At 40.3% G+C, this 235736-nt stretch overlaps 2 protein-coding genes across 5 annotated transcripts in view; one reads left to right on the top strand and one right to left on the bottom strand.

Annotated features, from left to right (window-relative positions):
- The window catches only part of Uba1 (ubiquitin-like activating enzyme 1), a 136377-nt gene extending 108543 nt beyond the window's left edge, over positions 1-27834 (bottom strand). Inside the window, exon 1 of one of the 3 annotated variants that reach the window (XM_071664364.1) lies at positions 27396-27834. In XM_071664364.1, coding sequence (XP_071520465.1) covers positions 27396-27476 — 81 coding nt within the window. In that variant the 5' untranslated portion in view covers positions 27477-27834. Of the gene's footprint in view, positions 1-2077; positions 2364-27395 lie in introns of those variants that run through there. The other 2 variants (XM_071664366.1, XM_071664365.1) reach the window with 2 other exon arrangements.
- An 18664-nt stretch (positions 27835-46498) lies between these two features.
- Positions 46499-167379, top strand: LOC139749927 (dymeclin). Of its 2 annotated transcripts, none has more exons than XM_071664347.1 (12): positions 46499-46631; positions 56378-56594; positions 57840-57986; positions 65674-65804; positions 85893-86079; positions 93813-93940; positions 98148-98336; positions 110691-110998; positions 117564-117677; positions 123971-124165; positions 150330-150578; positions 166739-167379. In XM_071664347.1, exons 2-12 carry the CDS (start codon positions 56434-56436, stop codon positions 166937-166939), a joined length of 2010 nt encoding a protein of 669 aa, XP_071520448.1. In that variant the 5' UTR covers positions 46499-46631; positions 56378-56433; the 3' UTR covers positions 166940-167379. The 2 variants fall into 2 exon arrangements, with proteins under 2 accessions (XP_071520448.1, XP_071520458.1); XM_071664357.1 differs by having other exon boundaries at positions 46502-46577.
- The last annotated feature ends 68357 nt before the right edge of the window (positions 167380-235736 follow it).

Raw genomic sequence — 235736 nt, 5'->3', positions numbered from 1 at the left:
GTGAAGCGTCTGGGGTAAACCATGGAAAGCTGTGTAGGTATGTATATTTGCGTGTGTGGACGTATGTATATACATGTGTATGGAGGGGGGGGGGGCCATTTCTTTCGTCTGTTTCCTTGCGCTACCTCGCAAACGCGGGAGACAGCGACAAAGTATAATAATAATAATAATAATAATAACAATAATAATAATAATTATAATATATATATATATATATATATATATATATATATATATATTCTTTCAAACCATTCGCCATTTCCCGTGTTAGCGTTAAGAACAGAGGACTAAACCTTTGAGGAAATATCCTCACCTGGCCCCCTTCTCTGTTCCTTCTTTTGGGAAAAAAAAAAAAAAAAAAGAGAGGGGAGGATTTCCAGCCCCCCGCTCACTCCCCTTTTAGTCGCCTTGTACGCCACGCAGGGAATACGTGGGAAGTATTCTTCCTCCCCTATCCCCAGGAATATATATATATATATATATATATATATATATATATATATATATATATATATATATATATATATACACACATACACACACATACACATATATTGTGTGTGTGTTATATAAATGTAAAACCCAAAGACCCCATTCTCAATGAGCCATGGCTCCTGCAGCTCCATGGCTGTGCTGCGATCAGCAGCAGGATTAAGATGGACATTTTCTAAGAGAATATCTGTTACATGAGACAGCAAGTATCCTTTCTTCCACACTACACCAGCTACGACAGTTCCTCACTCAAATCTGACCAGTCGTGTCATCACCAAACAACTGACTCGCCTCCCACGCTCCCCGAATAGGTTCGGATTCTGGGTGCGGCAGTTAGCCCACATCCAACCACGGTATTCATTCTCCCCTCGGGGCTAATCGATAATTGGGCAACTGGCTTAAGTGTTAAGCAGACAGTAACAGAGATACGGTACATATATCGAAGGTTATAATAATAGGCAACATGAGCGGATTCTCACTCCCCACAACACAAATAGTAATCAAACACATCAATCTCTGCGAAAAAGAAGTCGCCTCCGGAGAGGCTATATCACCGTCAATGAACGGAATGGAGTTGTGTCGTCAGGTACCGTCCCGTTCCGTCAATTCCCTGCTCCTACGTGGAGTGCAGCCTAACAGCTGCACGAGTCCCATAAATGGGTTCTTGGGTATCTATAATAACAAACAGGTGAATTATCATAAGCCATATGATATTTCCATTACAATTCAGCTGTCTATTTGCTCCAAACCAAACTCACCAATCTATAACACAATTCCTTTCATGACAATGATTAAAACATCTTATTGCATTCACACATTCTAAAGTCCAAATATTCTAACTTACACAAGCTGAAGTCTAATTAACCTTAAACTAAAAAGAAATAGTATCCAAAGAAACTGGAGGAAACACTCTCATCGATGTTTTGCACATCTCAGACAACGGTATCTAATCTCTGAAGAGCATCAAGGCTTGAATGAATCGAATAATAACTTTTCATTGTCCCTCCAACTTCTATTATAACACCATTTACACCCTAATGAAGTCTTTAAGGAACTGTCATGGAAATGACCTTCATCTCGAGACGCTGCAGAGGTTACAAAATCACTGCAACGACAAAGAAAATACTAAGCTTTCCGCACGTCTTAACAGAAGTCCCTGAGAGCAGCCCACACGCTCACAGTACAGTCGTGTAATATCCTTGAAGTCACATGACGTGCGCGGCCGTGACGTCATCGCCGGTGCTTGCCCGGGAAACCTGCCTAAGGAAACCAGGACGCGCCTCTGTTAGTTCAACTTTATCATTTAGAGACAATAAGTAAGGATGAGGGGTGGGGGGTGGGGGCCCGGGAGAGGCACCAAAGGGCGGGGTTGACGCAGTTTGGTGCAGTCCGCCGCCGATAACGCTACTGCGGACGTCACAGACAGAGAATGACAAGCCGCCGGGTTCACCTCATTTTACCTAATCCGTTGTAATACAACCAGCTGCAGCAAGTCAAAATATCCGCACGAATGCGACTTCTGTCCGGAATAGAGGAAAAAGGGGGAGAGGAGAGATATGCCAGTGTAGGGGGCCACAACTTTTACCTTCGTATCCCTTTGGAAAGAGAAACGCCGCTAGTCTAGGCTAGGGGATGGGGTAGACACGGTGCTCGTATCCCTCTATCCACGATGACACCCAAAAGTACAGCAACAGCAGCTACCGTTATCCAAAAACAGTGACCAAGCCAGGAACACACACTGTCCGCACACCGACTCACACACCAACGCAACTAACCTCGTCACTGGCCGCCGGCGTGCGCACTGTACCTCCTCCCGTCCCCCTCCATCGCTAGTCACCGCTGCCAGTTACATCACCTCATCCTCATATTACCAACTAAAACACCTACAAGAGGAAATATAACCCTACTCATTATGTCATCTACGGCTAACTAGAACATTTACAAAAAGGGACCTTCAAAGCTCCCAAGAACCAGTCTTTACACCAAAACAAAAATAAAGCCTAACTGGTAACACTACCGGTGAGGTCTAGGAACTCGTGAGCTTTAAAGCTATTAATAAACCCCCCATGCCTTGGTAACTCGGTTTGTGTATGTGACAAAAGCTCACGGGTTCCCTATGCTAAGCCCTGAATGTCCCCACACCATCAACAGAGCAAAAATAATTAGCCAAAAAAGCACGAGACAAAGCCCTATCTGCCATCTTGATGACGTCACATTTCTCAATTTGCTGACGTCATTGTATGGTGGTAACATTTTTATTTTAAAAACCTAAGCTAAATGTACCGTACGAATAATATATCTATATCAGAAATCAATAGTTATATAAGAAGAACGTTCAACTAATGCCAAAAAATTAACAATATGTATAAAGTTACAAGTCACCTAAATCAGCTGTCACAGAAAACGTAGCTGTACCGAAAACAAACGCATGCTACGGGGGACTATATAGACATAAAGCACTAACGTCGCCTTACCTCGCGCCACAAGTTCAAGAGAGAAGCTACTGTGTTCTGTGATTTGCAAACCTATGCAAGCTGTCTCTCCCACATGCCTTTGCTACAGATATTTGAACTTCATTATTGAGCACTCGGTTATATGCACAAAAATCACTTACATAGGTTTACAAACCAACATACCCCATAATCTGACTAGATCTTCACATCAGCGAGAATTGATGCATTGTTTTTGAGTTGTGGTGACGAGGATTCATCTTCATGCTAAAAGGTGGAGTGACGACAAAGTATCCAATGGTGACTCGAGAAGCATGAAAAAAATCAATTGTCAACAATATGCACATCACTGTTGCAAATCTTAAAGCCCTCAACGAAGTATTCGCTTTCATTTTTATAAGCATGAAATCCAATCTGACACCGACTGTTATATCAAGCATACGAAATGAAATATGGTGCGGACTTAACTTCATGATGATGCATAGCAATTAGCATGTCAAATAAATATATATATATATATATATATATATATATATATATATATATATATATATATATATATATATATATATATTACATCTTGCATTTGTAACAACTTTGACCAAATAATAATCAACCAACTGCTGATAACAAGGTTTAAAATTCAGGAAAGCCTTTTTGCGTCCATTTAATGTTACAATTATTTCGCAGACGAATACCAATGGTCTCAAAACGCAATAATGGTGAGTGGAGATCTTTGGCAAATCAATCTCACCTTGCACCAGAGGTGTTGCTACAATACTAGTGGGTACAGTGATAGCTCCTCTATCAAAAGGAAATGGCAAACATTCCACCACTTGTGGCAAATTACTAAGCCAATGCATTACACAACCTGAGGGTCTAACGACACCTCCATTATGAAGGATCTTACTAAGCAAAGAGCTTTGTGCAGCACCCAAGTTACGACCAAGATTAAATTACAGGTTAATTGGAATGTCTAAAGACGGAAAAGCAGTCTCTTGGCGGCATGCTACGAATGCAATATATCTGAAGGGTGTTCTACGTAACAACTGCATTGCTTCCTTTGTCTACCAATATGTACACTTATGAAAACCGATTAATGAAAATGACGACGGACAAAGAGACCCCTCTGTGCCATACGCAATGGAAGGACGGGGGAGGTGTTATTCCCATAGCCACAGGGAAGATTTTCGAGTGTAAGCCAGGTCAAGTTCCAGGTTAAACTTCCTTTTATAAGAGAAACAAGTTACTACAACGGTAAAGAGGCTAGTTAAGTGTAGCCTCAGACAACTGACGGACAGAAACAGAAAACGGACAAAGAAATCCCTTTATAACGTGATGCGCTGGTGACACCGTAACTGACAGCTAATAAAGACAAAAATCAAAAACACTTGACTACTCTACAATATATGTTAAAAGGAGGAATAACCACGCAACACAAAAATACATTATCCATCCTGCAAAGCCCATGTGCCTTCTCCTGTACTAGCACTGGAAAAATATAAAATTCTAAAAAGATCTAACCATGATGCATCTACTGCAAAATTCTTTGGCAATGTTACACCCTCACCAAAACCAAGCAAAGCTATAACAGGTTTATTACCTAATCATGTAATCAATCAATGGTCATACCTGCACATACCAACCACTTTAATCCACCATATGCCTAACTACACTTTACTAAAGTTAGTGCTTCGTAATAAGAAATGCACTACTTCCAGAGATGTATAATGAAATTCTGTATATTGTTAATATTAACGTGGTGTGGGCTCACATGTATATCTCCCATGTGAAACACAAACAGAATTCAATATGCATAAAAAGTGCCCCCAATTTACTTGACAAACATGGACCACAGAAATATGTCTAAGCAGATATTAATATACTCTTTAATTCATATTTATGAGGTTTTGTATAACTCTTTAATTCATATTCATGAGATTTTGTACAGTTCTGTACTCTGATAAACTACTTTTACTACTCGTGAAAATCAAAAACCCATTTGAAAGTTAACCTCAATGTTTTACTGTCTTCATCTGACTTTCACCCATCTTTGTAGGCAATTCTTTATCACCACTCGTTATCACACTACCATCAGACATAACATTATTAGTGTAGTTTAAGATGGTCCACTAAGAATCCCCATCCATTAACTTTCACAGTCATGAAAGCCAAACTTATTAAATCAAATGATTCACAGCAACTTTATGAAACTATCATTTACAATCATATCATTCTCCCAGGCCAAGTGTATATGATTGCTGTGATTCATTGGCATGGGATCAAATTCAGCCAGATTAAACTATCAAAACAAGATACACCATAAAAGCATACTGTCACGAGGAGGTACATAGGAATGCACACACCTATAAACTATTAGGTTTGTAATACAGAGCGAAAAACTGGAGGACACAGAAGCAAGCAGATAACAAGAGGAGCAATGCCTATGAAATTTATAAAATTTATATTCAAAGAACTTATATTCTCTACAATAACTTTCTGAGCAGGTAAAATTGTTGGTAAGAAAAGTGCAAAGATCTTTCTCAGCTTCCAGTCACTCTTATAATCATGAAATACTGGAAATGTCCAAACAAATAGGCTGGACTCACAAAAGCAATGACATGGGTAATATAATTCACTACTGGATAACAATGAGAAGCAGCATTCCTAATTTGTATTCAACAGTTCCCTATTCTAATGACATGTAAGAAAATATTCAAACATTTTAATGCTGAAATCAAGGTGCAATAAGAAACAATGGTAAAGTATGCAAACAAGAGCAAATTATTACAATTCATACACCCATTGGAGGCACTGTGAAATGTTTAGTAAGGAAATATAACTTTAATGGGACTCTCATGTCACTTGCAGCGCAGCACAATCACTGAGTGGAATAAGGATGGGTTATAACTTTCATGGATAAAGGTGAATTTTCTTCATGTTATGTGCTTGGTTTAATTTCATGTTAAGCCTTTCCATAATATATATCTATTTATTCATCTACATATTATACTTAATCCCCGTCTCCTGCATTGAGGTACTGCAAGGAAATAAAAGCGAGGAATTGCCTAACCCACCCACATACACATGCATATACATAGACAACCACACACGCACATGTACATACAAATACATTTCAATATATACATACATATACATACACAGACATACATATATACACGTACATATTCATAGTTGCTACCTTCATCCATTCCCATCATCACCCCGCCATGGTCACATGGAGAGAATAAATGAGGAAAGATTGACAAAGAGGACATATGTATCAGAGGTAGAGGGAACGAGAAGTGGGAGACCAAATTGAAGGTGGAAGGATGGAGTGAAAAAGATCTTGAGCAATCGGGAATTGAGTGAATTGGAACGATGTGGTATACTGGGGTCGACATGCTGTCAATGGATTGAACCAGGGCATGTGAAGCATCTGGGGTAAACCATGGAAAGTTTTGTGGGGCGTGGATGTGGAAAGGGAGCTGTGGTTTCAGTGCATTGCACATGACAGCTAGAGACAGTGTGTGAACGAATGTGGACTTTGTTGTCTTTTCCTAGCGCTAACTCGCACATGTGTGGGGGTAGAGGGTGTCATTTCATGTGTGGCGGGGTGGCGACAGGAATGGATGAAGGCAGCATGTATGAATATGTGCATGAGTATATATGTATGTGTGTATGTATATGTATGTATACGTTGAAATAAATAGGTATGTATATGTGCGTGCATGGGCGTTTACGTATACGCGTGTATGTGGGTATGTTGGGCTATTCTTTCATCTGCTCCCTTGCGCTACCTCGCTAACATGGGAGACAGCGACAAAGTATAATAAATGAATAAAAAAGAATCTGAGTGATTCTAAACCCAAGAGTACATAAACCATTATATCCTTTTTTTAAAAGTTTGTTAGCATCTACAAGAAGTCATTAATTGTATGCATCAAAATATTTCTAATAGCAAGTATAAACAATTCAAATGATGAAATAGCTAAATAAGCTGTTCTTTTGTTCCTGTCAATAACCCTATCTCATCCATTAAATACTAAGAACCTAGCACAGTTCTTCATTTAATTCTGTAGCACACTGGAAAACATCTACTGGATTGAGTGGTGCTCAAATCTACTAAAACACAGTGTAATGAATAATTAAAGAATAATTCTAAATCTAAACATTTTGAAAAATGCAGTTTGTATGCGAACATCCATGCTGATAACTATGAATACATTTATGGGTATATATGACTGTGATACAAAAGCTTTCACATTTATCATTGCCAATTAATAAATACAATGGTTTATTCTCCAATACAGCACAAAATACTACATCTTTTACAAATCTGCTTACAGTACTAGTTCATTATATGGTCAATCAAAATTGAAGTCACAGATCATGCTATCTAGAATTTGAAGACATCAATCTTTTCCCAATAGAAGAGGCTGTTCTTCCTATCTTGTTAAGTGCATGATAGTGTGCATAGACAGAATGAGAGTGATGGCTATGGTATGTAGAAATGGGAATTAGTGATGTGAGACTGATAAACATAATGGAAGAAGCAAAGTGGGAGAGGAACACTGAAGAAGTACTGGAGAAACACTGTAAAGAAGACTTTAAAGCAACAAGGCCTATACATTTAGAAGGTTGAGAGATGGGCATTAGGTAGATAAAATTGGCGAATAAGGTATGAACAAAATGCAGTTAACGGACTGAACCTGAACATGTAAACTAGAGCAATGCAACATGTGGGGCTTAGTTGTGGACAGTAAATCAGTTCTTGTACATAATAAAAGACAAATGACTGTTTGTCTGTTCCTCATAAGGCCCCAAAAGGAAATTAAGTATAAAAAAAACACATTCAGTGTGAAATACAGCACATTTACAAGTGAAGGAAATGGAAATGGTGAGGAGCTTGTAGATGTGTGTGCTGAAAAAGGACTGGTGATTGGGAATACCTGGTTTAAAAAGAGAGACATACATAAGTATACGTATGTAAGTAGGAGAGATGGCCAGAGAGCATTCTTGAATTACGTGTTAATTGATAGGCGCATGAGAGAGAGACTTTTGGATGCTAATGTGCTGAGAGGTGCAACTGGAGGGATGTCTGATCATTATCTTGTGGATGTGAAGGTGAAGATTTGTAGAGGTTTTCAGAAAAGAAGAGAGAATGTTGGGGTGAAGAGAGTGGTGAGTGATCGATCTTGGGAAGGAGACTTGTGTGAGACAGTACCAAGAGAGACTGAGTGCAGAATGGAAAAAGGTGAGAGCAAAGGACATAAGGAGAGTGGGGGAGGAATAGGATGTATTTAGGGAAGCAGTGATGGCTTGTGCAAAAGATACCTGAGGCATGACAAATGTGGGAGATGGGCATATTAGAAAGGGTAGTGAGTGGTGGGATGAGGAAGTAAGATTATTAGTAAAAGAGAAAAGAGAGACATTTGGATGAGTTTTGCAGGGAAATCATGCAAACGACTGGGAGATGTATAAAAGAAGGAGGCAGGGGGTCAAGAGAAAGGTACAAGAGGTGAAAAAGAAGGCAAATGAGAGTTGGGGTGAGAGAGTATCATTAAATTTTAAGAAAAGATGTTTTGGAAGGAGGTAAATAAAGTGAGTAAGACAAGAGAACACATGGAAACACTGGTGAAAGGGGGATAATGGGGAGGTAATAACAATTGTGGTGATGTGAAAAGGAGATGAGTGAGTATTTTGAAGGTTTGTTGAATGTTTTAGATGATAGAGTGGCAGATATAGGCTGTTTTGGTCGAGGTGGTGTGCAAAGTGAGAGGGTCAGGGAGAATGATTTGGTAAACAGAGACGAGGTAGTAAAAGCTTTGCGGAAGATGAAAGCTGGCAAGGCAGCGGGTTTGGATGGTATTGCAGTGGAATCTATTAAAAACAGGGGCAACTGTGTTGTTGACTAGTTGGTAAGGATATCCAATGTATGTATGACTCATGGTGAAGTGCCTGAGGATTGGCAGAATGCATGCATAGTGCCATTGTACAAAGGCAAAGGGGATAAGAGTGAGTGCTCAAATTACAGAGGTATAAGTTCGTTGAGAACTCCTGGGAAATTATATGGGAGGGTATTGATTGAGAGGGTGAAAGCATGTACAGAATATCAGATTGGGGAAGAGCAGTGTGGTTTCAGAAGTGATAGAGGATATGTGGATCAGGTGTTTGCTTTGAAGAATGTATGTCAGAAATACTTAGAAAAGCGAATGGATTTGTATGCACCATTTATGGATCTGGAGAAGGCATATGATAAGAGTTCATAGAGATGCTCTGTGGAAGGTATTAAGAATATATGGTGTGGGAGGAAAGTTACTAGAAGCAGTGAAAATTTTTTATCGAGGATGTAAGGCATGTGTACGAGTAGGAAGAGAGGAAAGTGATTGGTTCTCAGTGAATGTAGGTTTGCGGCAGGGGTTTGTGATGGTTGTTTAATTTGTTTATGGATGGGGTTGTTAGGGAGGTGAATGCAAGAGTTTTGGAAAGAGGGGCAAGTATGCAGTCTGTTGTACATGAGAGGGCCTGGAAAGTGAGTCAGCTGTTGTTCGCTGATGATACAGCGCTGGTGGCTGATTCGGGTGAGGAACTACACAAGCTGGTGACTGAGTTTGGTAAAGCGAGTGAAAGAAGAAAGCTAAGAGTAAATGTGAATAAGAGCAAGGTTATTAGGTACAGCAGGGTTGAGGGACAAGTCAATTGGGAGGTAAGTTTGTATGGAGAAAAACTGGAGGAAGTGAAGTGTTTTAGATATCTGGGAGTGGATTTGGCAGCGGATGGAACCATGGACTGAAGTGAGTCACAGGGTGGAGGAGGGGGCAAAAGTTCTAGGAGCATTGAAAAATGTTTGAAATGTGAGAACATTATCTCTGAAAGCAAAAAAGGGTATGTTTGAAGGAAGAGTAGTTCCAACGATGTTATATGGCTACGAGGCATGGGCTATAGATAGCGTTGTGCGGAGGAGGGTGGAAGTGTTGGAAATGAGATGTTTGAGGACAATGTGTTGTGTGAGGTGGTTTGATCAAGTAAGTAATGAAAGGGTAAGAGAGATGTGTGGTAATAAAAAGAGTGTGGTTGAGAGAGCAGAGAAGGGTGTTTTGAAATGGTTTGGTCACATGGAGAGAATGAGCGAGGAAAGATTGACAAAGAGGATATATGTGTCAGAGGTGGAGGGAATGAGAAGTGGGAGACCAAATTGATTGGAGGTGGAAAGATGGAGTGAAAAAGATTTCGAGCAATCGGGGCCTGAATATGCAGGAGGTTGAAGGGCGCGCAAGGAATAGAGTGAATTGGAATGATGTGGTATGCTGGGGTCGACGTGCTATCTATGGATAGAACCAGGGCATATAAGCGTCTAGGGTAAACCATGGAAAGTTTTGTGGGGCCTGGATGTGGAAAGGGAGCTGTGGTTTCGGTGTATTATACATGAAAGCTAAAGACTGAATGCGAACGAATGTGGCCTTTGTTGACTTTTTACTAGTGGCAGATATGGGATGTTTCAGTCAAGGTGGTGTGCAAAGTGAGAGGGTTAGGGAGAATGATTTGGTAAACAGAGAAGAGGTAGTAAAAGCTTTGCGGAAGAGGAAAGCGACTGATTCCCACTGAATGTTGGTTTGCAGCAGGGGTGCGTGATGTCTCCATGGTTGTTTAATTTGTTAATGGATGGGGTTGTTAAGGAGGTGAATGAAAGGTTTTTGGAGAGAGGGGCAAGTATGCAGTCTGTTGGGGATGAGAGGGCTTGGGAAGTGTCAGCTGTTGTTCGCTGATGATACAGCGCTGATGGCTGATTCAGGTGAGAAACTCTAGAAGCTAGTGACTGAGTTTGGTAAAGTGTGTGGAAGAAGAAAGCTGAGAGTAAATGTGAATAAGAGCAAGGTCATCAGGATCAGTAGGGTTGAGGACAAGTCAATTGGGAGGAAAGTTTGAATGGAGAAAACTGGAGGAAGTGAAGTGTTTTAGATATTTGGGAGTGGATTTGGCAGCAGATGGAACTACGGAAGTGGAAGTGAGTCGTGGGTTTGGGGTTCTTGGAGCGTTGAAGAATGTGTGGAGGGTGAGAACATTACCTCAGAGAGCAAAAATGGGTATGTTTGAAGGAACAGTGGTTCCAACAATGTTATATCATTGCAAGGTATGGGCTATAGACAGGGTTGTGCAGAGGAGGGTGGATGTGTTGGAAATAAAATGTTTGAGGACAATATATGGTGTGAGGTGGTTTGATCGAGTAAGTAATGAAAGGGTAAGAGAGATGTGTGGTAATAAAAAGTGTGGTTGAGAGAGCAGAAGAGGGTGTATTTCTTTTGGTTATACCTTGGTCAAATGGAGAGAATGAGTGAGGAAAGACTGACAAAGAGGATATATGTGTCAGAGGTAAAGGGAACAAAAAATGGGAGACCAAATTGGAGGAGGAAGGATGGAGTGAAAAAGATTTTGAGCGATCGGGGCCTGAACATACAGAAGGGTGAAAGGCGTGCAAGAAATAGAGTGAATTGGAACGATATGGTATACTGGGGTCAACGTGCTGTCAATGGATTGAGACTTTACCTTTTCAGGTTATACCTTAAAATCAAACCTGCCCTTTTCTAAAATGTAAATTTTCTCCTTGCATCACCAATTTTTTTATGCTTCTCTTACCTCTACTGTTGCATCATTTTAAGACTTTTTCATATTTCAAATAAACCTTGCTCTTAAAGTGGGCTAAGCTTTTAACTATGTGACAGGAGCCTAAGAATACTAATTCTTAGTTCATTCAAAGCCAACAGTAATAAATCTGCAGATTTTCAAATCAATCCAGACAACTGTGAAAAGAGATGATTAAACAAAAAAGGAACTCTATTCAGCAATACGGCTCAAATATAACCATGCTGAACAAAGTTTTTATAAACAAGAATTTATGGCCACTTAAATGTCACATGCATATCATCAATACACAGGTAACAGAACTCCGTTTCATTTCAATCCATAGATAATTGTATGAGGTGTTCATTATATAAAATCACTTACTTCAAAAATACAGCAGATTAAAGAATAAAAATGTACCAGAAAGCAATTAACAAATTTACTTTTACCATACCTTGCAATGATTTTAAAGGTCCTCTACACCATAAGATTGGTCTCAGACCAGTATATGAGCTGAGACATAAAACAACTAAAAAATACAACTATCTTAGAATAAGAGTAACAAATGTCTAATAATCTATAAAATGATAATGTACAGTAATATGCAATGCTATTAGCACTTGAAAGAGCATATGAGACATACTTTAGCAAGTGCTATCAGGGTCTAATATTAAGTATGAAGCCATTACAACAGTCATACCCAAGGTATAACCAAAAGAAATACTTCTGATGCATCGAATTCCATGTAATTTTGGCATAATTAATGGTTTTTCATCTTACTTCCCTTTAGGAAAGTACCAAAATGGTAAATGATTTCCACCAGAAGTGGTTAATTCAAACAACCCAGAGCATCCCACCTGGCTTTGCAAGGTTATATGTGAATGCTTTGGAAAACATTAATGCCTAAAAAATAGAAAACCATAATCCTAGTTTCTTACAAAAAGTAATGGTCTGTGTTTGAACTTATAAAGCCTTGACTAATCTTTCCTCAGACTACAACAACTGAGCTAGAAGGCAAAACTCGAAATCATTATATGTATAAATCATTTTATGTATACATGAAACTTTTCAAAATGTACTAAAAGTTGAAACTTAGCTAAACTGGTTTATCACCTCCATATCCCAAACAAGTCAACTAAGTGAGCATCAACAGTGCAAGGAATTACTCAAGCAATAAATGAAGGTAATGTTATGTATAAAGGCACCCTTTCATTAGACATATTCTCAAGCTAAACGTTGCAATAAAATCCTATCACTAATCTTGTTCATCCGTGGGTAAAGACACATTTCTTAATGAATGCAAACATGCCTATACTTCAAACCTACTTAAGCTACTCAAAAAGTTGGGGGTTAGTTAATGAGTTAACCAAGTGCACATACAATGTATAAGTCTGGGTGAGTGGGTCAAAGCTTTAAAATTCATATGTATCCCACGATATGTGGCACCCTTTTTCTCAATTACATGTAGAGCCTCTTCTCATGTAATGGTGTCATAACACTTCCTATCAGCTCTTAAGCTTTTAAAAATCTAATTAACAACTGTTGTGGTCCTCACTGGTTATTTTAGTCATCTGTATATTACTAAAGAATGTTTGATTCTGTTTGGCTAATTTAAATTTCTTGGGTTGATACTGTGTTTCTTTAATAACATAACATGAAAAGACAGGATATCACAACCAATGAAATCAAACTTATCCTGACCAAACCTAGCATTCTTTTAAGTGATCCTGCAGGTAAAGTACAGTAATACCAACCAAAATGAATCCAATGATATGATTTTTATCAGTATTGAATCCAGTTTCACTGGTAAGATGGGAGAACGTTCTGCAGGAAACTGACATATAACCTGAAGACACCAACTTCACTTCACTGGTAAGAAAGGTTCTGCGAGAAACTGACATACAACCTGAAGACATACGATCATCAAAGATGACAGATAATTAGTGAAATAACAGGCCTTAATATGTTTTACCTAATGAAAATGAAAGAGGCAAAAAATGAAATAAAGGCACTTAACTGCCCTTTTCAATTAGTCACTTGCTTCAGGAAAGTACTATTACCAAAAAAAAAGTAACGTCACCACTTGGAAACCATCGTCCAATTCGCTTCAAGTCTTTAGTTGGAAAACTTATGAAAACTATCATGAGATAGAATTGTAGCCATTTAGAGGACCACCACTTAATAAATGATTTTAAGCATGTCTGGATTTTTTTTTTTTTCACAATGGAAGCTCAAGTCATGGAAAGAAGTTCAGATCAAGGGAGGGCCTTTATCTATATATAGTGTGGTTAATGAAAGGGAAAGATAAGATATATGGGAAAGAATTTCTGTATTTTGGATGAAATGAAAAACATGTCTTTAACATGTTATACGTCATAGTTATTCAGAAAGACATGAGAGGGTAGAGAGTTCAAAAGATTTGAAGGATAGGCAAAGAGTTATCAAAAAGACCCACCCTAAAGTCACCAAATGCCAACTGTGACGCCACAGCTTGCCAAGTACTGTGTAGTCTAACTAGCTTGCCAGCTTGCCAAGTACTGTGTAGTCTATAACTAGTGGTGAGGCACACAAGCAGCAAGCTGTTAGAGGTATAAATCAATGTAATACCAATTTCATTTATGATATAATCAACCTGTATGATGAAAGTAAAGCATTTCATATGTATCTGGATTTTCAAAAAGTATTCGATAAAATTTCACATCAAAGATTACTAGCAAAAATTAAGCCACAAGGCAATGGTAAGGCTGACGAATTTCTGTGAATAAGAAACTGGTTGATTGGCCATAAGCAGAGATGTGAATAATGGTCAAGACTCGGAATTCTTAGAAATAACAGTTGGTGTGAAACTAGGATCAGCCTTGGGACCAGTTCTCATTCTCTCATATATCAATCATACTGATAATGGGCTTGATTGCAAAAATATCAAAAACTGATATATAGATACAAAGCTAGGAAATATATCAACAAATGAACCTGCAAATCTATAGCTTCAAAGTGATACAGACAAACTGATGGAATGGGTTCATAGGTAGCAACTTAATTTTATCTTAATATTAAGTGCAAAGTTTTACACACTGGTATCAAAAATGAAAAGGCAAGCTATAATATGAATTTCATTGAAATGTAAAAGGTAAAAAAGTTTAAGGTGTAATAATCTCTGATGACTTAAAAGCAAATACACAGTGGACAGAAACAGTGAAGAGTGCAATCTAACATCATATTCATAAAGAGGGCCTTTGAATTTAAGTCAACGAAAATCATCCTCACTCATTTACAATTCATTGGTTTGTTTCCACCTTGATATTGCATTCAGCATTCATCATCCGCTAAAAAAAAAAAAAAAAAAAAAAAAAAAAAAAAAAAAAAAGTGCAACATCAAGCTACCAAGACGATTCCCTGTATGAGAAGCAAATTGTATGAAAGCTGATTAAACCACATAAGCTTTGAAAAATGAAGGTTATGAAGTGATCTAAAACAAGTATCTAAATTTTAAAGGCTTTAATAAATCTTGATGTATCAGGCACCTTAAGACCACTTGATCCTTCAGCTTTCACTCACAATAAATGAAACGAACTTGTGACAAACATTTTATCTCAAATGAGGTAAACTTTTTCTTCAACGAGATTGTTAATATATGGAATGCTCTGCATATGAGAGTTTGAAAACAGAACTACAGATACGTTTCAGACAATAAATATTTCACTTTAAGTCTACAACTTGCATTATTTGTGCTATCTTAGTCACACTGACAATCTGCAAGTTATTCTCTTTGAATTATCTGTATGCTTTCCAAATTTTACCACATTTATTGTGAGTTTCTGATATCTTCCACTATTACAGAGTTTCAAAAGGATCCTATAGTCTGTTGCTGTCTGAAATCCTTTGTGTTTCCTAAACACTACACTAACAATGCAGAGCAAATTCACTCAATAAACAAAAATAACAGCAATCCATTACAAGTGACAGTGGGGAGGTACATGGATTAGCAGAAATAAAATTATTCCACAGTCATCTAGTCAGAGCCAAGAAATGTCTAGCAACCAAGAAATACCTGTAAAAAAAAAATAATACTGAATCTTTGTGTTAAGACGTTAGTTTTATCAGAAACTAGCTGTGTTCTTTAGACGAGCACTTAGTGCAAATGAAGAGGATGGAAAGAAAGTAATTTCTGTGCCTTCATGGTTCAAAATGCAACAAAAGCCGCGACCTACAATGCTTACAAAATCTACTAAACCAAGACGGCAGTTGCCATGTAAGGTTAGAGTAAGTGCAATTAAGTGCTGGCAAGACTTGAAGAGGCTGGAAGCAACAGGCATCAGCCCAGTCTGAGAGATGATCTAATTCTAGAGATGTCTCACACAAAAATAACTTCCCATGTAGGCTTAACTGCGGAATAAAGTATATGATTAGTTGTTCAAGAATTTTGAAAATGAAAACGATGAGTTACTTAGTACTAAAATAATAACATATGTGAAGAATGTATGAGAATAAGCAAGGAAGTTTTTAAAGGAATAGGTAGCTGGCAGACATGAACTTCTTCCTTTTGTATAAAAAGCCATTAGAATGTGAGAATCAGATAAAGATTACAGAAGATAGATGCTCAGATTTCATTGCAAGAATTAAGAAAATAAATTGAAGAAATAATAAGCAGCATTAAGACATTGTAAAAAAAAATTTGAAAATATACAAATGGATATTAAACAAAAGATAAGTTCAAAGTGAAAATAAGAATTGAGACACAGTAGTCTGCTGTCCTACATGATAAACCAGACACACCAACCACAGTTATCTTGTAAAACCAAGTCAACTCTGAAATGTATACAAGATCTGAGACCAATTGGTAACCTGAAAGGGGATATTTGGAGACAAGATAAGCAAACAGAGGGACATATATGAGGGGCACTAAGTAAAGCTCATTGACAAAGATATTCTAAGGTTAAAGTGCGATGGTCAAGGAAAGCAAAAGTGAAAAGTTCATAGGGAGGAAGATGAGCAAAGGATTTTTCTTGTATTCATGACAAAACTGGCCAAGTGCTCATAAACTAAGACACCTGAATATAATAATTTCAGAAAAAAAATCACATAGAGCAAAATATGATCAGAAATGATAAACTGATATAAAAGAAAACAAAAGGCAAATAAATTGCATGAAGATGAAACTGGAAATTTTCTTTACCTGGTAAAAGAGCAGCCCTGAAAACAGAGAATAATAAGATTGAAAAGCCAGAGAAAAAGAAGAAAGAGGAGAAGCAAGTCTCCCCCATGTCTAAGTCATGATGCTGTAAAAAGTATAAGTTCTGGAGACTGCGAATATTGGCTGAATTAATGATTATTAACACAGCTAATAGAAAACCTAATGATGCAGTACTGCTTTGCAAGAAGTAACATCAAAGAGTTTCCACGAACAAAGAAATTTACCTTAATATCACGCTGGGAGATATGAACTAGTTGATGAATTGATAAAAAAAAAAGGTGAAAATGGAAGAAGATTGCTTGTAATGTTAACACAATAAAATACACTCCAGTCACTTTCTAATGAAACTTTCAAGAACATATGTCAATACAGATACAACAGTTCATAAAATGCCCAGACACTAGTATTGAAAACATTAAGTCCAGTTATTTCATGATACATTTCAGAAAAAATTCTCAATCTGGCAGAATATATTAATTGGCCAGATGAAGATTGGATGTAAAACAAACTAAGAGATTTTTTTTAGTTTTAGTATAAACAAGAACATTATCTCGGAAAGCAAAAATGGGTATGTTTGAAGGAATAGTGGTTCCAGCAGTGTTGTATGGTTGCGAGGCGTGGGCTATGGATAGAGTTGTGCGCAGGAGGATGGATGTGCTGGAAATGAGATGTTTGAGGACAATGTGTGGTGTGAGGTGGTTTGATCGAGTAAGTAACGTAAGGGTAAGAGAGATGTGTGGAAATAAAAAGAGCGTGGTTGAGAGAGCAGAAGAGGGTGTTTTGAAATGGTTTGGGCACATGGAGAGAATGAGTGAGGAAAGATTGACCAAGAGGATATATGTGTCGGAGGTGGAGGGAACGAGGAGAAGAGGGAGACCAAATTGGAGGTGGAAAGATGGAGTGAAAAAGATTTTGTGTGATCGGGGCCTGAACATGCAGGAGGGTGAAAGGAGGGCAAGGAATAGAGTGAATTGGAGCGATGTGGTATACAGGGGTTGACGTGCTGTCAGTGGATTGAATCAAGGTATGTGAAGCGTCTGGGGTAAACCATGGAAAGCTGTGTAGGTATGTATATTTGCGTGTGTGGACGTGTGTATGTACATGTGTATGGGGGGGGGGGGGGCATTTCTTTTGTCTGTTTCCTTGCGCTACCTCGCAAACGCGGGAGACAGCAACAAAGTATAAAAAAGAAAAAAAAAAAAATAAACAAGAATTAACAAGATGTACAGGAAGTAATGAGCCATCACTGTTAGATTTCAAGGTAAGCAATGATGAACATATGGAAAATGACATCTGTTTTGCTGCGACAATTACTAAACATTAATATTATGAACTATACAGATTGTAGTGGTGAAAACTACCAAATTAGTCATGAAAAGGCAGATTATAGTAATATGAGGGAGAAACTAAATCCACATCAGAACACTTTGCATTGTAATAAAATCCTGAAGTTGGCTATGTGAAAAAAGAAAATGCAAGCAACTGTAGACATGTATGCTAAGGATTACATTAAGATGACTGACAGGACAAAGAGCCTAGAGCAAGGATAGTTAAACTTCAAGAGGAATAATCTAGGAGGGGGTCTTCAGCTGAGTACCTTATCCTAACTCAATCTAATTATACAGAAACCAAAAAAGTGCATGAATCTAATGCCTGTTCCAACTGGAACTCCTACAAGAGGGTGGCCATGGCAGTAGTCTCCATAACTGGTGGACTCTAATGCTGCTTCTTAGCCTTAGGTTCCTCACCCTAGCAGACTGCAACTCTGGTGCAGTGTTGGCAGAGGCTCCTACCTAATGTTCCTACTTACCACTTCTACCTAATGCTTCTGCTTACTACTCCCTAATGTTTCTACCTAATTCTCTTATCTACTACTGCTGTCTACTGCTACTACCAAATGACTATAACTAATAAACTGAAAGGATACTTGTATTGACACCAGAAATGCCACATCCCTAAAGAACAAGTTACCATAACATGCAGTTGATGCCTGAAACAATTAAAAGCCATGATCAACAGACATCTGCTGAATATTAGGATGGGCCTGTACTAACCAATCAAACAAAAAATGTACTTAAAAAAGTACCTATAGCCTCAAACCACCTGAAATTCACAAAAAAAGAAAGAGGTTTCATATGCTATATTTGGTTAGTTGGGAGAGATGGGTTTGGTTAAGGTACAAACCTACCATGTAAGAAAAAATTAAAGGGAAAAGGATGCAATCTTCAGGCAATTCATACCATCCCTATCCATAAAGATCGCATTATGTTTAACATTTAAAAACAGAGCCCTGAAGATTTGGGCTGGATCCCCTGGACCAATGACCAATTAAAATTTCTAACCATATTCAACATTTTAACAACAAACATTATGAAAGGCTGAAAATAAAAAAAAAAAAAAAATCAGGCAAATTGACTATAGTTGTTGATTTAAACTTGGCAAGCAGACCAAGGTCACACTTTCTGCTATAACAGTTTGTAGGTAAGTAGTACTAGGATTCTTTCCTAATGTTAACAGTAGTTTCTTATAACAAAAGGTATCTCTTAAATATTGCTAAACTGTATTTTCCAATATAAATGGTAGTGAAAATAGGCAACCCGTACAAGTACGGCCACAGTCAAATATAACAACCCACAATGTTCCATGGGTAAATAAGTCTGAAGAACTTTTTTATGGTGTTAATCACAGTTGCTTGTGACATAAGCTAACTCAACACACACATAAAGTACACCTTCCAATTTAATCCTTAAAGCTTTAAGTTTTCCTTTCCAATTTAATCCTTAAAGCTTTGTTAAGTTTTCATTTCCAATTCAATCCCTAAAACACTTAAGTTTTCCTTTTCAACCATTATAATTCATGTATTCTTTTAAAGTTATGTAATGTGTTTAAGCTTCCAATTCTAAATATATAAAAATGAGATAAAAAATCACTTCAAAAGTTTATCAAAATGTTTAACCGTCCACTTTTATAGATATTTATCTATTCATATTGATTATACTTAATCACTGTTTCCTGCATCGGGTAGGTAGTGCCAGGAAACAGACGAAGAATGTCCCATCCCCTAACATACACACACAGTGAGTGAGGAAAGACTGACAAAGGGGGTATATGTGTCAGAGGTGGAGGGAAGAGGGAGAAGCGGGAGACAAAACTGGAGGTAGAAGGATAAAGTGAAAATGATTTTGAGCGATCAGGGTCTGAACATAGAGAAGGTTGAAAGGCGTGCAAGGAATAGAGTGAATTGGAACAATGTGGTATATCAGGGTCGATGTGCTGTCAATGGATTGAACGAGGGCATGTAAAGCGTCTGGGATAAACCATGGAAATTTTGTGGGGCCTGGCTGTGGAAAGGGAGCTGTGGTTTCGGTGCATAATACATGACAGCTATAGAGTGAGTGTGAACGAATGTGGAATTTTTTGTCTTTTCTAGTGCTACCTCGCGCACCTGTGGGGGAAGGGGGTTGTCATTTCATGTGTGGCGGGGTGGCGATGGGAATGAATAAGGGCAGACAGTGTACATATGTGAGTGGGAGAGATGGCCAGAGAGCGTTATTAGGTTACGTGTTAATTGATAGGCACGTGAAAGAGACTTTTGGATGTTAATGTGCTGAGGGGTGCAACTGGAGGGATGTCTGATCATTATCTTGTAGAGGCGAAGGTGAAGATTTGTAGAGGCTTTCATAAAAGAAGAGAGAATGTTGGAGTGAAGAGAGTGGTAAGAGTAAGTGAGCTTGGGAAGGAGACTTGTGTGACGAAGTACCAGGAGAGACTGAGTACAAAATGGAAAAAGGTGAGAACAAAGGAGGTAAGGGAGTGAGGGAGGAATGGGATGTATTTAGAGAAGCAGTGATGGCTTGTGCAAAAGTTGCTTGTGGCATGAGAAGCTGTCTCACACGTTAGCGAGGTAGTGCAAGGAAACAGACGAAAGAGTGAACCCAACCCACCCACATACACATGTATATACATACAAATCCACACATATACACACATATACACACCTCTATATCTCAATATATACATATATATAAACACAGACATATACATATATACATATGTAGATAATTCAGAGTCTGCCCTTATTCATTCCAGTTGCCACCCCACCACACATGAAATGACAACCCCCTCTCCCCACAAGTGTGCAAGGTAGCGCTAGGAAAAGACAACAAAGACCACATTCATTCACACTCAGTCTCTAGCTGTCATGTGTAATGCACCGAAACCACAGTTCCCTTTCCACATCCAGGCCCAACAAAACTTTCCATGGTTTACCCCAGATGCTTCACATGCCCTGGTTCAATCCATTGACAGCATGTCGACCCCTGGTATACCACATCCTTCCAATTCACTCTATTCCTTGCACGCCTTTCACACTCCTGCACGTTCAGGCCCCGATCACTCAGATTCTTTTTCACTCCATCTTTCCACCTCCAATTTGGTCTCCCAATTCTCCTCGTTCCCTCCACCTCTAACACACATATATCCTCTTTGTCAATCTTACCTTGCTCAGTCTCTCCATGTGACCAAAACATTTCAAAACACCCACTTCTGCTCTCTCAACCACAGTCTTTTTATTACCACTCATCTCTCTTACCCTTTCATTACTTATTCAATCAAACCACCTCACACCACATATATGTTCTCAAACATCTCATTACCAGCACATCTACCCACCTCCGCACAACACTATCTATAGCCCATGCCTCACAACCATATAACATTATTGGAACCACTATTCCTTCAAACATACCTATTTTTGCTTTCCAAGATAACGCTCTCGCCTTCCACACATTCTCCAACGCTCCCAGAACCAGAACCCCCTCCCCAACCCTGTGACCCACTTCCACTTCCATGGTTCCATCTGCTGCCAAATCCACTCTCCGATATCTAAAACACTTCACTTCCACTTTTTCTCCATTCAAATTTACCTCCCAATTGACATGTCCCTCCACCCTACTGAAAATAACCATGCTCTTATTCACATTTACTCTCAGCTTTCTTTTTTCACATCCTACCAAATTCAGTCACCAACTTCTGCAGTTTCTCACCCAAATCAGCCACCAGCACTGTATCATCAGTGAACAACTGACTCACTTCCCAAGCCCTCTCATCCACAACAGACAGCATACTTGCCTCTCTCTCCGAAACTCTTGCATTCACCTCCCTAACAACCCCATCCAAAAACAAATTGAATAACCATGAAGACATCATGCACCCCTGCCACAAACCGACATTCACTGGAAACCAATCACTTTCCTCTCTTCCTACATGTACACAAGCCTTACATCCTCGATAAAAACTTTCACTGCTTCTTGCAACTTACCTCCCACACCACACACCTTCTACAGAGCATCTCTATCAACTCATATGCCTTCTCCAGATCCATAAATGCTACATACAAATCCATGTTTTTCTAAGTATTTCTCACATACATTCTTCAAAGCAAACACCTGATCCACACATCCTCTACCACTTCTGAAACCACACTGCTCTTCCCCATCTGATGCTCTGTACATGCCTTCACTCTCTCATTAAATACCCTCCCATAAATTTCCTAGGAATACTCAACAAACTTATACCTCTGTAATTTGAGCACTCACCTTTATCACCCCCCCTGCTTTTGTACAATGTCACTATGCACTTTTTTAACAAATATCACTGCAATACCATCCAAACCCGCCACCGTGCAGGCTTTCATCTTCCACAAAGCTTTCACTACCTCTTCGCTGTTTACCAAACCATTCTCCCTGACCATCTCACTTCGCATAACACCTTGACCAAAACAAGCAATATCTGCCACTCTGTCACTAAACACATTCAACAAACCTTCAAAATACTCACTCCATCTCCTTCTCACTTCAATACTTGTTAATACCTACCAATTAGTCCCCTTCACTGATGTTCCCATTTGTTCTCGTGTCTTATGCACTTTATTCTTTTTTTTTATACAAAATTCACCATTTCCCGCATTAGCGAGGTAGCAATAAGAACAGAGGGAATATTCAAGCCCCAAAACTGTTACAGTAGATTGAATTCTCTAATGATTACACTTACTATTACAGACCAAAAACACTCAAAAGTTCAGAGATCATAAGGGGAAGATAGACTTTTAAAGGTCTCCCTTACCAATGGAATACAGTTTAATTATTGAAATGCAAAGAATGCAGAAGAGTTCGTGAAATGCAACTATCATGGTACGACATATACACACGTTCTACTACCTGAAACAGATTATGGTAGACTTTGGCTTTTCTGGGACAATTATCAAATGGGGTCAGAAAAACAAATCTTTTGGCCCTATAACCCTGAAACTGGATATGGTGCTGGAGTCAATGATGCAACCCCTGGTGGGGTTTTGGAATGTGAAAACATTAAAATACCTACAGAAAAGCTACAAATTACAATTACCATATTCTCTTTTAACTGAATTTTACTAACCTTAATACAATCCCATTATTTGCGTCATCATCACAAGGGCGATTACGATAAAGACCATAGAGGTAACGTTACAGAACATGAACACATTTTCTAGGTGATAGAATATAACACAATTAAGAACTTAAGAATATGGTCCCCAGAAAAATTCCTACTGGCCCATACTAGATGGGTCCTTCCTACAACCACCCCACAGAGCTCATATACCTTTCCACCCTATCATTAAAACAATTCAAGGTTGCAGCCCCAACCATCACATCTGGCAAGCTATCCTAGACATCTACCATCCTACTGCTAAACCAGTACTTCCCCACATCTAATATGAACCTAAATTATTCTATCTTGAAGCCATTATTGCAAGATCTAAACTGACTGGCTTTACTTGGAACTATGCCAATTTCCCCCTTATTTAGACCTGTCATCCATTTGTACACCTCTTTCACATCCCCTCTGGCCCTCCTCCTTTACAGTGAGTGTAAATACTGTCTACTAAATCTTTCTTCATAACTAAGATTCCTAATTCCTGGTATCATTCTCGTCAAACTTCTCTGCACCCTCTCCAATCTATCTATATCTGCATGGTGGCAAGGTAACTAAAACTTCACAGCATAGTCCAAATGAGGTCTAACTAATGGAAAATAAAGCTTTAGCATTACTTTAGGGGTATGGTTACTAACACTTCTAATAAATCCCAACATTCTGTTTGCCTTGTTTTCAACTTTGATACACTGCTGCCTTGGTTTTAGATCTTTACTTGCGAATAATCCCAAATCCCTCTCGCAGTCTGATTTCCCTAAGAGTCTATCATATAAACAGTAGTTCGTGTTACCCTCTTTCCCTGCACCCAATGTCTTACATCTATTTATGATGAAATCTATTTGCCACTCCCTCACCCAAAGAGACAGTTTATCCTAGGGATGCAGTGAAGTTACATGAGGTAACTTCACTGCATCCCTAGGCAAGTTTTTAATATTTCCTATTATTGTATAGTCCACAAATTTACTCAAATCAGTTATGATTCCACTATCTAAACTGTTTATACGAATAATGAAAAGAAGAGGTCCAAGCACTGACCCTGTGGCACATCACTGATTACATCGCCCTAACCTAATCAACTTTAATGCCTTCCCCCAACACATTACAATGTGAAGAGTTCATATAGTGTATGAGATTTCAGGTGCAGCACCTCCACTCCATCAATTAATAGTTTTCATAAAACGGGCAAAACTTTGAAGAGGGAAATGTATAGTAAAAAAAAAAAAAAAAAAAAAAAAAAAAAAAAGCTGAATGAAGAAATGCATTCATAACACTTTCATCGAATTCTAGCAAACAGCAAAGGAACAGGAGGGATGACTACGGGATCCCTGCGTCATTTTCGAATGACCGTTCTGTGGAAATCTGATAAATTGCATTCAGCCAGTCCATGTTTGGATTCTATAAGACTTTAGTAAATTAATTAAAACTTATGAGATATTTGCCACACAGGGGTCAGATTCCTATATCTACATGAGCATCTGAGCTCACCATTTACCTTCCAAACCAATCCATCCAATCAAGGGGTTCTTATGTACAATACACTATTTGATAAAAAAAAAAATTCACTAAAAACAGAAACTACATGGTATATAAATAATTAAAATAAACAGGTTATCCTTAGTTTTACATTTACTGATATTTTGCATGGTATATAATGCACACTTTCCTTACTAACATTATGAATATCAAAATATTAGTCGTAATAGAGAAAAAGTTAAATCTTTCTTTCTTACATCACTCTCTGCAACAATGATCCCATAACAGACATCATATTCATAAACAATCTGCATCTGTATTACTAAATAGTAGGAAAGCAACACTTGACAATTCATTTGTAGACGGGGTCTCCTACATTAATACAGGTGAATTTTGCTAACCATTCAGCAATCCTCTTGTACTTTTCTGGATTTCAATGTGAAGGGATATAAGACTCTTAACATTAAGTGCTTCAAGAATGCAATAACAGTTATGGAGCATGATTTGAAGCATCTTATTTTACTGAACAAGATAAAATATGAAGAGCTTATGTAACTTACACAGCAATGTTTACAGGAAAAAAGTAGTTGCAGAGCATGATCTGAAGCATCTTACTTCACTGAACAATATCAAATTGGAGGAGCTTATGTAACTTACATAGCAATGTTTATAGGAAACAAAAGTAGTCTCAGAACGTGATTTGGGGCATTGTTGACCGAATAAATTTACGTGAGGCAATAAAAAATATATATCATGGAAAATGAGGTTATTCATGTAAAAGTAGGAAAGGCATTTGTATAATTTCAACACTTAATTTACTGGCTGAAATGATGGGTGAAATATTCCAACATTATATTCATTTAATGAGAATTCCACAACCACTCAGTCATATTTGTTATCATATACCAAGTTTGCAACACTTTTACAGTGTCTGCTATATTTCACCTATAATACTGAATTTGGTCTTCACTGCTAAGGAAATCAAGCTGTCTTCAATGGTTTTGTAGAATTCTAACAAGTATTTTAAATAATTTTACACTTAATAAACCCAAGTGCGTTCCAGATACATTACATAACCTTTCTAAACATTACTTAATATCAATAACAGATGTCTTCCACATGTGATTCTGCAATCATAATGAACTAAATAAAGCAACTTAAAAATATGTCATTTTCCAAAGTTAGTTTCGATACAGATCTAAATTAATCTTTTATTCTCAAAATAATGTAACCTAACAACATAAACATTTACCCCATTGCCGGAATAGAGACACATCAGCTCTGTATTCTACAAACAGACAGTTACTCATATCAAAGTAAATGTTGAACAAAGCAATATAAAATAACCTTATGCACTTGCAAATATAATATACTTGCAACGGCATCTCTATAATCCGACATCACTGAACTTCAAGAGGATTTCTATACTTATATAAGATATACAGAAAGACTAAGAAAATTTTCATTATATGAACAATTCACTGCCCTTCTATATTTTATAAATCCATGACCCCAACCCAAGAAAACATTACGATACTTTCTTCTCTGGAAATGGACTTTTCAAGTGGAATTTTTTTTTTTTTCTAAAATGAAAGTTCAGGTAGAAAGATTACAAAGTGAAATTGGCTTCAACTCACCTAGGGAGAAATGAAGTTTGAGAATAAGCACATTCCTATGCCAGCAGTAAACACTACACTGTCTAGAGAAGACTTGTCTTGCCAAATAGCATTCAATTATTCTTATATTAACAAAAACCAACCTACTATAATGACAAACTTGCTCCACATTACGCCACCACTCATGAACATGTCTATATACTTTCATTACTACATCTACTTTATGGTATTCATATGTGTTTACTGTTTAAGAAAACCCCTACAAAAACTCCCTAACCTTGCCTATCACCCAAATCGATATCAGAAATATATAATTAAATTCGTCTACTGAAGGGAACTGCAAGGCTTCTGTTGTTCGCCATTTACCACCAATTTAACAGCTCAATCACATGTAAGACTAGTACATCTAAAATTCTTTGCATTGAAATAAATACTGCTTTGGCAGGTTTGGTGAAGTTTTTCAAGGTTTGTTTAATTCTTCAGTAATACCTACTTCAGTAAACCCCCAAACTTTCCCTATCTCTACTGCCTTACCAACAAAATATATTGCTCCAAAGCATGCTCGGTAAGCGTTGCATTCTGAATATCACAGAAGTAATACAACACAAAATCACCATCCTTTCAAGATGGGGTGCGTAGCTATGCTTCTAAACTACCCCAATACAACCCCTTAAGGCTCATTACTATTGCCTCATTTAGATTCGTTAATGTGCTCTAAATCATGTTCTTCAAGTCTTCTCTAAACTTTGCAAAACACAATGATTGAATATCTTAAAAGCTAATAGTAATGCTGTGGTATATAAGACTTTAACGTAAAAGATTTTCTCAACTATATATAACTATTACAGCAGCTAAACGTAAATTTACACTACACTTTGTGACATCAAGTCTTACTTAGGAACAGATACTATAACGATTCACATAGCATTCTTAACAAAATACCATTATTTCCCTAACAAAAGTAGGCTTTCATCCACGAACTAAGCACTGCTGTCCATTAATGTAAATAGACGACGAAGACGAGGTAAAGCCTGCTGGGGAAGGTGCCGTTCAGCAGGAGCCCATCCCAACACTCACCGTACTCCCGTTGACAGCAGTTTCCAGGCGAGGACGTTTGCACGGTGGTGGCTGTGAATTGGCAGCCTTCAATTCTGACATTTATCCCGTGATTCACACGCACATAAATCGTTCACAAACTTCGCGGACACAGTCTTTTCAGCCTCAGCTCGCCTAATCACAGGGCGACTATAATCCCGCGGGAGAAAGTGCCATGTGCTTAGATCTCTTCCCGTCGACAAAGGGACTGCGACGTTACGTTGCCCGACGCCAAACTCGGAAATGCCGGTTACCGGTAGATTCATGTAGATAATTTTAGCAAATGAAGATAGTATAGCCACATATTATACAGAGAGAGATAATTTTAAACTATATATTATCGTAAGTACTAGTGTGATATATGTTTCATGCACGAATAAGTTGCCATGCCTGTTTGTACCTGAATTTTTTTCCCAAGACGGGCGACGATATCGGCATTATCATTGGCCCTTATTAATACTGACGTACCAGTGACGAAACGTTACTTCTATTGGTTGAGAGGACTTATTGATGACGTCATAAGCTATTTTGCCCTACCATTGGTTATGAGTGATGTTGTATAAAAGTTGCCTATTTGTATATATTAGATCATTATGTCAAGAATACTTTTAGAAATATTATGAATTAGATATTTAATATTGAGCTGAAATATTAGATGATATCTTCATTTAGCTGATGTTACACGCTCACAGTGGCTAGAGATCATTGTTCTAATTCAAGGAGCCTTTATATATATATATATATATATATATATATATATATATATATATATATATATATATATATATATATATATATATATATATATATATATATATATATATCCCTGGGGATAGGGGAGAAAGAATACTTCCCACGTATTCCCTGCGTGTCGTAGAAGGCGACTAAAAGGGAAGGGAGCGGAGGGCTGGAAATCCTCCCCTCTCATTTTTTTTTTTAAATTTTTCCAAAAGAAGGAACAGAGAAGGGGGCCAGGTGAGGATATTCCCTCAAAGGCCCAGTCCTCTGTTCTTAACGCTACCTCGCTAATGCGGGAAATGGCGAATAGTACGAAAAAAGAAAAAGATATATATATATATATATATATATATATATATATATATATATATATATATATATATATATATATATGTATATATATATATATATATATATATATATATATATATATATATATATATATATATATATATATATATATATATATATATATATGTATATATATATATATATATATATATATATATATATATATATATATATATATATATATATATATATCTTTGTATCTATACGTCGAAATGTATAGGTATGTATAAGTGCGTGTGTATGTGGGTGGGTTGGGCCATTCTTTCGTCTGTTTCCTTGCGCTACCTCGCTAACGCAGGAGAAAGCGACAAAGTATAATTATATATATATAACTAATGGTGGTGATGTGAGAAGGAGATGGAGTGAGTATTTTGAAGGTTTGTTGAATGTGTTTGATGATAGAGTGGCAGATATAGGGTGTTTTGGTCGAGGTGGTGTGCAAAGTGAGAGAGTTAGATTTGGTAAACAGAGAAGAGGTGGTAAAAGCTTTGCGGAAAATGAAAGCCGGCAAGGCAGCAGGTTTGGATGGTATTGCAGTGGAATTTATTAAAAAATGGGGTGACTGTATTGTTGACTGGTTGGTAAGGTTATTTAATGTATGTATGACTCATGGTGAGGTGCCTGAGGATTGGCGGAATGCGTGTATAGTGCCATTGTACAAAGGCAAAGGGGATAAGAGTGAGTGCTCAAATTACAGAGGTATAAGTTTGTTGAGTATTCCTGGTAAATTATATGGGAGGGTATTGATTGAGAGGGTGAAGGCATGTACAGAGCATCAGATTGAGGAAGAGCATTGTGGTTTCAGAAGTGGTAGAGGATGTGTGGATCAGGTGTTTGCTTTGAAGAATGTATGTGAGAAATACTTAGAAAAGCAAATGGATTTGTATGTAGCATTTATGGATCTGGAGAAGGCATATGATAGAGTTGATAGAGATGCTCTGTGGAAGGTGTTAAGAATATATGGTGTGGGAGGCAAATTGTTAGAAGCAGTGGAAAGTTTTTATCGAGGATGTAAGGCATGTGTACGTGTAGGAAGAGACGAAAGTGATTGGTTCTCAGTGAATGTAGGTTTGCGGCAGGGGTGTGTGATGTCTCCATGGTTGTTTAATTTGTTTATGGATGGGGTTGTTAGGGAGGTGAATGCAAGAGTTTTGGAAAGACGGGCAAGTATGAAGTCTGTTGTGGATGAGAGAGCTTGGGAAGTGAGTCAATTGTTGTTCGCTGATGATACAGCGCTGGTGGCTGATTCATATGAGAAACTGCAGAAGCTGGTGACTGAGTTTGGTAAAGTGTGTGAAAGAAGAAAGTTAAGAGTAAATGTGAATAAGAGCAAGGTTATTAGGTACAGTAGGGTTGAGGGTCAAGTCAATTGGGAGGTAAGTTTGAATGGAGAAAATCTGGAGGAAGTAAAGTGTTTTAGATATCTGGGAGTGGATCTGGCAGCGGTTGGAACCATGGAAGCGGAAGTGATCATAGGGTGGGGGAGGGGGCGAAACTTCTGGGAGCCTTGAAGAATGTGTGGAAGTCGAGAACATTACCTCGAAAAGCAAAAATAGGTATGTTTGAAGGAATAGTGGTTCCAACAATGTTGTGTATGGTTGCGAGGCGTGGGCTATGGATAGAGTTGTGCGCAGGAGGATGGATGTGCTGGAAATGAGATGTTTGAGGACAATGTGTGGTGTGAGGTGGTTTGATCGAGTAAGTAATGTAAGGGTAAGAGAGATGTGTGGAAATAAAAAGAGCGTGGTTGAGAGAGCAGAAGAGGGTGTTTTGAAATGGTTTGGGCACATGGAGAGAATGAGTGAGGAAAGATTGACCAAGAGGATATATGTGTCGGAGATGGAGGGAACGAGGAGAAGTGGGAGACCAAATTGGAGGTGGAAAGATGGAGTGAAAAAGATTTTGTGTGATCGGGGCCTGAACATGCAGGAGGGTGAAAGGAGGGCAAGGAATAGAGTGAATTGGATCGATGTGGTATACCGGGGTTGACGTGCTGTCAGTGGATTGAATCAGGCCATGTGAAGCGTCTGGGGTAAACCATGGAAAGTTGTGTGGGGCCTGGATGTGGAAAGGGAGCTGTGGTTTCGGGCATTATTGCGTGGCAGCTAGAGACTGAGTGTGAACGAATGGGGCCTTTGTTGTCTTTTCCTGGTGCTATCTCGCACACATGAGGGGGGAGGGGGATGGTATTCCGTGTGTGGCGAGGTGGCGATGGGAGTGGATGGGGGCAGACTGCGTGAATTGTGTGCATGGGTATATATGTATGTGTCTGTGTATGTATATATATGTGTACATTGAGATGTATAGGTATGTATATTTGCGTGTGTGGACGTGTGTGTGTATACATTGTGTATGGGGGTGGGTTGGGCCATTTCTTTCGTCTGTTTCCTTGCGCTACCTCGCAAACGCGGGAGACAGCGACAAAGCAAAATAAAAAGAAATAATAATATGTATGTATATATATATATATATATATATATATATATATATATATATATATATATATATATATATATATATATATATATATATATATATGGTGAAATCGCACTTCAGTAGGAACTCATACAATTTCATTCATGCAATTTTTCTATACATGTGGCACGACAAGTCTTGTGGTGACAATCCACTTCATCACGTGCCAGTACTTAACAAAGTTATCTAAATCCCAACATCACGCTTGAGTCCCGCTGTCCAACACTAATTGGTACAGACCAAGAACTCAATGTGCTTGGTCTGTACAAATTATTGTTGGACGGCGGAACTTAAGTGTGGTGCTGGGATTTTGATAACTTTGGTAAGTACTTTATACTATCTTCACGGAGTAGTGTGATCCTCATATTCATCTATCAATCAGTATATATATATATATATATATATATATATATATATATATATATATATATATATATATATATATATATATATATATATCAGTAAATTTTAGGGAGAATAAAAAGATGTTCTGGAAGGAGGTAAATAGGGTGCGTAAGACAAGGGAGCAAATGGGAACTTCAGTGAAGGGCGTAAATGGGGAGGTGATAACAAGTAGTGGTGATGTGAGAAGGAGATGGAATGAGTATTTTGAAGGTTTGTTGAATGTGTCTGATGACAGAGTGGCAGATATAGGGTGTTTTGGTCGTGGTGGTGTGCAAAGTGAGAGGGTTAGGGAAAATGATTTGGTAAACAGAGAAGAGGTAGTAAAAGCTTTGCGGAAGATGAAAGCCGGCAAGGCAGCAGGTTTGGATGGTATTGCAGTGGAATTTATTAAAAAAGGGGGTGACTGTATTGTTGACTGGTTGGTAAGGTTATTTAATGTATGTATGACTCATGGTGAGGTGCCTGAGGATTGGCGGAATGCGTGCATAGTGCCATTGTACAAAGGCAAAGGGGATAAGAGTGAGTGCTCAAATTACAGAGGTATAAGTTTGTTGAGTATTCCTGGTAAACTATATGGGAGGGTATTGATTGAGAGGGTGAAGGCATGTACAGAGCATCAGATTGGGGAAGAGCAGTGCGGTTTCAGAAGTGGTAGAGGATGTGTGGATCAGGTGTTTGCTTTGAAGAATGTATGTGAGAAATACTTAGAAAAGCAAATGGATTTGTATGTAGCATTTATGGATCTGGAGAAGGCATATGATAGAGTTGATAGAGATGCTCTGTGGAAGGTATTAAGAATATATGGTGTGGGAGGCAAGTTGTTAGAAGCAGTGAAAAGTTTTTATCGAGGATGTAAGGCATGTGTACGTGTAGGAAGAGAGGAAAGTGATTGGTTCTCAGTGAATGTAGGTTTGCGGCAGGGGTGTGTGATGTCTCCATGGTTGTTTAATTTGTTTATGGATGGGGTTGTTAGGGAGGTAAATGCAAGAGTCCTGGAAAGAGGGGCAAGTATGAAGTCTGTTGGGGATGAGAGAGCTTGGGAAGTGAGTCAGTTGTTGTTCGCTGATGATACAGCGCTGGTGGCTGATTCATGTGAGAAACTGCAGAAGCTGGTGACTGAGTTTGGTAAAGTGTGTGGAAGAAGAAAGTTAAGAGTAAATGTGAATAAGAGCAAGGTTATTAGGTACAGTAGGGTTGAGGGTCAAGTCAATTGGGAGGTGAGTTTGAATGGAGAAAAACTGGAGGAAGTGAAGTGTTTTAGATATCTGGGAGTGGATCTGTCAGCGGATGGAACCATGGAAGCGGAAGTGGATCATAGGGTGGGGGAGGGGGCGAAAATTTTGGGAGCCTTGAAAAATGTGTGGAAGTCGAGAACATTATCTCGGAAAGCAAAAATGGGTATGTTTGAAGGAATAGTGGTTCCAACAATGTTGTATGGTTGCGAGGCGTGGGCTATGGATAGAGTTGTGCGCAGGAGGATGGATGTGCTGGAAATGAGATGTTTGAGGACAATGTGTGGTGTGAGGTGGTTTGATCGAGTAAGTAACGTAAGGGTAAGAGAGATGTGTGGAAATAAAAAGAGCGTGGTTGAGAGAGCAGAAGAGGGTGTTTTGAAATGGTTTGGGCACATGGAGAGAATGAGTGAGGAAAGATTGACCAAGAGGATATATGTGTCGGAGGTGGAGGGAACGAGGAGAAGAGGGAGACCAAATTGGAGGTGGAAAGATGGAGTGAAAAAGATTTTGTGTGATCGGGGCCTGAACATGCAGGAGGGTGAAAGGAAGGCAAGGAATAGAGTGAATTGGAGCGATGTGGTATACAGGGGTTGACGTGCTGTCAGTGGATTGAATCAAGGCATGTGAAGCGTCTGGGGTAAACCATGGAAAGCTGTGTAGGTATGTATATTTGCGTGTGTGGACGTGTGTATGTACGTGTGTATGGGGGTTGGGCCATTTCTTTCGTCTGTTTCCTCGCGCTACCTCGCAAACGCGGGAGACAGCGACAAAGTATAAAAAAAAAAAAAAAAAAAATATATATATATATATATATATATATATATATATATATATATATATATATTTTTTTTTTTTTTTTTTTTTTTTTTTTTTTTTTTTTGCGCTGTCTCCCGCGTTTGCGAGGTAGCCCAAGGAAACAGACGAAAGAAATGGCCCAACCCACCCCCATACACATGTATATACATACGTCCACACACGCAAATATACATACCTACACAGCTTTCCATGGTTTACCCCAGACGCTTCACGTGCCCTGATTCAATCCACTGATAGCACGTCAACCCCGGTATACCACATCGATCCAATTCACTCTATTCCTTGCCCTCCTTTCACCCTCCTGCATGTCCAGGCCCCGATCACACAAAATCTTTTTCACTCCATCTTTCCACCTCCAATTTGGTCTTCCACTTCTCCTCGTTCCCTCCACCTCCGACACATATATCCTCTTGGTCAATCTTTCCTCACTCATTCTCTCCATGTGCCCAAACCATTTCAAAACACCCTCTTCTGCTCTCTCAACCACGCTCTTTTTATTTCCACACATCTCTCTTACCCTTACGTTACTTACTCGATCAAACCACCTCACACCACACATTGTACTCAAACATCTCATTTCCAGAACATCCATCCTCCTGCGCACAACTCTATCCATAGCCCACGCCTCGCAACCATACAACATTGTTGGAACCACTATTCCTTCAAACATACCCATTTTTGCTTTCCCAGATAATGTTCTCGACTTCCACACATTCTTCAAGGCTCCCAGAATTTTCGCCCCCTCCCCCACCCTATGATCCACTTCCGCTTCCATGGTTCCATCCGCTGCCAGATCCACTCCCAGATATCTAAAACACTTTACTTCCTCCAGTTTTTCTCAATTCAAACTCACCTCCCAATTGACTTGACCCTCAACCCTACTGTACCTAATAACCTTGCTCTTATTCACATTTACTCTTAACTTTCTTCTTTCACACACTTTACCAAACTCAGTCACCAGCCACTGCAGTTTCTCACATGAATCAGCCACCAGCGCTGTATCATCAGCGAACAACAACTGACTCACTTCCCAAGCTCTCTCATCCCCAACAGACGTCATACTTGCCCGTCTTTCCAAAACTCTTGCATTCACCTCCCTAACAACCCCATCCATAAACAAATCAAACAACCATGGAGACATCACACGAACCCTCCCGCAAACCTACATTCACTGAGAACCAATCACTTTCCTCTCTTCCTACACGTACACATGCCTTACATCCTCTATAAAAACTTTTCACTGCTTCTAACAACTTGCCTCCCACACCATATATTCTCAATACCTTCCACAGAGCATCTATATCAACTCTATCATATGCCTTCTCCAGATCCATGAATGCTACATACAAATCCCTTTGCTTTTCCAAGTATTTCTCACATACATTCTTCAAAGAAAACAGCTGATCCACACATCCTCTACCACTTCTGAAACTACACTGCTCTTCCCCAATCTGATGCTCTGTACATGCCTTCACCCTCTCAATCAATACCCTCCCATATAATTTACCAGGAATACTCAACAAACTTATACCTCTGTAATTTGAGCACTCACTCTTATCCCCTTTGCCTTTGTACAATGGCACTATGCACGCATTCCGCCAATCCTCAGGCACCTCACCATGAGTCATACATACATTAAATAACCTTACCAACCAGTCAATAATACAGTCACCCCCTTTTTTAATAAATTCCACTGCAATACCATCCAAACTTTCAAACTATTCGCCATTTCCCGCGTCAGCGAGGTAGCGTTAAGAACAGAGGACTGGGCCTTTGAGGGAATGTCCTCACCTGGCCCCCTTCTCTGTTCCTTCTTTTGGAAAATTGAAAAAAGAAAAAAGAGAGGGGAGGATTTCCAGCCCCCCGCTCCCTCCCCCCTTAGTCGCCTTCTACGACACGCAGGGAATACGTGAGAAGTATTCGTTCTCCCCTATCCCCATGGATATATATATATATATATATATATATATATATATATATATATATATATATATATATATATATATATATATATATATATATATATATGTATATATATATATATATATTTTTTTTTTTTTTTTTTTTTTTTTATACTTTGTCGCTGTCTCCCGCGTTTGCGAGGTAGCGCGAGGAAACAGACGAAAGAAATGGCCCAACCCCCATACACACGTACATACACACGTCCACACACGCAAATATACATACCTACACAGCTTTCCATGGTTTACCCCAGACGCTTCACATGCCTTGATTCAATCCACTGACAGCACGTCAACCCCTGTATACCACATCGCTCCAATTCACTCTATTCCTTGCCCTCCTTTCACCCTCCTGCATGTTCAGGCCCCGATCACACAAAATCTTTTTCACTCCATCTTTCCACCTCCAATTTGGTCTCCCTCTTCTCCTCGTTCCCTCCACCTCCGACACATATATCCTCTTGGTCAATCTTTCCTCACTCATTCTCTCCATGTGCCCAAACCATTTCAAAACACCCTCTTCTGCTCTCTCAACCACGCTCTTTTTATTTCCACACATCTCTCTTACCCTTACGTTACTTACTCGATCAAACCACCTCACACCACACATTGTCCTCAAACATCTCATTTCCAGCACATCCATCCTCCTGCGCACAACTCTATCCATAGCCCACGCCTCGCAACCATACAACATTGTTGGAACCACTATTCCTTCAAACATACCCATTTTTGCTTTCCGAGATAATGTTCTCGACTTCCACACATTTTTCAAGGCTCCCAAAATTTTCGCCCCCTCCCCCACCCTATGATCCACTTCCGCTTCCATGGTTCCATCCGCTGACAGATCCACTCCCAGATATCTAAAACACTTCACTTCCTCCAGTTTTTCTCCATTCAAACTCACCTCCCAATTGACTTGACCCTCAACCCTACTGTACCTAATAACCTTGCTCTTATTCACATTTACTCTTAACTTTCTTCTTCCACACACTTTACCAAACTCAGTCACCAGCTTCTGCAGTTTCTCACATGAATCAGCCACCAGCGCTGTATCATCAGCGAACAACAACTGACTCACTTCCCAAGCTCTCTCATCCCCAACAGACTTCATACTTGCCCCTCTTTCCAGGACTCTTGCATTTACCTCCCTAACAACCCCATCCATAAACAAATTAAATGTATATATATATATATATATATATATATATATATATATATATATATATATATATATATATATATATATATATATACATATATATATATATATATAATCTATTATTCTTTGTCGCTGTCTCCCGCGTCAGCGTGGTAGCGTAAGGAAACAGACGAAAGAATGGCCCAACCCACCCACATACATCTGTATTTACATACACGTCCACACACGCTCATATACATATCTATACATTTCAACGTATACATATATATACATACACACATATACATATATACACATGTACATAATTCATACTTGCTGCCATTATTCATTCTCGTAGCCACCCCGCCACACATGAAATGACAATCCCCTTCCCCCGCATGTGCGCGAGGTAGCGCTAGGAAAAGACAACATAGGCCACACTCGTTCACACTCAGTCTGTAGCTGTCATGTATAATGCACCGACACCACAACTCCCTTTAAACATCCAGGCCCCACAGAACTTTCCATGGTTTACCCCAGACGCTTCACATGCCCTGGTTCAATCCATTGACAGCACGTCGACCCCGGTATACCACATCGTTCCACGCACAAGGTCCCGGGTTCGAGCCTGGCATTTTGAAGGTTTGTATGTTCTATGGATGTGCGCCTCCATATGTATGGTTCTTTCCCATTCATCTTCCAAGCAGTACTACAACGGCCGTATCGATTAAAAAAAATAACATTACATAAAGTCAATAGCATAGTACTAAATGCAAGTTCCAAGCGCCTGTGAAATACTTGGAACACTACCGAACGTCATTCTTTTTCAGTTAATACAGGATTGATATGACCACAGTACTAGGCCTCATTCGGAGGATCTTTTCAGGGTACTGCAGTGTCGAGGGCCAGCCCGGACCCATTAGCCGGGCCCCGGGGCAAACAACCTTGTCGGCCCTCCCCCGGCCACAGTCTTACGCATTTTTTTCTATTCCTTTTTTCTAGAATTACGATAAAAATCCTTAATGAAAACAATAACGAACCCGTAAACATAGCAAATGACTGTAGTGCACTATGTCACTATGATAGAGTGAGGACGAGGGTTTTCGATTCATTTGCAATAGGATTAAGTGGGATTTGGAGAGAAAAAAAAGTCCCTGTGAACCCCTCACCCCCTCCCCTAACTCTTCTCCCCCACACCTTTGATCGAACCTGATACCGTGTTGGCCATGATCCCGCCTTTGAGTTTATAAAGAGGACTTAAAAAACGACGTGACATTGGTTGAAAAATGTTTGCTAACAATGATATATGTGACGGGAAACTGGTTGAGAACAATATGAGAAGGCAGGAAAGTGAGAGTTGCATTAGAATTCCATAATGGAGTTTAGACATAAAACAACTGAAAGTGGTTTCCTCCCAGGAATATATACAGTAATACCAACCAGCTATGTCATTATGCTACATATCTAATCAGGTCACGGTAAGGTATGGTCCTGCAAAGAAGACATTAAAGCAAGGTAAGTATTTGCTCAGGAACGGTAAGCAAACAGATGGGGCTGCTGCCGTGATGTGTGTGTGTTTGTGTGTGTGTAGGGGGGTTATGAAATTCGGGAAGAATTACCAAAGTTATTAAAACCAGTATGACATAACTCGACATGACTGATTTTCAGAAAATATTCAAGTAATGTTGTATGGCCTGAGAATTCTTGGATTCTTCATAAGCTAGGGAATACAAAAGTGATACGTCAGGGTTAAATTTCCTCGTCACACAAGACGGGTAGTTGCCCGCTTCTCGCATGGATACACCGTAAAACCAAAAGTTGTGCACAGGCAGAGATCCCGTCTGAACATGTGATACCAGGAAGAACGTCATGAGTCACTGTGGACGCGGAGTTACATGATGCTACATGATGGATCAAGAGAAGTATTACCTCACATTGTGACACTAAAGTATCGCATAATGATCCAGTATTTCACGACCCTTGAGGATCAAGTGGTTAAAGATAATGATATCATACCTAAGAGTCGGGTCTCTGCTTTCAAAGGTTTTACTCTCATGCTTAAGGAATGTTGAATGGGTATGTGGAGAACAGGGAACGGGTCCACGGTAAGTGGGTGATCATCTCCTTGAGATATACAGTATGCAGTACACTTAATAATGACGATTCATATACCTTTGAATTTACTCTAACCCTTTCAGTCCCCCGAAAGTTAAAATGAAGATATATTTACACCACTCAAAATTTTTCGGCGCCCTTGGTTCTGATAAGCTCCGCAACGATCCATGGTGTGGTTGGTACCCCTGTGTGTGTGTCTGTGTGTCTGTGTGTGTGTGTGTAAAAGTCATGTGTTTTCAGTAGCCACGTGTTGTATTTAACAGTTGATAAACGGGAATACTTAGTATTAGTACGAAATTCTCTAAACGGCAGAGCATTATCCTCTGTAATATGATAATCAAACCCACAGTCTGTATTAATGAGCGCATCGCAACTAACGATTCGGTGTGTCATTTAAGGAATTTCTTGCATTATGAGATGCAACGACATAATCCCAGATTATGACAAAGTGTAGATGATGGAAAGTGAGTAAACGTCCGGTGATATAAGATCACATGCACAAAGAACACAATATTTGTGTAACGTAATATATATAATATTAAGTACGTTACTGGCATGATTATGAAGCAGGGAAGGAGAAACGAAACGAGGTATGATATTTGTTTAGTATGCCAGACATGATAATATTGGTAGATCGACGAGGGTGTTATTGGTAATGAAATTCCTGAGACAAACGATGTTAGTGTTAGCAGAGACGTACAATAGGAGGTGCGTCATCTGGATACAGTGTTGAGCTTCGGAGCGAATTGTACGAATCGTAGTTTTTATTTCGAATCATAGCTAGGTTTAGACGAGTTGAAAACCCGATCAAAAATTTTGGCACCCTCACTATACACAAATATTGTTCTTTGTGCTGGACGTTTACATACTTTCCATCATTTACACTTAGTGGTGATGTGAATTTCTGTCTTTGCAGCTCATAATGTAAGAAATCCTTAAATGGCCCACATGAGTTAGTTGCCATGCACACAATAAACACTGGGTTTGAATGTTATATTACAGAGGATAATGCTATGCCGTTTACAGAATTTCGTACTATGTATTCCCGTTTATTAACCGTTATATGTGACACACACACACACACACACAAAGACAGGGATACCAACCACACTAGTGATCGCTGCGAGGCGTATCAGAGCCAAGGGTGCCGAGTAAATTTTGGGTGTACAACGTCTATTGTTGCAATGACTAACACGAGTGACTAGTGGAACAACTTTGAAAGTTTCACTACATTCTTTTGGCACAGACACATATGTTATAACGAAATTTTCTTTGTATACATAAGCGCTTTACTTTATTTCGTCGAACGAACTCCCTTGATTATAGCTATCAACTGTATTATGTTATCAAATAGCAGATTTATGTTCAGTAAACAATGGACACCAGTTTGATGATAAACTTACTTCTCTACAAGAGTTTTATGAGGATCTGAATTACTTTAGTTATTCAATTTAACATCCAAATAACTCATCCCTAAGTTCCCTTAGATGCAATGTGTCACAAACCACTATTGCTTAGAGCTTTTCTTCCATTATCTTGGAGAGTTGGTAATCCACCGTTCCTCCCATGACGAAATCCTGGGGGTGGGCCCGAGGTGAATTGATATACAAAGCCAATGTTGCATAAAACGCAATAATGTAGTGGACAAGTCTGGGAGATCGTCAGTGGCAAATCATAAATTCTGTTGAGATATGGAAATAATACTTGAAAGAGCTGATCAGAAATTACTGGAACTGTTAAAGATGTATTTCTTTGAGAAGCAGGATTAGAGGCAAGGAGAGGGAAGGAGAGATAAATATGGGAGGTGAAGACAGTGTAAAAGGAAGTGTGGAAAATATTAAAGTTCTTAAAAAGGGGAAAAACTTGGGGTATAGATGGAGCAGTGAGTATGAGGTGAAGATTGAGGTGATTGCTGTGGTGTGGGTCTGGAAAGTGTGTGGAAGAATGGAGGAATTGTCAAGTGCCTGATAAATACACAAGCGCAGTAATTTTTCCACTGGATAGTTGAAAGGAAAGTAATAGCGACTTTAAACATTACAGAGGCATAAATCTTGAAAAAAATGACTGACAAGGTTATGGCAGAGGGATAGAGATGCATGGTGTTAAGTGAAGCCCCTGTTGGTGAAGAACCACTAGTTGGGAGCGAGTGTGGACCTACACAAGTGGTGAGATGAAAATATTTGTATCATTTATGGGTTTACTGAAGGCCTAATGATAGAGTGAGAAAGCTGTCTGGGAAGGTCAGGCTGTATGTCGTCCAGAGAAGGCTTGTGAAAAATTTTATGATCTTTCATGATAAAGCAGTCCGCGTGTGAGAGTGGTAAGAGTAAGCGGTTTGGAAAATATGTGGGAGAGCGTCAAGGTTGTGTGATGTCGCCACAGTGGTTCATTGTTTTTATGGTTAGGTCATTAAATGAGATGTGAACGAGGTAAAGGTGCATGGGGGGTTAGTAATGTGACAATAAATAAACATGGAAAAACATGGTGGAAGTTGCTATAGATATACGCAGCTAATGCAAATATATTAGTTTGGTTAGAGGAAGATTCAGATTAAATGGTATGGCGGAGTGATGATTTGTCAAGGGAGGAGCAGGATGTCGAAAGCTAATGTGGACGAAACAAAGAGTGAGCGGGGAGGGACGCGTTGCTACACGACGGGTGGACAGACGTACGTGGCTGCCTGTGAATACTAGGCTGGCGAATTGCTATCCAATTATGCGAGGCTAACGGGGATGGTTTGGTATGTTGCAAGGCTTACTGGGATGATCTGGTGTGATGCAAGGCTTACTGGGATGGTCCGATGTGTGCAAAGCTTTCTGGGATGATCTGATGTGTTGCAAGGCTTACTGGGATGGTCTGGTGTGTTGCGAGGCTTACTGAGATGGTCAGGTGTGTTGTTACATAAGGCGTGTTGGGGTGATCTGCTGTATTATAGTTACGTAAGGTGTGCTGGGATGGTCTGCTAAGATGACTTTACGTGATTCATTTTGTGATGAAGTTACTGAGGTATGCTGCAATGGTTTGCTGTATTATTGTTACATAAGATTGTGCCGATAGTCTGCTGTGATGAAGTTCCGTGAGGCATTCTGAGATGGTCTGCTTTGATGAAATTCCGTTAGGCATGCTGAGATGGTCTGCTGTATTATTATTACAAATGCGTGCTGGCATGGTTTGCTGTTATGAAGGTACACGAGACATGCAGGGGTGGTCTGCTGTGATGAAGTTACGGGAGTCATTCCGAGATGGTTTGCTGTGATGAAGTTCAGCGAGGCATGCTGGGATGGTCAGCGGTGATAAAGTTGCATGAGTCATGAGTGGGATGGTCTGCCGTGGAAGTTACTCCCAGGCCACCCCCGTGAGTGTCCGAAAATTATTAGCGACTTTTCGTTCGTTCTGGATGTTTACCTGAGGTGAACAGAGTATAGTAAGAGGTGTTGTTCACCAATAGCACCAGCTTTTCTGAGACTTCATTATAGGTCATTTTTAGTCCGGTCACAATAAAGAATGTCTTGTTTGCTGTATACCTCATTCAACCGCTTTTCGTAAGACTTCATTTCTCCAATATTGACCGTACTAGGAGTAGCAAGAACTACTGTTTACTAAACAGTTCCATAAATCAACCATTCCGTAGCCGAGGCGTATTTTCTAATATCATGGTGTCTTTTTGAAGATTTTCCATTCCCTCTTGTATCAAATGTCTGACTTAAAGAATCTGGTCTCGTTTTTTTTTTTTATATATTTTGCACACAGAATTTTTCAATTATGTCCTCCCCATGTCCTTCAATACGACATTGTGGGTAATCAAAGCTTTCAGTCTTCCCTTCATATGTAAGAGTACTGAGGCCAGTTACTAGTTTGGTTGCTCTCCTCTGCACGTATTGCGCCATTTCTGTTTAAACTTATGTGGAGACCACATCTGGTTTGCATATTCCACACAGAAACTGACCAGGCTTGTACTACCTACATATATGAAGGTTTACTTCTTATCATTCCTAATGAAGAGTGAGCCTTATTTACATTTTTGGAATGTTATTTTATATTCTTTTAGTATACTTAGTCATTGTCTCCCGCGTTAGCGAGGTACCGCAAGGAAACAAACGAAACAATGGCCCAACCCACCCACACACACATGCCTATACATAAATCTTGGAGACGGTATTCTTTGATCGACAGTTAACCAATGAGATCAGTTTTCATCACTTTTGTTACATTTTTCCATCCATGTACACGTTCTTGGTCAGGTGGCAAAGCATTTTTGGGAGTGCATCGATACAACGCTTGTTCGATGTCATTTTTGGGAGCTCGATAACTGCTTTTCCAGTGTACGGAATATGTTAACTTTTGCAAAATAGACATAACATAAGCATTGTGGTTATAAGTTCTTTTTTCAATAAGGCTTTGTTCACGTTCTTTATAGATATGATTACGACGCTGCTGGCTGGCAGTGATGATACTTCTCAACCTTGTGGCAAACTCTTAGAATCAAACATATGTGTTAAATAATAATCATGTAATGACGTTGTTCAAAGACTGTTTTTGGATTGTTCCAAAATTCTAATCAAGCCTACGAATACGTTGTATTGTGTATCTTTTGTACACTGAAATCTATAGTTAAAGCGTATTGCCGTTTGTTTGACTTTCAAAGGCACTGGCTAAATGTGCAAACAAGATACGGATCAAAAGAAGCAATGCAAAAAGTAAAAGCTTATAACTACAATTTACCTTCTATTCAGATATTTCATTAGTCATTTCGAGGGTTGAGCGTACCATTGTGCTATTGCCAGATGTAAGCTTGGGTGATCAGAACTTTCAAGAAGTCGAGAGTTTGATCTCATCATGCCCCACGGGACAGAAACGATACAAAACCGAATGAACTTAACGGAAGATAGGAATGGTTCATTACAAAGGTAAGTTGATTTTTTTTTTTGTACACACTTGTCATGTATAGTACACCGTAAACAGAGGTCCTCATCCACATTCAAGCCCCGCATACCTTTCCGTGGTTTCCCCCTGACCAGTTCTGTCATCATGTACGTGTTTTGCTCTTCCGGGTGTTCAGTCCCCGGTAATTCGAAACCTCTTTTACTCCATCTCCTTGTTCTATTCCTTCTCTGTGTTCTTTTCATTTCTTGCACGTATATCCTCAGTCATTCTCTCTTGCCTCATCCCTTCCGTATGTCCAGACCATTAAAGTACACCATGGTCAACTCTCAGTCATATTCTATGTACTAATTACCACACATCTCTCAAACGCTGTCATTCAGTACACGATTAAACTTTTGCACAGCACATATCGTCCTCGGGTATTTCATTCCCAACACATGCACCCGCTTTCGTTCTTTTGCATTTAGGACCCCAATATTCTCACACAGACACACAACACGGCTAGGGCTGGTTTACCATTATTCACACTCGTCCTTTGCTACCTAGACCCTGTACCGTCCTACCTCATAACCACCTTATCTCAATACCATGCCAAGGCTACAAAGAACAGGGACAGGATGGACTCCTTTGAAGCAAAGTTTTATATTTTTTAATGAGACTGTACTCTATTTCATCAACTGACGACGATACAGCCCCGCCAGAGGTATATAGATGCTGAAGATGCTCAAAGTGAAGTCGGACAAAAGTAAGACTTCTGAAACGACGGAAGATTACACTGTAATGTGACACAATACTACTGTCAGACTGCACGAGTTTACACGAGAAAGACAGAAAAAAGGAGGCCTGATTGGCCCACGAATGAGTCGTCTGTTAAAAACAAACAAACAAGGAGTGTAACTTGACAAGAAAATATAATTTCACTCAACAGTTTTTAAGGTATCACCGACGTTGCTGCACACTAGCCTTCTAGTGTCCCCGTTAGCGCTGTCGTTTATACAGTATATTTATGGCGGTTTTTCTCAGTGTACTTGAATTTACAAAATATTTGTCTAAACGACTTTTGAAGGTATTTACAGTCTTAGCATTCGCAACGTCTGACGGTAACTTAGTCTAGTGCTCAACACACCTATAGGAAAAGCTTTTCCCTCGTCCATACTACATCTTTTAGCTTTGTTTTATTCCAGTTGTCCTGATAACCGTATTTTCTTGTATTTCGAAAAGATGTTCGTGACTTACATTAGCGAACTGCTTCAGAATTTTATTTTGAGCACTTGGATTAAGTCGCCGAGAAGTCTACGTTTTTTAATGGAGAAGAGATCCAACTGTTTTAGTCTCTCTTCGTTTACCAGATTTTTAAGGGATGGGATCAATTTTGTTGCGCGTATTTGTACTTGCTCTAATTCTCCCTCGTCGTTTTTAGTTTGGGAACCAAAACTGGACTGCATATTCATGGTATAGTCCTACTAGAGAATTGTTTTTGGTGTCTTGTAATCTATGTTCCTAGCTATGAAACCTAACATTTGGTTGTCTTTTTTTACTTGCTGCTTGACACTGTTTAGTGTATTTCAAATTGTTGCGAATGACAACAAGGTCGTTTTCTTCATTTACTTTAGTTGAGAGTTTCCGAATAGTTTGTAGTCGTAACGTATATTCTTGTCTCCAAAGTGCATAACATTACACTTGTCTACATTAAACTTCATTTGCCATCTGTTAGACCTTTCTGCTAGTAAATTAAGATATCTTTAAATCATTTCGCAGTTCCACCTGTTTACAACTCTACCTCCTAGTTTAGTATCGTCAGGAAATTCGGAAATCTTAGATATGAGATCGAGTTCTAGGACATTAATGTGTATTACGAAAATGATTGGGCCTAGGACCAACCCATGTAGGAACACCACTCGTTACTCCTAGCTAGTCTGAGGCTCCGTCGTTTAATACTACACGCTGCTTTCATCCATTTACAGAATTCCGTGTGCTTTGAGCTTATGTAAATGAAATTGTGAGTTGAACGCTTTGCTGAATAGGGGAAAGAAATTAGATGTAGCGTAAACATGAAACTTGCATGTTGGAACTCTGATGCATAGATGGTTGGCTGGTTGTTTGAGTTTTCAGCCCTTCCATTGCCGAGACATACATTTAGCGAACGCGTTTCCCTGCAAGGCTTATTAATTTTAAGGTGTTTTAGATAGTTAAACTTCAGGGTCTTCCCATTAGCCCTTAGAAAAGGATGATATGGCCCTTGAGGAGGATGCTACGAGCTTTGAGTAGGACGGTTCGACTCTTGGTGTGTTATGGCACTGGTTTTCATTTGACCCTTAAGGGTCAGGTTAGAGGCCAAATCGTTCAGTATAACCAGGGGTCGTACCGTCGTGCTCAAGGTTCGCTCTGTCGTGCTAAAGGGTCGTCTGTAACGTCGCGCCCTAAAGTTCGCTCAGGGGTGCTCAAAGATAATGGGGGAAAAAAGAACAGTTCTAAGCAGTGTTAGAGTTGCTATTGAATGAAATAATCTAAGCGATGATGATGTGAATGCAGATAGTATTCAGAAATTTAAAAGCGTCTGATATTCTAGAAATTTCGTTCAGTGACCTACGAGGTGTAGACCTCTCTTCTCGTGCAGTAATATGAATAAATACTAGTATGTAATTGCACAGACATGCATACGTGTGCAACTGATTCCAAAGATCATTTATCATTACATAAAATTTTGTTGGTTTAATGATAGATAACCTTGCGAAATTTTTAAAATCTCCTCGGGAATTTTGGTATCATATTAGCAGAGTTGATTGCAATATTTTTTTCTAGTGGATTGAAGGAATTTTAAAAGTGTAATAAACCTATGATCATCACTTCATTTTGTAAACAATATAAGAAAATCTGATAGTCTATGATCAGGTAATTACTAGAATTCACAAAAAATACATTTACATATAAAAGTTATTGTTGTGTTTTGGTTTAATCCTTCGTGACGTCACAAGCAGTCGACGTGTTTACATTGAACTCGATGACAGGGATACGTGAAGTTTAACTTAGAACACCTTTAAAATAGGTGCGTCTGCCCAATATATTCCTTTTCAGTCTGTGTTTAACCCCATTAGATAAGGTAAGCTGTATACTTTTTGTCCCAAAATATATGTTGTATATAAACTTGAATATTTTTTTCTATATCAAGGGGGACGAGAGGAGGAAAGGTAGGCTGAAATGTGTTGACGTTGACATTTTAGTCTTCTTGGCAAGTTTCAGAATGTAATCTGTATAGAAAATCCCGTTTTTGCTTGTATTCAGATAAAGGCTTAGATTGTTTGCCATGTCATCAGCCTGCTTGGAATCTTTACCGTGTTGAGATGCATTCATATGCTACACGTTGACTTTAATTGAAAACTGTTCAGCATTATGCAGAGGTTATTCTGCTTATTAGTTGTTACCGGTTGGATTACCACTTATATTTCCTGTATTTCCATTATGATAGTGGTTTGATCGTCTTTATCGACAGTATTTTCAAATATCGAGTAATATAAATATGATTTCTAATGAGTGTCAACAGGTTTAATTGTATTTTGCCCACTTCGGTCGCGTGAGAGCTTATATCAATCATCACTAAGTCTAACCAGTGATGGGTAAAAACAGTTAGACCTATCAATATTACCAAACCCCTAACGACAGGGGTCTCTTGCCTCAACTCGAGCATACCTCAACATAAAGATGGTAGAAGGGTAGATGAATGATATTTTTCTAGATTACCTCTGCATTGCTAGTAACTTTGAATAGTGAGTGAGTGGTTATGTTCTGTAATGTTTGTGTAAGAGAATACATAAATGATTTTGTGCCTTTGTATTACTTAACAATATCAAATAAGGTGGTAGTAGCACATCAAAGAAAATTTGGGTTTATCTTTTAAGAATTAATGTCTTACCCGTAAAGATCAACAGAACTTATGAAAATTTGCCTAACCTCCATAGCAGGGAAGATATCTAATAATTTTTGTTTATTTGAGGTATATAGCTGTCATTCCCTTGTTGAACACCACCCAAATGGTGCTACATGTTAACAAAGAGACAACACAGCAAGCTGTCATATAATCTTCAATAGATAACAAATAAGATGGTGTATTTTTTATCATTTTAGCTATTGTGTTTGGCTTTCATAGGTTCAGCTGGTATTTTACATGTGTATTTCCTTGTAGTACATCAAATTCTCTACATTTTCCTAGATATATATACCAAAGTGCTGTATTTATTAAAACCTTGTTGCTATGGCAGTTGTAACATCCAAGGATGCTCTATATGCAGGAGATTCTAAGAAACTCTTAAAAGTATCTCCTTGAGCTCATTCTTATGACTGCAGTAACTAGAATAAGATTTTTCAAATGAAATTACACGCACCTCAACCTAGTGACACATCGTACACAGCTGCTACATCTTGTGATTTATGGTGTATATTCAGTTTGGTATTTTAAAGGGTTTTAACATAAATATGATTGCTATGAGTACTATCTGTTACCTTGCAAGAGTGATACAGCTTTAAAAATCTTTACATAAAGGGAAGGCACAAATGATAGGCTTGCTTGACATTTCCACATATATTGATTAGTGTATGAAAGAAATTTAGGATGCATTGTCTGGTAACAGTGCATGGAATATCAGTACAGGCATTGATTGCTATATATATGTGCTCCAGCCTCAGTGAAGAAAAAATTTACTGGGATAAATAAACACTAACTGCATTCACTGAAAAATATGAGATATATGGGTTGACATTGTTCCCTATTTTCATTAACTGAAATATATTGCTCTAAATATTGCTCCATGACTTCTATTGTATTCTTTAAACAAAATACTACCATGCAGAACAAAACCACTCAATTTTTGAAGCAAATAACTACGCAAAACTTATTATGAAAATCACCACGCCAAAGAAACGATGTTGAAAATGAGCTAATTAGCAATTAGCTTTGGATATTGAGTGATTTTCTCCTGAGATGTTAGTGTAGTGTTTAGAAAATACAATAACAGTTGTGAATGATTTGAGGCATTATTCTTAATTGAATAATTTTTGATAAGGCGATATTATGGTACTGTATTAAGGAGTACGTTGGGTGTGATTAAAGTATGTATGATATACGTTTATGAAAAATCAGTATAACATGAAAACCTCTCAAAACTTTCCTTGCAGTTGAGATTCACCTATATATTCAGTATTCTGGCTGAAATGTACCAGTCACACCCATGACTGAGTTCTGCTTAAATGGTACCATATATCAAGAAACAGATGACACAGTAAATTGTTCTGCATTTCCCAGCTGTAAACAAGCTAAATATTGGTATTCTTGTACTTGTGATGTACCAATGTATTGGCCACTTTTGCTAATGTAATGGTTTTGGTAAAAAATTTTCTAGTGCTCACAATGATTTATACATTTAATGATAAATTATAGTGAAATAGAATGAGATGTTTTACAAAAATGTTTGAGGAAAAAAGCTTCTTTTTTATGATATGCAGTATTCATTATGTTGTTCAAACTGTATGATTGAATTGTTATAATCATTATATCGTTACTCATATAAAAAAGATTATGCAAAGGGTAAGACATATCTTTGAAAATGATACTGTAAATTTATATTATTATTATATTATACTTTGTTGCTGTCTCCCGCTTTTGCGAGGTAGCGCAAGGAAACAGACGAAAGAAATGGCCCAACCCCCCCCATACACATGTATATACATACGTCCACACACGCAAATATACATACCTACACAGCTTTCCATGGTTTACCCCAGACGCTTCACATGCCTTGATTCAATCCACTGACAGCACGTCAACCCCGGTATACCACATCGCTCCAATTCACTCTATTCCTTGCCCTCCTTTCACCCTCCTTCATGTTCAGGCCCCGATCACACAAAATCTTTTTCACTCCATCTTTCCACCTCCAATTTGGTCTCCCTCTTCTCCTTGTTCCCTCCACCTCCGACACATATATCCTCTTGGTCAATCTTTCCTCACTCATCCTCTCCATGTGCCCAAACCACTTCAAAACACCCTCTTCTGCTCTCTCAACCACGCTCTTTTTATTTCCACACATCTCTCTTACCCTTACGTTACTCACTCGATCAAACCACCTCACACCACACATTGTCCTCAAACATCTCATTTCCAGCACATCCATCCTCCTGCGCACAACTCTATCCATAGCCCACGCCTCGCAACCATACAACATTGTTGGAACCACTATTCCTTCAAACATACCCATTTTTGCTTTCCGAGATAATGTTCTCGACTTCCACACATGGTGAAACACATCACAGGAATAGCAGGTCTGCTTGTAAGAAACTGAGAGTCCTGTTTAGATGTCGAAATTTCTTCAGAACAGTTGCTCCATTTATTTTTTTTTCATACATATTCGCCATTTCTTGCGTTAGGGAGGTTAACGTTAAGAACAGAGGACTGAGCGTTAGAGAAAATATCTTTACTTGGCCCCTTCCTCTGATCCTTCTTTTGGAAAATAAAGAAATAGGAGGGGAGGATATCTAGCCCCCTGCTCCCTCCCCTTTTAGTCGCCTTCTACGACATGCAGGGAATATGTGGGAAGTATTCTTTCTCCCCTATCTCCATTTATACAAAGGATTAACCTGTTATTGTATGGACTACTGCTTCCACATCCAGGGTGATTCTAGCTGTGCATTCTTTCTTGACAGAGTTGAGTCAAGAGCGATTTTACTTATAAAATCTCCCAGGATAATGTCAATACTTGACCCAGTTGCTGTACACCGCAATGTTGGTTCACTTTCCCTGTTTTATCGGTATCACTGATTTTGCTCCCAAGAACTAGCTAGACCATGCTATGCTCATCAAGCTGCTGCATCACATGATTACTGTGTGGCTGTTGGCAAGTCAAGAGTGGGTAATTTGACAACTGTCTCAATCTTTACACCTCGAAGCTTTTGAACTTTTTACCTTCTCGTCTTTACCAACAACTAGCACATTTTAAAAGACAGGGTTTTCACTTCTGCCAAAATATGTAAATACTTCCCCTTGTATTTTCTTTTTCCTTATCATTAGATTTTGTATATTACCCTTAAGGTCTTGTGATGATGTGAATTTTTGTGACTGGAGCCTCCAATGTAAAAAAAGAAAAAAGATTTTATCAGAGTATTGTAGATCTGCTCCAGTCACACTTATGATTCAGAAGATACCAAATGTGAAATGGAATTACTGGCAAGGAGAAAAATGAAAGAAAATTAGTTATTTTTTCTTTATTTCTATGCATGACCAGAATATCCTGTGTTAATAGGCTCTGTCTGCAAGAGGTTACAACACACATGGAAAATGATTTTTAGTGGGGTTGCATCATCGAGAGTACTGCCTCATAGAAGCCTTTAGAAAGAGGTCCTGGTGAACACCAGAACTCTTTCAGAGAAACTGGTCCAGGTTGATTACAAATTAAATGAATAACTATGGTATCCTGTATGCTTAGATTGATTAATGTACCGTATCATATTCCATTTTTATGACTGAACAGAGTATCTTTGTTATAATCCTTTTATACCTTCCTTTACCTTATATGAAATTATCCCTAGGGATAGGGGAGAAGGAATACTTTCCATGTGTTCCCTTCATGTCATAGAAGGCGACTAAAGGGGGACGGGAACAGGGGGCTGGATACCCTTCCCTCCTTGTATTTCAATTTCTAAAAGGGGAAACAAGAGAACGAGTCAAGTGGGGAGTGCTCATCCTCTTTGAAGGCTTAGATTGGGGTGTCTGAATGCGTGTGAATGTAACCAAGATGAGAAGAAAGGAGAGATAGGTGTTATGTTTGAGGAAAGAAACTGGATGTTCTGGCTCGAAGTGAAACGAAGCTCAAGGGTAAAGAGGAAGAATGGTTTAGAAAAGTAGTAGGAGTAAAGTCAGGGGTTGGCGAGAGATCAAGAGCTAAGGAAGGAGTAGCGAAGGAGTAGCACTACTCCTGAAGCAGGAGTTGTGGTAGAGTTTGATAGAGTGTAAGAAAGTAACTTTTAGATTTATGTGGGTAAAACTGAAAGTGCATGGAGAGAGATGGCTGGTTATTGGTGCTTATGCACCTGCTTATGAGAAGAAAGATCATAGGAGGCAAGTATTTTGGGAGCAGCAGAGTGAGTGTGTCAGCAGCTTTGGTGCACAAGTCTGGGTATTAGTGATGGGTGATTTGAATGCAAAGGTGAGTAATGTGGCAGTTGAGGTTATGATGTGGTGTACATGGGGTATTCAGTGTTGTGAATGGAAATAGTGTAGAGCTTGTGGATTAGTGTGCTGAAAAAAGACTGGTGATTGGGAATACCTGGTTTAAAAAGAGAGATATACCACACGTCTCTCTTACCCTTTCATTACTTACTCAATCAAATCACCTCACCCCACATGTTGTCCTCAAGCATTTCATTTCCAACACATTCACCCTCCTCAGCACAACCTTATCGATAGCCCATGCCTCGCGACCATATAACATTGTTGGAACCACTATTCCTTCAAACATACCCATTTTTGCTCTCTCAGATAACGTTCTTGCCTTCCACACATTCTTCAATGCTCCCAGAATCTTTGCCCCCTCCCCCACCATGTGACTCACTTCTGCTTCCATGGTGTCTGGTAATATGTAATTCACAGAATGCATCTTAGACAGGGTAAACAGAGAAGAGGTAGTAAAAGCTTTGCGGAAGATGAAAGCCGGCAAGGCAGCAGGTTTGGATGGTATTGCAGTGGAATTTATTAAAAAAGGGGGTGACTGTATTGTTGACTGGTTGGTAAGGCTATTTAATGTATGTATGACTCATGGTGAGGTGCCTGAGGATTGGCAGAATGTGTGCATAGTGCCATTGTACAAAGACAAAGGGGATAAGAGTGAGTGCTCAAATTACAGAGGTATAAGTTTGTTGAGTATTCCTGGTAAATTATATGGGAGGGTATTGATTGAGAGGTTGAAGGCATGTACAGAGCATCAGATTGGGGAAGAGCAGTGTGGTTTCAGAAGTGGTAGAGGATGTGTGGATCAGGTGTTTGCTTTGAAGAATGTATGTGAGAAATACTTAGAAAAGCAAATGGATTTGTATGTAGCATTTATGGATCTGGAGAAGGCATATGATAGAGTTGATAGAGATGCTCTGTGGAAGGTATTAAGAATATATGGTGTGGGAGGCAAGTTGTTAGAAGCAGTGAAAAGTTTTTATCAAGAATGTAAGGCATGTGTACGTGTAGGAAGAGAGGAAAGTGATTGGTTCTCAGTGAATGTAGGTTTGTGGCAGGGGTGTGTGATGTCTCCATGGTTGTTTAATTTGTTTATGGATGGGGTTGTTAGGGAGGTAAATGCAAGAGTTTTGGAAAGAGGGGCAAGTATGAAGTCTGTTGGGGATGAGAGAGCTTGGGAAGTGAGTCAGTTGTTGTTCACTGATGATACAGCGCTGGTGGCTGATTCATGTGAGAAACTGCAGAAGCTGGTGACTGAGTTTGGTAAAGTGTGTGAAAGAAGAAAGTTAAGAGTAAATGTGAATAAGAGCAAGGTTATTAGGTACAGTAGGGTTGAGGGTCAAGTCAATTGGGAGGTGAGTTTGAATGGAGAAAAACTGGAGGAAGTGAAGTGTTTTAGATATCTGGGAGTGGATCTGGCAGCGGATGGAACCATGGAAGCGGAAGTGGATCATAGGGTGGGGGAGGGGGCGAAAATTCTGGGAGCGTTGAAGAATGTGTGGAAGTCGAGAACATTATCTCGGAAAGCAAAAATGGGTATGTTTGAAGGAATAGTGGTTCCAACAATGTTGTATGGTTGCGAGGCGTGGGCTATGGATAGAGTTGTGCGCAGGAGGATGGATGTGCTGGAAATGAGATGTTTGAGGACAATGTGTGATGTGAGGTGGTTTGATCGAGTAAGTAACGTAAGGGTAAGAGAGATGTGTGGAAATAAAAAGAGCGTGGTTGAGAGAGCAGAAGAGGGTGTTTTGAAATGGTTTGGGCACATGGAGAGAATGAGTGAGGAAAGATTGACCAAGAGGATATATGTGTCGGAGGTGGAGGGAACGAGGAGAAGAGGGAGACCAAATTGGAGGTGGAAAGATGGAGTGAAAAAGATTTTGTGTGATCGGGGCCTGAACATGCAGGAGGGTGAAAGGAGGGCAAGGAATAGAGTGAATTGGGGATCGATGTGGTATACCGGGGTTGACGTGCTGTCAGTGGATTGAATCAAGGCATGTGAAGCGTCTGGGGTAAACCATGGAAAGCTGTGTAGGTATGTATATTTGCGTGTGTGGACGTATGTATATACATGTGTATGGGGTGGGTTGGGCCATTTCTTTCGTCTGTTTCCTAGCACTACCTCGCAAACGCGGGAGACAGCGACAAAGCAAAAAAAAAAAAAAAAAAAAAAAGAAGCATCTTAAATTTAGTGAAGAAGTAAACCAAATGGTAGGTTTGACCTGATGCTCCATTGACTATAAGTGCTTTATAAAAACCGTTTGAGGCCCAAATCATTTTGATTTTCAAGCTCGGGTCTTCCACTTGAGAAGAATTTCATAATTAGTCCCTGAACAGAGATTTTTCTTATGAAGAGAGTAACAATGGACTCGGATTAACAACACTTGAGGCAAGATGAAAGAGGGGTGATGAAATAGAAACATTCCTTAAAATAAGATCAGGAATATGATAAATAGACTGACCTTGATTACTCAGAGAAAACAGGATTAATTTAGTAGGACATGAACACATATTGTAAAGAGTAGAAATGTTAAACAGCACTTCTCACAGTATGTAGTGGAACAGGCTGATGAACCAGGTTGTAAACTCATCCACTGTTGATGAATTCAAGAGTTATGGCAAAATAATCAGCTAACAATATTTCTCTTCATGCATAATACAGAGTCATGTTTTAAGGCAAGTAACCAAAGTGCTAATGGATGCATACTGTTCAATTTGTCCACAATTAATATTGCAGCTGGAAATTGATTTTGAGGCCTAGATATTAACAGTCATGTGCACATAAGATTCTTTAGGAGTTTAACTGTAACTCAGCCTTTGACCTGTCATTTCCATCTAACAAAAATTCTGTACTGTTTTTGTCAACCTTCCCTGTATTTTGAGAATTGAAAGTACTGGATTATAAGATCACAGTACATAGATTCTGCCAGTCCTCACGCACCTCACTTTTGGCCATGCATACTTTGAAAATCTTGACTAACCCATCAACAGCACTGTCACCCCCCTTTTTTGAGAAACTCACTGTCACTCCTATACACTCCTGCTGCTTTGCTATGCCTCTTCTCATTTTGCCATTCCATTCACCATGACTCTTGCTCCTCTTACCTTTTCTTGCCAAACACACCATGTCTGCCATGCTATCATCTTACACAGGAAGAGGTAAAGATGAAAGAAGGAAAAGTATTCCAGGGCAGAAGAAAGCAGTGTATGGTAATGGTCAGTCTTATGTGACTAGTCTGTGGGAAGCAGCACCACATACAGAACAAGGAGAGGGCATCATGATGACAAAGAAAGGGATGGTTGAAGAGAGTTGATTAGGTGTAAGGCTTTTGACTCCATTTTTTAAGTGAGGTGGAGCAAGTGCTTCCCCACATATGCAATCAGTAGTGGAACAAGCAAAATTCTGGTAGATATGGACTAGCTGCACCGAAGACAAGTAATTACTTCACCTTAGCAGCACTCACAGCTTTTAGGAAACAGACTATGTGTTGCTCAGTGTGAAGGTGCTTTCAGGATATAGATTAGGATAATCTATTGCAGGACTGAATTATATTGTTTTGAAATTCATGGTAAGAAAAAAGTAAGAGCTGGAAAGAAAGGAGAAATTGGGTTTTGGCTCCACTGAATATAACCAGGTTACTGTTTCCCCATTCCAAAATGCTGCACAGCTCAGAATAAAGAGTGATAAGTTCACTATGAAAGATACAGCAAGTATTACAGTGAGAAGGGACAAGAAAGTGAGTTTAATTTATGGTATATAGAGTAGAATCATTGGTATAAGTGATTTGGGGTTGAGGTTGCAGAAATAAAATTAGATATAGAGAGAAGAAATAGAGTGGATGTTAGGAGAGAACCTGGGATGCTTATTTTCTATACAAAAAATGTTTTACCCAAGGAGCATTAAAATTGTTTAAAGACTTTTGTGAGGGAAGAGTTATTAGAATGAGATGTTGATAGCCATAGGTTATTTACCTGCTTAGTAGTTCCTCCTTTCCTGAGGTCTTCTTTGGTAAAATACATGGAGAAGGGTGAGTGAGGGGGTTATGCTTAAAAGAGGGACTTTGAGCCCATGAAAAACATGTTTTTATGGTAGAGTGTTTATGTATGCTGCACCCATTGCTCAACCCCCCTCCTCACCTGTGGAGGTTTAGTTACTTTCTGATGGCTTTTGTGGTCTGAAATTAGTATTGTGACAACTGATTAGGAGGATTTTGGTGGTGTGACATGGGAACATGAGATAACGAGTGATGACTGCATGATTTTTAGATAGATTTTTCATGTTGTTCTTCAGTATACCTAATACTTTTACCTTATAGTGTATCTTTTTATTGCCTACATTAGATGCGACTTTGGTATAGGTGGTTGTATGTTTTACCTCACATAGTTTAGAATTTGGTATAGGTGGTCGTATGTTTTGCCTCACATAGTTTAATCCAGTTCCTTTAAGGGAATAATAAATGAAGGGCAAGTGAAGAGTCTAGCTTAGAAATATGCTTTTCCCTGATGCAAAGCCAATTTTATGAATAGTTTATTGTGGTAAGGATTAAGGAATACAGTAGTTTTGAAATGTATTATTGCATTTGACAGTTCATGTTTTAGGACATTGACAGAAATATATATTTTCTATTTTTCAGATCTGATAATGAAACTTTGATTAAATTCAAAATTACAAAAGTGTGTGAAATAGTGAATGGTCAAGAAGCCTGCCAAGATGGGGGCTGGTAGTAGCAGCATCAGTGACCTGGCCTCTAATGAGTATTTAAAGCGCTTTGTCAGTGCAGAAGTCATTACGGCAAATGATCCCTTCTGGAACCAACTCCTGTCATTTACATTTTCTATACCAAACTCCAGGTAGGTATTTCTTTTGTTAAATTAAGCATTCCCCATGAGTTATACTGAGATATAGAAGCAGCAACAACAAGAGTGTTTATCAGTCTTACTGGAAAAATGCTGCCTGGGATGATATTCTCATTTTGATGTAATGTAATTGGGCAGCATGTAAAACTTTGTGATATTTAGTTATTTAGCTGTATATTGTATTCTTGCACAGAAAGTTATTTAGATGACTTTCCAAACAGATTCAGCTCTTGCCTAAAATTATTTATGAATGATGGCAAGGTCATAAGAGAAATTAAGTATGATGATTGCATCAGCTTATAGGACCTGGACAAACACCATAGTTGGTCAGATAAGTAAATTATGAGAGTCCAATTAAGGGCAGTGTAATGAGGACGGGAAAAAGGGAAAGAAAGCCTCAGTATGATTATTACCTAACAAGAAATGAATTACAGGAATCTATGTGTTTAAGAGACTTAGGGGTCAACATCATGCCAAAGCTGCACAGGAGGAGAACTGAAAGAGGCAAAGTGTCTACTGGAAAACAGGATTGCATTAGGGCATGGATAATGAATAAGCTATTCGCTGGCTGTACTGTAACAAGCCACAACTAGAATATGCCACTCATATCTTGCCACCATATCACCAAGATGTGATTGAGAGGATCCAGAAAAGATCTAACAAGACGGTACATGAATTAAGAGAACTCTCCATTTATTTTCTGTTCCTTTTCATTCCCTCCTTGGAATCACAAATCCATTTCTTCATTCATGTTTGTAACAAGCTCAAGGCATAGACCCCAACAATTGGTTAGTGAATGAGAGAGATTGATGGTTTGATACTTAGCTAGATAGCTGTATGATTGTTGAGTCCTGTGGATGAGAATACTCCAGCTTCAAACGTTTTCTTATAGTTGTAGGAGGTAAATTACCCATGAATATGTCATATTTTATGATTAGAATATTGTTTTAACTCTCCACAGAGCTACAGCTCTCTCATATTGTCATAGAACCATTCCTATGGTAGCAGAATGGTTTTTCATCTCTCAAAATCAGCTTTTTATATATCAGTGGTTACTTGTTTCAATGTGTAAACATGCCTTTCCCTGTTAATGCTTTGTTATATCATTCAAAGTTTACAAAGGATTCTTTCATTTTAGATTCGGGGTCCCCTTTGTATTCCTACTTTTTCCACCTATACTTTTCAACAATTTAACCAAAAGTGAAATTTCTTTATTCTGATGTAAACTATGAATTGCAGTTCAGACTACCGTCTTTTGGAAGAATCAGTGACACCACTCTACATGGAGCTTTTGCAGAATCATTCAGCCAGTGGCAACATGGCTTCCTTAATCCGTGTCTTCCTATCCAGAGCAACAGAGCTCAAAGCATCAGCACAGTGTGACAAGTAAGTTTTAGGTGAGAACTGTAATGGCTGCTTTGATTTCTCTTTCTATGACATTGCTGTGACACTAGATTATTCAGTTGTATCACTATGGAGATAAAGGATTTATGTTTGATTTATAAGGTTAACATGGCATGGGTATGGAGGTTGAAAGGAAGTGGATACAAGTGCAAGGGCTTATAGCAAAAAGAGAGGTAAGAAGGGCAATAATGAAGCTGAAGGTAGAAACGGCACCTGCATTGGATGGGATTTGACAGAATTGCTGAAGTATGGAGGAGAAAGTGTGACAGAGTGGATACATCTGATATGTAATTTGGCATGGAATCGGAAGGTTGTGACTGTGGATTGGTTGAAAGTTATTATTGTTCCTCATTTCAAAGGAAAAGGTGCTAAAGTTGTATGTATCAATTATAGGGGAATAAGTTTGGTAAGTATAACAGGAAAAGTGTATGCGACTGATAGAGTGATTGAAATAAATGAATGCAGAAAAAGTGAAGAGCAAGGGGGTTTTAGAAAGGATGGGCATTTGTGGATCAGATTTTTGTGGTAAGGCGATCGTTGAAAAGTATTTGATAAAAGGTAAGAAGTTGTATGCAGCTTTTATGGATCTGGAGAAAGAATATGAGTCGAGTGGAATGCTGTATGGGGTGTGTTAAGGATATATTGGGTAGGGGATAACTGTTGGATTGTGTGAAAGCCTTCAATACAGGAGATAATGCGTGTATAAGAATGGGTGTAGAGTTGAATGAAAGTTTTGGTATTGATTTAGGTGTGAGGCAGGGCTGTGTGATATTACCATGGCTTTTTAATATATTCATATTTATTTATTATACTTTATCGCTGTCTCCCACGTTAGTGAGGTAGTGCAAGGAAACAGACGAAAGAATGGCCCAACCCACCCACATACACATGTATATACATACACATCCACACACGCAGATATACATACCTATACATCTCAACGTATACATATATATACACACACAGACATATACATATATACATATGTACGTAATTCATACTGTCTGCCTTTATTCAATTTTATATATTTATATAGTATTTTGAAGTTTTCTTGAATGTGTTTGATGATAGAGTGGCAGATATAGGGTGTTTTGGTCAAGATGGTGTGCAAAGTGAGAGGGTTAGAGAGAATGATTTGGTAAACAGAGAAGAGGTAGTAAAAGCTTTGCGGAAGATGAAAGCCGGCAAGGCAGTGGGTTTGGATGGTATTGCAGTGGAATTTATTAAAAAAGGGGGTGACTGTATTGTTGACTGGTTGGTAAGGTTATTTAATGTATGTATGACTCATGGTGAGGTGCCTGAGGGCTGGCGGAATGCGTGCATAGTGCCATTGTACAGAAGCAAAGGGGATAAGAGTGAGTGCTCAAATTACAGAGGTATAAGTTTGTTGAGTATTCCTGGGAAATTATATGGGAGGGTATTGATTGAGAGGGTGAAGGCATGTGCAGAGCATCAGATTGGGGAAGAGCAGTGTGGTTTCAGAAGTGGTAAAGGATGTGTGGACCAGGTGTTTGCTTTGAAAAATGTATGAGAAATACTTAGAAAAGCAAATGGATTTGTATGTAGCACTTATGGATCTGGAGAAAGCATACAATAGAGTTGATAAAGATGCTCTCTGGAAGGTATTAAGAATGTATGGTGTGGGAGGCAAGTTGCCATAAGCAGTGAAAAGTTTTTATCAAGGATGTAAGGCATGTGTACAAGTAGGAAGAGAGGAAAGTGATTGGTTCTCAGTGAATGTTGGTTTGCGGCTGGGGTGTGTGATGTCTCTATGGTTGTTTAATTTGTTTTTTGGATGGGGTTGTTAGGGAGGCGAATGCAAAAGTTTTGGAGTGAAGGGCAAGTATGCAGTCTGTTGTGGATGAGAGAGCTTGGGAAATGAGTCAGTTGTTGTTTGCTGATGATACAGCGCTGGTGGCTGATTCATGTGAGAAACTGTAGAAGCTGGTGACTGAGTTTGGTAAAGTGTGTGAAAGAAGAAAGCTGAGAGTAAATGTGAATAAGAGCAAGGTTATTAGGTACAATAGGGTTAAGGGACTAGTCAATTGGGAGGTAAGTTTGAATGGAGAAAAAATGGAGGAGGTGAAGTGCTTTAGAAATCTGGGAGTGGATTTGGCAGCGAATGGAACCAAGGAAGCGGAAGTGAGTCACAGGGTGGGGGAGGGGGGTGAAAGTTCTGGGAGCATTGAAGAATGTGTGGAAGTCGAGAACATTATCTCGGAAAGCAAAAATGGGGGTGTTTGAAGGAATAGTGGTTCCAACAATGTTATATGGTTGCGAGGCGTGGGCTATCGATAGAGTTATGTGGAGGAGGGTGGATGGGTTGGAAATGAGATGTTTGAGGACAGTATGAGGTGTGAGGTGGTTTGATCGAGTAAGTAATGAAAGGGTAAGAGAGGTGTGTGGTAATAAAAAGAGTGTTTGAGAGAGAAGAAGTGGGTGTATTTGTGTATCCTCATCTATAGCCTATGTCTCACAGTTATATATCACTGTTGGGATTACCTTGCCTTCAGACATACCCATTTTTGCCCTCCCAGATAGTGACCTTTCCATGCATTCCTCATTGCTCCCAGAATCTTTGTTCCCTCTTCCACGCTATGACTCATCACAACTTCCATGGTTCCCTTCACTGCTATATTCATTCCCAGGTTTACATATTTAAAATGCTTCACTTCCTCCAAGTTTTTCCATTTTAACTCCTACCCAAACTAACCTGACTGTACTGCTAAGCTTAATCACGTTGATCTTATTCACATTTACCCCTACCTTTCTTATTTTGCTCATTGGCCTCCTTTGAGGCCATTTAGGCAAGGGATCAGGCATATCAGGCTTGGAAAAACTCTCCTTCCTCTGACTCCCACTTAGCATTTATCACACCCATAACTATTGCAAGTTCATTGTCCATGAAGGAAAGCATTCCCTAATTCAAAGGAAGTGTGATAACCTCTCCTTGTCATCCACTGATAGGTGTCTCTGATCTTTATCCCAGGGCATCACTAACAACTTTTGTTGCTTTACCTTTTCTTCTTTTTTTCCATTCTGATGGTACTACAGCTATCTCTCCCATAGATAAAGCAACTCTCTTTGGTTCCCATTTCTCCTCTAACTCCACCTTGGATGACTCTAACATCCCTTCATCCTCTGATGCTCTTCTTATTAATCCTGTGCCCTTCCTGGCATTTGCTTTTCGGACTGTCCTAAAAGCACTTTTTTGTTTGGATACAAGTAAAGCCTATGGTTCTGATGGCATCTATCCTCATGTATTAAAAGAGTGTGCTTCTGAACCTGCACTTGTGCTTGCTCATCTGTTCTATATTGCTTTGTTGCTGTCTCCCACTTTAGCAAAGTAGTGCAAGGAGACAGATGAAAGAATGGCCCAACCCACCCAAATACACATGTATATACATACACATCCACACACGCAGATATACATACCTATACATCTCAACGTATACATATATATACACACACAGACATATACATATGTACACATGTACATAATTCATACTGTCTGCCTTTATTCATTCCCATCGCCACCCCGCCACACATGAAATAACAACCCCCTCCCCCCTCATGTGTGCGAGGTAGCTCTAGGAAAAAACAACAAAGGCCACTTTCGTTCACACTCAGTCTCTAGCTGTCATGTAATAATGAACCACAGCTCCCTTTCCAGATCCAGGCCCCACAGAACTTTCCATGGTTTACCCCAGACGCTTCACATGCCCTGTTTCAATCCTTTGACAACACGTCGACCCCGGTATACCACATCATTCCAATTCACTCTATTCCTTGCACACCTTTCACCCTCCTGCACGTTCAGGCCCCGATCACTCAAAATCTTTTTCACTCCATCTTTCCACTTCCAATTTGGTCTCCCACTTCTCGTTCCCTCCACCTCTGACACATATATCCTCTTTGTCAATCTTTCCTCACTCATTCTCTCCATGTGCCCAAACCATTTCAAAACACCCTCTTCTGCCCTCTCAACCATACTCTTTTTATTACCGCACATCTCTCTTACCCTATTATTACTTACTCGATCAAACCACCTCACACCACATATTGTTCTCAAACATCTCATTTCCAGCACATCCACCCTCCTGCGCACAACTCTATCCATAGCCCACGCCTCGCAACCATATAACATTGTTGGAACCACTATTCCTTCAAACATACCCATTTTTGCTCATCTATTCTATTTACATTAAAAAACCAGAAACTTCTTGGAAGCATGCATCGGTACCCATCTCTAAGAAGGGTGACCATTCTAACCCATCTAACTATTGTCCTGTTGCTTTTACATCTACCATTTCCAGAGTCTTTGAATCCCTCCCCAACTTCCTTAGGCATCTTAAATCTCACAGTCTTCTCTCTGATCATCTGTATGACTTCCATAAAGTGAAATCCTGTGGTGATATTCTTTTCTATGTTATTAATGTCTGGTCATCATCCCTGAAAGCTTTTGGTGAGTCTTGTGTAGTTGCTCTTGATATTTTCAAAGCTTTTGATAGGGTGAGGCATCATAGTCTCATCCCTAAACTCCCCTCTTTGACTTCCATCCTGTACTTTGCTACCTCATATCTAGCACCCTTTTAGGCTGGTCTATCTCCAAGGTTGTTGATGGGTCAACCTCCTCCCTTTTGCCATCAACAGCAGTGTCCCCAAGGTTCTGTCTTGTTCCTTACAATTTTTCTCCTTTTTTTTTTTTATCAAGGATTTCTTCTCTTCCAGAAATAACCAAATTCACTCTTATACTGATGACTCAACAATGCATTTCTCTGCATCCTTCAGTTCTGCTCCTTCTTCTTTCACTCAAACTGCTTCTCATCTTGACACAACTTCTTCAATATACACGGACTGGGACAGGATATCTCAATAGGTTAGATCAAATCTTGTTAAGTTTAATGCCTCCAAGACCTAGTTTCTACCCTTCCTTACTGAAAATTCTTCACAACTTTCCTCTTTCCTTTGACAGTTATATAATTCCACCTCTTGACTCTATGAACATACATGGTATTACTATAACAGCCAGTCTTTCTTGGGAACCCCTTGTTATGGAAATAGGTAAGGCTGCCAGTAAGAAACTGGGAGTCCTGTATAGATGTCAAAATTTCACTCCATCTGTACAGCTACTCTGTTTATATGGAGGATTGATCCATCTTTATATTGAGTACTGCCCTCATATCTGGGGTGGTTCTAGCTCTGCATCTTTGCTTGACAGAGTTAAGTTGAAAATAACTTGACTTATAAACTCTCTTAGGCTAACTGCTGAACTTGACATGCTTGCCCTTCACCTCAATGTAAGTTCAGTTTCCCTCTTCTATAGGTATTACCTTGATTACTTTGGGATTTGCTCCCTAGAGCTGGAGGCGTGGGTTATAGATAGAGTTGTGTGCAGGAGGGTGGATGTGCTGGAAATGATATGTTTGAGGACAATATGTGGTGTGAGGTGGTTTAATCGAGTAAGTAATGAAAGGGTAAGAGATATGTGTGGTAATAAAAAGAGTGTGGTTGAGAGAGCAGAAGAGGGTGTTTTGAAATGGTTTGGTCACATGGAGAGAATGAGTGAGGAAAGATTGACAAAGAGGATATATGTGTCAGAGGTGGAGGGAATGAGAAGTGGGAGACCAAAGTGGAGGTGGAAAGATGGAGTGAAAAAGATTTTGAGCGATCGGGGCCTGAACATGCAGGAGGGTGAAAGGCGTGCAAGGAATAGAGTGAATTGGAACGATGTGTTATACCGGGGTCGATGTGCTGTCAATGGATTGAACCAGGGCATATGAAGCATCTGGGGTAAACCATGGAAAGTTGTGTGGGGCCTGGATGTGGAAAGGGAGCTGTGATTTCGGTGCGCTATACATGACAGCTAGAGACTGAGTGTGAACGAATGTGGCCTTTGTTGTCTTTTCCTAGCGCTGCCTCGCGCACATGGGGGGAGAGGGCTGTCATTTCGTGTGTGGCGCGGTAGCGTCGGGAATGAATAAGGGCAGACAGTTTGAATTATGTACATTCTTTCATACTATTCGTCATTTCCCGCATAAACAAGGCAGCACCAAGAACAGAGGACTGGGCCTTTGAGGGAACATCCTCACCCGACCCCCTTGTCTGTTCCTTCCTTTGGAAGAGAAAAAAAAAAATGAGAGGGGAGGATTTCCAGCACCCGCTCCCTTCCCTTTTAGTCGCCTTCTACGACACGCAGGGAATACGTGGGAAGTATTCTTTTTCCCCTATCCCCAGGGAATTGTGTACATGTATTTATATTTATTTATTATACTTTGTCGCTGTCTCCCGCGTTTGCGAGGTAGCGCAAGGAAACAGACGAAAGAAATGGCCCAACCCACCCCCATACACATGTATATACATACGTCCACACACGCAAATATACGTCCACACACGCAAATATACATACCTGCACAGCTTTCCATGGTTTACCCCAGACGCTTCACATGCCTTGATTCAATCCACTGACAGCACGTCAACCCCGGTATACCACATCGCTCCAATTCACTCTATTCCTTGCCCTCCTTTCACCCTCCTGCATGTTCAGGCCCCAATCACACAAAATCTTTTTCACTCCATCTTTCCACCTCCAATTTGGTCTCCCTCTTCTCCTTGTTCCCTCCACCTCCGACACATATATCCTCTTGGTCAATCTTTCCTCACTCATCCTCTCCATGTGCCCAAACCACTTCAAAACACCCTCTTCTGCTCTCTCAACCACTATCTTTTTATTTCCACACATCTCTCTTACCCTTACGTTACTCACTCGATCAAACCACCTCACACCACACATTGTCCTTAAACATCTCATTTCCAGCACATCCATCCTCCTGCGCACAACTCTATCCATAGCCCACGCCTCGCAACCATACAACATTGTTGGAACCACTATTCCTTCAAACATACCCATTTTTGCTTTCCGAGATAATGTTCTCGACTTCCACACATTCTTCAAGGCCCCCAGAATTTTCGCCCCCTCCCCCACCCTATGATCCACTTCCGCTTCCATGGTTCCATCCGCTGCCAGATCCACTCCCAGATATCTAAAACACTTCACTTCCTCCAGTTTTTCTCCATTCAAACTCACCTCCCAATTGACTTGACCCTCAACCCTACTGTACCTAATAACCTTGCTCTTATTCACATTTACTCTTAACTTTCTTCTTCCCATGTATTCCCTGCGTGTCGTAGAAGGCGACTAAAAGGGGAGGGAGCGGGTGGCTGGAAATCCTCCCCTTTCTTGTTTTTTTTTTTTTATTTTCCAAAAGAAGGAACAGAGAAGGGGGTCAGGTGAGGATATTCCCTCTAAGGCCCAGTTCTCTGTTCTTAACGCTACCTCGCTAACGCGGGAAATGGCAAATAGTATAAAAAACAAAAAAGATATATATATATATATATATATATATATATATATATATATATATATATATATATATATATATATATGTCTGGGTGTGTATGTATATATATGTATACGTTGAGATGTATAGGTATGTATATGTGCGTGTGTGGATGTGTATGTAAATACATGTGGATGTGGGTGGGTTGGGCCATTCTTTTGTCTATTTCCTTGTGCTACCTCGCTAACACGGGAGACAGCGACAAAGTATAATATAAGTATAATATCTTTGAGTATCAGAGTATTATAGCAACTTTTTTTTCTCTACAGCAGTGTGTTTACATGGCAAGCTTACAATGCTTTGTTTATTGTTCGGTGTGTATGCAAGCTACTTATCCAGCATTTGTCAGAGGAAGAAGTGATTGATGTTCTACAGATGTCTTCACCACCCGCAGAGGAAGGTGGGTTCCATACCAGGTTAATGATATAATGTGCATATACCTTTATTAAAGCCAAGTGTTTTTTTCAGTGAATTCACTCTACTGAATGTAAGCTATGTACTTGTCAGTACATTGGACTAAACTTTTACTATTTCAAAGAAAGACCATTTCTCACACTGAAGAATGGTTATGTATGAAGAATTCTCTGAGCATTTTGGTTGCATTACATCTCTATGTGTTAGGCAGTGGAGATCCAACACAACCGCTGAATGCATTTGCTGAAAATTTTTCCATGCTGGTTTAGCACTTACATGTAAAGTAATTGCCTCTTGCTCGCAGTGAAGATAGTTAAGCATATCATGATTTTTATTATGATATCTTGAATGTGGAAAGGGAGCTGTGGTTTCGGTGCATTATTACATGACAGCTAGAGACTGAGTGTGAACGAATGGGGCCTTTGTTGTCTTTTCCTAGTGCTACCTAGCTCACATGAGGGGGGAGGGGGTTGTTATTCCATGTGTGGTGAGGTGGCGATGGGAATGAATAAAGGCTGACAGTATGAATTATGTACATGTGTATATATGTATATGTCTGTGTGTGTATATATATGTATACATTGAGTTGTATAGGTATGTATATTTGCGTGTGTGTATGTGTCTGTATATACATGTGTATGTGGGTAGGTTGGGCCATTCTTTCATCTGTTTCCTTGCGCTACCTCGCTGACGCGGGAGACAGTGACAAAGCAAAATAAATAAATAAATAAATAAATATGTATATGTACATTGAAATGTATAGGTATGTATATGTGCGTGTGTGGACGTGTATGTATATACTTGTGTATGTGGGTGGGTTGGGCCATTCTTTTGTTTGTTTCCTTGCGCTACCTCGCTGACGCGGGAGACAGCACCAAGTATGATAAATAATAAAAAAATAATCCTTATCAAGTAAGGCAATCTAAGTTGTTAAGGGACAGTTCTTTACAGTAGGAGCTAGAAAATTTTGAGATTTAGTGAGGTGGTGATTGTAAGGCTGTGATGATTCAACAATGTGTGACATCATGTAGTAGAAGAAGTAGTCCTGAGTAAATCATCATACCTTTCCTAAAGATGATTTTCATTAATATTTCCTACAGTGTTCTGATAATTCACGTCCATATTTCTCTCTTCCTTTGTAACTTCGCATCTCTTTCTCAAGTAATATATTTCAGGAGACTGCAGTCCTCTCACCATTCTGCCATTCTACACCCATGTCTCACTTCCACACATAAAGGTAGGCTCCACCACTCCTAGATGATTCTTGGCACTTATATTCTCACTTCACCCATTGTACACATCACAATAGTGTTTGAATTTTGTGTTGGCTGTTCTAAGGGATTTGCATTAGAGTTAGACTCACATATCTAGATATATCATTTTCATCCTCATTGGGAAGGGGGATTTATGCAAAATCTCTGTTTCTGCAATCATTACAAATTATAGTATCTTCTGTACTTGCATACCTCTTGTATACACACTCCTTCAGGCAGTAAAGCCATCTTATCTTCAATTTCCTTTTACACATACTGCCACCCACTTAGGTACATGCTGATTATCATGTTTTTTATATCGTAGGCTCTAGTCACAGACATAAGTCATCTTCAAAGTTAGGCCTTAAATAATGAATAAAAAAGAGCCGAAAGGATAGGAGGGTAAAGAGAGAAGACAAAGAGTGGTCCAAGAATTTTAGTGGAAGTGGAAAACATTTTTTAGATGAGGACAGGTCATTACTGTTAGGAAAGTCAAAAGATGGCACAGGTTGTTCCCCTCTAACCTGGTGCTCTTTGTTCCAGCAACTTCCATGGTCCGGCATGTTTTGAACCTACCATCGATAGTTATTAGTTTATGGATCTGCCACCAGGGTGGTGCTGTTAGCAGCATTAAGGTGCCAGAGCCTGTTTACACTAGCTGAGCTGATTAACAGTCCTTTTAATTTCTAATATTCAGCTGTATTTTATCCCTTCAGGATGTCATCCAAGAGACCAAGAGGTGCAGAAGAAGGTGCTAATGTTAATAAGAATCAGCATAAATCATTATCTGTTCTTGAAAAGGTGGAGTTACTAAAAAAATTAGATTAAGAAGCTTTTGTAAAGACTTTTTGTGAGTACTATGAGATCGGATTGTCAACCGTGTATGACTTGGAGGTCAATTTCTGTTTTCCAGCATTTTCTGTGGTCTGGCAATGGCCAGGTCCCGAGGTTGCCAAATTAAAGAGGTACAACCTGTATATGCAACTTTCCAGAATCAGTTATTAGAGATAAGATTGTAGTTTACCTTATACAACAGTCTGATCAATGATACATAGATTTAGAGAGCACTTCCTTGAAATTTATCCTCCAAAAGTCCCAAGTTCTTTTTTATTTAAATTACATCTCCATGGGAGATACAAAAATGAGATAGAGGAGAGGATTCAGCGCAGTATATATATCTTTCTTTCAAACTATTCACCATTTCCTGCGTTAGCGAGGTAGCGTTAAGAACAGGGGACTGGGCCTTTTGGAAAATTAAAAAAAAGATATATAAAATATATATAAGAGAGGCAGAGCTAAGATGCTGTTGGTAGACTTATTTGTGGTTTGTGGTGTTTGGGTCTGGTACTGTGCCTGCCATGAAATTTGTGATGTGGTCAAGACAGGAAATCATGTACAGATTTTGCTTATGACAAAGCCAGCCAGTTTATATAAACCTTCACTAATATTCATGTTGCAATTTTTTGTGCATTTGATAAGAGAAGATTCAATGATATTTTTCTTGATCAAGGAGTTACAGGTCATAACTGAATTAGCACTAGTTCAATCAGTTCATTGGTCATAATTTCTAGCATGAATAAACAAAGCATTAGAAACCTATCCTGTTCTTATACAATATCTATATCATTAAATCCAACAGAGAGATCCCTACCAGTCTGTTCAGTATAAGATATTTTGCAACCTTTACGAGGTAATCTGTAAACATGGATCGCAGTTTTCTGGCATGTTTTTGATTAAGATATTCATACATGATATTAGTATTGCTGAAAGCTACATTCACATTTCTGGCTCTGAGTAGGCGGGGAACTAAAATTATCACTAAATGGAAAACTAGAAGATTCTCGGTATCAAGGGAAGGATTAGGGTTAACTCTTCTGAATGATTTCTTTGCCAAATTCTGAGATTTATCAGCAAAAGATCTAGGATACTTTAATTTAGATTGAATTGCATAAATCTTATCGTACTCTTCATCAATAAATTCTGGACTGCATATACATAGTGCCCTAAGGAATATTGACTGGAATGATGATTGTTTAATTCTATCATGTTGTGCTGAGTAATGTAGAATATAAAAAAATGAGAGGGTTAGGGAAAGTGATTTGGTAAACAGAGAAGAGTTAGTAAAAGCTTTGCGGAAGATGAAAGCCGGCAAGACAGCGGGTTTGGATGGTATTGCAGTGGAATTTATTAAAAAAGGGGTTGACTGTATTATTGACTGGTTAGTAAGGTTATTTAATGTATGTATGACCCATGGTGAGGTGCCTGAGGATTGGCAGAATGCTTGCATAGTGCCATTGTACAAAGGCAATGGGAATAAAAGTGAGTGCTCAAATTACAGAGGTATAAGTTTGTTGAGTATTCCTGGGAAATTATATGGGAGGGTAGTGATTGAGAGGGTGAAGGCATGTACAGAGCATCAGATAGGGGAAGAGCAGTGTGGTTTCAGAAGTGGTAGAGGATGTGTGGATCAGGTGTTTGCTTTGAAGAATGTATGTGAGAAATACTTAGAAAAGCAAATGGATTTGTATGTAGCATTTATGGATCTGGAGAAGGCATGGATTTGTATGTAGCATTTATGGATCTGGAGAAGGCATATGATAGAGTTGATAGAGATGCTCTGTGGAAGGTATTAAGAATATATGGTGTGGGAGGAAAGTTGTTAGAAGCAGTGAAAAGTTTTTATCGAGGATGTAAGGCATGTGTACGTGTAGGAAGAGAGGAAAGTGATTGGTTCTCAGTGAATGTAGGTTTGCGGCAGGGGTGTGTGATGTCTCCATGGTTGTTTAATTTGTTTATGGATGGGGTTGTTAGGGAGGTAAATGCAAGAGTTTTGGAAAGAGGGGCAAGTATGAAGTCTGTTGGGGATGAGAGAGCTTGGGATGTGAGTCAGTTGTTGTTCGCTGATGATACAGTGGTGGTGGCTGATTCGTCTGAGAAACTGCAGAAGCTGGTGACTGAGTTTGGTAAAGTGTGTGGAAAAAGAAAGTTAAGAGTAAATGTGAATAAGAGCAAGGTTATTAGGTACAGTAGGGTTGAGGGTCAAGTCAATTGGGAGGTGAGTTTGAATGGAGAAAAACTGGAGGAAGTGAAGTGTTTTAGATATCTGGGAGTGGATCTGGCAGCGGATGGAACCATGGAAGCGGAAGTGGATCATAGGGTGGGGGAGGGGGCGAAAATTCTGGGGGCCTTGAAGAATGTGTGGAAGTCGAGAACATTATCTCGGAAAGCAAAAATGGGTATGTTTGAAGGAATAGTGGTTCCAACAATGTTGTATGGTTGCGAGGCGTGGGCTATGGATAGAGTTGTGCGCAGGAGGGTGGATGTGCTGGAAATGAGATGTTTGAGGACAATGTGTGGTGTGAGGTGGTTTGATCGAGTGAGTAGCGTAAGGGTAAGAGAGATGTGTGGAAATAAAAAGAGCGTGGTTGAGAGAGCAGAAGAGGGTGTTTTGAAGTGGTTTGGGCACATGGAGAGAATGAGTGAGGAAAGATTGACCAAGAGGATATATGTGTCGGAGGTGGAGGGAACGAGGAGAAGAGGGAGACCAAATTGGAGGTGGAAAGATGGAGTGAAAAAGATTTTGTGTGATCGGGGCCTGAACATGCTGGAGGGTGAAAGGAGGGCAAGGAATAGAGTGAATTGGATCGATGTGGTATACCGGGGTTGACGTGCTGTCAGTGGATTGAATCAGGGCATGTGAAGCGTCTGGGGTAAACCATGGAAAGCTGTGTAGGTATGTATATTTGCGTGTGTGGATGTATGTATATACATGTGTATGGGGGTGGGTTGGGCCATTTCTTTCGTCTGTTTCCTTGCGCTACCTCGCAAACGCGGGAGACAGCGGAAAAAAAAAAATATATATATATATATATATATATATATATATATATATATATATATATATATATATATATATATATATATGGGAAAAGGTGAGAACAAAGGTTCCATCCATGGTTCCATCCGCTGACAGATCCACTCCCAGATATCTAAAACACTTCACTTCCTCCAGTTTTTCTCCATTCAAACTCACCTCCCAATTGACTTGACCCTCAACCCTACTGTACCTAATAACCTTGCTCTTATTCACATTTACTCTTAACTTTCTTCTTCCACACACTTTACCAAACTCAGTCACCAGCTTCTGCAGTTTCTCACATGAATCCGCCACCAGCGCTGTATCATCAGCGAACAACAACTGACTCACTTCCCAAGCTCTCTCATCCCCAACAGACTTCATACTTGCCCCTCTTTCCAAAACTCTTGCATTTACCTCCCTAACAACCCCATCCATAAACAAATTAAACAACCATGGAGACATCACACACCCCTGCCGCAAACCTACATTCACTGAGAACCAATCACTTTCCTCTCTTCCTACACGTACACATGCCTTACATCCTCGATAAAAACTTTTCACTGCTTCTAACAACTTTCCTCCCACACCATATATTCTTAATACCTTCCACAGAGCATCTCTATCAACTCTATCATATGCCTTCTCCAGATCCATAAATGCTACATACAAATCCATTTGCTTTTCTAAGTATTTCTCACATACATTCTTCAAAGCAAACACTTGATCCACACATCCTCTACCACTTCTGAAACCACACTGCTCTTCCCCAATCTGATGCTCTGTACATGCCTTCACCCTCTCAATCAATACCCTCCCATATAATTTCCCAGGAATACTCAACAAACTTATACCTCTGTAATTTGAGCACTCACTCTTATCCCCTTTGCCTTTGTACAGTGGCACTATGCACGCATTCCGCCAATCCTCAGGCACCTCACCATGAGTCATACATACATTAAATAACCTTAACAACCAGTCAATAATACAGTCACCCCCTTTTTTAATAAATTCCACTGCAATACCATCCAAACCTGCTGCCTTGCCGGCTTTCATCTTCCGCAAAGCTTTTACTACCTCTTCTCTGTTTACCAAATCATTTTCCCTAACCCTCTCACTTTGCACACCACCTCGACCAAAACACCCTATATCTGCCACTCTATCATCAAACACATTCAACAAACCTTCAAAATACTCACTCCATCTCCCTCTCACATCACCACTACTTGTTATCACCTCCCCATTTGCGCCCTTCACTGAAGTTCCCATTTGCTCCCTTGTCTTACGCACTTTATTTACCTCCTTCCAAAACATCTTTTTATTCTCCCTAAAATTTAATGATACTCTGTCACCCCAACTCTCATTTGCCCTTTTTTTCACCTCTTGCACCTTTCTCTTGACCTCCTGTCTCTTTCTTTTATACATCTCCCACTCAGTTTCATTTTTTCCCTGCAAAAATCGTCCAAATGCCTCTCTCTTCTCTTTCACTAATACTCTTACTTCTTCATCCCACCACTCACTACCCTTTCTAATCAACCCACCTCCCACTCTTCTCATGCCACAAGCATCTTTTGCGCAATCCATCACTGATTCCCTAAATACATCCCATTCCTCCCCCACTCCCCTTACTTCCATTGTTCTCACCTTTTTCCATTCTGTACTCAGTCTCTCCTGGTACTTCCTCACACAAGTCTCCTTCCCAAGCTCACTTACTCTCACCACCCTCTTCACCCCAACCTTCACTCTTCTTTTCTGAAAACCCATACAAATCTTCACCTTAGCCTCCACAAGATAATGATCAGACATCCCTCCAGTTGCACCTCTCAGCACATTAACATCCAAAAGTCTCTCTTTCGCGCGCCTGTCAATTAACACGTAATCCAATAACGCTCTCTGGCCATCTCTCCTACTTACATAAGTATACTTATGTATATCTCGCTTTTTAAACCAGGTATTCCCAATCATCAGTCCTCTTTCAGCACATAAATCTACAAGCTCTTCACCATTTCCATTTACAACACTGAACACCCCATGTATACCAATTATTCCCTCAACTGCCACAATTACTGCCAACATTACTCACCTTTACATTCAAATCACCCATCACTATAACCCGGTCTCGTGCATCAAAACCACTAACACACTCATTCAGCTGCTCCCAAAACACTTGCCTCTCATGATCTTTCTTCTCATGCCTAGGTGCATATGCACCAATAATCACCCATCTCTCTCCATCAACTTTCAGTTTTACCCATATTAATTGAGAATTTACTTTCTTACATTCTATCACACACTCCCACAACTCCTGTTTCAGGAGTATTGCTACTCCTTCCCTTGCTCTTGTCTTCTCACTAACCCCTGACTTTACTCCCAAGACATTCCCAAACCACTCTTCCCCTTTACCCTTGAGCTTCGTTTCACTCAGAGCCAAAACATCCAGGTTCCTTTCCTCAAACATACTACCTATCTCTCCTTTTTTCACATCTTGGTTACATCCACACACATTTAGGCACCCCAATCTGAGCCTTCGAGGAGGATGAGCACTCCCCGCGTGACTCCTTCTTCTGTTTCCCATTTTAGAAAGTAAAAAAAATTCATATATATATACATATATATATATATATATATATGTATATATATATATATATATATATATATATATATATATATATATATATATATATATATTTTTTTTTTTTTTTTTTTATACTTTGTCGCTGTCTCCCGCGTTTGCGAGGTAGCGCAAGGAAACAGACGAAAGAAATGGCCCAACCCCCCCCATACACATGTACATACACACGTCCACACACGGAAATATACATACCTACACAGCTTTCCATGGTTTACCCCGGACGCTTCACATGCCTTGATTCAATCCACTGACAGCACGTCAACCCCTGTATACCACATCGCTCCAATTCACTCTATTCCTTGCCCTCCTTTCACCCTCCTGCATGTTCAGGCCCCGATCACACAAAATCCTTTTCACTCCATCTTTCCACCTCCAATTTGGTCTCCCTCTTCTCCTCGTTCCCTCCACCTCCGACACATATATCCTCTTGGTCAATCTTTCCTCACTCATTCTCTCCATGTGCCCAAACCATTTCAAAACACCCTCTTCTGCTCTCTCAACCACGCTCTTTTTATTTCCACACATCTCTCTTACCCTTACGTTACTTACTCGATCAAACCACCTCACACCACACATTGTCCTCAAACATCTCATTTCCAGCACATCCATCCTCCTGCGCACAACTCTATCCATAGCCCACGCCTCGCAACCATACAACATTGTTGGAACTACTATTCCTTCAAACGTACCCATTTTTGCTTCCCGGGATAATGTTCTCGACTTCCACACATTTTTCAAGGCTCCCAAAATTTTCGCCCCCTCCCCCACCCTATGATCCACTTCCGCTTCCATGGTTCCATCCGCTGACAGATCCACTCCCAGATATCTAAAACACTTCACTTCCTCCAGTTTTTCTCCATTCAAACTCACCTCCCAATTGACTTGACCCTCAACCCTACTGTACCTAATAACCTTGCTCTTATTCACATTTACTCTTAACTTTCTTCTTCCACACACTTTACCAAACTCCGTCACCAGCTTCTGCAGTTTCTCACATGAATCCGCCACCAGCGCTGTATCATCAGCGAACAACAACTGACTCACTTCCCAAGCTCTCTCATCCCCAACAGACTTCATACTTGCCCCTCTTTCCAAGACTCTTGCATTTACCTCCCTAACAACCCCATCCATAAACAAATTAAACAACCATGGAGACATCACACACCCCTGCTGCAAACCTACATTCACTGAGAACCAATCACTTTCCTCTCTTCCTACACGTACACATGCCTTACATCCTCGATAAAAACTTTTCACTGCTTCTAACAACTTGCCTCCCACACCATATATTCTTAATACCTTCCACAGAGCATCTCTATCAACTCTATCATATGCCTTCTCCAGATCCATAAATGCTACATACAAATCCATTTGCTTTTCTAAGTATTTCTCGCATACATTCTTCAAAGCAAACACCTGATCCACACATCCTCTACCACTTCTGAAACCACACTGCTCTTCCCCAATCTGATGCTCTGTACATGCCTTCACCCTCTCAATCAATACTCTCCCATATAATTTACCAGGAATACTCAACAAACTTATACCTCTGTAATTTGAGCACTCACTCTTATCCCCTTTGCCTTTGTACAATGGCACTATGCACGCATTCCGCCAATCCTCAGGCACCTCACCATGAGTCATACATACATTAAATAACCTTACCAACCAGTCAACAATACAGTCACCCCCTTTTTTAATAAATTCCACTGCAATACCATCCAAACCTGCTGCCTTGCCGGCTTTCATCTTCCGCAAAGCTTTTACTACCTCTTCTCTGTTTACCAAATCATTTTCCCTAACCCTCTCACTTTGCACACCACCTCGACCCAAACACCCTATATCTGCCACTCTGTCATCAGACACATTCAACAAACCTTCAAAATACTCATTCCATCTCCTTCTCATATCACCACTACTTGTTATCACCTCCCCATTTACGCCCTTCACTGAAGTTCCCATTTGCTCCCTTGTCTTACGCACCCTATTTACCTCCTTCCAGAACATCTTTTTATTCTCCCTAAAATTTACTGATAGTCTCTCACCCCAACTCTCATTTGCCCTTTTTTTCACCTCTTGCACCTTTCTCTTGACCTCCTGTCTCTTTCTTTTATACTTCTCCCACTCAATTGCATTTTTTCCCTGCAAAAATCGTCCAAATGCCTCTCTCTTCTCTTTCACTAATACTCTTACTTCTTCATCCCACCACTCACTACCCTTTCTAAACAGCCCACCTCCCACTCTTCTCATGCCACAAGCATCTTTTGCGCAATCCATCACTGATTCCCTAAATACATCCCATTCCTCCCCCACTCCCCTTACTTCCATTGTTCTCACCTTTTTCCATTCTGTACACAGTCTCTCCTGATACTTCTTCACACAGGTCTCCTTCCCAAGCTCACTTACTCTCACCACCTTCTTCACCCCAACATTCACTCTTCTTTTCTGAAAACCCATACTAATCTTCACCTTAGCCTCCACAAGATAATGATCAGACATCCCTCCAGTTGCACCTCTCAGCACATTGACATCCAAAAGTCTCTCTTTCGCACGCCTGTCAATTAACACGTAATCCAATAACGCTCTCTGGCCATCTCTCCTACTTACATAAGTATACTTATGTATATCTCGCTTTTTAAACCAGGTATTCCCAATCATCAGTCCTTTTTCAGCACATAAATCTACAAGCTCTTCACCATTTCCATTTACAACACTGAACACCCCATGCATACCAATTATTCCCTCAACTGCCACATTACTCACCTTTGCATTCAAATCACCCATCACTATAACCCGGTCTCGTGCATCAAAACCGCTAACACACTCATTTAGCTGCTCCCAAAACACTTGCCTCTCATGATCTTTCTTCTCATGCCCAGGTGCATATGCACCAATAATCACCCACCTCTCTCCATCAACTTTCAATTTTACCCATATTAATTGAGAATTTACTTTCTTACATTCTATCACATACTCCCACAACTCCTGTTTCAGGAGTATTGCTACTCCTTCCCTTGCTCTTGTCCTCTCACTAACCCCTGACTTCACTCCCCAGACATTTCCACACCACTCTTCCCCTTTACCCTTGAGCTTCGTGTCACTCAGAGCCAAAACATCCAGGTTCCTTTCCTCAAACATACTACCTATCTCTCCTTTTTTCACATCTTGGTTACATCCACACACATTTAGGCACCCCACTTTGAGCCTTCGAGGAGGATGAGCACTCCCCGCGTGACTCCTTCTTCTGTTTCCCATTTTAGAAAGTTAATACAAGGAGGGGAGGATTTCCGGCCCCCCGCTCCCGTCCCCTCTAGTCGCTTTCTACGACACGCGAGGAATACGTGGGAAGTATTCTTTCACCCCTATCCCCAGGGATATATATATATATATATATATATATATATATATATATATATATATATATATATATATATATATATATATATATTGACTGGTTGGTAAGGTTATTTAATGTATGTATGACTCATGGTGAGGTGCCTGAGGATTGGCGGAATGCATGCATAGTGCCATTGTACAAAGGCAAAGGGGATAAGAGTGAGTGCTCAAATTACAGAGGTATAAGTTTGTTGAGTATTCCTGGTAAATTATATGGGAGGGTATTAATTGAGAGGGTGAAGGCATGTACAGAGCATCAGATTGGGGAAGAGCAGTGTGGTTTCAGAAGTGGTTGAGGATGTGTGGATCAGGTGTTTGCTTTGAAGAATGTATGTGAGAAATACTTAGAAAAGCAAATGGATTTGTATGTAGCATTTATGGATCTGGAGAAGGCATATGATAGAGTTGATAGAGATGCTCTGTGGAAGGTATTAAGAATATATGGTGTGGGAGGCAAGTTGTTAGAAGCCGTGAAAAGTTTTTATAGAGGATGTAAGGCATGTGTACGTGTAGGAAGAGAGGAAAGTGATTGGTTCTCAGTGAATGTAGGTTTGCAGCAGGGGTGTGAGATGTCTCCATGGTTGTTTAATTTGTTTATGGATGGGGTTGTTAGGGAGGTAAATGCAAGAGTTTTGGAAAGAGGGGCAAGTATGAAGTCTGTTGGGGATGAAAGAGCTTGGGAAGTGAGTCAGTTGTTGTTCGCTGATGATACAGCGCTGGTGGCTGATTCATGTGAGAAACTGCAGAAGCTGGTGACTGAGTATGGTAAAGTGTGTGAAATTATTGCGTAACAGCTGGAGACTGAGTGTGAACGAATGGAGCCTTTGTTGTCTTTTCCTAGTGCTACCTCGCACACATGAGGGGGGAGAGGGATGGTATTCCATGTGTGGCGAGGTGGCGATGGGAATGAATAGGGGCAGACAGTGTGAATTGTGTGCATGGGTATATATGTATGGGTCTGTGTGTGTCTATATATGTGTACATTGAGATGTATAGGTATGTATATTTGCGTGTGTGTGTGTGTACATTGTGTACGGGGGTGGGTTGGGCCATTTCTTTCGTCTGTTTCCTTGCGCTACCTCGCAAACGCGGGAGACAGCGACAGAGCAAAATAATAATAATAATAATAATAATAAATATATATATATATATATATATATATATATATTTTTTTTGCTTTGTCGCTGTCTCCCACATTTGCGAGGTAGCGCAAGGAAGCAGACGAAAGAAATGGCCCAACCCACCCCCATACACATGTATATACATACGTCCACACGCGCAAATATACATACCTACACAGCTTTCCATGGTTTACCCCAGACGCTTCACATGCCCTGATTCAATCCACTGACAGCACGTCAACCCCGGTATACCACATCGATCCAATTCACTCTATTCCTTGCCCTCCTTTCACCCTCCTGCATGTTCAGGCCCCGATCACACAAAATCTTTTTCACTCCATCTTTCCACCTCCAATTTGGTCTCCCACTTCTCCTCGTTCCCTCCACCTCCGACACATATATCCTCTTGGTCAATCTTTCCTCACTCATTCTCTCCATGTGCCCAAACCATTTCAAAACACCCTCTTCTGCTCTCTCAACCACGCTGTTTTTATTTCCACACACCTCTCTTACCCTTACTTTACTTACTCGATCAAACCACCTCACACCACACATTGTCCTCAAACATCTCATTTCCAGCACATCCATCCCTCTGCGCACAACTATATCCATAGCCCACGCCTCGCAACCATACAACATTGTTGGAACCACTATTCCTTCAAACATACCCATTTTTGCTTTCCGAGATAATGTTCTCGACTTCCACACATTCTTCAAGGCTCCCAGGATTTTTGCCCCCTCCCCCACCCTATGATCCACTTCAGCTTCCATGGTTCCATCCGCTGCCAGATCCACTCCCAGTTATCTAAAACAGTTTACTTCCTCCAGTTTTGCTCCATTCAAACTTACCTCCCAATTGACTTGACCCTCAACCCTACTGTACCTAATAACCTTGCTCTTATTCACATAAGGAGGGGGCAAAAATCCTGGGAGCCTTGAAAAATGTGTGGAAGTCGAGAACATTATCTCCGAAAGCAAAAATGGGTATGTTTGAAGGAATAGTGGTTCCAACTATGTTGTATGGTTGCGAGGCGTGGGCTATGGATAGAGTTGTGTGCAGGAGGGTGGATGTGCTGGAAATGAGATGTTTGAGGACAATATGTGGTGTGAGGTGGTTTGATCGAGTAAGTAATGTAAGGGTAAGAGAGATGTGTGGAAATAAAAGAGTGAGGTTGAGAGAGCAGAAGAGGGTGTTTTGAAATGGTTTGGGCACATGGAGAGAATGAGTGAGGAAAGATTGACCAAGAGGATATATGTGTCAGAGGTGGAGGGAATGAGGAGAAGTGGGAGACCACATTGGAGGTGGAAAGATGGAGTGAAAAAGATTTTTGAGTGATCGGGGCCTGAACATGCAGGAGGGTGAAAGGCGGGCAAGGAATAGAGTGAATTGGATCGATGTGGTATACCTGGGTCGACATGCTGTCAATGGAGTGAATTAGGGCATGTGAAGCATCTGGGGTAAACCATGGAAAGTTGTGTGGGGCCTGGATGTGGAAAGGGAGCTGTGGTTTCAGGCATTATTGCATGACAGCGAGAGACTGAGTGTGAATGAATGGGGCCTTTGTTGTCTTTTCCTAGCGCTACCTTGCACACATGAGGGGGGAGGGGGATGTATTCCATGTGCGGCAAGGTGGCGATGGGAATGAATAAAGGCAGACTGTGAATAGTGTGCATGGGTATATATGTATGTGTCTGTATGTGTATATATATGTGTACATTGAGATGTATAGGTATGTATATTTGCGTGTGTGGACGTGTATGTATATACATGTGTATGTGGGTGGGTTGGGCCATTTCTTTCGTCTGTTTCCTTGCACTACCTCGCAAATGCGGGAGACAGCGACAAAGCAAAATAAATATAAAAAGATACATATATATATATATATATATATATATATATATATATATATATATATATATATATATATATATATATATATATATATATACAGCCATATATATTTATATGTATACACACATGTACTACATATTCATACTTGCTTGCGTTGTCTTATTCATGGCGCCATCCCATCCCATAGTAAACAGCGTCACCTCTCCCTGCCTTAGTGAGATAGCCCCTGGACACAGACGAAGAAAGGCCGCATCTGCTTACATCCATTCTCTAGCTGTCATGTAAATGCACCAAAACTACAGCTACTGATCCATGCCTAGGCCCAACAGACATTTCCATGGTTTACCTCAGATATTTTAGATGCCCTGGTTTAATCCATTGACAGCACGGTGACCCCAGTATACCACATCATTCAAGTATACTCTATTTTGTGCACATCTTTCAGCCCCCAATTGCTCTAAATCTGTTTCACTCCATCTTTCCACCTCCAATTGGGTCTCTTGGTTCTTGTTCCTTCCACTTCTGACATGTATAGCCACCTTGTCAGCCTTTCCTCACTCATTCTCTTTTTGTGTCCAGACCATTTCAACACACCCTCTTTTGCTTTCTCAACCATGCTCTTTTTATTCCCACGCATTCCCTACCTTTTCATTACTAACTGGATCACACCACCTCTCACCATTTATTGTACTCAAACATTTCATTTCCATCAGATCTGCCCTTCTCCCTGCAACCCTATTCACTAGAGCAGTCTACCACTTTTACCCCTCTGTTATTTCAACTTCTTAATCATGTGGTATTGTGTCAAATGATTGCTGGTGGTCAAGATATAAACTATTTACCTTTGCTGTGTGTGTGTGTGTGTGTGTGTGTGTGTGTATGATATATGTAGTACATAAAAATCATTGGCATTAATTTTTTATATCACCATCTTTTTGGTAAAAACAAGAACAAAGACACTAAACAGGAGATTCAAGATCTATCCCCTTCATACCTGTATTAAAGTACAAAATCAAATGTCTATTATTTGGAGTGTGTGCTAAATCCTGTGGCTAAATGAATGAAAAATCAGTTGGAGGTAAGGATGCTTAATGGCACATTATGTCTCCTTTGAGAATGAGATACTTATGGTTTTCAATGGGAACATTACAAGAATGGTATCCTCAATCCATTAGAAATTAAAAGGTATGAGTCATAGTTTTTCTTCCATGTTTTTCTAATGTTCAAAATTGATTGAGGAATGTGCCAATCATGCTTAAGAGTGTGATGTACTTTTCCAAAGCAGGTTATATTATTGTCCAATAAGTCTTTCTTGTTTCCAATCAGGATTTTACTTGGTTTAAATAGGTTTTATGCAGTCAGATACTCTCTCTCTCTCTCTCTCTCTCTCTCTCTCTCTCTCTCTCTCTCTCTCTCTCTCTCTCTCTCTCTCTCTCTCTCTCTGTGGTAGAGTTAATTGATGCAGTGTTATGGTGAGACTGGAGGCTCAAAAGTAACATTTTAGGTGAACATGCTTCTTCTTCATTTTTTAGACTCTTATAGAGTTTTTCCCAAGAGCTTGCTGGTCAAGGCTGTGCCAAGGATTCATTTTTTGATGGTCAACAGTGTGGCAGCTTAGTGTTTAGTAAATAAGGCTCCTGCAGTTTCTTCCTTGAAAAAATATAAGAATTAATTCCATAACAGAATATCTTTAGGAATAGATATGTTCCAAGGGCCCCTTCACTGATACTGCCTCTTTGTCGAGGTCTTCTTGCCACAAACTTTGACTGATGTTATGTTGCCAAGCTATGTTTCTGTGCTATTTATAATGGGGCAGTATCACAGAATTAATGGTTGTTCTCTGAAACTGCTGAAAATTAATTTTTCTTTTTCCACCGGTTCCCTGCTAAGAAACCTTTTTTCCCAATTAATGGGTTATAGGATTTGGTGGCTAATGTAGGCCAAAGTGTGTGACCCCATTGGTTCCAAAGGGATTTTCAGCATATCAATTCACCTCAGCTGATATCTCAAGTTTTATTATCCTTCTCATCCTTGTTCAGGAGTCCAATTTTATGGCTTTGAACTTTTCAATTTATTTGTAGATGTTCTCAGACTTTTGATGATATGAGATTTAAGGAGCACTAATATTATTATTATTTTTTCCCCTTTAGTCATGACAGTATTATTTAGTTTTCTTTGATATTCAGGTTCTTGAGTCAGAATTTTTCTGATTTAGGGTTCTTTTGAAGCATTTTTGTGAATAGATCAAGGCTAATATTACAAGAGTGTGGTGCAGGAACTATTTTTGGTGAGGCTTAATATGACCTCTCATGATGCACTTGTGATGAGTTTCTCTGTATGTTCATTAAGGGTATGGTTGCCTGCCTTCTCTAACCTATTATTATTATTATTAAAAGAGCAAATCATGTAACAGGAGACAGTTTTTTCTCTGGCATTATAGGATCCTCAGCAGGTCATTAAGGTACTCTCATCTTTATTGCCTTTATGGCTAAAAGAAGGATCAGTGTGTTATGGTCTTGGGGTTGCCACTGTTGGGGCAGAGGGACCCTTGTGTGTCACATATGATTCTTAGAGTGGTGGTTTTGCTTTCCTTGTCCCTTTTTTGGGGAGCTATTCTTAAAACTCCATCTCCTTCACCTTGCCATGCTTTTATGGTTCATGAGGTTAATCAACCTGGAAAGAAGTGTGTTTTGAGGTATGATTTCTCACAGCAGAGCAGTATCCTGTAAGCATTTTTCCTGTTTTGTGATTCCCACTCTTCCCTTCTCTCCTTTTTGTTTTCCCTTATGTTGAAGGTTCCAGTCACAGACAAAAGTCCACATCAAGGCCAGGCTTTAATTTGAATGTAGAGAGAATTATGAAATGGAAAAAGGAAAGACAAGAAAAAGTATTTATGAATTTTGGAGGAAGTGGAAAACTTGATGATTGAAATGTGCCAGGTCATAGTTATCGGGAAAGACATGAGAAGGTAGTAAGGTTCCAAAGCTTTGACGTGTAGAGAAAGAAGCAGGTATCAAGATGGCCCACCCTTGAGTTGCTGATGGCCACACAATAATCATGTGACATAGCAGCTTGCCAAGTATTGTTTGGGCTAGCGAGTGGTAGGGGTACACAAGCAGCCAGCTCTTTGGAATAACCCATCTTTAAGTCAGTGATGACCAACATTAGGTTGACATAAGTGTTACAAGAATTATCAGGTGCGTTAGTACTAGTGGCTGGAGGATGATATCATCATTGTCTGGGGGTTTTGATCGATAATAGGGTGGACATAGGCCAAGCCAAGGAAGTTACTAACTACTGAATGATTAACAAGGCATTTATATCACTAGAAAAGTATGATTTGAGAAATTTATATCCTCTGGAAGTCTAAGATATCTCTCATGGCTTGTGGAACAGTGCACTTAAGAAAAAGTTTTCATACTTTAAAACTGGCATTTTTTTTAACCTAATCTGCCCTGCATGAGCTTGTTTTTGTTTATCCTAGCATGGAGTTGGGACAAGTGCTTTTGCATAAGCTTCATGCACACTCCTTAGATTTTCCCATTCAGCTGAACTTTCAATGCAGCTTTACATAACCTCAGCTTTCCCCACTACCAACTTTGCTGAACTTTACTTTCTGATATGTAAGCTATATAAGATCTAGTTTCTCACCATGCACACTGATATCTCGCTGTGAATTCCAGTCCATTTCAGAAGCTAGCCGTACTTATATTAGCATTCATTTTTAAGCATTCGAGGAGTTTCATGGCCTGCTTTGCTCCATCACCGATGCATCAAGCATCAGAGTATGAATGATCAAACTATAATTGAGGGGATGAAAGTATAGCAGAAGGGATGTAGGCCTCTGTCCTACCTAAGATAACCTTGGGTCTACAGTTAGCACAACTAGAAGCATCCTGACAGGGAAAGCAATATAAGATGGGTTGCAAGGAAAATCAGTGTAAAAGTTGTGCAAAAAAGACTACTGAACTCCCCTAAAGTTTCAAAGTTAGTGTTTTAAGAGGTGGATAAGAGTTGGATGTGCCTAGTTTTAAAGTATAATGCAGTGATTATCACGATGAATTATTTTGATTGTGATAGGGACAGTATACACTTTTACGCACATACACATACATACAGATACATACACAGCCCTATACATGTATACACATATACATGTTCATGCTCGCTTGCCTTTATCCATTCCTGGTGCCACCCCACCCAACAGGAAACAGCATTGCCACCCCTTGCCTCACCGAGGTAGTGCCAGGAAAACAGACAAAAAAGGTCATATTCATTCACACTCAATCTCTGTCATGTGCAATGCACCGAAGCCACAACTCCACACCCACACCCCACAGACCTTTCCATGGTTTACCACAGGTGCTTCACATGCCCTGGTTCAGTCCAGTGACAGCATGTCAACCCTGGTATACTTCATCATTCCAATTTACTCTATTCCTTGCATGCCTCTCACCCTCCTGTATGTTCAGGCCCTGATCACTCAGAATCTTTTTCATTCCATCCTTCCACCTCCAGTTTGGTTTCCTATTTCTCATTGTCCTCTCCACCTCTGACACATATATCCTCTTTATCCATCTATCCTCACTTGTCCTCTCTGTATGTCCAAACCATTTCAACACACCCTCTTCTGCTCTTTCAACCTTACTCTTTTTATTACCACACATCTCTCTTACCCTTTCATTACCTACTCGATCAAACCACCTCACACCATATATTGTCCTCAAACATTTCATTTCCAACACATCCACCCTCCTCCGTACAACCTTATCTATAGCCCACGCCTTGCAACCGTGTAATGTTGTTGGAACTTCTATTCCTTCACTCATACCCATTTTTGCTCCCTGCAATAACATTCTCTCCTTCCACACATTCTTCATTCTTCACCTCCCTCCAAACATCTTTTTATTCTCCATAAAGTTTAATGATACTGTATCACCTCAGCTCTCATTTGCCCACTTATTCAACCCTTGCATCTTCCTCTTGACCTCCTGTTGCTTTCTTTTATACATCTCCCAGTCATTTGTGTTCGTATGTGTGTGTGTGTGTGTGTGTGTGTGTGTGTGGAGTGTGGAGGTGGGGCACTGTGATAACTTTCTGAGGTTTTTGGGCCCACTGTTGGACCAATTTTGATGTAAATGGTTAGTTTTTCATTTAAAAAAAATTCATTGTTTTTGTTCATTACCATTTCTTTTTGTTTTTGATTTTCATACTCTGTGCCTCCAATTAATTATGAATGTTAACTTCACCAGGCCCAGGGTGTTCTTGGTCACTGAATGTTTCCATTCTCTGATTGATTTGATTTGCAGTTAGTAATTATCAGCCTTATATTCCATTGCTTTTGTTTCTTAATCTCTCTTTCCATTGTTTCAGAACCTGCACTTTGTTTTTATAGGGTTCTTGATCCCTGTGAACTTTGCCATCAATTGACTCTTCATGACTGATTTGTTAACCATCATGCAATCAGTAAAGTGTATGTAATTTAGTTAGTGTGATCATGTTTTCCAATGAGACAACATGGGAAAAAACTAAGGAATCTACAATGAGAGTTGTATGTGGAACAAAAATGATTGTGACCCCAAGTATTTTGTACATACAAAAAGATCAAGTTCACTCGCATGATGATATCCTCTGAAAAGTTGATGGTAAAATACTGAGTATTGTTTGGTTAGATTTATTTATGTTTTTCTGCATTAGCAGTGCAGTAAGTCTTTTCTAGAGGATTTATGCATTGAGTGAAATGTATGTTGCTTGTAAATCTGCATATTCTGGCTAGAGAAGAAAACTCCCATGTATCTTTGTCTCTCTCTCTCATATTTGTCAGTCTTATCATGTAACTAATAAGTTTCATCCTATATACCTAAATGTTAAGCCTGTTTTGTTGACAAGAAAAGACTATAACATGTAAGATCTGCAACCAAAATAACTTCATTTAGCTAAATTTAATCTTACTACCCATATCAGATGCTCTACCAGAAGACAACTCAACTCTGGTAGAAGATTTGGTGACAAGCCTTGTTGAAGTCATAGTGGATGTACCTCTGGTTGATCTCACCTATTCACTTCACCACGAAGCCACCACTACACTCCTTGTATTGACTTCTGCAGTGGTATTTGCTTCAGGAGAGTTGTGCTACTTGACTGTTTTAAAGTACGTAGAATTTGTAATTCATTGAGATGTGGATCCTAACATGTGGAATATGAAGTGCCTGGAGACTTTGCATGGTTGACTTCACAAAGTAGTAGATACAATTAAAGATGGTTAAGTTAGATTCTCTTGAAATAATTTGTGTTAATGTATTTTTTGTCAAAGTAAAATTTAAAAGTTTTAAGGACTTTAAAAAATGAAGGATATATCTATCTCAGTTTAAAAAGGTTAATGGAGAAAGCTTTACACATCCAGAAATCCTTCAGGCATTCCCTATTTCTGTTACATCTGTTTAACACCTAAGGATAGCACTTCAGTTACTTAATGAAGAATTCTATTATGTGCTGTGGTTATAATGCAGTGAAGCCTTTGCCGACATAACACCAGGATAAACAGAATTTCTAAATGACCATACTTCTTTTCTTCCTCACAAGTTACAAGAGATCACCAGGTTTGCAGGTGGTTAGACCCATTAATACCTTATCTTTTGATATCAACATGTAGATATTATCCACCTTTCAACATTATTTACCTGTGGTGTCAGCTAGTTGCTTCCTCATGAGAGGCTTAGCCAGTGTGCGACTGCTGTAGGCTGTGACATCATTATCCTGCCTAAGTCAATGGTTGAAGCTACTTTAACTTCTTAGTATTCTACAGTGTTCACCAAGAACTTTGTCTACCCTATCAACCCAATACTCACAGTTGCTGCACAATATCATGCCACCACCAAAACCTATCCTTGGGGTGATAATATGGGACTGCTGCAATGCTTCATCTCGTGCAAAGTTTTCCCCAGTGCCTCTATTATCTTCATCAAACCACTTGCCATGACACTCTCTTGTCACATACCTTCCTGACCCAAACACCTTAGATCTGCCACCTTGTTATGAAACATATTCAACAACCCTTCTAAATACTTTACTGACTCCTTTTCCACTTTACCTTATTTGCGTCTGTTACCACTTCCCCATTTGCCCCTTCATCAGCGTTCCCATTTGTTCGTTTGTTTTTATCACATTGTAAACCTCCTTTGAAAACATCTTATTTCCTCAGTAGTGTGCTTATATTCACTCTATTGAACTCTCATATGCCCTCTTTTCCAACCCTTGCACCTTTCTCTTGACTTTTGCCACTTTCTCTTGTAACATCTCCCAATCACTTGCATTTCTTTCCTCAAACTATTGCCCATACATCTCTCTTTTCTCCTTCAATAGCAACTTTACCTCATGCTCCTCTTTCTTACCTGCCCAGCCCTCCCTTCTGTATGATACACACTTTTCTCACACATGCCAGCACAACTTCTTTAGGTACCTCCCATTCATCACCCATATCCATAGCTTCTTTTACTCTCAGGTTTTGCCGTTTTGCTCTCATCTCTCTTGGCATTTCTTCAAATATTTCTCTCATCTCTCTTGGCATTTCTTCAAATGTTTCCTTTTCAAGCTTGCTTACTTTCACCATCATTCTCTCATATCATTTCATCTTTTCCAAAAGCATCCATTCAACAATAGTGCTACTCCTTCCTTACCTCCCAGCTTTACACTAGCCCATGACTTTACCACAAGACATTCTCAAATCTATTTTTTCTCTTACCCTCAATATGTATATATTTATTTATGTATTCATTATACTTAATCGCTGTTTCCCGCATCAGCAAGGTAGCACCAGGAAACAGATGAAGAATGGCCCATCCACTTGTATACACATATATATACATATACGGCCATACACACACACATATGCATACATATACATATCAACATATATGTACATATACATACACATACACAGACATATACATACACATACACAGACATATACATATTTACACAGGGACATATTCGTACTTGCTTGCCTTCATCCATTCCTGTTGCTACCCCGCCACACAGGAAATAGCGTCGCTGTCCCCCCCTTCAGCGAGGTAGTGCCAGGAAAACATGCAGCAAAAAAGGCCACATTCTTTCACACAGTCTCTAGCTGTCATGTGTAATGCACCAAAACCTCAGCTCCCTACCCAAATCCAGGCCCCACAGACCTTTCCATGGTTTACCCCAGATGCTTCACATGCCCTGGATCACTCCATTGACAGCACATTGACCCCGGTATACCACATTGTTCCAATTCACTATATTTCTTGCACACCTCTCACCCTCCTGTATGTTCAGGCCCCGATCACTTAAAATCTTTTTTGCTCCATCCTTCCACCTCCAATTTGGTCTCCCGCTTCTTCATGTTCCCTCCACCTCTGACACATATATTCTCTGTCAATCTTTCATCACTTATTCCCTCCATATGTCCAAACCATTTTAGCACACACTCTTCTGCTCTATCAACCACACTCTTTTTATTTCCACACATCTCTCTTACCCTTTCATTACTTACTCGATGAAACCACCTCACACCACATATTGTCCTCATACGTTTCATTTTCAACACATCCACCCTCCTCCGTACAACCCTATCTATAGCCCATGCCTCGCAACCGTATAGCATTGTTGGAACTACTATGCCTTCAAACATACCAATTTTTGCTCTCCAAGATAACATTCTCTCTTTCTACACATTCTTCATCGCTCTCAGAACCTTCACCCCGTCCCCCATCCTGTGACTAACTTCTGCTTCCGTGGTTCCTTCCGCTGCTAAAGCTACTCTCAAATATCTAAAACACTTCAGTTCCTCCAGTTTTTCTCCATTCAAACTTACATTCCAATTAACTTGTCTCTCAACCCTACTAAACATAATAACCTTGATCTTATTCACATGTACACTCAACTTTCTTCTTTCACACACTTTTCCAAACTCAGTCACCAACCTCTGTAGTTTCTCACCTGAATCAGCCACTAGAACTGTATCATTGGTGAACAACAACTGACTCACTTCCCAGGCCCTCTCATCCCCAACAGACTGCATACTCCTCCCTCTCTCCAAAACTGTTGCATAAACTTCCATAACCACCCCATCCATAAACAAATTAAACAACCATGGGGACATCACTCACCCCTGCCACAAGCTGACACCCAATAGGAACCAATCACTCTACTCTCCTCCTACTCATGCACATGCCTTTATTTTTTATTATTATACTTGATCAGCATTTTCTGCATTAGTTAGGTTGTTCCAGGAAGCAGACAAAGAATGGCCTATCCACTCATACACACATAAATGAATATACATAAATGCCTATACATGCACATATACATACATATACAGATCAACATATTTATTTATTTATTATACTTAGTCGCTGCCTTCCACGTTAGCAAGGTAGCGCAAGGAAGCGGACGAAAGAATGGCCCCACCCACCCGTATACACTTGTATATATCACCATATGCATACATATATATACACATACATAGACATGTACATAAATTTTTCTTTTTTCTTTCATACTATTTGCCATTTCCTGCATTAGCGAGGTAGCATTAAGAACAAAGGACTGGGCCTTTGAGGGAATATATTCACCTGGCCCCCTTCTCGTTCCTTCTTTTGGAAAATTAAAAAAAAAAAAAAAAAAAACGAGAGGAGGATTTCCAGCCCCCCGCTCCCTCCCCTTTTAGTCGCCTTCTACGACACACAGGGAATACATGGGAAGTATTCTTTCTCCCCTATCCCCAGGGATAATATACATAAATATACATGTATATTTTCATACTTGCTTGCCTTCATCCATTCCTAGCACAACCCTACCCCATAGGAAACAGCATCGCTACCCCCTTTGTTTCATTTGGGTAGCACCAGGAAAACAGACAAAAAAAGGTCATATTCATTCTCACTCAGTCTCTAGCTGTCATGTGCAGTGCATGGAAACCATAGGTCCCTATCCACAGTCAGATCCCACAGACCTTTCCTTGGTTTACCCCAGACATTTCACATACTCTGGTTCATTCCATTGACAGCACATCAACCCCGGTAATTTCAATTCGCTCTGTTCCTTGCATGCTTCTCACCCTCCTGTATGTTCAGACCCCAATCGCTCAAAATCTTTTTCACTCCATCCATCCGCTTCCTATTTGGTCTCCTGCTTTTCCTTTTTCCTGCACCTATGACACATATATCCTCTTTGTCAGTTCATTCTCTCCATATATCCAAATCATTTCAACACACCCTCTTCTGCTCTTTCAGCCACACTTTTTATTACCACTCATCTCTCTTACCCTTTCATTACTTAATCAAACCGCCTCACACTACATGTTGTCGTCAAACATTTCATTTCCAACACATCCACCCTTCTCTGTACAACCCTATCTATATAGCCCATGCCTCACAACCATATAATATTGTTGGAACTACTATTCCTTCCAATGACAGACAAAAGTCCGTATCAAGGCTAGGCCTTTATTGAAATCTAGAGATGATTATAAAATGGAAAAAGAAGAGACTTGGGAAAGTATTTACGAATGTTGGAAGAAGTGAAAACCTGTCTTTTAAAACTTATCAGGTCATAGTTAATGAGAAAAATATGAGAGGGAAGAGAGTTCCAGAGCTTTAAGGTGTACATAAAGAAATAGTAATCAAAATGGCCCTACCTTGAGTTGCCAACAGCCACAAAGTAATCGTGATGCAGCAGCTTGCCGAGTACTGCATGGTCTGGCTGTTTAACTAGTGGTGGGGGCACACAAGCACCAGCTTTCGGGAGGAAATATCAAAATTATACCGATAGATGAGGGAAAGCAAACCAACATTGCGACATAGGGGAAGTGAGTTGAAGTTAGCCTGGGTGAGTTTGTAAGTTGGACTTTTCGATTCAGGTGTTTCAAGTAAGGATGCTGAACTAGAACCACTTCAGATGTGAGAGTAGCACTCCATACAAGGAGGGATCAATCCTTTTATTGTGTCAACATAGAAACTGTTCAGAAGAAAAGAAATTTCGACATCTACATACTCTGTGTCTTAGAGGCAGACTTTGCTATTTCTGTAATGAACAGTTTCCAAGAAAGAGTGGATGTTGTAGTAATATCAAGATGTCCATTGAATCAAGAGTTGGAATACAGAACTGTTAAAGGAAAGTGGAAAGTTGTGAGGAATTTTTGATAGAGATGGGTAGAAACTGGATCTTGGAGGCAGTATACTTAACCAGATTTCATCTACCCCACAGAGATATCTTGTCCAAGTTCAAGTTTATTAAGGAAGTTGTGTTGAGACAAGATGCAGGTTGATTGAGAGAAGGAGTAGAATTGAAGGATATGGAGGAATGCTGTATTGAGTTATCACTGAATAAGTGCATTTGGTTATTTGTTGAGGAAATCATTAATAAACAGAAGAAAAAGTGTAGGAAACAGGACAGATCCATGACGGACACAGTTGTTGATGTAGAAAGGGGGAAGGCCTATCCAGCAACAACCATGGCCATAGAGGAAACTAGGTTTGAGGGAGCAAAGTGAGGAAGGGAAGCCAAAAGAAGAAAGCTTAGAGATGAGACCTCGATACCATACCTTGTCAAAAGCTTTTGATATGTCAAGGGCAAGTGCAAAGGATTCCCCAGAATCTTTCAGGGATAGTGACATGACATTAGTGAGTTAGAAAAGAATATCACCAGTGGATATCACCTTATGCAAGCCATACTGGTAAGCAGAGAGATAACTGTGAGATTCAAGATGTCTAAGGATATGGTAGTTGAGGAGAGATTCAAAAAGTTTGAAAATGGTTGACATCAAAGCAACAGGACAATAGTTTGAGAGGTCAGAACGCTCACTTCTTAGGGATGCATGCTTCCAAGAAGGAAAAGTTGTGGTTTTTAAAGAGGAACAGAATAGATGAGCAAGTACAGGTGCAAGTTCAGAGGCACAGCCTTTCAATACAGGGGGATGGAAGCTATTAGGACCATAATCCTTGATTGTGTTCAGAGAGAAAAGCACTTTTTGGACAGTCTGAAAGCAGATGATGGTGAAAGGCATAGGATTAGTAAGAGGAGCATCAGGGGGTGAAGGAATGTTAGTCATCCAAGGTAGAGTTAAAGGAGAAATGGGAACCAAAGAGAGTTGCTTTGGCCATGGGAGAGACAGCTATATTACTATCAGAACGGAAAAGTGAAGGAAAGGCAAAACAACAGAATTTGTTAGTGATGGCCTTAGCTATAGACCAGAAAGACTATCAGTGAATGATGAGGAGAGGTTATCACACTCGCTTTGAATACAGAAATGCTTTGCCTCATGGATAACATACTTGCAGTGATTACAGGTAGTGATAAATGCTGAACATGAGCAGGAGGAAAAGGCAAAGAAATGGCCCTGGTTCAGTCCAATGACAGGTTGTTTCCTCCTGTGTACCAGATCACTCTGATTCACTCTGTTGTGTGCATGCCCTGTACTCTCCCTCTTGTTCAGGCTCCAAGCACTCAAAATCTTTTTCACTTCATCCTTTCATCTCCAGCTTGGTTTCCCCTTACTCCTTGTCCTCTCCACTTCTTACACATACGTCATCCCTGTCAGCTACTTCTCACTCATTCTTTCCAAACCATTTCAGTACACCTGTTCTAACGTCATCCCTGTCAGCTACTTCTCACTCATTCTTTCCAAACCATTTCAGTACACCTGTTCTTTACCCTATCATTTTTTCCTTGATCAGTCATTCTCACACCACATAAATTCCTCAGTCATTTGATTTCCTACACATTCACTCTCTTTTACACACTTTCATCTTTAGCACAAGCCTCACATCCATACAACACTATTGAGATTACAGTTGCTCTAGAAGTGTCCATCTTCACTTTCTTAGATATTAGCCTTTCTTTCCACTGATTCCTCAATATATCCCAGCTTTAGCTAGGTATCCAATTATTGATCAGACACTAGGGGAGGACAAGCAGCTGGGTCAGCAATGAGCCGACTACTGTATCTGGAATTCAGTAGCTGGCAGTAGTGCTAACCACTTCACCACAGAAAATTATAAATGTTTTAATTCCATATTGTTTAGAACATTTATATCTCATAGTCAGTATGCAGGCCACTTAATTCCTTTTGATGGCTGACTAATTTGCAGAATTGCTGGGAATGAAATGCTTAAAGACAATATTTTTGGGAGGCGAGTTGATTTTGTAAGAAATGATTGCTTCAGAGAGCAGTATGGTGGTGAGGGCAGTCAGATGTAGAGGATTGACCAGGGTGTACTGAAGTGGTATGGGCATATGGATAGGATGAAGAAAGAAAGACCTTTAGAGTTTCTTTGTGTTAGAAACACAAGGAACAAAAGGTAAAGGTAGACTGAGGAGAAAATGGAAGTATTGAGGGCATAGTCTTGTATTAGATACAGAGATATGAAATGATATGGTGTATGGGATTGGCTAATGTGTTGTTAATGGGCTGAATTACTGTATGACTTCAAACAGTAAAGATGAATTGTAAAACAGGCTTATGCGTCTACCTATGGATGGTAGTCTATAGTTTCTGTATATTATACATGATAACTAAAGAATGGACTTGTGCAAATGAGGCCATGTGGAATAAAGGAAGGAAAGAGGGTTGTATTAGATAGAAGGATTTTGGTGTTGGGTTTAGTTGTGGATGATAGTCTCATTTGGAGGTGATGTGTGCAACTAAGGTCATTGTTTTTTGTTCCTGATGTTTCTCAGGTTAAGTGGAAAAGCAGGTATATAATAGTAAAGTTCAAGAGGAAAGTAAGGACATAAGTCAATTTGAAATCATTCTGGGTGAAATAAAGTATGAACTTTTCATGTGTGAGTCATAAAGGTTTAATTTAGAGCTCTTTTATTGTCTAATTTTTTTGATGTACCCTACAGAATGCTGATGACTGGTCGTGCTTCCATTCATGCTTGTCTCTTTGTCAAGACTTTACTGAAACGCTTCATTGCACAGGATAAACCACCAATCAAAGATGAGGGTGGCAGTCTTGTACTTGGGTTAGCATGTATGTATCTTTATTACTCTCCAAGAGATTCTACTTTATATCTGACTGTTTAGTATTCTACCCTTGTATTTGAATTGCTTGGCTTATCCCTACCAATGTTTTATGTTTGCGTAACATACAGCTTCCTTTTTCTTCATCTCTGATGTGTACAATTATCCATGCAGGGTTGTTAGCATAGAGCAGTGATGATAGAGATTCATCAAAAAATGACAGATTTCTGGTTCTTACAATATATGTTGGAGATGTATCATCTCCATATTTGAATAAGCACTTCATTATTAGTCTTCATCTTTAGCATTGATGATATTGACAGCATAGTGGTCAACACAACAGTATGGAGAGATATAGGTACATAAGTAAGTGAGTGCAGTATGGTTCTTTGAATCACAAGCTTTTGCAAAGGACTTGGAACATCCACATATATTAATTTTAGAATAAGAAACATGCCTGCTCACATATGTTAACAAAATAAGGTATGCACTTCAGTTCACTTCAATTTTCAATACACTGAATATATACAGTTTCAAAGAAAAAGACATTTAAAGTTGTAATGGCACAGTAATACTGCTTTGGCACACACCAGAACACTCCTATAAAGTAGGTACACAGACAGTGGATTATTAGGGTAAATGTAATTGCTTTAATATTTCTTAAAAGACATGGCAATATAGTGCTGATTTAATCATAAAGATTTATTTTTATTGTATTTGATTTAAATGAAGAAGTTGAAGTTTAATATGAGCTCATTCATTTTAGAAAGATTATCATTTGAAAAGCTGAAAATGAGTGCAGTGTCTTAAAAGAGAGAAAATCACAGATGTGCTGAAAGCTAAGGTAAATGGAAAGGATTTAAATGTAAATTGAGGAAGAGGCTTGCATGATGGAGTATTTACTTGGTCCAGCTCTGAAGTATAGATGTGAAACCCCAGTGTCATTAGGGCAGAGTAGGTTATGATATAAGAGCAGTAGAGGTTTATAGCTGAAGTAGTGTGGTCAGAATTAGGATAGAGGATAAAGTTGAGAAGGAAGATGTAGAAAGGATATGTGTCAAGTTTTGAGAAGTGAACATGAATGAGAAGGTGGTATTTGCATTGTGTGCTTGAAGGATCTTGGGATATGTTGAAACAGTGTTTGTAGTGTTTTAAGGATGGATGATGTCAAGCAGGAGAGTGACTCTTCTTTATCTTGGGAATGTGTTTCTGATGGGTTTATGTCATGTGGGTTGGAGTTTAAGAGTGAGTTGAGAGGACAGTTGTTTAAAACTTGCTGGGTTATTTCATTTTTTATCTGGTTTGTTAGTATTATGTTTGTTGGGATTAGGTTAATCTGTGAGTAGAGATTACTGGAGTGTAAGGTAGGGGTAAGCTTTTTATCTTTACATAGGTGTTGATGGTTAGTTATATGGTAGAGTGGTTTGGGTGAGAGGGGTCTGGTGCTAATGCATAAAATTGGGTGCTAAGCTTTTTGAAGTGAGTCTGTACTGAATGGATCTGTTTCATCGTGAAGGTGTTGTGTGTGTATGGTTGTGAGGCAGCCAGTGATTGTTCTGAGTGCACTATTTTGTATGGTTTGCAGCTTTTTTGCACTGTAATTGCTTTTGGAATTGTGGAAGACCAAACTGGTGAGGCATAGCCTATTTTAGCTAAAGGTGGATGGATTGTTTATCCAAGATATCTTAGTTGAGGGATTCCTTTTCTTTTCCAAATCTGGTGCCACTTAGTGTTTTGAGGGCACTTAGTTTTTATGTTGCTTTTGTTTGGGGAGCGAATGTCACGTGCATGTCATATGTGATTCTTAGAATGGTTGTTGTTTTGTTCAGTTGGAGAGACTGTGCATTCATAGTAATTAGAGTCATCATATTTCTCTTGCTTCCACACTTCTCTCCAACCCTACCTTTTCTTATTCTATCAACCCTCCTTACATCATGTATTTTTGTCAGACATATCATATCAAACTCATTCACCTTATTTGCATTTTTGTCTAAGGCCCTTACCTCACACTAACATAGCACTGATGGGACTACTAAACCATAAGGCATACTCATCTTTGTCCTTTGTAAATATCATTGTTACAATTTGCTGAACCCCTTGCATGCCTTGCACCCTCCTGCATTTTCAGGCCCTGAGCCTTCAAAGCATCTTTCACTGCATCCTACCACTTCCTCTTTGGTTTCACCCTCTTCATTGTTACTTCTACTTCTGACGTGAACCCCCTCTTAGTCATCCTTTTCTCACTTATATTTCAGTAAGTCTCAGCCATTTCAGTATACCTTCTTCAGCTTTCTCATTCATATTCCTTGTACTATTGCTCCTCTCTCTTACTCTATCATTTCTTATTTGATCATTCCTGTGCACACTATTTATTGTGCTTAGACATTTCATTTCCTACATATTCACCTTATCCTTTACATTAATGTCTAAGTCCCATGCCTCACATCCATGTAGCACTGATGGGAGTACTATACCATCTAGCATACCCATCCTTGCACTTGAATACAATGACATCTCTTTCTAAACATTCCTCAGTGCACCCAAGACGTTTTACCCTCATATACCCTGTGGCTTACATTAGCTCCCACGGCTCCATTTACTGCCACATCCACTTCCGGGTCTCTGGAGCTTTCCATTTCCTTGAAGTTGTCTCCACTCAAACTCACACTCCAGCTAACCTTTCTCCACTGGTAAACTTAATGACCTTGCTTTTATTCAAATTTACTCTCAACTTTTTTCTTTCAGCCTCTCTCCCAAGTTCAGACACCGTCTACTGCAGTTTCTCTTTCGAATCTGCTGGTGCTATATCATCAGCAAACAACTGGCTCACCTCCCAGCCCCATGCTCTTAGCAGACTGTATTTCTCTTGCATCCACACTTCTCTTTTACCCTATCGTTTCTTATTTTATCAACCCTCCTTACACCATGTATTTTTGTCAGACAGGTCATATCAAACACATTCACCCTATTCTTTGCATTTTTGTCTAAGGCTCTTACCTCACACCAGCATAGCACTGACAAGACTACTAAACCATCAGGCATACCCATCTTTGCCCTTTGTAAACTGTTACAATTTGCTGAACCCCTTGCATGCCTTGCACCCTCCTGCATTTTCAGGCCCTGAGCCTTCAAAGCATGCTCCTCTATCCAAGCCCTTTGCATTCACCTCCCTTACTGCCCCATCCATAAACTGATTAAACATTCCATAGTGACATCACACCCTCCATCCACAGACCCACCTCTTGGAACCACTCACCCTCCTTTCTGTCTGCTTACACACATGCCCTGCTCTCTTGATAAAAGCTCCTCACTGCTTGTAACAGTTTTCCTCCCGGACCATATATTTGAAGCATCTTCCACGAAACATCTCTGTCAACCCTATCGCATGGTATCTCCAGATCCCAAAATGCCACATGCCTTATACTCATCCTACTGTTTCTTTAAGTTATTCTCTTGCACATTCTTCTAGGCAAGCACCTAATCCATCCATCCTCTACCAATCTTGAAACCACATTTTTCCTCCTCAGTCACATGCTTTAAATGTGCCACCACCTTCTCAATTACCACTCTTCCATGCAGGTTACCTTGTACACTCAAGAAACTTATACCAATATAATTCAGATACTCACTATTGTCCCTTTCCATATGTACTATGGTATTAGACATGCATTCCACCAATCCTCAGGCACCTCATTGTGATTCATACATCCATTGAAAATCAACAACACAGTCACTCCCTTTCGTAAGAGATTTAAGAGCAATACTATCCACTTTGCATTTTACACAATGCTTTCACGACCTATCTTCTCTTCACCAAACCACTTTTCATGACTTTCAATCTATGCATACCTCCCTAACATAAATACCCCATCCATCCTATCATCAAACACATTCAACAGTCCTTCAAAATACTCCCCACATCTCTTTCTTTCATCACCACTTGTTACTTTCCCATTTGCGCACTTCATCAGTGATTTAAAATAGCTGTGAAATTTATATTGTGCTTATGAAGTTGTTTTTATGAAGCATAGAGTTTAAAGTTATGAGAATGCTTGCTTGTCAAATTCAGTTTTTCCTTGTCTGTTAATGGAACCGGTCTGCTGGATTTTGAATGAATGAACTTTTCATCTAAGCAGATTTACTTGAAAATATAGGCTTCATTTACTTATTGATGTGTATCTAAAATGTAAAATTTCATCTTTCGTACTCTTTTTCAGCTGGACTTTGGAATGTATTAACTCTAGGGTTAGTAGGGGGTGGAGAGGACATCAACAAAAAAGGCCCTGAGTCTCCACTTGCATCACAAAGTGTGTTGCTGCTGTTGGTGCTAGCTAATCACTACACTTCTGATCGTACCACCAGGAATCCATATCGCCAAGCACTTCTACACGCACAGAACTTCCATGGTACATTTCTAAAAGTTTTGGATGGGGTGTTGGTAAAAGTGAAAAGATATTTTGATGAGGCCCCGAACACCTTGCTGTCCTTTTTCTGATTCATGATCCAGTATGATCCCACCAATAGTACCAAAACAGTAATTAAATGTGGAAAGTAGTTTCTTATTTTAAGATGGGCTTGTTTAGCAAATTGACTGGCTACTTTAGATATTTTGTGTGCCCTCATTACATTAAGTTTTCTGTTGATTTTAAAAAAGTCTTACCATTTGAAGGAACTTTTTTTCTGAAAAGGAAATTGTAGGAGTAGGGAAGAAAGAATTTTACTTCTGAATTTCTTGCTTGTCATAGAAAGTGACTAAAGGGGCAGGGGGGCTGGAAACCCCCCTTCTTGTATTTCACTTTCATAAAGATGGAGCAGAAGGAGCCAAGCAGAGAGTGCTCATTTTCCTCAAAGGCTTAGGTTTGATTATATAAATGTGTATTTCATGTAATCAAAATGAGAAGAATGGAGAGAAAGGTAGTATGTTTGAGGAAAGAAACCTGAATATTCTGGCCCTGAGTGAAACGGAATGCAAGGGTAAAGGAGAATGGTTTGGAAATGTTTTAGGAGTAAAGTTGAGGGTTGAGGGCAAGAGTTAAGCAAGGGATAGCACTACTGCTGAAGCAGGAGTTTTGTAACTATTTGACATAGTGTAAAGAAGTGAGCTTTAGACTGATGTGGGTAAAAATGGAAATGGATTGCGAGAGAAGATGATGATTAGTGCTTATGAATCTTGCTATGAGAAGAGAGTTGATGAGAGGCAAGTGTGTTGGCAGCAGATGAGAGTGTGTCAGCAGTTTTGGTGCAAGAGACTGAATATTAGTGATGGGTGATTTAGATATAAAAGTAAGTAATGTGGTGGTTGTGGATATAACTGGGAGGCATGGGTATTCAGTGTCATGAATGGAAATGTTGAAGAGCTTATTGTGTTTTTAAAAGGAATGATGATTGGAAATAACTGCATTAAAAAGAGGTACATACACAAATGTATGTGTAGGAGTAGGAAAGAGGGTGACTGAGCATTGTTTGATTACATACTAATTGATAGGCATGCTGAAGAGAGACATTTTGATGTGATTGTGCCAAGAGGGGCAGCTGGTGGAATGTCTGATCATTCCCATGTGGAGGCTAGAGTGAAGATTTGTGGTGGTTTTCAGAAAATATGAAACATTTTGGGTGAGAAAAGAGTGATAAGAGTAAATGAGCATGTTGCATACGTGCATGATGTGATTATCAAATGAATAAATGTTCATGCTGCAACACTGCCAAGCTAACAATGCATCCCCAACATTGCCATGATTTATACACATCTTGCCATGCAGCCTTGTTAAAATTCCCAGTAATTTGTTACATTATATATTTTTTTTCATACATATTTGCCATTTCCCGCATTTGCGAGGTAGCGTTATGTATAGAGGAGTGAGTTTTAGAGGGAATATCCTCTCTTGGCCCCATTCTCTTTTCCTTATTTGGAAAAATAAAAAACGGGAGGCGAGAATTTCCAGCCCCTCACACCCTCCCTTTTTTAGTCGCCTTCTACAACTTGCACGAAATACAGGGGAAGTTTTCTTTTCCCTTATCCCCAGGGATAATTTTTATATTTATTTATAAAAGCGAGATATACATAAGTATACGTATGTAAGTAGGAGAGATGGCCAGAGAGCGTTATTGGATTACGTGTTAATTGACAGGCACGCGAAAGAGAGACTTTTGGATGTTAATGTGCTGAGAGGTGCAACTGGAGGGATGTCTGATCATTATCTTGTGGAGGCTAAGGTGAAGATTTGTATGGGTTTTCAGAAAAGAAGAGTGAATGTTGGGGTGAAGAGGGTGGTGAGAGTAAGTGAGCTTGGGAAGGAGACTTGTGTGAGGAAGTACCAGGAGAGACTGAGTACAGAATGGAAAAAGGTGAGAACAATGGAAGTAAGGGGAGTGGGGGAGGAATGGGATGTATTTAGGGAATCAGTGATGGATTGCGCAAAAGATGCTTGTGGCATGAGAAGAGTGGGAGGTGGGTTGATTTGAAAGGGTAGTGAGTGGTGGGATGAAGAAGTAAGAGTATTAGTGAAAGAGAAGAGAGAGGCATTTGGACGATTTTTGCAGGGAAAAAATGCAGTTGAGTGGGAGATGTATAAAAGAAAGAGACAGGAGGTCAAGAGAAAGGTGCAAGAGGTGAAAAAGAGGGCAAATGAGAGTTGGGGTGACAGAGTATCATTAAATTTTAGGGAGAATAAAAAGATGTTTTGGAAGGAGGTAGATAAAGTGCGTAAGACAAGGGAGCAAATGGGAACTTCAGTGAAGGGCGCAAATGGGGAGGTGATAACAAGTAGTGGTGATGTGAGAAGGAGATGGAGTGAGTATTTTGAAGGTTTGTTGAATGTGTTTGATGATAGAGTGGCAGATATAGGGTGTTTTGGTCGAGGTGGTGTGCAAAGTGAGAGGGTTAGGGAAAATGATTTGGTAAACAGAGAAGAGGTAGTAAAAGCTTTGCGGAAGATGAAAGCCGGCAAGGCAGCAGGTTTGGATGGTATTGCAGTGGAATTTATTAAAAAAGGGGGTGACTGTATTATTGACTGGTTGGTAAGGTTATTTAATGTATGTATGACTCATGGTGAGGTGCCTGAGGATTGGCGGAATGCGTGCATAGTGCCATTGTACAAAGGCAATGGGGATAAGAGTGAGTGCTCAAATTACAGAGGTATAAGTTTGTTGAGTATTCCTGGTAAATTATATGGGAGGGTATTGATTGAGAGGGTGAAGGCATGTACAGAGCATCAGATTGGGGAAGAGCAGTGTGGTTTCAGAAGTGGTAGAGGATATGTGGATCAGGTGTTTGCTTTGAAGAATGTATGTGAGAAATACTTAGAAAAGCAAATGGATTTGTATGTAGCATTTATGGATCTGGAGAAGGCATATGATAGAGTTGATAGAGATGCTCTGTGGAAGGTATTAAGAATATATGATGTGGGAGGCAAGTTGTTAGAAGCAGTGAAAAGTATTTATAGAGGATGTAAGGCATGTGTACATGTAGGAAGAGAGGAAAGTGATTGGTTCTCAGTGAATGTAGGTTTGCGGCAGGGGTGTGTGATGTCTCCCTGGTTGTTTAATTTGTTTATGGATGGGGTTGTTAGGGAGGTGAATGCAAGAGTTTTGGAAAGAGGGGCAAGTATGAAGTCTGTTGGGGATGAGAGAGCTTGGGAAGTGAGTCAGTTGTTGTTCGCTGATGATACAGCGCTGGTGGCTGATTCATGTGAGAAACTGCAGAAGCTGGTGACTGAGTTTGGTAAAGTGTGTGAAAGAAGAAAGTTAAGAGTAAATGTGAATAAGAGCAAGGTTATTAGGTACAGTAGGGTTGAGGGTCAAGTCAATTGGGAGGTAAGTTTGAATGGAGAAAAACTGGAGGAAGTGAAGTGTTTTAGATATCTGGGAGTGGATCTGGCAGCGGATGGAACCATGGAAGCAGAAGGGGATCATAGGGTGGGGGAGGGGGCAAAAATCCTGGGAGCCTTGAAGAATGTGTGGAAGTTGAGAACATTATCTCCGAAAGCAAAAATGGGTATGTTTGAAGGAATAGTGGTTCCAACAATGTTGTATGGTTGCGAGGCGTGGGCTATGGATAGAGTTGTGCGCAGGAGGATGGATGTGCTGGAAATGAGATGTTTGAGGACAATGTGTGGTGTGAGGTGGTTTGATCGAGTAAGTAACGTAAGGGTAAGAGAGATGTGTGGAAATAAAAAGAGTGTGGTTGAGAGAGCAGAAGAGGGTGTTTTGAAATGGTTTGGGCACATGGAGAGAATGAGTGAGGAAAGATTGACCAAGAGGATATATGTGTCGGAGGTGGAGGGAACGAGGAGAAGTGGGAGACCAAATTGGAGGTGGAAAGATGGAGTGAAAAAGATTTTGTGTGATCGGGGCCTGAACATGCAGGAGGGTGAAAGGAGGGCAAGGAATAGAGTGAATTGGATCGATGTGGTATACCGGGGTTGACGTGCTGTCAGTGGATTGAATCAGGGCATGTGAAGCGTCTGGGGTAAACCATGGAAAGCTGTGTAGGTATGTATATTTGCGCATGTGGACGTATGTATATACATGTGTATGGGGGTGGGTTGGGCCATTTCTTTCGTCTGTTTCCTTGCGCTACCTCGCAAACGCGGGGAACAGCGACAAAGCAAAAAAAAAAAAATCATTAAACATAATCGCTGTTTCTTGCGTCAGCAAGGTAGCACCAGGAAACTTACACAGAATGGCCCCTCCACTCATATACACGTATATATACATAAACGCCCATATGTGTACATATACATATCTACATATACATACCTATACATACACATACACAGACATATACATGTAGACACATGTATATTATCATACTTGCTTGCCTTAATTCATTCCTGTCGATGCCCCGCCCCACTAGAAACAGCATCACTACCCCCCACTTCAGCAAGGTAGTGCCAGGAAAACAGACAAAAGAGGCCACATTCATTCACACTCTGTCTGTAGCTGTCATGTGTAATGCCCCAATACTACAGCTCCCTATCTACATGCAGGCCCCACAAATCTTTCCATGTTTTACCCCAGATGCTTCACATGCCCTGGTTCAGTCCATTGAAAGCACATCGATCCTGGTATAGCACGTTGTTCCAATTCACACTATCAAATGTGTCTGCTGAATGTTCCTGCCTAGTTTTCCAACCTATTACTTCTACCTAATGCTCCCACCTAATGTTCCAGCTTACTGCATGTAACTAATGTTTCTACCTGATGCTCCTATGTAAATGTTCCTACCTACTACTTATGTCTATTGCTCATATCATTTTACATAAGGGCAGGGCTAGTGCATAAAGCTCACCACAGGAAAATTCAGAATTAGAAAGAATGAGCTATGTGAGTTAAGTGTTAAGTGTTTTGTGTGACAAGGAGAGATTGCATGTCTGTGGAGAGATTGCTACTTGTCCCTGTGTGGATGAGGCAGAAAGAATGACAGCTACTTGGTTCAGAGGAGTGCGACGTGACAACTAATGAGGTGCTGGCTCACTATGCAGCCATCAGAAACCCTACAGACACCCAGGTGGGTAGTACTGGTAATTACCTTCCTGGTCAGTGGCTGCTTACTAAGTACTTCCTGCTAATAGGTCTTCCTCTTTTATTTTATTTCTTCAGTGCATCAGGTACATATATGGCTCCTTTGTTTAAAAATTCTGACACATTTCAATCAAATCTGTATGATAAATGATGGCCTTTGACATTTTTCTCTGTGTTGCCAAGCAGCTGTTGATTATATTCCTTTACTACAGAATTTTTTAGGGCCTTTACTCCAGAGAATATCCCTGAAAAAAATTGCTGTTAACACAAATAGTAATGTGTACTACAATATTATGTGTGTAATGAAGTAAGGCATATGATAGAGTTGATAAAGATGCTCTGTGGAAGGTATTAAGAATATATAGTGTGGGAGGCAAGTTGTTAGAAGCAGTGAAAAGTTTTTATCGAGGATGTAAGGCATGTATACGTTTAGGAAGAGAGGAAAGTGATTAGTTCTCATTGAATGTTGGTTTGCGGCAGGGGTGCGTGATGTCTACATGGTCGTTCAATTTGTTTATGGATGGGGTTGTTAGGGAGGTGAATGCAAGTTTTGGAAAGAAGGGCAAGTATGCGGTCTGTTGTGGATGAGAGAGCTTGGGAAGTGAGTCAGTTGTTGTTCGCTGATGATACAGTGCTGGTGGCTGATTTGGGTGAGAAATTGCAGAAGCTGGTGACTGAATTTGGTAAAGTGTGTGAAAAAAGAAAGTTGAGAGTAAATGTGAATAAGAGCAAGGTTATTAGGTACAGTAGGGTTGAGGGACAAGTCAATTGGGAGGTAAGTTTGAATGGAGAAAAACTGGAGGAAGTGAAGTGTTTTAGATATCTGGGAGTGGATTTGGCAGCGGATGGAACCATGGAAGTGGAAGTGAATCATAGGGTGGGGGAGGGGGCAAAAGTTCTAGGAGCATTAAAAATATGTGGAAGTCGAGAACGTTACCTTGGAAAGCAAAAATGGGTATGTATGAAGGAATAGTGGTTCCTACAATGTTACATGGTTGTGAGGCGCAGTAGATAAAGTTGTGTGGAGGAGGATGGATGTGCTGGAAATGAGATGTTTGAGGACAATATGTGGTGTGAGGTGGTTTGATCGAGGAAGTAATAATAGGGTAAGAGAGATGTGTGGTAATAAAAAGAGTGCGGTTGAGCAAGCAGAAGGGGTGTTTTGAAATGGTTTGGTCACATGGAGAGAATGAGTGAGGAAAGATTGACCAAGAGGATATATGTGTCAGAGGTGGCAGGAACGAGAAGTAGGAGACCAAATTGGAGGTGGAAAGATGGAGTGAAAAAGATTTTGAGCAATCGAGGCCTGAACATGCAGGAGGGTGAAAGGCATGCAAGGACTAGAGTGAATTGGAACAATGTGGTATACTGGGATTGGCGTGCTGTCAGTGGATTGAACCAGGGCATGTGAAGCGTCTGGGGTAAACCATGGAAAGTTTTGTGGGGCCTGGATGTGGAAAGGGAGCTGTGGTTTCGGTGCATTATACATGACAGCTAGAGACTGAGTGTGAACGAATGTGGCCTTTGTTGTCTTTTTCTAGCTCTACCTCGTGCACATTTGAGGGTAGGGGGTTGTCATTTCATGTGTGGCTGGGTGGTGACGGGTGTATATATGTATACCTCTAGGTTTGTATATATATGTATATGTTGAGATGTTTCCTTGCGCTACCTCGCAAACGCGGGAGACAGCGACAAAGCAAAAAAAAAAAAAAAATATGTTGAGATGTATAGGTATGTATATGTGCGTGCGTGGACGTGTATGTATATACATGTGTATGTGGGTGGGTTGGGCCATTCTTTTTGTCTGTGTCCCTGCGCTTCCTTGCTAACGCGGGAGACAGCAACAAAGTATAATAGATATAAAATAAATTGATAAATGAATAATGAAGTAAGAAAAGATTTATAATGAAAAAGACAGTTGTATACTTGTGCATCTGTTAGCCCATCCCTGTTGCCGCCACCCATGCTCTTTAAGTTTGTGGCAGCTGTTTTGGTAACAACACTCACTGTTGTGTATTTCTACAATCAGGATAAAATGTTTTATTTGCTTTTAGTTAAAAAAGTATGTTTTATTTTATAAGTTTTTGAAAAAGCATTCTCTCGCAAGGAAGGGGTGCTAGGTCTTTCGCCTGCAGCATGAAATAGTTAAGTCACTCATTTAAACTATATTAAGGCATGATAGATGTGATTTCAGTATACTACCAGTTCAGCTGATAACAACAAAGAAATATTAGAAAATGTGGCATTTTACTTGTGATATTCCTCATTTATGCTTACATTATTTTTCTTCAATACTTGTTCTCCATTTCCCTCATAGCTATTTAGCATCAGAAACTGACAGAATTGCATCCTTTGCTTTCAATCACTCTAAATGTCTTTTATGATGAAACAAAATTAGATCCCGCTATCCATAGCCAAGCTCCTCAAACATTTCTGTGGTTTCCTGTAACTACCTTATATGCTTTGGTTCAGGCTTTTGACACCCCATATATATATGCTACATGGCTCCAATTTGCTCAATGTCATGCATGCCTCATCCCCCAGGCATATTTAGGCCCCATTAACTCGAACCATCTTTCACTCCATCTTTCAATCTTATCCTTGATCTCCCCTTTCTCCTTGTTCCCTCCACTTCCGACACATATGCCCTTTTAGTCTTCTCTTATTCATCCTTTCCATGTGTTCAGACCATTTTCAGCATACTCTCTTCAGCTCTTGCAACCAAACTTGTTCTACTACTGTAATTTTCTCTTACCCTGTGATGTCTTACTTGTTATAACCTCCTGTTGTCACTTATTGTCCTCAGGCATTTAATTTCCATTACATTCGCCCTTTTCTAACCTTAATTTTCTGGTACCCACACCTTCCTTTCATACAGCACCATTTGACGCACTCATCTTTGTCCTCGCAGACAGTGACCATTCTTTCCGTGCATCCATCAGTACACCGCTCACCCAGCTTATGGCTTACTTAGCTCCCATAATTTCATCTACTGCTGTGTCCACTTCCAGGTATCTAGAATACCCCATTTCTTCCAAATTCTCTCCTTTCAAACTCACTATCCAACCATCCTGTCGGTTTCCACTGCTGAACTGCATTTATTTTCAGTAACGCTCAGGTTTCTCATTTCACTCACTGACCAACTTATGCAGTTTCTTGCTCAGGTCTGCCCCCAGAATTGTGTTATAAGCAGAGAGCAATTGACTCAGCTCTAAGCACCCCTATCCCCAGAAGTCTGTGGACCCACTCTCCCCAAGAGAAAAGAGAGGCGTTCAGATGATACAAGGAAGGAGTGCAAATGACTGGGATATGTATAAAAGAAAGCAGCAGGAGGTCAAGAGTTGAAAATGAGGGCAAATGAAAGTTGGGGTGAGAAAGTATCATTAAACTTTAGGGAGGATAAAAAGACGTTTTGAAAGGAAGTAAATAACGTGCGTAAGACAAGAGAACAAATGGGAACATCGGTGAAGGGGGCAACGGGAGAAGTAATTACAGGTAGTGATGAAGTGAGTATTTTGAAAGTTTGTTTGATGTGTTTGTTGATAGAGTGGCAGATATAGGGTGTTTTGATCTGGATTGTTTGCAAAGTGAGAGGGTCAGGGAGAATGCTTTGGTTAAGAGAGGAGAAGTTGTGAAAGCTTTGCTGAAGATGAAATCTGGCAAGGCAGCAGGTTTTGATGGTATTGCGGTAGAATTTATTAAGAAAGGTGACTGTTGTTGATTGGTTGGTAAGGGTAATCAGTGGATGTATGGATCAGGGTGAAGTGCCTGAGGATTGGCAGAATGCATGCATAGTGCCATTGTACAAAGGCAAAGGGGATAAAGGTGAGTGTTTAAACTACAGAGGCATAAGTTTGTTGAATATTCCTGGGATATTGTAAGGAAGGGTATTGATTGAGAGGGTGAAGGTATGTACAGAGGGGTGCACTGTGATTTCAGAAGTGGTAGAGGATGTGTGGATCAGGTGTTTGCTTTGAAGAATGTGTGTAAGAAGTACTTAGAAAAACAGATGGATTTGTATGTAGCATTTGTGGATCTGGAGAAGGCATATGATGGGGTTGATAGAGATGCTTTATAGAAGGTCTTAAGAGAATATTGTGTGGGAGACAGGCCACTAGAAGCAGTGAAAAGTTTTTATCAAGGACGTAAGGCATGTGTATGAGTAGAAAGAGAGGAGAGTGATTGGTTCCCAGTGAAAGTCAGTCTGTGGCAGGAGTTTGTGATGTCCCCATCATTGTTTTATTTGTTTATGGATAGGGTGGTCAGAGAGGTAAGTGCGAGAGTTTTGTAGAGAGGGGCGAGTATGCACTCTGTTGGAGATGCTTGGGAAGTGAGTCAGTTGTTTGCTGATGATACAGCTGTAGTGGCTGATTTGAGTGAGAAACTGCAGAGGTTGGTGACTGAGTTTGAGAATGTATGTGAAAGGAGAAAGTTGAGAATGAATGTGGATAAGAGCAAGGTTATTAGGTTCAGTAAGGTTGAGGGACAAGTTAATTGGGATGTAACTTTAAATGGAGAAAAATTGAAAGAAGTAAAGTGTTTTAGATATCTGGGAGTGGACTTAGCAGTGAATGGAACCATGGAAGCAGAAGTGAGTCATAGGTTGGGGGAGGGGGCAAAGATTCTGGGAGCAATGAAGAATGAGTGGGAGAGAATGTCATCTCTGAGCAAAACTGGGTATGTTTGAAGGAATAGTAGTTCCAGCAATGTTATATGGTTGCAAGGCATAGGCTATAGATAGGATTGTATAGAGGAGGGTGGATGTGTTGGAAATGAAATGTTTGAGGACAATTTGTGGTGTGAAGTTGTTTGATCTTGTAAGTAATGAAAGGGTAAGAGAGATGTGTGGAAATAAAAAGGGAGAGGGCAGGAGAGGGTGTGTTAAAATGGTTTGGACATATGGAGAGAATGAGTGAGGAAAGATTAGCAAAGAGGAGATATGAATCAGGAGTAGAGGGAATAAGGAGAAGTGGGAGACCAAAGTGGAGGTGGAAGGATGGAGTGAAAAAGATTTTCAGCAACAGGGGCCTGAACGTACAGGAGGATGAGAGGCATGCAAAGAATAGAGTGAATTGGAATGATGTGGTATACTGGGGTTGACATGCTTTCATCAGACTGAACCAGGGCATGTAAAACGTCTGTAGTATACCATGGAAAGGTCTTTGGAGCCTGGATATGGAGCTGTGGTTTCAGTGCATTACACATGACAACTAGAGACTGAGGATGAACGAATGTGGCTTTTTTTGTCTGGTTTCCTGGCACTACCTTGTAGAAGCAGGAGGTAGTGATGCTGTTTCCAGTGGGGCAGGCTTCCGCTGGGAAATGGATGAAAGCAAGCATGGTTATGTACATGTTTATGTATGTATGTGTATGTATATATATATGTGTATGTGTATGTATGTATGTATATATGTGCGTGTATGTGCGTTTATGTATATATATATATATATATATTTATATGTGTATGAGTGAATGGGCTGTTCTTTGTCTGTTTCCTGGTGCTACCTCACTGATGCATGAGATTGTGATCAAGTATAATAGATAAATGATAACCTCCTCATCCATAATCAGATAATCAACCATGTTACTGTTACATGCCCTTGTTGCAGACCTGCCCTCCTCTGGAACCACTCACCCTCTCTTTTTACTTACACGCATGCCTTATTCTTATAAATGAAGTTCCTCACTCCTTTTAGTAGCTTTTCTTCCACATCAAATAATCGCAACACTTTCTTCAAACATCTCTGTCAACCCTATCATATGCTTTCTGGAGATCCATAAATTCTTTCTTTTGTTTATATCATAAGTTTACCATTTCTTGCTTGAACAATGTTGCATTTAGAACAGAAAACTAAACCTTTCAGGAAAAACTCCTTATTTGGCCTCTTCCTCTGTTCTTTCTTTTGGAAAGTAATACATAGGGGAGAGGATTTCCAACTCTTCACTCCTACCTCTCATAGTTGCCATCTGTGACATGAAGGGGATATGTAGGCAGTATTCTTTTAACCCCATCCCTTGGGACAAGGTTCATAATTGCCTTACAAAGATCCTTCTGTTTCTGTTAAGTATTTCTCACAGAGTGTTCAAAATAAAACACCTGATCCACACATCCTTTACCAATGCTGAAGCCATATTGTCCCTTCCTAATTTGATGCTCTGTACGTGCCACCACCCTCACAATTTCCACTCTCTTCAGTGTAACAAGTATGCTCAACAAACTTAAACCCTTGTGATTTGAGCATTCACATTTGTTCAACTTATCTTCATACATTAGCACTGTACAGCAAGCATTTTGCCAATCAATCCTCAGGGACCTCAATTTGCAGGTTTCTCAGACTGTCCAAAAAACTAAGACCTCAGCATACCTCAAGTGTTTATCTGTTTTTAAAAAACTACTACTGCACTGATGGAGTTGGAATGCCTCTCCTATCTGTTCCATCCCTAAGGGTGTGATAGTGAGGTCACCATGAGAAGGCTGAATGATTCTTGGATACTCCAGAAAAATAGAGTATTACCCTTCAGGCACTGAAATTCAAAAATTTCCTAATCTTTGAGCCAATACAGCAGTAGCAGCACGTCCTAACCTCATTGGGAATGATACTGCCACTAAGTCCTCTCCAAAATAAATGAAGTTCTCCAGGTCTTCCCCTTTCACACTCTCCCAGACCATCCTTTTTCTTTTCTCTCCTCTGAAGATCATCACTTTTTATTCAGTCTTTTTCTGCTTTCTTTTCTCACACTCTCCTAAACTATCACCAGCATTCAGAGTTTCTCTCTTGATCCTGCTGTAGCTCCTTAAGGCAGGAGAGGTAATAAGGTGTAATTAGATGTATATAGGCAATGAATAGATGAATATGAAAAAGTTCTCGGGACTACTACTATTCCACCTTCCCTTTTGTTAGTTTTCCTGTGGTCATTTGGAATAGGAATTGTGTGGCAGAAAGATCTGAAGCAATGAGAAATCCATCACTGCAGCAGTTTCCTGCAAATCACCACTTGCCAACAACTGGTAGCTAATTTGAGGGGGCCCACGGTCACTGTATTGTATTTTAGACTTTAGTGTGACAGTTGTCCGAGTGAATGACTGTGATTTTATGGCAATTGGTCCCACAGTTCACCCCTATGTTTTGAAAGAAGTCTTTATTGTAGAGAGAGGCATTTTTATGTACTCTTTATTTAATGTGCTTCATGACATCACAGCTTATATGTACCCTCACCCTTTTTTTTATCTCTTACAGATCCTGCAGAAAGCACACCAACTCAGGCAGTGGCAACATTTAAATTAGAGTTTGCAACATTATACAAGACTTTATATACTCACCTTCATGATGACCAGACAACGCTGCTCCTCTACCTCCTCCTCCACAAAAATGAGGATTTTCGCACTTATGTTTTGGCACGAACAGACATGGAGAGTTTGGTTCTTCCAATCCTCCACACACTGTACAATGCACCAGACAGCACATCCCATCACATCTATATGTCACTTATCATCTTGCTCATTCTGTCAGAAGATGATTCATTCAACAAAACAATTCATGATATTGTGAGTAATTATTTTTATTAGCATTGCATTAGATATTAGTTTTTGTATACGTATTGATATGTAAATTATGTCCGTATTTGTTGATTTTCAGGTAAAATGTTATCATCACAGCGACAAAGTATAAAAAAAAAAAAAAAAAAAATATTTTTAATGTTTTTTTTTTTTTTCTCGCTGTCTCCCGCATTTGCGAGGTAGCGCAAGGAAACAGACAAAAGAAATGGCCCAACCCACCCCCCATACACATGTATATACATACATCCACACACACAAATATACATACCTACACAGCTTTCCATGGCTTACCCCAGACGCTTCACATGCCCTGATTCAATCCACTGACAGCACGTCAACCCCGGTATACCACATCGATCCAATTCACTCTATTCCTTGCCCTCCTTTCACCCTCCTGCATGTTCAGGCCCCAATCACACAAAATCTTTTTCACTCCATCTTTCCACCTCCAATTTGGTCTCCCACTTCTCCTCGTTCCCTCCACCTCCGACACATATATCCTCTTGGTCAATCTTTCCTCACTCGTTCTCTCCATGTGCCCAAACCATTTCAAAACACCCTCTTCTGCTCTCTCAACCACGCTCTTTTTATTTCCACACATCTCTCTTACCCTTACGTTACTTACTCGATCAAACCACCTCACACCACACATTGTCCTCAAACATCTCATTTTCAGCACATCCATCCTCCTGCGCACAACTTTATCCATAGCCCACGCCTCGCAACCATACAACATTGTTGGAACCACTATTCCTTCAAACATACCCATTTTTGCTTTCGGAGATAATGTTCTCGACTTCCACACATTCTTCAAGGCTCCCAGGATTTTTGCCCCCTCCCCCACCCTATGATCCACTTCCGCTTCCATGGTTCCATCCGCTGCCAGATCCACTCCCAGATATCTAAAACACTTTACTTCCTCCAGTTTTTCTCCATTCAAACTTACCTCCCAATTGACTTGACCCTCAACCCTACTGTACCTAATAACCTTGCTCTTATTCACATTTACTCTTAACTTTCTTCTTAACTTTCTTTATTTGCGTGTGTGGACGTATGTATGTGCATGTGTATGGGGGGGGGTTGGGCCATTTCTTTCGTCTGTTTCCTTGCGCTACCTCGCAAACGTGGGAGACAGCGACAAAGTATAATAAAAAAAAAATATAAAAATATTTCTTCTTTCACACACTTTACCAAACTCAGTCACCAGCTTCTGCAGTTTCTCACATGAATCAGCCACCAGTGCTGTATCATCAGCGAACAACAACTGACTCACTTCCCAAGCTCTCTCATCCCCAACAGACTTCATACTTGCCCCTCTTTCCAAAACTCTTGCATTCACCTCCCTAACAACCCCATCCATAAACAAATTAAACAACCAGGGAGACATCACACACCCCTGCCGCAAACCTACATTCACTGAGAACCAATCACTTTCCTCTCTTCCTACACGTACACATGCCTTACATCCTCGATAAAAACTTTTCACTGCTTCTAACAACTTGCCTCCCACACCATATAGTCTTAATACCTTCCACAGAGCATCTCTATCAACTCTATCATATACCTTCTCCAGATCCATAAATGCTACATACAAATCCATTTGCTTTTTTAAGTATTTCTCACATACATTCTTCAAAGCAAACACCTGATCCACACATCCTCTACCACTTCTGAAACCACACTGCTCTTCCCCAGTCTGATGCTCTGTACATGCCTTCACCCTCTCAATCAATACCCTCCCATATAATTTCCCAGGAATACTCAACAAACTTATACCTCTGTAATTTGAGCACTCACTCTTATCCCCTTTGCCTTTGTACAATGGCACTATGCACGCATTCCACCAATCCTCAGGCACCTCACCATGAGTCATACATACATTAAATAACCTTACCAACCAGTCAATAATACAGTCAATATACTCACATAACCTTCAGATTTTTAGACCATCTTTTTAGGCTAAAAGGAAGGGGGGGGGGGTCAACTGTTTTACAAATAGTATATCCTACAGGTTGAAATGCATAACTAATAAGATTCCGCATGAAAATTAGACAGGCTTTCAGTTGATAAGAAGAATTGTTAAAGAACAGAAGAACAAAGAATTTCAATCAGCAAACTTTATTCACAAAACAACCACTGCTTTTGATATATGATAAAGATTTTTGTTAATATTCTATACAGCAGTACATAAACGGAGTAGGAGAAAAGAATTCTTTCTCTGTATTCGTTGAATGTCACAGAAGGTGAATGAAGGGGGTGAGAGCAGGGTACTAGAAAGCTCCCCTTCTTGTGTTTCAATTTCTAGTAGGTGGACCAGATGGAGCCAGGTTGGGAGTGCCCATCCTCCTTGAAGTTCCAGGCTAGGGTGCTTAAATGTGTGTGGGTGAAACCAAGACAAGAAGAAAGGAAAGATAGGTAGCATGTTTGAGGAAAGAAACCTGGATATTCTGGCTCTGAGTGAAACAAAGTTCAAGGGTAAAAGAGAAGAATGATTTGGAAATGTCTTTGGAGTAAAGTCAGGGTTTGGTGATAGGGCTCTAGCTAAGGAAGGAGCAACACTGCTGCTGTAGCAAGAGTTTTGGGAGTGTGTGACAGAGCATAAAGAAAGAACCCTAGACTTGTATGGGCAAACATGAAAATGGTTTGCAAGAGGTAAGTGACTGTTAATGCTTATGTACCTAGCCATGAGAAGAAAGATTATGAGAGGCAAGTGTTTTGAATAGCTGTGTGTGTGTCAGCAGTTTTGATGTAAGAGACTGGGTGTTAGTGATGGCTGATTTAAATTGAAAGTGACTAACGTGGCATTTGAGGGTGAATCGTGAACTGATTATCAAGTTATGTGCAGAAAAAGGAATGGTGGTCAGGAATACCTGGTTTAAAAGGAGGGACATATACAAGTATACGTAGATAATTGGGAAAGATGGTCACTGGGCATTATTGGATTACATACCAGTTGAAAGGCATGCAAAAGAGAGACCTTTGGATATGAATATGCTGAGAATGGCAGCTGGTGGGAAATTAGAGTGAAGATTTGTAGAGGTTTTCAGAAAAGCAGAAACATTAAGGGTGAGAAGAGAGTGGTGAGAGTAAGTGAGCATGGAAAAAAGACTTGTGATTCTGAAAGCTACAGGAGTGGGTGAAGAATGGGAGGTATTTAAGGAAGCAGTGCTAGCATGTACAAGAGATGTGTGAGGCATGTATAAGGTGGGAGGTGGGCAAATTAGAAAGGGTAGTGAGTGATAGAATAATGAATTGAAGTTGCTAATGATAGAGAAAAGAGAGGTATATGGACAATATTTACATGGAAGAATTGAAAATTATTAGGAAATTTATAAGAGTAAGCAGTTGGAGGTAAAGAGGAAAGTGCAGGGGTTGAAAAAGAGGGCAAAAGAGATATGGAGTGAGCAAGTATCAATAAATTTTATGGGATGTTTTGGAAGTAAGTTAATAGTGTGCATAAGACAAAAGAGCAAATGGGAACATCATTGAAGGGGCAAATGGGGAAGTGGTAACAGGTAATGATGAAGTGAGGAGGAGATGCAGTTGGAATTTTGAAGGACTGTTGAATGTGATGGTAGGATGGCAGACATAGAGGGTTTGGATGGGATGGTTTGTTAAGTGAGAGAGTCAAGAAGAGTGGTTTGGTAAAGAGAGATGTGGTGAAGGCCTTAACTATCTGTCTGTATCTCTGATGCCTGTTCCATTGTGGAACTCCCTCAAGAGGGGTGGCCATGGCAATAGAGTCTCCATGAATAGTGAACGCCTTTAGTACCTCACCCTTAACAGGTCACTGGCAGAGGGCAAGTCTAGTGCAGTGTTTGAGGAGGCTACTACCTCATGTTGCTACTGACTATTTCTACCCAATGCTCCTTCCTAATGTTTCTACCTACCACATCTACATAATTTTTATACCTAATGCTCCTTCCTACTAATTCTATCTATTGCTTCTACCATTTTAACAAAAGGCAGGGCTAGTCTTACATGAAATATAATGTGGCAAGGTGTCTGAAGTGGATGATATTGCAGTTGCATTCTTATGAAAGTGGGGTGACTGTATTGTTGACTGATGAGTTAGGATTTTCATTGTATGTATGGATCATGGTGAGGTGTCTGAGATTGGTGGAAAGTTTGTATAGTACTTCTGTTGCATAAAGGCAAATGGGATAGAATGAGTGTTCCATATGTATAAGTTTGTTGAATGTACCTGGTAAGTTGTATGAAAGTGTAGTGATTGAGAGGATGAAGGCTTGTGTAGAGCATCAAACTGGGGTGGCATAGTGTGGTTTCAGGAGTGGTAGAGGATATGGGGATCAGATGTTTGCTTTACAGAATATGTGTGAAAAATGCTAAGAGAAACATTATGATTTGTATGTGGCATTTATGGATCTGGAGAAAGCATATGGTAGGGTTGATAGAGATGTCTTGCAGAAGATTTTAGAATATATGGTGTGGGAGGGAAGTTTTTAGAAGCAGTGAGAAGGTTGTAAGGCTTATGTACAAGTAGGAAGACAGGAGAGTGAATTGTTCTGCATGAAGGCTGGTCTACAGCTGGGATGTGTGATGTCACAAAGACTGTTTAATTTGCTTGTGATTGGGGTGGTAAGGGAGTTAAATGCTTGACTTGGAGAGGGGGGCAGGTATGCAGTCTGTAGGTGATGAGGGGGGCCTGGGAAGTGAGTCAGTTGATTGCTGATGATACAACACCGGTGGCAGATTTATGTGAGAAATGCAAGAGCTGGTGACTGAGTTTGGAAGAGTATGTGAAAGGAAGAAATTGAGAGTAAATGTAAGTGAAAGTAAGATTATTTGGTTTAGCAAGGTAGAGGGACAGGTTAGTTGGGGTGTGAGATTGAATTGAGAAAAAATGGAGGAAGTGAAGTGTTTTAGCTATCTGGGAGTGGACATGGCAACAAATGTAACCATGGAAGCAGAAGTGAGTCATAGGGTGAGGTAGGGGGGCAAAGGTTTTAGGAGCACGGAAGAATGTGTGTAATGAGAGGTTGTTATTTGAGGGTGATCATGGGCATGTTTGAAGGTACAATAGTTCCAGCTATGTTATGTGTGTGAAGCATGGGCTATAGATGAGGATGTGTTGAGGAGGGTGGATATGTGGGAAATGAAATGTTTAAGGATACTATGGTATGTGAGGTAGCTTGATTAAGTAAGTACTAAAAGGATAAGAAAGAGGTGTGGTAATAAGAAAGTGTCATTGAGAGAGTGCAAGAGGTTGTGCCAAAATGGTTTGGACATTTAGGGAGAATGAGTGAGGACAAGTTGACAAAGCAGATATATATGTCAGAAGTGGAAGGAGCAAGGGGAGGGTTGAGGGATGTTTGACCAAATTGAAGATAGAAGTATACATAGTGGAAAAAATTTTGAGTTATGTGATTTGGAGAAAAGCATGCACAGGATAGAGTGAACTGAAACATTGTGGTGTGCAGGGGTTGATGTGCTGTCAGTGGACTGAACCAGGGCATGTGTAGCAGCTGAGGGAAGACATTGAAAGGTCTGTGATGCTTGGTTGTGGAGAGGAAGATGTGGTTTCGGTGCATTACACATGACAGCTAGAGAATGGATGCAGGTGAATTCAGCCTTTCTTAGGATGTTCTTGGTGCTACCTCTCACACATGGGAAACAGCAGTCAATTATGAAAAACAAAATGAGAAAAGTAAACATGTTGCAGATTAGGTAGTAGTTGATAGGCAGCCTACGACCAGGGAGATATATTACCAGTACTACCCATCTGGGTATCAGGAGGGTTAGTGACATCTACTTAGTCAGTCAGCACTTTATTGGTTGTCAAGTTGCACTTCTCTGACCCAGTTAACTGTGTTTTCTTTCTACCTCATTAACATGTAGGCTACTGGCATTCTGTTCACAAACATACAATCTCTCCTTGTCATATGTAACACTTAGCAACACTTAATTCACGCAGCTCATTCTTCATAACTGTAGACTTTCCTGCAGGTATGTATATGTGTATGTGTGGACGTGTATGTGTGTGTATACATGTGTATGTGGGTGGGTTGGGCCATTCTTTTTGGTTGTTTCCTTGCACTACCTTGCTAACGCGGGAGACAGCGACAAAGTATAGTAAATAAATGTGTGTGTTTCCGGGTGCTACCTTGCTGATGTGGGAAACAGCAATTAAGTATAATAATGAATAGTTTCATCTGGTATAGCTTGCTTGCAATTATAAGTGATTTATTCTCATTAAGTCAAATTTTTTTCAATATATTAGTAATCATCTCTCTCTCAGTCACTTTAGGGTTGTTGGGTCTCAAAAAAACTGAGATTGACTGCTGTATGAAATATATGATAAATGAAGGATTTTTCAGCCATATATCTTGGGTTAATTGTCTCTTGAGATCACTGGTTACAAGAGTATATACAGTAGGTCATACATCATTACTTCCTTGTATTACAAAAAAAACTGTGTTCTGGAACTATGAGATGGTGCTTCCATATGAGATATTTGTTTATAAGGTACTTGATGTCAAGAAATGGTTTGTGTCTTTTATTATTGCTTATCATTGTATTCTCCCTTTTTCAGCCATTAAAGAACATCACATGGTATACCGAACGCCTTATTAGTGACATCTCTCTTGGAGGCCTTCTCATCTTGGTCGTTATTAGAACCATCACCTATAATATGACCAAAATGAGGGTGAGTTGAAGATTCTTGGTGGTAGAATTGGTGCACTGTGACTACCGTATACTGTTATTTTTATCTTTGTATATTTGATATGTTGATATGCAGCAGGATGGTCCATGCAAATCCATCTGTTTTTCTATGTATTTTTCACATGTCTTCTGAACATACAGGAGGGTGAAAGGCATGCAAGGAATAGAGTTAATTGGAATGATGTGGTGTACTGGGGTCGACATGCTGTCAGTTGTTTGAACCAGGGCATATGAAGCATCTGGGGTAAACTATGGAAATTTTTGTGGGGCCTAGATGTGAAAAGGGAGCTGTGGTTTCGGTGCATTAGACATGACAGCTAGAGACTTGAGTGTGAACGAATGTGGCCTTTGTTGTCTTTTTCTAGCGCTACTTCGCGCGTGTGCGCTTGTTTGTGTGTGTGTGTGTGTGTGTGTGTGTGTGTGTGTGTGTGTGTGTGTGTGTGTGTGGGGGGGGGGGGGGGGATGTCATTTCATGAGTGGCATGATGGCGACGGGAATGGATGAAGGCAGCAAGTATGAATATGTACTTGTGTATATATGTATATGTCTGTGTATGTGCTTAAGACAAGGGAACAAATGGGTACATCAGTGAAGGGGGCTAATGGGGAGGTGATAACAAGTAATGGTGATGTGAGAAGGAGATGGAGTGAGTATTTTGACGGTTTGTTGAATGTGTTTGATAATAGAGTGGCAGACATAGGGTGTTTTGGTTGAGGTGGTGTGCAAAGTGAGAGGGTTAGGAAGAATGATTTGGTAAACAGAGAAGAGGTAGTAAAAGCTTTGCGGGAGATGAAAGCTGGTTAGGCAGCGTGTTTGGATGGTATTGCAGTGGAATTTATTAAAAAAGAGGGTGACTGTATTGTTAACTGGTTGGTAAGGATATTTAATGTATGTATGACTCATGGTGAGGTACCTGAGGACTGGTGGAATGCTTGCATAGTGCCATTGTACAAAGGCAAAGGGGATAAGAGTGAGTGCTCAAATTACAGTGGTATAAGTTTGTTGAGTATTCCTGGGAAATTATATGGGAGGGTATTGATTGAGAGGGTGAAGGCATGTACAGAGCATCAGATTGGGGAAGAGCAGTGTGGTTTCAGAAGTGGAAGAGGATGTGTGGATCAGGTGTTTGCTTTGAAGAATGTATGTGAGAAATACTTAGAAAAGCAAATGGATTTGTATGTAGCATTTATGGATCTGGAGAAGGCATATGATAGAGTTGATAGAGATGCTCTGTGGAAGGTATTAAGAATATATTGTGTGGGAGGTAAGTTGTTAGAAGCAGTGAAAAGCTTTTATCAAGGATGTAAGGCGTGTGTATGAGTAGGAAGAGAGGAAAGTGGCTGGTTCTCAGTGAATGTTGGTTTGCAGCAGGGGTGCATGATGTCTCCATGTTTGTTTAATTTGTTTATGGATGGGGTTGTCAGGAAGGTGAATGCAAGAGTTTTGGATAGAGGGGCAAGTATGCAGTCTGTTGTGGATGAGAGAGCTTGGGAAGTGAGTCAGTTGTTGTTCGCTGATGATACAGCGCTGGTGGCTGATTCGTGTGAGAAACTGCAGAAGCTGGTGACTGAGTTTGGTAAAGTGTATGAAAGAAGAAAGCTGAGAGTAAATGTGAATAAGAACAAGATTATTAGGTACATTAGGATTGAGGGACAAGTCAATGGGAGGTAAGTTTGAATGGAGAAAAACTGGAGAAAGTGAAGTGTTTTAGATATCTGGGAGTGGATTTGGCAGCGATGGAACCATGGAAGGGGAAGTGAATCATATGGTGGGGGAGGGGCCGAAAGTTCTGGGAGCGTTGAAAAATGTATGGAAGTCGAGAACGTTATCTTGGAAAGCAAAAATGGGTATGTTTGAAGGAATAGTGGTTCCAACAATGTTATATGGTTGCGAGGCGTGGGCTGTAGATAGAGTTGTGCGGAGGAGGGTGGATCTGCTGGAAATGAGATGTTTGAGGACAATATGTGGTGTGAGGTGGTTTGATCGCGTAAGTAATGAAAGGGTAAGAGAGATGTTTGGTAATAAAAAGAGTGTGGTTTAGAGAGCAGAGGAGGGCGTTTTGAAATGGTGTTTTAAAATGGTTTGGTCACATGGAGAGAATGAGTGAGGAAAGATTGACAAAGAGGATATATATGTTATAGGAGGAGGGACCAAGGAGAAGTGGGAGACCAAATTGGAGGTGGAAAGATGGAGTGAAAAAGATTTTGAATGATCAGGGCCTGAACATGCAGGAGGGTGAAAGGCATGCAAGGAATAGAGTGAACTGGAACAGTGTGGTTTACCGTGGTTGAAATGCTGTCAGTGGATTGAACGAGGGCATGTGAAGCGTCTGGGGTAAACCATGGGGCCTGGATGTAGAAAGGGAGCTGTGGTTTTGATGCATTATACATGATAGCTAGAGACTGAGTGTGAACAAATGTGGCCTTTGTTGTCTTTCCTAGTCCTACCTCACACACATGCGGGGGGAGGGGGCTTTCATTTCATGTGTGGCAGGGTGGTGACAGGAATGAATAGGGGCAGACAGTATGAATTATGTACATGTGTATATATGTATATGTCTGTGTGTGTGTATATATATATATATATATGTTGAGATGTATAGGTATGTATATGTGCATGTGTGGACATGTATGTATATACATGTGTGTGTGGGTGAGTTGGGCCATTCTTTCATCTGTTTCCTTGCGCTACCTCGCGAACGCGGGAGACAGTGACAAGGTATAATAAATATATGATAAATAATAATGTATATGTATGTATACGTTGAAGTGTATAGGTATGTATATGTGCGTGTGTGAGTGTGTATGTATATACATTTGTATGTGGGTGGGTTGGGCCATTCTTTCATCTGTTTTCTTGCGCTATCTCACTAATGCGGGAGACTGATAAAATATAATGATTTATTATGTTATTATACTCTGTCGCTGTCTCCTGCATTAGCATGGTAGCGCAAGGAAACAGACGAAAAGAATGGCCCATCTCTCCCATATACACATGTATATACATACACATCCACACACGCACATATACATACCTATACATTTCAATGTATACATACATATACATTATTATTTATTATATTTTTTATCATACTTTGTCGCTGTCTCCCGCTCTATCCCATACTCCCACAACTCCTGTTTTAGGAGTAGTGCTACTCCCTCCTTTGCTCTTGTTCTCTCACCAAACCCTGACTTTACTCCCAAAACATTCCCAAACCACTCCTCCCCTCTACCCTTGAGCTTTGTTTCACTCAGAGCCAAAACATCCAGGTTCCCTTCCTCAAACATATTACCTATCTCTCCTTTTTTCTCATCTAGGTTAAATCCACACACATTTAGACACCCCAATCTGAGCCTTCAAGGAGGATGAGCACTCCCTGTGTGACTCTTTCTTCTGTTTCCCCTTTTAGAAAGTCAAAATACAAGGAGAGGAGGGTTTCTAGGCTCCCGCTCCCATCCCCTTTAGTCGCCTTGTACGACATGCGGGGAATGCGTGGGAAGTATTCTTTCTCCTTCATCTCCAGGGATAGAATAAGATAGATAAATATATAATTTTTCTAAGTAAATACCTGAACCACCATTTCTAAAACCACACTGCTCCTCCCCAATCTGATGTTTTGTACATAATTTCACCCTCTCACTCAGTACCCTCCCATACAGTTTTCCAGGAATACTTAACACGTTTAATAAAGTAAATCACAAACATCTTTTCGAAATACATGAAAATACAGTTATCAGGACAAATGGAATAAAACTCAAAGCTAAAAGATGTACTACAGATGTGGGAAAAAGCTTCTTTTCCTTTAGGTGTGTTGAGCAGCAGAATAAGTTGCCATCAAACCTAGTATATGCTAAAACTATAAATACCTTCAAAAGTCATTTAGCCAAATAATTTGTAAATTCAGGTATACTCTGAGCAAAATGCAGAAATATACTGTATAAATAACAGTGATAACAGGTACAGTAGAAGGCTAATGTGCAGCAGTGGGGAGTCGTAGATAGCTTAAAAAACTGCTGAGTGGAATTGCATTTTCTTGTCATCTGCCATTCTATCATCAGACATGTTCAACAAACCTTCAATATAGTCACTCCATATCCTCCTCACTTCATCACTACCTGTTATCACTTCCCCCCTTGCCTCCTTCACCAATGTTTCCATTTGTTCTCTTGTCTCATGCATGTTATTTACCTCCTTCCAAAACATCTTTTTATTTTCCCTAAAATTTAATAATACTCTTACCCCAACTCTCATTTGCCCTCTTTTCACCCCTTGCACCTTCCTCTTGACTTCCTTCCACTTTCTTTTATACATATACTCAATCATTTGCACCTCTTCCTTGCAAGTATCATCCAAACAACTCTCTTTTCTCTTTCACTAACAACTTTACTTCTTCATCCCACCACTCACTACCCTTTCTGATCTGCCTATCCTCCACTTTTATCATGCCACATGCATCTCTTGCACATGAGATCACTGCTTCCTTAAATACATGCCATTCCTCATCCACTCCCCTCACATCATTAGCTCTCACCTTTTACCATTCTACACTCAATCTCTCCTGGTACTTCCTTACAAGTGTCCTTTCCAAGCTCACTTACTGTCACCACTCCCTTCTTTCCGATATTCTCTCTTCTTTTTTGAAAACCTCCATAAATCTTCACCTTTTGATGAGACCTCCCACAAGCTGCCCCTCTCAGCACATCTTTTATATGCCTATCAGTTAACACCTAATCTAATAATGCCCTTTGACCATCTCTCCTACTCCTATATGTATACTTGAGTATATCTCTCTTTTTAAACCAGATATTCCCAATCAAAAACACTGAGTACCCCATGCACAACAGTTATACCATCAACTGCCAGTTTACTCTTTTCCACATTTGAATTAACCATCACTAATACCCAGTCTCATGCACCAAAACTGCTGACACACTCATACTTGATTGCTGATTCCTGTGTTAGTAAGGTAGTGCCATGTACAGACAAAGAAAGGCAGCATCTGTTCACATCCATTTTCTGTGTAATGCATTGAAATCACAGCTCTCTGTCCACATCCAGGCCCCATAGACCTTTCCATGGTTTACCTCAGATGCTTCATATGCCTTGGTTCAGTCCATTGATAGTATGTCAAATTGTTACATTTCACTCTATCCAGTGCTCGCCTTTCACCCTCCTGCATGTTCAGTCCCAGATTACTCAAAATTTTTCTCACTCCATCATTTCCTCCACTTCTGACACATATATTCCCTTTGTCAACCTTTCTTCACTCATTCTTTCCATATTTCCAAACCATTTCAGCACACCCTTTTCTGCTCTCTCAACCTCACTCTTTGCATTACCTCACAGCTCGCTTACCCTTACATTACTTACTCAATTAAACCACGTCACACCCCTCAATGTCCTTAGATATTTCATTTCCAACATATCCACCCTCCTCCACACAACCTTATCTATAGCCCATGCCTCACATCCATAAAATATCGTTGGGACTAGTACTCCTTCAAACATACCCATTTTTGCCCTCCAAGATAATGTTTTCTCTTTCCACGCATTCTTCATCACTCCCTGAAACTTAGCCTCCTCCTCCACCATGTGACTCACTTTTGCTTCCATGGTTTCTTTTGCTGCTATGTCCACTCCCAGATATCTAAAATGCTTCACTTCCTCCAATATTTCTCCATTCAAGTTCACACCCCATCTTACGTGTCCTTCAACCCCGCTGAACCTAATTATTAACTTTGCTTTTCTTCACATTCACTCTCAACTGTCTCCTTTTACACACTTCGAAACTCAGTCATCAACTTCTACAGTTTCTCACTTGAATATCCCACCAGAGCTGTATCATCAACAAACAACAACTGACTCATTTCTCAGGCCCTGTCATTCCCTACAGACTCCATACTCACCCCTCTTTTAAAGTCCCTCATTTAGCTCCTCACCACCCCAACAGTTTTGGTCTTTTGTATATGATCCATAAGTAATTATTGTGTACGGAGCTGCTTTCCTTCATTTAGGTATCATTATATACCTAAATGAAGGAAATGAAGGCTTTTCATTGTTTATATATTATCATGCAGTCATAGAAATTTTAGTGGTAACAGTACTGATATTTTGTATGGCAGAATTTAACATAAATTTGATTTATGCCATGTCTTTTATCATTGTGGATGTTGTTGTCAGCATTAATGCAGTTTAAAGGAGCAACTAACTACCCAGTATATTGAGAAGTACAGCTTTTTTTCTACATATTTATATTACTCTGTTCTTTACCAACAGGACAAATATCTGCATACGAACTGCTTAGCTGCTTTAGCGAACATGTCAAGTCAGTTCCGGTCCCTCCACCCATATGTGTGTCAGCGCCTTGTTAGCTTATTTGAAACTCTTAGCAAGAGACATGCCCGTCTCTGCGAGTCACTTAAGATGGCTGAGGATCTTCTAGATGAGTCTGAAAATGATATGCCAGATGCTGTAAGTTTTTTGCATGAGTGTATCATGCATTAGATCTTTGTATGTTTCATTTTATTTTATTGCAAGTAGAATGTTTTATTGAAAATTGTCTTCAGAATATTCTGTTGCAGCAGATTTCCTAGTTATGCTGTTATAAAACCACTGAACACCAAACATTTTTTGGAATTTTTCTCTTTGGTTTAAGATATTGCTGAGGATGGACTTGCTTTCTGCTTTCATTTTGAGGCACTGTTCAGACAATGCACAGAACATTGACAGCTTCAGTAGTTGTCAACAGTGGTGTCCCTCAAGGTTTTGTATTTTTGAGTACATGCTTTCTTCTCTTCATGAGTGGTTATCTTTCCTCAACCCCTAACCCTCTTCAAGCTTATGTAAGTGATTCCACACTAGATACATGAACACACTTTCTCTCCCCAACTGATTTCAGTACTTGTTCTTTTTCTCACTCTGATTAACCCCCTTTTAGTCGCCTTTTAAGACATGCAGGGAATACATGGGGAGCATTCTTTCTCCCCTATCTCCAGGGATACAAACACTGAAATGCTGGCTCTCGACACAGCCGTCATTTTCCCTTTCTGTACACATGCAGGTAATACTGGTAATATATCTCCCTGGTAAGATGATCCCTACCAACAGCTACCAATTTATATATGTACATGTATATTTAACATTCTCCGATATCCCTGGGGATAGGGTAGAAAGCATACTTCCCACGCATTCCTTACGTGTTGTAGAAGGCGACTAAAGAGGACGGGAGCGGGGGCTAGAAACCCTCCCCTCCTTGTACTTTAACTTTCTAAAAGGGGAAACAGAAGAAGGAATCACGCGGGGAGTGCTCATCCTCCTCGAAGGCTCAGATTGGGGTGTCTAAATGTGTGTGGATGTAACCAAGATGAGAAAAAAGGAGAGATAGGTAGTATGTTTGAGGAAAGGAACCTGGATGTTCTGGCTCTGAGTGAAATGAAGCTCAAGGGTAAAGGGGAAGAGTGGTTTGTGAATGTCTTGGGAGTAAAGTCAGGGGTTAGTGAGAGGACAAGAGCAAGGGAAGGAGTAGCACTACTCCTGAAACAGAAGTGGTGGGAGTATGTGATGGAGTATAAGAAGGTAAACTCTAGATTGATATGGGTAAAACTGAAAGTTGATGGAGAGAGATGGGTGATTATTGGTGCATATGCACCTGGGCATGAGAAGAAAGATCATGAGAGGCAAGTGTTTTGGGAGCAGGTGAGTGAGTGTGTTAGTAGTTTTGATGTATGAGACCGAGTTATAGTGATGGGTGATTTGAATGCAAAGGTGAGTAATATGGTAGTTGAGGGAATAATTGGTGTGCATGGGGTGTTCAGTGTTGAAAATGGAAATAGTTAAGAGTTTGTAGATTTTAAGTGCTGAAAAAGGACTGTTGATTGGGAATACCTGGTTTAAAAAGAGAGATATACATAAGTATACATATGTAAGTAGGAGAGATGGCCAGATAGCGTTATTGGATTACGTGTTAATTGATAGGTGTGTGAAAGAGAGACTTTTGGATGTTAATGTGCTGAGAGGTGCAACTGGAGGGATGTCTGATCATTATCTTGTGAAGATTTATAGAGGTTTTCAGAAAAGAAGAGAGAATGTTGGGGTGAAGAGAGTGGTGAGAGTAAGTGAGCTTGGGAAGGAGACTTGTGTGAGGAAGTACCTGGAGAGACTGAGTACAGAATGGAAAAAGATGAGAACAGAGGACAAAAGGGGAGTGGGGGAGGAATGGGATGTATTTAGGGAAGCAGTGATGGCTTGTGCAAAAGATGCTTGTGGCATGAGAAGCGTGGGAGGTGGGCAGATTAGAAAGGGTAGTGAGTAGTGGGATGAAGAAGTAAGATTATTTGTGAAAGAGAAGAGAGAGGCATTTGGATGATTTTTGCAGGGAAAGAATGTAGATGAGTGGAAGATGTATAAAAGAAAGAGGCAGGAGGTCAAGGTTAAGGTGCAAGAGGTGAAAAAGAGGGCAAATGAGAGTTGGGGTGAGAGTATCATTAGATTTTAGGGAGAATAAAAAGATGTTTTGGAAGGGGGTAAATAAAGTAAGTAAGACAAGGGAACAAATGGGAACATCAGTGAAGGGGGCTTATGGGGAGGTGATAACAAGTAGTGGTGATATGAGAAGGAGATGGAGTTAGTATTGTGAAGGTTTGTTGAGTGTGTTTGATAATAGAGTGGCAGACATGGGGTGTTTTGGTCGAGATGGTGTGCAAAGTGAGAGGATTAGGGAGAATGATTTGGTAAACAGAGGAGAGGCAGTAAAAGCTTTTCGGAAGATGAAAGCTGGCAAGGCAGTGGGTTTGGATGGTATTGCAGTGGAATTTATTAAAAAAGGGGGTGACTGTATAGTTGACTGGTTGGTAAGGTTATTTGATGTATGTATGACTCATGGTGAGGTACCTGAGGACTGGCAGAATGCTTGCGTAGTGCCATTGGGATAAAAGTGAGTGCTCAAATTACAGAGGTATAAGAGGGTATTGATTGAGAGGGTGAAAGCATGTACAGAGCATCAGATTGGGGAAGAGCAGTGTGGTTTCAGAAGTGGTAGAGGATGTGTGGATCAGGTGTTTGTTTTGAAGAATGTATGTGAGAAATACTTAGAAAAGCAAATGGATTTGTATGTAGCATTTATGGATCTGGAGAAGGCATATGATAGAGTTGATAGAGATGCTCTGTGGAAGGTATTAAGAATATATGGTGTGGGAGGCAAGTTGTTAGAAGCAGTGAAAAGTTTTTATTGAGGATGTAAGGCATGTGTACGTGTAGGAAGAGAGGAAAGTGATTGGTTCTCAGTGAATGTAGGTTTGCGGCAGGGGTGTGTGATGTCTCCATGGTTGTTTAATTTGTTTATGGATGGGGTTGTTAGGGAGGTGAATGCAAGAGTTTTGGAAAGAGGGGCAAGTATGAAGTCTGTTGGGGATGAGAGAGCTTGGGAAGTGAGTCAGTTGTTGTTCGCTGATGATACAGCGCTGGTGGCTGATTCATGTGAGAAACTGCTGAAGCTGGTGACTGAGTTTGGTAAAGTGTGTGAAAGAAGAAAGTTAAGTGTAAATGTGAATAAGAGCAAGGTTATTAGGTACAGTAGGAGTGAGGGTCAAGTCAATTGGGAGGTGAGTTTGAATGGAGAAAAACTGGAGGAAGTGAAGTGTTTTAGATATCTGGGAGTGGATCTGGCAGCGGATGGAACCATGGAAACGGAAGTGGATCATATGGTGGGGGAGGGGGCGAAAATTCTGGGAGCCTTGAAGAATGTGTGGAAGTCGAGAACATTATCTCGGAAAGCAAAAATGGGTATGTTTGAAGGAATAGTGGTTCCAACAATGTTGTATGGTTGCGAGGTGTGGGCTATGGATAGAGTTGTGCGCAGGAGGATGGATGTGCTGGAAATGAGATGTTTGAGGACAATGTGTGGTGTGAGGTGGTTTGATCGAGTAAGTAACATAAGGGTAAGAGAGGTGTGGAAATAAAAAGAGCGTGGTTGAGAGAGCAGAAGAGGGTGTTTTGAAATGGTTTGGGCACATGGAGAGAATGAGTGAGGAAAGATTGACCAAGAGGATATATGTGTTGGAGGTGGAGGGAACGAGGAGAAGAGGGAGACCAAATTGGAGGTGGAAAGATGGAGTGAAAAAGATTTTGTGTGATCGGGGCCTGAACATGCAGTAGGGTGTAAGGAGGGCAAGGAATAGAGTGAATTGGAGCGATGTGGTATACCGGGGTTGACGTGCTGTCAGTGGATTGAATCAAGGCATGTGAAGCGTCTGGGGTAAACCATGGAAAGCTGTGTAGGTATGTATATTTGCGTGTGTGGACGTATGTATATACATGTGTATGGGGGTGGGTTGGGCCATTTCTTTCGTCTGTTTCCTTGCGCTACCTCGCAAACGCGGGAGACAGCAGCAAAAAAAAAAAAAAAAAAAAAGTTTGTTGAGTATTCCTGGTAAATTATATGGGAGGGTATTGATTGAGAGGGTGAAGGCATGTACAGAGCATCAGATTGGGGAAGAGCAGTGTGGTTTCAGAAGTGGTAGAGGATGTGTGGATCAGGTGTTTGCTTTGAAGAATGTATGTGAGAAATACTTAGAAAAGCAAATGGATTTGTATGTAGCATTTATGGATCTGGAGAAGGCATATGATAGAGTTGATAGAGATGCTCTGTGGAAGGTATTAAGAATGTATGGTGTAGGAGGCACGTTGTTAGAAGAAGTGAAAAGTTTTTATCGAGGATGTAGGGTATGTGTACAAGTAGGAAGAGAGGAAAGTGATTGGTTCTCAGTGAATGTTGGTCTGCGGCAGGTGTGCGTGATGTCTCCATGGTTGCTTGATTTGTTTATGGATGGGGTTGTTAGGGAGGTGACTATAATGACTAAGAAAAATATTTTTTTTTTTTTTTTTTTTTTTTTTTTTGCTTTGTCGCTGTCTCTCGCGTTTGCGAGGTAGCGCAAGGAAACAGACGAAAGAAATGGCCCAACCCACCCACATACACACATACATACACATATACATACACGTCCACACACGCACATATACATACCTATACATTTCAACGTATACATATATACATACACAGACATATACATATATACACATTTACATAATTCATACTTGCTGCCTTTATTCATTCCCGTCGCCACCCCACCACACGTGAAATGACAACCCCTCCCCCCGCATGTGTACCAAGTAGCGCTAGGAAAAGACAACAAAGGCCACATTCGTTCACACTCAGTCTCTTGCTGTCATGTATAATGCACCGAAAGCACAGCTCCCTTTCCACATCGAGGCCCCATAAAACTTTCCATGGTTTACCCCAGACACTTCACATGCCCTGGTTCAATCCATTGACAACACTTTGTCCCCGGTATACCACATCGTTCCAATTCACTCAAGAGAGAGAGAGAGAGAGAGAGAGAGAGAGAGAGAGAGAGAGCATTAATGAGATGGCCTTGATTAGGGCTTCAGTTGCCCATTCCATCTCAGCTAACATAAAAAGATCTTCCTGAATCACACTCATTTTAGGCTGTTGAATTTCAAAACTACTGTTCAGACCTGCAGAAACAGAGACATATTTGGCATACCTTCATCATCTATTGCAAACTTATATTTGGCATACCTTCATCATCTATTGCAAACTTTGTTTTCCCAAAGCTTTGGGCACTGTATAAATGCTGCAGTAGTTTTTCTTGCAATTAGATGTACCCTACCTTAAGGGGTGTCTTTTTTGCCAGTACCCTTTTGCTCCTGACAAATACCACATGTCATCTTGCTTAAGGCTTTCACTGCCTTCCCTTATTTCATCACCCATTTTCCTAAAACTCTTTCACTCCACATCCCATCTCACCCTAAGTATCTCTCACCTACCTCTGTAGCAAACACATTCAGCAGACCTTCAAAATACTCTCCATTTTTTCACTTCCTTGCCTGTATGTTACTCTTTCCCAACACACTTTCCTGACCATCACCCCATTGGTTCTCTTGCTGTCCTCATAATGCCACCCTCTGGACAAAACATATTTATATTCTCCTGTAGTTCATCAACATACTCTTTTCTTTACACATTTTTTTTAACCTTCTACCATTTACTCTTGTGCTCCTCAAAATGCTTTGCACTCTTTCTCTGCTGATGCTGAATACATATCTCTCTTTAGTGCTCAGCTAAAAATTTAATGCACTCATTCAACCACTTATTGCACTTGCTTGAACATCTACGTCCCACTGACTACATGCCACAGTTTTCACTTATACACTAAACGTTACTTCTCCAACTAACTTTTACTCCTCTTTCACTCCAGTGATTTTGTTTCTGCTTTCCTATTGCTTCTCTTCATTCAATATCTGTCAATATTTTTAAACACAAACCACTCTTCATGTGATGATAGCAATGATAATATGAATTTAATGTGATGATAGTGATGATATTAAGAATTTGATGAGGATTGTTATAATAATAAGAATTTGATACATTACACCATCAGATCTCAAATGATACTAAATGAATGATAAATTGCGTGCTTCCTTACATTAAAAAAGAGATGGTCATTGAAAAGAAAATCAATGATAAAACATGCAAATATTGGAAAATAGATTGCTGCAGTTCACTAGTACAAGATGATGCTCATGAGGTGGTTGATCTAATATGGCACAGCCTTTATAGAAGGCAGCAACTTCTCTGCATACAGAGTGTAGTGACCATGGATGAATTATGCAGTAGAAGGTAAAGAATGGTAATAATCATGGTAGTAGGACTCCCTTAGCAAACTAAAGAGATAGGTGTTTACATTGCTGTGTGACTGACTGTAGGGTCTGAAGTGCATTTTGCTATTGATTGCCATCTCCTCCCATATATAATTTTGTATCTTTTCCTGTCATGTATTTTGATTATGTATGAGCCTTATCCCCTGACATATGATACCATGTTAATACAAATGTAACCTGTGGCTTTCACATGGGTTAGAACTGTTTACCACATTATATGAGGAGTATCGTTCAAGTTTTATAATGAGTTACGTGGTCAGTATGATGGGTTCAGATCAGTGTTGAGTTGATATGAACCTACTTGTCCTCCATGGCTGACAACATGTGAATGAGCATACAAAGGAATACAAAGGAATTCAAACAGCAACAGACCAATGGGTCCTTTTTGTGGCTGTTTTTGATACTGGCAGACATCAGAAACTCACGGATTATTGTGGTAAAAGTTAGAAGGTATACAGTGTTATGGTTGACTCCCTTCAACTATGTTGGGTCTTGACTCCTCAACACTTTAGCCCAGACTTATGTCCTGGGATGATTATTTCAGTAAATACTCTAGGCCATGAAGATGCTGCTACCTCCAGATCAGTTCAAGAGCAACATCTCTAACAACAAGCTCAAATTTAGACTTATCACATTTCAATAAATTGCTAGGTCAGGATCACTGAAAAAATACACTTTAAACAATCTATAAACAGTATATTGAAAATGATAACAAAAATACATATAATCCAGATACAAGATGGTTGTTATTGTGGAATAGCCACCAAAGCATTTATTCTGATCTGACCTAAACTTTGCATCTAGATATGAATACCACTCTCTTTCCTCCTACAAATAATGTCTCTACCTTTGTCCTTCAATATAACCATTGATTAAGGACTGGTAACAAATATCAAGAGAAAATCCAGCCTGATTATACAGAGATAATGAGTGCTTACCTTCTAGTCACCTATCTCTCAAGGAAGAGAGTGAGAGCAAATCTTTGTTTCAGCAATTTAGCTCCAGCTTCTAGAAGTATTATACTAACATAGCAAGCACTACTTTATACAAATGATTAATAATTATGATTTTTACAATACTCTAATGATAATTTATATAAGATAGATGATGTCAGTAACAGAATAATACAGTACACTCCAGAAGATTTTATTTTTTATTTTTGTTTACATTACATTATTACATTATTAAAAAACATAATGGCATATTGTGAAGGGGTACTGCACAGAACAGAAACTTTTTTTTTTTAAGATATAAAAAAAGAAACACAAAACAGATGATTCAGAGAGAATGACCTGCAGATTGTCAATATGACAAAGGAGGTGCAAATAATGTAAGTCATGGACTTGAAGCAAAACCTCTCTCAAGTCTATTCTTCGATAAATCTGTAGTACTGTTTGTAACCACTCTAAATTGGCAAATTGTTCCATATGCTAACAATCCTGTTGAAGAAAAAGTACTTTGCCCCATTCAAGGTAAAACATTTTCCTTCAAGTTTTTATCTTTTCCAATGAACTAAATCAGATGAACCAAGTTTTAAGTAACTTGATCAATCAAAATTATCGAAGCCTTCAATAAGTTTGAATACTTATGTCAGATCAACTCTTAACCTTCTCTTTTCTCAGCTGAATAGATTTGTTTATTCTGCTTTCCTAGGATTCGTTTCTCTCTTTGGGGATCACCTTGGTGGCTCAGTGCTGTGCTCTCTCCATTCTGTCTGTCTTTTTTCAGGTAGGGTGACCAAAACTGAACATAATATTCAAGATGTGGACGAACCAGCTAATTCTAAAGAGTAAGGATGATTTCCCTGGACTTAGATTTGAGGGCTGTATTTATGAATCAAAAAAATTTGTTCACTCTTTTCACTGCTTCTTTGCACTGCTTACTTGGGTTTCAGCCACTAGAGATTATTATGCCCAAGTCTTTTTCCTCATTTACCTTTTGCATTTCAACAGAATTCATTTTGCAGTTTGTCTTTAAGTTTTTGCAACCGATATGTAAAACTTTGTACTTATCGAAACTGTAGACATTCAAGTTCATTTGCAGATTTTTTCCTAGCATTGTATCCTCAGCAAATTTTGATACCTTGCAATACAGCCCATTATCAGGATTATAATATAAATGACAAAGAGAACCAGTCCCAAGACTGATCCTTGTGGCACTCCACTTGTTATGCTTAACCATTCAGCAGTTCAAACCATTGATTAGAACTCTTTGTTCTGTGCCAGTCAACCCATACCTATCTATTGAAGTACTACTTCATCAGTGCCATGAGTTTTAATTTTTGCTAGTAACCTTTGATGGAGAACTTCATTGAAAGCTTTTTGAAAATCTAGATAGATGACATCACCTGGTTTACTGAGAATCTATCAATCTATCTCCCTATATCTTTGATGCCTGTTCCCTCCGTAAACTCCAGTCAAGAGGGTGGCTTCAGGAAAGGAGTCTCCACTTATCCCTCTCCTTACATGCCTCCCTTGCACATACTACTTCATGCATTCTTTCACCATTTCTCTCCCACCAGGATTCTTCCACTCTATTTCCACTTGTCTCAGGTGGTCTATCTCTCACACCAACCTCTTTTATTGCACTATCATACACTCCTTGTAAACTGCCCATATTGGGATCTTTCCACATGCCCAAGCCACCTCAAAGTATTATGTTTCACCCACTCTACCACTCCACAATTCATTTCCTTTGCTTTTCCTGCCATACCACATACTCCTTTTGAATAGCTCATTTCTACGGCCTGGATTCTTGACCTCTGTGACTCATTCCATGTCCATATTTTGGCTGCATAGGCCAAGGTTGGGAGGACTATTCTTTCCCTTAATCCTTTCTTCTTTTCCATCCTTACACTTTTTTTTATTCTGTTAAGGAACCCTGTGACCCTCTTATCTTGTATTGCTCTCTCCTTTATCTCTCCTTCCATATCACAAAATTTACCCATGGCAGCTCTTAAATACCTGAATTCTTTCACCTCTTCCAGTCTTTCTCTCCCCATATCCAAAACAGTTTCTTATTTCACTCTATATGGTTTTGCAAAATCTTTACTTTTTCTTCATTTCCTTTCAAACACCAGTACTTTGGTTATGCTTGCACTTACATAAAACATACATACAACCTTTAGCAGTTCCTCTTCACTCTCAGCAAACAACACAGTATCATATGCAAACAGGCTTGCCATTAGCCACCCAGGCTTTCCAATTTACTAATTCACCAGTTTCATCACATCCCATCCTTGCATTCATATCACTTGTTACAACCACATTTTTATCATTCCCATAACTGTTCATACAGTAATTCAAATTTCTCCAGAAACACCTCGTTTCATCCTTATCTCACAGTCTTCATATTCATAGGTGCATATGCTTTGTGCAGTGGCAGCATTGTAACCAATGAGGTAGAAGGTGCTGCAACTGTGGAAAGTTGAAAAAAAGCTCAAAATTAGGGAAAGTTGTCAGCTTTCATTACTTCAAGGGGATACTCTCGTTTTACTAGAGTATCCATGTCTCACCCCACCCTTTTGTGGTGACCTCATTAATACACCTTTTAGGGGTGGAACTAATGAGGGAAGCATTGCCTAACTCCATCAGGGTAATCTTAGGATTGTTGTGACTTTTTAGTTTTTGGACAATTTTGGAGCCTAGCTGCCTCTGGGAACTGTGCTGGAGTTGCCCTTTGCCAATGATCTGTCAAGGATGAGGCACAAAAGGCTAAGAAGCAGCATTTGGAGTCTGCCATTTATGCCAAGGCTTAAAAGAGGTGAGTGATTGAGGGTGATGGCACTGAATTTTAATGGAATGACTGGTGAGAGTAAAAGGATGGAGCTTGTGGAGAGGTTTGATAGTTACAGCTTGGACATGCTAGGGACTGGGGAAACCCATATCCTTGGGCAGGGTGTGCGGAGTGAAAATGGAAATGATGAATGCAAGTTATGAGTGGGCATGGGAGTCAGTGTAGTATGGACAGGAATGACAGGAATGAGTGAAAATTATCAGGAAGAGGGAAAGTAGGAGGTGCTATTCTGCTATCACTAAGAGTGTGAGAGGGTGTTACAGAGCATGGATGGAATGGGTCAAGATTAGTGTGGGTGAAAGGAAAGATCGGAATTGTGAAATATGCATGGTTATATGTATATGTGCTTATGAATATGAAGACTGTATGATGTAAGGGTGAGATGAAGCTTTTCTGGAGAAATTTTAATGAGTGTATAAACAGTTTTGAGAACGAGAGAAAAGTGGTCATATTGGGTGATATGAGTGTGAAGGTGGGTTGTGATGAAATTGGTGAGATAGTCAGTAAATGGTGAGTGCCTGAAGTAAATGAAAATGGAAGTAATCTTGTAGATATTTGTGCTGAGAGGGGTTTACTCCTTGCATACACATTTTTTTAGCACAGGATGATCCGCAGATATATGTGGATCAGGAATGATGGAAGAGAAGAGCAAAAGGCTTTGATTGACTATTTGGCAGTGGATGAAAGATTGAGAATGGCTGTGCTAGATGCTAGAGTTGTAAGAGGATTCTTTGGAGACTGACCATTTTGCGTTTTTTGTGGTGATGAGGATCAGGGAGAAGCAGAGATATGGTGTACAGGAGAATGGAGAGGAAGAAGTGTTGGAAAATGAGAAGATGAATAAAAAAATGCAAGGAGGAGTATGAAATGAAGGTAACTGAAAGCTTAGATAGAAGTGCAGTGAATGTAGGGATGCAGACATTTGTGAATGAAGTGTTTCAAATGTTTAGAGAAATACAATTTAAGGTTGTAGAATCAGTAGTTGGATACAAGGTTGTGAGATATAGGAATAACAAGGGCAATGCATGTTGAACAGAAAAAGTTAGAAATGATGTGGAAGAGAAGAAAAAGGCATATGGTAGATTGCTTGATAATAATGTACCAGTGGATGATCAACAAAGGAGGAGGGAAGAATATGAAATATGTAAGTGGAATTTTAAGAAGCTGATAGAGGAAAGCAAAGAAAGTGTAGATGAAGATTTTGGAAGAAAGTTAAGTGAAAAATTTCGGAATGAAAAGAAAGTATATTGGAAGGAGGTGAAAAATGAAAGAGGTGGCTATAAGAGTGGAAATGTTAATGTGAGTAGTAAGGAAGGGAAGTTACTGAATCAAAAGAAGGAAATGAAAGGAAGATGGAAAAAGTGTTTTAAGAGCTGATGAACGTGAGAGAAGAGGAGGCAGCAGTGGTATGGAGGATGGAAGAAAAGGATACAGTTGCAAGGACCTTCAGCAAAAAGGGAGGTGGTAAGGGCAATAATAAGGCTGAAGGTAGGAAAGGCACCTGGAGTGGATGGGATTACAGTTGAAATGCTGAAGCATGGAGGAGAAAGTGTGATGGAATGGCTGCATCTGATATGTGATTTAGCATGGAAACAGAAGGTTGTGCCTGAGGATTGGATGAAAGCTATTATTGTGACTTTATACTAAGAATAAGGTGCTAAGGATGTATGTAGCAATTTTAGGAGAATAAGTTTGTTAAGTATACCAGGAAAAGTTTATGTAAGAATGATGATTGACAAAGTAATGGAAGTGACTGAATGTACAATGAATGAAGAGCAAGAGGGGTTTAGGAAAGGTAGGAGATGTTTGGATCATATTTTTGTGGTAAAGATGACTATGGAAGAGTATTTAGCAAAAGGTAAGAAGTTGTATGCTGATTTTATGGATCTGGAGAAAATGTATGATAGAATCAAGTGGAATGCTTTATGGGATGTATTAAGGATATATGGGGTAGGGGGAAAAGTGTTGGATGGTGTGAAAGCCTTTGTTAGAGGTGCTAATGCATGTGTAAGAGTGGATGGAGAGGAAAGCAAAAGTTTTGGGATACATGTAGGCATGAGGCAGGGCTGTGTGATGTCACCTTGGGTCTTGATATATATATTTATTATTATTTATAATTATTATTAGTGAAAGAGAAAAGAGAGGCATTTGGACGACTTTTGCAGGGAAATAATGCAAATGAGTGGGAGATGTATAAAAAGAGAGGCAGGAGGTCAAGAGAGTGAAAAAGAGGGCAAATGAGAGTTGGGGTGAGAGAGTATCATTAAATTTTAGGGAAAATAAAAAGATGTTTTGGGAGGAGGTAAATAAAGTGCATAAGACAAGGGAACAAATGGGAACTTCAGTGAAGGGGGCTAATGGGGTGGTGATAACAAGTAGTGGTGATGTGAGAAGGAGATGGAGTGAGTATTTTGAAGGTGGTCAAGGTGGTGTGCAAAGTGAGAGGGTTAGGGTGGATGATTTGGTAAACAGAGAAGAGGTAGTAAAAGCTTTGCGAAGATAAAAGCCGGCAAGGCAGCGGGTTTGGATGGTATTGCAGTGGAATTTATTAAAAAAAGGGGTGACTATATTGTTGACTGGTTAGTAAGGTTATTTAATGTATGTATGATTCATGGTGAGGTGCCTGAGGGCTGGCGGAATGCTTGCATAGTGCCATTGTACAAAGGCAAAGGGGATAAGAGTGAGTGCTCAAATTACAGTGGTATAAGTTTGTTGAGTATTCCTGGTAAATTATATGGGAGGGTATTGATTGAGAGGGTGAAGGCATGTACAGACAATCAGATTGGGGAAGAGCAGTGTGGTTTCAGAAGTGGAAGAGGATGTGTGGATCAGGTTTTTGCTTTGAAGAATGTATGTGAGAAATACTTAGAAAAGCAAATGGATTTGTATGTAGCATTTATGGATCTGGAGAAGGCATATGATAGAGTTGATAGAGATGCTCTGTGGAAGGTATTAAGAATATATGGCGTGTGAGGCAAGTTGTTAGAAACAGTGAAAAGTTTTTATCGAGGATGTAAGGCATGTGTACGTGTAGGAAGAGATGAAAGTGATTGGTTCTCAGTGAATGTAGGTTTGCGGCAGGGGTGTGTGATGTCTCCATGGTTGTTTAATTTGTTTATGGATGGGGTTGTTAGGGAGGTGAATGCAAGAGTTTTGGAAAGAGGGGCAAGTATGCCGGCTGTTGTGGATGAGAGAGCTTGGGAAGTGAGTCAGTTGTTGTTCACTGATGATACAGTGCTGGTGGCTGATGCATGTGAGAAACTGCAGAAGCTGGTGACTGAGTTTGGTAAAGTGTGTGAAAGAAGAAAGCTGAGAGTAAATGTGAATAAGAGCAAGGTTATTAGGTATAGTAGGGTTGAGGGTCAAGTTAGTTGGGAGGTAAGTTTAAATGGAGAAAAACTGGAGAAAGTGAAGTGTTTTAGATATCTGGGAGTGGATCTGGCAGCGGATGGAACCATGGAAGCGGAAGTGAATCATAGGGTGGGGGAGGGGGCGAAAGTTCTGGGAGCGTTGAAGAATGTGTGGAAGTCGAGAACATTATCTTGGAAAGCAAAAGTGGTTCCAACAATGTTATATGGTTGCGAGGCGTGGGCTATGGATAGAGTTGTGCGGAGGAGGATGGATGTTCTGGAAATGAGATGTTTGAGGACAATATGTGGTGTGAGGTGGTTTGATCGAGTAAGTAATAATAGGGTAAGAGAGATATGTGGTACTAAGTAGAGTGTGGTTGAGAGAACAGAAGAGGGTGTTTTGAAATGGTTTGGTCACATGGAGAGAATAAGTGAGGAAAGATTGACCAAGAGGATATATGTGTCAGAGGTGGAGGGAATGAGAAGTGGGAGACCAAATTGGAGGTGAAAAGATGGAGTGAAAAAGATTTTGAGTGATCGGGGCCTGAACATGCAGGAGGGTGAAAGGCATGCAAGGAATAGAGTGAATTGGAATGATGTTGTATACCAGGGTCGACGTGCTGTCAATGGATTGAACCAAGGCATGTGAAGCGTCTGGGGTAAACCATGGAAAATTCTGTGGGCCTGGATGTGGAAAGGGAGCTGTGGTTTTGGTGCATTATTACATGACAGCTAGAGACTGAGTGTGAACGAATGTGGCCTTTGTTGTCTTTTCCTTGTGCTACCTCGCACACACAAGGGGGAGGGGGTTGTTATTTCATGTGTGGCGAGGTGGCGATGGGAATGAATAAAGACAGACAGTATTAATTATGTACATGTGTATATATGTATATGTCTGTGTGTGTGTATGTATATATGTATATGTTGAGATGTATAGGTATGTATATTTGCGTGTGTGGACGTGTATGTATATACATGTGTATGTGGGTGGGTTGGGCCATTCTTTCGTCTGTTTCCTTGCACTACCTCGCTAACACGGGAGACAGCGACGAAGCAAAATGAATAAGATAATATTTATTATACTTTGTCGCTGTCTCCCACGTTAGTGAGGTAGCGCAAGGAAACAGAAGAAAGAATGGCCCAACCCACCTGCATACACATGTATATACATACACGTCCACATAAGCACATATACATAACTTTGCATTTCAACATAAACATATATATATATATATACATACATACAGAGACATATACATGTACATAATTCATACTTGCTGCCATTATTCATTCCCCTCGCCACCCCTCCACACGTGAAATGACAACACACACACACACACACACACACACACACACACACACACACACACACACACACACACACATACACACACCCGCATGCGTGTGAGGTAGAGCTAGGAAAAGACAACAAAGGCCACATTCATTCACGCTCAGTCTCTAGCCGTCATGTATAATGCACCGAAACCACAGCTCCCTTTCCACATCCAGGCCCCACAAAACTTTCCATGGTTTACCCCATATGCTTCACATGCCCTGGTTCAATCCATTGACAGCACGTCAACCCCGGTATACCACATCATTCCAATTCACTCTATTCCTTGCACACCTTTCACCCTCCTGCATGTTCAGGCCCTAATTGCTCAAAATCTTTTTCTCTCCATCCTTCCACCTCCAACTTGGTCTCCCAGTTCTCCTCGTTCCCTCCACCTCTGACACATATATCCTCTTGGTCAATCTTTCCTCACTCACTCTATCCATGTGACCAAACCATTTCAAAACACCCTCTTCTGTTCTCTCAACCACACTCTTTTCATTACCACACATCTCTCTTATCCTTTCATTACTTACTCAATCAAACCACCTCACATCATATATTGTCCTCAAACATCTCATTTCTAACACATCCACCCTCCTCCGCACAACTCTATCTATAGCCCACACCTTGCAACCATATAACATTGTTGGAACTGGTATTCCTTCAAACATACCCATTTTTGCTTTCCGAGATAATGTTCTCGCCTTCCACACATTTTTCAACGCTCCCAGAACCTTTGCCCCCTCCCCCACCCTGTGACTCACTTTTGCTTCCATGGTTCCATTCACTGCCAAATCCACTCCCAGACATCTGAAACACTTCACTTCCTGCAGTTTTTCTCCATTCAAAATTACCTCCCAATTGACTTGTCCCTCAACCCTACTTGCTCTTATTGACATTTACTCTCAGCTTTCTTCTTTAACACACTTTACCAAACTCAGTCACCAACTTCTGCAGTTTCTTACCTGAATCGGCCACATGCGCTGTATCATCAGCGAACAACAACTGACTCGCTTCCCAAGCTATCTCATCCACAACCGACTGCATATTTGCCCCTCTCTCTAAAACTCTTGCATTCACCTCCCTAAGTTTGAATGGAGAAAAACTGGAGGAAGTGAAGTGTTTTAGATATCTGGGAGTGGATTTGGCAGCGGATGGAACCATGGAAGCGGAAGTGAATCATAGGGTGGGGGAGGGGAAGAAAATTCTGGGAGCCTTGAAGAATGTGTGGAAGTCGAGAACATTATCTCGGAAAGCAAAAATGGGTATGTTTGAAGGAATAGTGGTTCCAACAACGTTGTATGGTTGCGAGGCGTGGGCTATGGATAGAGTTGTGCGGAGGAGGATAGATGTGCTGGAAATGAGATGTTTGAGGACAGTATGTGGTGTGAGGTGGTTTGGTCGAGTAAGTAATAATAGGGTAAGAGAGATGTGTGGTAATAAAAAGAGTGTGGTTGAGAGAGCAGAAGAGGGTGTTTTGAATTGGTCACATGGAGAGAATGAGTGAGGAAAGATTGACCAAGAGGATATATGTGTCGGAGGTGGAGGGAATGAGGAGAAGTGGAAGACCAAATTGGAAGTGGAAAGATGGAGTGAAAAAGATTTTGAGTGATCAGGGCCTGAACATGCAGGAGGGTGAAAGGCGTGCAAGGAATAGAGTGAATTGGAATGATGTGGTATACCAGGGTCGACGTGCTGTCAATGGATTGAACCAGGGCATGTGAAGCGTCTGGGGTAAACTATGGAAAGTTCTGTGGGGCCTGGATGTGGAAAGGGAACTGTGGTTTCGGTGCATTATTACATGACAGCTAGAGACTGAGTGTGAACAAATGTGGCCTTTGTTGTCTTCCTAGCGCTACCTCGTGCACATGAGGGGGGATGGGGTTGTTATTTCATGTGTGGCAGGGTGGCGATGGGAATGAGTAAAGGCAGACAGTATGAATTATGTACATGTGTATATATGTATATGTCTGTGTGTGTATATATATGTATACGTTGAGATGTATAGGTATGTATATTTGCATGTGTGGACGTGTATGTATATACATGTGTATGTGGGTGGGTTGGGCCATTCTTTCGTCTGTTTCCTTGCGCTACCTCGCAAACGCGTGAGACAGCGACAAAGCAAAATAAATAAGATAATATTTATTATACTTTGTCGCTGTCTCCCACGTTAGTGAGGTAGCGCAAGGAAACAGAAGAAAGAATGGCCCAACCCACCTGCATACACATGTATATACATACACGTCCACATAAGCACATATACATACCTTTGCATTTCAACATAAACATATATATATATATATACATACATACAGAGACATATACATGTACATAATTCATACTTGCTGCCATTATTCATTCCCCTCGCCACCCCTCCACACGTGAAATGACAACACACACACACACACACACACACACACACACACACACACACACACACACACACACACACATACACACACCCGCATGCGTGTGAGGTAGAGCTAGGAAAAGACAACAAAGGCCACATTCATTCACGCTCAGTCTCTAGCCGTCATGTATAATGCACCGAAACCACAGCTCCCTTTCCACATCCAGGCCCCACAAAACTTTCCATGGTTTACCCCATATGCTTCACATGCCCTGGTTCAATCCATTGACAGCACGTCAACCCCGGTATACCACATCATTCCAATTCACTCTATTCCTTGCACACCTTTCACCCTCCTGCATGTTCAGGCCCTAATTGCTCAAAATCTTTTTCTCTCCATCCTTCCACCTCCAACTTGGTCTCCCAGTTCTCCTCGTTCCCTCCACCTCTGACACATATATCCTCTTGGTCAATCTTTCCTCACTCACTCTATCCATGTGACCAAACCATTTCAAAACACCCTCTTCTGTTCTCTCAACCACACTCTTTTCATTACCACACATCTCTCTTATCCTTTCATTACTTACTCAATCAAACCACCTCACATCATATATTGTCCTCAAACATCTCATTTCTAACACATCCACCCTCCTCCGCACAACTCTATCTATAGCCCACACCTTGCAACCATATAACATTGTTGGAACTGGTATTCCTTCAAACATACCCATTTTTGCTTTCCGAGATAATGTTCTCGCCTTCCACACATTTTTCAACGCTCCCAGAACCTTTGCCCCCTCCCCCACCCTGTGACTCACTTTTGCTTCCATGGTTCCATTCACTGCCAAATCCACTCCCAGACATCTGAAACACTTCACTTCCTGCAGTTTTTCTCCATTCAAAATTACCTCCCAATTGACTTGTCCCTCAACCCTACTTGCTCTTATTGACATTTACTCTCAGCTTTCTTCTTTAACACACTTTACCAAACTCAGTCACCAACTTCTGCAGTTTCTTACCTGAATCGGCCACATGCGCTGTATCATCAGCGAACAACAACTGACTCGCTTCCCAAGCTATCTCATCCACAACCGACTGCATATTTGCCCCTCTCTCTAAAACTCTTGCATTCACCTCCCTAAGTTTGAATGGAGAAAAACTGGAGGAAGTGAAGTGTTTTAGATATCTGGGAGTGGATTTGGCAGCGGATGGAACCATGGAAGCGGAAGTGAATCATAGGGTGGGGGAGGGGAAGAAAATTCTGGGAGCCTTGAAGAATGTGTGGAAGTCGAGAACATTATCTCGGAAAGCAAAAATGGGTATGTTTGAAGGAATAGTGGTTCCAACAACGTTGTATGGTTGCGAGGCGTGGGCTATGGATAGAGTTGTGCGGAGGAGGATAGATGTGCTGGAAATGAGATGTTTGAGGACAGTATGTGGTGTGAGGTGGTTTGGTCGAGTAAGTAATAATAGGGTAAGAGAGATGTGTGGTAATAAAAAGAGTGTGGTTGAGAGAGCAGAAGAGGGTGTTTTGAATTGGTCACATGGAGAGAATGAGTGAGGAAAGATTGACCAAGAGGATATATGTGTCGGAGGTGGAGGGAATGAGGAGAAGTGGAAGACCAAATTGGAAGTGGAAAGATGGAGTGAAAAAGATTTTGAGTGATCAGGGCCTGAACATGCAGGAGGGTGAAAGGCGTGCAAGGAATAGAGTGAATTGGAATGATGTGGTATACCGGGGTCGACGTGCTGTCAATGGATTGAACCAGGGCATGTGAAGCGTCTGGGGTAAACTATGGAAAGTTCTGTGGGGCCTGGATGTGGAAAGGGAACTGTGGTTTCGGTGCAATATTACATGACAGCTAGAGACTGAGTGTGAACAAATGTGGCCTTTGTTGTCTTCCTAGCGCTACCTTGTGCACATGAGGGGGGATGGGGTTGTTATTTCATGTGTGGCAGGGTGGCGATGGGAATGAGTAAAGGCAGACAGTATGAATTATGTACATGTGTATATATGTATATGTCTGTGTGTGTATATATATGTATACGTTGAGATGTATAGGTATGTATATTTGCATGTGTGGACGTGTATGTATATACATGTGTATGTGGGTGGGTTGGGCCATTCTTTCGTCTGTTTCCTTGCGCTACCTCGCAAACGCGTGAGACAGCGACAAAGCAAAATAAAAATAAAAAATAAAATAATGTATATATGGAAGTAAGGGGAGTGGGGGAGGAATGGGATGTATTTAGGGAATCAGTGATGGATTGCGCAAAAGATGCTTGTGGCATGAGAAGAGTGGGAGGTGGGTTGATTAGAAAGGGTAGTGAGTGGTGGGATGAAGAAGTAAGAGTATTAGTGAAAGAGAAGAGAGAGGCATTTGGACGATTTTTGCAGGGAAAAAATGCAATTGAGTGGGAGATGTATAAAAGAAAGAGACAGGAGGTCAAGAGAAAGGTGCAAGAGGTGAAAAAAAGGGCAAATGAGAGTTGGGGTGAGAGAGTATCATTAAATTTTAGGGAGAATAAAAAGATGTTCTGGAAGGAGGTAAATAAAGTGCGTAAGACAAGGGAGCAAATGGAAACTTCAGTGAAGGGCGCAAATGGGGAGGTGATAACAAGTAGTGGTGATGTGAGAAGGAGATGGAGTGAGTATTTTGAAGGTTTGTTGAATGTGTTTGATGATAGAGTGGCAGATATAGGGTGTTTTGGTCGAGGTGGTGTGCAAAGTGAGAGGGTTAGGGAAAATGATTTGGTAAACAGAGAAGAGGTAGTAAAAGCTTTGCGGAAGATGAAAGCCGGCAAGGCAGCAGGTTTGGATGGTATTGCAGTGGAATTTATTAAAAAAGGGGGTGACTGTATTGTTGACTGGTTGGTAAGGTTATTTAATGTATGTATGACTCATGGTGAGGTGCCTGAGGATTGGCGGAATGCGTGCATAGTGCCATTGTACAAAGGCAAAGGGGATAAGAGTGAGTGCTCAAATTACAGAGGTATAAGTTTGTTGAGTATTCCTGGTAAATTATATGGGAGGGTATTGATTGAGAGGGTGAAGGCATGTACAGAGCATCAGATTGAGGAAGAGCAGTGTGGTTTCAGAAGTGGTAGAGGATGTGTGGATCAGGTGTTTGCTTTGAAGAATGTATGTGAGAAATACTTAGAAAAGCAAATGGATTTGTATGTAGCATTTATGGATCTGGAGAAGGCATATGATAGAGTTGATAGAGATGCTCTGTGGAAGGTATTAAGAATATATGGTGTGGGAGGCAAGTTGTTAGAAGCAGTGAAAAGTTTTTATCGAGGATGTAAGGCATGTGTACGTGTAGGAAGAGAGGAAAGTGATTGGTTCTCAGTGAATGTAGGTTTGCGGCAGGGGTGTGTGATGTCTCCATGGTTGTTTAATTTGTTTATGGATGGGGTTGTTAGGGAGGTGAATGCAAGAGTTTTGGAAAGAGGGGCAAGTATGAAGTCTGTTGGGGATGAGAGAGCTTGGGAAGTGAGTCAGTTGTTGTTCGCTGATGATACAGCGCTGGTGGCTGATTCATGTGAGAAACTGCAGAAGCTGGTGACTGAGTTTGGTAAAGTGTGTGGAAGAAGAAAGTTAAGAGTAAATGTGAATAAGAGCAAGGTTATTAGGTACAGTAGGGTTGAGGGTCAAGTCAATTGGGAGGTGAGTTTGAATGGAGAAAAACTGGAGGAAGTGAAGTATGTGGTGTGAGGTGGTTTGATCGAGTAAGTAACGTAAGGGTAAGAGAGATGTGTGGAAATAAAAAGAGCGTGGTTGAGAGAGCAGAAGAGGGTGTTTTGAAATGGTTTGGGCACATGGAGAGAATGAGTGAGGAAAGATTGACCAAGAGGATATATGTGTCGGAGGTGGAGGGAACGAGGAGAAGAGGGAGACCAAATTGGAGGTGGAAAGATGGAGTGAAAAAGATTTTGTGTGATCGGGGCCTGAACATGCAGGAGGGTGAAAGGAGGGCAAGGAATAGAGTGAATTGGAGCGATGTGGTATACCGGGGTTGACGTGCTGTCAGTGGATTGAATCAAGGCATGTGAAGCGTCTGGGGTAAACCATGGAAAGCTGTGTAGGTATGTATATTTCCGTGTGTGGACGTATGTATATACATGTGTATGGGGGTGGGTTGGGCCATTTCTTTCGTCTGTTTCCTTGCGCTACCTCGCAAACGCGGGAGACAGCGACAAAGCAAAAAAAAAAAAATATATATATATATATATATATATATATATATATATATATATATGGATGGACTGATGATAGAAATGAAAGCAAAACTAGGGAGAAAGGGCGCAGAGATGGAGTGTGGTGTTGAGATATGATGGATAGTGGCAAGCCTGTTTGTGGATGATACTATGTTGTTTGCTGAGAGTGAAGAGGAGTTGCAGAAGGTCGTAAGTGTGTTATATGATGTGTGTAAGCATAGGCAATTGCAGGTAAATGCAAGTAAAAGTAAAGTAATTGTGTTTGAAAGAAAGCACAGGGAAAGCATAGATTCTGTAAAAACCATATAGAGTGAAAGAAAAAAGTGTACTAAATTGTGCTTTGGATATGGGGGAGGGGAAAGACTGGGAGAGGTTAGAGAATTTATTTATATCAGAGCTGTCTTGGGTAAGTTTGGTGATATGGAAGGAAAGATTAATGAGAAAGCAGTACACGTTAGAAGAGTCATTGGGTCTCTTGATAGAATAATGAAGGGTAGAGGTGTAAGTATGGGAGTGAAGAGAGGTTTAAAGGACAGCATAATCCTCCCAACCCTGACTTATGCAGCCAAAACAAAGACATGGAATGAGTCACAGAGGTCAAGAATCTAGGCTGTGGAAATGAACTATTTGAGAAGAGCATGTGGTGTGAGTAGATAGTGTGAAGAAAGAAATGAAGGGGTTCATAAGAGATGTGGTATGGCAGGGAATGAATTGTGGAGTGATAGAATGGGTGAAACATAATACTTTAAGGTGGTGTGGACGTGGAAAGAATGCATGACTGGGAATTTACAAGGAGAGTGTATGATAATACAATTAAAGGTGTAGGTGTGAGAGGAAGACCATCTGTGTCATGGGCAATTAGGTTGGAGGAATACTGGAGGGAGAAAAACGGTGGAAGAATGCATGGAATGGTTTATGCGAGGGAGGCATGTAAGGACAGGGATGGGTGGAGACTCTTTTGCCATGGCCTTCCTTTGATGGGAGTTCCCAGAGGGAATGGTGTGTGAGAGATATAGATAGATAAATAGACATATGCACATACCCATGCATACTTCAGAGTTTCAGTCTTTCGTTTCCTCCACTTTTTTCTTGACCCATTCCGTCCATTTTTTGTAACACTCTACCACATTCTTTGTGATAGAAGCTTTACACAACCTTCTTTTCCTCTTCCCAGATAATTTTCATTTATTCTCAGTCACAAAAGCTTTGCACAACCTTCTTTCCCTCTTCCCAGATAATTTTCATTCATTCTCTTCTACGCCATTCCTCCTTCCATGCCCTCCCAAAAACTACGTACACCTAGCCCAAGGATATGGGCTTCACTAATCCCTAGCACATCCATACTATAATTTTGAATTTCTCCACAAGCTCCCTCATTTTATTCTCACCAGTCATCCCATTTACACTCATTGCTGTCACCCTTAAACTCATTCTTTATACTACTCAGCAAAAGTGGTAGACTCTAGTGCTGCTTTTTAGCCTAATGTTTCTCACCTTTAACAGATCAGTGGCAGAGGGCAACTCCAGCACAGTGTTTCCCAGAGGCAGCATGGTTCCCAAATTTCTCCTCAAGCTCCCTCCTTTTACTCTGACAAGTCATCTCGTTTACATTCATTGCCATCATCCTCAGACATTGATCCCTATTACTCCTCAGCATAACTGGTAGACTACAGTGCCGCTTTATAGCCTTTTGTTTCTCACCTTTGACAGGCCACTCGCAAAGGGCAACTCCAACGCAGTGTTTATCAGAGGCAGTGGGGCTCCCAAATTGTCTGAAAAACTAAAATCCCCAGCATACCTTATGTATTTGTCTTTATTTAAAAAGAATACTACTACTGCTATGGCCTAATGGAGTTGGGCAATGCCATTCCATACAGATCCACCCCAAGGGTTTAATAACAAAGTTATAATGAGAAGGTGGGGTAAGACTTGGATACTTTAGTAAACAAGATTGTCCCCTTGAAGCAGTGAAATTTAAAACTTCCCATTTTAAGCCCATCATGGTAGCAGTACCTCCTAAACTCATTGCTTACAATGGTTTACAATTCTGTCTCAAATGATGGTTTCCATAAGTCTTCCAACTACAGATGTTCATCTGTGACTTATTACCTTTTTTTATTATTGATTTTACATTGGCAAACTTCCATTCAACTGGAACTTTTCCCTTAGCATGTGACTTGTTGAATAGGGCAGTCAAGGTCTAACTATCTCATTTTTTGCCTTTTTCATTGTCCCCAGATAAAACTTATTAGGGCCTGCTGTTTTACTGATTTTAATTTTCATAGTCTGTCTTCAGCTTTTATGTCAGGTTCTTGAAGAATGTTCTCTCTTATCACTAAAACTGAATTTGAAACGTGGGTTGCGTCTTTGATTGTAAATACATGTGCAAAAAAGTCATTTGAGATTTTTACCGTGGCTTTGTTGTCTTGAAACAAGTCACCATTTTCTATAATTAATTGATTGGGTGATGACTTTCTTGCTTCTAATATAACTGTAAGACTCCTTAGGGTTTCTTTTGCTACTTTCTACAATATACATTTCATAATGACATTTACGTTGTGAATTTACTTAACTTACTTATCTTGTTGGATTGGTCTCTTTGGGTTTCTAATGAGCCACATTCTTAGACAACAGACACTTTTTTTATTTCACTATTCCACCACCTTGGCTTCATTTAGTAATAGACAGTCTATTACTCATTATCACATATGTTCCTCTTACTTCTTCATAGGTTTTACTGAAGCTTTTCCAAGCTATGTTCATTTTCTCATTGATCATAACATATCAGGTCTGCTTGTCAAGATTAATGCGAAGATCATTAGAATTTACACATTTAAAATCAGATATTTTTTGGGATTGTGATGTTGACCATCGTTACATGAAGTGTTGAAAGCAAACTCAAAAATATTTTGTCGTTGATTACTTGTACTAGACTTTCCTTCAGCTTCAACATTATTAATGAGATCCATATTTGTAGTTAGTAACTAGATCTGATATATTTTTGTTAAAGTTAAGTTTCTTGACTGATTGGATTAGGGCATTCTCAAGCAAGTTTAGGTAGAGTCCGTTCCTGGAACTGTTGGAGTGGGATTTTCTTCATTTAAATACTAGCATGTTAAAATCTTTTACTGTTAGAGGAGTTTGTTTATTACTGAGAGCACGTCAACCCCGGTATACCACATCGCTCCAATTCACTCTATTCCTTGCCCTCCTTTCACCCTCCTGCATGCTCAGGCCCCGATCACACAAAATCTTTTTCACTCCATCTTTCCACCTCCAATTTGGTCTCCCTCTTCTCCTCGTTCCCTCCACCTCCGACACATATATCCTCTTGGTCAATCTTTCCTCACTCATTCTCTCCATGTGCCCAAACCACTTCAAAACACCCTCTTCTGCTCTCTCAACCACGCTCTTTTTATTTCCACACATCTCTCTTACCCTTACGTTACTCACTCGATCAAACCACCTCACACCACACATTGTCCTCAAACATCTCATTTCCAGCACATCCATCCTCCTACGCACAACTCTATCCATAGCCCACGCCTCGCAACCATACAACATTGTTGGAACCACTATTCCTTCAAACATACCCATTTTTGCTTTCTGAGATAATGTTCTCGACTTCCACACATTCTTCAAGGCCCCCAGAATTTTCGCCCCCTCCCCCACCCTATGATCCACTTCCGCTTCCATGGTTCCATCCGCTGCCAGATCCACTCCCAGATATCTAAAACACTTCACTTCCTCCAGTTTTTCTCCATTCAAACTCACCTCCCAATTGACTTGACCCTCAACCCTACTGTACCTAATAACCTTGCTCTTATTCACATTTACTCTTAACTTTCTTCTTCCACACACTTTACCAAACTCAGTCACCAGCTTCTGCAGTTTCTCACATGAATCAGCCACCAGCGCTGTATCATCAGCGAACAACAACTGACTCACTTCCCAAGCTCTCTCATCCCCAACAGACTTCATACTTGCCCCTCTTTCCAAAACTCTTGCATTTACCTCCCTAACAACCCCATCCATAAACAAATTAAACAACCATGGAGACAAATTTTTACTAACTGATCATGAAATCAGTCACCTACCTCTGTTTTCATGTAGGGGCCTGTAAACTAGTCCTACTGTTATTTTCTTTTGAAGTGTATCTTTAATTTCTTCAAAAATGAGGTTGTTTTATTGTGCAGATAAACTTATCTTTGAATTGTACCATGCTTGTTAGCTGTAGGATCATGTTTGCCTTTGCCTCCTCTCCAAAATCACTGACAGTCTGTTGCAAATGAATTCCAAAGCTGGGAATATCTTTAGTGACTTGGCAGTAAAAAGATTACCAGGTTTAGGAGAAAGCCCATGTATTATAACTAAAAAATAACTAACCAAGGTTGAATGCCTTGTGGCATTCTACAGGTGATGTATTGCCATTATGACTGTGCCATTTGCGTCACAGTCCAGTGACTTGTCAGTGTTATATTCATTAGGTAGGTGGAGATCTGTGGGTAGAGGTTGCTGACATGTGAGGCAGGGGTGAGCTTTTTATTTCTACAAAGGGAATGGTGTTTAGCTATATGATGGTTTAGGTGGGAAGGGTTCAGTTCATGATCGGAGAGGAAATTCTGAATAGAGGTGGACTGATGGGCTGATAGATCACTTTGCAATGACATAAGAATTAGAATATTTCCATCCCTCACTTGTTTACCTCTTTAAGTAACTCATACCCAAAACATCCATATATCTCTACAAATTGATATGTATTCTGATAATGTTGGTTTGGAAGTTTGATGTCAAGTCTCTAAGGAATAACAGTTTGTAAAGTTAAATTTTTTCTCTTAACAGCTAAGCGATGTTAGTGTGTTAGAAGAAGTTCTTCGTATGGTACTGGAAATTCTTAATTCTGTCCTGACTCACCAGTTGGCACACAACCATAACCTGGTTTACACATTGCTCTACAAACGACACCTCTTCCAACCCTTCTCGTCGCATTCAAACTTTCAGGATGTAACTCAAAATATAGAAGTGGTTCTTTCATATTTAATGGGCCGTCTGGAAACCACCAAGAGGGATCCAGGAGTTCAAGATGTACAGGTATGCTGTAGAATCAATGTCACGTGCTGATCTATATTTTGTAATATTTAGAAAATTTCATATATCCCATTTTATGATTTAGGGAATTTGAGTAGTCTACATGAATACTTAAAAGTAAAAGAAAATATTTTTAAAGTTAAAATTCCTCCACCTTACATTTCACATGCTGATGTAGAACAGAACCTGTTCATGAATATGTATTCATTGAATATTTTCTGAAAGAAATAGGTGATTTTGTTAAAGACATTACTCAGTGAAATTGTTTTCATTCCCTTAAGGAGAGCTTTGAACCAAGATAGGATGTAATTTGTTGTTGCATATTTGGATGTATTCTTATTCATTCTCTCAGTCATTTTATCCATTTAGGTCTTTACATTGTCCTCACTTTCATTCACTCCTTATCGTCTGCAAGCTGACATGTGATCATAAGCAGTACTTCCATTGCAGGCAGTTGTCAAATTACATGCTGTTGTCATGATGAATCTGAATTGTTTTTAAGTATGATATTATGTCTCTTTGTTTATACCTGATTGCCTCTCCCACCCAAGTGTGCTAACACCAGGAATGGATAAACAATTGCTCTGCTTGCACACATCCATTTCCAGCTGTTTTATATAGTGTACTGAAACTGGAGCATACCATCCACATTCAAGCCCACAAACTGTTCCATGCTTTATTGTGGTTACTTCTTATGCCCTTGGTATTTAGTGACAGCAAATCGCTCCATATATTCATCTTATTCTATCTAGTGCACTTGTTTTGCCCTCTTGAATATTCATGCCCTGCACTAGTTTTTGATTCTCAGAGCCAAAACATCCAGATATTTTTCATGAAACACATCTATAATATACTTGGATTCATGGGGATGTCTCAAATTTAAGTATAGGAAAATAATGCTTATTCTTTACATTTCATTAGTGCATCCTCATCTTGTATATTGTGCACTGTTTTAGTCACCCTACTTGAAAAAAGACAGAGACAGAATGGAGAGAGTACAGCATCAAGCTACACAGATGATTCCTGGACTGAGAAACATCCTTATAGGAACTCTCTGAAAGACTTGAATAATATATCTTTGAAAAGAGTAGTTTAAGAGGTGATTCAATACAAGTATTCAGAATTATCAAAAGCTTTGATAATCTTGATGTAACAAGCTACTTAAGATTTGCTTTGTCTGATTTCACTTCAAGTAGTGGATGCAAGCTTGTGGGATAACACTTTATCCTTAATGAGGTAAAGTACTTTTTTCTTCAAGATGATTGTTAACATATGGAATGATTTACCAATTACAGTGGTTGAAAACAGTCCTTTGAATACATTCAAGGATGGATTTAATTAACTTTTTGTTTCAGATCCATGATTCATGTCATTAGCACCTCCTTAGTCACATTAACAGTTTTTAGGTTATACTCTTTGAATTATTTATATATTTTCCAAATTTAACCCTCTAATCTCTGAGTTGCTTTTGTCTTCCACAATCACAGGCAACCTTGAAGGGATCCAGTGGTCTGATATTTTTTTTTTTTTTTTTTTTTTTTTTTTTTTGCCGCTGTCTCCCGCGTTTGCGAGGTAGCGCAAGGAAACAGACGAAAGAAATGGCCCAACCCACCCCCATACACATGTATATATATACGTCCACACACGCAAATATACATACCTACACAGCTTTCCATGTTTTACCCCAGACGCTTCACATGCCTTGATTCAATCCACTGACAGCACGTCAACCCCGGTATACCACATTGCTCCAATTCACTCTATTCCTTGCCCTCCTTTCACCCTCCTGCATGTTCAGGCCCCGATCACACAAAATCTTTTTCACTCCATCTTTCCACCTCCAATTTGGTCTCCCTCTTCTCCTCGTTCCCTCCACCTCCGACACATATATCCTCTTGGTCAATCTTTCCTCACTCATTCTCTCCATGTGCCCAAACCATTTCAAAACACCCTCTTCTGCTCTCTCAACCACGCTGTTTTTATTTCCACACATCTCTCTTACCCTTACGTTACTTACTCGATCAAACCACCTCACACCACACATTGTCCTCAAACATCTCATTTCCAGCACATCCATCCTCCTGCGCACAACTCTATCCATAGCCCACGCCTCGCAACCATACAACATTGTTGGAACCACTATTCCTTCAAACATACCCATTTTTGCTTTCCGAAATAATGTTCTCGACTTCCACACATTCTTCAAGGCTCCCAGAATTTTCGCCCCCTCCCCCACCCTATGATCCACTTCCGCTTCCATGGTTCCATCCGCTGCCAGATCCACTCCCAGATATCTAAAACACTTCACTTCCTCCGGTTTTTCTCCATTCAAACTCACCTCCCAATTGACTTGACCCTCAACCCTACTGTACCTAATAACCTTGCTCTTATTCACATTTACTCTTAACTTTCTTCTTTCACACACTTTACCAAACTCAGTCACCAGCTTCTGCAGTTTCTCACATGAATCAGCCACCAGTGCTGTATCATCAGCGAACAACAACTGACTCACTTCCCAGGCTCTCTCATCCCCAACAGACTTCATACTTGCCCCTCTTTCCAAAACTCTGGCATTCACCTCCCTAACAACCCCATCCATAAACAAATTAAACAACCATGGAGACATCACACACCCCTGCCGCAAACCTACATTCACTGAGAACCAATCACTTTCATCTCTTCCTACACGTACACATGCCTTACATCCTTGATAAAAACTTTTCACTGCTTCTAACAACTTGCCTCCCACACCATATATTCGTAATACCTTCCACAGAGCATCTCTATCAACTCTATCATATGCCTTCTCCAGATCCATAAATGCTACATACAAATCCATTTGCTTTTCTAAGTATTTCTCACATACATTCTTCAAAGCAAACACCTGATCCACACATCCTCTACCACTTCTGAAACCACACTGCTCTTCCCCAATCTGATGCTCTGTACATGCCTTCACCCTCTCAATCAATATCCTCCCATATAATTTACCAGGAATACTCAACAAACTTATACCTCTGTAATTTGAGCACTCACTCTTATCCTCTTTGCCTTTGTACTGTGGCACTATGCATGCATTCCGCCAATCCTCAGGCACCTCACCATGAGTCGTACATACATTAAATAACCTTACCAACCAGTCAACAATACAGTCACCCTCTTTTTTAATAAATTCCACTGCAATACCATCCAAACCCGCTGCCTTGCCGGCTTTCATCTTCCGCAAAGCTTTTACTACCTCTTCTCTGTTTACCAAATCATTTTCCCTAACCCTCTCACTTTGCACACCACCTCGACCAAAACACCCTATATCTGCCACTCTATCATCAAACACATTCAACAAACCTTCAGAATACTCACTCCATCTCCTTCTCACATCACCACTACTTGTTATCACCTCCCCATTTGCGCCCTTCACTGAAGTTCCCATTTGCTCCCTTGTCTTACGCACTTTATTTACCTCCTTCCAGAACATCTTTTTATTCTCCCTAAAATTTAATGATACTCTCTCACCCCAACTCTCATTTGCCCTTTTTTTCACCTCTTGCACCTTTCTCTTGACCTCCTGTCTCTTTCTTTTATACATCTCCCACTCAATTGCATTTTTTCCCTGCAAAAATCGTCCAAATGCCTCTCTCTTCTCTTTCACTAATACTCTTACTTCTTCATCCCACCACTCACTACCCTTTCTAATCAACCCACCTCCCACTCTTCTCATGCCACAAGCATCTTTTGTGCAATCCATCACTGATTCCCTAAATACATCCCATTCCTCCCCCACTCCCCTTACTTCCATTGTTCTCACCTTTTTCCATTCTGTACTCAGTCTCTCCTGGTACTTCCTCACACAAGTCTCCTTCCCAAGCTCACTTACTCTCACCACCCTCTTCACCCCAACATTCACTCTTCTTTTCTGAAAACCCATACAAATCTTCACCTTAGCCTCCACAAGATAATGATCAGACATCCCTCCAGTTGCACCTCTCAGCACATTAACATCCAAAAGTCTCTCTTTCGCGCGCCTGTCAATTAACACGTAATCCAATAACGCTCTCTGGCCATCTCTCCTACTTACATAAGTATACTTATGTATATCTCGCTTTTTAAACCAGGTATTCCCAATCATCAGTCCTTTTTCAGCACATAAATCTACAAGCTCTTCACCATTTCCATTTACAACACTGAACACCCCATGTATACCAATTATTCCCTCAACTGCCACATTACTCACCTTTGCATTCAAATCACCCATCACTATAACCCGGTCTCGTGCATCAAAACCACTAACACACTCATTCAGCTGCTCCCAAAACACTTGCCTCTCATGATCTTTCTTCTCATGCCCAGGTGCATATGCACCAATAATCACCCATCTCTCTCCATCAACTTTCAGTTTTACCCATATTAATCGAGAATTTACTTTCTTACATTCTATCACATACTCCCACAACTCCTGTTTCAGGAGTACTGCTACTCCTTCCCTTGCTCTTGTCCTCTCACTAACCCCTGACTTTACTCCCAAGACATTCCCAAACCACTCTTCCCCTTTACCCTTGAGCTTCGTTTCACTCAGAGCCAAAACATCCAGGTTCCTTTCCTCAAACATACTACCTATCTCTCCTTTTTTCACATCTTGGTTACATCCACACACATTTAGGCACCCCAATCTGAGCCTTCGAGGAGGATGAGCACTCCCCGCGTGACTCCTTCTTCTGTTTCCCATTTTAGAAAGTTAAAAAAAAAAAAAAATACAATATTATTATTATTATTATTATTTATTTATTTATTTTGCTTTGTCCCTGTCTCCCGTGTTAGCGAGGTAGCGCAAGGAAACAGACGAAAGAAATGGCCCAACCCACCCACATACACATGTATATATATACGCTTCCACACACGCAAATATACATACCTATACATCTCAACGTATACATATTTATACACACACAGACATATACATATATACACATGTACATAATTCATACTGTCTGCCTATATTTATTCCCATCGCCACCCCACCACACATGAAATATCAAACCCCACCCCCTCATGTGCGCGAGGTAGCACTAGGAAAAGACAACAAAGACCACATTCGTTCACACTCAGTCTCTAGCTGTCATGTAATAATGCACTGAAACCACAGCTTCCTTTCCACATGCAGGCCCCACAGAACTTTCCATTTCCCACATCAGCAAGGTGGTGCCAGGAAACGGACGAAGAATGGCCCATCCACTCATATACACATATATGTATACATAGATGCCCATGCTCGTACATATACATACACATACCTATGCATATCAACATTTACATGTATACATACATATACGTACACTTACACGGACATATACATATATACACATGTACATACTCATACTTGCATGTATACATAGATGCCCATGCTCGTACATATACATACACATACATATGCATATCAACATTTACATGTATACATACATATACGTACACTTACACGGACATATACATATATGCACATGTACATACTCATACTTGCTTGCCTTCAATCCATTCCTGGCACCACCCTGCCCCACAGGAAACAGCATCGCTGCCCCCAGCTTTAGCATGGTAGCACCAGGAAAACAGACAAAAAAGGCCACATTCGTTCACACTCAGTCTCTAGCTGTCATGTGTTATGCAACGAAACTACAGTTCCATTGCCATAGCAAGGCCCCACAGACCTTTCCATTGTTCACCTCAGACATTTCACATGCCTTGGTTCAGTCCATTGACAGCACATCGACCCTGGTGTACCATATCATTCCAGTTCACTCTGTTCCTTGCACACCTCTCACCCTCCTGTATGTTCAGGTCCCAATCACTCAAAATCTTTTTCACAACATCCTTCTACCCCCAATTTGGTCACCTGCATCTCCTTGTCCCCTCCACCTCTTGACACATATAGCCTCTTTGTCAATCTTTCTTCACTCATTCTCTCCATATGTCCAGACCATTTCAACACACCCTCTTCTGCTATCTCAACCACACTCTTTTTATTGCCACACATCTAGCTGTTATTACATGACAGCTAGAGACTGAATGTGAATGAATGTGGCCTTTGTTGTCTTTTCCTAGTGCTACCTCGCACACACATGAGGGGGGAGGGGGTTGTTATTTCATGTGTGGCGAGGTGGCGATGGGAATGAATAAAGGAAGACAGTATGAATTATGTATATGTGTATATATGTATATGTCTGTGTGTGTATATATATGTATACGTTGAGATGTATAGGTATGTATATTTGCGTGTGTGGACGTGTATGTATATACATGTGTGTGTGGGTGGGTTGGGCCATTCTTTCGTCTGTTTTCCTTGCATTACCTCACTAACGCGGGAGACAGTGACAAAGCAAATAAAAAAAATATAAAATAACATCTCTCTTACTCTTTCATTACTTACATGTCAAACCACCTCACACCACACATTGCCCTCAAACATTTCATTTCCAACACATCCACCTTCCTCCATACAACCCTCTCTGTAGCCCATGCCTCACAACCATATGATATTATTGGAACTACTTTTCCTTCAAACATACCCATTTTTTGCTCTATGAAATAATGTTCTTCCACGCACTCTTCATCACTCCCAGAACCTTCAACCCCTCCCCCACCCAGTGACTCACTTCCACTTCCACAGTTCCATTTGCTGCCAAGTCCACTCCCATATATTTGAAACACTTTACTTCCTCCAACCTTTCTCCATTCAAACCTACATCCCAATTAACATGTCCCTCAACCCTGCTAATGTTTGTATTCCTTTGTATTTTGTCTTTTCATCCTAGCCAGACCCATGCACACATTCAGACATCCCAGCATGAGCCTTCGAAGATGAATCCTTGTTTGGCTCCTTCCCTTGTTCCTATTTTTGGAAAGTGACAGCACAAGTCAAAAATGTTTCCATTCAACTGTACCTACTTCCTCCCTTGTGTGTCACCTCTTGTAATACATGAGATACAGGGATAGGTCTCTTATTCCCAGGAATCAGGTAATTTTGTGATTTACAGTACAAAATCAAGTCATCAACTTGTCTAGTGTTGTTGAGAGGTGAGGATATTTATTTGTGGACTGAGTTCCAGCTACCCACATGTATGCATGTAAGACAGAAAAAGAAGACAGCAATCTGGGCCAGGGAGAGAAACATGACAGCTGCTGCATTGCTGGCTAACTGTGATGCCTCACTTCTCTAAAGGCCCAAGCAGAAGAAGAAGAAAGTTAACTAATTTTTTTTTTTTTTTACATTGGAATCTCTAGCCACCAACAAAAGTCCACATGAATGCCAATCCTTAATTGAGGTATAGAGAGGATTATGAAGGGGAAAAAAAGAGATGAGAAAATATTTACAAATTTTGGAGGAAGTGAAAAATATGTCTTTTGAAATGTGCTAGGTTGTAGTTATTGGGAAAGAAAAGAGGGTAGAGAGTTTCAAAGCTTCAAGGTGTAGGGAAAAACAAAAAAACACTTGAGGTGCCAATGGCCACACAGTAATCATGTGATGCAGTAGCTTGCTGAGTATTATGTAATCTAGCTTGTGGTGGGTGCACACAAGCAGCCAGCTCTCAGGAGCAAAAACCAAAGTAATACCTATTGAAGAGGGAAAGTGAAGCAACATTGCAGCATAGGGCAAGCAGGTCAAGTTTTGAAGGTAGCCTGGGAGAGTTTTGTAAGTCAGACCACTCTGGACTTTTCTCTGTCAAGTAAGGACGCAGAGCTAGAACCACCCTAGATGTAAGTAGTATTCCATACAAAAACAGATCAGTTCTTTGCATAAATAGAGCTACTGTTCAGAAGAAAAGAACTTTCAACATCAAAACAGGACTCTCAGTTTCTTAGAGGCAGACTTAGCTATTTTTGTTAAATGGAGTTTTCAAAAAAAAGAGTGGGTGTTACAGTAATACCAAGTATGTTCATTGAGTCAAAAGGTGGAATTACAGAACCATCAAAGGAGAAAGGAAACTTATGAGGAATTTTCGACAGAGATAGGTAGAAATAGGTTCTTGGAGGTAGTAAACTTAGCTAGATTTCTTCATATATCCCTCTGAGATATTCTGTCCAAGTCTGAGTTTACTGAGGAAGCTGTGTCAAGACATGATGCAGATAGAGTGAGAGAAGGAGCAGAATTGAAGGATTTGGATGAATGCAGTATTGAGTCATCAGCATATGAGTGCATTCAGTTATTTTTGGAGAGGAAATTGTTGAAAAATGAGAGAAAAAGTGTAGGGAACAGGACAGAACCCTGAGGGACACTGCTGTTGATGGAGAAAGCGTGGGAGGCTGATCCATCAACAACCATAGAGATAGATCATCTGGAGAGGAGGATAGATATGAAGAAGCAAAGTGAAGGAGGGAAGCAAAAAGAGGGAGCTTAAAGATGAGGCCCAATGCCACCTTGTCAAAAGCTTTGGATGTGTCAAGAGCAACTACATGCGACTCCCCAAAATTTTTCAGGGATGATGACCAGACATAAGTAAGATAGGAAAGAATATCAGCAGTGGATCTCACCTTACAGAAGCCATACTGAAGATCAGAGAGAAGATGGTGAGATTCAAAGACTTTGGAAATAGTAGATATTAAAACATCAGGATGATAGTTAGGTGGATTATAATGGTCATTCTTCTTGGGGCTGGGATGTACCGATGCATGTTTCCAAGAAGAAGGAGTAGTTTTAGCTTTTACAGGGAAATGGAACAGATGAGCAAGCACATGTGTAAGTTCAGAGGCACACACTTTCAGTATATGGGAATGGATGCCATCAGGACCGTAAGCCTTGCTTATGTCCTGAGAGAGAAGCTCTTTTTGGACTTTGAAAAAAAATGATAGGGAGGGGCATAGAATTAGAAAAATGATATGGAGGGGCATAGAATTAGAAAAATGATAGGGAGGAGCATAGAATTAGTAAGAGGAGCATCAGTGGAGAAAGGAATGATAGAGTCATGTAAGGTGGAGTTAGAGGAGGAACAGGAACTAAAGAGTTGCTTTTTCTGCAGGAGAGGCAGCTATAGTACCATCAGAACTGAAAAGAGAAGGAAAGGCAGAGCAACAGAAGGTGTTAGCGAAGCCCTTAGCTAAGAACCTATCGTTGAATGATGAGGAGAGGTTTTCACACTTCTTTTGAATAAAGGAATGCTTTGCCGCATGGATAATGTACTTGCAGTGATAACAGGTAGTAACAAATACTGAGTAGGAGTTGGAGGAAGGAGGGTTTTTCCAAGCCTGTTACACCTGATCCCTTGCCTGAATAGCCTTAGAACAGGAGTGGTTGAACCATGGCTGGAAGAAGAGGTCACTTGGAGGAAGAGGGGATAAATGCATCTGTTTCATGCAATAATAACCTGTGCTTTGTGGTTGGTGGAGATGGAAGCATCATCACATAAGAGACAATGGTTTACCCAAGGAAAGTTAGAAGAGAATTTTCATGTGTTATTCCAGACATGTGTTGAAATTCCAATATTTACACTTAGAAGGAGCTGCTGGAAGGGGAGATTCCTTTAGGACCAATTGGAGGTGAGATTGTGTAATTACAGCGGGATGGATTAGAGGCGGAAAACAGATCCAGGATATTAGGAGAGTGGTCAAAGCTGTTATGAGTTTGGGTAGGGTGGGAGATGATTTGCTCTAGATCGTTGAGAATGGAAAACATGAGGGCTTCAGTCCCCCCATCATCTGTATGGGAGAAATTCAACCATTCCCTGTGATGGACATTAAAATCCCCTAAGAAATGGATCCCATCTTGTGGGTTAGAGGATGCCACAGCCTTATGGCAAGAATTACGTAATTGAGGAAAGATATGAAATTTGTAGAATTAGGATTCCAATAGGCAAAACAGAGGAAAAGTATAGTAGTTGGCAGATGGTCTTTGAGCCACATAACATCAAAGTCTGGGTACTCAAGGAATGCAACAGGTGTGTTGGTGTTGGAATAAGCACAGATGCCACCTTTAATTGGAGATGATAGTTGGATATGAAAAAGAGGCTAATGAGAACATCATTTGACATCTGGATCTCAGAGAGATGTAAGATATGAGGAGAGGTAGAGTACAGATGGTGTTCAACAGAAGAGAGGATGCAAGGGAGACTATGAATGTTGATATAGTGAATAGAAAAAGGGGAAGGTCTATCAGAGAGAGAGAGAGAAAGATTGTGGTAGGGGCTAGTGTTACTACTGTCTCATTGGTAGGAGAGTCAGGCAGAAACCTGCAGACCCATAGCAACCTATGATGCCGGGCCATAGATTTGCAAGACTATTATGATTATATGTAAAAACAATTGTGCAGACAGGAGGTAGTAAGAGAATATGATGGCATTGTGAAATGTTTGACCCGCTAAGCTCAAAATCATGTAAACCACCAACATTTGGAAGTTAAAGAAGAACAGTGAAGTTATTTCACATCTGTTTATTGTAAAAACTGGAAAAAATTTCTTGAAGGGCATCGGTATACTATCGTTATACCTATATACCTATATACTATATACTATAGGTATGAGGAAATGATACACAGTAGAGATGCAATGCAGTGTGATTTGATATAACAATATCGATTAAATGCAGGCACTAAATTACTTCCATTTTTTCATTATAACATAAGCTGATGTATAATAATTCGAGCCCAGCTGACCATGTATCACAGGGTGCTAATGCCGCACATGCCACATTGCCATTGCATCAGTTCTCTGTTGGCATTCAGAGAGTGAGAATGCCTCATTTGTCACTCAAATACTTCTACACTAATGCCCACTTGAACCAGTCACCAGTATGCCTAAGTGTCCAGCAAGTATTTTGCTACAAGTGAACCTGTTCAGACATGATAAAAGAATACTTGTTTGATAAATATACTGTATTTATCTGCACTTTTTTCTAGAATATGTGCTCCAAAATTCACTTTGTGCCTAGTACTGAAGATCACGTCTACTGGTATTAGTCTGATTTTCAAGCACTATTATATAACGTACGTGAACTCAACCTAAGTATTTACTAAATCAGTACCTTGTAGATGATGTTGAATGATTTATTTTATAATGGAGTTGCCACTGGATTGTTAATGGATCACAGACCATGCAATGCTCTAGGTGCTACAGAGGATGATCTCATAATTCACCTCCCCCATCAGTACTTGAGGAGTAAGGCTAAGACTCCTTGTCTTCTTCCATCATCATCTGAGGAACAAGACTCCTCATCTCCTCACCATTATCAGAGGAGCAATGCTCCTCACTTCTCTTGCCAGTATCTTAGGAACAAGCATCTTCCCCTACCCCTCCAGTACCTGAGGAACAAAGCTCCACTCCTCCCCCATGAGTATGCTTAGAACAGTACTCCTCACCTCCCCTGCCACTATCTGAGAAACAAGGGCTCTCGCCTCTCCCACCTGTACATGAGGAGCAAGGCTTCTTGCTTCACCAACCAAAACCTTAAGAACAAGGCTGAGCGATATGCCCAAGCATAGCGTAACGGGCTTGTGACGTGTCACAGATGCCGTTAATCTCAGCATGGTCTCTGTAAGTCCTGGCAGGGGTGGGTAAAGTGCCAATCCTTGCTTGGACGGCCTTCACGTAATCAGACCCGGACAGGAAGCGGTTCCCACTGTTCACCCATTTACTGACCTGAGGCACGGTAGTAGATGGAGCGAGACCCTCTTCGTCAACAGTGTTGATCAGATTAGCCCTCCATACGCGATGGCGTTTGAGTTTATTACTTGCCTGCCGACCAGCAATACACGCGGGTCCAGTCCAGCGCTGCAGCTTGCTCAACACTGCAGGCTCCCGGACAGCCGCCTGAATCACCAGGTTGATCGAGGTGAGCAATTTCTTGAGCTTGGCTTGTTTATTTAATCAGATGGTCAAGACAAAGTCAGGTATACCAAGCCCACCATCTCCTGCTCCCGTGTGGAAGTAAGCATAGGGCACATCTTGGGCTAGACGGAGCCAGTGGCAAACTGCGACTCTCACTTGTCTGTCCATGCATGCTAGCTGTATCTTATACACTTCCTCCAGCACCAAGCGATGCATGAGCTTTGGCACTAGGTGTCCCACGAGCAATGCAATCTGCTGTTGAGGTTTTAGAGGGGCTCTGCTGATGTTACGGAGCCCCTCTTCTTGCAGGGCACCATAGGATTTACGCTTTTCTCCTGCTCCGACAAGAATGCTGAAGCATTTATAATCGTCCTCAGCACTCATGGAGCCAATAGCACTACCCAAGACTTGGAACGTCATACTTTTGTTGACATACCAAGTCTTGCGCTTTCCATCGACCTCCATGCTGAGGGAATGACACTTTCCCGGGTTTAACTCGAAGTCTATTCCCTGCAAGAGTTTCTGCCATAATGTTAGCCTGTTGCAGGCCAGTCGGTATCTTCGCCACCAAAACCAGGTTGTCAGCAAATGCCAGTGCTGACACCTTCTGGTCTCTGAATCCAATTCCTACACCAGATTCCTTAACCCTTGCAACTCCCTCGTCAGTTACAAGGTCGAAAAGGATTGGTGATAACAGATCCCCTGTTTGACCCCATGAGTCATATTAATTCTTTCCAACATCTCGCCACTGCCTTCAGTGTGAGTAAGGGCTCGGTCATACGTTATCATGATGCATACCCTGATGAGGGCAGGAATGCCCTTCCACGACTTGGCATGCTTGATAGTGCTATGATTAACACTATCGAATGCTTTGGCCATGTCAAGGAATGCCAGGTGCACATCATGAGTGTGTACCTGTGCATAACCGATAATCACATCCAGGATTGTGAGGTTCTCAAGGCATCCATCCACAGGAACAAATGCCTTATGAGCTCCATCGATCTGGACGAGGCTCGAGATGTGGCTGCTCGTGATCTTATGGAACAGTTGGACTACGGCACAGGAGATAGTGATTGGCCTGTAGTCCTTGGGTTCTGTTGGATTCGGTACCTTAGGAATCAGCACTGTACAATTTGCCTTGAATGGCTCTGGCAACATTGACGTGGCAAGCCACAGGTTATACATTTTGCAAAGAATTCTTGGAGGAATGGACTTAAACAAACAAGTGTGCATTCCATCAGGACCAGGGGCAGATGTTTTTGTGGTTTTGAGGTGGGGTGCTACCTCACCTACTGTAATAACCTCTGCTAGTTGTCCACTTTCTAATTCACAATTCGTAATGACACGCTCATCCGGCTCAGATGGGCGAGAGAAGAGGGCCCCCCAAAAGGGGTAAAGGCTTTCTGGCCCAACTGAAGTTGGTGGTACCTCCCAGTCATCTTTTAGGACAAGTCCAGCGGCCAAAGGCTTATTCTGTTTATAAAGTCTCTGTACTTTCCGGCATTTTTCCCGCCTAAGCTGGTTTCCATGCAAAGGAACCTCCTCCATACGGTGTGCACTGCCAGAGTTTGCTGACTGTCTTGGTCCTTCTCCCCCCACAATTCTGATGGTCTTGGGGCGAGCCACAGGAGCTAGTCAGCTGTCACCCTGACGCAGGTGGTTCAGGGCAACATTTAAGATATCCTCACCCCACGATGGAGTTGTGGGGCCAGGTCCGAGCGTGTAGAGAAAGGTGGCAGTCTCCGCAACAAAGGAAGCAATGGATTGGGATTGGGGAACCCACGGAGCGTCTGGAATAGATAAAACCATGTGATTGGCCTCTCAACCAGAACCGGTAGGCTTCCCTCCTCTGAGGACAGCCCCCTCTCCCGCACCTGTGAGGCTTTCACCACTGGAGTTGGCACGCACATGCCTACTTGGGCATGGTGCTTCCTCCGGGAATGCCACTCTGCATTTTGCTTCCTGGAGTTGCAGGGACACGCCTCTCATCTGACACACTACCAGTCACCTCGCCTTCACTGGTGTCCTGATGAAGATTTATGTCCAAGACCAGCTCCTGAACTTTGGTGTTATACGACACTTTCCTTTGAAGGCCTTTAATCGCTTCGACCGTCCTAGAGGGAACAGTCGCCTACAACCGCTGGTTCAGGCCTAGGCCAGCAACTAGTGAAGGACCAGCTGCCATTTTCACCTCTGCCCTAGCAAGGAGCTCAACTTCCTCATCGGTCCATTGAGCATTGGATAAGACGCGTCATATTGCCAACTCTTGGTGAAAAGAGTTGGGATGTGCCTGCCTTTTGTGGACCCTATGGCCCTGAAAGCTGGCAAAAGTGGTCCCACAATGTGGGCAAGTGGGAGAACGTTCATCAGCCACTCCCCCTTTGCTGTTGTTGGCACCCGACATACCAACAGTGGCTGATATGCTAGTCTGTGAGGATTTGTTATGCATAACGGGTGCGTGCCGTGGAACGAAAATCTGTGACAAGGGTAGACACTCCGATAGGGGTTGCACAGTACTGCTGCCCAAAGGAAGCAGAGGACTGCAGTCAGGAGATGGAGGCTGCTGCTGTGCTTCAGTCCTAGGATTTCCCTTTGGTAGTTGTCCTACTGTACCAGCAAATGGAGCTGGACAACTTTCGACTCAGCTGTTGATTGATATGTGCTGGATAACCAATCAGTGAAGCTAGGGCTTGAAGTCACAACCACTCAAGTTACTCGGCTTAGAGGGCTTTATAAAGCAAGTGATAATCCCAGGGCGACTCTAAGAGTTCTCTTCTTTTTCTCATGCTGTTAACCTCCTTCCAAAACATTGTATTGTCTGTGAAGTTTGCTGATAGTCACTCGCCTCATTTGTCCATTTTTTCAGTCCATGCACCTTCCTCTTGACCTTTTGCCACTTTCTCTTGTATATCTTCCAATCACTCACACTCTCCTGTAAATACTTCCCACACACTTCTCTGCATTTTCCTTAACATATTTACTTTGTCATCCCACCACTTACCACTCTTTCTCACTTGCTTACCTCCTTCCTTCTGCATGCCACATGCTTTTTTCACATATGATAGTACTGATTCCTTGAATACCTCCCATTCCTCATCCACTCCCTTAGTTTTGAGAAATGTCACCTTTTGCCATTCTCCAAGCTCACTTACTTTCACCACCCTCTTCTCACCCATATCATCTTCTCTTCGAAAAACCTCATAAAATCTTAATCTTCTTCTCCACCAGATAATGATCAGACATCCCACCAGCTGCCCTTCTCAGTGCATTCACATCCAAGAGTATGTCGTTTGTATGCCTATCACTTAATATGTAATCCAGTAATGCTCACAGACCATCTTTCTTATTCAACCACATATATCTATGTATATCTCTCTTGTTAGATCAGGTATTCCCAGTCATCTGTCCTTCTTCAGTACATAGCTCCACAAGCTATTCACCATTTTCATTCATTTTATTTAATACCCAATGCCCCCAATTATACCCTCATCTGCCAAATTACTCACTAACTCATGATCAAAATTGCTGACATATTCACTCAGCTCCTCCCAAAATACTTTCCTCTCTTCTTTCTTCTCATGGCCAGATGAATAAGTGCTAATAATCCCCAATCTCTTATAATCCTTTTTGATTTTTATTCACAAAAATCTGGAGCTCACCTTTTACACTCATTCACTTGTTTCCACATCACCTGGTTCAGCAGTAGTGCTACCCCTTCCTTATCTCACCCTCTCACTAACTCCTGGCTTTACCCCTAAGTTATTCCCAGATCAATCTTCCCCTTTTCCCTTGAACATTGTTTCTATCAGAGCTAGAACATCTAGGTTTCTTTCCTCAGACATACTACCTATCTCTCCTTTCTTCTCATCTTGGCTACATCCACACACACACTCTCAGACACCCCAGCCTGAGCCTTTGAGGAAGATGAGCACCTCTTGCTTGGCCCATTCTTCTATTCCATCTTTTAGAGACTGAAATATAAACACTGGAAGGTTCACAGCCCCCATCACACCCCTCTTAGTCACCTTTTATGATATGGAGTGAATATATGGGTAGAAATCTTTCTCTCATCACCTATTCTTAGATTGACAGTACTGTCCTTGTGGAACACATCAAGTTCAGTTACAGAATGACCACTTATGTAGTCGGATTATTCTATTTATGTTTTTTATGTCACAATGGTTTTCTGATATAGAGACCTCAGCAGGTGAGTATTCTCTTTAGGTGATATTAACCTAGAACTATTTCAGCTGGCCGTGTTTATATGCATATGCATCTTCCAAACTGTAGTTAGACAGTTGAGGAATGTGCAGACGAAAATGGAATTAACAACTGTCTTTTTTTCCTCCCCTTTTCTTTCAGGAAGTCATTCAGCAGGGTGTGCTTCATTTACCTAAAGACCGTCTAAAAAAGTTCCCCGAGTTGAAGTTCAAATATGTGGAGGAAAATGAACCTGAGGAATTTTTCATCCCTTATGTGTGGACATTGGTATACCATAAGTCAGGGCTCTACTGGAATCCAAAATGCATATGCATGTTTGATCCTTCACAACCTGATGGCTAATAATAGATCTTAGTTGAGCAGGGTTTTAGCTTTGTCATTATTGTTTTCAATTTATAGTGTGTTACTACATATTATGTAATTGTGTTTTTTGTTATTATGATTTTACAGGTTTATTGTTAGAATTTGGATAAGCTTAATGATGTGCAAAAAGTAGCTGTGAAGTTGTTAGGATGAATTTGTGACTGTTTTTGTACAAAAATATTCTGTTCCAAGCAGATTGATGGTCGTTATGAAAGTATGAATTTTGTATGTTGAAAAGGTAATCAATATAAGGATATGCTTATATATACTTATTCACTGAGGATTATTCTTAGAAAGTGAACAGTAAGATAATTTTTTATTGTCTATTTAATTTTTCTGAGTCTGATGACCAACTGCGGATACTGATGCATGATTGTCTAGACCATTCTATGGGACAACAGAATAAATAGTAAATCCAATCTTTGACAGTACATTAGCTCCCAAATCCACTTCAAACTCTTGATCAATGGTACTAAACTTTTCACTGTTTTTATGAATGAAACATTTACTCTGTTGCCCAAACCCATTATGAGTAAGCATGTTATTGCTGTAGTGCCTCTGACCACCAGACGCTAGAAAGTTCCCAATGGGTATCACAAGATTATACATTTTCTTTTATAGTTTTTATGAATGAAACATTTACTCTGTTGCCCATACCCAACATGAATAAGCATATTATTGCTGTAGTGCCCACACAATGGGTATCACAAGATTATATATTTTTTTTGTACATGTTCATCATTTCTTGCGACAACAAGATAGAACCAAGAAAAGAAGAGGAAGTGGCCTCATTCTCTCACATATATACATAGATTTATTTATTTAAAATTACCCCAGGCCTTCTGGTATATCTTCACAGGTCTCTTTTTCCAAGCTCACTTTCTTCACTCCCTTCTGAACGCTCATAACTCACAGATTCCTTCAATTACACCTAGCTACACAACAAAATCCCAATACCAATCCTAAAACCCTTTCGACAATGTCACTTCCCATCCTCCTTCTTCCTTATGTCACTTCAGTTCTTAGTATCAACACTGGAAAAATGATCCACAACAAAATCAAACAAAACTCCTCTCTCACCCACTCAGCATGGCTTCAGACCCAAACATTCTACCACAACTTCAGACACTTAAGTTCACACAACACACCCTAATTGGATTCAGCCAACCACAACCTTCTCCCATGCTGTGCTAGTGACAATAGACAGCAACATAGTATTTGGCACTCTCTCTTTACTTGTCCACACAATAAACTTTTGACACCACCCTCCACAACAATGACAAAAAGTAGTCAGCCAATTTCATAGCTGGCTGCCATGCCAGAGTCGCTCACAGTGGCTTCACTTGTACAACACTTAAACTCTACAATGGGATTCACAAAGTACCCGTTCTTTCTCCAACTCTCTTCGATTTCTTCTTTCATTACCTCCCATTACATCAGGCAATCCTCAACATGAAGGTCCTTTCATGTGCAGACAACGTAATGGTCATATTAAAACACTCTGATTCCACAATAACAACACAAAACATACAGCACTACTTTGAACAGTTGCATCAGTGGCTCACCTTGAACAGATTGCCAGTATTGCCACATAAATTAATTTTTTTCTTTTTACCCACAGAGACATGAATCTAGCTCACACCCTCCAGTCACCTTGAATGGACAGTCATCCCTTCTGAATAAAACAGTCGATTTAGGTATCATGTATGGCACACATGACATTCACTTTCCACACCAATAACATCAACCCAAAAGTAACACACAAACTTAATGCCCTCAGAGCACTGACTGGCACCAGATTTGGACGAGAAAAAGACTCACGTAGTATCTTGTACAAACAATTCATCTGCTCCTTTGTAAACTATGCCTTACCTCAATGGTATTCCACCTTTTCAACAAAGCTGTAACCACTTATAATAGAGTTTTTGGAACAATTTTTGGCTGCCTAGCAACTTCAAACATTTAACCACCTCTGTAGTGAAGCAAACATTCAAACTCACACTTCAACTGATCTGTCTGTTTCCCATGCTAAATGTAGTGAGGTTACTATTATTTATACTTATTAACTCTAAACTTTCTCCTTTCACATACTCTACCAGACTGAGGCACCAGCTTTTGCAGTTTCTAAACAGATCCATGCTATCTCTAAACAGCAACTGAATCACCTCATAGGCCTCCTACCTCTAAAATTCTACAGACCTACCCCTTTCCAAGACCCTCACATGTAACCTTCCTACCAGTGCATCTGTTAACAGAGTGAACAGCCATGATGACATCACACATTCTTGACATAGATCCACCTTCATCTGGAACCACCCCTCTTGCTTCCTACTAGCATACAAGCTTTACTCTCATGTTAAAAGTTCCCCTCTCTTTCTGTTAACTTTCATCCCACACACACCATATATTTGTAATACCTTCCACAAAGAATTTTTGTCAACTCAATTATATGCTTTCTCCAAGTCCACTAATGCCTCACACTTTACAAATTCTTGTCTTTTTCTAGGTAGTACTTGCACAGATTCTTGAAAGCAAACACCTGATCCCATATACTGAACTTAAATCTTTGTGTAATTACCACCCCAAAGCTTGTTTCCTGGCAAAAACATTCCATGTCTTAATCAGATTACCAGTTTACAGTATAGTTCTGACAAATGAATTTTTGATATTTGAATATGAAAAACAAAAGAATAAATGAATGGTACCATGTACTAACTTGTAAAGCATAGTTGCAAAATGGTAGTCACATTAGCAGTCACAGGTAGTAGAGTACATATCACTATAAACACCATTTTAGAAATGATGGTCATTTCTCTGATATGACATGATCATGAATTCCATTAGAACTTAGACTAACTTGGTAGTTCTTTTGTCTGTGCAGTGATATTATTGTTGAACTTTGTGCAAAATCTACTGGTCACCAGTTGAAAGTGGCTGCCAAAGCAGTTAAGGGTAATATAATTTTGAAACAACATATCTAGTACATGTTACTTACATGTATATTTCTAAGAGGTTATGCCATCGTTAACATGAAATAGTTCTTTAATATAATAAAAGGTCAAGAATAAAAAGGCACACCTAGAAGTTTAGCACGAGAAATTGAAGGATATCAAGAAAAATTTTTTTCAAAATAGTTATGAATAGTTATGATAGAGTTGTGCGCAGGAGGGTGGATGAGCTGAAATGAGATGTTTGAGGACAATATGTGGTGTGAGGTGGTTTGATCGAGTAAGTAATGTAAGGGTAAGAGAGATGTGTGGAAATAAAAAGAGCGTGGTTGAGAGAGCAGAAGAGGGTGTTTTGAAATGGTTTGGGCACATGGAGAGAATGAGTGAGGAAAGATTGACCAAGAGGATATATGTGTCAGAGGTGGAGGGAATGAGGAGAAGTGGGAAACCAAATTGGAGGTGGAAAGATGGAGTGAAAAAGATTTTGAGTGATTGGGGCCTGAACATGCAGGAGGGTGAAAGGTGGGCAAGGAATAGAGTGAATTGGATCGATGTGGTATACCGGGGTAGACGTGCTGTCATTAGATTGAATCAGGGCATGTGAAGCGTCTGGGGTAAACCATGGAAAGTTCTGTGGGGCCTGGATGTGGAAAGGGAGCTGTAGTTTCGGGCATTATTACATGACAGCTAGAGGCTGAGTGTGAACGAATGGGGCCTTTGTTGTCTTTTCCTAGCGCTACCTCGCACACATGAGGGGGGAGGGGGATGTTATTCCATGTGTGGCGAGGTGGTAGTGGGAATGAATAAAGGCAGTGTGAATTGTGTGCATGTGTATATATGTATGTATCTGTGTGTGTATATATATATGTGTACATTGAGATGTATGGGTATGTATATTTGCGTGTGTGGACGTGTATGTATTTACATGTGTATGGGGGTGGGTTGGGCCATTTCTTTCGTCTGTTTCCTTGCGCTACCTCGCAAACGCGGGAGACAGCGACAAAGCAAAATAAATAAATAAAATAAATAATATCTAGTACAGATTACATTGACTAATAGTGGTTTAATAAAACTTTGCATGAATCCTCCCCAAGACGGAAATTGTGCAGCGAGTTTTGTTTCCATAGCAACACTGTAATATCATACAGGAAAAGATTTGTTAGGATAGTAAGTAAATCTTATAATACAAACAAATGTTGATATTGCATTAGCTATCACTTTGCAAGTTTTTATTCAAAAGCTAGTAAGGTTTCAAGTTAAACCATTTTTTATAAGTTAATGAAAATGCCCTATAGGCTAGTGAGTGCTCGGTCATTTTCACACATAAGGACAGGTGATAGGTCATATTTGTTCTCACAAGCTCTGTCAGATTGTATTTACACACTCAACCAGGGTAGCTGTTGTACATGATTGTTCTCTATAACTCCATTTTCACTGTGTTATTGAAGCATCTTGTCTTCTCCTTTTGAAAGATATGCTAGTGAAACATATTTGTGGCATGAGTGAAACTTTGATAAGGCATACTGGCTGAATTGTACTTCCAAATAAGGATATTTTCTTGGACATGGTGATGTGTGTTTGTGATTTCTCGTTTCTTCTGTGATTGCAGAAGTAAACATGAAAAGCCACCATATCAGTTTTAATTGTCATTTTCATTTCTTTAATCACTAAATCTATAGCTGAAATTTCAATTTTGTATGGCATCATTGGTAGTACTCTGCAGTTTAGCTTATTTCATTACACTTTGTTCATATGGTAGAATCCATTTTGTGATGCTGTTCATGTTGAAGAGTATAGCCTGTATTTTTGTGCACAGTTTGCACGAGAGACTATCTTCAAGTCCAATAAGTCAGTGCTGTAACTTCACCCATACCCAGAGGCATGGATTTGTTTATATGGGATGATAGATGTCATTTTCTGTTTTTATATAAGTGTATATTGGCTCTTTACCATAAAGGATAAACAGTCACTGGAATTATTTAAAATAAGGGAAATGAATCCTGTGGCAGGAGGCCAAGGGACATCATAAAAATGGGAGAAACAATCTCCTGGTAAGGGATATCTCATAAATGTTTGGTGCTCTGCAAGAAGAGCACAAGAAAGTAATAGAAAATACTGGAGAAATACAAGTTAGAGATGGTTGATTACATGGTGCTGGTGCTGGCAGAATTGGTTGTAACATCCAGCAGGCCATATGACTGGCACACAACAGTGATTCAAACCTCAAGACTGAACAATTTCTGCCAAGTAAAAGGAGGGAAGAGGGACAGTAGAAGAGAATTATCTCCCACTTTTTGCCCAGGAGTTTATTATTGTTTAACCAACCACATGGTCCAGTCAAACAATTTGATGAGAAACCCAGGCTTTTGTCAATTTTGATTTTGTCTGGTCAGAACTTAAATAACTTATATAGATGAACTTGAAAATATACCAATCCTAACCTTCACACCATCACATGGAAACCCCTACAATATAGGAAACACTCTGGGCTTTATGCAGTTTCTACCACCACCATGCAACCAGTTGACTTTATGCTTTACTGAAAAAGCTTAATTTTCTGTATTTGACATATATTATTGTTACTTTTTGTAAAAAATATCATTAATACCTCCATAAAGGAAAGTATATCTCTAAGAAAAAATACTTTAAAAACGGGTGTTGGCCAAAGAACTAGGGTCAGTTGTGGCTAGTACCAGACATGATAATCTTTCCCATGAGACGCATGAAAAAAGTTTGTAAGTTAATGATTCCTAAATAGCCACCCTGTTGTTTGAATGCACATCCTAAAATGCTTATGAGGGATATCTCAACATGAAAAATAATCTCATGTTACTGCTTTAAAGACAAAGCATCTGCAATATTATTTGCCATGCCTTTGCTTTGTTCAAGATCATAGGGCTACAGAGCTAGAGACCAGAAAGCAAATGTTATGTTTTGTTTATCAAAGGAGTTGAACCATTAATGGTTACAATGAATGTACACAAGCATTTTGAATTTGAAAGAGGTCACATAGATATTACACTTTACAAGGGCTGTTAGAATACATACAATTTCTTTTTCAATTCTAGAGTAAATTCTTTAATGCTTCTTGAATTTTTTCAGATGTGTTCTGTGCAAAGTAAAGGGAATCATTAGTTCCAGCTTCCATTAAAGCTAGCCCATCTCCCACATTGCTAGCATCCAGCTGGATAATGAAGGTTTAGTCAAGTTGATGGATTTATAGGACTGTTGCTTCTGTCAAAACAACCTTTGGTTTTATTGAAGGCATTCTGACAATTAGACATGTATGGAAGCTTTTCCATGGGTTTAACAAAGCTATTGCAAGGTTTACTACGTACTCAAAGCTTAGATAGAATGCCATGTAATCATCTGCAATTCTGAGATATCTGCTGACAACTTTTTGGTCTTCCAGTCAGAAGATTAAGGATGGGTAATACTTAGGCTGTGACATGACTGTCCCATGCCATGTTTATGGAACTTAGCTCAGATACTACCAAATTCACATTTAACCCTCTTGATACCTGTGAGAATAGAGTTTGTAGGCGGGTTAGATGATCATCATCCCATGTAGTTTTGAAGATAACTCAGTCGTCCGAATATCCCTGGGAACCTTGTAGACTTCAAGTAATGTGATTTGCTGTATCTTGAAAGTCGCAAGGCTATTCTTCATCCCACTGGGTATGATATAGAATTTGTGGAAGCCATTAAGAGTGACTAAGGCAGAGGTCCTATTTGCCCTCTCTACTTGTGGGATTTGGAAATGGCATAATCCATTTTATCCTCATGTTAGTGATATAGAGGAGAAGGGAGTTAACTCTTATGTGGATATTAACTTCTTTCTAATCTGTACAGAGCCTAAAACATTTGTTTGATTATGGCACAGATTAGCAGGAAAATGCCCACATACTAATTTGGTTCTGGAAGGTAATGCAGCTGGAAAAAGTCGGTTTCCTTCAACAAAACTTTTCATGAAAGACATTCTCAATGGAGCTTGTATGAAGAGAGGAAAGGTCCACCCACCAGCACATCATCATGCTGTGCCCACTTAGTCAAGGTATACCCAACAAATATATTTTCATTGCAGATGAATCCAATGGATTTCAAAATGAACACTGCAACTCCTGTTTTCTTGGTAGGGTTGGTAAGCATGAAAGTGAGATGCATTTCTTGATAATTTTGGTTGATGTATAGTAGTTACTCTCAAAATGAAAAATCAAGAAGATGCATTATGACTGTTTGAAAACAGTATATTTTATACTGTATACTGTATACTTTGTTTTTACATGGAGAAATATATATATAAGGAAAGCAGGGCTACCACAGATCTTTTGTTTGTTGTGTCATATTCTCCAAAAGATGTAAGGATAGTTTTTTGTTGGGTGTACATAATTAAATAGTTGCCAGTGGTTATAGGAAAACTTTTCAATCTTGCCTTACTGAAGGAATAAAAACTGTTGCAATTCTATGCAAGGATTAGACAGCATGCTTGAGTTCTTTTACTTTATTCTTTTGAATATGTTATCAGCTAAAGGATATTCAGTTTCAAAAATGTCATTGTACAATTAATGCCTGACCAAGGAGTACTCATACTGGCTTCCAGTAAGTAGGAGTCTTTATGATATAATTCATATAATTTGCATTACTTTAAAAGACCTTAAAGATAAAGGTTGTCGAACACTCATTGTCAAAAAATAGTAATACCCTGACTCTAGTCCTCCTAAGAATCATAATATGAGACGATGTGGTCCCAACTGGAGGATGTAGCCATCTTCCTGAGTGCTGCAGGAGCCTTATAAAGATAGAAGGAATTCCTAGGGCAGGGGGAGGGGGGTGCCATTTCATGTGTGGCGGGGTGGCGGCAGGAATGGATGAAGGCAGCATGTGTGAGTGTGTACATGTGTATGTACGTGTATGTCTGTTTATGTATGTGTATGTATATGTTTAAATGTTAGATATGTATGTGCGTGCGTGAGCATTTATGTATATACATGTATATGTGGGTGGGTTGGGCCATTCTTTCGTCTGTTTCCTTGTGCTACCTCACTAACACGGGAGACAGCAACAAAGTATAATAAATATAAATAAATATATATCTTTTCTCTTTTTTTCATACTATTCGCCATTTCCTGCATTAGCGAGGTAGCGTTAAGAACAGAGGACTGGGCCTTTGAGGGAATATCCTCACCTGGCTCCCTTCTCTGTTCCTCCTTTTGGAAAATTAAAAAGAACGAGAGGGGAGGATTTCCAGCTCCCCACTCCCTCCCCTTTTAGTTGCCTTCTACAACATGCAAGGAACACGTGGGAAGTATTCTTTCTCCCCTTTGTGAGGATATCCCACAAAGGCCACGTCCTCTGTTCTTAACGCTACCTCGCTAACGCGGGAAATGGCGAATAGTTTAAAGAAAATAAAAAAAAATATATATATATATATATATATATATATATATATATATATATATATATATATATATATATATATATATCCCTGGGGATAGGGGAGAGCGAATACTTCCCACGTATTCCCTGCGTGTCGTAGAAGGCGACTAAAAGGGGAGGGAGCGGGGGGCTGGAAATCCTCCCCTCTTGTTTTTTTTTAATTTTCCAAAAGAAGGAACAGAGAATTGGGCCAGGTGAGGGTATTCCCTCAAAGGCCCAGTCCTCTGTTCTTAACGCTACCTCGCTAATGCGGGAAATGGCGAATAGTTTGAAAGAAAAAAAAAAAAAAAATATATATATATATATATATATATATATATATATATATATATATATATATTTTTTTTTTTTTTTTTTTTTTTTTTTAACTATTCGCCATTTCCCGCATCAGCAAGGTAGCGTTAAGAACAGAGGACTGGGCCTCTGAGGGAACATCCTCACCTGGCCCCCTTCTCTGTTCCTTCTTTTGGAAAATTAAAAAAAAAACAAGAGGGGAGGATTTCCAGCCCCCCGCTCCCTCCCCTTTTAGTCACCTTCTACGACACGCAGGGAATACGTGGGAAGTATTCTTTCTCCCCAATCCCCAGGGATATATATACATATATATACATATATATATATATATATATATATATATATATACATATATATACCTACACAGACATATACATATATACACATGTACATATTCACGCATGCTGCCTTTATTCATTCCCGTCGCCACCCAGCCACACATAAAATGGCAACCCCCTTCCCTTGTGCATGTGCGAGGTAGCGCTAGGAACAGACAACGAAGGCCACATTCGTTTACACAGTCTCTAGCTGTTATGTATAATGCAACAAAACCACAGCTCCCTTTCCACATCCAGGCCCCACAAAACTTTCCATGGTTTACCCCAGACACTTCACATGCTCTGGTTCAATCCGTTGACAGCACATCGACCCCGGTATACCACATCATTCCAATTCCCTCTATTCCTTGCACACCTTTCACCCTCCTTTATGTTCAGGCCATGATCACTCAAAATCTTTTTCACCCCATCCTTCCACCTCCAATTTGGTCTCCCACTTCTCCTTGTTCCCTCCTAGGGTTATAAAATAAAATATTAATAAAAATTGTATATGATGAAATGACCCAACCTGTAACAAACAACTGCCCTCCAAGTCCAATTCTACATCTCATTTCACATGACATTCTAACTATTCGTATCACTGATGCCCGTTCCCTTTAGGAACTCGTTCAAGGGGTTGGCCACGGCAAAAGTCTTCATAACTGTTAAACTCCAGTGCTGCTTCTTAGCTTTAGTGCCTCACCCTTGACAGGCCATGGGTAGAGGGCAACTCTAGTGCAGTGTTTTTCGAGATTCCTACCTAAGATTCAACCAACTCCTTCTACCTAATGGGTCTACCTAATGTTTCAACCTAATACTTCAACCTTATGCTCCCAGTTAATGCTTTTACTTTCTACTTCTACCTAATGCCCCAGTCTAATATTTCTAACTAATGCTCCTGTCTAGTGTTTACACCATACATTCTATCTATTACTCCTACCATTTTGCCAAAAGGCAGGGAATGTGCACTCAACACAGGAAAATCTAATTACAAAGAATGAGGTGTGTGACAAGGAGATTGTAAGTTTGTGGACAGAATACCAACATTGAATGAAGCAGAAAGAAATGACAACTGCTTGGTTCAAAGGAGTGCAACTTGGCAACCACTGAGGTGCTGGCTCACTATGCAGCCATAATTAAACCTTATATATATATATATATATATATATATATATACACATATATATATACACATAAGTATACGTATGTATACTTATACATATACATAAGTGTATGTATGTAAGTAGGAGAGATGGCCAGAGAGCGTTATTGGATTACGTGTTAATTGACAGGCGCGCGAAAGAGAGACTTTTGGATGTTAATGTGCTGAGAGGTGCAACTGGAGGGATGTCTGATCATTATCTTGTGGAGGCTAAGGTGAAGATTTGTATGGGTTTTCAGAAAAGAAGAGTGAATGTTGGGGTGAAGAGGGTGGTGAGAGTAAGTGAGCTTGGGAAGGAGACTTGTGTGAGGAAGTACCAGGAGAGACTGAGTACAGAATGGAAAAAGGTGAGAACAATGTAAGTAAGGGGAGTGGGGGAGGAATGGGATGTATTTAGGGAATCAGTGATGGATTGCGCAAAAGATGCTTGTTGCATGAGAAGAGTGGGAGGTGGGTTGATTAGAAAGGGTAGTGAGTGGTGGGATGAAGAAGTAAGAGTATTAGTGAAAGAGAAGAGAGAGGCATTTGGACGATTTTTGCAGGGAAAAAATGCAATTGAGTGGGAGATGTATAAAAGAAAGAGACAGGAGGTCAAGAGAAAGGTGCAAGAGGTGAAAAAGAGGGCAAATGAGAGTTAGGGTGAGAGAGTATCATTAAATTTTAGGGAGAATAAAAAGATGTTCTGGAAGGAGGTAAATAAAGTGTGTAAGACAAGGGAGCAAATGGGAACTTCAGTGAAGGGCGCAAATGGGGAGGTGATAACAAGTAATGGGGATGTGAGAAGGAGATGGAGTGAGTATTTTGAAGGTTTGTTGAATGTGTTTGATGATAGATTGGCAGATATAGGGTGTCTTGGTCGAGGTGGTGGGCAAAGTCAGAGGGTTAGGGAAAATGATTTGGTAAACAGAGAAGAGGTAGTAAAAGCTTTGCGGAAGATGAAAGCTGGCAAGGCAGCAGGTTTGGATGGTATTGCAGTGGAATTTATTAAAAAAGGGGGTGACTGTATTATTGACTGGTTGGTAAGGTTATTTAATGTATGTATGACTCATGGTGAGATGCCTGAGGATTGGCGGAATGTGTGCATAGTGCAATTGTACAAAGGCAAAGGGGATAAGAGTGAGTGCTCAAATTACAGAGGTATAAGTTTGTTGAGTATTCCTGGTAAATTATATGGGAGGGTATTGATTGAGAGGGTGAAGGCATGTACAGAGCATCAGATTGGGGAAGAGCAGTGTGGTTTCAGAAGTGGTAGAGGATGTGTGGATCAGGTGTTTGCTATGAAGAATGTATGTGAGAAATACTTAGAAAAGCAAATGGATTTGTATGTAGCATTTATGGATCTGGAGAAGGCATATGATAGAGTTGATAGAGATGCTCTGTGGAAGGTATTAAGAATATATGGTGTGGGAGGCAAGTTGTTAGAAGCAGTGAAAAGTTTTTATCGAGGATGTATGGCATGTGTACGTGTAAGGAAAGTGATTGGTTCTCAGTGAATGTAGGTTTGCACCAGGAGTGTGTGATGTCTCCATGTTTGTTTAATTTGTTTATGGATGGGGTTGTTAGGGAGGTAAATGCAAGAGTTTTGGAAAGAGGGGCAAGTATGAAGTCTGTTGGGGATGAGAGAGCTTGGGAAGTGAGTCAGTTGTTGTTCGCTGATGATACAGCGCTGGTGGCTGATTCATGTGAGAAACTGCAGAAGCTGGTGACTGAGTTTGGTAAAGTGTGTGAAAGAAGAAAGTTAAGAGTAAATGTGAATAAGAGCAAGGTTATTAGGTACAGTAGGGTTGAGGGTCAAGTCAATTGGGAGGTAAGTTTGAATGGAGAAAAACTGGAGGAAGTAAAGTGTTTTAGATATCTGGGAGTAGATTTGGCAGTGGATGGATCCATGGAAGCGGAAGGGGATCATAGGGTGGGGGAGGGGGCAAAAATCCTGGGAGCCTTGAAGAATGTGTGGAAGTCGAGAACATTATCTCGGAAAGCAAAAATGGGTATGTTTGAAGAAATAGTGGTTCCAACAATGTTGTATGGTTGCGAGGTGTGGGCGATGGATAGAGTTGTGCGCAGGAGGATGGATGTGCTGGAAATGAGATGTTTGAGGACAATGTGTGGTGTGAGGTGGTTTGATCGAGTAAGTAACGTAAGGGTAAGAGAGATGTGTGGAAATAAAAAGAGCGTGGTTGAGAGAGCAGAAGAGGGTGTTTTGAAATGGTTTGGGCACATGGAGAGAATGAGTGAGGAAAGATTGACCAAGAGGATATATGTGTCGGAGGTGGAGGGAACGAGGAGAAGTGGGAGACCAAATTGGAGGTGGAAAGATGGAGTGAAAAAGATTTTGTGTGATCGGGGCCTGAACATGCAGGAGGGTGAAAAGAGGGCAAGGAATAGAGTGAATTGGATCGATGTGGTATACCGGGGTTGACGTGCTGTCAGTGGATTGAATCAGGGCATGTGAAGCGTCTGGGGTAAACCATGGAAAGCTGTGTAGGTATGTATATTTGCGTGTGTGGACGTATGTATATACATGTGTATGGGGGTGGGTTGGGCCATTTCTTTCGTCTGTTTCCTTGCACTACCTCGCAAACGCGGGAGACAGCGACGAAAAAAAAACATATTTTTATTATTTTGCTTTGTCGCTGTCTCTCGCGTTAGCGAGGTAGCGCAAGGAAACAGACGAAAGAATGGCCCAACCCACCCACATACACATGTATATGCATACACATCCACACACGCAAATATACATACCGATACATCTTAACGTATACATATATATACACACACAGACATAAACATATATACACATGTACATAATTCATACTGTCTGCCTTTATTCATTCCCATCACCATCCCGCCACACATGAAATAACAACCCCCTCCCCCTTCATGTGCGCGAGGTAGCGCTAGGGAAAGACAACAAAGGCCACATATGTTCACACTCAGTCTCTAGCTGTCATGTGATAATGCACCGAAACCACAGCTCCCTTTCCACATCCAGGCCCCACAGAACTTTCCATATATATATATATATATATATATATATATATATATATATATATATATATATATATATATATTTTTTTTTTTTACTGTTCGCCATTTCCCGCGTTAGCGAGGTAGCCTTAAGAACAGAGGACTAGGCCTTTTTTGGAATATCCTCACCTGGCCCCCTCTGTTCCTTCTTTTGGAAAATTAAAAAAAAAAAAAGAGAGAGGGGAGGATTTCCAGCCCCCCGCTCCCTCCCCTTTTAGTCGCCTTCTACGACACGCAGGGAATACGTGGGAAGTATTCTTTTTTTTTTTTTTTTTTTTTTTTTTTTTTTTTTTTTTTTCCAAAAGAAGGAACAGAGAATTGGGCCAGGTGAGGGTATTCCCTCAAAGGCCCAGTCCTCTGTTCTTAACGCTACCTCGCTAATGCGGGAAATGGCGAATAGTTTGAAAGAAAAAGAATATATATATATATATATATATATATATATATATATATATATATATATATATATATATATATATATATATATATATATATATTATCCCTGGGGATAGGGGAGAAAGAATACTTCCCACGTATTCCCTGCGTGTCGTAGAAGGCGACTAAAAGGGGAGGGAGCGGGGGGCTGGAAATCCTCCCCTCTCTCTTTTTTTTTAATTTTCCAAAAGAGGGAACAGAGAAGGGGCCCAGGTGAGGATATTCCCTCAAGGGCCCAGTCCTCTGTTCTCAACGCTACCTCGCTAATGCGGGAAATGGCGAATAGTATGAAAGAAAGAAATATATATATATATATATATATATATATATATATATATATATATATATATATATATATATATATATATGCTCTGTGGAAGGTATTAAGAATATATGGTGTGGGAGGAAAGTTGTTAGAAGCAGTGAAAAGTTTTTATCGAGGATGTAAGGCATGTGTACGTGTAGGAAGAGAGGAAAGTGATTGGTTCTCAGTGAATGTAGGTTTGCGGCAGGGGTGTGTGATGTCTCCATGGTTGTTTAATTTGTTTATGGATGGGGTTGTTAGGGAGGTGAATGCAAGAGTTTTGGAAAGAGGGGCAAGTATGAAGTCTGTTGGGGATGAGAGAGCTTGGGAAGTGAGTCAGTTGTTGTTCGCTGATGATACAGCGCTGGTGGCTGATTCATGTGAGAAACTGCAGAAGCTGGTGACTGAGTTTGGTAAAGTGTGTGGAAGAAGAAAGTTAAGAGTAAATGTGAATAAGAGCAAGGTTATTAGGTACAGTAGGGTTGAGGGTCAAGTCAATTGGGAGGTGAGTTTGAATGGAGAAAAACTGGAGGAAGTGAAGTGTTTTAGATATCTGGGAGTGGATCTGGCAGCGGATGGAACCATGGAAGCGGAAGTGGATCATAGGGTGGGGGAGGGGGCGAAAATTCTGGGGGCCTTGAAGAATGTGTGGAAGTCGAGAACATTATCTCGGAAAGCAAAAATGGGTATGTTTGAAGGAATAGTGGCTCCAACAATGTTGTATGGTTGCGAGGCGTGGGCTATGGATAGAGTTGTGCGCAGGAGGATGGATGTGCTGGAAATGAGATGTTTGAGGACAATGTGTGGTGTGAGGTGGTTTGATCGAGTGAGGAACGTAAGGGTAAGAGAGATGTGTGGAAATAAAAAGAGCGTGGTTGAGAGAGCAGAAGAGGGTGTTTTGAAGTGGTTTGGGCACATGGAGAGGATGAGTGAGGAAAGATTGACCAAGAGGATATATGTGTCGGAGGTGGAGGGAGCAAGGAGAAGAGGGAGACCAAATTGGAGGTGGAAAGATGGAGTGAAAAAGATTTTGTGTGATCGGGGCCTGAACATGCAGGAGGGTGAAAGGAGGGCAAGGAATAGAGTAAATTGGAGCGATGTGGTATACCGGGGTTGACGTGCTGTCAGTGGATTGAATCAAGGCATGTGAAGCGTCTGGGGTAAACCATGGAAAGCTGTGTAGGTATGTATATTTGCGTGTGTGGACGTATGTATATACATGTGTATGGGGGGGGTTGGGCCATTTCTTTCGTCTGTTTCCTTGCGCTACCTCGCAAACGCGGGAGACAGCGACAAAGTATAAAAAAAAAAGAGGGGCAAGTATGAAGTCTGTTGGGGATGAGAGAGCTTGGGAAGTGAGTCAATTGTTGTTCGCTGATGATACAGCGCTGGTGGCTGATTCATGTGAGAAACTGCAGAAGCTGGTGACTGAGTTTGGTAAAGTGTGTGGAAGAAGAAAGTTGAGAGTAAATGTGAATAAGAGCAAGGTTATTAGGTACAGTAGGGGTGAGGGTCAAGTCAATTGGGAGGTGAGTTTGAATGGAGAAAAACTGGAGGAAGTGAAGTGTTTTAGATATCTGGGAGTGGATCTGTCAGCGGATGGAACCATGGTAGCGGAAGTGGATCATAGGGTGGGGGAGGGGGTGAAAATTTTGGGAGCCTTGAAAAATGTGTGGAAGTCGAGAACATTATCTCGGAAAGCAAAAATGGGTATGTTTGAGGGAATAGTGGTTCCAACAATGCTGTATGGTTGCGAGGCGTGGGCTATGGATAGAGATGTGCGCAGGAGGATGGATGTGCTGGAAATGAGATGTTTGAGGACAATGTGTGGTGTGAGGTGGTTTGATCGAGTAAGTAACGTAAGGGTAAGAGAGATGTGTGGAAATAAAAAGAGCGTGGTTGAGAGAGCAGAAGAGGGTGTTTTGAAATGGTTTGGGCACATGGAGAGAATGAGTGAGGAGAGATTGACCAAGAGGATATATGTGTCGGAGGTGGAGGGAACGAGGAGAAGAGGGAGACCAAATTGGAGGTGGAAAGATGGAGTGAAAAAGATTTTGTGTGATCGGGGCCTGAACATGCAGGAGGGTGAAAGGAGGGCAAGAAATAGAGTGAATTGGAGTCGTGTGGTATACAGGGGTTGACGTGCTGTCAGTGGATTGAAGCAAGGCATGTGAAGCGTCTGGGGTAAACCATGGAAAGCTGTGTAGGTATGTATATTTGCGTGTGTGGACGTGTGTATGTACATGTGTATGGGGGGGGGGTTGGGCCATTTCTTTCGTCTGTTTCCTTGCGCTACCTCGCAGACGCGCGAGACAGCGAGAAAGAATACTTCCCACGTATTCCCTGCATGTCATAGAAGGCGACTAAAAGGGGAGGGAGCGGGGGGCTGGAAATCTTCCCCTCTCGTTTTTTTTTTTTTTTTTTTTTTTTTTTTTTTTTTTTTTTTTTTTTTTTTCCAAAACAAGGAACAGAGAAGGGGGCCAGGTGAGGATATTCCCTCCAAGGCCCAGTCTTATGTTCTTAACGCTACCTCGCTAACGCGGGAAATGGCGAATAGTTTGAAAGAAAAATATATATATATATATTTTTTGTTTTGTCGCTGTCTCCCGCATCTGCGAGGTAGCGCAAGGAAACAGACGAAAGAAATGGCCCAACCCACCCCCATACACATGCACATACATACACGTCCACACACACAAACACACACACCTATACACCCCAATGTACACATATATATACACACACAGACACATTTATATATACCCATGCGCACAATTCACACTGTCTGCCTTTATCCATTCCCATCGCCACCTCGCCACACATGGAATACCATCCCCCTCCCCCCTCATGTGTGCGAGGTAGTACTAGGAAAAGACAACAAAGGCCCCATTCGTTCACACTCAGTCTCTAGCTGTCATGCAATAATGCCCGAAACCACAGCTCCCTTTCCACATCCAGGCCCCACACAACTTTCCATGGTTTACCCTAGACACTTCACATGCCCTGATTCAATCCACTGACAGCACGTCAAATCTGGTATACCACATCAATCCAATTCACTCTATTCCTTGCCTGCCTTTCACCCTCCTGCATGTTCAGGCCCCGATCACTCAAAATCTTTTTCACTCCATCTTTCCACCTCCAATTTGGTCTCCGACTTCTCCTCGTTCCCTCCACCTCATACACATATATCCTCTTGGTCAATCTTTCCTCACTCATTCTCTCCATGTGCCCAAACCATTTCAAAACACCCTCTTCTGCTCTCTCAACCACGCTCTTTTTATTTCCACACATCTCTCTTACCTTTACATTACTTACGTGTACGTGTAGGAAGAGAGGAAAGTGATTGGTTCTCAGTGAATGGTGGTTTGTGGCAGGGGTGTTTGATGTCTCCATGGTTGTATAATATGTTTATGGATGGGGTTGTTAGGGAGGTCACTGCAAGAGTTTTGGAAAGAGGGCCAAGTATGCAGTCTGTTGTGGATGAGAGAGCTTGGGAAGTGAGTCAGTTATTGTTCGCTGATGATACAGCGTTGGTGGCTGATTTGGGTGAGAAACTGCAGAAGCTGGTGACTGAGTTTAGTCAAGTGTGGGAAAGAAGAAAGCTGAGAGTAAATGTGAATAAGAGCAAGGTTACTAGGTACAGTAGGGTTGAGGGGCAAGTCAATTGGGAAGTAAGTTTGAATGGAGAAAAACTGGAGGAAGTGAAGAGTTTTAGATATCTGGGAGTGGATCTGGCAGCGGATGGAACCATGGAAGCGGAAGTGAATCATAGGGTGGGGGAGGAGGCGAAGGTTCTGGGAACGTTGAAGAATGTGTGGAAGTTGAGAACTTTATCTTGGAAAGCGAAAATGGGTATGTTTGAAGAAATAGTGGTTCCAACAATGATATATGGTTGTAAGGCATGGCCTATAGATAGAGTTGTGCGGAGGAAGGTGGATGTGCTGGAAATGAGATGTTTGAGGACAGTATGTGGTGTGAGGTGGTTTGATCGAGTAAGTAATGAAAGGGTAAGAGAGATGTGTGGTAATAAAAAGAGTGGTTGAGAGAGCACAAGAGGGTGTTTTGAAATGGTTTGGTCACATGGAGAGAATGAGTGAGGAAAGATTGACCAAGAGGATATATGTGTCAGAGGTGGAGGGAACAAGAAGTGGGAGACCAAATTGGAGGTGGAAAGATGGAGAGAAAAGGATTTTGAGTGATTGGGGCCTGAACATGCCGGAGGGTGAAAGGCGTACAAGGAATAGAGTGAATTGGAGCGATGTGGTATACCTGGGTTGACGTGCTGTCAATGGATTGACAGGGCATGTGAAGTGTCTGGGGTAAACCATGGAAAGTTCTGTGGAGCCTAGACGTGGAAAGGGAGCTGTGGTTTCGATGCATTATACATGACAGCTAGAGACTGAATGTGAACGAATTGGGCCTTTGTTGTCTTTTTCTAGCGCTACCTCGTGCACATGCGGGGGGAGGGGGTTGTTATTTTATATGTGGTGGGGTGGCGACGGGAATGAATAAGGGCAGACAGTATGAATTATGTACATGGGTATATATGTATATGTGTGTGTGTGTATATATATGTATACATTGAGATGTATAGGTATGTATATTTGCGTATTGTCCTCAAACATCTCATTTCCAGCACATCCACCCTCCTGCACACAACTCTATCCATAGCCCACGCCTCGCAACCATACAACATTGTTGGAACCACTATTCCTTCAAACATACCCATTTTTGCTTTCCGAGATAATGTTCTTGACTTCCAAACATTCTTCAAGGCTCCCAGGATTTTCACCCCCTCCCCCACCCTATGATTCACTTCCGTTTCCATGGTTCCATCCGTTGCCAGATCCACTCCCAGATATCTATAACACTTTACTTCCTCCAGTTTTTCTTCATTCAAACTTACCTCCCAATTGACTTGACCCTCAACCCTATTGTACCTAATAACCTTGCTCTTATTCACATTTACTCTTAACTTTCTTCTTTCACACACTTTCCCAAACTCAGTCACCAGCTTCTGCAGTTTCTTACATGAATCAGCCACCAGTGCTGTATCATCAGCGAACAACAACTGACTCACTTCCCAAGTTCTCTCATCCCCAACAGACTGCATACTTGCCCCTCTTCCCAAAACTCTTGCATTCACCTCCCTAACAACCCTATCCACAAACAAATTAAACAACCATGGAGACATCACACACCCCTGCCTACAAACCTGTTAAATCTAATGTAACCTATTTCTGTGCCACATTTAAGTTCATGTGCTTTCTTATAACTTCTCTATCATTGTAGGGTTTAGTGTGTGGTATGATTGTAGGGTGGTAGGCACCCAGCAGCAGCAGTTGGAGGTAGGGATCAGACTGAGATTGAGGTGATGCCACCCCTTTCCTCTGAAAGGATACTTCTTAATATTAAAGTGAGGATGGACTACCTGCTTTCATTGCATCTATTAACATGGCACAGTGAGTAGGATTCAAACCTTCATTGGAAAATTCCAAGTTATCGCAAGGCTGCTCACCTTCTTCAGGAGATAAGGCACAGCTAAGGAAATCACCTTGGATGGGGGAACCAATTTAGACAACGAGGAGATGTAAGCTTTCTACAAAAAATGGGAAATCATGGCCCGCATTTCCTCAGCCCTTTTACTCCAGTCCAATGGATGTGCATAAGGATTGGTAAAGGCAGCTAAATGGGTGTGCAGGTGTTGGAGGTAGCCTGCATAACAGCAAATTGACTCAGGCTCTTCTCCAATATCTAAAAAAAAAAAAACTAAGAGAGGAGAATAAGTCACCTGCACAGCTGGCAGCAGGAAGACAGTTGGAAGATGGTGTCCCAGCACCCCATCAACATTATCTAATAAACCAGTGATGGAGAACTGCTCTGCAAAACAGGGAGCGGGCCATAACAGAGAGCCAGGCTCGCATAAAGGGCGGCCCAGCAGATGATGCTGCTGTGCTGCCCCAGCTGTCCATGGGCAACTCTGCCTACATGCAGGATGTCGTTTCAAAGGTGTGGGACAGGTCAGACATGGTAGTGGAGGTGAAGCTGCATAGACCAGTGTTGTCCATACATTTTTTCCAATTGTACCCCTTGTTATCTTCTTTTACCATTAAGTACCACCATGACTCATTAAACTCAATATTTGGAAGGACAGTGCCAATCATATTAAAAGTTTGCATAATTTGAGAGCTGGACAATAGATTATTATTCAGTATACTAAAGGAAAAAGACTAACAAAATAACTTAAAAATGCTGGGAAATTATTTACAACTCAGTGTGAAATGTTCACTGATGATTTTTGCCATTCTGGGCACTAGAGAGGCTACAGCAGTGATCAGACTTTGTTCCAGGTTTACATTTAGTTTGTTTCTCTGTTTTGACTTGATGAAACTCATTGCAGAGAAAGATACTTCACAAAGGCAGGTAGACCCAAAGGGCAGAAGGTTTTCTAAAGCCTTCTTTCCTAGCTCAGGGTGTTCCCACTTTACACAGCTCCAAAACTGTGTAAGGGTTGAGCTTTCAAATATCAGTTTGAGGCCATGATCTGAACATACTTCTAACAGTGCTTCTTGAAAGCACGTAGGAAGCTTCTTCATATTATTTTCAGATAGGAGGAATGGATTTCAAACCCAATCGAGCTGTACAGATGTGTTATATATGTCAGGAAAGTAATATTTAAAAGCACAGACAAGGTTGGTCAGATGTTCCACAGTAACTGGTTTCCGTTGTTACTGGAAAAATAATCATCTGACAGAAGAAAACATGTAAAATCTCACCCTGAGCATACCTCCTTCCACAACTCTTCTTTTTTTTAAACCACCAACTTTATCATATAAGTTGAGAATGTTTGTGTCATTGCCTTGCAGAGACAAATTTAATTAATTTTGTTTGCTAAATATATCTGCAAGATACACTGGTTGTACAAGCCAAGTAGTGTTTACAAAAAAAGGTGGCAAAAGGAGATCCGTATTTTGATTAAAAGGAGCTTAATTCATCTCGCAACTCAAACAACCTGGTGAGTACCTTCTGTGTCGACAGCCAGCATACCTGTGTGTGTAGTACTATCTCTGTGTTTGCAGATCCTATGCTTTTGCACAGTCTGTGAAATAGGTGAGCACTAAGTGGCCTTGACTTTATAAAGTTGATTACTTTGATGCCATCATTCAATATCCCATGCAACTCTGAACTCATTTTTTTGGATGCTAATGATTCTCTTTGAATGATTCAATGAGTCCACGCCACATCAGGATTCTCCTTCTTAGTCCATGCAAGAAGTCCCTTCACATTCCCTGTCATGGATGCAGCAGTGTCTGTACACACACCAATGCAAGATTTCCAACTAAGCCCTTGTTCAGAGAGAACTGATTCATGACATTAAAAATGGCTTCCCCAGTTGTGTGTTCTACTTTTTTTGGCAAAAAACTACATGTTCATTTATATCTAAAAGGGGAAACAGAGGAAGGAGTCATGCAGGGAGTGCTCCTCCTCCTCAAAGGCTCATATTGGGGTGTCTAAATGTGTGTGGATGTAACCAAGATGAGAAAAAAGGTGAGATAGGTAGTATGTTTGAGGAAAGGAACCAGGATGTTTTGGCTCGAAGTGAAACGAAGCTCAAGGGTTAAGGGGAAGAGTGGTTTGGGAATGTCTTGGGAGTAAATTCAGGGGTTGGTGAGAGGACGAGATCAAAGCAAGGAGTAGCAGTACTCCTGAAGCAGGAGTTGTGGGAGTGTGTGATAGAGTGTGAGAAAGTAAGCTCTAGATTGATATGGGTAAAACTGAAAGTGGATGGAGAGAGATGGGTGATTATTGGTGCCTATGCACATGGTCATGAGAAGAAAGATCATGAAAGGCAAGCTGGGTGAGTGTGTTAGCAGCTTTGATGCACAAGACTGGGTTATAGTGATGGGTGATTTGAATGCAAAGGTGAGTAATGTGGCAGTTGAGGGTGTAATTGGTGTAGATGGGGTGTTCAGTGATGTAAATGGAAATGGTGAAGAGCTTGTAGATTTGTGTGCTGAAAAAAGACTGATGATTGGGAACACCTGGTTTAAAAAGAGAGATACACAAAGTATACATACATAAGTAGGTGAGATGACCAGAGAACATTATTGGATTATTGATAAGCACATGAAAGAGAGACTTTTGGATGTTAATGTGCTGAGAGGTGCAACTGGAGGGATGTCTGATCATTATCTTGTGGAGGCAAAGGTGAGGATTTGTAGAGATTTTCAGAAAAGAAGAGGGTGAAGAGAGTGGTGAGAGTAAGTGAGTTTGGGAAGGAGACTTGTGTGAGGAAGTACCAGGAGAGATTGAGTGCAGAATGGAAAAAGATGAGAGCAAATGACATAAGGGAAGTGGGGGAGGAATGGGATGTATTTAGGGAAGCAGTGATGGCTTACACGAAAGATGCATGTGGCATGAGAAAGGTTGGAGATGGGCAGATTAGAAAGGGTAGTGAATGGTGGGATGAAGAAGTCAGATTGTTAGTGAGGGAGAAGAGAGAGGCATTAAAATAATTTTTGCAGGAAAATAGTGGAAATGACTGGGAGATGTATAAAAGAAAGAGGCAAGAGGTCAAGAGAAAGGTTCAAGAGGTGAAAAAGAAGACAAATGAGAGTTGAGGTGAGAGAGTATCATCAGATTTTAGGAAGAACAAAAAGATGTTTTGGAAGTAGGTAAATAAAGTGCATAAGACAAGAGAACAAATGGGAACATTGGTGAAGGGGGCAAATGGGGATGTAATAACAAGTAGAGATGAAGTGAGAGGGAGGTGGAGTGAGTAATTTGAAGGTTTATTGAATGTGTTTGATGATAGAGTGGCAGATATAGGGTGTTTTGGTTGAGGTGGTGTGCGAAGTGGGAGGGTGAGGGAGAATGATTTGGTAAACAGAGAAAGAGGTGGTGAAAGCTTTGCGGAAGATGAAAACCGGTAAGGCAGTGGGTTTGGATGGTATTGCAGTGGAATTTATTAAAAAAGGGGGTGACTTGTTGACTGGTTGGTGAGGATATTCAGTATATGTATGGTTCATGGTGAAGTGCCTGAGGATTGGCAGATTGCATGTATAGTGCCATTGTACAAAGGCAAAGGGGATAAAGGTGTGTGTTCATATTACAGAGGGATAGGTTTGTTGAGTATTCGTGGGAAATTATATGGTAGGGTATTGATTGAGAGGATCAAGGCATGTACAGGGCATCAGGTTGAGGAGGAGCAGTGTGGTTTCAGAAGTGGTGGAGGATGTGTGGATCAAGTGTTTGCTTTGAAGAATGTATGTGAGAAATACTTAGAAAAGCAGATGGATATGTATGTAGCATTTATGGATCTGGAGAAGGCATATGATAAAGTTGATAGAGATGCTCTGTGGAAGGTATTAAGAGTATATGGAGTAGGAGGCAAGTTGCTAGAAGCAGTGAAAAGCTTTTATCAAGGATGTAAGGCATGTGCACAAGTAGGAAGAGAGGAAAGTGATTGTTTGCCAGTGAATGTCAGTTTGCGGCAGGGGTGAGAGATGTCTCCATGGTTGTTTAATTTGTTTATGGATGGGGTTGTTAGGGACGTAAATGCAAGAGTCTTGGAGAGAGGGGCAAGTATGCAGTCTGTTGTAGATGACAGGGCTTGGGAAGTGAGCCAGTTGTTGTTCACTGATGATATAGCGTTGGTGGCTGATTCGGGTGAGAAACTGCAGAAGCTGGTGACTGAGTTTGGTAAAGTGTGTGAAAGAATAAAGCTGAGAGTAAATGGGAATAAGGGTTGAGGGACAAGTCAATTGGGAGGTAAGTCTGAATGGAAAAAAACTGGAGGAAGTGAAGTGTTTTAGATATATGGAAGTGGATTTAGCAGCAGATGGAACCATGGAAGCAGAAGCGAGTCTTAGGGTGGGGGAGGGGGCAAAGGTTCTGGGAATGTTGAAGAATGTGTGGAAGGTGAGAGGGTTATCTCAGATAGCAGGAATGGGTATGTTTGAAGGAATAGTGGTTCCAACAATGTTATATGGTTGCAAGGCATGGGCTATAGATAGGGTTGTGCGGAGAAGGGTGGATGTGTCGGAAATGATTTTTTTTTTTTTTTTTTTTTGAGGACAGTATATGGTGTGAGGTGATTTGATCAAGTAAGTAATGAAAGGGTAAGAGAGATGTGTGGTAATAAAAAGAGTGTGGTTGAGACAGCAGAAGAGGGTGTACTGAAATGGTTTGGTCACATGGAGAGAATGAGTGAGGAAAGATTGACAAAGAGAATTTATGTTCCAGTGGTGGAGGGAACAGGAAGAAGTGGGAGACCAAATTGCAGGTGGAAGGATGGAATGAAAAAGATTTTGAGCAATTGGGGCCTGAACATACAGGAGGGTGAAAGGCGTGCAAGGAATAGAGTGAATTGGAACGATGTGGTATACTGGGGTTGACATGCTGTCAGTGGATTGAACCAGGGTATGTGAAGCGTCTGGGGTAAACTATGGAAAGTTTTGTGTGGCCTGGATGTGGAAAGGGAGCCGTGGTTTCAGTGCATTACATATGACAGCTAGAGACTTAATGTGAACGAATGTGGCCTTTGTTGTCTTTTCTTAGTGCTACTTCATGCGCGCATGGGGAAGGGGGTGCCATTTCATGTGTGGCAGGGTGGCGACAGGAATGGATGAAGGCAGCAAGTATGAATATGTACATGTGTATATATGTATATGTCTGTGTACGTATATGTATGTATACGTTGAAGTGTATAGGTTTGCATATGTGCGTGTGTGGGCGTTTACGTATATACATGTGTATATGGGTGGGTTGGGCCATTCTTTTGTCTGTTTCCTTGCGCTATCTCGCTAACGTGGGAGACAGCGACTAAGTATGATAAATATATAATCATTTGTACCATCTCCATCAGTGTATCTTACAAATGAGACAAGTTGAGCCTGTCCGCTGATGTCAGTCGATTCGTCGAGTTGAAGTGAAAAGGAGTGGCTTGGTTACACCGTATTCACAACTTGATCAATAATATCTGTACTCATTTCATTTACCTTTGAAGAAACTGTTAGTTGTGACAAAGGTACAGCCTTTAGTTGGTCAGCTGCCTTTTTACCTAGCTTTTTTCAGCCATCACAACTGCAGCTAGCAATATCAGTTCTTCAGCTATATTAAATGACTTTTTAGCTTTAACAACTCTTAAAGATACAGCTAAAGATGCTTCCAGAGTTTTGCTTGATGTTGTGGAGGCTCTCTTAATTGTTGTCTGGGAATACTTAAAATCAGAAAGTTTTCCTTTAAAAAACTCCATTGGTGTGCCAACATGACACTGATGTTTTGTGTAAAGGTGATGTTGGAGGTGAGCTGGTTTCATATAACTGTTGCCCTACCTCTCCCCACGACCTTGTACTGCTGATATTTAGGCTACATCTGTTTTCTTTATCTTCACAGCTGCTTGATTTCCCTCACTTACATTGCTGCTATAGCTGCTACTGCTATCATGTTTTAACCATCTATCCATATTTCTTGCTGTTAAAGAAATAATTGTCTGTAAGCTTACATGTGAATTTGAAAAAGAGATGTTCACACTTTCACCTAAGATAAAACTGAGCAAGATTGATTCCAATGAGGAGTTCAGCATTGTTCCTGTATGCACCCTGTCCTGTTTCCTCTCCTTCCCCCCTACTCCCATCTCCCTTCTATTTCTTTCATGTTGATTTTAATTCTTACTCTGTTCTCTTGTCATTTACTTGTGTTGGAAACTGCATAAGTGTTGTGGTTATTCAATTATACTACGTTTTGAAACAATCACGCATGCATACATAAACTTGCTCAGTAAAGTTACTGATCCAAGATGCCATATGACCTATATGTGTTAAGTTTGAAAAAGTATTTTTTCATTGTCTTCTTACATACACCTTTGAACAATGCTGCATACCCCAGTTTGGACAACATTGGCACAGACAATATTCAGTGAAGCTGGACGGCACTGGACACCTGTCTTTGCGAAACCAATGTCACCTATGCCCCCGAGTTTTGCCAACCCCCACAAAACCTGTGGATCAAGGGGAGTACCCACCAGCAGCAGCTTCGCCCCAAGTTGTGGTGACACACAGCTTCAGAAGGCGGCACACTCATTGTATGAGACACTACCTTGCACACTTGTGAAATTATGTTTGTGGTGGCTCCTGTAAAGAGTGAACACACTGATTTATGTCATTTTTATTCTGCTAGCATGTAAAGGAAGTGTATTGTTGCTGAGCAGTGATTTGTGTGTATATTTGTCTTATGCCCTGGTTAATTTTGATTTCATTCTTTGTTTTGTTTTGTTGTTTATAGTTTTGTTTTTTGTAACAAAAATGCCACATTTAGTTACCAAAATCTTGTTATGGGTGTGTAGGGTTTAGAATGTGGTATGATAGTTGGGTGGCAGGCACCCAGCAGTATGGGAACACTCGCTGGGCAGTTGGAGGCAGGAGTCAGACTGAGATAGAGGTGATGCCACCCCTCTCCTGTGAAAGGATACATCTTTATAATAAAGTTAGGACAGAGTACCTGCTTTCACTGCACCTCTTACAATCACCTGATGCCATTTTGAATTTAAGTATTGCAAAATTATTTGATAAAGTCACAATTCTGGAATAACAGAAATACTCTATGCAAGCTGACTGCATGGTAGCTTGAAGCAGACTGAAACGGAAACAGAGCAAGTCTACCTCACTCTACTAAAAAAAGTGCAATATGAAGTGCACATGTTGTGGTGTTTGAGATTTTTGAATTTCTAAGGATTTTTAAGATGCTCTGTAATATTATTTTTCTGATTAATCTGAAATCTGATATATCGGGGTCTGTTAAATCGAGGGTTTACTGTGTATTATGTATGAACAAAATATTATTGATATTATTATACTAAATCATTGTTTCACAAGTCAGCAAGGTAGTGTCAGGAAACAGACGAAGAATGGCCCATCCACTCATATACACATATATATACATAAACGCCCATATACATATCAACATAAACATACACGTACACAGATATATATATATATACACATGTACATATTCATACTTGCCTTGCTTTCATCCATCCCCCTCGCTACCCCGCCACACAGGAAATAGCAATGCTACCTCCCGCTTCAGCGAGGTAGCACCAGGAAAACAGACAAAAAGGCCACATTCGTTCACACTCAGTGATTAGGCTGTTATGTGTAATGCACATCCAGGCCCCACTGATGTTTTCATGTGTGTATGTTTATATGTATACATGAGTGGATGGGTTGTTTTTAGTCTATTTCCTGGCACTACGTCGTGGAAGCGGGAAACAGTGATCAAGTGTAATGATGATAATGATGATAGGATGGTAGAGGATGTGTGGATCAGGTGTTTGCTTTGAAGAATGTATGTGAGAAATACTTAGAAAAGCAAATGGATTTGTATGTAGCATTTATGGATCTGGAGAAGGCATATGATAGAGTTGATAGAGATGCTCTGTGGAAGGTATTAAGAATATATGGTGTGGGAGGAAAGTTGTTAGAAGCAGTGAAAAGTTTTTATCGAGGATGTAAGGCATGTGTACGTGTAGGAAGAGAGGAAAGTGATTGTTCTCAGTGAATGTAGGTTTGCGGCAGGGGTGTGTGATGTCTCCATGGTTGTTTAATTTGTTTATGGATGGGGTTGTTAGGGAGGTAAATGCAAGAGTTTTGGAAAGAGGGGCAAGTATGAAGTCTGTTGGGGATGAGAGAGCTTGGGAAGTGAGTCAGTTGTTGTTCGCTGATGATACAGCACTGGTGGCTGATTCATGTGAGAAACTGCAGAAGCTGGTGACTGAGTTTGGAAAAGTGTGTGAAAGAAGAAAGTTAAGAGTAAATGTGAATAAGAGCAAGGTTATTAGGTACAGTAGGGTTGAGGGTCAAGTCAATTGGGAGGTGAGTTTGAATGGAGAAAAACTGGAGGAAGTGAAGTGTTTTAGATATCTGGGAGTGGATCTGGCAGCGGATGGAACCATGGAAGCGGAAGTGGATCATAGGGTGGGGGAGGGGGCGAAAATCCTGGGGGCCTTGAAAAATGTGTGGAAGTCGAGAACATTATCTTGGAAAGCAAAAATGGGTATGTTTGAAGGAATAGTGGTTCCAACAATGTTGTATGGTTGCGAGGCGTGGGCTATGGATAGAGTTGTGCGCAGGAGGATGGATGTGCTGGAAATGAGATGTTTGAGGACAATGTGTGGTGTGAGGTGGTTTGATCGAGTGAGTAACGTAAGGGTAAGAGAGATGTGTGGAAATAAAAAGAGCGTGGTTGAGAGAGCAGAAGAGGGTGTTTTGAAGTGGTTTGGGCACATGGAGAGGATGAGTGAGGAAAGATTGACCAAGAGGATATATGTGTCGGAGGTGGAGGGAACAAGGAGAAGAGGGAGACCAAATTGGAGGTGGAAAGATGGAGTGAAAAAGATTTTGTGTGATCGGGGCCTGAACATGCAGGAGGGTGAAAGGAGGGCAAGGAATAGAGTGAATTGGAGCGATGTGGTATACCGGGGTTGACGTGCTGTCAGTGGATTGAAGCAAGGCATGTGAAGCGTCTGGGGTAAACCATGGAAAGCTGTGTAGGTATGTATATTTGCGTGTGTGGACGTATGTATATACATTTGTGTGGGGGGGGGGTTGGGCCATTTCTTTTGTCTGTTTCCTTGCGCTACCTCGCAAACGCGGGAGACAGCGACAAAGTATAATAAATAATATAAATATATATATATATATATATATATATATATATATATATATATATATATATATATATATATATATATATGGCTGATTCATGTGAGAAACTGCGGAAGCTGGTGAGTTTGGTAAAGTGTGTGAAAGAAGAAAGTTAAGAGTAAATGTGAATAAGAGCATGGTAATTAGGTACAGTAGGGTTGAGGGTCAAGTCAATTGGGAGGTAAGTTTGAATGGAGAAAAACTGGAGGAAGTAAAGTGTTTTAGATATCTAGGAGTGGATCTGGCAGCGGATGGAACCATGGAAGCGGAAGTGGATCATAGGGTGGGGGAGGGGGCGAAAATCCTGGGAGCCTTGAAGAATGTGTGGAAGTCGAGAACATTATCTCGGAAAGCAAAAATGGGTATGTTTGAAGGAATAGTGGTTCCAACAATGTTGTATGGTTGCAAGGCGTGGGCTATGGATAGAGTTGTGCGCAGGAGGATAGATGTGCTGGAAATGAGATGTTTGAGGACAATGTGTGGTGTGAGGTGGTTTGATGGAGTAAGTAACGTAAGGGTAAGAGAGATGTGTGGAAATAAAAAGAGCGTGGTTGAGAGAGCAGAAGAGGGTGTTTTGAAATGGTTTGGGCACATGGAGAGAATGAGTGAGGAAAGATTGACCAAGAGGATATATGTGTCGGAGGTGGAGGGAACGAGGAGAAGTGGGAGACCAAATTGGAGGTGGAAAGATGGAGTGAAAAAGATTTTGTGTGATCGGGGCCTGAACATGCAGGAGGGTGAAAGGAGGGCAAGGAATAGAGTGAATTGGATCGATGTGGTATACCGGGGTTGACGTGCTGTCAGTGGATTGAATCAGGGCATGTGAAGCGTCTGGGGTAAACCATGGAAAGCTGTGTCGATATGTATATTTGCGTGTGTGGACGTATGTATATACATGTGTATGGGGATGGGTTGGGCCATTTCTTTTGTCTGTTTCCTTGCGCTACCTCGCAAACGCAGGAGACAGCGACAAAGCAAAAAAAAAAAAAAAATATATATATATATATATATATATATATATATATATATATATATATATATATATATATATATACATATATATATATATATATATATATATGTATAGATATAGGGTGTTTTGGTCGAGGTGGTGTGCAAAGCGAGAGGGTTAGGGAAAATGATTTGGTAAACAGAGAAGAGGTAGTAAAAGCTTTGCAGAAGATGAAAGCCGACAAGGCAGCAGGTTTGGATGGTATTGCAGTGGAATTTATTAAAAAAGGGGGTGACTGTATTGTTGACTGGTTGGTAAGGTTATTTAATGTATGTATGTTCATGGTGAGGTGCCTGAGGATTGGCGGAATGCTTGCATAGTGCCATTGTACAAAGGCAAAGGGGATAAGAGTGAGTGCTCAAATTACAGAGGAATAAGTTTGTTGAGTATTCCTGGGAAATTATATGGGAGGGTATTGATTGAGAGGGTGAAGGCATGTACAGAGCATCAGATTGGGGAAGAGCAGTGTGGTTTCAGAAGTGGTAGAGGATGTGTGGATCAGGTGTTTGCTTTGAAGAATGTATGTGAGAAATACTTAGAAAAGCAAATGGATTTGTATGTAGCATTTATAGATCTGGAGAAGGCATATGATAGAGTTGACAGACATGCTCTGTGGAAGGTACTACGAATATATGGTGTGGGAGGCAAGTTGTTAGAAGCAGTGAAAAGTTTTTATCGAGGATGTAAGGCATGTGTACGTATAGGAAGAGAGGAAAGTGATTGGTTCTCAGTGAATGTAGGTTTGCGGCAGGGGTGTGTGATGTCTCTATGTTTGTGTAATTTGTTTATGGATGGGGTTGTTAGGGAGGTGAATGCAAGAGTTTTGGAAAGAGGGACAAGTATGAAGTCTGTTGGGGATGAGAGAGCTTGGGAAGTGAGTCAGTTGTTGTTCGCTGATGATACAGCGCTGGTGGCTGATTCATGTGAGAAACTGCAGAAGCTGGTGACTGAGTTTGGTAAAGTGTGTGAAAGAAGAAAGTTAAGAGTAAATGTGAATAAGAGCAAGGTTATTAGGTACAGTAGGGTTGAGGGTCAAGTCAATTGGGAGGTAAGTTTTGGAAAGAGGGACAAGTATGAAGTCTGTTGGGGATGAGAGAGCTTGGGAAGTGAGTCAGTTGTTGTTCGCTGATGATACAGCGCTGGTGGCTGATTCATGTGAGAAACTGCAGAAGCTGGTGACTGAGTTTGGTAAAGTGTGTGAAAGAAGAAAGTTAAGAGTAAATGTGAATAAGAGCAAGGTTATTAGGTACAGTAGGGTTGAGGGTCAAGTCAATTGGGAGGTAAGTTTGATTGGAGGAAAACTGGAGGAAGTAAAGTGTTTTAGATATCTGGGAGTGGATCTGGCAGCGGATGGAACCATGGAAGCAGAAGTGAATCATAGGGTGGGGGAGGGGGCGAAAATCCTGGGAGCCTTGAAGAATGTTTGGAAGTCGAGAACATTATCTTGGAAAGCAAAAATGGGTATGTTTGAAGGAATAGTGGTTCCAACAATGTTGTATGGTTGCGAGGTGTGGGCTATGGATAGAGTTGTGCGCAGGAGGGTGGATGTGCTGGAAATGAGATGTTTGAGGACAATATGTGGTGTGAGGTGGTTTGATCAAGTAAGTAATGTAAGGGTAAGAGAGATGTGTGGAAATAAAAAGAGCGTGGTTGAGAGAGCAGAAGAGGGTGTTTTGAAATGGTTTGGGCACATGGAGAGAATGAGTGAGGAAAGATTGACCAAGAGGTGATATGTGTTGGAGGTGGAGGGAACGAGGAGAAGTGGGAGACCAAATTGGAGGTGGAAAGATGGAGTGAAAAAGATTTTGAGTGATCGGGGCCTGAACATGCAGGAGGGTGAAAAGCGGGCAAGGAATAGAGTGAATTGGATCGATGTGGTATACCGGGGTTGACGTGCTGTCAGTGGATTGAATCAGGGCACGTGAAGCGTCTGGGGTAAACCATGGAAAGTTGTGTGGGGCCTGGATGTGGAAAGGGAGCTGTGGTTTCGGGCATTATTGCATGACAGCTGGAGACTGAGTGTGAACGAATGGGGCCTTTGTTGTCTTTTTGTAGCGCTACCTCGCACACATGAGGGGGGAGGGGGATGGTATTCCATGTGTAGTGAGGTGGCGATGGGAATGAATAAAGGCAGACAGTGTGAATTGTGTGCATGGGTATATATGTATGTGTCTGTGTGTGTATATATATGTGTACATTGAGATGTATAGGTATGTATATTTGCGTGTGTGGACGTGTGTGTATATACATGTGTATAGGGGTGGGTTGGGCCATTTCTTTCTTCTGTTTCCTTGCGCTACCTCGCAAACGCGGGAGACAGCGACAAAGTATAAAAAAAAAAAAAAAAAATACATTGAGATGTATAGGTATGTATATTTGTGTGTGTGGACGTGTATGTATATACATGTGTATGTGGGTGGGTTGGGCCATTCTTTCTTCAGTTTCCTTGCACTACCTTGCTAACGTGGGAGATAGCGGCAAAGCAAAAAATATATATATATATATATATATATATATATATATATATATATATATATATATATATATATATATATAGGGGATAGGGGAGAAAGAATACTTCCCACGTATTCCCTGCGTGTCGTAGAAGGCGACTAAAGGGGGGGGAGCGGGTGGCTGGAAATCCTCCCCTCTCGTTTTTTTTTTAATTTTCCAAAAGAAGGAACAGAGAAGGGGACAGGTGAGGATATTCCCTCTAAGGCCCAGTCCTCTGTTCTTAACGCTACCTCGCTAATGCGGGAAATGGCGAATAGTATGAAAAAAAAAATATATATATATATATATATATATATATATATTTTATTTTATATTTATTATATTTATTATACTTTGTCGCTGTCTCCCGCGTTTGCGAGGTAGTGCAAGGAAACAGACGAAAGAAATGGCCCAACCCCCCCCATACACATGTATATACATACGTCCACACACACAAATATACATACCTACACAGCTTTCCATGGTTTACCCCAGACGCTTCACATGCCCTGCTTCAATCCACTGACAGCACGTCAACCCCGGTATACCACATCACTCCAATTCACTCTATTCCTTGCCTTCCTTTCACCCTCCTGCATGTTCAGGCCCCGATCACACAAAATCTTTTTCACTCCATCTTTCCACCTCCAATTTGGTCTCCCTCTTCTCCTTGTTCCCTCCACCTCCGACACATATATCCTCTTGGTCAATCTTTCCTCACTCATCCTCTCCATGTGCCCAAACCACTTCAAAACACCCTCTTCTGCTCTCTCAACCACGCTCTTTTTATTTCCACAGATCTCTCTTACCCTTACGTTACTCACTCGATCAAACCACCTCACACCACACATTGTCCTCAAACATCTCATTTCCAGCACATCCATCCTCCTGCGCACAACTCTATCCATAGCCCACGCCTCGCAACCATACAACATTGTTGGAACCACTATTCCTTCAAACATACCCATTTTTGCTTTCCGAGATAATGTTGACTTCCACACATTCTTCAAGGCCCCCAGGATTTTCGCCCCCTCCCCCACCCTATGATCCACTTCCGCTTCCATGGTTCCATCCGCTGCCAGATCCACTCCCAGATATCTAAAACACTTCACTTCCTCCAGTTTTTCTCCATTCAAACTCACCTCCCAATTGACTTGACCCTCAACCCTACTGTACCTAATAACCTTACTCTTATTCACATTTACTCTTAACTTTCTTCTTCCACACACTTTTCCAAACTCAGTCACCAGCTTCTGCAGTTTCTCACGTGAATCAGCCACCAGCGCTGTATCATCAGCGAACAACAACTGACTCACTTCCCAAGCTCTCTCATCCCCAACAGACTTCATACTTGCCCCTCTTTCCAAAACTCTTGCATTTAACTCCCTAACAACCCCATCCATAAACAAATTAAACAACCATGGAGACATCACACACCCCTGCCGCAAACCTACATTCACTGAGAACCAATCACTTTCCTCTCTTCCTACACGTACACATGCCTTACATCCTCGATAAAAACTTTTCACTGCTTCTAACAACTTTCCTCCCACACCATATATTCTTAATACCTTCCACAGAGCATCTCTATCAACTCTATCATATGCCTTCTCCAGATCCATAAATGCTACATACAAATCCATTTGCTTTTCTAAGTATTTCTCACATACATTCTTCAAAGCAAACACCTGATCCACACATCCTCTACCACTTCTGAAACCACACTGCTCTTCCCCAATCTGATGCTCTGTACATGCCTTCACCCTCTCAATCAATACCCTCCCATAAAATTTACCAGGAATACTCAACAAACTTATACCTCTGTAATTTGAGCACTCACTCTTATCCCCTTTGCCTTTGTACAATGGCACTATGCATGCATTCCGCCAATCCTCAGGCACCTCACCATGAGTCATACATACATTAAATAACCTTACCAACCAGTCAACAATACAGTCACCCCCCTTTTTAATAAATTCCAATGCAATACCATCCAAACCTGCTGCCTTGCCGGCTTTCATCTTCCGCAAAGCTTTCACTACCTCTTCTCTGTTTACCAAATCATTTTCCCTAACCCTCTCACTTTGCACACCACCTCGACCAAAACACCCTATATCTGCCACTCTATCATCAAACACATTCAACAAACCTTCAAAATACTCACTCCATCTCCTTCTCACATCACCACTACTTGTTATCACCTCCCCACTTGCGCCCTTCACCGCAGTTCCCATTTGCTCCCTTGTCTTACGCACTTTATTTACCTCCTTCCAGAACATCTTTTTATTCTCCCTAAAATTTAATGATACTCTCTCACCCCAACTCTCATTTGCCCTTTTTTTCACCTCTTGCACCTTTCTCTTGACCTCCTGTCTCTTTCTTTTATACATCTCCCACTCAATTGCATTTTTTCCCTGCAAAAATCGTCCAAATGCCTCTCTCTTCTCTTTCACTAATACTCTTACTTCTTCATCCCACCACTCACTACCCTTTCTAATCAACCCACCTCCCACTCTTCTCATGCCACAAGCATCTTTTGCGCAATCCATCACCGATTCCCTAAATACATCCCATTCCTCCCCCACTCCCCTTACTTCCATTGTTCTCACCTTTTTCCATTCTGTACTCAGTCTCTCCTGGTACTTCCTCACACACATATATATATATATATATATATATATATATATTCTTCTGTTTCCCCTTTTAGAAAGTATACAAGGAGGGGAGGGTTTCCAGCCCCCCGCTCCTGTCCCCTTTAGTTGCCTTCTACAATATGTGAGGAATGCATCGGAAGTATTTTTTTTCCCCTATGTATATACATGTGGGTGGGTTGGGCCATTTTTTCATCTGTTTCCTTGCGCTACCTCGCCAACGCGGGAGACAGCGACAAAGCAAAATGAATATATAAATAAATATATATATTATCTGACTTTTGATTGTTGATTGAAAACCACCCTTCATCTCAGTTATCTGAGTTAGTAGAAAGCTTGGGATACAAGAAATGGTTCAACACTTGACGTTTTGCTAGTATACATAGTGTGCATGTTTTTTTGAATGAACCCCCTCCTCCTCTCCAAAAGAGTACAAGAAAATATTGATGTCACTTCTGCAACACTGCTTATGCACCATTTTATGTCTAGAAAATATTTTCATATTATAAGTAGTATACATCAAAATATATTCATACAGTAAGTAGTTCATTCATATATCATGTAACTCCTGTGGTCATTTTTGATTGCTGTAGGTATCTTTATTGATAAAATCTGAAGTAAACTTTACAGTTTTATACTCAAGAACTTACCATTTCCTTCATGAATAACAGTAAAGTCCTGTAGAAATCTGTTTTAATCTTGACTGTTTATGTTATTAATGACAAAAATCAGTTACCCAGTGATTCTTTGTAGCAGAATTCCATGCCAGCTTCCCTCCCTTTGCATGATCAAAATCGGAACTTGTGACGGAGGGAATTGGGTGGTGATAAGAAATTGAAAGGAATATATTTTGCACCACTCCATTGCCATTCATAAATGGTGCTATTGATAGGAAAATAAGAATTTTTTTTATACAAAATCAGTGCTAGGTGTTCCAAAATTAACATTTTGAAAATGTACTTAGGTTCTTAACCCTTACCCCAATGTAGTATGCTATTTTTACATTTAGAAATGTTATTCATACTGAACCACTCATATAGAACCTTGATTACCAACAGTAGGTACAGGGCTATCATTTGAGGATTTAATGGGTAGATGATTAATTTTCACCATGACAAATGCAGTTATTCCTAATCAAGTTTTAAGCAGAGTGGATGAGCTGATTTTGTACCCAGTGCATTTCTCTTGTCTCATAGTTTGTTGTTCCTCCCTTATTATTCTAAACTAATTATTTTTGAAACTTGTGAGATATTTTAAGCATTGCTTTTGTTTATGTTCTTTGGTATGTACTCCATGTTTTTAACCCCCTTAGATCTTATTTAGGGGACAGCTTCTCCAGCTGCAGGAATTTCCCAGCACAGTACAATTGATTTTGTTGCATTGCTGAAATAAATCCAGAAATCCTGTAATATTTCTGTATTGCAGTAATACATTTGATTATATATATTTGTAGTAACTTATTTTGAAATAGTGAATAAATGATAAGTATACTTCATTGTATATTGATCTCACCACTATGGAAATCCAGATTTGGTAAGAGGATTGATGCAGACTGCCTTAGTAAACAAACTAAGGCAACAAGATAACTGGATAGGCCAAGGATCTGGAGTATTTTGGATAATACACTGCAGCAAGTATTTCATGCTACAGTAAGAACTGTTTCACAAAATGATACATACTTTTTCTAATGTTATTCTGGGCTTAGCATATTCTCTGTAAAGAATGTTTATGTAACCTTTTTACTGCTGTTCAACTGCTCACTGTAATGTTTTACACATATTTGCAGTACAAATGATCATTACATTCTGCAGTAAAAAACTTACATATAACAACTCCTTATTCAAATCACTGTTTTTTCACTTCTGTGCCTTTCTTTGTAAAAAATAAAGAGGAAAAACTTTAGTTAGTCGAGTCACTAGAAATTTCATTTTGAATTAATTCAGAGATGTTCCTCCTACTACCCTTTTCTTTGAAAGCTGAAACATGATTACTTCACAGAAGGTTTATTGTAAATAGATAAGTTGGTCATTGTTAAAGACTGTCTGCCATAGGTGTCATCATGAAATTTGAAAGCATATTCAAGGCTTTGCTAACCTTGGAAAGTGGCTTCATCTTTTGAACTTTTTTCAGCCATCTCTTTTCCTCAGGTAATGATTTGACAACTTATTTGGTGATCTTGTCAGTTTGAGCTGATAGCAATATTGTCTTGATAGCCACTACCCAAACTCCTCCAAAGGAATAGCCTTTTTTTCACCATGTAAGGAATGACAAGGAAGTTGTTAGCCTCATAGAATAAAATACTTTTCCACCCCCTCGGGCAGGTCCTACATCCACAGTATTTTCCATAAATAAGTCCAAGTGGACGTGAGACCTCATTCCAACTGTTAGTGAGGGGGTTGATTGCAATATTTGCATGAAAAACTTTAAGTAGTATACTATGTGCCATGGTATCTCTCTGACCATCCTTTCAAATTTGTGATGAACTATCGGCTATATTCTATCATGTTTGGTTTATGATGAAATGAACATTATGTTTTGTTTACCATGAAGAATGCTCTTTTATTAACTTTAGTGCTAATTTCCACTGGAACCTGAGAAATGCAGGCACAGAAATGTAGTAATATCACTTCATAAAAAGCAGCTGCATTTCCATGCTAAGTTTGGTTTGTATGGATATTACAGGCTGATTTATGCTGGTCAGTTTTTATGGAAACTACAGGAAGAGTATCAGTCCAGTATTGTAGGATTCAAGAATACTTTAGCTATGATATGGTAGGAATCACCAGCATTATTACAGATAATAATTTTGTTGCAGGGTTTTCTAGTGGTGATATGATCTCCAAGTGTGCTGGCCTTTTTTCAGTGGGAAGTGTTCATCATTACAGGCCAGTCTTAGTATTATGTAGCTCAAAATCAGATTTCCCAATTGAATATCTTATGCTCAAAACCACATAAATGCCTGAAGTAACTCAGCCAACTTAAATACGCCATAAAACCTTCAGTGATCAGAGCATTGTGGAATGCTTTGCGGAAGATGACGTCCAGCAAGGCGGCAGGTTTGGATGGTATTGCAGTTGAATTCATTAAGAAAGGGGGTGACTGTGTTGTTGGTTGGTTGGTGAGGATATTCAATGTATGTATGGATCATGGTGGAGTGCCTGGGGATTGGCAAAATGCATGTATAGTGCCACTTGGCAAAGGCAAAGGGGATAAAGGTGAGTGTTCAAACTACAGAGGCATAGGTTTGTTGAATATTCCTGGGAAATTATATAGGAGGGTATTGATTGAGAGGGTGGAGGCATGTACAGAGCATCAGATTGGGTAGGAGCAGTGTGGTTTCAGAAGTGATAGGGGATGTGTGGATGAGGTGTTTGCTTTGAAGAATGTGTGTGAGAAATATTTAGAAAAAAAGATGGATTTGTTGGTAGCATTTATGGATGTGGAGAATGTATATGATAGGGTTAATAGAGATGCTTTGTGGAAGGTCTTAAGAGTATATGGTGTGGGAGATAAGCTACTAGAAACAGGAAAAGGTTTTTACCAAGGATGTAAGGTATGTGTATGAGTAGGAAGAGAGGAGAGTGATTGGTTCCTAGTGAATGGTCAGTCTTTGGCAGGGGTGTGTGACATCCCCATGGTTGTATTACTTGTTTATAGATGGGATGATTAGGGAGGTAAATGCAAGAGTTTTGGAGAGAGGGGTGAGTATGCAGTCTGTTGGGGGTGACAGGGCCTGGGAAGTGAATCAGTTGTTCGCTAGTGATACAGCACTGGTGGCTGATTTGAGTGAGAAACTACAGAAGTGGGTGACTGAGTCTGGAATAGTGTGTGAAAGGAGAAAGTTGAGGTTCAGTAGGGTTGAGGGACAAGTTAATTGGGATGTAAGTTTGAATGGAGAAAACTGAAGAAAGTGAAATGCTTTAGATATCTGGGAGTGGACTTAGCAGCGAGTGGAACCATGAAAGCAGAAGTGAGCTACAGGGTGGGGGAGGGGTCAAAGATTCTAGGACCAATAAAGAATGTTTGGAAGGAGAGAATGTTATCTTGGAGGGCAAAAATGGGTATGTTTGAAGGAATAGTAGTTCCAACAATATTATATGGTTGTGAGATACGGGCTATAGATAGAGTTATACAGAGGAGAGTGGATGTGTTGGAAATGAAATGTTTGAGGACAATATGTGGTGTGAGGTGCTTTGATTGAATAAGTAATGAAAGGGTAAGAGAGATGTGTGGAAATAAAGAGTGTGGTTAAGAGAGCAGAAGAGGGTGTGTTGAAATGGTTTGGACATATGGAGAGAATGAGAGAGGAAAGATTGACAAAGGTGTCAGAGGTGGAGGGAACGAGGAGAAACAGGAGACCAAATTAAAGGTGGAAGAATGGAGTGAAATAGAATTTTGAGCGATTGGTGCCTAAACATACAGGAAAAAGAAAGGTGTTCAAGGAATAGAGTGAATTGGAATGAGGTGGTATACTGGGGTCACTGTGCTGTCAATGGACTGAACCAGGGCATGTGAAATGTTTGGGGTAAACTGTGGAAAGGTCTGTGGGGCCTCAATGTGGATGGGCAGCTGTGGTTTCAGTGTGGTGCACATGACAGCTAGAGACTGACTGTGAATGAAGGTGGCCTTTTTTGTCTGTTTTCCTAGTGCTGCCTCACTAAAGCATGGGGTAGTGATGCTGCTTCCTGTGGAGTGGGTAGCGACAGGAATGGAAGAAGGCAAGCAAGTATGAACATTTGCATGTGTATACATATGTATATGTTTGTGTATATATATATATATATATATATATATACACAGAAGTGGTAGAGGATATGTGGATCAGGTGTTTGCTTTGAAGAATGTATGTGAGAAATACTTAGAAAAGCAAATGGATTTGTATGTAGCATTTATGGATCTGGAGAAGGCATATGATAGAGTTGATAGAGATGCTCTGTGGAAGGTATTAAGAATATATGGTGTGGGAGGCAAGTTGTTAGAAGCAGTGAAAAGTTTTTATCGAGGATGTAAGGCATGTGTACGTGTAGGAAGAGAGGAAAGTGATTGGTTCTCAGTGAATGTAGGTTTGCGGCAGGGGTGTGTGATGTCTCCATGGTTGTTTAATTTGTTTATGGATGGGGTTGTTAGGGAGGTGAATGCAAGAGTTTTGGAAAGAGGGGCAAGTATGAAGTCTGTTGGGGATGAGAGAGCTTGGGAAGTGAGTCAGTTGTTGTTCGCTGATGATACAGCGCTGGTGGCTGATTCATGTGAGAAACTGCAGAAGCTGGTGACTGAGTTTGGTAAAGTGTGTGGAAGAAGAAAGTTAAGAGTAAATGTGAATAAGAGCAAGGTTATTAGGTACAGTAGGGTTGAGGGTCAAGTCAATTGGGAGGTGAGTTTGAATGGAGAAAAACTGGAGGAAGTGAAGTGTTTTAGATATCTGGGAGTGGATCTGGCAGCGGATGGAACCATGGAAGCGGAAGTGGATCAAAGGGTAGGGGAGGGGGCGAAAATTCTGGGAGCCTTGAAGAATGTGTGGAAGTCGAGAACATTATCTCGGAAAGCAAAAATGGGTATGTTTGAAGGAATAGTGGTTCCAACAATGTTGTATGGTTGCGAGGCGTGGGCTATGGATAGAGTTGTGCGCAGGAGGATGGATGTGCTGGAAATGAGATGTTTGAGGACAATGTGTGGTGTGAGGTGGTTTGATCGAGTAAGTAACGTAAGGGTAAGAGAGATGTGTGGAAATAAAAAGAGCGTGGTTGAGAGAGCAGAAGAGGGTGTTTTGAAATGGTTCGGGCACATGGAGAGAATGAGTGAGGAAAGATTGATCAAGAGGATATATGTGTCGGAGGTGGAGGGAACGAGGAGAAGAGGGAGACCAAATTGGAGGTGGAAAGATGGAGTGAAAAAGATTTTGTGTGATCGGGGCCTGAACATGCAGGAGGGTGAAAGGAGGGCAAGGAATAGAGTGAATTGGAGCGATGTGGTATACCGGGGTTGACGTGCTCTCAGTGGATTGAATCAGGGCATGTGAAGCGTCTGGGGTAAACCATGGAAAGCTGTGTAGGTATGTATATTTGCATGTGTGGACGTATGTATATACATGTGTATGGAGGTGGGTTGGGCCATTTCTTTCATCTGTTTCCTTGCGCTACCTCGCAAACGCGGGAGACAGCGACAAAGCAAAAAAAAAAAAAAATATATATATATATATATATATATATATATATATATATATATATATGGGTATGTTTGAAGGAATAGTGGTTCCAACAATGTTGTATGGTTGCGAGGCGTGGGCTATGGATAGAGTTGTGCGCAGGAGGATGGATGTGCTGGAAATGAGATGTTTGAGGACAATGTGTGGTGTGAGGTGGTTTGATCGAGTGAGTAACGTAAGAGTAAGAGAGATGTGTGGAAATAAAAAGAGCGTGGTTGAGAGAGCAGAAGAGGGTGTTTTGAAGTGGTTTGGGCACATGGAGAGGATGAGTGAGGAAAGATTGACCAAGAGGATATATGTGTCGGAGGTGGAGGGAACGAGGAGAAGAGGGAGACCAAATTGGAGGTGGAAAGATGGAGTGAAAAAGATTTTGTGTGATCGGGGCCTGAACATGCAGGAGGGTGAAAGGAGGGCAAAGAATAGAGTGAATTGGAGCGATATGGTATACCGGGGTTGACGTGCTGTCAGTGGATTGAATCAAGGCATGTGTATGGGGGTAGGTTGGGCCATTTCTTTCGTCTGTTTCCTTGCGCTACCTCGCAAACGCGGGAGACAGCGACAAAGCAAAAAAAAAAAAAAAAAATGAGTGGATGGGCCATTCTTCGTCTGTTTCCTGGCACTACCTCACTGACATGGGAAACAGCAATCAAGTATGATAAAATAAATGAACAAACAATGGTGGAATTTCTGTATATGCTAAACTTAAAACATGTTTCTATCCATATGAATCATGCAATCCAGAATTAGTTACATACAATTATTTTCCACTCCCATAGGAAAATACTAAATTGTAAGTTAAGGGGGAAATGTTTACAAATTTTTGCTTGTTGGCCAATCAGAAACACCATATACATACCCAAACCAAATTGCCTTAGAAGTTAAGATATCCCTTAGTTGTCTTTTTTCAAAGAATTCCATGTAATGATTACTTAATACTTGTGAAAAAGGGGCCACCCATTGCTATACCAAATTTCTGATCATAATTTTCTCCATTAAATTTAAATACACTGACTTTTATACACAATTTTTATCAATTTGATAAACACAGGATCTGAAACAGGTGAATCAGTATTATCCAAGACAGTCAAATATTCTAATATTGTATTGAGTGGAGTAACACCAATTCATTTATTAATTGTAACTCCTTTACCAAGAGAAGTATCATTGAATCTTCTATTACTTGATACACAAAGACTTGTAGCATTAATATTATTGAAGGTCCATACTAACTGGATTGTTTTGTCATAGGCAAAATTTTTGAACAGTTCCCTTTCTTGTAAAAAAAAAATTGACAGGCATGGTGCCAGACCTGAACAACACCAACCTGAACACCACCATCTGGTAAGGCTTGTTTACCACTGGCATCTTAGCTATGTCTCTTCCTTGTATATGAACTGACTTTTATATCTTCTATCTTATTCTTGTATCTCCCGTGACAATGTGATCATTACACAAAATTGTACTTGGGAACTTATCATGTTTCTTTTCCCTAGTGATTTTATGCTTGTACTATATCATGCACACCACTGTGACGTCTTGCAATATAAGTTTGTTGAGTATTCCTTGGAAATCATATGGGAGGGTATTGATTGAGAGGGTAAAGGCATGTACAGAGCATCAGATTGGGGAAGAGCAGTGTGGTTTCAGAAGTAGTAGAGGATATGTGGATCAGGTGTTTGCTGTGAAGATTCTGTGTGAGAAATACTTAGAAAAACAGATGGATTTGTTTGTAGCATTTCTGGATCTGGAGAAGGCATATGATGGGGTTGATAGACATGCTTTGTGGAAGGTATTAAGAGTATATGGTGGTGTTGGGGGGTAAGTTGCTAGAAGCAGTGAAATATTTTACCAAGGATGTAAGGTATGTGTACAAGTAGGAAGAGGGGAAAGTGATTGGTTCCCAGTGAATGTCAGTTTGTGGCAGGGGTGTGTGATGTCTCCTTGGTTGTTTAATTTGTTTATGGATGGGGTGGTTAGGGAGGTGAATGCAAGAATTTTGGAGAGAGGGGCAAGTATGCAGTCTGTTGTAGATGAGAGGGCTTGGGTAGTGAGTCAGTTGTTGTTTGCTGATGATACAGCGCTGGTGGCTGATTCGGGTGAGAAACTGCAGAAGCTGGTGACTGAGTTTGGTAAAGTGTGTGAAAGAAGAAAGCTGAGAGTAAATGTGAATAAGAGCAAGGTTATTAGGTTCAGTTGGGTTGAGGTACAAGTTAATTGGGAGGTAAATTTGATTGGAGAAAAACTGAAGGAAGTGAAGTGTTTTAGATATCTGGGAGTGGATTTAGCAGCAGATGGAACCATGGAAGCAGAAGTGAATCACAGGGTGGGGAGGGGTGAAGGTTCTGGGAGCATTGAAGAACGTGTGGAAGGTGAGAACGTTATCTCAGAGAGCAAAAATGGGTATGTTTAAAGGATTGGTGGCTCCAACAATGTTATATGGTTGCGAGGCATGGGCTATAGATAGGGTTGTGTGGAGGAGGGTGGATGTGTTGGAAATGAAATGTTTGAGGACAATATGTGGTGTGAGGTGGTTTGATCAGGTAAGTAATGAAAGGGTAAGAGAGATGTGTGGTAATGAAAAGAGAGTGGTTGAGAGAGCAGAAGAGGGTGTATTGAAATGGTTTGGTCACATGGAGAGAATGAGTGAGAAAAGATTGACAGAGTATATATGTGTCACAGGTAGAGGGAATGAGGAGAGGTGGGAGACCAAATTGGAGGTAGAAGGATAGAGTGAAAAAAATTTTGAGTGATCGGAGCCTTAACATACAGGAGGGTGAAAGGCGTGTGAGGAATAGAGTGAATTGGAATGATGTGGTGTACCGGGGTCGACGTGCTGTCAGTGGATTGAACCAGGGCATATGAAGCATCTGGGGTAAACCATGGAATGTTTTGTGGGGCATGAATGTGGAAAGGGAGCTGTGATTTCAGTGCAGAAAGACATTAATCATTAGTGATATGGGAAAAAGGGAGGTTATAGATGATGTCAAAATGTGATTCTTGACAATTTGTATGATTACCATATGATGTCCATGACACACATGATATCTCAGACTGTATGGGGGGGGTGGGGGATATGTTTATGCATAAATATTCAAGAACATCAGTTCCTTTGTAACTTTACTTTGAAAAACAATTTGTACCATATCATATACAAAAGCTCACCTTGTCATCTTCATGGAGGAAAATCTTGAAGCTGCAAGGGCCACAAAAAAGGTGAGGTCGAAAACTTGTAAAGGTTATAGGAAACGAGGAAATAATGTGGGTGGGAAGAGAGTGGTGAGAGTGAGTGGGCTTAGAAAAGAGGTTTGTGTAAAGAGGTACCTAAAGAGACTTAAGAGAAGAATAGCAAAGGGTGAGTAAATGAAACTAGGGTAGTGGGTGAGGAATGATAGTATTTAAGGAACCAGTGTTTACAGTCTAAGGAGGAGAAAACTGGATGATAACCATTTAGAATGTGTTTTGTGCCTCAGATTCTTATTTGCAAAACAAATCCTATTACTCATATGTCTGGCAGCATGTTGCAGTCTTTGAAGTGAACTGAACATATTTGCCACTTCATTAACCCATCTTTTGCTTGCTCTCCATATGTTTTATGAAATTTTCACTATTTCTATTCTATCCATGAGTTGGAGGAAGTTGCCTCAAGAAGAGGACTTTAATCTTGCTTGGAATCAATTGAATGTTTCTACAAGTGAGAATTCAAGATGTAATGACAAGACAGTCCACATTCCAGACACCTGTATAGGCTTACTTCTAACATTATCCCATCCTGAAAAGCTGAGTCTGGTTGACCTAAGACATTCAGTAAGGCAAATGATAACCTGTTTGGGATTGGAGTTTCAACAGCCCATGCTATATCAGATATCAGTCACCTCATTGGTCTTTCTAGATCAACCAGACACATATTTTTACGGAGGGATGATGTTAGAAGGAAGCCTAATAGATATCCAGATGGTGGACTCAGCCCTAATAGTGTGTCTTGAAATCTTGCTTGTTGATGCATTTTGTTGCTTCCAACAAAGCCTTTTCTTCCTGGGGCAACTTCATAGGACCAATGGTTAATTACTGGCAAATGAAAAATATCACTCAAAATAGATATAGCAAAAATATCTCTAAACACAAGGACAGAAAGCAAAGGTTGCATCCCCTACTCTCAATGACACAGGGTGAGGCAAAAAATATGTTCAACTGACTTCGAAGACTGAATCATGCTGCCGGACATACGATATCCCAACCATAAGTGAGCCATAGGATTTTTTTCCACAAATGAAACCTGATGCATGATAGCTTTTTTGTTTTCAATTGATTTTTTTTTCTTTGTGGTATGGGGAAGGTGGGAGGTGGACATGTGAAGTAGGATAGTGAATATTGGGATAAGGAAGTTGAGTTGCTACTGAAAGAGACAAGAGAGGCATATGAGCATTTTGTTGCAAAGGAGTGTGAGTGATTAGGAGATATACAAGAGAAAGCAGCAGGCAGTCAAGAGGAGGATGCAGGAACTGAAAAAGAGGGCAATGGAAGTTGGGATGAGTGAGTATCAGCAAATTTAAGAATAAAAAAATGTTTTGGAAGTAAGTTAATAGTGTGAAGAGAACAAGAGAACTAGAGGGACCATCAGCAAAAGAGGCAGATGGGGAGATAGTAGCAAGCAATGATGAAGTGAAAAAGAGAGAAGTAAGGACTCTAAAGGACTGTTGAATGTGTTCAATTATGATGTGGCATATGTGGAAAGTTTTGAATGTGGAGATATGGGAAGTGAGAGATATGGCAAGTGGTTTTGTGGAAAGAGAAGAGATGATAAAAACCTTGCATAAGATGACTTGTGGAAAAATGGCTGGAGTGGATGGGATTGCAGTTGAATTTCTTCAGGAAGATGGTTGACTGCATTGATGATGGGCTTGTTTGGATTTTTTAATGTATGTATGACTCATGATGGGGTTTCTAAGGATTGGCAGAATGCCTGTATTGTATAAAGGCAAGAGGGCAAATGTGGAAATTCATATTACAGAGGTAAGTTTGTTGAGTATTTCTGGTAAGCAGTATGGAAGTGGTGATTGAGAGGATGGTGTCATGCAGAACATTGGACTGGGGAAAAACAATATATCAGGAGTGAAAGTGGATGTGGATCATGTGTTTGTTTTATAGAATTTGTTTGCAAAATACTTAGAGAAGCAAGGATTTATATATGGCAATTATGGATCTGAAGAAAGGATATGATGGGTTAATAGAGATATTTTTATGGAACGTGTTACAAATACATGGTGTGGAAGGAAAGATTTTAATAACAGTGAGGAGTTTTCATCATAAGATTAATGAAGAGAGGAGGATGAGTGGTTCCAGTTTAAAGTGGGTGTAGGACAGGGGTGTGATGTCATCATGAGTGTTTAATCAGTTTCTGGATTGGGTGGGGAGGGAAATGAATATGAGGGATCTTGATGAGAAATTCAAGTCTGTAGTTTATTTGGGGTAGGGAGCCTGAAAAGAGAGTTCGATGAAACAGCTGGTAGCAGATTTGACTGAGAAACTGCAGAATTCCAGTTTTGAGTTTGAGAGGATGTGTGAATGGAGAGAGTTGAGAGTAAATGTACATCTTAGGCAAAGTTTTTAAGTTAAGCACTCAAAAGAGACAGACTAGTTGGAGTGTAAGTTTGAATGGAGTGAATTTGGATGGAGTGGCACATTCTAGGTACTTTGGAATGGACATGACATAAGCCAAATAGTGGATGTGAGGACTAATTTCCTGGGTGCACTGAGGAATGTTTATAAAGAAAGGTCACTGTCTGTGTGGTAAAAATGGGGAATTACCTTTTTATACTTACCTGCTTTGTCTATGCAGAAAGGGAGATTTACATTTGTGGGCCACCATCTCATGAACATTCTCCACTGTCATACAACTTCCTAAGTTTTATGTATGCTATGTGCATTAACCATTCATCCACCACTTTTATACTACAAAAGTAGTTCTTTACATCTTTTTTAATAAGTAGATTGCTTGATTTCATGGTATTTTCTCTGATTGTTCTATCCCTAAATCTCTTGAAGAACTGTTTGCTGGCCTCATCATTAATCTCTCTTATAAACTTAAAGGTTGTGATCAGGTCACCCCTCATTCTTCTTTCTTCCAAGGTGGGAAAATTTAAAGCCTTTAGTCTTTCCTGGTAACACAGCTTCTTAATTATGGTACCTTCTTTGTTGCCTCACCCCCCCCTATGTAGACCTTCTTTATCAGCTATTTTTGCTTCTTTAGGTACATTCATGAAACTTTAGGCCTTGAGGTATGAACAGCTTGTTAAAAATTTCCTTAGCAATATACCTGAATGCTGTTCTAATTTTTACCAGCAGACTGTTTCTCTCTAATTATTTTCCTTTTATGGAACTCTGGTGACAGGTTAGGGATGATATTGACTCCCAAGTCCTTCTCACACAAAGAATCCTGGAGCTTTTTCCTTGCCACAGAATAGTCATATTGAGGTCTTCTTTCACATCATTCTGTTCTCGGTACTTTACATTTGCATGGGTTGAATTTCATCAACCATGGATCTGACCAACTTTTGTATCTGTTTAGGTTCCCTTGTAATTTGATGCAACCCTTCACAGTTTTTCATTTCCCTTGTGACCTTTGCATCATCTGCAAATGTATTTAAGTAGGATTCCATACCGTTAGGCAAGTCATTTACATAAACCAAGAAGAGTAGTGGCCCATGAACAGAACCTTATGGTTTTCCCCTCATTCCTTCCTGGTGATCCAGCTTCTTAAACAGCTTACCATGAAGAGAGTGTTAAATGCTCTCAGGCAGGCCAAATACAAACATTCCATCTAGCCTTCCCTTTTGTCTAGGATTTAACTCACTCTGTAACTCTTAAGAGGTTTGTTACACATGACTTTCCTTTCCATAGAACCATGGTATCTGTCACTTGGGTAATTTCTCTTAAGAATGTCATCCACCTGTTTTCAACAATCTTTTCCAGGACCTTACACATCACACTCATTGGTGAGTCTTGTCTTTAGTTCAGCACCTGTTTCTGATCTTTCTTATATATAGGTATAACATATGCCTCTTTCCATTGCCTTGGCATTTTACCTATCTTTAGTGACAACTTGAATAGTAATTTATGTGGTTTATTTAGCATACCAGCACACATCTTCAGCACATACGGTGCAATTTCATCATGACCATGAGCCTTTTATGGGTCGTCATTTTAGTATTCTGTTAATATCTTTTTTGGGTATCTCAGTGATTTCCAAAATCTCCCAGTTCCCTCTCCCTGATTCTGGAGCTATATTGTCTTCAACTGTGAAAACAATTTTTAACTTGTTATTCAGTTTCTCACTTACCCTTATATCATCCTCTACAAGTTTTCTTTCTTAATCACATAGCTACTTCTTAACTGACAACTGACTTCTGATGAATTTATGAAAAAGTTTCAGATTTTCTCTTTCCATGTCCTTAATTTTCTTAAGTTCCTTAGTCCCTCCTTTATTATCTTGCTCTCTTCGTTCCTTGTTCCCCTATACCTTTTAGGTGCTGGCTGACTGGAGTACCTCCTATTTACTTTTCTAAACCATTGCTTTTTGATAACATTTATTAAACCATTCTTTCCTCTTTCTTACTATTACTTCCTTATTTGAGGTATGAGGTACCCATATCTGCTCCTTCATCATAAATTTCAAAGGTCTTCTTACCTATGTGGTGAGCCTTGGTTCCTAGCTGCTGAACTCCTTTTCCCTAACTACATTATCATAGAAATTTCTGAGGTTTTTGTAGTTTCCAGAATTATATTTTATCTGGATATGCTGTCTCACCTCTGCTCTTTTAATGCCTTTACCTTACCTTACTTTCCTACTCCAGGATTCTTTCATGTGGGAGTCCTGCCACATTCAAGAAGCTACCCATGTCCTTCATGTGAGTTGGTTAGTTGGGTGTTTGGACTTTAGGCCTATCAGCTACCTTGGTTTTTAAGATGGCCATTATTAAGCTACATCTTCCAGATGAAAAATCTTCTCTACCTATTTCAGGTATTAAAGATAATTCTGAAACCATGCTCAATTTTGCATTGCAAGTAACCCATTGCTGATGAGATCTCAAGTAAACGGTAATGCTGTGTGCATTTTTGTAGGTTAAGCTCCTCTTCCTGCAAGATGACCTCTTCTTCCAATCCATAGTTCAACTGTTCCTCTTCTGAGGCCATTCAGGCAAGGGATCATGGACACTGGGCTTGGAAAACTCTCCTTTTTCTGACTTCCACTCAGCTTTTATCACTGTCTGTAAACATTGCAAGCACGTTATCCATCAGTGATAGGTCTCTGGTCTTTAGCTAAGGGCATCTCTAACAACTTCTGTCGCTCTACCTTTCCTTCACTTTACTGTTCTGCTGACACTATAGCTGTCTCTTCCATACAAAGTAACTCTTTTTGGTTCTCGTTTCTTGTCTGACTCAACCTTGGATGACTCTAACTTTCCTTCATCCTCTGATGCTCCTCCCAGTAATCTCTTTTTGGGCTGTCCAAAACATGTTTCTCTCTCTGGACACAAGCAAAGCTTATGGTCCTGATGGCACCCATCCCCATATACTGAAAGGGTGTGCCTCTGAATTTGCACCTGTGGTTGCTTGTCTGTTCTGTTTCTGTTTAAAAGCCAAAACTTTTCCTTCTTGGAAGCATGCATTTTTTTTACATTCCATCCCTAAGAAGGTTGACCATGCTGACCCCTCTATCATCCTGTTGCTTTGACATCTACCATTTCCAAAGTCTTTGAATCCCTCCTCAACTCCCATATCCTTAGACACCTTGAAACTCACAGTCTTCTCTCTGATCACCAGTATGGCTTTTGTAAGGCAAGATCCACTGATGATATTGATATTCTTTCCAATCTTACTTATGTCTGGTCATCATCCCTGAAAGATTTTGGGGAGTCTTATGTAGTTGCCTTTGACATTTCCAAAGCTTTTGACAGGTTGTGGCATCAGGGTCTCATCTCTGAGCTCCCCATTTTTGGCTTGTTTCCCTCTTTGCTCCTTCATATCTAGCTTCCTCTCCAGCTGATCTATCTCTGTGATTGTTGATGGCTCAGCCTCTTCCCCCTTTCTCCATCAACAGCATTGTCCCTCAAGGTTGTGTCCTATCCCCTACACTTTTTTTTTTCCCAATGATTTCTTTACTTCCACAAATAATCAAATTCACTCTTATGCTGATGACTCAACATTGCATTCATCCACATCCATCTATTCTGCTCCTTCTTCTCCCACCCAACTCTGCATCTTGTCTTGACACAACTCCCTCAATAAACTCAGACTTAGACAGGATATCTTTCTTTGGGATAATGTAATCTAGTTAAGTTTAATGCCTGCAAGACCTGGTTTCTATCAATTTTTCAATCAAAAACTCCTGACATCTCATTTCTCCTTTGACAGTTCTGTAATTCCACTTCTTAATTCAATGAACATACTTGGTATTCCTGTAACATCCACTCTTTCTTGGAAACCCCATATTATGGGAATAGCTAAGTCTGCCTCTAAGGCCTGGGTGTTTTGTCTAGGTGTTGAAACTGCTTTTCCTCTAAACAGTCACTCCAATTATACATTTATACAAAGGACTGATTCATCCTTGTATGGAGTACTGCTATCACATCTGGGGTGGTTCTAGCTCTGCATCCCTACTTAACAGAGCTGAGTTGAAAGCAATCTGACTTATAGACTGTCCCACACTAACTTCCAAACTTAACCCTTTTGCCCTATGTTGCAATGTTGGTTCACTTTGTCTCTTCTATAGGTATTACTTTGGTTGTTGTTCCTGAGAGCTGGCTGCTTGTGTGTGCCCACCACTAGCTAAACCAAGTAATACTTGGCAAGCTGCTACATCACATGATTACTGTTTGGTCACTGGCAACTCGAGGGTGATGCCATCTCGATAACTGTTTCTTTCCCTACATCTCAAAGCTTTAGAACTCTCTATCCTCTCATGTCTTTCACAATATCTGTGACCTGGCACATTTAAGAGACAGGTTTTTCACTTCCTCCAAAATTCATCAATGGTTTCCCTAGTCTCTTTTTTCCCCTCATAATCCTCTCAATATTTCAACTAAGGCCTGGCCTTGATGTGAACTTTTCTCCATGGCTGGAGCCTTCAACACGAAAAAAAAAAGAAGACAACTGAGGAGTAAGTGTTGTGTCTTCTGAGTGCAAGTTGTATATTGAACATGATGGGCATTGTAGCATGTTGAATCTGTCTGCCATGCAGGAGAAATGGGTAGTCTAGAACAAAAGCAAGAAAGGATAACTGGTATATGACTGGAGAGTTTAATTTTAGATGTGGGTGTGTGTGGTGGAGGGGAGTATAAGTTGGGTGGTAGAGTACTTGTTTAGTGCTTGCCTGGTTATTTCAGTGTATATATGTTTTGCCATTGTTGTGTTTGTTGGGAGTGAGTACAGAGGTTGTTGAAGTGTGAAGGGAAAGGTTTTATTTCTCCCTGGGGATTGATGATTGGTTATAAAATGGTTTGGATGAGACAGGTTTAACGTTATTTTAAAGAACTGAGTGCCAAACATTTCTGAAGTATTTTTATATTGTTATGCAGGTGTTGAATGCTTGTGGTGGCTAGGCAGCCAGAGATTGTTTTGAGTATTCTGTTCTATGTGGTTTGCAGCTTTGTTACACAGTATTTGCTTTTGACAGCATGGATGATTAGGCAGGTAAAGTGTAGTTTAGGACAGAACAAACAATTTATGTGTAGAGGATATCAAAGGATTCTTTTTCTTGTCCAAATCTGATACCAGTAAGTTTTGTGGGTATTCTATTTATTTATGGCTTTTGTGTTGAATGTTATGTGCGTATTATATGTGATGTCCAGTGTCATATATGGTGTGCAGGGACAAGGAAGAGAAAATATAGTGTGTCACTTCATATGTGACATGGGGAACAGTCTTCCACACTTCACTACAGTACTATAAAATTTGTAATTATATGCTTTACATATTAAGTAAATTTTTCAGATAAAAATTGCAAACCCTTCTACCCTCACCGTTTGTGTTTCCACTGCAAATGGATAATAGTCTTTCCTGTGGCATTATCATATCCTTATCCCTCACCAGCTTGCTCACACAAGCTATCCTTAATTTTCTTGGTCTGCTTTTTCTTTTACCTTTGACTGAATTAACATATATTCTCTTCATCAAATTTCCAACTGCCATGCATTCTGTATCATCACATCATCTCTTAAGGCCTTTGCCCGAGTGCAGTTCTAATGATTTCCTCATACCCAATGTCTCTTACAAAGTTCCTCTTTACCCTTTCTGTTAATTGCTACTTAGGTATTGTTTAGTTTTTTCTCTCTAAATATATATCAGTGGTCTTAAAATATCTTAAGTGTAAAATAGAATTAACAGAATGCTATATGGTGAGGTAGTCTTGATGTCAGTTATTGTTATCAAACATAGTATACTTCTCACTAATGAGAGACAAAGCAGTTACTTGTTTTATCTTATTTTCATTTGTAATACCCAAGGTTTAAGTTAACTTGGGCACTAGGAAGGATTTTTCTGCTGTCATATTTCTTTGAATGTGGAAAATGGTATATACTCTACAGAAAGAAAAAGAATGATGCAGATCTATGTAATATTCTAGTAGAGAAAAGTTATGTTTTTGGGTATGCTGTTTAGTTAAAGAATTTTATTATGCAGTTATATTTAAAAAATGGGTATGCATCACTTCACAATGTTTTGGGTTAACCACAGCCAGTAAATAAAAATGATTGTTTTGTATTTCAGGAAGTGGTTGTGATTGCCTTTTATTAGACAGGCTTCCCAGTAAACTGGGTCAAACTTAATACCTTAGCTTTCCTAATTACTTTGGATCAAACTAGATACTTGTGCTTAACCACTCTGAATTCATCTGTTTGTGACAAATCCATAATCAAAATAAAATGACATATTCTACAAGTATCTAGACTAATGAATACACTTATGGTATTTCATTGCAATTCTTCTTCGCCTGATTATCTACTTAAATTTTGGATTGTCTTTCACATATTACCTGTCACCTTTTTCTAAGATAATCTCATTTCCCTTTCTGCCTTCACAATGGCTCTGTAAATATAAGTAGACATCATTGTAACAGCTCCTCATGAACATGAGTTTACATCCTCTCAGCATTTTTTGATAATCAAAATTATGTATGTGTAAATCTATACAAGAGTATGAAGACATTTTGGAGGAAAAAATATTTTAGTACGAATGATTGTTGTAATGAACTACATAAGTAAAAAAGATATACTAATCAACAACTGATTTTCTTTGAGTAACTTTGTTTGTAATGGCACAAAGGTTTTGAATTTGAAAGAGCTTACATAGCCAGGGGTTCCCAGCTATTTAGTGACAAGAGCTTACAAATCCAGGGTACCTAGCGAATGACAGTGTGACCTGTGATGCTAATGCAGTGTTTAGAGAATACAATACTAGTTGTGGAGTACAACTTGGAGCATTGTTTTATTGAATGATATTGAATAAGACAATAGATGTGTATGTCAGGAAATATTTGGAGTTCATTAAGGTAAAAGTAGTTAAGACCCTTGTTAGATATTAATAGACTTATAAAGCCCTCACATAACCTGACTTAATAATCAAAATAATTATTGAAGTGTATTATGATATTCATCTCCTGCTGGGAAGTGCAAGACTACTCGCTGTGTTATCTCTTTGCTGACATATAGCATCATGTTGATAGTACATTTACCTGAGCAGGACTGGTATATTTTTACTAAAATACTGTATTGTACACTTCGATAAATCTTAACTGCTAGAATGGCTAAGCAATGTTTTCATAGTTTTTTCATTTCTTTGAATGTGTACATTATTACTTAATTTTCATTAAAAAACCCACAGTTTCCCTGATATATTCAACTATCATCTTCAATATTGTTCACTATGAAAGGTAACACAAATCTGTCCTCTGCAGCTATTTTGGTAATCACAATGAACTGTATAAAGCACCTAAAACAAAAGATGCCATTTCCCAAAGTAAATTTTGATGCAAGGCTAAGATAGACTTTTCCCCTTGATATGATATACTCACATAGAATCTACTATTTCTATATGAGTCGCAGGGTTCCTGTAAGCCCATAAATTTTGTAATTCAAGCACATTAGATGCTTATGCCACAATGAACTGTACTTTCTTTATTTTCATTTTCTATTCTAACCCAGATACACATTATTCTGTGCTTTAAGTTACCAGTATTTAAAAGAAGTGATAAAATCTGAATGTTTTGGAAAGAATCACATCACTTAGCTCAGCAAGCCAAAAACAACATGCACAGTAGAATGAAAAACTGAATAGTTATCATATGCCCTTGACGGTAAAGTATGGAGTTTAGATTCCTTTTCATGGAATACCTAACTAGTTGTGGAGTATGATTTAGAGCATTGTTTTATTGATTGATATTGAATAAGGCAATATATGTGTATGTCAGGAAATATCTAGAGTTCATTAATGTAAAAGTAGTTAAGACCCTTGTTAGATATTAACAGACTTATAAAACCTTCACATAACCTGACTTGATAATCAAAACAAATATTGAAATATACTATGATATTAATCTCCTGCTGGGGAGTGCAGGACTACTCACTGTGTTATCTCTTTGCTGACATATAGCATCATGTTGATAGTGCATTTACCTGAGTGGGACTGGTATATTTTCACTAAAATACTGTATTGTACACTTCGATAAATCTTGACTGCTAGAATGGCTAAGCAATGTTTTCATAGTTTTTTTTTTTATTTCTTTAAATGTATACATTGTTACTTAATTTTCACTAAAAAAAAAAAAGTTTCCCTGATATATTCAACTGTCATCTTCAATATTGTTCACTATGAAAGGTAACATAAAATCTGTCCTCTGCAGCTACTTTGGTAATTACAGTGAACTGTATAAAGCACCTAAAACAAAAGATGCCATTTCCCAAAGTTAATTTTGATGCAAAGCTTAGATAGACTTTTACCCTTGAGATGATATACTCAGGCTACATAAGATTTTTATAGATCAGATGGCCAAGTCACCTGACTACATAAGCAAATCATTTAGAATTGTTAGAGAATAGAAATAATTATTTCAGCTTTGATCAATTATCTAACAAAGATTGCCTCATATAGAATCTATTATTTCTATATGAGTCACAGAGTTCCTGTAAGCCCATAAATTTTGTAATTCAAGCACATTAGATGCTTATCCCTTAATGAACTGTACTTTTTTATTTTCATTTTCAATTTCTATTTTAACCTAGATACACATTATTCTGTGCTTTAAGTTACCATTATTTAAAAGAAGTGAAAAAATCTGAATGTTTTGGAAAGAATCACATCACTTAGCTCAGCAAGCCAAAAGCAGCATGCATAGTAGAATGAAAAACTGAATTGTTATTATATGCCCTTGATGGTAAAGTATGGAGTTTAGATTCCTTTTCATGGAATACCTTGTTTAACAAAATGAAAACCTTATGCAAATGTTTTCCAGTTGTGGCATTATAGGATTACAAATATTAAGGAACTTTTTCTTAATCCAAGTGAAAGATGGTTTAATTATCTTGCAGAAAGTTAATTATATTCAAAGTCAGCATTGGTAAATTTGTGTTTATCAGTATAAGTTGTAGAAGTGATCCTAAAAGACACAATTATGTGATATGGTGCTTACTATGATAATGCTAACAGTATTTTTGGAATTATTCTCTATTCCTTAAGCCTTGCAAGTCAGGGAGTTTAATCAATTGTTATTTGTATGAAATTCCCAGACACCCAGGTTTTAAAACTTCTTAGATCTTTAAAAAATTACTTATTGTTGACATTATTTTTCCAGAATATAATATTACATATGTGTTTTTATCCTTCAAATCCTATACACAATAAAAGAGTACAATCAGAAAATACAATAAAATGATAAAATGCACCAAAAGATTCTCCTTTTACAATATCCTCAGTAATGCAAAATTGATGTAAGTTGTTAAATTCCTAAAACCTATGCCATTTTTGAGTATCCTTAGGGATATTATGAAAACTAAGCTATTTGAATCCAACTAGGAGTCTCAGTGATATGATTACACTACCAGTACACTGTTTGTATCTACACATAATTGATTTATTGAACTGAATATCCTGTAATTTCAAACCATCAGCAGACAAAATCACTGATATACAGTACACTATTTCTAATGAATAATTTTCACTATTTCCCACTATTTAAGTGATGTCAAACTCTTGAATATCAGTATACAAATGTTTGTCTTAGTAGGGAATTAGGGAACCCTGTGGTGTCTATCTAGTATTTTGAGTTGTGTATCTAGTAATTTGAGTTGAACTGGATGATCATGAGACATCACATCAGTGCCTCCAGTATGAGCTCACCAAATGCACTTCATTAGAGAAAGGTGTTCTTTTAGGAAAGTGGACCACAAGAAATTGTGGAAGACTGGAGTTGCAAACATATGGTTGATGAAAGAATGCCAATCTGTCATAGGTTCCTAGATAATATTAGAATATTCTTGAATGATGTGAATGAAAATGCAGAGCAAAAGTAAGATTAATGATGAGAAGTATAGTCAAAAGAAAAGTATTGTTACAAGTGGCTTCAGTGGAATCAAAATGAGCAACATCACTCCTGTTGTTTTTGTATGGTTGGTACTTCTGATTACTTGTTGTATTCCTTATGTGATATTAGTTTATATATTTTTTTTTTTTGCTGTCTCCCGCGTTTGCGAGGTAGCGCAAGGAAACAGACGAAAGAAATGGCCCAACCCACCCCCATACACATGTATATACATACGTCCACACACGCAAATATACATACCTAATTTATATATATCCTTGAAAAAGTATCAAGAATTATTTGTATACCAAAACAGGACAATCAGGTATAATTACCTATTTGTAGTGTATGGGAAGGTTGTTTTGCTCTCTTTGGGTTCTATCTCTTGAACATACTCTACCTTTATACTATTTTCAAACTTAAGGATGCTGTCTTCATTAACTATGTTCTATCATTTTATTTGTATTTGTCCATCTCTCTTATATTATAAAGGTACTTCTTTACAACCTTTATAATAGGTTTTCTCCTTAATTTCACATTATGTTCTCTGCTCTATCCCTTCATCTCTTGAAGAACTGTTCACTGTCTACATCATCGATCTGTTTAAAAAACTTAAAGGTCATCCCTTCCTTCTCAAGGTGGGTAAATGCAAAGCTTCCAGTCTTTCCCTGTAATGCAACTGTCTTCATTCTGCTACCAACATTTTTACCCCCCCTTGGACCTTCTTTATTAGTTCCTTATGCATCTTTAAGTCTGATGACAAAAGTTGAAAGGAATATTCTAGTTTTGGCCTTACATATGAAATAAACAGCTTGCTAAATATTTCACCTACCCATATACTTGAAAGCTATTCTAATATTTGTTAGAAAGTTTGTCACCTTGACTATTTCCCTAATATAGTACTGGTGGCAGGTTTGGGATGATGTTTTCTCCCACATCCTTCTCACACAAAATCCTGAAGCCTGTTCTGTCCTAAATCATAATTATATTAAGACCTTTCACTTTGTCTCATCCTCATTATTTTACATTTCCTCAGTTTGAATATCATCAGCCATAAGTATCAGACCAACTTTGGAGTCTGTTTAGGTTCCCTTGCAAGTTTATGCAACCTTCTTTCTTTTCCACTTCTCTCATATCCTTTGCATCACCTGTAAATATATTCAGGTATGAGTCAGTACCTTCAGATAATGAAGAACACTGGTTTCAGATCACAACCCTGTGGCACTCTGCTGATCATCTCAATGCACTTGGAGAAGGCTCCTCTGAAATGCTTCCCTTGTTCCCTCCCACTAAGATAATATTCTATTCAGAGAAGTTTCCCTTATTTCTGCTAGAGATCCAGCCTCTTAATCAGCCTCCTATGTTGTACAATGTCAGTATAGATAGAAACAATCTACCCAGCTTTTCCATATGGTGACGACAGCCTCCATGTTTCTAAATCTGCCAAATAATACTGACTAGGAAAAATTTTCAAGTGATGCAGCACTATAGTAAACAGAGGCCATAACAAAATGCTGCCTAAAAAGTTATTAGAAATGATATGAAGAAATACTGGTTTCGTGTTAGGGTGGTGGATGGCTGGAATAAACTATGATGGCATCGAAAGTTCAGATAGCTCCATGAGTGTAGAACTGTCTCCCCATACTGTACAAATAAGTAATTGCAAATAGGTAATCAATGAGATCACTCTCTCATAAAGGATCTAAGAATTTTCTTGTATATGACCTCAATTCCCTAAAACCATGCTGTCTCTCACTTTGTTAAGGTTGTGGAAAAGATAAACAAAAACCAACTAGATAACTTTCCACAGAGAAATTACTTAAGTCTGCAGTTCAGTGTCTGTTCTCAGTTTCCTTCCTTAAAGATAGGTGTCATGTTTGCCCTTTTCTATTCCCATGGCTCTGCCTCTCCAGTGTTTCTGTGCACATATGGTGAAATTTCATCAGGACCATGCACCTTGCCTGGGGCAAGACCTTTTAGTGTTCTTTCTAGATACTTCAATGTTTTCTAAAACGTTCTTACCATTCTATCTCTGGTGTTATGGCTATAGTGCCTTCCACTGTGAAAACATTTTGAATTTGTTATTCAGATCCTCACATATCCTTACATCATCCTCTGCAATTCCTCCATCTGAATCCCTTAGTCTGATTAGCTGCTATTCAACTGCTTTTCAATTGCTGATGAATCTATGGAAGTTTTGGATTTTTTCCTTGCCTTGTCCATCCTGCTATACTTATTCCTTCCTTTTTTGCACCTTGCAACTTCTGACTGGCTGCAGTACCATCTATATCTTCAAAACTGCACATCTTGAAGCTCCTCTGCATTTCTATTTCTTATTAAACCATTCTTTCCACTTTCTTACCTTTCCCTCTTTACGCATGCTCGCATTCCTTCAATATAGATATCACAAAGTCCTGACTTCTGGCCGCTGAACTCCATTTCCCGGTCCATGTTACCTTAGAAACTGTCAAGGTTTTTGTTGTTTCCCCAATTATATCTACTCTTTATTTCTTGTCACCCCTGCTCATTTACCACATAGTCAAAGCTGAGCACTACATGATCCCTTTTCTAGTGGGTTTATAGCTATGTTTATATGTGTGAAGATAAGATCTAGCAATGATTATGTATAATTCCCTCACACCTTAGTATGCCAACTGACATACTTGTATTGGAAATTATCAGGTATACAATCCAAAGACTTGTTTTTATGACTCCCTAATACAAGAATCAAAATTCCCTCACTCTGCCTCTTTCTACTGGAAATTCACCATTATCATTATTTTACCGTCTGAGAAGTGAATGTTTTATAAGTGCATGTACCAATCAATTATTCCTTCATTATCATCATTGTAAACAAATTCTGCATGACCATATTTTTGGGAATTATGTAATATGAATAACATTACGCACTTCTTCCCTAAAGTTACTTTTCCCATTATGTATTATGTGAATGCCTTATTCTCCACAATTTTGTGTTTAAAGGGCCAGTCCTTCCCCTTTTTTTGTCTTGTCTTTCCCTCCTTAGTATGATGTACCCCTCTTGGGCAGAACAGGTGATATCTCATTAGTAAGCTTTGTTTTTATGATACCAGCTGTATCAGGTGCACTTTCATTCATAAGATACTTGAATTCCAACTCTAGTGGTGGCAGCACAGTAAACCCTCACTGCACCGTCTGTTATGTACCCCCTTTCAGGCAGATTCCTGCTTTTTTTTTTTTTTTTTTTACTTGCCTCAACCAAATGTGGGTTGTTGGCATCCAACCCCAATCACACTCTTTTTTTCTCACACACAACACTTAGCAAGACAACACACACACACACACACACACACACACACACACACACACATATCTATTTCTTTATCTAGTTCTGACTTTTTGAATCCTGAACATTTATAGTTCAACTATTATGAAATTTTTTTGTGTCACCAGTTGGAGGTATGGGTGAATCCCATGGGCACGTTGACTGCCATCATGTGACTGGGGTCCATTCCACTTCCACAGCTACAGCTCCTAGACTTGGCTTCTTTCCTTTCCAATTTTATAATATTTGAGAGCTTAATTCTAAATCACACTTTTATGAACACCATCTGATTGCCTCTTCCCCTGATCTTGTATTTATCTTTGAAATCAAATTGCCCAAGGCTGGTTTTCCTGTTTTAGTTCCAATGTATGATAAGACCAAGGGAGACAATTTTAGGTGTAAATACCATGCTGCAAAGGATTTTTTTTTTTTTTTTTTATTCAGCGCTTGTACTAGCGTGGATTGTTGAAGGACTAGTTTGTCTCTCGAATGGGGTAGGGAGGTACGCTGCTTCTGGCGGGAAAATGTGGGCCTGGGTAGGCCTGCTGGTTTGCCAGACGTAGAAGGGAAAGGACATTCTGTGTCGCCCGCTATTACACTTTGGATAACAGTCCTTCCAGTCTCCGACATGCGATATTTCAGTTACTGTTGTAGCAACCATGCCTCTAACAGGAAATTGGGCTTAGCCAGGGAAGCTACTTGCAGCAAGTTTCAAGAAATGCTGTAGAAGAAGCAGCAGGACAGAGATCCGGTTCTCACGTATTGTTATATCGGGGTTCTCAATTGCTGAACATTTAGCCCAACATTTCCTTATTTTGTGTCTATTCCAGGACGTCACGAGGAGCGTCCTCCCATGTCTGTGGCGGACACGGGTACACATGTTTTGCGTGGCTGGCCGACTTTTGCTTTACTTGGGCTCCGACCTGTCCGGTTGAGTACATCTGGAGGAAGCTTGCGTGACGTGGTTAACCTCTATATGAAGTGCCCGGGGTCTACGAATTGCTACATTCTCATGAATTGAAGGTCTACGTTCCAGATCTCTTTGTGCATTCAACCTGCCATGGCTTTTGTGTTCACCGCTGAGGGCGTCGTGCTTCCCTTCAAGACCGAATCCTCCTGTTACGCTCAGAGCGTAAGACCCCAACCGTTATATGGCAGGCTCTAGAAAGCGGGTAATCTGTCTCAGATATATTTTCCGGAGGCTTTTCTCCTGGCTCCCCTAGAGCTCATGATTTGTTTAGGGGGGGGGGGGTTGAACGGTGGAGGGGCTACAAAAACAGACAGCTTACGGCCCCCAAAAGGCTAGGGACAGCCCTGCTTCCCGCTAAGTCGCACGCCCTTTCCGCCACTCGAGGAGAATGTGCCTCCATTGCAGAAGTGGCCACTGTGGTATTTCTCGTCACCCGTCTTCACCACATCCATTTTATGCCTTCCGGTGGAGGTTGGTGCTCCACCCCACTGTTGCTTCCTTTAGGTAAGTTAGTTGAGAACAGTAGCCGACTCGCTAGTACCTGCTGACCCCCTTGGGCTATTGTGCCGCTCCTAGACGCGTACACCAGAAGGTTCTACAATGCTGGCCAGTATATAACACACATGTAACCTACAAGTGCATGAATGACACGCTGCTGTGTAGAAGGCTCACATACACCGTCAAGTTGGACGGTAGCAGTCGTCTGTCACTTGCAGACACCTGTGACCTACCATCGACACGCGACTTATTACCCAACCCACTTCACCTAAGGCGGACTAACCTTCATCTGTGAAGACAACCTCTTCTTCCCCATCGGACTCTAGGCGGCCAAGGTGGCTAAACAGTTCCGCGTAAGCTTCCTTTTTGTAATTATTGTGATGCCCTTTTTTTATTAAACAATTTATTCATGGCGTATACGCTGCTGAGTGCATTCTTTTAATATGAAGGAATTCTGTTTACATAGTGTTTTCCTCTAATCTCAAGTAACTGTATAATAACTCATGTGTGTGTTTTTCGGTTCTATTTCAAAAATGCTCAATTTTTCTTGTCTTGGTGAAGAGGGAGATGTAATCACTTTAAGAAGTACAATATGTTGGGCGTCGTCCCGGCCTGCCGTCAGCCCAGGTAGAGGGAACTGCGAGGGAGGACAATTCGGCCTGGTGACTTCATTAGTTTTTATCATTAAGTGCAAGTGTTCGTTTTAGGTACACAAGGTCGTGTAAATTAGAAACCATCACTCCGTTTTTCTCTACTGTCTACAAGGGGTAAGCTTTTTATTTCTTTTGATCGTTGGTTTTGGAAAGTTTAAGATTACCAAGTCTATTAACGCTGTTTCAAAATAGTTCTGAGGGTATTGAGCTGGGTTGTACTTCTTGTACATATAGTCTTTGATCATGGTAAGGAAGCCAGTTATGGAGTGCTTTGCTTTGTGTGGTTTGCTGCTTTGTTTTATATGTTTTTACCTGGGTGGACCACAGGGTAATAATATTAAGCAGTAGTTTAAGGATAGTTTTTCATGCCCAACTCAGGGCGTAAATTTAGTTTGTATATTACTTTTGTGATGTTTGTGGAGTGTGGAGTAAATGTTGTGTGTATCATATGTAATGACCAGAACAGCTGATATTTTATTGAACGGGACTGATGGAAAGGTGCAGATTGTATTCATGTCTGACAAATTGCAATATAAGGGTGACTGAAGACGTGTTGGGAGATGCAAAGACATATGGAATATAGTCTGGCGCAGACATTATTTAAATTATGCAACATAGTGTTGCATGACTGCTGTTGCTATGTGGTTCTAGACTCTGATATAATTGTTAGGCCGTGTACATATGAGAGGACCATACTGCTTTTTTTGGGAACTTCACTTTAGAGCTTCTTTGGGGTGATTTTTTTTTTTTTTTTTGCGGCCGACGCAGCTACCATCTGTATAGTTTGGTGAATGTTTTTTGCCATTTTTTGAGGGAGGTGTCAAATATATTATGAGTGAGGATGGGTCAGGTGACAATCGCTAGTGTCAAGTGCATTGTTGATGTTTATTGCCGCAAATATTGTGAAGCTGGTTGTGGTTGGTTGATGTGAAGTCTGTGTGTAATGTGTTAGTGGAGTGGTTGAGCCTAAAGCCATGTTGTTTTAGTGGGAGAATGATATTTTGTCTGATTCTGTTGTGGATTAGATTTTTTATTTTTTTCTTACCCAAGACAGAAGGCATTAAGTGTAGGGGTAGTTGGAGGGTTGAAAGGGTTGTGTTGGTAGTTTTCCAAATGTGGATTTTGTTGTGTAATCTGGTTGGTTGAAAACATATCAGTTGGTGCTTGGCCTGATATTGAGCCGGTGTTTAATGCAAAAGTTTGAAAAGTCAGGGCTTATTTTTTGGCACATTTTTATAGTTGCATGTTCTTTGGAAGAAGGGATGTTATTGGATTAGTTCTGAAGTGTTTCATTTGTGGGGGCTAGGTATTTTTTTTTTTTTTTTACATGTGCCAGCCAGTTGGTTTTGTGGTTCATTATGTTGAAATAGTGCCAGTTTCCAGTTTTCCTCTCAGTTTGGAGGTTAGTAATTGGTGTTATTAAGTGTTAGTGATTGGTGTTATTAAGAGTTATTAAGTGATGTTATTTGAAAGTCAGTGGTCTTGGTCAGTAAAAAGGTGAAGGTTCATTGTTTCATGTATGATATAGTTTGTCTTACTTTCCATGAACATTTTCATTCTTGCTGCCAATCCATGCAGTGGGATGAGAGAATACTGCATGAGGTCCTAAGCAAACAGATAAGAAAGACATTAGAAGTGGCTTACATTGCTACCAAAGATGACGTTAACACAAAGTTACGGTTCACCTGCTGGTCATGTCAGGCAGTGGAGATCAGTGTGAATGAGTTGAGGTAGCAAGTGATGGAAAAACTAGAGAAAGTGAAGTGTTTTAGATATCTGGGAGTGGATTTAGCAGCAGATGGAACCATGGAAGCGGACGTGAAGGGGGAAGGTTCTGGGAGCGTTGAAGAATGTGTGGAAGGCAGGAACGTAACCTTGTACAGCAAAAATGGGTATGTTTGAAGAAATAGTGGTTCCAACAATGTTATATAGTTACTGGGCATGGGATATAGATAAGGTTGTGTGGGGGAGGGTGGATGTGTTGGAAATGAGATGTTTGAGGACAATATGTGGTGTGAGGTGGTTTGATCGAGTAAGTAATGAAAGGGTAAGAGATGTGTGATAGTAAAAAGAGTGTGGTTGAGAGAGCAGAAGAGGGTTTATTGAAATGGTTTGGTCACTTGGAGAGAATGAGTGAGGAAAGATTGACAAAGAGGATATGTGTCAGAGGTGGAGGGAATGAGAAGTGGGAGACCAAATTGGAGGTGGAAGGATGGAGTGAAAAAGATACATACAGGAGGGTGAAAAGAGTGCAAGGAATAGAGTAAATTGGAACGATGTGGTATATTGGGGTCGATGTGCTGTCAATGGATTGAACCAGGGCATGTGAAGTGTCTGGGGTAAACCATGGGAAGTTTTGTGGGGGCTGGATGTGGAAAGGGAGCTGTGGTTTCGATGCATTATACATGACAGCTAGAGACTGAGTGTGAACAAATGTGGCGTTTGTTGTCTTTTCCTAGTGCTACCCCGCGCTCTTACTGGGGGAGGGGATTGTCATTTCATGTGTGGCAGGGTGGCGATGGGAATGAATAAAGGTAGCAAGTATGAATTATGTACATGTGTATATTCCTAAGAGTCCACGGGGACTCTTAGGAATATACTTGATCACACTCAAAATTGTGATCCTTTCCAACATGTGTATATATTTATATGTCTGTGTATGTATACATATGTATACATTGAAATGTATAGGTATGTATATGTGTGTGTGTGTGGACGTGTATGTATATACATATGTGTGTGGGTGGGTTGGGCCATTCTTTCATCAGTTTCCTTGTGCTACCTTGCTAACGCAGGAGACAGCGACAAAGTTAAGAGTAAATGTGAATAAGAGCAAGGTTATTAGGTACAGTAGGGTTGAGGGTCAAGTCAATTGGGAGGTGAGTTTGAATGGAGAAAAACTGGAGGAAGTGAAGTGTTTTAGATATCTGGGAGTGGATCTGTCAGCGGATGGAACCATGGAAGCGGAAGTGGATCATAGGGTGGGGGAGGGGGCGAAAATTTTGGGAGCCTTGAAAAATGTGTGGAAGTCGAGAACATTATCTCGGAAAGCAAAAATGGGTATGTTTGAAGGAATAGTGGTTCCAACAATGTTGTATGGTTGCGAGGCGTGGGCTATCGATAGAGTTGTGCGCAGGAGGATGGATGTGCTGGAAATGAGATGTTTGAGGACAATGTGTGGTGTGAGGTGGTTTGATCGAGTAAGTAACGTAAGGGTAAGAGAGATGTGTGGAAATAAAAAGAGCGTGGTTGAGAGAGCAGAAGAGGGTGTTTTGAAATGGTTTGGGCACATGGAGAGAATGAGTGAGGAAAGATTGACCAAGAGGATATATGTGTCGGAGGTGGAGGGAACGAGGAGAAGAGGGAGACCAAATTGGAGGTGGAAAGATGGAGTGAAAAAGATTTTGTGTGATCGGGGCCTGAACATGCAGGAGGGTGAAAGGAGGGCAAGGAATAGAGTGAATTGGAGCGATGTGGTATACAGGGGTTGACGTGCTGTCAGTGGATTGAATCAAGGCATGTGAAGCGTCTGGGGTAAACCATGGAAAGCTGTGTAGGTATGTATATTTGCGTGTGTGGACGTGTGTATGTACGTGTGTATGGGGGTTGGGCCATTTCTTTCGTCTGTTTCCTCGCGCTACCTCGCAAACGCGGGAGACAGCGACAAAGTATAAAAAAAAAAAAAAAAAATATATATATATATATATATATATATATATATATATATATATATATATATATATTGTATGGTTGCGAGGCGTGGGCTATGGATAGAGTTGTGCGCAGGAGGGTGGATGTGCTGGAAATGAGATGTTTGAGGACAATATGTGGTGTGAGGTGGTTTGAGTGAGTAAGTAATGTAAGGGTAAGATAGATGTGTGGAAATAAAAAGAGCGTGGTTGAGAGAGCAGAAGAGGGTGTTTTGAAATGGTTTGGGCACATGGAGAGAACGAGTGAGGAAAGATTGACCAAGAGGATATATGTGTCGGAGTTGGAGGGAATGAGGAGAAGTGGGAGACCAAATTGGAGGTGGAAAGATGGAGTGAAAAAGATTTTGAGTGATCGGGGCCTGAACATGCAGGAGGGTGAAAGGCGGGCAAGGAGTAGAGTGAATTAGATCGATGTGGTATACCGGGGTCGACGTGCTGTCAGTGGATTGAATCAGGGCATGTGAAGCGTCTGGGGTAAACCATGGAAAGTTGTGTGGGGCCTGGATGTGGAAAGGGAGCTGTGGTTTTGGGCATTATTACATGACAGCTAGAGACTGAGTGTGAACGAATGGGGCCTTTGTTGTCTTTTCCTAGTGCTACCTCGCACACATGAGGGTGGAGGGGGATGTTATTCCATGTGTGGCGATGGGAATAAATAAAGGCGGACAGTATGAATTATGTACTTGTGTATATATGTATATGTCTGTGTGTGTATATATATGTGTACATTGAGATGTATAGGTATGTATATTTGCGTGTGTGGGCGTGTATGCATATACATGTGTATGGGGGTGGGTTGGGCCATTTCTTTCGTCTGTTTCCTTGCGCTACCTCGCAAACGTGGGAGACAGCGACAAAGCAAAATTAAAAAAAAAATATATTTTTTTTTCATACTATTCGCCATTTCCTGCATTAGCGAGGTAGCGTTAAGAACAGAGGACTGGGCCTTAGAGGGAATATCCTCACCTGGCCCCCTTCTCTGTTCCTTCTTTTGGAAAATTAAAAAAAAACGAGAGGGGAGGATTTCCAGCCACCCGCTCCCTCCCCTTTTAGTCGCCTTGTACGACACGCAGGGAATACATGGGAAGTATTCTTTCTCCCCTATCCCCAGGGATATATATATATATATATATATATATATATATATATATATATATATATATATATATATATATATATACACACACACACACACACACTTATACATATAATGCCGTCCAACAGCAAGGACTCGAACCTGGGACATTTGCATGGTAGTTGGGAACACTGACAACATGTTCAGTTATGATTGATCCTAATAGGGAAATGACTTCAATTACAAGTAATTGACTACGTAATTGAGTACCCTTCGTCTTGCATCCATGAGCAACAGTGTCTAGATCCGTCAGATCCCTTCAAGCTCACATTACTAGTAGCTAGCATTTTACAGAACCTTACTGTCAAATGCAGAGGTGTATGAACATGAATATAGTGCATATGAACATGCACTTTCATAGAACACATAATGCCCTCCAACTGCAAGGACTTGAACCCGGAACATTTGTATGGTAGTTGAGCCACAACATCCAGGTTTCTTTCCTCAAACATACTTCCTGTCTCTCCTCACTTCTCACCTTGGTTACATCCACACACTATCAGACACAGAGCATCACCACCCCTGGCCTCAGCAAGGCAGCCCCAGGAAACAGACGAAAAAAGGCTACATCCACTCACTCTCATTCTCCAGCTGTTATGTGTAATGCACTGAAACTACAGCTCCTTATTCACATCCAGGCCCCATAGACCTTTTCATAGATGCTTCATATACCCTGCTTCAGTCCATTGACAGCACGTTGACTCCAGTATACCACATTGTTTCAATTCGCTCTGTTTCGTGCATGCCTTTCACCCTCTCGTATGTTCATGCCCCAATTGCTCAAAATCTTTTTCACTCCATCCTTCCATCTCAAATTTGGTCTCCCACTTCTTGTTCCTTTCACCTCTGATGCACATATCTTCTTTGTCACCCTTTCCTCACTCATTCTTTCCATGTCTAAACCATTTCAACACCCTCTTCTGCTCTCTCGACTACATTCTTTTTATTACCACACATCTCTCTTACCCTTTCATTACTTACTCAATTAAACCACCTCACATCATATATTGTCCTGAGACATTTAATTTCCAACACATGCACCCTCCACCCCACTGCCCTGTCAGTAGCCCATTCTTCGCAACCATATGATATTGTTGGAACTGGTATTCCTTCAGATCTCCATTTTGCATTCTATATATACTTAATCACAATACACAGTTTATGATTTCTTTTCAAGGCATGATTTCAAACTGCACATACGTACCACTGTATTTTTTCCATACTTGATCACCGTTTTCCATGTTACAGAAACAGCCCCAAGAATAGATGAAGAAAAACTACATCTGCCCACATCCATACATGAGCTGTCATGTGTAATGCACCAAAACCACTGGTCCCTCTCCAAAACCAGGCCCCGCAGACCTTTTCATGGTTTACCTTGAATACTTCACATGCCCTGTTGCAGTCCATTGATAATTCACACCAGTATACCACATCATTTCGGTTCTCTCTCTCTCATGCATGCATTTCATCCTCCAGCTAGTTATGGCCATGTCTCTTAAAATTTTTTCCCTATCCTTCCAACTCCAATTTGATCTCCCTGTTTTCTTGTTCCCTCCACTTCTGACACGTATATCTTTTTTGTCAATCTTTTGTTATTCATTCTTTCTGTATATCTAAACCATTTCAGCACACCCACTTCAACTCTCTCAACCACACTCTTTTTATTACCACACCTTTCTCTTATCTGTATCTTTTATATATATCTTTATCAAATTTTATACATTTCTTACATATATAGTTCTGTAATTGTAAAATTAATTGGTGTGAACATCTGGCTTTCCACCAAGATGTCATATTCACTCTTTTTGACATCCTGTAGACAGCTGAAATGTTTGAAATTTTTTTTTCAGTAGCAAAGGTATGCTGCTAGTGACAACTATGGATAACTGGTTTCCAGAAACAAACATCAACAATGCTTTTAAACATAGGCAGGATGCTTTAATTTG

Source organism: Panulirus ornatus, chromosome 1 (genome assembly GCF_036320965.1).
Source record: "Panulirus ornatus isolate Po-2019 chromosome 1, ASM3632096v1, whole genome shotgun sequence".
NCBI classification, from domain to species: Eukaryota; Metazoa; Arthropoda; class Malacostraca; order Decapoda; family Palinuridae; genus Panulirus; species Panulirus ornatus.
This window is presented reverse-complemented; position numbering and strand designations above follow the sequence as displayed.

Coding starts and splice junctions, on each gene's coding strand:
- LOC139749927 (XM_071664347.1), top strand. CDS start 56,434: ATGGTCAAGAAGCCTGCCAAGATGGGGGCTGGTAGTAGCAGCATCAGT. Junction 57,987..65,673: donor GCATCAGCACAGTGTGACAA/GTAAGTTTTAGG, acceptor TTTTCTCTACAG/CAGTGTGTTTACATGGCAAG. Junction 117,678..123,970: donor ATAATATGACCAAAATGAGG/GTGAGTTGAAGA, acceptor CTTTACCAACAG/GACAAATATCTGCATACGAA.